Below are 250,580 nucleotides of genomic sequence, written 5' to 3'. Positions count from 1 at the left end.
AAAAAGCTAAAGCTGAAGCCGATGGGTCAAAATCCAACATTACTCAGTCTTCATTTCCATAGTACTATTGCCAGAAACCTGCCAGGAAAGAGCCTTTACCTGAGGCTACCATGTGAATTTTACAAGCAGGAACATCCCAAGAAACAGTGTTCTCTAAAGGGAACAGTTTGTTCTGTTTCAGTTGGTAACAAGAACTATAGTTTTGTTGAGGCCTGTGTTGAGATACTGTATCCGTGACGGGGAAAATAAAAATTACAATAATACAAGCTCTTTATATCTTTGTTATGCTAGTCCTCCATCATAATTATCAATACATGCGTACTACCAATGAATTTGTACTATTCATTCAAGCCTGAGTTTGGATTTAAATTCCCTTCATCTGCTGAGCATCACAAAAATGTGGGTGTTTGGAGGGCATTGCTGGGTGGTAAATGGGGATGTAGTCATAGAAGCTGGCTCATCCTACTCTCCTCTGCAGTTTCAGCTGCAACATGCACGGTGAAGCCTTCTAGAGTTTAAATACTTTTGTTCAAACACTGACCTTTCTTTGGGATAACCAAAAATCCTGACAATCACTCCAGGAAGAAAAATTCACCCCTGGCAAGGATGCATTGTATTTCTTCACTCCTCCTCCAGCTTTTTCCTTCTGGGAAATGTTTGGTCTCCAGTGACAGAGATCCGACCCAGTCCCTGGGGAGTTTTTTTCCTGCAGTGGTTCCTGTTTTCCCTTCCTCAGGTCTGAGATGCTCGAGCAGCTCCAGGCAATGGCTGATGCTCTCCTCTGGGGAGTCTTCCACTGCCTGCTCTGCTCTTCGAAATGTTTCCTGTCGTGGATTCCGGTACTCCCTGGACCAGGCTGCTGGAGCACAGTCACTACATTGGGGATGTTTCTCCACTCATGTGCAGGGGGATGGACTCTTTCCTGGGTGGACTCAGAACTGGGACCAAAGCAGCACAAAAGGCTGGTTCTCTCCCTGTAATTATTAAATGGAATATCCCTGACAATACTAAGCAGAGTTTTAACCAAATTTGGATAATAATGATATTTCTATCTCTGGCTAGGGACATTTTCTAACAGTCTCTACCATGGGTTTATTGACCAGTAGGTGCCTTTCAACTCATGGGCAGCCGAGCACTTTTTAATTGTGCTGTCATTTATATTTAGTACAACTCACCCACTGCTGGAGTGCAGGAGGAGATATATGAATAATTTCCTATCCATTTTTAATTTACTACATCAAGTTTGATCATGCCAAGTCTTAGCCAAAGTAACCTTTGCTGAGCTAATTGACAGTAATGCCAATGAAAAGAGTGGCGATTTTAGAAATGCACACTGGTATATTTCTGCTGTGGGACTGTATCATTTTTGACATTGTAATTAAAAAACAATTATTTCTGCACTGATGCAATTTGTCATGCTGTACATCCCCAGATCAAAATCCGTCCTCTCCCAATAAATTATCTCTGTGCCACTTTCTTTAAGGTAATATTGTGACACTGTGAGCGCACACAATTCAAACCAAAAGGACATAGAATATTCAGTGATTTTGCTCCTCTTCTTTGAAATATCAATCATCTCTTTTTGGCTTCAACATTCAGTTATATTCCACAGCTCATGGCTTGTGCCTTCCATCTATTTTATTCATGGGCACCTCCGTTTTCATGGAGGACATAGTAGAAACTAGCCAGAAGCAGAAAAATATATTAGAATTATGGTCAGATGGAACATTTGTGGCACTTGAGCAGGACTGGGGAGTTAAAGAGGACTATAGAGCATCAGCAGGTGTACAGCTATGTTTCCATGAGGTTTTGTGCTTCAATTTAGTATTTAGGTTTGGAGAGAACTCAGAAGTTTGTAAAGAGATCTTTAACTTGCTAGGACTGTTGGTTTTCTCTTGGTGAATTGAGACTGTGATATGTTGTTGCTGGTGAGAGGTTTTTGTCTTTCAGGAAAGCTGATAAGTAAAGCATGATGCATATAATTTGTGTTTGAAAGAGAGGTTCCCTGAAACTTCCCTGCCGTTGAGCATTTTGACCACAATATCCACTGAGCTTCGACTGGTTAGAGTGTAACTGAGCTGGTTTTCAATAGCAGAGAATCTACCTCTCAACTTTGCTCCAACAAACCTGTGACTACTTTCTGTAATCATTTTATTATGACTCATAAGGGATAAACACAATAAAAGCAGGGATTGAATTTTGTTCTAGCTATGTCAGTCTAATCCAAAAGCCTGCTGCAGGGGATCTAAGATGTCTATTTGCACTACAAGAATAGCAAAGAATAGGAGAGGGTGAAGTAAAAACTCACAGACTCTACCAAATAAATAATCTTCAAATGTTTGCAAAGATCTCTTTAATTCACCAAAAAAAGAGAGTAAGGTGTGTCTGTATTAAGATCTACTTTAATGAGAAGCTACCCTTCCCCACAAAAGTAAAGATCTTTAGCACAGGATACAAGAAGTTGTTGCTAGAACCTGAACATAGGCAAAGTATAAATTAATTTCCAGTAATGGTACTGAGTAATTACTGACATAACCTATGATGGGAAGAGTGGATGCTTCATCGCCTCATGTTATCAGAAAGCATGAGGCCTCTCTGCAAAGGATACATTAGCTTAAAGCACAATTTGAGGACGGAGTAGAGGCACGATACAGGATTAAACTAAAAAGCTGTAGAATTTGTAAGATCATTTTCAATATTATGATAACCCTGGTGATCTTAAAATGTTAAAATATCAGCTTATTGTTCCTCCCATCCAGGCAAGAAATCTCAACTCTGGAGATGGGATTGTTTTCCCACTGTTGCATAGCAAGTCCCCGGTAACCCTAGAAATTAACCCCTATCCATAATAAAGTGCATTCAATACAGCTACAGTGCAAAGAAAAACGTAGTTAATTGATGAAAAAAATATTCAAGCATCCCAGGACTTGCTTAAACTTAGCAAGCCATAGATTGCTGTTTTACTGCTTTGTGAAATAGTCCCACAGATCACAGATCAGATGTGTCTGATACTTCTCATAGAAACTATGAGCCTCTGATAAAAATCTCTGAAACAAAATCTGTAGAAATAAGAAATGGGCTATCACCCATATTACTGTTTTGTTTATTTCTATTATTTACCTATGACTAGACCACTTCTTAGTCTTGTTTCATGTTTGTCTGCTATAAATCAAGCATACCAATGTTGTTGAAAGTCTGACTTCGGGAGAAGCAGAACTGGCTCCTTCTGGTCACCTAACATTGTATGTAGTATATGTAACACAAAAATATGTTCCTGCACAGGGCCTTGTCATCAAGAAGTTTTATTATCAATCCCAATGCAGCTCCAACTGACTGGTTATCAAACTATACATCCCCTCTGTGTCTGACCCACAGGGAATGTAATTTGCTAATGTTCACAGACAGATCTTTTGCTCAAGCTCTTAAGGTTCAGACCTCAGCTGCAGAAGTCCCAGGTCTAATTGCAGTGCAGGGCTATTGATTTGATTAATAGTTCAAGAAGAGTAGGAATGGAAAAATATTCTTTGTGGAGTTTGTCCTAGTCCTGTGCAAGCCATTAGTGTAACCCTCTTGTATTGACTGATTCCTGGATTTTCAATTTCAGCAAGAGAAAAAAAAAAAAAAGAATATTTCCTTTAAGCTATTTATGGTGTAGACATAATTCATAAATAACACCTGATGCATTTTTATTCCTTTAAGCAATAGGAAAGAAACTGTGAGGTTTTTGCCATGGGGGCATCAGGCAATTCCTTCTGTGCCTAAATTAGCAAAAATAAATCTAAGGGAGTATGGTGTGTGCACAAAAATAAAACCCTAAAGCAAGCAAATGTGATCTCAGTCTTGAAAATAAAAGTAGTCAACAGAAAACAACATATGAAATAGACAGCAGATTAATATCAGCGTGGTGGTTTTTTCTCTAGCACAATACCAGATTTTCTAACCGACTGCATTTGGCATGCTTGAAAGACTTCATTATCACACAGCCAGTTCCTGCAACATCAGCAGATTTTAGAACTGTGGCTTTACATACCCAGAAAATGGATTGTGAAATTGCAATTCTTACATATTTTGCAAACCCTTTAATCTCTGTGTGTGAGAGGACGTTGTGATGTTCTTTTCTGTTTAGGAATATTTCTCACAGGGAAACATTTTATGTTTGGGATTTGTTTTATGCAACTTTAGCCACCTGGAAGCTAATTTTATAAATTTGAGCTAATAATCTAGACAATTTCATGGCCACTGGAGAGAGACAAAAAGCTTCTGTTGGAGCACACCTCATCCCTAGTATCTTACCCCACCAGTGCAGAGCAGGATAATTGCTTTCAGGATGTGCCTGAACTGTCCCTTTGACTAAAGAGGAAGTCTGTACAATGAAGTGAGTAATCTTGAATAATATTAATCCTATCTAATGCAGTTAGTATGGATTTTAGCCCCCTCTACTCTACGTCAGTGCACACCCAAATCTCAGTAGTGAAATGAATCAGGGTTAAGCTAGCAGTATTGCTGTGAAATGTGCTGGTGTGGAGCAGATGATCCTGTATGTGCTTCCTAGGCTCTTCTGATCTGGGCAAACAGTGCCACACAAGAAAGGAGGAACGGTGAGCAAGCCGCTCCCCTCTCCCACTCCACAATGCACTGATGAAAATAAACATACACTTTGAAACAAAAAAGTCCCACTGATTCCCATTTCTTTCGGCTAGATATAAGCTCTTTATTTTATTGCCAAGCAAGATAAAAATATTACCCCAGACCATTTGACTGTCCTGGTTTATTGAGTGGTCAGTGAAGCATTTGTTTTGGCAGAACAGAGGGATGGGGCTGCAAGATAAGGAGTAAACTGGAAAGGCTTCATAGGACTGCTTAAGCCTGCACACCTCTCTGTGGCTTAGTCAAGTACTGAATCCAGCGGTTTAGCTTTGAGGACAGACAGGTGTACACCCCAAGGTTATAGGTAGACAATATGGTTGTTAGGATCCAATGACATAGCTAGACCTTTTCTGTATCTTTTTCATCCACTGCTGAGGCTTGTGGTGTATTTACTATGTGTTTGCTTCTGTTATTCAGCCATACTATTTGTTTTTTGTCTTTTCACCAGCCTTCATGTTTTATATGCAAAATGTTTTCTTTGGATTAGCCAGTGCATTACTCTTTTCAAAATGTTTAATAGGAGGGATCAGGCTCTTAGCACATTTAATTGTTGTTTTAAGCCTATAAATGGTACTGCTATTAAGTGAGAGTTTCTGAGGTGCAACCTGTTCACCAGGTGTCCTACCTGAAGGCTTGCTGATCTCCTTTTTCTACTATTTCTACTGAGCTCATTTGTGTAAGGCTCGTTGTTTTGGCTATCAGGGAGTCTTCCCATATACATGCATGAAGGTAGTCCAGATTAAGCAACGGGAAACTTCTGCCTCTGACTGATATACTCTATAGTGCTGTAGCAATGCTGGGTTCCATCCAAAACCACTCCCTTACTGCCAGTGTCCAGGGGAACCCAGATCCACCGCACTATATGCTGTCAATACACAGATAAACAAAATCAAACCCCCTTCTTCAAAGACGTTCCCCTGTAGATTATGTTATGCCACCGCATTAAGAATTTTGGACTCCAAACAAAAACAGCACAAAAAAAGGTTAGGAAAAAAAAAAGGTCCTGAGGATAAGATTTATTGCCCTTCGCATGTTTTAACCTTTATTTCCAGGTTTCAGTTTTTTCTCTAGACTCATTAGGTTTGTTATTTTAAACTAAAGCCTATAGACAGAGTCATTAATTTCACCCACATCCATACACATAAACAGTGGGAAGAGCTGACGCTCCTGACGGGTGACCACAGGGAGATTCAGGAGGCTGAAGCCATGGGGTGGGTGGGGCAGCTCCCTGGGGTCAGGCAAGAGGAAGCACAAGGCATGTGGGGCTGTTTGCATATGGCCTGACCCTAGGAGAGGCTGACAGGTTTCAAATCAAGCACAAGGCCAAGCAAGGAGAACAGGTGTTTCTGTATTTCATTTGTTTCCTAATCTCAAAAGTAAGTTTAATAATTGCAGGCTCTTGTCAGGGTAAGTGCATCAAAGACTTGGGAGCTGCAATGCTGTGTTAATGCAGTCATAGAAGTAGCTTTCCCAGGGCTGTGTCTTTCTGGGAGTATGTAACACTGATATCACCTTATCACGCAATAACCTGGATTCCTTGTGGGTTTCCAGGCAGTCCTCCTCTTGGGTTTCTGGGCAGCGCTCTTTCTTTGGCAGTGTTTGCTATTGGGGCACAAACTAGTTCATTTTATCTTGGACAAATTGAGACAGAGATTACCTTCATCAGTTTTAAAAGATATTTTCAAAACTCAACATTTCAAACTACATCAAGAAACATTTCTTCCACATAGTAGGAAAAACACACAGATTATTTTCCTTTTATTTAGTTTTCTGTGAATTTGGGATATTTTGTACTGGTTTGAAAGCTTTTTTGGTTTATAAATTTTCAGCAGAGCAATAGGATTTAAATTTTACCTGTCTGGTAGGACATGTCAACATGGCATTTCACGTATGTGATCATGGATAACAAAAATACTTGTTGGAAATGAGCTCACTCATGTTCTGCTATGCATGTAATCTGAGCAGTTTGACAAACTGCTCAAGCCCGTAACACACATGGGCTGGAGTATGTGTTAGTGGACCAGGCGTACAGCTATGGTGCACCTGTGCTAATAAATAAAGGAGGCCAACATCAATGCTCCTTCCTTAAGGGCAAGCAGCAGGACATGGTAGATGACACCAAGCTCTGTGGGACTTCAGAGTGGTACTGGGGAAAGGGGCTGAGGCATATCCAGAGTGTGTGGTAACCACTGTGCTTGGGCTGGCAATTCTCCCCTTGCAAGTGGAAAAGGGAAAAAGCAAACAAACCATTAGCGTCCTGCACTCTCTTCCCAGTACACCCACTACAGACCTGCAAAGCCTGCAGCCCCTCTTTGCAGTCAGAATGAAACCATGCAGTTACAAGTTCAGTTATTGCCCTGGTGTTAAGTGTGTTTATTGCCAAGTTTCCCTGTTAAGGTGTGTCTTTTTACACACCTGTAAAAGAAAGGTTTTCTGCTGGGACCTGTGTTGTCATTTACTCCAGCACAGTTGCCTGTATGAAGTGCTCATCTCAGCTTTCAGTAACACAGATTTGCTCCTTAGCATTTTACTAAACCACTGATAAGAAGTCACCTTTGTTAATTAATATGTCTGAGAACAACATATATATCCAGATGTCTGTTTTCAAGGTAAAGACACAGGATGTTTCACTTCCAACCACATGCAAAAACAATGACTTCTCTGTATAAGATGGAAAGTGAGGTAGTGAGAGTAGTCTGGGAAAGACATGCACTGTGCCCTTTCTCTGCTTTCCTGGATAGGTATATATAGACTTTCATATGCGGAATGAATTTCTCAGTTAATTTTAGGAAGTGAGTTACTTTCATGGTCAGTCTGAGGTTAAGCAGAATGTGACATGAATTAATGTTTTCCATCAGCAATTTTATTACAGGTCTCGATTTTACAGTCAACATTTTATATTACAACAGAAGAGGTACAAAAGTGAGCATGAAGACAAACTCTTGACCTATAGTCAGAAATAATCTATCTGAAAGCATTGGTATGTGTCTGTGTTGATACATCCAAGTAGCTACACAGCAGAGTGCAAATAAAAATACATTTCACTTAATGTAAACATTATGGGTGAGGCTTTGAGTCTGGTCCAGCTATGCTCAGTGCAGGCCTGTGTATTACAGAGAAAGGGCTCCTCTAGAGGTGCAAGAAATTACACCGGCTTGTGTAGTTCTGTAAGGATGCTTCACACTCTGGGTAGTCACTAAAACAAAGAGTATTATAACCTTCTGCCTATGGGATCATGGGAACCTCGGTCTGCCTACTGAATTGACAATGGCTAGTTATGCTGGTGCTGCAACACCTGAGAGTATATCTGTAGCAAAACCTGCTCAGTATTGTTAGTGCCGATGACACTGCACAAAGGCACTGCAGCCATGACCACAAGCTGGCCTCAGATCTTTGTTTTGTTATAAACCTGCACTTGACTATGCATGTGAGAGCAGTAGTATAGAAATCAAACAAAATCAATGAAACCTGCTGGTTCAGTGTACTGCAGCATGTCTGTGCCTATGAATTATACACTGTAAGGCATCACCTTTCACCTCAGAAACTGAGGTCAAGAGAGACTCCTTATTGTGGCAACTGTTTGATGTTTGTCTCTATTCCAGTGGCTGGCCAGCCTGTGGCCTGAGGGACCTTCAACGAAAGCTGGAAGGCTTACACTTGCTGCTATATTAAGGATGAAATGTAATGTGAACTGCAGTGGTGTTTACAGTAGGATTTTAATGGGGCTGTCTGAGTCAGTCTTGCTATTTTCTCTCCCCAGCTACATGCTTGACATGTCCTTACAGCTCCTGGCAACCCTCTGAGTGGTTTCTGGTCTTTTCTTGGCTCAGCTCTGTCATTTGCCCACCAGCCACTTACTTATGATGCCCATTAAAAGGAGGCTCTGTCTCTCCCATTGCTTGCTTTATCTGCTCTGAGGTGCCACAGTCTCTGGGAGCAACATGATCTATACCATGTGCCATGGGGCAATGTTCCTCTCTGGGGGATGTTGCACTGGGATGCAAAGAGAATGTAGAACGCTTTGGTCATTTTCCATCCAGCTTTCCAGCAGGGAGGAAGCTGAGTGCTGATGCCAGCAAGTCCTACCTCTGGAAATTCTTTTTCTTCTCCGTGCACACCCCAGGAAATCCCCGCTCTGAGCCCCTGGGCACAAGTGGAGTTGTACAGGAGGGGGCAAACCAGGGCAAAGCATCTGCCCTCACCCACCGAACATCCCCCAGCCTCTCTGAAATAGTGTGTTGTGTGCATGTGTGTACAGTCATCACACCTAAAGTATCATCTGCTGCTATGTGGCTGTTAGTATCACAGCAAGGTTTTCAGGTCATGGATTTTGTACACACCACGCTACTATTTATCACCCTAAGCTATTTAGCCACATCTTTTCCAGCTTTACACACAGTCAAGTTCAGTAACTTGGAGGACTCCGTCTCATGGAGCTGCCGTGGAGCTGGCGCAAAGTCTGCAGTCTGTGTGGTCAGGGTTATGCACACACTGAAGGAGCTGAACTGGCCTGTGACAAGACACAAAGGCAAACAAAAGTAACCACTTTGCAAGTACAACAGAATGGCTCCACAGTCACTACGTGCAATGTGAAAGTCAAAGTGTGTGTTATATACGAGCTTAACAAGTGGATGGCTTAGGAGATAGTTTTTTAGATCTTGCTGCGAAAAGATAACTTTGGTGTTTACAGGGGCTAAGGACAAGAGCAGGTGAGTACAAAATAAAGTAGGATGTGAACTCACACCATGTCAGCTATGCTGTGATAAGACAATAATTATGAAGAAGTAAGATCTCTTTCACAGACTGCGGAGTGCGGAGTTGCTGCCACGCTGGAAGTTCACCATCCTGCTTACTCAGTGGTAACCCCTATTGCTATAATGTAAAGCTGTTGCTAACCATGTCAGACAGGATTAGGTATTTTGCTAGAAGTATATCCAGTGAATCTATTTTTTAAGTTACTTCTGGAAGGCACTGCTGCCATGGACAAAAGCAAGAGAAAATGATCAGCATGGATTGCTACATGGCGTGAAAAAACAGATGCTCAGCTGGTATGGACCCACATGGTTCTGTTTGGAATAACTTCAGGGGAGAGAAGCTCATTTATACAGTCTATTCCAAAGAGTTTTACTGCACATGCAAATTGGTTAGTTTATTATTGCTCTCTATAAAGAATAGTAAAATTAACTGTTCATGTCACTTTACACAGTTGTCTATGTATGTGTTAGTTGAGCTCTGACAAAAAGATCTACTTGTTATTCCATCTTAAGAAGTGAGTTGTGATCCACAGCAACAATTGTGTCAACAACTCTTCACGATGTGTTTCAGGTTTCTCCTTGAATTAAGCCACAACAGATCTAAAGTACTACATATTTCTCATTCCTCCCTGGTCCCCTAGTTTATTTCACCACAGGCTGAAATGATCTGTGCCTACTTACAGGTCCTGGGAGTACTAGTTAGAGGCTGCATGTACCCAAAAAGAAAGCGAGTACACATACACAGTTCGGCACATTTACACACCACACCAGTGTTAATATTTTCACAATGTGCAGAGCACCCATTAGTCAGGTTCAGCAATACCTGAACAGCAATATATTGCTCTGCCATCAGGATTAAAGCTCTATCACCAGAAAAGGAATTTGTCTCCTTTGCAGACCAACTTTTCCTTATTTAATACTAATGGAATGAGTTCAGTGGTCTGTAGAAATGTTTGTTTCCTTTGGAAACGCTCTTACCCAAGTGTGAATCCTTCACTCTGAGAAGTTGTTCCTGGCAGATATGAGTAATATTGAACATCTGCTGCTTTTCTAATGTCACTAAAGAGCACTAATGAAGGTCTCTGAAACCACACAGAGGGATAAAGGACCTCAGACTTTTCCATCTCTTCAATAGGCAAGTCTGAAATTGGGCTGCTGTTTCCTGGACTCCTCTTTTTCTCTCCTGACAATGGTGAATTATAGCAATTACTAATGCTTATCATGTTTCAATGCCTCACTCTGACAAAGCAGCTGGATAGAAAGTAAGCTTAAGCTATAGTGAAGGAAAAGCTCCTATTTGGATCTGATTACTGTGTGTAAAAGCCTGGTCAGATGAGAATCTGTTGAAGAAGGCTGGGTTGCCAATTGAACTTGCTCAATGGCAAGTGCAGGGCAGAGAGCAAACCCCAGACCCAGCCAACAGGAGGTCTGCAGCCAGAGTGGAAGCTCCTGAGAACCACACAGCCACATCCAAAGGATGAGACGGCAGTAAGAGAGGACTCTCTTCTAGCTTGCTGTAAACCTAGATTGAGTCAAGAGGGAGATGCAGTATTAGTTTTGTGTTAAGAAGTCACCACCAATAAGAACAAGTAATTACCTGTAATTGTCTTCACAGGTGATCTGAAAGTTTCGTTCTTCTAAGATGCTTTTTAACCTCTTTATGGAATAACCTGAGCAGGATTCACTGGAGAGAAAAGTCTTTCATTACTTGTGTTCCTTGTGTGTACAAGAAGCTCAGATACATTCCACACTATGTCACTTTGCTTTATTTCAGGTAAGATTCTTCAAAAGCTCATTTGCTAATGCGCTGTAAAGTCCATTGGTGTGTGGAGTTTTGGCTACCATTGGGCCTTCGCTGGTAGAAACTATGTGATATTCAGCTGTGCATCTTGCACAAGAACTTTCTGCAAGTAGGTATCTGTGGGAAATAACTCAGTTCCAGTCACAGTTCAATGTGCTCTAGAACTGCTCCAGAGCTGCTGCTCGCCTCCATCCACAGGAGTATGAAATGAAGCTTATTCAGTCTCTGGAACGACAAAGGGATCAAGTCATCTGTGTGATGAGAAAGGGCAAGTCATGAAAACCAGCAGCTAAGTCCCAGGCAGGACGTGAGCTAGGATGAAGCAGGTAGAAAACATGGGTGGAAGCAGGATATGAGCATCTCCTATCTGTTTGACTCAGTCTGTGACTGCCTCTGCTCTGTTTTTGACAAGAGGCTGAGTGACTGATTGAGATGTACAGCCAATATTAGTTAGAGTAAGTTACCCAGGACCCACTCGGGTTTCAAGTATGTCCAACAGATGGAGACTCTGCAACCTCTCTGGGAAACCTGTTCCAGCTTTTGACATTAGTTTATCAAAAATGGTTCTGCTCAGCAATAATTGTACTATTCCTGTGAAAAAACATATTTTTCCACTGTTCACCCTGAAAACATAGCCTGTTCTGTGACTTCTGTGATGCACCCACATTAAAGGTGTGTAGATTTGTGAGGTTGGAAGGAATGTAAAGGTCATGGGACCCCTTGAAAGCAAGGGAAATGTCACTGCGTCTTAACTATAACAGTTCAGGAGTATCTATGGAAAATACTAAAGAAAACAACAGTACAACTGTTATTCTTTTCAATAAAGTAAGCAGCTAAGAGAGTGAATGTAGAGCAAGTTTTAACACATGGTTACTGTTAGACAGTCACTCATCAAAACGGTGCCATCTGTCTCTCACACACTGTAATTGTTTCATACCAACATGACTTACCTTTGAGGTCCGCCAATGTCATGCATAAGCCAAACGTGTACTGCAGAGACTTTATTTGGATTTAGGTTAAAGATCTCAATGCTTCCAAAGATGCTGTAAGAATGGGGCATGAAAAAGCAAAACATTCTTAGTTATATGAGAAAGTTGTACAGAGTGTGATACCCAAATACTAGTGCTGCTATTATTCTCCCTGAAAGAACATTATCTTGCTAGTTAATGGATTTTCATAGACTCTTTAATTGCCTTATGGTAAAATATTTTCTCCCCATTCTTATTTCACTGTCAGCAGAACTATCTGCAGGCTGAAACAAGATGAAGTTTTTCCATCTTTTCTCCTGTGTGATTTACTTGCTATTGATTTGGTTTGGAGCAAGGGAAATAAGCATGGCTGTTCTCCCAAACAGCATATTCTTCAATACCTTTCAATATTATTCAAGACTGCACAGTCTGGAAGGGTAAAATCCAGTCAACTCCATAAACAGTTAGAAATGTGTCATTCATAATGAATAAATGCACCATCAATGCACCAATAAAGTTACTTTGTGCAGTAAGAACATACTGTTTGCTCCATCTGCATACTCTCTGGTAGATTTCAATTACAGTCACTGTATAGAAGGAGTTAAGTGAATCAGCTCTACAGCAGCCAATGGTTTAGACCCCTATATGAGTTTACCAGAATCTATTCTGCACTGGCACTCACTAGCAAAGGCATGTTCACCAGCACACAGGCCCCACAGAAACTTGGACCGTAGTATGCTAAGTAAATACCTGCTGCTTTTGAAAGCTCCAGCTTCTAGTGATCCATTGAGCATCACTTGAACCACACCACATGCTGTTTCTGCAAACTGAACAAAGCAAATGGACATTATATTCTGGTACTACAAGCAGAGCCATGACAGACTTGCAGCTAGTAGAAATCACTGTAACTTCTTTGATGTCATCAGAACTGACTTATACAAGTGCAGGATCTGGCCAATATTTTTACAGAACATGTCAGTGCAAAAAAAATAAAAGCCTCTAAAAGCTATGGCAAAACTGTGATAAAGGTGCAGTAGCCGGGTATGAAGTGTCAGTCTGAGACTGCAGCGATCAATATAGGAACTCTGCTGACACTGCTGGTTTCAGATTTTACAGGGCTTTCCAGAGCTCCCCAACTTCAGCTGCCTGATGGGGCTGTAGTAAAGTGGAATAGCCCTGCTTTAGCTCCAGTGGTGAGGTAGAGCCAGAACAGAGGTACCACTGGTTTAAGGACACACAAACTATTGTGCATTCATTACCTTGTGACTCATGCTCTATGCTCTTCTGTGGCTTGGAAATTTTCTCCACAGTGGTTTTAGTCAAACACATCATTGAGATTTGTTTGATTTGATTTTTAAATTACTGGATCATGTAATCACTGTTCTGTTATTTAAAACTTCTGTCTGAATATTTAAAGACTTCCAAGTTTACAACATAAAGTACTCACTAGATATAGGTAATCCGTGGTAAGACAAAGAATTTTTCAAAAGCTTAACACAGGGGACTGTACTTATCAAATCTTCCAAGTGTTACATCTAAACAAGTGTGGCTCAAACTCAGATCTCAGGAGCTGTGAAACTGCAGGAAAGTTTTGTTATTTGTAACTTTCTAATGTAATAATCATGACTTTTAGTAGATTTACATTTGTTTTATCTAGAAAGCCTGCAGCTGAGCAAGTCTGGCTCTGTGTGGTGGTCTGTCCCTCCTGGACGCTGGAACTGAGGTGATTAATGAGAATATAGAAACTGTTTTGACCTTGGAAAAATAATGTACACTAGTTCACCCACAAAACAGTATATTTTTACAATGAATAGACTTTCTTACGTACATGAGAGCTGAAGCATACAGGAATGTTTGCTTTCCACCTGAGCAGTCAGCTACTAACAGTCATAGCAAGGGCGAGGTCTTGAGAGACATGTAAAATCAAACTGATACGGGAGAGCAGGTTCTTTCCTGGCACTTTTCCTGTGTAAAGTGCTGATTGAGCAATGCCAGACTGACTGCTTAACTTGGGGTAGCAGGGTCTCGTTTGTGTGACGGGAGTTGGCATGTGCACACGGGTGGGTACATCATAGGAGCCTTGCCAGCTACCGCTGCGAGAAGACATGCTCTTCAGGTTTGTGCAGGAAGTTGGAAGGGGATTGCCTGCTGCTTTGAATGTTCCCGTGCCAATTCAGGCACTGCTCTCAACATTAATGTGCTGAAATGAATTTTGTTTTAGCACGTTCCATCCTCTGATATAGTTAAGGTGGTGATTATTGTTATTGTAAATGTTATTTGCAAAGCTCCAGCTGTCTGCCAGGTGTTGCTCTAGACAGTGGCACAGTCCACAGATAAGAATGCCCCAACTACAGTGACATTAAATACCATACATAAAATATGGGACCTTTGAAATACAAATTTCCACAAGATTTTTAGCACCTGCAGCCAAAGCTCGTGTGAACTTCCACTATTCCATGTTCTAAGTCCAATCTGCAAATTCACATTTTTGGCAGTGTTAGCAACTTAATACATTTCAACATTCTTGGATTTGGGGAGATTTATTCTAGATCTTACCATCTTGGATGCCAATTTCCAGAACACAGAGACAGGGTTGCTTTCACATTCACTTCGTTTTGGACAAGATTCATAGTTGATTCCTGAGAAGAAATACATTTGTAAAATAGCTAAGGTTATAACAAATATTGTTGCAATGTTTGGATGGCTTTGAGAGCTGACTAAGGATGGCAGAAAGATTTGCTCCTTCAAAAGCAAGAAGCCCACATAGGACATGGGCTCTAAGAGGAAAAGGAATTTGCATGCATTCAAAGGTTTTCCTGTATGCTCACACACATTTTAGGGAGGCAGCTACAGGCCCTGCATGCAAATAATTCCCAGAAAAGTGATACAGGAAGATAAAGTGTCCTAAATGTGAGAAATAGGTTGGCCCTTGACAAATACTCTCTGATTGCATTTGCAAAATTAAACTTTGCTTAACATCTTCAGTAGTTCCAGCCCAGTTTAGAGGTTGCCAGCTTTAAACACCCACCCAGGAGTCATGCAGGCAGCCGTAACCCCAGGGTACCTGCATGCTACCCCTCCACTTTGACTGGCCTACACCCAGGACCTTTTTGATTGGCAATCTTGTTTTGCAATCTGTCCCATAGAAGTCGCAGGAAGGAAGCAAGTAAACTAAATAAAGAGGGTTAGATGTGACCATTAGTCTAAGCAGCAACTTGGTGTTTTAATAACAGCCAAAGTTGTGTTTTTTAAATTAACTCAAGAACTAAGTATTATTTTCAGTCTTTCATAACATGGGACAGAAATACAATAAAAGTTTTAAACTGAATTACAAGAAAAGAATATGTGGAAAGGATTGTATTTAGATATACAAGAGAAAAGAATAATCTGGAATTCAAATGTTCATATTTGTTTTGTAAAAAAATAGGACTTATTACCTGGGGCAGAGGGGTCTCCACACCATGAAACCCCATCAGCCATATAACCCAACAAGGTGTCCTCCAAAGTAAAGAAATTTTGGTTGGATTTTGTGTAACGATGAGCGAGGTCATTTGTCTTGCTCCAAAACAGTGACTGTGAAATAAGGTACAATGTTTAATAAGTGACACTTACACTAGAGCTGGTGAGGAATTTTTCCTGGAGAAAACAAAAAAGTTTTCATGACAATGAAGGGGTTTTAGTTTTCATTGAAATGATGCAAGTTCCCCTTAGTCGGTCAGTTCTTATTTCTCCAGCCTACATTCCCATTTCCAAAATCTATTTGGGTGGTTACTTTTTGTGGAAATTGAAGTGCTCAGACTGTAAAGCATGATTAAGGAAAGGTTTTGTCTAGTTCTCATAGGATAAACACCTAATTTGTAGTGTGTTTTGAACTGCACATGGAAGAGCAGTGTTTCAGAAGCAGTGTCCCTCTAACAGCATGACCGCATGCTCCTTACAGAGAGCTGTATGCTTACGGAACAGGAGCATCTCCATCACTTCACCAGGATCACTCCAGTACTGAGGTTTGAGTGAAGCCTTGCATAGTGATGATTTCCAGTGACAGAGACTTAACAGGTTTATTTGGGTCCAAAGGTGATAGCTGCAGCACTATTGCAGTAAGCACAAGAGAGAAATACAATCCTTGTGGACCTATAGACCCTCATAACCATTATGGACAAGATCCCATCACCCAGAGCACCGCTCAGACATGCCATCCCTCAACAACCCTACTTGAGAAGCCCACCGTGCATTGTAATGTTACCTTGTTACAGGGTATAGGGTGACTCGCTAACTCCATTAGAGGCTGGTAATCTTCTGATGTAATATTACAGGGATTCTTGTAAATGAATGCCTGTTTTAATGATTCCCATATTTTTAGGCAATCCATATGTCTGCCAAAAGATTAAACCAGAGTTAGTTAGAATTTATGAGTATTTATGGATATGAAAGGATCTCTTTCTGTTATGGTTAAATACTATGGATCAGATTTTAAAGGAGTTCTAATTATGCTCAGGCACAAAAATACATAATCTGTTACAAAAGCAGCGTATCTTCAGCAAATTAAGTATAAAATAAGGAATGAGCACTTCTAAAACAATTTTCTCTCTCTCCTGCATTTTAAATTACTGATTATTGCAGCATCTGAATGTCCTCTATGATTTTGTCCCCTAAAAACAGCAGTGCTGATATCACATAACCAGAAAATCACATTTCTTGATTATTCATGACAAATCATGAGCAGTACACGTGGCAGACTGTAGCTTCTACGTTTTAAAACTAGGGCTGAAGAATACTTCCTCCTCAGGTACAGTGAGCCAAAAATATGCCCATGTGTCTCCCTGTGGAGCATTCAACCCTACAGAAATAGTATCTACACTTTTACCTAAAACAAAAGCAGGGCTCTGGCTGTTGTGGACCTGATATTATTTTCATTTATGCACTAATTTGCAGGTATTGACTTTACTGGAGCCACAACGGATTTGCACACGTACAACCAAGATCCAGACCAAGTGCTTGGTCTCCAGTAGGTTTTTCCAGTCTCATGCTGATCCTCCACTGTGTTACAGGTTCAGGCCCTATTGCTCTCACTGGCATGAGTCAGAACTCCACTAAATTTGCATGGGGGGAACTGCTTCATGCCATGACACACCCTGCCACTTCAGCCTACATTTGTTTCTTAAGATGCTACTTCATCAGCCTAGGAAACAAAGCACCTCTCTGCTGACAGAAGCAGGACTCCTTTTGTACTACTGAGAGGAAATCTGTTGCAGTGTGGACAAGCAATTGTATCCCTGTGCTGAAGCAGTGCCATGGCTCCTTTGTTGAGGCTGCCACATACGATGTCTGGGACAGCCCAGAACATCTGCTTTCATGTACTTGAGGTAATGAATGCAAACATAAAGTAATTCATAATTATTGTCTGTAGTATGTGTTTGCCAGGCTGTGTCCCCCTGGGCACACTTCCCTTCCTCTTCATGCTCCCATAGTTTCAGGTCTTGCAGAAAGCCTGCCCCTCTCATTGCAGCAGTGACAGTATTGCAGTGATTCCGCATCCTCCTCTTCCCTATTTTTATGTAAATGTAATATGCTGACTGCATTATCCTACTGTCTGCTTGTCTGAATGGATCTCTTCTGACTGTCACTGACTCATCCACTCTTTCTTCACTGTTTGCAATCTTCTCCTAGTGCGTTCCTGCTATAAGCCATTTCAAGAATGGACTGTCTTGTGTAAAGAAACTAATGCCTTCAGAGCACTATAAAAGTAGCACTGATCAATTACTATGTGAGAGACATGCAGCTGCAGGCTTTGTTACCATTTGATAGGCAGGTAACATGTAGGATGTGGAATTTGATTAGTCTTGAAAATAGTCCTAAAGGGATTAAGAAATGTGGTAGTAATTCATTGAAGATTTCCAAACATTTTCAAGTTAATCTTCCCTGTAGGCCTGTGATCTCATTCCTACTACTGAACTTGATCACGATTTCTACTGAGTGCCCATCTGAGCATCGGAATTGCAAGCTGGAGCACAGAGAGTTGAGCTGTATTACACAGGCCCCTTCCAAACTGCAGGACCCAGAGCCACTTGTCAACTCCTGGCTGTTCCCTTGCTGTCTGGACATGAATGGTCTTTCTTCCCTTCCTAAGTCTTATGGAAAATAAATGTCACACAAAGAGAAGGCCAGACTCTCTCTGTGTCCAGAAGAAAGCGACAGCACTACATACCAGAGGGAATGCCTCTGTCCTGGGGCTTGGGTCAGTATCACACTGAGCAGGACCAGGCAATCCACACCAAGATGTCCTTGGCTTGCCTTCCCTTCTGCCTTTATTTATGCAGTAACAAATCTAACTTAGCATTATACATGATAACAGCTATTGGGAGGTCATACCAGTAAGGTGGTTTTTACAGGTTTCCATGCCCCAGTTTCTTCCAGTCCTCCCCCATGAAGTCTATGGTGAATGTGTCCTCATCCTCATCTCTCCCTCTTGGGGCAGCCAAGCACATTAAGCTACAGAGCTCTGTCTGGGCTGCAGACATCCTGCAGCCTGACCTTGCTGATTTGAAACAAACTTGGGTATTGCCACTGTACAGTTCTGTCTGAAATGCAGACAGAGCCTGGGGACAGGGACAAGGCAGCTCTCTGGCTGTATGACAAACAGCCAGACAGTTTGACAGTATGACAACAGGGCAGCTCTGACCACATGCTGAATTGCATTTCTTACTATGCCAGTCTGTCACAGGGGCAGCTCCTGCAGAGTAAGAACCATGCCTCCTGTTTACACAAGCCATATTTACCTCCAGGTAAGCAGTGACTAATAGCAATGATGCTTTTTTACCAGGCTATGGTCTTTTATCCAGGAGCCTAAAAGCACTTTCAGTTACAGTCACTGTAGAAATAAGAAGCCAAACTACAGATGTTGTAGGGAGCACAGTCATTGCTGTTGCACAGTCATGTCAGGGAGCATTCACATGTTTTACTTAGCAGAATTTAACTTGGGTGTATTAAATTTTCTCCTGGAGGAGCCTGTAGCTGGCTGCAAACCTTGTAAGCAGCCCACCGAGGCCATCTTCTCAACTGTGGTACTTCATTAGGCATTGGGAAGTTTTAAATACCTCTGCCTGCCACATAGGATTACAACCCGACCACGCTGAATCAGCCAAGGGAGAGGGCTCCTGCTGATTAAAGGGTGACTTTACTGAATAGGCAGCTGTCCCCTTTGCTTTGCACAGTCAGTGGTATCGTAAAGAGAATTTGTAGGGCTTGGCTGTAAGCACTGGTGCTTCTCACAGACATTTCATGGAGCACACTTTCTGTCAAATGATTTGGCCTCCTGTCAGGACTTTCCTTTATAAGCCGCTCCAGAAATGTGTTACACGTAACAGCATAAGAGCCTCAGGTGAGAGCTGGTTACCCGGTCATTTATCCTTTTGTATTACAAAGTTTTAAGCTTGGTCTCAGAAAACAAAATATTTTCAAGGAATCCTAAGAAAAAACTGGGTTTTTAATTTCCAAAGCAGAGAGGTCAGTGGGAGACATCATACAAAACATTTCTGCTGCTGGACTCAAGTCATGGCTGTAAGACATGCAAAGCAACAACAACTGAGCTGATTCACAGTCCTGCCGAGACAATTTGCTGAATCACAGATACAAAGCACCAGGTTTCCAGAATTTCAAGACACCAAGCTCATCACTTGATGATATGCATGGATGTCACTCGGATAGGAAAGGAGAGGCTTCATCCACAGCCCTGGCAGAGCTGAGCAAAACTATGTGTTTACTGTCATAGAAGTGCTTAGCCTCCAAAAGGGGAAGCTCTCCTGCAGCTGGTAATTGGTGTGGTGCTTTTAGTTGTACCACACAGAAGAATGATAAGGCATGAAGAAGACTGATAAGGTATAGTCTAATGATATAGAAACTAGGCAATTTCATCATTGTTTTAGAAAGCAAAATGCAGATCTTTAATGTAAAAAAAAAAACACATATGAAAGCTAATCAATATTTCATTTTCACTGTCCTCACCTATCAACGTGTATAATTTTACAACTGAGTATAGTAATTCATTGATTTGCCACTGGAAAGCTCTTTCTCTGATATGAAATGCAGGTTTTGCCTCACATCTCAAAGAGATTTCCAGCCACATACAGCAGCAATTTTGGTTGATCTATATAAAAAATAAGCAGTGAGGAGACTTCAGGACTTGTTAATCCCAGATCCAGGAAAATATGCCACTCTGTCCAACCTCACCCTTAAGGCAGACACTATCAATAAGTATCCACCTACACCTATCCCTTTTTCCAGCACAGCAGGAAAGTATTTGTTTGATGTGCAGCATTTAATTGACGCTGAACAGAGCTAAGGGCAGAAATATGCTGTAGCTCTGGGTCTCCTGAACACAATATGAGAAGTTTGCTGGCACATGGAATGCTAGGAATTCCAGCAAGAACAGTTTCAGGTTGGAACAAGTACATCTGCCTTGCCTAAAAATGCCTGAAAAACAAATTGTCTTCTTAAGGCTGCTCCCAACTCCTTATTGGGAAGTTCTCAGTCACAAAATGTGTTCATTTCATTTTCTTTCTTGGTTAGGAAAAGAATGGAAGGGTCCAAAGAGATCACCAGTCTACCAGTCAATTAAACTAAACCAGTTCGGATATGGGAGTCCATGGTCAATATGCTTACATACTGCTCTTACACACCATTCTGCTGCAGGGCTTGTGTGCTCTCCTTCCCTGTTTTTTGCGTGTTCTGAGTTGCATAAAGATTCTGCATTGTATCTGCGAATATCATATATTTATGCATAATGGATTTCTTCCTTTGAGGCTATCTTTGTTTATGCTGAAATATTTAAGGCCTTTTATTCTTCTACAGAATCTGAAAAATTCAATCCCAATTTAATAATATGCAAAATAAATATACTATATATATGTATTTATAGAAATATGATTTTATGTTTCATTTTTTGAAACTCTTTTTTTTTTAATGAATAGAGTTTGGAAAATGCTGGTAAATGTGAAATAATACCTAACAGACTCTAGAAGAAACACTGAAACCTGTTGTAAACTCAAGAACAGAACCTGCAACCGTTTCTCTAGAAAGTGAGGCGTGCAGAACTTGCCTTATGACCTTTCAGAGACAGAGATTGCATCCTGCACTCAGTATAGCACCAACTAAGGGCTGGGATACAAATAACCATTAAAACTACCATTTCCTTATTAAATCCAAATGTTATATATGCTGCAAAGTGTATCCTGTATTTGTCCTTATATTTGGGCAGAAGTTGCTTTTTTCAGTGAATTTGAGTATTTCTATACATTGACCTTTTATAGGAATATCACATTAATCTATTCAGTGGAAGCTGGGGCCAAGAATATTCACATTAGCAGCTACCCTCAGAGCCAGACTTTAATGTGCATGTTAGAAAAATAGACAGCTTATGCGTCATTATTTCTTGCATATCAGTACACTGGTCTGGCTAACCTTGAAAGAGTGTCCTTTCACTTAAAGTAATGGGATGGTATTGAGCTACATGGGAAATCACTATTAATATATCTTTTTTAAAATTTAGTTTGTAATTATTTTCTTCCTTTCACTGTACATGATAGTGCAAATTCATCCCCAGTTGAAATGGATCTAATTGGTATAGTACCAAGGATAAGTTTCATCCCTACTGATTTCAGTTACACCGTGAACAACGTCTTTCAGTTAGCACTGGACATGTTAAAATCTCTTAAGAAGGGCAGTGCTTCCTTGGGCGATGTTGCCTCCAGTTTTTCGCTCAGAATTTGCGAGAGATACTTCAAGCATGGAACCCATTTTAAATTTACAAGTGAAAAATGACTTCCAGACTTTTTTCTGGCAACTCAATAAACTCTGCCCGTATTGTTCAAATCGCTTTACCAGGCAGAGAGACTTTCCCCATGAGACATGGTCTCCCCTGCCATCAATAGGAGCTTTCCCAAGGTCCTGAGTTTTCCTTCTAAAACATGGCAATGTTTTCAGGACACACCAAGGTTTTAATTGTGACTCTGAAGTCTGAGCTGGCCACAGTGCCCTGAGCCCTTTGAGCAGCTGCCCTTTGCAGAGACCAAACCTCCCCACCAGTTGCAGTTTGTATACGAAAATCCTTCTCATTTGCTATCACCATCAGCCAAAACAGTAATGCAGATATGCAACTAAGCACTCAGAAATATGGCTCTGTAAAAAGTCAGTGAGAAGTTTGTGGTTATAACCAAGCTCCTCAAAGGCATAAGACCAATTCACAACCTGCTGGGAGTCTAAGCCATTGTCTTCACTTGTAAAAGCTCAGACGTTTCAGAAGGAGAACGCATGTCAAAGCATCTAAATGCTGTAGAAATATTCCTGCACCTAACAGACACATCTTTGCCTGTGTGCCAGTTTATCTTTCTCTTTTAGGTAACTGTGACGGCTGTAGACAGCAGTGCGATTTATACATCCATATTCAATTTGGTTTTTTTTTCACGTGAGCTTACAAGTGGCTGTCTTTATGTTGTCAAAAATCATGCAATGAACAGTAACCCTTATGCCTGTGTTGAGAAGCCCTCTGTAACCTAAAATCCTTTTGCTGCCTTTTATGCGCTAAACACTTCTGCTTTCCCTTCTGCTGTCCCTTCCCCTCTCCCAGCCTCGCCATGCCTCTGCTGCTCCGGAGTAGCTGCCGTGGGGCTGCCTCCAAGCCCAGCCCCGGCGGCTGTGGTCTGACTTCTCCGCAGTGGCCCGGAGCAGCGGCTGCGAGGAGCTAAACGCAAGGCGAACACTGCCATCACGCGGGAGAAGGGACTTCTCAGCCGCAGCTGAGGTCAGCACCAGAGGTTTGCAGTTCTTCGTGGGGCTGACCCATCTCCAGACCACTGAGTCAGAAAATGGGCACGTGCATGCAACGGATCAGCTTCCTTCATATTCTAGCACCTAAACTCTCCCATCAGGTACCTTTGTGCTAAAAATCAGGCAGATGTGCATAAACAGAGGTCAGCCAACATGCTGTCGTTGCTGAGGATTTGAGGAGACAGATTACTGTATGCTGGTTTTAGCATTGGTATAATGGAGAAGGGAAAAATTACCAAGGAAAAAGATGAAGGAAGCTTATGGAAGAGCTGTCAATCCCAGCATCTTCAATGAGTACGAGCCTCTTGCTACCCACTTAGTTTAATTATTGCAAAGTGTCTGCCACTGCAACATTTATGGTAACTGACTTTTTTCCGATATGAGAATGACATACTTGATTTTTTTGGCAGCTTGATTTTGTAAGTATTGCTTTCTGCTAATTAAATAGTTCATAAGCCAATAAAGAAAGTATTGGAGGAACTGACTGGGAATAGAGACAGAGATCCAAAACTCTGCCTCAGAGAAAGATGACTTCTGGGAAGGTTACCTGTAGGGAGAGCAATTAGATTCCTCATGGCAGATACGGGGAGTCTGGAGGCCTGAGAAAAGGAGTACAAGGTGAGATTTCTACTGGGTGCACCTCAGGGCTGCGTATGTTTGTGTCCAAGGAATGACCTGGAGCAAACTATAGCTCCTTGTCACACCGGTCCTTAACCTTTGGTGGGAATGAGAAGGTTTTAAGGACAGGTGTACTTGTGGCTTTGATTTATAGGTCCTAGAGTATTTTATGTGAGTTGGGAATCAGGGTTCCAGGACAACACTAAGCCTTACCACCCTTCCAGGAAGGGCTGAACCACGAGGTAGCAGCTATAAACCAGGGAAGATTTCATCTGTCTGTGCAGATTCTTTTTCTGGCTTGATTTCAGCTTTCCTGGTTGAAAAACCAAGCTGCTTGAGCAGACGGTGGCTTCAGCAATGCTCTGTAAGTGGGACATAGCCTCCAGAAGGGCAGAAAGTCTCACCTGGACTGAATTTTGACAGAGAGCCATAACTGCTCTACAGTTTAAGCTTCCAAGTGAGGGCCATGTCATCAACAGACAATAAAGGGAACAAATTTAAACTGGCACCTTACCTCTTGATTAGAAAGTGTATTATTAGTATTGTTTTATTTTTAATATTGAACTTAGAAAAACACTTCTATAAGAATGAACTAAATAAAGGTATGTGTAAGTAAGGAAATGCTCAATGGCTTAATGCAGCGGCAGATGCTTTTTTAGTTTTTTTCCCTTAATATGAATTTGCAGTACATTGGGGGCTTTCATAGAACTAAAAGTGCTGGAATCTGGCATAAGTGCAGTAAGTCAGGAGAAGACCCTGCTTCAAGGGTAGCAAGCGTCAGTGGGACAAGGACAAGGGAGCGGATCAGAGATTTAGTACAAGTGTGAGTGAGCTCCTTGCTAATGCCTTATTTTGGTGTTATCTCTTGGGAAGATAAACGGCATCTTTAGCATCTATTTCTACTCTTGGACACCTGAGGTAGATTTTCATTTGATCTTAGAGGGAAAATGGATCTATTCCTCCTATCCCTATGCATAGGCAAAGTTGTATTTCCCCACAGTGCTCTGAGGCATTAAACAGCTCTTGAGTTTTGGCCATAATTTATCAATGTCAGCTGAGCAGTATCACCTCTGAACACAGCTGTTTTCACTGGCATCTTTACAGATGCTACAGGAGAACTGAAGAAAGGAGGGGTGGGACGAACAGGATTCCACCTTTCAGCAACAACATCAACGTCAACAAATACTTCTAATTAATGTGTAAAAGGACAGTACAGACAGAATTATATTCTCTCTGGTATCTGGGATTAAAACCAAAGGAGACACTCACTGCAAGGTATGACAGTGGGTAATTGTGATGCAGTATGTGTAGGCTAACCCGAATGTGAAATACTATTTGAAATCCTACACAATCTTGCAGCAAGAACCAGTAAATATGTAACCACTGTTATATAAATGTAATAAGTTTGAGTATATGAGAAATACATAGTCATCTAATAACAATTTACATATGATTATAACTTAATATAGACAACAGACAGATGAGTTGACATATGGCTGCCAAAGCAAGAGATAAATTCTGATTTCAGCAGCATTTCTGTTCCTCAGAAGTGTATTGATGCTGGCAATGGAGGAAAGACAAAACATCTTTTGACATCTCCCTGTTAAATTTGCAGGACTTTCTGTCTTTGAGTTGCTGTTGTCAGTGGAGTTACAGCCTGGGAGGGTGTTTTGTGCAGAACTGAGTATAAGCTTTACACAGAATTGGATGACTTTTCACAGCCTAGGGAGTGTATCTTTAAGAAAGATTCAGACAGTTGCTAATATTTGCAATCATAGAATTATAGAATGGTTTGGGTTGGAAGGAAGCTTTAAGATCACCTGGTTCCAACCCCCTGCCATGGGCAGGATAATGATTATATTGTAATTACCAAGAAACGACAAGAACAGTCAAAGTCACTCACACACAAATCAGAGGAAACCAATTGTAAATTAAGACCTTGTTATAAATATTGAAGGACAGAAAACAGAGCTCTGCGCTCTTCATACAACAAGATTGACACAGAAAGGGTATTAAGTTAATATGTTAGCACATTAAGTATGGAAGGGACTATTAAAAGAGTACACTGAAGCATTGTAACATATGTTCTGACTTGGGCATTTAATAAGTGGTATGTTACATGATCATCTTAATATTGACTGTAGCAACAGATATCAACACCATTGGCACTACAGATGAGCTAAAATGCTTTTGCACCACTGGTGGTCCAAGTAAGTTATCCAGTGGACTTCTTGCAAGTCTGAAAGCATTTTCTAAGAAATAGAATAATAGGAAGGTACCTATGGAGATCACTTAGCCCAAGTCCTGGCTCAGAGAAGGTTGGCCAGGGCCATGTCCAGTCTGTTTTTTAATATCTCTAAGGACGGAGTCTCCACCAACTCTCCAGACACCCTGTTCCACACTTTGATCACTCTCACAGTCAAAAAAATAAATAAAAAATAATTAAAAAAATATGTTTAAAGGCATTTCCTGTATTTTAATTACATTCCAAATTTTAAGTCCATTGGCTCTTGTCCCGTAACTGGATACCACTGAGAAAGGCTTTCTTGTTCTTCTTTACTTCCCCCATCAGGTATTTATACACACTGATAAGATTCCCCCTGAGCCTTCTCTTCTCCAGGATGAATAGTCTCAGCTCCCGCAGCCTCCTCCTGTATGTCAGACACTTCAGTCGTCTTCACAGTCCTTCACTAGACATGCTCCAAGTATGTCCCTGACCCCCTTGTACCGGGGAGCCCAGAACTGAACCCAGCACTCCTGATGTATCTTGCCAGTACTGAGTGGAGGTGAAGGGTCAGCTCCCTCTTCCCACTGCCAGCATTCCTCCTGAAGCCCAAGACACCACCCACCTTTGCACAAGGGCATATTGGTGGCTAATGTTCAGCTTTGCCACCAGAAACCCATGTCCTTTTCCACAGATAGTGCAACTAAAGCCATTTGTTTGCTCTGGGACCAAAAAGAGATGGCGTAACAGTAACAATTCAATTTTTTTTTTTTAATATAGTGTGTGTTTTTGAGTAAAGCTAAATCCTTTGCACTTTGATGTATATTAAATTGAGAAGCTTTGGAAGTCTGCAGTGCACTCTAATAGGGTGCTAATTCATTACTATTAGGTTGTAACACTACTTTTCAGAAGATTCAGTGAAGGTTTCTCTTATATAAGGCATATTTTCTTAATGAAAAGACAAATCTCAGGTAAGTTTCATATGTCATGGTTATATAAAATAAAGCTAAGATTTTTGTGACACTGAATCAAATCATGGCTGTTGTTTAGTGCCGTGCTTGATATGAGAATGCTAACAACCAGTGAACAAATACAAAGAAATCAGAGTAAAAGTGCCTAGCAAAGCATGAAGGCAAAATGCAAAAGTCAGCATACAACAAAACCCAGATTTCTTTCTGGAAGAAATTATGCTGCAAGTGCAATAGTATCTCACACAAAATTATGTTCCATATGTTCATTTTAACAAAATGTATCTCCATCTCCACAGGCTGCAAAGGAATGGAAATGCAAAATGCATTCATGGTCATGCAGTCAGAAAACAAATCTCTCCTGGACACGCACCAACTTTTACTATATTCAAAGGAATTACAGGCTGTTACAATTTGATATAGAAAGAATTTGCTGCAAACTATGAAAACAACATTAGTTGATCCAATTGTATCTACGGGGGAAGTACATCTTGTGTGTCCACACAGTATTGCATGAAAAATGTACTGAAGTTCTGCGTTTTGCATCTTTATCACTAGGTGTTTGCACTGCTTACTCAGGCACAGTAGGATTGCTGGGCCTGGAGAGTCCCACACGTTACTGAAGTGGCTCCCTCTCTGCATCCTTGGTGCTCTCTCACTGCTAGAGGTTAGACTTCAGCCAGTTTTAAATAGGTCCTTGCAAGCTTGGCTTAGCTAGGGTGGATCAGAGATGGAGAAGTGGCTGCAGATCTGAGGGGCAGTCATCATTATCTGGGAATGAAAAATCACTTGAGCTGCAAATGTTAAATGAGTTTATTTCTAGATTAAAAAAAATAGAAAAAGCATTGTTTGTGTTCTGGGGACTCCTGACTATGACCTTTCAGATAACATGTTTTCTCTCTTCCTTCCCCAAAGTGCTGATCATATCTGACCTCAGCCTGCCAATTAAAGCTTGCTGAAGGGGAAAAATAAATCAGTTAACTTCTTATCAACAAGTTTCACGCTATGTCTGTTACTAGCTGTTCTTCCTCGGTGGGAATGAAGGTGCAAAACCATTTTAACAGTGTCCTTGCAGCAACGGGTAAGTTATTGGGTGGCCACAACTGGTCTGGATCAGCACTGATGTGCCAGATGACTGGTGCTGAGCTGGCCCTGCACAAGCCTGGTGCTGGTGAGCATGCAGCTCTGCGCACCTCATTGCCCTTTCCTCCTTTTATTATACCGGGGATAAATTCTTGTAAACTTGAATTTGCGTTGCATGAGACCCGGAGTATGAGAATTGTGATAGCCACAAGAGGGAGTCCGTACTACTGGAATAGGGGAGACAAGTAATTTGAGGTCAAATCCTTCCTTCAGACCGAACTGCCTTTGGCCTTTATTCAGATGAAACTGCAACACATACCAATGGCCGTGGCTGATGGGTAGGTTTGTTTTTTTTTTTTGCAAGACTAGCGAAAGTAGAACTTCCAGATTTTGTTAATGTTGAAAATAGATAATGCTACTGAGCTGTGAGAAACTATTGCTTTAACTCCATCTTCTGGCAGCAGCCAGCATTTTTTCAGGGAAGCCAAAAAGAAATACTGCTCTTTAATGGCAGTATCCCGGTGTACAACAATGCATGCAGGGAACAAAACACCCAAAGCCTGCTGCTATACCATCCACATTTTCTCCTAATAAATGGGGCTAACACTGAGAATGCGTTATATAAACATTCAGTATTCCCTGCCTCTTTCTCCGGAGTTTTGGCACATCGACAGATCTAAGCAGGAAGGCTAACTGAGGAAACTATGTGTACAAATGATGAGTCATCCAGCCAGCAGCAGAAACAAAACCAAGGACTGAATTGCACACAGGCAGTTGAACAGAATTATCATCAGGAGGGGCTGTAAACAGCACCTGAGAACTGCTCTTTAGTGATGAAGTTTGATACAGCACCCAAATGTTTTGGTGACTATGGCGAATAAGCAAATCAACAGGTTAAAATCTGATTACATGATGTGCTCACAAAACTCATTCCAGTGGCCTCACTGGGCTTGGGTTCAGCCCACCAATCATACTGGAAAAGAGAAGAACATGACCAGAGCATGGCCACTGTGTATAGTATCTGGGGCTCCAGTAAGATGAGGGAGAGCACAAGGAGGTATCCTCTAGGACTGAAGCAGCCATGATGGTGAAGGTGTACACAAGCACAGCCATGATGGTGAAGGTGTACACTAGCACATCCATGGCTTTCTCACATGAGTTATAGTATGCAGTTGCAAAAGTACAGCTGAAATGGGGGCTGTAGACTCCTGGCCTATGTTAACTCCAGCTGCGATATCTAGAAATATTTAAAAGTCCATATTTATATGTCAACACTCCCCATTTTTTCCAAAACCTGCTATCTATTCCAATTTGAAATATGGCACTCCAAAACAGTAGTAGTCACACTCACTAACTACTGCAGTGCTTAAATTGCTATTAAAAAAAGAAAGAATTGTCAAAGATGTAACTTAGTGGTTCTACTACAAAAAAGTAAAAATATGAGGAAATGGCCATGAGTTCACCAACCCCAGGGCTTTTTAAACAACTGCTCATGTTTATGTAAGATTAAAAGGGCAAGAAGAGACTGTACAAATTTATGAGGAAATCAGAAGATTTCTAACCAAGACAGCAAGGTTCCCATGGTGGAAGCAGTGGCAGCAGAAGTCCTAGCCGTGCACAGGACACAGCTTCCGTAGCTCATAAGCCTGCCTGAGTTTCTGTAGTTCCCTGTTCCTCCTCCTTATCTTTGATTAAGTGTATCAAAGATCCCACACAACGCAAGATCCAAAGCCTACATTAATGATGAAAGAGCGTGGGATGAAAGATACAGGCCTCTCTGATGTTTCCTAAAGGCACCCACTTCATTATCAGGAAGTGCCAGCAACAGAAGCAGCTGGTTACACGGCAGACTGCACAGAGCTCAGCAGGAGCAGAAATGGGGAATCTCAAGCTGGATTCCCAGAAAAGCACCTACACTTGATTTTCTGTTCAGGAACCTCCTGAACATTTGAAGTGTATGTAAACAAGCATATTTGTCTCTTACATAAAATAAAAGGCTGCTACTATACGGAAATCATTTAATTTGAAAGAAAGTGAGCTCACAGCCATGAAGCTAGTAAAGTGTTGGATTATGAACAGCACAAAATGGCATGCCTTGTAAAAACAGCCTTTTTAGAAAACTCGTGATCATGGGTTTGTGATTTTTTACACAGTGTCCTTGAAATAATGGCTTAAATGAATTATTCCCAGCAATATTTGTGGTCCGGATTCAGACTGCGTTGCAAGCAAATATGTACATGTGTTGGCTGAAAACATATTTACACAAAAGGGTTTCTTACAGCACCCCAATTTGAATGAAACGAGCATAAGTAATAAAGGCTCTTAGTCTTCAAAATAGTTTCAGATTTAGATACCGAGTGCACACTTCTCTAATAAAATAATGTGTGATTTTAGAAATGTGTATATGATTTTCCAAAAGCTTCAGGAACTTTTTTACTTTACTTGTAAAAGAATCCCCCTTCACTAAACCCACTTAGGTGTTTAATGTAAAGTCTCTGCACTCCTGGCCCGTTATTTTCCATGTGTCCATTTCCTTTCAAGTGCTGCTTTTCCATACAGCACCAGACATCCAAGGCCAAGGGAAGTCCAAACGCAAGCAAATTACATACAGCTTTGTTCCCATCAGTTTAATGTCATGAAAACAAGAGAGGGACAATTGTCTTTATTAAGACAAAAACCAGGAGGGTTCTGTCACCTGGCCAGAGTGTGGGGCAGCCCTGTGGTGCTCAAGCCATATTGGTGGAAATATCTGCTGGAGGTTTACTGCAGGCACAAAATTGGGTGGCTGGTGCCACAGAAGTGATGGATGGGTCCCTGCTGAGAGACCCTGGCTGCTTTGGATCCTGTCTGGAGAGTCTGTGTGTCCTCACTACCTGCAGGAGGCCTGGGGCACACCATATTTATAGTCTGCCTTTTCCTGTGGTGAAGGGGATCAATAAATAGCCCTCACACTCTACTGCAGATCTTGGCCCAGGCAATCCTCTTCTGCTGCAGAGGAGTGTTTCCCTGCCAGTTGTAATGGGCTGAGCAGGGACCACCCCCAGGTGAAGGTTTTGCCTGGGACTGCCGTGCTGCTGCTGTGATCAGTCTGCATTCCCTGTGCAAGCTGTCTGTGCTCATTGTGAGGTCTTGCCCACATACCAAAACCATCTGTTTTGCATAACCCCAAGATATTTTCTAATGTCTTTCTAACATCTTTGTCCATTCTATAAATCTGTGCTGAGTCTTCTTCTTTTCCTCCCTCCTGCGTAGTTTTGGTTATGTGAATGTGGGGTCACACATTACAGGATTTTTGGCAGATCAGCTTTACAGCAAATTGATTCACTTTCACATACTCAGACCTGTTAGGATACAGATTTTATTTTATTTTATTTTATTATTTTATTTATTTTATTTTATTTTATGACTCTAAGGAAGTTGCAAAATGCATTTCTGATTATGTTTTGACCTAGGGTTAGTATTACATTGGCTCTGCATGTAGTTTCCTTAAAAAGCCTCCATTCGGGCACTGACAGTTGCTGTCTGAGTTTGCCCAGTTTGCTGCAAAACAGGGGTCTTACTCCCCTGATTTCCTTCTGCTACTGCAAACCTAGTGGACACGGACAGGTGGAGGTGGGAGACAGCACTCTTCACTTTACACACCCGGTGCACAACTGAGACCACTACTCACCCCAGCTCAGAGTGCCGTGCCATGACGTAGTTGTAGCATCTTCCCAGGATGACTTCTTGCAGATTCTTAGTGGTCCCTCTGTCCTTCCACTTCAGCATTTCAGGACTGCCCTCCGGCTTCCCGTGAGTCAGGATGGAGGCCAGCACGACGGCGAGGACGAGGCCGGCCAGCAGCACCACGATCCCCACCAGCAGGACGGTGCGCTGCCGCGTCCGGGCAGAGCCGTGCTGGAACGGCATCCTGCGAGGGCTGCCTGAGGAGCAGCAGCAACTGCACCCCCTCGCAGAGGGAACACAGCTTTCTAGAGTGTCGCCGCCGTCCCCCCCGCCCCTCGCCGGGCTCAGTGCCGGCGGCTGACCGGAGGCCGGGCTGACCCCCGCCTCCACCGGCCACCCCGAGCCGCCTCCGGCAGAGCCGGGAGGGTGAGACTGAGGGTGCCGCTGCCCTCGAACAGAAGCCCGCTTGCACCGCACTGTCGCCAGCGGGCTCGGGACAATTCAGTCGTTTTTAAAGCCGAACAATGGCTTTTCGGGGCTCGACCTGAGAGCCTCCCTGCTGCTTGCCTTCTGCTCCTCATCTTGCTGTGACCTCCCCGACTTAAACTTTGCAAAGTATCAGCGGGCACTCGCGAATCTCAAGAAATTACCCATAAAACTCCCAAAGCCTTTGCTCAAATAAAGATCGCATCATATGCTCCAGCTGATGTGTGATTAAAAGATGAATTCATGCAACCCAGCCTGTTTCCTCTTAATCTGGTTTTAAATGATAGGTGTTGAAGCCAGTTTTACCGAAGGCAGTTATCAACCTTGCAGTAGTCATAAAAATATAATTCATTGACACACGAAGAGGTATTTTATTTCTCTGTCCCTTGCAGTCTTGGTTAGTTGTCACATGAATTTCTAAGACTAGTGTGTGACTTGTGGGTTTTTGAGGCTGTGTGAAATCATCTCATGAGAGATTCAGTGTTCTCTGCAAGAGGGAAGTTAGACCCTTTTCCTCCTCTCTAAATAGGGCAATTTTCTTCCTTAGTCAAAAGCCAACACAAAACAAGACTCAAATCTCAAAATCTAAACAAACGGAGCTATTCAATCTCATAGAATCATAGAATAGTTAGGGTTGGAAAGGATCTTAAGATCATCAAGTTCCAACCCCCCTGCCATGTCAGAATAAATTTAAGTTATTAATAAATTGTTAATAACTGCTTACTGATCATCTGTCTTTAACAGGCTGACCGTGAAAAAGGGCACCTGTGGCACATCTCTGTTAGGCCAGGCAGTTCTGAAAGGCTGTGCTCCAACCAAAGCCTGCACTGGTGAGCAACCATTTAAGCACATAATCTAAATTTTTCTGGTCCTGTTTTCTGAGAAATGATGCAGATGTTGGGAGGTTTTCACTCAGAAATTAAGCCTCAGTTTTGCAGTGGCATATCTGGCTGTCAGCCCTGAAGTAGTCAAACAGTCAGACTCAATGATCGTTGTAGGTCCCTTGCAACTAAAATACTCTATTCTATGTCCCCCTAACAGCATCATGTCTTCATAAGAGGGAGAACATTGTTTTCTCTTTATGACACTGCTTCTGTTCCCTCAGTGGTCCCCACAGCAGGTTCTGCAGGAAGCTCTGTAGGAGACAATTCATAAGAATTTGCTCATAAAGGAAGTTTTTCCCCATAATCATTCCAGTAATCATCTGGGCTTTGCCTTGGCAGGCTCAAATGATTGTTCTTTATTTGTTCCTTCTTTTCATCATGAATGTGAGGTATTTGCAGAAGAACTTCATGATCTTTTATTAGACAGGAGAGATTATTGAATTTGGTTTGTTTTCCCCTTAATGTTTGTTTACATGTTAAAAACCCACTGTTTTCCAGTAACCTGATGTGTGAAAAAGTTTTCTTCTGTTCAGATATGACATTGATTCATCAAGAATAAATAAATGAATGCAGACTCAGCAGCTCTGGAAGATGTCCTTGCTGCTGACTTTGTAACACCTCAAACTACATAAGGAATGTCAAAGACATGTAAATGCCAAACCTCCTTTCAGCAAGCCTTGGCAGCCTAATCAGAATGAATAAATAGGTCAAGCAGAGTTGAGGGAGCAACAGAAATGCCAGTAAAAACACATGCTCCCAGTGGTTCAGAATCTGGTAGTTTCTTTCTCAGTATGAATGTAAGCATGAACTCACGCCTTGCAAATGTTCTGGCCCAAGAGTATTTCCACAGGAGGTGTAAGTAAGATGATAATGGTGACTTAGCAAGGAAGGGATGAAACAGCATGCCCTGAACAGAACGGAGCACAGAAGAGAGTGAAACGGGGAAGGACAAAGGGAGGTGAAAACCAGTGTGTTTCACAAGGGTTTTGCACCCTCTTAGGTCTGTGGAGTGACGTGGATTTCACTTCTTTCCTAAGCAGTTTTCCCAAGTAGATGACCTTAATTAAGCTGACCAACTATTCCACAAGAATTCAGTATCCTCAGAAGGAATTTAGCATTTCCCTGAGATTGAAGTGCTCAAGGATCTGTATCCTTCTTGAACTGTTTTGCCACTGGTTATGTTTGCCTTCTGTAAGGAAAATTACAGTTTTAAAAGCACTGTGTCTCATAACCTGATAGCCAGCTTTTGGAGCCCTCTGAGCTACATGCATTTCCAAGGTAGTAAACCTAACTAATCCTGGTCTTATCAAGGTGTGTTCACTCTTCTGCCAGCCTTCACACTAACTCACTGGGTGGGGTGATTGAAAAGTGGGTGTAAAAGATTGGAAGATAGAAATACTTTAAGCACATAATTGCCGGCCTCTGCTTTGATGATACCACGGATTGCAGCAGGGGACTCTTATAAGAAAGGACATCTGTTATGCATAATTTATCAGCCTGCAGACTACTGCTAGGATTATTGTAAGAGACAAGCAGCCAGCTCGCACTGCTGCCTGCAACTTCTATAGATGGTATCTTTGAGGCAGCAAAGGATATCAGACCACCCCCAGCCATTCCCAAGGCCTGATCACTTGAAAGTTTGATTTATCTTTTTCATTACCTGTCAAATGTGGATGGGTCTGGCACCCAAAGTGTGGTCGATGACACAAAGAATCGTTCATATCAGAACGTGCTGGATGTAGTAATCTGGTAAATCTGGTCTGGTAAAATGTGGTATGCAGCAGGTAGGACTGAACCTGTCCAAAACAATAGTGACCTGCAAACACAGGGAAGAAAATATACATTGTGAATCTTTTCAGTGCTTCTAGGAATTTGGTGGCCTTCTATGATAGGGTTACAGCTTTGGTGGATAAGGGAAGAGCAACTGACATTTGCACAAGTCTTCCCGGACTACAAAGCAGTTGACACTATTGCACACAACATCCTTGTCTCTGAGCTAGAGAGGCACGGATCTGATGGATGGACCACTCAGTGGATAAGGAATTGGCTGGATGGTCACACTCGCAGAATTTCAGTCAATGGCTTGAAGAGACCAGTGATGAGGGGTGTCCCTCAGGGGTCAGTATCTGGACTGACCCTGTTCAACACCTTTGTTGGTGACATAGAGTGTGGGATTGAGTGTGTCCTCAGCCGATGACACCAAGCTGTGCGGTGTGGTCAACACACTGGAGGGAAGGGATGTCATCCAGAGGGACCTGGACACGCTTGAGAAGTGCACCAGCACAAGCCTCTTGAAGGTCAACAAGGCCAAGTACAAGATCCTGTTGACCAGTTATATTAGCAGTGCATTTGCCCATACGATAGATAAGAAGGCTGCTCCAAACACTACAGTTTAGGAGTCATGAAGACTCATTTAAGGTCATGCCTAGATTTCAATGATACCACAGTACTTACAGTGCCACTAATCACTCCCAGTCCTGTGGACACTTGTAGTTACTGGCTGTCACTTCTCAGCAGAATTTAAGAATGAGAAAACTTGAACTGAAAAGAGCAGAAACTCTTGTAATAATTAAAGGAATTCTGTCTTTCCTGCCTTTTGCTGGAAGAGCAGTGACCCTTGTCTTCTTACTGCTTCCCAGTTTCACAGGGTAAATGTTGTCATAAAATTTAGAGGTTTGAGATGAACACTGAAAATATAATGATAAATGAGCTGGGGTAAGGAAACCAGCTAGTACAAAGTGACAGCTGTGAAGAACTATGTATCATAAAGCTGCACACACCAGTTCCTGTGAAAATGCATTCATAACTCAGTGTCTGAGCATCCCGTGCAGCTCTCTTTGCTTTCAACTCCTCTGTCTGCAGCAATAGGAGCCTTCCTGGAGGGCTGTGCGCATGAACAATTGCAGGGTATAGGATAGTTATTTAACCTGCTAGTTGTACTGTGTTTTCCTGGTGGCAGTCCTTACTGCACCTGCCCGAGGGCAATAGGTAAAGAGACTGACAGATAACAGTGCCTCAGCTCTGAGCCTGCACCGGTGGCCATCTAAAGGACAAGATAAATGTCCCATTTGTGTGTCTTGCAAAGCCATGTCTACTGCCAGGAACACACACTGTTTGCCAGGTGAGCTGTCTGGAGAATGTCTGAGCACCAGCATTCCCTTCCCAACCGCAAACCTGTTCCTCTCAGCTGGTTGCTGTTACCCAGTTTTCTTCTTCAGCATGGTGGTATTGCCTTGCTCACTTTGTTGTTGCTTGAGAAAGATTTTTCTTCTCCTGTAGCATCTTTAAGATTACTTCTAATGACAAAATGCTTCATTATAAGTTAAAGTCTGAGTATCAGATATTAGGGAGGGTTAATCTCCTCAACATGGAGGAGAGCATGGTTTCCGTTCACAGAGACAGCAAGAACATCAGTGGGTAGGTGGCATGCCATGTCTCACCACTGTTATCACTGCATCTAGGTGCTGATCTGATGGCATGTTTTGGGGTTAACCCCACTTACAGCATGTAGGTTTGAAACTGCAATCATCTGGGCTGCTTCAAGCACAGGTCCTCCTCTGAGTGCTGCAGGCCATGGCAAGCCCACCCAACCACAGGGCAACAGGCTTAAACTGCCAGACCCGGCGCACAGGAATTTATCCTCCCACATAGCACCAGAGAGTCATTATTTGCAGTTTGCCCATTACAGGCTGATGGGGATTTCCATCTCTCTCATCTCTATCTCTTGTAAGCAGCCTGTTTTTCCATGTGGAAATTATTCATTTTGTTTCATGTGCTGCTGAGGGCTTTTGGTGGGAAACAAGAGTGCTGGATCAGTCCATGCTGACAAGCACGATGCCTGTTTCCTCTCAATAACGCAGTCTGCTCTCTCAACCAGAAAGTACTATCTTTTTCCTATGCATTCTCACATAAGAGGGGAGTGTGGGAGGACCAAATATCACCACTGTGCCTTGTAGCTTTGTTGGTGACCTTTTTATTACCCCGCACACACTCCTGGCTAGATGTTGTGTGGCTACTTCTTGTCTCAAGATTTGTGCAGGAATTCAAGGGTATAAGGAAAGAAAGAAAAAACAATATGGATAAAATCTAACAAATATGATAACATTTTTGGGTTTTGTGTAAATAATGTGAAGAAGCACGTGTATGAAGGGCTTAATGCTGGATTGAATCCTAAGGCTGACACACACAGTTTTTAACTGTGGAGGGAGAAAGAGCCAGCACAGCAGTGCATGACAAAGCAACATCTAAACTGGGAAGTCCTCATTAAAGACAAAACTTCCCCATACTTGCACAGGCTCACACCATTCTCTCTCCTTCCTTATTGCCTCCTGTTTCTCAAACACAGTACTTGTGCACTGCTGAAGTATGCCTGGGTGGAGTATGCCTTAGGGCCACCAGCACAAAGCTATTCCTGGGTGAGTCACTAGATTCTCTGGTCTATCTGTTTATCACCTGTCAGATCTGTAACTGGGAATAAGCTTAGGTAGGCATGGGACAATGAGCAGTAGACCTGCTTGGGTTGCTCAGGTAGAGCCCCTCTCCACATGCCCAGCTGCTTTACAGTTTGTCCATACAAAATCGACGCCTCAGGTAGATCAGTCCAATGCTCAGGTGCTGGGCACCAGCACTCACTGGGTTGTCTTTCAGTGACCTGGTGCAGTAGAGGTGTGCTGCTTCACTGTGTTTTGTTGGGGATGAATTGATCTAGTAGTAGTGTTCTCAAAACCATGGAGTCAGTGACCCACTTCTACAGATTAATCAGCAGGATGGGGAATTTTACTATCAGAACCAAAAATTAGTCAGAAATTCCTGCTTAGGAAATGTTGAAAAATGGCTTTCTGAAGGAAAACAGATACAAAACTGTGCATGTACTCAATTCAGTGTGACAGAAACACTTGTGACTGAATGACTGTGGCCTTTCCAGAGACCTGGTAGGTGTGACCCCAGGGGACACTGAACATCAACGGAGCCCGAGAAAACAAGTTGATTCAGGGACATTCTCAAAGCAGAAGAGTGGTTTATCTGGATTGTCAGGATGTCAAAGCTGTAGCAGGAGGCCAACTTGGCCAAATCAGGGGTTACTGACTGAGCTTAGAATTTGGAAGAAAGTGTAGGGGGAGAGTGGAAGCAGGGATGGACTATCTGGAAGGACTGCAGAAGCATTGCCCAGGCTGTCAATTTGTGCAATAAAGCTTATCTGCACATCCACAGAGGACGGGCTCAGAGACAATGGCAGGATAAGGAAACCAAATGATACCCTACCTGGATCCTCCCAGGCCTATCACAGGGGCCATCTGCCCATTAAAGACTCATCTGCACAAGCCCAGAGAAGCCCAGGGGCACAAAGGCAGGCAAAAACCCAAATAAAGGACTCCTGAGGTACAACCACCTTGTCTGTGTCCCTCCAGGACTGTCCCAGCAGTGCGTTAGCACCAACATCCAGATGTGACACCCATCACCATGAACACTGGGAGCAGCTCTCTAGATCTTCTTCTGTACTAAGAGGCTTGCTGCCCTGGGGGTGGGGCATATTGGGGAAGGCAGGGGAAAAGCAGCTACTGATCACACAGAATTTATTATAGGACGTTTAGAAGGGAAAGCAAAAGTGGGACATGAGAGGGTTTTAGATAATTTGGGAGAAAAAAGAGTGGTGAAAGAGAGGGGTAAGGGAATAAAAAGGGCAACTGCACATAAATACTTGGTGGTCAGTTTGCTTGGCTCAATATGCTCTGCTCTTGAACAGGGCAGTCTGTCCTGACTTCTTCAACAGCTTCCCAGCACTTCCCTGGGTGATGGCTCTCCATTCTGCGTGCACAGGGTTGTGAGTGCAGCAACAGGTCAGACCATGGGTTGGAGGGTCCGTGTGTCCCTGGTGCGAGCAGCTGGAGTGTGAAGGTGTGAGAGTGACTGTGAGCACTAGTGGAGATCAAGCTGGATGAGCTGGTGAGCAGGTGACATGACTTGGTCTTTAAGGCCCAGCTCTGTCTTGAGAGCACCTGGGTGTCTCTAAAGTCAAGAGCACAGGGTGGGGATCAACTATGGGACCAGGGGAGTCCTGATGTGTGTGACAGACATACAAGGAAGGAATTAAGAAAGCCAACCCTGAACTAAAGTTAAAACTGGTGAGGTGTGGAAGGGCACCAAGAATGGCTTCTACAGGCACATCTGCAGCAGGAAAAGATGGAGTTGCAGGTCAATGGGATAGGTGACCTAGTCCCAAAGGTTACTGAAAAAGCAGAGATGACTCTGTCGTGGTTTAAACCCAGTCAGGTAACTTGTTCACTCACTCCCAGTGAGTGGTGCCGAGCTGACAACAATCGAGGTCCGTGTCTGTCTCCCCCCCCCCCCCTGCACCGGGGCTCTCCCCTTCCCCGCTCCCGGAGGAACAGGGAGGAGGATCGAGAGAGTGCAACTCCTACGGGTTGAGACAAGAACAGTCCAGCAACAAATCACCACCGCTACTATCAGCTAAAACAATGATAAGGGAAAATAACAAGAGAAGAGAATACGATACCACCGGCCAAGAAAGCGAGTTCCACCCGGAAGCCCCTGTCCTTCCAGGGAACTCCCAGTTACCCCCCACCCCGGCCATGACGTGCTGTGGTATGGAATACCTCCCCGGCTAGCCCAGGTCAGGCGCCCCGTCTCTGCTTCCTCACAGCTTCCCCTCCTCCCTGGCAGAGCATGAGCCTCACAGAGTCCTTGGTCAGGGTAAACATCACTTAGCAACAACCGAAAACATCGGCTTCACCAACACTGTTCTCAAACTAGAAGTCAAAACACAGCACTGCACCAGTTAACACAAAGGAAAAACATGACTGCTACTGCTGAACCCAGGACAGACTCAAAGCCTTGACTTGCTCTTCACTGGCAGATTCTGTCCTCAGTCTTTCTACAGTGCACAGGTAGGAGTTTCGGGGAGAAAATTACTACCCATAGTAAAGATTGAGTTATGGACCATTTAAGCATTCTTGTTGAATACAAGTTCCTGTGTCCGGATGAGATGCATCTGAGGGTAGTAAAGACAAGCTGTCTTACATCACTGCAAAGCTACTCCTGTCTTTGAAAGGTCCCCTACAACCTGTATGATTCTCTGAAGCTATGATTTTGTGATAAAGATTCGCAGAATGCAGACAGATCTCACATGCTTTCTAATGAATAACTAGTGGAACTAAGGAACTTTATCAGACAGGTCTCCAAAGTTACTGGGATTTATGCAATTGAAGACAGATAGAAATCTAGCTAATCTTCCCTTGAAGAAAATAGCTGAAATCAGTTATGTATAAGAGCAAATCTCCAGGTAGCCTAAGGTTGACTGTGTATGCAATATGCTGTGGAACATAATTTCTGCTGCCTACCTAGCTTAGAATTTTAAATGTCCTTGCTAAAACATGTTAGCCATCAGGTTTTAAAATAAACATGCCCAGTATGACTGACAGCTAGAATTCTATGGACAGCTAAAGATGTTATAAAAATAGAGCTGTCTTTCCAGTTATGCACTAGCATTAAGAAATAAGAAAGGGGACAGTGCTATGTATGACAGGCCCTTCCAGAAAGAAAACGTAGTAATTGCCATTTTTGAAAACTCACAGTATCATCGAACAACGTAGGTTGGAAGGGACCTCTGCAGGCTATCTGGTCCCACCACTTGCTCCAATAATGGCTAACTTCAAGGTTGCACTAGGTTGCTCAGGGTGCTGTTCTCCAGTGGAGTTTGAAAACCTTCATGGGTGGAGAATCCAGAAACTCTCTGGGCAGCCACTCTCACGGTGATGTTCTTTAATGCTGAGTCAGAATTTTCACTTGCTGTCCTTTTTGACCATTGTTGTGTGTCTTTTCACTGTACATCCCTGAAAAAGAGTATGGCTCCATCTTCTCTGCAATGCCCTCTAGATAGCAGAAGAAACTACCCTTTCTGGCTAACTTTCTGGATCTTCTTTTGGAAGATTTGATGCATACTGAAGTGTCTTAAGGAAGGGTTGTGATATTCAGGCTTTTACAAGTTTCTGATACCTTCCACCAGTTATTTCAAAAGATTTTCAGAACTGCTTCCTCTTGGATTAATATTTTTTTTAATTTTTTTTTTTTTTTTGAGAAATAGATGAGATTAAGGGAAGCTGTGGTAAAGAGTTACAGCATGGCTGTGTCAGGATTTCCACCACCACCTGCCCCCTCACCATGGTTTCCTTTAGGGATTTGGCAAAGCAGAAACAGTTGTGGACTCTTCAGTTCCTTTGAATCCTAGAATGAAATCTCTGTCTCACCCTATTCTATCCTTCCAAATATCCTTCCTTTCAAATGGGAATCACAACTAGACAAATAAAGTAAGCAAAGTGTCTTTTCCCCTTATCAAATATCATGCTTTAGTATGGAGGAGAAATCTTAGTAGTAAGTGCTAATTCTTCTGAGAAGTAAATCAGTTTTCCAAACCTGTCTGTTTGCCTGGATAGAATCATAGAATTGTTAGGGTCGGAAAGGACCTTAAGATCATCTAGTTCCAACCCCCCTGCCATGGGTAGGGACACCTCACACTAAACCATGTCACCCAAGGCTCTGTCCAACCTGGCCTTGAGCATTGCCAGGGATGGAGCATTCACAACCTCCCTGGGCAACCCATTCCAGTGCCTCACCACCCTAACAGGAAAGAATTTCCTCCTCCTTATATCTAATCTAAAGTTCCCCTGTTTAAGTTTTAATCCGTTACCCCTTGTCCTAACACTACAGTCCCTAATGAAGAGTCCCTCCCCAGCATCCTCATAGGCCCCCTTCAGATACTGGAAGGCTGCTATGAGGTCTCCACGCAGCCTTCTCTTCTCCAGGCTGAACAGCCCCAACTTTCTCAGCCTGTCTTCATACGGGAGGTGCTCCAGTCCCCTGATCATCCTCGTGGCCTCCTCTGGACTTGTTCCAACAGTTCCATGTCCTTTTTATGTTGAGGACACCAGAACTGCACAAAATACTCCAGGTGAGGTCTCACAAGAGCAGAGTAAAGTGGCAGGATCACCTCCTTCAACCTGCTGGTCGATAGGTAAGGTTTGTCTTTGTACGGGTAATTCTTGTTTGCCTCAGTAATGATTCAGGGATGTTTTGAAAAACTTTAATTAGTTTTTCTAAAAACCTTTCTGATCAGGAAACTCCTATCAAACACTGCCTAAACATTAATCTAATCTTCTACATGTTATTGCTTCACAGCAGGCCACGGACATAGCAGAAGGGATGAGAGCTTTTCAGGGCCCACAGCAGAGTTAAGGTCCCTAAATTAGTGGCCTGCTTTTTCCACTGGTGGTGTGCTCTAGTGAAATGGCACTGGAACAATTGTATTTTAATCTGCTCGTTTCTAAGACGCGATTTATGAACAGTCAGGTTATTTCAGTAGGATCAAGTATCCAATGAGATACACTGACAATAACACAGATGTACCCTGAAGCTGTGACTTTAGAAGCCATGAGATCTGTCCTTCAGCTCATATGTTTCCAACTGTACTGCAGTTTTGACTGCCTTACAGATTAATAACATTATGATAGGATGTGCATTTAAAGCTCATGTTCAGGGAAGGGGTAACTGGGATTCCTTCATCATTCTCCACACAGACATGCACAATCTAGTTCCTTTCCCCTTGTGTGTCTGATCAGCACTTGCTTCTCTGCTTGGTGCTGTGTGAGCTTGCTTGTAGCCAGCTGGAGCTGTGACAGCACTGCCTGTGCTGTTCAGTGTGAGACAGGGCAACAGACACCAGTGACTGATTTTCTTCTTTGTTTATTGCAAACAGAGATCCCAAGGGTCCAAATGTCCTCCTGCTTTGGACCAAGCTTCTTCCTCCCATTTCTGTGCTTGTTTTCCTTGCTGTCTCTCTTGAGTGTCAGGCCATCTGCTCCTTCCCTCTTGTTTGGAGAGCCTGGCACTCATACAGGTGCTTCCTAAGCCTTGCTGCTGCTGCCTGAAGAATTAATTTCCTGATGTCATCAGTGCTGCTCTTTGCATTTTGCAGTTCCCAATTTCTTTCTCAGCCAAAGTGGTGGGTTTGTAACACAACAAAGTCATGTCTGGGGTTTGTGCATTGATTTTTCTCAAGGAACAAGGCATCATATGGAGAGTTCCCCTACATACAAACACACTGCTGGTGGGGAAGGAGGTGGAGTGGGGTCACAAGGTGTGGAATAGCTCCAGAATAGGTTGAGGAAACAAGCTGCTTCATTCTTCTTTATCACCACCATTTTTTGCTTTGTTGCTTTTCTATTTAGACGTTAGACAACGATGTCCTAGACAAATTTATGAAGAACACATTCAAGGGTATAGTGATTAAACCACTGATTTGGAGCATGAGAGACCTATTTTACTGAATCATGCATTCAACATGAACCAGGCTATGAAGAAAACATTTTTACTTTTTTCGTGTTTCACTTATATGAAATAGAACAGCTGCAATAGAAGAGTTTGCAAGTAACTGAGAGCTATACCAAAGCTGTGACCTAGCAGTGAGGGATCTTACCTTGATTTCTGTACTTTCTTTTTGTGCAAAACACCTTTCAAGGTTTAGTTTCAGTGCAGAGAAAAAGCAGATGCAGTAACCTCACTGACTTCCATGGAACCGTGTGCTTGTTTTCTGGCCAGTGCTCATTACTATGCTGCTCACACATTCTGAAGGGAAATAACCAGCAGGCTTCCATCCCACTGAGGCAGCCCAGGAAACAAAGTTGAAGTATGCTCTGTAAGTCCAGGAGTGTGTAAATAGCACAATTTCTCCTAAAGGAACTGCATGGGCCAGATGTGCCTCTTGGAAAGGATCCGTGAGATGGTTCAAAGTTCAAAAACCAAGAAACTTGAAACCCAAGATATTCCCTCGTTACCAACTATGTAAAATACGCTTTTGTATACATGTGTATAAATATTTGTTCAGGATTTGATGCTGTGACTTGCAAGTTTATTGTTTGTGCTTACTGTCCTTAACTTCTTTTGGCATGACTTCTGCCATATAGATTGCTTGTCATCACTACTTTTTCATACCATTTCGGCAGCTCTTTTGTTTTTTTTTATTTAACCCCCTGCTAATGGGCAGCAGTGACAGCAAGTTCAGGATGAAAGCCCAGAGTATTCATTCTGCTCTGTGGGAATACCAGCTCTGTACCCTGATTCAGTGTAGCATATGGATACCTATCATTTTCTTAGCACTGCTTTCTTGACTTTACCTGTTGCAAATGGATAAAAAAGCCTTCCTGCAGTTTGGTGGTCCAGCAATTGCCAAATTCTTGACCTATAATTCTGTTTTCTGCCTACAATACTTCACATTCCTTCTTAATCATTTATTGAAGCAATCATCAGCACCCGATACCAGACCATCTCAGGTATAATCACTAACTGATGCTCAGGCAAACATATTTACTGGATTAAAAAATACCATTTATTTGTTAATGATGGTAACTAATGGAATAACTCAAGTTACTGCAGACACACAGTTCTGGAGGATCCCCTCTGTCTGCACTTCAGGGATTTACCACATTTACTGCTTAAGTAGCACAGATGTATTGCTAGTCAGATAGTCACAAGTAAAACACTAGTTACTTTACTTCACTGCCTGCTACTGAAAGGAAATGTGTATTTATTTTCCTTCTATAAAACTTCGAACATCATAGTTTTCTGCTCACATATTCTGCTAAAAATGTAAAGTAACTCATCAGAACTGGGATCAGGTTCACCTCTGCTGCAGCTGCAGGTAAGTGAGGAGAAGGTAGGCAAAGAAGGGCAGCCTTGGCAGGATGGATACTCTGGCATGGTGTGAGGGTACATATGTGCCGTGCTCCCAGGCTCCAGTTTCCTGTGCCCCCCTCTCTGCCAGCCTGCACTTGAACTGAACTGCTGCAGTAAGGAAATAAGGATCTCCTCCAACCTTGCCTTAATAATTTGCAGGAAACTAGGAAATCAGATGCGTGCAGAGTATAAACAAAATCTGGCAGATTATATTCTCCACCTCTTAAGTAAAATGGCAAGTAAATTTAGACTTGGCAGAAGATGGAATTTCAGGAAAAACCTGAAAATCAGAAAAACACTTGTCAAGTGTTGAGCCACCCTAACATTTGGCTAAATTAAGATACTGTGCCTCCCCATACTGAGCTATTCTAAACCAAACTCCTTGGCCCTGCTTAAAGCACCCCTCTTCCACCTTACACTCTATTGCTGAAGTAGAATATAGCAAAATTATTTCTAGCTAATCCAACAGAAAAGAGAACTCTCAAAAGTGTTATCTTTCTTTGAACAACCAGTGTTATGCAACTTCTTGAGGTTTCAGGTCAAGTTTCACTACATTCAAGATTGGTGGTCGGAAACAGTCACAGCAGCTGAGTATCACATCAGGCCAATATGACAAAAATAAACACCAGCAGTATAAAAAGGGCAGAGAGGTGAACAAGTTGTCCTCGCTTTATTCTCGTAACTTCTTACTACAGAGCACTTAATAGTTTGCATTTAAAAGTACATGATCGCAGCAGCTATAAGCAGATGAATGCGTGTGCACGCACACACAAGGAATTACTCTGTTCGGTTTTTGTCAGATACAATGACTGGAACATGTGTAGCAGAAAAAAATAAGTTAGCAGAAGAGGAGATTGTATTTATATAGGAATGAAAAGCATGACATAACTGAGTTCTTAAGTGGCCCACAAAATGGGAAAAGACAGTAAATACTCCCTTAGTAGCAGGAGCTTCCACAGGTCTGTCTGCAGAAATGCAGAACACCTTGTAATGTTCCTGTACATGCTGCTTTCATTTGCCTTTAGTTGGATATTAACAGACCTATACAGGATTATGGCATCCAACTGGATTTAAAATGAAGTGATATTTGTAACGTTTTCGGTGAAACACTTCCTCCCTTGATTTCAGGCCTGGAGACAGCTGGTTTTGCAGTATTGCTAGTACAAGTAGGAATGATTGAAACATTCTGAATACATATTTGAAGCACCCTGCTGAACATTATGGAGAAGGGCAGATGCCTTTTGGACATTATGATTTCCCCAAATTTTGCACAGCTGTTACACGAGACATTGCTAATCAGAGCAGTTACTGAGTGCTCAAGCCAGAGCACAGGCATACCTGCTCGATTCTCACCACAGAAGTGTAAAATACATGTGTAAATAGCACTATTTGTATACTTTGTAAACATAGAAATAGAGATATCTGGATTCTCTTGCTCACAACTTTTTGTTCATGTCTCTCGCTCCCTCTGGGAGTAACAACTGACCTTATTGTTTCTCACTTTGCTGACACATCTGCCCCTCTGCTTCTGAGATTCCAGTCACAATGTTCTTTCATACAGATTAAAACCATTATATTAAACTCAGAACAAACGATCCTCACTCAGCTTAAAATTTGCTGTCTCTTAGATATCAGGAAGCCTATGTATCTAAAACTTTGCCGCCTGTTTTTCCCCAGCTATAGTAGTTGGTCAGGTAAAAATCTTTACGGATCTTCCCAAGCTTTTCCATTAAGTTTGAGACACTTTATTCAAATGATACTGGAAGAAAAAACTGCTATTGAGTTGAAGCAACAGGAAAAGAGGCAAGAATGTTAGAAATAACACTGCAATAGGCTTCTAATTGTGTTGCTCTTGATACAAGGTTATGCAGTAAATGACTTCAAATTTGAATTGTATCTACCCTATTTTGTATTTTACTTTTTTTCCAAACAGAATTATTTAGCACTTCCTACAATGTGCTTGGTATCATATGTATTGGCCAGCACCAACTGTGCTGCTGGAGTGGATTGCATCTAGAGGCTGGAAAGCAAAAGTTGGCCAGCTGGGATGCTTGGCTTGTGGGTGGAAGTTGCCTCAGGCACACGGCTTGTTAGTGATATTAAGCTATTCTCTGAATCCCGCACACACTATAATGCACAGGTCAGTGGGTAGGACAACACTAAAGCAAATGGTGGCTTAGACACCTGTCTCTGAGCACTATCTCTACAGCCTATAGTCCAAATTTTGTCATGATGTGATCTTCAAAGACTGATCAAAATTGCTTGGGTTCAGTTACCTGAGATGTCTCTGATACCTCTCATTATTCTGGCAGCTGCTGTAAAGGACAGCATCAAACAAGCAATAAAAATGAGGAGGATGTTGAAGGGACTAATCAAAGGATTAATGTTCCAGCATAGGTAGGAAACAATTTTAAGCTGATTTTGAAAGCCCAGATTTTGAAAGGTCTGTAACTTCTTATTTCAGTACTTCTGCAAGTGTCTGAAGTGGAAACAAAAAAACCTTCAAGCTGGAGCCTAAACCCAGCTGTGACACAGGCAAATGCAACTATGTGTATAATATAAAGGGATTTGCATTAAAACCAAATTAAAGGTTATTACAGGAATGGAAGGCAGACAAATAAGCAACAACAACATACTGTAGGTAGTTTATCTTTCAAACATACAATGTGATATTGTTGTACCAGGGACTGAAAGGATGCAGATCTACTATGGAGCCCTAAATCAGATGTACTGAGATAACAGGAACATCCTATCCCATTTTCTGACAACACATATAAATTACACAGAACCTAACAAAATGTGCAACAGAATTCTACTTAAAGTTATTTTCTAGAAGAACAATAATTTTTTCCAAAGATTTATGTATCATCTTGGTAGCTGCATTTCTTGGTGGTTTAGAGGAATAACTAGTTGGAATTCTTAGATAATTCACAAAAGTAATTTAAGGGACCTTCAAGACGGCATCTGCTCTCTCCTCAATATATTCTGAAGCATGCTAACTGAGTTCACTGCAAGCAGGCAGATGCCTGACTTGGCAGGTTCTTGTCTGAATTTGATATGCCATAAATCACATTCACGATGATCAACCATCACATCATCATGGAAAAAATGTGGAACTTTCTAGAACTGGTTTTCCTGACTATAGGCTATGCCATGGCCAGAAAGTAACCAGCTGAAGAACAGCTGTGTGGATGATGAAGCAATCGATATTAAGTGGGAAAATACTATGTGCAAATATGCAAGCCAGAATCTTATTGTACAACAGTTTCAGATAAGTTTGGCTCAAGTTCCAGACCACTTATTGAGCGATCAAAGCTCTCTTCCATCTGAATTCATATTTCTACTTCCCTAAACACAATAATCAGACATTAAGTTTCCAAGGCCAAATGCTAGGATTGATTTCACAAACAAGCTGTGTGGAAAATGTATGACAAGCACAGTTTCACTTGTCTTTCTGCAATACATTAATAGGAAGTATTATTCTCAGTTTAATTCTGCAGAATAAAAGGAAAGAGCAATGGACTCAAGAAAAGGAAATAAAGGGTGAGGCTTTCTAGCGGCAGTAGAATAATTTTTTATACCAACAGTAGTTGGTATTTGAATAGAAGTATGTATGGTTTAAATATGCAGGTGTGGTAGTCCAAGAAATAGGGTGAAACTGCATTTAGAAATTAGTTGAAGCCAAATTTATAGCCAGCTAAGGCAAACAGAGGATATGGATGTAGTTGATTAACTTACTACACTAAAGCAAATCTGAACAAAAAGCTTACAAAAGAAACAAACATGAGCTTGTTCCAGCTGCCTCCTCTGTCTGAAGATATAGGTCCTCTTTGTGCTGCTGGTGCAGATCTAAAGAAAAAAAACAAACAGGATGTTCACAGCACAGAGCTGAGTTAGAATTCTTTTAAATATCAGGCGGTTGTAGCCAAGGATGAAGTTTGCAGTCCAAGTGCTAAGCTAGAAGTTTCTTTGTAAGAGCTTGTCACCAGATTCCCTTTGGCTGTCACAATGTTATAAACAGGATATTTGTGCAAAAAAAGCCCTGGGAACACTTCTTTCTACCCGAATACCCAATCCTCCTTGTTTCTCCACATCCATTTACTGTCTCTGGCCTTATGCCTGAGATTGTATAAAGCAGTTCTAGACAGCAGTGGTCCTAGAGGTCTATTTTTACAGCAGTTGATTCAATAGTATCCAGATCCATTTCTAAGCCCCCCCTGACATTGCAATAATGCAAGTAATAAATACCTCTACTAATAGGTTGCACCTGGCTTCCTTTCTACTCATGTTTGTAAGCCATCTATGCCATCTAGTGGGTAGTTTTTTATTTACAAGTTGTCTGCGTGACAAGAAGCCCAAATCCAAATTTTAACTCAACAGGGCCATAGATCAAGTTTGCAGAGGAGTTAAGAGCCACTATTGCTACCCAAGAAGCTCCAGGTATATTACTGCACCTTCTAGGCCATCCTTCTGCTACCCTGACACAGCCTTCTCCTCTGGTATCCCAATGTAACAGGAATTGTGGAAACAAAAAATGTCACTTGGACAACTTTGCTTTGTGGCTCGGGACATTATTCTCCAGAGGCTGAGAAGGCAGCTATTAATACTGTAACAGCAAATAGCCATTGTGAAAGGGGATGTAACAGAGCCTGCATACCTAGTCTCACTATTTACTCTAGAAGTGTATACACTGAGCACACACTACAAGGGAAACCTTTCTTGACAGGTAACATGTTCTTAATAGTGACATCCCTACTGACCAAACTGTTCCCATATCAGTTAATGGACTGTCAGAAAGCAGAGATCCATCCACAGAGAAAACAGATCTAGAAGATAATCATCAAATAATTTATATACATCTGCATAAGGGCAGCTAATTTCAATGGCAGTGTTATTTATTGCAGAGAAGTGATTTGGGGAAGAGTGCAAGTATTCATTGGCTTGAAGTATGTTAGCTATGTAAATTTCAGGGAAAGGCAATGATAGCATTCAGACTCTGACCTGATTAGGGATAGCATAGATAAGAAGTGAATCAAGCCTCTTGCACTGCCATCTATACAGGAGGGGATAGAAGGCTCAGGAAGGCAAGAAGCAAAGAAACTTCCTAAGGAGGATGATAGCTGAGCTGCTTAGTAGCTACCCCAGGAGAGTATGAGACTGGTGCTTAGAATACACTAGTGATTAGGTTAATTTAAGGACCAATGTGGATGGAAAGGAAGGGGTGGCTGCTCCCCAGTTTACATACTGCAAGCGTTATGTGGTAACACTGGAGAACTGGTATTCTCATCCCTTAGGTGAAAGGAAAAAGACATTAATGGTTTCCAAAAGCCTTCTCATCCAGGTTTCCTCACAAAACTTTGAGGGAAATGGTTTAAAACCTGGGAGAAGAGAAAAAATTCTGTTAGGAGTTCACAAGTTTATATAAGTCCTGTAAAGTGCTTTTCCTCCAATTTGTTAATATTGTCACCATGTTCACAACTGCAATTTTGCATAGGGCAGCTGTATTTTCTTTTGACATATGAACAAAAGCCTTACCATTCTCTGGCAGAACAAGGAAACCCTATTTTAATCCACCACGCAAGCAGTGGTGGATTTAGCAGCAAACAAATGCCAAACAGGACTGGAAGCCTGCTCTATGATCTACTACCTAGGAGTCCAGAGCTATCTGATACATAAAATGCAACCATTTTCAGCACACATTTATAGGTTGGTGCGGGGATATAATTTGGATGTAAGAATAAATGTTGCATGACAAGGTGAGTAAAAACTTTCAGTGACCAGCAGGAACAGGGGGTGTAAGGTATACACTTTGTAAGGGTGTATTCAAAATGGATCATATGCTACAGAAAGTGATGTACAACACCTTTTCTGTACTGCATGAAGCATTACTGCCACACAACCAAAGTCAGGCTAGTAGGAGTTGCACCTCTCTGCTGCCATAACCAGGAGTAGCAAAACAGGCTTTTCATAGCAGAAGTTATCATTGCAGTATTACATAGGTATTAACATATAAAAGATTTGCAGGTGCTTGAATTAGGGCAGAAAGGACAGTAGGAGATAGGATACGGCCAAATGTATGGATTATGCATAAAAATAATGTAACTCAAGAACAACTTTTATGCATCCATATATCCTTCTACTTTCCAAACTGTGAGGAAGTTTTCAGATTTGGATGTTCAAGTACCTTATGTGTACCTACACATGCAGCAGCATATAGATTAAGAAATTTAGTTATAATTGAAAACAGTCATCTTTACTGTAAATTTACTGAAATACATAATAAACCAATTTAATCCTCTTTTTATAATAAAGCAAAATACAGACAGAAAGGGAAACTATAAAACCTAGTTTGGGAGTGATGCTTGCTAACTGAGAAAGTTACATGTTGGATATAATATGCATTCTCTGCAGATAACCTACTGGCCCAAAGTAAAGACATTAAAATACAGAAATTGGGTTTCCACAAAAAATGAAAGATTAAAAAAAAAAAATCCTCAAAATTTGGAATTGAAAGTTCTAGTAGCTGGAGAAATGCCCTTTAGAACTGTTGCCATTTGACCTACAACTTCATTATTCACAGAAGAATATCAATGAAAGCAATTTCAAATTTGTAATAGATTTTGCATCAAAACACTGATATATACAAACTTCATCCATACCACCAGTGATACACAGCGTGATTGTGCGATCAATGAACTGATTAACACCCAATTTTGAATAGCAGGTGCTCACAGACAATTGTGTGCAATTTGTAGATAGAAACTGCTCACTCAATACACAGTAAGTAATAAATTCAAGAATACTGCATATTGTGAATGGGTGATAGATAATAGATGGTAGAGGTGGAACACGTTGAACTGCTGCCTTCTGCGTTATTTGGTTGTAATGACACTGAGGATGGACTGAACTTCTTTTACTTACGATGAAAGGGTACACTTAGAATCATCAGGATAATCCACACAAAGTAAGAACATTACAGACCTGTGAAGATATCATTTTATTTAGCATCTTCCAGGCAGAAAAATGAAGAAAACAAATGAAAAAATCCAAGACAAAATCAACAGTATTATCAAGTCTGAAGCTTCCCTTCAATTATATTTATCTTGCAACCTAGTGTAAATAACTAGAGCTGTGAATACTACTGTGAATAACTAGTAATCCTGCAGATTACTTGTGTTTTTAAATGTTGTTTGGATTTTCAATCCAAATATAGATTTTATAATGAAGTGGAATACATGAGGCCATCTTCTGTGCCTGATATTAATTATACAATTATACAAGGGTAATTAATTATACAATTATACAATAGTAGTAGTGTTCTGCTCAATTCATGGCTGAAAAATTGCCATGTCTGAAAAATGTGACATCAGCTCTCCAATAGATCAGTCTCTTACTGAAGACACAAGATTAATTGCATTTTAAAAGGTAAGAAACCATTTAGAATAGATGAGATGCTTCTGCATATACACTATAGTAACGAAGGAATTTCACTTACTTGTAATTGTCAGTGCAGATGACATCATAACCAAGGGTTTTCAATCTGTTTTCTAGTTTCCCTACAGTATGAGTTCCACAGGAATCTCTGTGAGAAAGGATTTTAGTATTATTGCATTTCCTTTCACTGAACCTGATGGAATTAGTAAAGTAAATCCCCATTATTTTAGCTCTTCTGTATTCCTTAACACCCACAGAAAACTGGTGTACAATCCAATTTATAAATCTTCATTTTCTTACAGTCATTTAATATTTTATACTCAGTTTGCAGATACTGGAAGGTTAGCTTCTGTCACTGTAGCACTTGTAGATTCTATTAATCAATATTCCCACATCTAATATTTCACTAGACAAACAGAAAAAGAGCTAGTTACTTTTGTAAAATAATAACGAGTGTTTCATTTGTAATATTCTTTGGCAGCTATTTAGGTGGTGCTAAAGTTGATGCCAGCTGTCTCTACAGAATAAGCTGGTTATAATAAATTAGAATTATTCTTGTTGTTAGGCAATTGCTCTCTTTCTTGAATACAGAACAGAAAAAACACAAGGAGAAAGGAAAAAAAACCAACCCAGAAACAATCCTAAAATGCAGCTTCTGTGTCTAGCAATGATTTTCTAAATTATGGTCTAATTACAAAAACAAAATTTAGCATAGTACAGAACCTACTGAGGTTTCTAAAAGGCTACTTAAAAGTATTAAGGCTACTTACCCATTGGTCTGTAAACACTCATGACTAAAGTAATCATAACAAAATAACCATAGAATCATAGAATCGTAGAACAGTTTGGGCTACAAGGGACCTTCAAAGGTCATGTAGTCCAGCCCCTGCAATGAGCAGGGATATCTTCAACTAGATCAGGTTGCCCAGAAGCACATCCAGCCTGGCCTTGAATGTCTCCAGGGATGGCACATCCATCACCTCTCTGGGCAACCTGTGCAAGGGTTTTACCACTCTTATTGTAAAAAATTTTTTCCTCACATCCAGCCTGAATCTCTCCTCTTTTAGTTTAAAACCATTACCCCTCAGGCTATTGCAACTGCTACGCAAATATAACTAAACAGAAAGATAAGGTGAATTTTTATATACAGGTCTAAATAGGATAAATTGATCTTTATGGACGACATAACTTACGTATCTGGTCCTTCAATATCATCCACAACCCAGATGGCAATTTGTGAGATTTTGTCTTTCTGAAGATTAGGTATTTCATAATCTGCAAAAAAACTAATTCAAGAAACAAATTTTCAGAACTATAAAGAACAAGTAAAATAAATAACCTTTTCCCCTTTGCATTAATGAAGGCTTTGATCCTGCTGTAGGATATGGGCTTTCTCAATTTTACATTTATATCTAATGATTACAATTAGACACACCACAGAGTAGAAGAACTGATTCACATTCTGAATGCCCTCAAAGGTCAAAGGCATTTAATCAGAAGATTTGTTTTCACATTCTTTATCTTAGAAGATAGCTGAAGAAAAGTTACAACTTAAGAGGTGAACCAGAATGAAGGGAACTTTTCAAAATGCAAAAAAAACCCCAAAACATTTGATAATTAGTAAAAATATAAAAAGGTCACTCTTGTGGTTACTGCTTTTAGACATGTTCTTGGTTCAGCAGTAGCAGTCATTTTTCTCCTTCTTAGTAGCTGGCACAGTGCTGTGTTTTCAACTTTAGTCTGAGAACAGCGCTGATAACACCGATGATCTTAGTTGTTACTAGGTAATGTTTACTCCGATCAAGGACTTTTCAGTCTCATGCTCTGCCAGCAAGGAGGGGCACAGGAAGCCGGGAGGAAGCAGACAGGACACCTGACCCAAACTGGCCAAAGTATTCCATACCACAGCACATCATGCCCAGTGTATAACCTGGAGGGAGTCACCTGGAAGGCCCAGATTGCTGCTCAGGTCAGGCTGGGTATTGGCCGGCGAGTAGTGAGTGGTTTTATTGTGCACCACTTGTGTTTATTGTTTTCTTTTCCTTTTCCCCTTTTAGTTTTATGTTCTCTTCCCTTGTTATTTCCCTTATCATTATTATTATTGGTGGTAGCAGTAGTAGTTTTGTGTTATACCTTAGTTACTGGACTGTTCTTATCTCAACTTGTGGAGTTCCCACTGTCATGCTTTAAGCCTGGCCGGTAACTCAGAACCACGCAGCCGCTCGCTCACACAAACACCCACACCCACCCCCCCCCCCCCTCCCCCCTTCTTCCCTCCCACTCCTGGAGAAATAGGGACGAGAACTGAAAGAATGTAACTCCCATTGGTTGAGATAAGAACAGTCCAGTAACTAAGGTAAACACAAAACACATTTTTTTCTACAAGAGAAATAAATTTAAATGTAGAAAATCACAGCAACATTAATGTGAAGTATGCATGTCTAGGATATGTAAGACCATAAAGGAGAAAGTTCTAGCCTTGTCTACCCCTAGCTTAGGAAATCTTCCACTTTATTGCTTTGTGTAGGTATTTAAGTAATAATTAAAAGAAGATAATAAAGTGGCAACTAAATCACAGAATCACAGAACGGTTTGGGTTGGAAAGAACCTTAAAGCTCATACAGTTCCAACCCCCCTGCCACAGGCAGGGACACCTTCCATTAGAGGAGGTTGCTCCAAGCCCTGTCCTGCTTGACCTTGAACGCTTCCAGGGATGGGGCAGCCACAACTTCTTGGGGCAATTCCAGTGTCTCACCACTTTCACAGTAAAGAACTTCTTCCTGGTAACTAAAGATGCCAAATCTAAAGGATTATTTTAGTATCTGTAAACTGATTTTTTTTTTTTTTTGTGAGAGGCAGGCATTTCAAAGCCACAGATTTCAAACCATTCCAGCAAAACATACTGTAATGATTTCCAACCTTATAATTGCTCTCATTTTTTATTATTCATCAGAAAGCTTATAATGTCTGTGTCTGCACTGAATGTACAGTCCAAATCTGAGCCTAGATGTGTGCCCATTATGGATCTTCTTAAATGTCTAGCTCTGGGATGCAGTGTCTCTTAGCCACTTTCAATGCTCTAATACCCCCCAGACTAGAAGGGACTGTTAGCTGTTACCTCCTGGATGAGACCAGCAGTGGCAATGTGATCACAGCATTACCCTCCTGGTGCCTGCAGGCAAACTACTGGTGCTCTGGCAGGGAAGCAAAAGGCATAGTGGTTGTCAGTATCTGTTGACAGCCAGCCAACACCTGCTCATGGAGTTAGAAAGTTTAACCTTCTGGAGAAGCAAAAGCATTCAACACTGTCCCACACGACATCCTTGTCTCTAAATTGGAGAGACATCAATTTGATAGGTGGACCACTCAGTGGATGAAGAACTGGCTGGATGGCTGCATGCAAAGACTTGTGGTCAATGGATCAAGGTCTAGCTGAAGACCAGTATCAAGTGCTGTCCCTCAGGGATTGGTGTTGGGACTGGTCCTGTTCAACATCTTTGTTGGTGACATGGACAGTGGGATTGAGTGCACCCTCAGCAAGTTTGCCGATGACACCAAGCTGTGTGGTTCGGTTGATACGCTGGAGGGAAGGAATGCCATCCAGAGGGACCTTGACACGCTTGTGAGGTGGGCTGATGCCAGCCTTATGAAGTTTAACCATGCCAAGTGCAAGGTCCTACACCTGGGCCGGAGCAATCCCAGGCACGGCTACAGGTTGGGCAGAGAAGAGATTCAGAGCAGCCCTGCAGAGAAGGACTTGGGGGTGCTGGTTGATGAGAAAATGAACATGAGCCAGCTTCAGTCTGAGCTCACAGCTCAGAAAGCCAACCGTATCCTGGGCTGCATCATAAGGAGCGTGACCAGCAGGTCGAAGGAGGTGATCCTGTCCCTCTACTCTGCTCTCATGAGACCTCACCTGGAGTATTGTGTGCAGTTCTGGTATCCTCAACATAAAAAGGACATGGAACTGTTGGAACAAGTCCAGAGGAGGGCCACGAGGATGATCAGGGGACTGGAGCACGTCCCGTATGAAGACAGGCTGAGAAAGTTGGGGCTGTTCAGCCTGGAGAAGAGAAGACTGCATGGAGACCTCATAGCAGCCTTCCAGTATCTGAAGGGGGCCTATAGGGATGTTGGGCGGGACTCTTCTTCAGGGACTGTAGTGATAGGACAAAGGTAATGGGTTCAAACTTAAACAGGGGAACTTTAGATTGGATATAAGGAGGAAGTTCTTTACTGTAAGGGTGGTGAGGCACAGGAATGGGTGGCCCAAGGAGGTTGTGAATGCTCCATCCCTGGTGGTGTTCAAGGCCGGGTTGGGCAGAGCCTTGGGTGACATGGTTTAGTGTCAGGTGTCCCCGCCCACGGCAGGGGGGTTGGAACTGAATGATCTTAAGGTCCTTTCCAACCCTAACTGTTCTATGATTCTATGAAGTGGAACATGAGGAGGCAGATAGCAGCAGTTGCCTGCTCTGGACAAGCATGGCTAACTAGAGACCAGTAGCAACAACAGCAGATTTGCCTATCTGTTCAGGGTGTCCAAACCTGTCTTAAACACATTGCGAAAATTTAACCAAAGACTAAGATTTCAATTATTTTTAACACACTTGCTCATTCACATGTATGTTATTGCCAGGAAAAATGCAGCTTCCTCCAAAGTACAAATGAATCTTTAACTAGAGTCAGAAACTGTGGAGGAACAATGTACCCCTGACTTCAGAATACCTATTTTTGAACTGGCTAATATAATTAAAGAAGTCTGCCAACTACATGAGCAAAGTTATTTTGTAGTGAAGTGAGAAAGAAATCCGAACTGAATTGGTAAGAGGTGATGATTTAAGTGCACAAAATGTAATCCAGGATAAACTTTGGGAGTGGCTTTGAAATGCTTGAAAATGTATCAGCGAGATGTTTAGGAAGTCAGGCGGATCCTTCAGATTACCTTCTGATACTAATTATTCAACTCCAAGCCTCTTTCAAACAAGATCTCTTAAAGAAGTTCAGTCATAAATACACCAGAAGATACACAGCAAGAAAACAGACGGAGGAACAAACTGTTTTGTTTTTTTTTTCTGGGCAGTCTGTGTTCCAGTGGTGGAGATTTCACTGGTTACAATACCTCCAAACACGCAACCCAGGGAACTGGTGGAATTAATTTATGTGTATTGTGAAATAAGGAATCTGTAAATTAACAGAAAAAAAGTGAATAGGTTTCTGAAATAAGGCATCTATGCTGGATTCTTGGCTCTGCTCTGCTGCCAGCTATTGTCATGTGCAGAAGACTTGATCCCAGCTGACAACCTGCCTAACCCAAGAGGATCATATGTCTTCTTAATTAGTTGAAAGCTGTGTACAGAGACGGACCTTTGAGGGATGGAGGTAAGTAGGTAGTAGGTGTTTTGGAACAGATGGTTCTTGCTTCTCTCCTATATGGAGATAAAATTAACTTTTCAATGATTACTTCTAGTCCACAGTGAACACACAGGAGGAGGATCTGTTCTATGGGTCTTTAAAACATGGGTTTTTTTGTCTGCCTTGCACAGGACTCAAGGTAAGGAAAGATGTAGTTACCTGAGGTAAGGAAAGATGTATTTTTCATCAAAGCTGGAAAGTCATTATAGCCACATATTCAGTAAAAGTTCTCAAGGGTGTACTTTTACAGTAAATTTTATACATAAGCTAGATGAACTAAGTGCTACATTTGTAAATCAGAAAAAAACATCTGTCCTTAATATATGAGGGAATAAGGAGAATAGGAAGCTAATCCTTGCTATCATTTTTCTCAATAAGTCTTTTTTGCTTTCTTAAGCCAAATCTTTCTTCTACCTCTTCTTTTGATCTTGAAGAAATAGCAGGTAAAAGTATTTTCCCTATAGAAAATACCAAGTTTGTTCCTAGGCCTGACAGAGGCTACACTCCGTGTAATGATGGCCTCTCCTTGGAGATGTCTCTGAATAGAAATTTTGTAATGATCATCTTTTTGAAAACATGCACATTTTGCCACAGTATGTGGGCTTACTTAAAGGATGCTTTCGAAGAACATTTATCCTGCTTGCCACAGCAGTTTATAAAATGCAGGATTCCAAAGGATTGTTTCCATCCATTTCATATTAATTCCTACATTTGGGGACAATTAACAGTTGTCCCCACAACACAGCAGACTTTGATGCAACAGGTTCTTTTAGCCACCTTCCCATGCAGGAGAAAACCCAAACAACTGATTGACCCTTTTTTTTGCAGGCATCAGGCCATTTACACATAAATAAGTCAGTTTTCTTACCCTGGCTCTGGATAAGCTCCTCCAACTGCAGAACCATTCAACAAGACATGTATCACCCCAGAACTGTGCTGTGCATACTGCAACAGATAACATGTTTTTTTTTTAGAACTTACAGATTTGTTACATGACTTGGTATTGTATAGCAAGCATCAACGACCAAAGAAAGAGTTTTATCAAGAAGACATATCAGAATTGTGAAAATAATACTAAACTAGAACCCTAGCAGATCACTGCAGTACAGAGAATAAGAACTAAATAGCCAGAGCGTTAAATTAATACATCTAAAACTATTTTCTCACACCTATAAATAGTCTCTTCAGCATAGGAAGAAAGCTTTTTGGCACTCTGTGTTGGGTTTGATCTGTGAATTATGCTTAATACATACTAATGAAGCTAACAGCATTTTAACACATTATCTAGCTAAGGTGAAAGTTAGGTTGCTCTTGCTAGAACACCACACCCAGTGTAAACCAGTGTATTTGTATCAGAGGAACTAATCTAACACAGTTACAAACTTAAACCTGGTCTGATCCCATGATGTTTCCCCTGAATCACCCAGGACACACTCAGTAATGTATGAAGTCAGCACTAATGAATTATTTACAGTGATTGAGGCCATCCTCCAGAAAGATTCCACTGCGTTGTTTTCACATTCCTCTGTGGTAGGGCAGGATTCATAGTCCAGTTCTGTAGGAAGGCATGTGATTTATGCTATTAGAGAGATGATTAGGACTGTAAAAAAGTGATATTAGAAAGCAATTAAATATATTTGTGCATTACTTACTGAACATACAAGATGGTCTGACACAACACTGAAAGCTGACAGTTGTATTTTTTTCTATCATTTTCCATCCTGTGCACTTCATGTAAACAGTGAAAATTCTGTGGATTCAGTAATTTAGCTAAAACAGCTATAACACTGTATCTGGGATGCACAGAGCTCTGCATTCAGAGGATTAAGAAGGAGGTTTATCTCCTGTGCCGCACTGTTTAGATTTCACTGTGTGCTCCCCTGACCACAATGTTACATGTTCACACAAAACAGAAGAGAATGAGATAGTGAATCTCACTCTGATTTTTCATGGAGTAAGCTCACTCTGATTTTACATGAAGTGAGCTCACTCTGATTTTACATGGAGTAAGAGCAAAATTAGGTCCTCCAGAACACAGCAGTTGTTCTCCATTGTGGTTTTAAACACAGATGTTTAATATAGTACACATTATCTTACCAATGCTGTTTGCCTGCCCACACCAGTTTAGAAAATCTCCAAAGAAGCCAAACAGAGTATCAGCCAGAGACATGTAGCGCCGGCCCCTGCTAGCAAAGCTGTTGACTAGCAGATGATTATTTTCCCAGAAGAGAGACTACATAAAAAAAAAAGGGGGGGGGGGGGGGGAAGAAGAAGAAATGAACAAATGAAACATCACTTGGGCATGGACACACTGAGATTATGGGGCGCTGAAAACAGTTTTAAACACGTTTTGGTATTCGTTCAAAATCAAGCTAATAACCTGAAATGTTACCTGTATCTTTAGTGGAACGAAGTTGTTTGGGTTTTTTTGGTTTTTTTAACAGTGATGTAAATTCTGATCACTAGAGGCTTGAGGAGTATTTATACCATGATAGGAATGGATATAGACTTATATTAAGTATAGTTAGGCCTAGCTTTGCCTTCCTCAGCAGACAGTTTTAGGAAAAGCGAGAAAAAGGGGAAGACATTTATAAGGCAGATATATTTTACCAAGATTTTCTCACACTACTATGTTGGCTTATGGTGTGAACAAAATCATTCATCTAGCTGTTATTTCTGTGCTTGCAGAACTCTTTCATGAATTAAGCTATGTTGACACGAGTATTTGTTGTTTTCACTTGTATCATTTAGAGATAAGGAATAACTGAGCTAAATGTAAAACTGCTTTAAAGTACCACCTTTTAGAGAAGGCCAAAGCACACATTCTGATGGTGTGAAGAGCTGTGGTTTTTGCACTTTCACAGTTCTCTGCAACTGCCAGCACATCAAACCCTTACTGTTTTCTAGCACATAATGGAGTCCTGTCCGTTTCTGCTTATGTTTGTTTAACATGTCAATGTTTAACATGTCATTGCCCTGACACTTGGCTGTGAGGAGTGGAAGCAAAAGGCAACGGCAGGCACAGCAGGTGCAGGCAGAGCACCTAACTTGAGGAAAAGTAGAAGTGGAGGTTCAGGAACTATGACAAAGCACCCAGTACAGCAGGAAAAATGGGGGATCTTCGTACAAAACCGGAGAAGTTGCTGAAAAGTTACTGCACAAAATAAATGCAGCCAAACACATTGAAAAATGCCATCAAGCCAGAGTCTCATTTGTAAACTACAGACAGGCCAAAAATAATGAATCATGAGTCAGCCACATAATGACTCTTGGTCAATTTTGAACTGTGTCATGGAAAATTTTCTCGGTGTCACAGGACTGTTAACATAACATTAATAATCATTACCTTGTTAGGTGGAATTGTGTGCAATGACAGGTTGATAAATAATTCGTAGTCCTTAGGTAGAATGTTGCAAGGATCCTTGCTAATAAATGCATTTTTAAATGCTTCCCATATCTCTGAACAGTTTTTCTCCCTGTAATCATTGATACAAATAGCAGAGTTTTCTCAAACCAGAGCAAGGAAGTTATTTGTTCCCAAATTTTTCAAATACCCAAATTAAAACCACTAGAAGTTTAAGATAGAAAACTGAAGTCAGAGTGGTAGCAAACTTGTAATCCAGGAAGAGCATACACATTTTGTCTTATTCTGACTCCTAAGAGAAGCAGATTATGAAGAAATAGCAATGAAAATATTAGGATTGACAGTGTTGAATTAGATACACATAGTAATTCAACAAAAATCTGAGAAGGTACACTCTGCACAATGACCTTATTATCCAGCATTGTAGAAATACTGAAGAAAACAGCTTTCTTTGAAATTTTCCAGATTGAAAATGCCATTTCAATTAAAGCATAGCTAAACGTGCAAACCTACTGAAACATAAAATTACTCTTAAAATGTCAGATTCAAGTGCAAGAGTTGTTACTGGAAGATTTTGATAGTAGAATAATGGTTTTGACGGAAAGATATTTTCTGTGTATATAAACCTTAGGATTATGCAACCTTACCTTGCTGGAAGGAGTACAGTGACTGTGTGGGACATGTACTGTCACTGTGCAGCAGCTACAAGAATATTGCTAGGATTCAGCATTGTGAAGGGAGGCCTGAAATAAGATGCTAGACTGTGCACTTCGACATTTCCCTTCTGCCAGCTCTGCCCTGGGGACAATAATCTGCGGAAGGACAGGCCAGGCCATCTAGGAAGTCTATCTCTTGGATCTGCTGGATCTCATCTGTCACAGCTCTGAGCCTGCCTGGAGTAATTAAAAAGAGAATTGCTACTTTCATCACTTTCCCATAGTACCTTCCCCACATATGCTGTGACAACGTCTATGCTTGGAATACTCTGCAGAACAGAATAATGTATATTAAGAGCATACAGCATCCTAATGTGAACAGCTGTAATTGCAAAGCTCTAGTTTGAACAACAGTAGACCTGGTAAGTAAACCAAACATTACCATTACGTGTTTTGCTCATTTAATGTCATCCATAGAGAGCAGGGTTTCTGCTGGTGCTACACCTCGTGATACCCTGCTGCTTTGTGCTGCTTTGTGATGCTGAATGTCACAGATACTTTAAAGGACCCCTTGTGATGAGCTAAGCAGCTCCCAAGCAGGAAACAGATCACAGACTCTCTTGCAGTTATCCCTAGTCATGCTTCCAACAGCTATATAAAAAATTCCAAAATATCACAAGCAAATATGGGATCTTGATCTGATCTTCAGTGATGCAATACAACCCTTGTTCAGTAGTTCCAATGTTCAAATCGCTTTACTTGATAAAAGGATTTGCAATCTATTTTTAATTTCAAGGTGTTAAACTTTAGCTTCTGATAATTGTGTATGTCTCATTCTGCCAAAGAGCTGTCTACTGTAAGCACTTCTTATTCATGCCAGCACTTGTCAATTATGATCAACTGAACTGTTAACACCTTTCCTGACAGTTGAATCCATCAGTAATTTTCCGGTTAATTCACATATTGCATTCTTTTTTCTTCATGTCTTCTCATCCAGGTTTGAACAGCTTGTACACCAAAAGGATTATTCTGCTCCATTACTCAAAATTTCTTAGCTGGCAAAAAAACTTTTTGAAATTGCAGGGTGGGGAAGGACTGTAGTTCAGACAATACTTTCCAATCTTAATAGACATTAATAAGTCATATTAGATTAATTTCATACTAGTCAGTCAAAAAAAATGTTTCCAGAACTTCCATTATATACTGCAAATAAATATGGGGAAATGCACTGCAGGAACATTTGTGTTACGTAGCATGCTCCTATAAGAAATCAGATTTTCATTCAAATCCCTCACTTCTACATGACATTCTACATTTTGTAAAATGCCTCTCTTTATGTTTTAACTATGCTGCAGTGTAAAGGCATGCCATGCTAGCTTCTCTTCTGTTAGCAAAGTAGTTTTAAAAAATTATTCTATTTGCCCATAAATTCAGAAGCAAAACCGACCCAGGTGGCTATTCCTCTATAAAAGCTAGCCTGGGGGCAATTAAGAAACAAACAATCGATAAAAAGGGTTACAAATAATTAGAGTATCTGTTTTGCACTTGTGCAATAAGAAATTTCCATTCTGTTTAGATTACACTATTTGCTTATAGACCCAAGGGAAAGAGAAAGGAACACACCACATGAAATTAATTGTGCAGCTCTTCTTTTTATAATGGTATTTGGGCCTTATTTCAGGAAAGCAGTCCTAATGTCCAGCCTGGCTTCAGGCTATTCTGAGAAAGAATACTTTGATAAATGTGTTCAGACTTCTCAATTTTAAAGTTATACTGTGAAACTGTCACAGGAATTAATTAGACCACAAAACAGTCATAAACATAAGACATATAGAAATACTTTTTAAGAACACTCTATTTACATTTCTAAAAGCCAAAATCAGATAATGATAAAGTTAACGTTTCCAGAATAACAATTCCTATGTTGCTTTTTAATGTACTTGTATTATTAGTCATGTCTTACTTCACATATACATGAAGTGACATCTGTTAACTCCAACAAGAACTCTACCTAAAGCCTGCTGCAGACCAGACTTCATATACTTACACAACTATTAATTGACTTAGGTTTTCATAGTTGATATCATATATTATATTGTAGGTATGTGGAACACTATAGTTAAATTTTACTGGCACCTTCCACTGTAATGTGTTTATAAAATTGCCAGAGTGGAATTCTTCAACTGAAATTTTAGTACCATTTTATTTGCATTAGGATGATTTCTTCTTTCACGGGGAACCGAACCAAAATACTTCTGATAAGAGCGTTATTAGGAAGAAATGTCAGTTTGCCTTTGTAAAAAGCCATTAACCTGTTTTCAGTCCTGTATCTTCCTCTTTTGCTGCAGGAACTGAAAATGGGAGGTTGGCAGAAGGAAGTGATATTTGCTGATATTATGCAACATAGTCTAATCCTGTTTAAGATCATGCTTGAGTGCTGCAGACCCACCCAGGCCACCTCTGCAAATACCTCTACAAACTAGTAGGAAAAAATTAAGCTACACAAAAAAGAACTGAACTCCAGGAGACTGTCCTTATTAATATCTTCCTTCTTACCAAAGCCCAAACAATGTTGAGACAGAAAAAAGTGGTCAATTTAGCAAAGTGTGTCACTTATCTCCAGTTAGAATCATAGAACAGTTAAGGTTGGAAAGGACCTTAAGATCATCTAATTCCACCCCCCCTGCCATGGGCAGGGACACCTCCCACTAAACAGTTCTGTGTAATTAACACAGACAGTGAAAGCTCAGGGGTAATCATACTTCAACAGTTGGTTACTACTTGATTTTTGAGGTGGATGAGCTAAATAATCTCTTTCAGTACCACAGGATAGCTATAAAACGTGGTGCTTTCCTCCTTACACGACCCGACTGACATACAAGGCATGCAAAGTAAAGCTGGTCTTCCCAGGAGCACTGTCAGCTTTGGTACTTAAGAAATACAGTCCCCACCATTTCTGTGTGTTCTCCTTACAGAACACTGTGGCACTAGGGGGAAATGTGAAATAAAAAATTGAAGGACTAAAAATCTTGCTTTAATTACACTACTTTTATTAATATGACATCTGTCAAAGTTCATTTTTTGTTTCCAGACAGCTACACTCATGCTGGCTTCAATAGGATCACTTTCATGGCTAGAAGTGAAGCATGAGGCTTCTGATTAACAACCAGAAGATAAAAAATAATACAGAAACAAGCAAAACTTACCCCACAGCAGGATTCACAATCCTAATATAGTCATAGCATCTTCCAATGACAATACTTTCCAGATTTTGTGTTGTACCTTCACCTTTCCATTTCCCTCCCTGCACTTTTGAGAAGCTGTTCATAAACAGAACAGAGACAAGTAAGAGAGACAAAAAAAGGTTCTTCATCATGAATTCCTGAAAAACAAGTCCTTTTTTTTTAAAAAAAAAATGGGGTTAAAAAAGAGGGTTAAATGATACAATTTACAAGGAAACCTGCAGGCTTAACGTTTAACATTTTCCATACTAGCTATAGTTCTTTACACAGAAGACGAACTTAGACGGAAATCTGAACCTTGCTGGGACTGTAATATAACTATTTCCTGGAACGATTACAGCACAGGGATACATCACTTCCTCAAATCTAACTGTTCCCCACTCAAAAAACCCGAGACTTTTAAGGTCATGATATTGCCACCTGCTGATAACTGAGAAGAATTACAGTTTATTTCAGTAAATGACGAAAAAACTCTTACCACTTCAGTACTCACGATAAGTTTGCTCAATATTCATTGCCATGCTACACCTTCCTCAAATGTCACAAGTGCATGAAAGCAACATATTTTAAAACAGTTTATTTTCATTTCAGAGGGGCTATACTTTTTACTTTTACTGCATATATTTCTCTAATGGTTGAAAAAATGCTGAAACATGCATCAAGAACAACAAAGAAGAAATATGCAGATAAAGCAATGATTGCATAAATACTCAAATTCTCAAGTGATCTTCTGTCACACAGCAGGGGTAACATTTGTCAGCTCATTTTCCACCTTTCCCCTGGATACTGATAGCAACACTTTGGTGTGATAATATGAGTTTTAAAGTCTTCATGAACCAAACCACCTTGCAGGCAGGTTCTCAACCATCATGAGAACCAAAAGGGTTGCCATACTTCCTGTGCGCTGAAGAAATCTCTTCAACTTCTAGGGTTACTGTTATCCTCCCTCCACCTTCTTTTTCCTAAGTGCCTTGCTAAATCATCAAATGGCATCAGTTAATCTAATCTTCTGTGTAAATATTCTGTGCAAATACAGTCATATTACTTTTCTCCCCTTGAGGAAAAAAAAAAAAAGTATTTTTACAACCTTAATTTGCCCATAGACTCAAATTTCTGAGGAACATGCTGGTTCCTTTGCTCTTTCTATTAAACGGCCTCCACGCCTCTGTGAATATCTACATCTTTATTATTTATGTACTTAATTTATATAGTGTCATACTTACATTGAAACATTGGTACTCAGCTGACGGATTCTGCCAAAGGCAAAACCTTGCTCATTACTGAGTAAATTGCTGATGACAGATTTCTCCCATAAACGTGTTATAAAGATATCACGTGGGTCGGAACAATCCCAGGCACAGCTACAGGCTGGGCAGAGAAGAGATTCAGAGCAGCCCTGCAGAGAAGGACTTGGGGGTGCTGGTTGATGAGAAAATGAACATGAGCCAGCTTCAGTGTGTGCTTGCAGCACAGAAAGCCAACCGTATCCTGGGCTGCATCAAAAGGAGCGTGACCAGCAGGTCGAAGGAGGTGATCCTGTCCCTCTACTCTGCTCTCATGAGACCTCACTTGGAGTATTGTGTGCAGTTCTGGTGTCCTCAACGTAAAAAGGACATGGAACTGTTGGAACAAGTCCAGAGGAGGGCCACGAGGATGATCAGGGGACTGGAGCACCTCCTGTATGAAGACAGGCTGAGAAAGTTGGGGCTGTTCAGCCTGGAGAAGAGAAGGCTGCATGGAGACCTCCTAGCAGCCTTCCAGTATCTGAAGGGGGCCTGTAAGGATGTTGAGCGGGACTCTTCATCAGGGACTGTAGTGATAGGACAAAGGTAATGGGTTCAAACTTAAACAGGGGAAGTTTAGATTGGCTATAAGGAAGAAATTCTTTACTGTAAGGGTGGTGAGGCACAGGAATGGGTGGCCCAAGGAGGTTGTGAATGCTCCATCCCTGGTGGTGTTCAAGGCCAGGTTGGGCAGAGCCTTGGGTGACATGGTGTCAGGTGTCCCTGCCCACGGCAGGAGGGTTGGAACTGGATGATCTTAAGGTCCTTTTTAACCCTAACTATTCCATGATTCTATGAAGTGGAACATGAAGAGGCAGATAGCAGCAGTTGCCCGCTCTGGACAAGCTTGGCTAACTAGAGACCAGTAGCAACAACAGCAGATTTGCCTATCTGTTCAGGGTGTCCAAAACCTGTCTTAAACACATAGCGAAAATTTAACCAAAGACTAAGATTTCAATTATTTTTAACACACTTGCTCATTCATAGAATCATAGAATCGTTAGGGTTGGAAAGGACCTTAAGATCATCTAGTTCCAACCCCCCTGCTATGGGCAGGGACGCCTCACACTAAACCGTATCACCCAAGGCCTCGTCCAACCTGACCTTGAACACCGCCAGGGATGGAGCATTCACAACCTCCCTGGGCAACCCATTCCAGTGCCTCACCACCCTAACAGGAAAGAGTCTTCAGGAAAGACAGATTTACCCAGAAAAGCATGTGCAGCGTTGTGCTTGATATGGTGGAGACATGGTAAACACTGTACTTCGGTTACTTCTCTGATGCTTTTTCTCCCCATTTCTCTTCCTAACCTCTCTGAAACATGGCCATGCTGATAGGGCACCAGCACGTTAATTAAATGGTTTCAAGTTACTGCTTTGGATTCAGGATTAGAGAGGACAACAATCGATGGAAGTCTATGTTTTTATTATCACTTTTTCTGCAACCAAATTTTGTTCAGTTACTTCTGGCCTAACAGAAACCAGAGGCATCACTGATGGGACCTTCTATTTAGAACAGGGTAGAAATTGTTACAGAGTTTTGCATTGAGACTAAAACTTCTGCTTAAATTATATGGTATAAATTGAAAAGACATAAAGATGGATATCAAGTTTTGTATTAGCCTTTCTCTAAGGACACACCCATTCAGGACTCTTCAACTTCGGGAAGATGTGGGTGCTGCTCAGTGGTGTTCTCCAAAAAAGAGATGACCTGACATAACATCCCAGAGGTAATGGAAATGAGTCAAACAACTGCTGGGATTCCCATCTCATCCTATTGAGCTCCCTTCCCTCTGTGGCCACTTCTAGAAACAGAACACCAGTCCAGAAGAGCCTCTGATTTGACTCAGCCCAGCCACTTTTAATATATGTTCTTAGTTTTGATTTAAATTCTTCATATGATGGCTAAACTAACATGCCTTGGGAAATTGTGCACTGGTTTGATAGCCTTGAGTGTCAAACCTTATATCTGGCTTGAACTTGTCTACCTTTAGCTTCCAGTCATTGGATCACATGATGTCTTTGTGGTATTAATAATCTACCCTCAGAAATCTTCTGTCCTTGTAAAGTCTTGTAGAAAAGGACCAAACCTCCCTTTAAACTTGTCCATGAAAATGTCAGTATTTTAATCCCATTATCAGCCAATTTGCCTTATTGTACTGTACTTCACTGCCACAGACTGGCTGTCCCATCTTGCCTTCCAAGCTCTGGCAGTTCACACTGGATGCATATCGCTGTCCCTCACTCTCTGCCTCTCTCTCCTAGAAGAAGTTATTGCCCATGAAGGAGAGTCAGCAAAATTAGCAGCATATCTGCTCTGGAAATATTTTAGTTCACCAACTGAAAATTAACTCAAACGATCATGAAATTTGGCATATTATCTTCTGCACCCCTGGAAGCTGAGGAACGGACACGTTCTCTCTTGTTATTTCTACCAGATGGGAGTGGTAACTTCCAGCAGAGCAAGGTGCAACAGGAGGGAACATTAATCCCTTATTACTACTCAGGCATGAACTGCTGGCAGAATAACCCTAATTCTGCATGACTTCATGCTTTTGGCCTGGAAATAAGACTTTGGAACTGCTCATACTGACAAGCTCCTCTGTAAGCTAAGAACCTCAACAAACATTATTTCTGGAGGGCTTGTGTCTTTTGTGCGTAATTCAACTTACAGCAGTAACCCAAGGCCCCAGCTGCTCCCTAGTATGCTATGAATCAATCTTTGTGCAAGAAATGCACAAGCCCAAAGCCAGAGCTGTGCTTATTAGCCAAGCAGTAGATACAACCACCTGGCCAGCTATGCAAGACCTCTGCTTTACCTTTTTCTTCTCTCATGTTGTCAGGGTCCGACTGGGGGAAACCCCAGCACCGGACCCTGTTTCAGTTCATGATCCCAAGAGTGAAATGAAGATGCCAATGAGGTCAAGTATCATAATTGATTAGTTGGTTTATTACAAAAAGGCAGTTATTATTAAAAAAAAGGAAATTGTAATAAAGGGGATAGCGATAGGACAGACAGGAAAAAAGGTAGAAAATGAAGCAAGGATTTGGGGTGCACAGAGAGATAGTCAGCACCATGGATCCAGCAGTGTTTCAAGAATCCACTGTCGTCGTCACTGGTGGTGAGAGTTCTTCAGGGTTCATAGTCGGACCACAGGGTCCCCCAAGAGTCCGTGGGAAGTGGGGATCCTCGTGGAGGTGCTCTTCTGGAGTCCCCTTGAAGGTACCCTGTGAAGTGTCTCTTGGAGTTGCCCTCATGGCAATGTCTCATGGAGGGTGTCCCTTGGGGTCCATAATAGTCATCGGCGGAGTGCTCTCACAGAAGTGTCCTTCTGGAGTCATCCTCATGGCAATGGCTCCCTGGCAATGTGCTTCCCCCTGATTACCTTTTCCCTCTTTTATAATGAGTTGGGGGCACTACCTCTGTTCTTCATGTCATGTATTACTCGTTCCTGGTGGACCAGTTTCCCTGGTCTTGCAGCCAGCTCTTCAACTGCACCTGTCTCCACACACAGAGGTGTCTGTAGCAATTCTTGGGATAATGGGTAGCAATTCCTCACACCAATGGTACAGTTAATGGAAGGGTCTTATCTCAGCTCTTTCCCACTCATCCCTCAGGCAATGGATGGTGGAGTCCCAGTTCAGCTCCTCACACCCCAGGCAATGGATACTGGAGTCTTATCTCAACTCCTCACACCCATCTCTGAGACAAAAAATAGGTGGATTTCCACCTTAGCTTCTCAGACCAATTTTTGAGACAATGGACAGTGGAATCTGACGTCAGATCAGTCTCTCACACATGTGTAACTTTTTTTCCACAAAGTTGTACAAATTTAACCTTCCAAGATTCATACATATTTGCAAATATGATTTAAGTAGGCCAGCATGTTCAAAATCCTTTGAGGTGGAAAGGAAGAATGGAAAAGGAAACACCCAATACCGTAATTGCTTAAGCCTCATTTCCTTAGATAAAGAGCTAAAAAGATTATTGTGCACAGTGTGATCTAGATAACCCTCATTGCATGGTCTCTCTTTCTCAATTCACTATCTACTACTTTTACCAGCAACAATTTCACATTTTATACCCAGACATTAGTTCATTGAGGAATACTGGAATAACAACATATGTGTGCCCTTGCTTGAAATACTTCGATCTGTTTACAGTTAATTGCTTACATCTATAAATTGGTTTTTAGTGTATTTAATATCTGCAATGTAGATTTTGTACAGTAATAGTTTTTGGTCAGAAAGTCTGCTGCATTTATTATATGTTTGATGGTATGTTTGGGGGACAGTTATTACACATTGCCATGCTGGTCAGCAGTTTTACTACACATTGCCTTGTTGGCTGACAGCTATACTTTTTTTCCAAACTGGGTGTAATCTCAATTCTGCTAAGTGTTCCTGCTGGTTTAGAATTGTTGCATGGGCAGATGAGTATCAAAGGTTGGTGTTCCTGCTTGTCTTAAGATGTTAAACACATTAAACTCTACTTATTTGGCACCAATGCAGCAAGAAGTTGGTTGCAGATTGCCTGCTGCAGATCAGTTCGGGCCATGTATGTCTGCAAAATGATTTGGGTTGGAAGGGACCTTAAAGATCATCCAGTTCCATGGGCAGAGACACCTCCCACTAGACCAGGTTGCTCAAAGCCCCACCCAACCTGGCCTGGAAGGCTGTCAGGGATGGAGCATTAAGCTGCATCAGGTTGGATGTTAGGAAAATTTTCTTCACTGAGAGGGTGACCAGGTATTGGAACAGGCTGCTCAAAGAAGTGGTGGAATCAGTCCGTGGAAGTGTTCAAAAAAGGTGACAATGAGGCCCTTAGTGGTTTAGTGGTGGCCTTGGCAGTGCTGCAGTAATGGTTGGACTTAATTATCTTAAAAGATCTTTTCCAACCTAGGTGATTCAACGATCCACAACATTTCTGTGCAACCTATTCCAGTACCTCACCACCCTCACAGTGAAGAACTTCTTCCCTATTTTATCTTAAAGCCATTAGCCCTTGTCCTGTCACTACCGGTCCTTAAAGGAAGCCCCTCCCCAGTTTTCTTTGAGGCCCCCTTTCGGTATTTCCCTACAAACACTACTTCCTATGCTCCTCTTTACCCCTCAGCACTCTCATCTCCAAGCGAAACGAGTTGTCCTGGCTTCCTGTGACGCCCAATACAATTTTTAACTCCTTCCCAAGGCAGAAAACCTTCCGTGCCTCTGAGGTGCCGGGTCACCCCGTGGGACTCAAGGCCCGGTACCAAGAGGCAGCTGCCCGGGAGCAACTCCCGCGGCTCTGGTCAGCCGCCCCCCTCTCCCGCATTGGCACTGCTGAGCGCTGCTCCCCGCCCGCAGACGCGGATTAGTCGTCCCGCCCTGAACCACAGCAACCCCAAACCCTACCCCGCCGCTGAGGGACCGCCTCCAGCCCGCCACAGCCTGCACTCCGCGGGAAGGGGCGGGGTCAGCCTCGCATGCGCAGTGTGGCGGGCCGCTCTCGGCGGCGCATGCGCGGTGCGGATGTTAGCGCCGCCGTTAGCACCGCGGCTCTATGGGGAGAACATGGCTCCCTTCCCTGAGGAGGTGGATGTTTTCTCGGCTCCGCACTGGCGGATGAAGCAGCTCGTGGGGCTCTACTGCGACAAGGTAGCGGTGGGGGCGGCCTCTGCCCCGCGCCCTGGAGGCAGGAGGGAGGGTTTCGGTAGTGCGCAGCTGTCACCGCCCCGGCCCCGCCGGCAACTTCTCCTCAGCGCTGCGGCGGGGCTCCAGGTGCCCCGGCCCTTCCCGCCACGGGCAGCGGGGCTGCTGGTGCCGCCTTCTCCGACGCGCCGCGCTCGGCCCCTTCACACCCGCGCTCCCGTCGCTTCTCGTACCCCAGCGGCTGCGCGCCGACCCCGGCGGGGTGTCCCGTTCTGCTCGGCCGGGACCACGCCTTCTCGGCGGACCGAGAGGCAGGGGGGCCGGAATCAGCCCGCGGACTTGCAGCCCCGGGGCCGGCCGCGGCGCAGCGGCAGCCGCTGTGCTGAGGGGGGAGGCGTGGGGGCAGGAGGCGGCGTGCACGCCCGTTCTCGTTAGTTAACCAGTGCCAGGCACCGGTGCTGTGCGTAGTACTCGCTAGCGGTCTACAAGCCGCTGTGCTCGCGTTTATAATCGCAGCGATTAATTGGCGAGAAGCTTAAAGATACCTTAGGTAGGGTTTTTCATTTTAACTATGTATAACGTAGACAAAAGTTATTTTTTATTCTTGCATCAGGGTATTTAGTAGTGAAGAGTGATGTGTCACCTGAAAGGCAAACTTTGCTGCAGCAGATTTGAGTGAAATGGAAGGGTTTCAGGAAAACACTTCAGAGCCAGTACTTGTACTGAAAGTAGTAGTGCCTCCCATCTCTGGGCATAAATGGCTGTTTGAACAACCAGATTGGCTAGCAGACATGTAAAAGGAGGGTGAAGTTACATGAGAGATAGTATGATAGCTTACTGCTGCCAGCCGGATGGGGAGTTCACGCTTCCTTCCCCTGTTTTCCCCATGCCACCTTGTACTGCTCTGGGGCCCATCAGCTCCCTTCGTGTAAGCCTGTTCAATTTACTGATAGGGTAGAGAAAATGCGAGTTGTTTTTTGCTAGGTTAGCTAACTAAACAGGCTGGGCAGAGGGGCTGGGAGGGGAGAAGGTGAGAACTTGTGTAATTTCACTGTGCCTTCTATCTGAGTGCATTTACAGTTTATTTTTAATCTCTGGTGGCATGAAAACTTGTGATAGCTTAACAGAGTGGATTTTACATGAAGGGAAACTAACACCTGGGACTCTGCCTCCTGACCCCCAGCAGCAGTGTTAGCATGTTGCTGACAGCAGCTAAACAGGTTTTGTTTGAACCTCCAGATACAGTAGTTATTTAGGTTTTGTTCCTAGGGAGGCATTTCTGTCACTTTTGAGCCTCCTATGAAGTTCTGGCCAAATTTACCGTGACTTGATAAAAGTAAAACTGCTTGGGCAGGAATGATTCGTAAATGTTGGCAAATTTGATTAAAGCTATGTGGTTTGCAGTATTATATTTCATTTTCTAAAAGATTTCATACAGGGGTTTGCTTGCTTCTTTTTTCTTTTGAAGAAGTGCAAGCAGGAATGAATGAATGAATGCTTCAGAAAGTGCCAGTCTTGCACCCTGTAATCCTGTTTCAGAACTTGGAGACTGTGCCTGGCCTGTGACCTTTGTATTAGAGTAATGCTAGCTTTGCATCAGAAAAACCTCTGAACTGTTTGCCTTTCCTTTTTGTGTGATTGAGGTGTAATTAGATAAGACTGTAGTTCTGCTTACACGGCAATTATAATCTCTAAAGCCATTCTCTTTATAAATTTGGTTCGTCCTTGAGGGGTCTTTAATTTTGTGAGTTACATGTTAGCTGCGGTTTCTTACAATCCCTGTACACTGCAATAGCTGTCTGTTAGTGGCTGAATTTAGTAAATTTCACCAAATATTAGTTAAGGTGACAGAGGTGCATTCATGCTTTGCTTTCCAGGGGAACAGCTATAATGTTATTGGTGGGTTAAGTATGTAGGTAGTTAAATAATCCTTTAGGACAGTGAGAGACACCGTTTATTTTGTTCTTCCAGGACTTGCTGTGAGATAGAACAGTGAATCAGAGGTTTAAGATGTTTGGTGCATTAGGCAAGTTACCTACATTTTTAACTGTTGCTAGCAGAGATTGCACTGTATGGTTGCTGCATTTGTAAGTGGCATTTTTGCCTGTGTTGTACATGGTTCCCTGGACTTGGATAATAACTAAAATTCTGTTTAGTAAGAAAACCCACAATGTTACCAGATCTGTTGCCTACTCTAAGTATATTAAGTCCTCAGAGACTGTACCCCGCTGTAGGTAGTGGGGTGCTACAGCAGGCAGTCTTTATAGTTGAAATGCTTTTCCTAATGCCTGATGTCATCTTTGCTACAAATAGAGCAGATTCAGTTTTCCTGTCTCCAGTGAACTGCTCTTCATTTTCAGACAGATCTTGTGCCGATTGACAGATTGTAGCTGTATTCTCAGTTTTAGTTACCTGTCTTCTGGCTTGAGCAAGCTGATTCATTCTGCTTCATCACATAGGTCAGGCTTGTTGTATCTCAGTGTACTTGTTGCTTTTGTGAGGACAAAGCTGCTGTTCTGTAACAATTTAAGCTATCTGACCACCGCTGTTACGACTGCGTGGCTTTCTTGCTCCCATCAGCGCTTGAAGTGACTCACAAAGGCTCACAAAAGCTGGCAAAACCCATTTCCACCCCCTCACCCTCTACCTCCTCTTCCCCCAAGCATGGTGGTTTTTCTGCTGATGTAGTGCTGCCAGAAAGAGCTGGTCAGTTTTGCACTGAAGCCAGTGTGAGACAGAGGGTGGGACTGTGTCAGCCAGAAAATAGATTGGCTTAAGCTACTGTGAAACCTCAGTCTAATTATGTCTGTTTTCCTGAAATCTGTTGTGCAAAATGGGAAACTGCTGGTGTTGAGTAGAGCAGATGCGTTTTGGATGTGTTATTTGTGTTATTCTGCAATCTTTTTTTTTAACAGCAGAATGCTCTCTTTGTGCTTCTCTATAATCCCTTGTGTCTCTGAGGACTGATTCTCAGGTTTCCTTTCATATTTGTCATCTGTCGTCTATCCTGTGTGGAGAAGTGCACGCTTCTACAAGTCAGCATGTCGAAGTCCAGTAGAGACTGTTTCTGTTGTCACATTATGGTCTTGTGTAGCACTTGTATATTACCAGCTTCCCTGCTTTCCAGCTGTGGCTGAAATTATCATATCTGTCATGAGGCATCACAGATTTCAACTGATCATGTGTTGAAAATGCCATTGTGGTTTGGTTGGAAACAGTGGTAGCTGTGGATTGAGAGCACCATTTGCGAGTGCTTGAGCCACCTTGTGATTTCCTGTGGACTGTATTAGTTTGCTCTAAGGCAAAACAGTATCAAAAACCTTCAAGAAAGCATGATCTCTAACATAAATCATCTTCCTCTTAAGTAGTTCAGTTATCAAAAGGAAATCAGATTCTTTCTTCTAAACAAATCTGTACTGGCTGATGGTTACTTCATTAGCTACAAGATCAGGGCTAAAGGAGCAGACGCTGGTCTAGACATGCACTGTGATTAAGTTTTGGCTGGGCCTTCCCCAGAGACAAGGCAGTTGGTATTGCTCTATGGGATTTCAAACTTCCTGCTGTTTTATGGAGTTACTGAAGCTGAAGAATGTATTTTCAAATCTGGGATTGCCCAGCAAATTCAGTCTGCTTTAGGAAAATGAATAAGAGAAATAATTATGCTTTGAATGCTGTAGTGCAAGTTATCGGTGATTGTTCTCATGGTGTTTTGTCTGCTTCTCAAAAGTAGGGAGAGACTTCATACTGTGACTGGGTGGATCTATCAACTGGCTGTTGCTGGAAGGGTTAATTGTTGATGATATCATCTGTGCTTATCTGGCCCCTTGATGAGCAGCTACTTCATAGGGTGCACTGAACCGAGAGGTGATTCAGTAAACCCAGCTCACTAAGAGGTCAAACAAGCTCCAGAACCAGGTTGACAGTATTGTAGGAGGGAAAAGGGCTAACTGTTGCCCAAATAAACAGCAGCTTGAATGGCTCAGCTTTATTGTGAAACCTTTGGGTGTTTGATCAAAAACAGCTAAGGTCCTCCCCCTGTTTGCCTGACTTCAGTCTTCTGTGATCTTGCCTTTCTGCAGAAGATCTCTGCAGTTATTTTTCATGGTTCAGTAATCACTTTGGCTAGTTATTCCAGGAAATTCAGATCAATTCTGTCATGTTCTGCTGACTAGAATGCATTGAACTTGTATAAATATTTAACGAGTATTTTTCTTTTCTAGTCTGTATTTCTGACTCCTTGTTAAAAATTGCCAGAAATATTTTTCTAATTAATTTCCTCATGAAGACTTGAGCAAAGACATTTAATTTTGCTGTTGTCATCTCTGCCTTTCCTGTTAAATAGTTGACTTAAAGTATCACTTTTCTTCTTTTACATATGTATATATCATGGTTTTCTCTGTTTTTCTGTGTCTTCCTTTGAAATCTAAAAGCTGTTGTGTTCTAATTGCCTGCAATGAAAAGTTAATTTTTATAGGGTTCTTTTCAAAACTTCTGTATAGCTAAGAAGTGTCTCTCAAAGGTTTCTTTTGATAACTTGCATTTCTCTTTAACCTTTATGTCTGTTTCACTATTGTCATTCCGTTGTTTCTTTTCCTTGCAAGCTTTGGCCTCTGCTGAAGAGAATGAATTGTTTTCATGTGTTAAATTTGTGATGTTAGAGTAAGGATATTGCAGATGAACTATTTTAGGATTGAAAAAATACTCCTGTATTAAGTTGAACTGAGCAGAGAATTCTATGGTGACGTTATGATTATACTTTTTTTGTGGCAGCAAGAGTGACTGAAATCTGAAAAATTAGACAAGTTATCAACATTCTGAATTCATATTTCCAAGTCAAGTATTTTTCAGTTGGTGTCCTTGAGAACAGAATCTGTTCCATGAAGACAAGTCTCTGTTTCTAATCAACAAATGTTAGTAAAGCTTTCTTTTTACTTCTGTGAAATTCCTTCTCAGTATTTTGGTACGCTGCCATTCATATTCCACTGCGTCTTCAAATACGTGTGTGTTGACTTAGAAATGCATAGTGTTTGGTTATTACCAATTAGCATTCTGTAGCATTGAGCACTTGCCTTCACCTACGTTTAGAATGAGTAAACACTACTTTACTATTAGTAAGTTTGCAAATGATGGGCTTCACTATCACTGCAGGCAGAAGATGGAAGGGAATTCCTTCCTCCTGATTAGCATCCAGAGATAGGTGAGCGATTTGCTGTCTGTTCCTCTGACTATTTCAGCAGACACTCTACCAGTAAACTTTCCATCTTAGCTTCTGAATGCTGAATAGTTCAGTAACTTGTTGCTGTACCTATTGGGAAATGACAGCTGTGAATTGATTTTTTTTTTTCATGCAGAAGAATATGTTGAAGGTGAATCTGGAAGTGACAATGTGCTTCAAATATCTACTTTTTAAAGCAAATGCATTTGAAGTAAAATGCCAAAGGAGATGTGAAGTGTGGGACAGCAGTGGTAAAACATGTTTGGCGTTTAAGTGAAGCTCCCGTGAAGCTCTTCAGACCTGCTTAGCAGTTTGAATCCTTATTTTGAGGACACATCTAGTTCTTGTTGCCATCTCAAACTGTCTAACCATTTATTTATTTGTTTTTTTTTTTCTAATAAAACACCTATTTTTTTCTTACCTCTCAGATGCTTTGCCCTTTTGTTTCTCTTTTTTACCTTCATAAGAGAAATCTGAGGGTATTCTCATCTGCCTGATACAGTTGCAAGTTTTTTTTCCAGGTAATTCCTTAGCACGTTTTTTTTTTGCCTTCAAATTGCAGGAAAGAAAGGTTTTCTGTTCACTCTTCACATGTTGCTCTCTATTTTGCCCTCTCTTCCAGCCTGCTCTGGAAAGCAGTGATAGTGTGCCTTTGCCTTTTCTCTGCTTTGAGCAACAACGTGTTCTTTCCTACTCTGTGGCACAAAAGAAAACGGAAGAGAGAAACTGATGCCATCTAAAAAAGCCAGAAACCGTAGCTGGTGCGTATCAGTTTGTACAGGTTTTATGCAGCATATCCTAGCATATGCTTTAGCTGATTAAACAGTGTGAGCTGTAATTCTTGAGATACTTAGCTTTTTGTTTTTGCAGTTAGTGCCCAAGATGGATTGAGCTGGAGTGATTTTTTTCAAGTGCCCACCTTTTATCGTGTTAGAAAATTGCAGTGACTGGTGCAGAGGGGCAAAGAATTTTGCTGTGTTTGTAGTTTGTGAGGTACTGCACTGGGAAAATGGAGAGGAGCCTTGAGGCTATTTTGCTCTTGGTACTTTAGATATGTCCTGATGGAAAGCCAAAATGCCAGGTCTTAGCAGAAATCTCTGTGAGGATACAAGACAGGAAAGAAGTCTTCTGTGGCATCTAGAATGCATATGAGAAATGCTGTGATACAGATAGCTAATTAACAGCATAATTGCAGGTGTTCATTATGCTTTCATTTGAGGCCCTTTTATTTCATATCCGCACAAGATTTTTCTGTAATGTTTTTTTTTTGGGAGGGTTCATCTCTGTAGACCTTGTGGGAGCCTGTGTCCCTTCATCCCTAGTAGACTTCCACTTGTAGAAAGGAACCTCATGGTGGAGGATGCTTAGCTGATTTTACCAGTGCTTCCCAAGCCGTGCTTTCTGCTGCAGTCCCCAGGGAGGTCAAACACTGTAACAGTTGCATCACTGAAAATCTTGGTGCAGTCAGTCCTGTGTTTTTATCTCTTTGTCAAAAGCCTTTCATGATTCAAAACCTGATCTATAGGTGCTCATTAGAGAAATTGGCTGTGTATATAGTGCAAGAGAGTGATATGAAAGAGCCTAATAAAAATACAAGAGTTTGTTTCCACCTCCACTGTGTTCTTATGCTTGGCAGTTATCAGCTTGACCTTTAGCCTTTCAAAATATAGAGTACAGGATTTTACCTGCCCTGTTGCTCTTTGAAAAACAAAATAGTTTTGTTTGCCTTAAACTTTGAGTTAATAGTGTTTAGTTGCAACCAGCTGACAAGATTACATAGAGGACAGGATTATATAGAGAAGAGGATAGACAGATGGGCATTTGAAAGTTTTGGGTTTCTTGTTGAGTTCTGCCAGATCTTGTCCTGCCTGCCTTATTAATTACTATTACTGTCGATTGACCCACAACCCAGAAAAGCACCCAGGGTAGAAAACCTGTATTACTCCTCTGATTTAAGGCTTCATACATCTGAACAGCTGGAGCGTGAAGTAACTTAGCTGATTCTCTTAGTATTCACCTTATGTACCTCTCCATAATGAGTAAGCAAAGGAACAAGTGACACTGAAAAGTGGTTTCTGTGTTTTTTTTTTTGTTTTGTTTTTTTTTTTTTTTTGCCAGGCTACGTCAGCACTGTGATTATTCTTGGGGACCATATAAATTGAAATTCTTGTGCATTACTAAATGGGGCACTGCATGTAACTGGGTGTCGCTGAGGGCTGTCAGACTGGTGCGCTGACCAAGTGAGAAATGAACCCACTTGAAAAGGCACAACTTCTTCTAGGATCAGTGCACTAAACACGTTCGTTGTGTAGCTGCATGGTTTTGAGAGGGTATTCCAGGGAAGCGGTAGGGGTGTACAGCTGGAAGCAGGGGCAGGACAGCTGTTTCTGTCTGTTTCCTCCTCCACCCCCTAATTTACAGCAGATTAATGTGAAACCGCATGCTCTTGGTGTTGACACAAGCACACCTTATGGTCTTTGTCCCTCAGTTTTCTTGCTCATAAAATTGTGATAATAACTCTGCAGAGTTCCAAGTTCCTGTCCTTTGAATTATAGTGCTATTGCGTATGTGAAGTGATATTACCTAAAAATGTAAGAGGGAGAAGTTGTAGCTGACTAGTAATCCATGCTGCCTTTTTTTCTTAGTTCTTCCTGGTGCTGTTGTAGTCTAAAAATGTTAGGTTTGAGGTTTTTTAATGAAAGTGGTCTGCCAGCTCTATAATGAAAAAGATTTTACTATTTTACTAATGAGTTTAACATCTGCTGATTTAACTAGTGGTGGAAGTCTAGTCTGCACTGATCATTAGGAATACTGTATTGCACCTCCAGTGGCAGTTGGCTTCTTGTATAGGTCTTAATGAGCACAGTTGTTACCCATAAAAAGCAGAATCTCTAGGAATGACCTGTATGTGTGATACATGAAAAAGAAAAGTTGCCTTCATGTTTTTTTAAGATTAGTGGTTGCTCAGAAGTTACAGGTGCTTATAGGGAAAACTTCAATTGAAATGAAGCAGTTTGGGGATTTGTATCCTCTTTAAAATTCTTCAAGTATTCCATTTTAAATTTGTGAAATCTTTGGGCACAGTGGAAAAATAAGTCTTCCTTTTCCTGTTCTCTTTCCTTACATTTTTGTTGTTTTCCAGCTTGCAGTTGGGAATACAGAGATAATTTGTAGCTGGGAAAGTTAGTACACAGCATAGAGTTTGCTTACTGCTGGGCTAGTCTGATAAGAGCAGAAAACTTTTTCCTTATTTCTGTTTGCTACTTTCTCCTTGCCAGCTAATACTATGCTTGGATATTTTTAAGGAAGAAGCAAACCTTTTCCACTCATTAAATGTATTTTTGGCATAAATACTAGGAAATAACTGTTTCAATTTACTCACTATAAGCTAACACTTTAGGAAAATTGTTTTCTTCTAAGAAGACATTTTTCGGTATTGGCAAATACGTAAAATACTTCTAGAAACCAAGTAAATACTGTGTTTTGCTCAGTGATTTAATTACCAGTCTTGAGCTTTATTATTTATTCACAACATTGTGGATAGAAATATCTGTCTTCATCTGACAGAAAGTTTCACTTTTAATGAAAGTACTAAAGCCACAAAGGAGATGAGAGTTAAATGTAGATTTATCTTCACTTGAGTGTCATGAACATGAAGCAGTGTATGAATAGCAATTTTTGTGAATCTTGCCAGTCTTGTCATTTTGCTCTCGGAGCACAAAACTGAAATAATAGCTTACAGTAAGGCAGGATGTTTGTTTGCCATATCTCTGTACATTCATCTTGACCATGTTAATGGCTCTGTTGTAGTCCAGCAGAGCTGGACACTCACCTCGAGCTGCTTTATGACTGCCAGAGCTACACAGGTTTTTCAAGCATAGCTATTCTTTAATTGCATAATTTTAGATTTAAAAAAGATGTACATCAAGTGATTTCTTCATTGAGTTACTTTTTTTTTTCCTGCAAAGGAAGAATGGAATTACCTGATCTTGAATCAATGGTAGAAAACTTCTAAGATTTACTTTCTAATAATCTTAATCCTAGTTTACATTGCTTTCAGTTCTGATGGAAAAAAAACCCAACACAATATTTCTGATTTTTATTTCAGTCTTGAGTTGTAAGTATTGTGTGCTGCAGCCCCTCTACATTGACCAGTTAAGTATGAAGAACTTTAGAACAGCACCCTTCAGTTAGCCTATCTGCTTGTCATGGTGTTAATTGGAATAGATTTGGTATGTTTTGTGACCCTGTGCTTTACTTCACTGCTGGCACCACAGTGGCCCTGGGATTATTGATGTGCCTCCCCCAGTTTACTTGAAATAAAGTTGATGTGTGTGGTTTTTGGTTGGTTGTTTGGTTTTGTTTTTTTTTTATTAATAATAAATAATACTGAATTTAACAGCTCCTGGATACTTCTGGAGTATGCTGGCATCAGCCAAAGATCTCTGAAGTGTTTCTGATAGAATTTGACTGTTGTTTGGCCTGTTGCTCAAGTAGTTTGGATTATGTACAATCTTAAATTTCATGAGGCTTGTGGAGACACCAGGCCTCTTCTGTTTGTGGGACCACTCATCAACTGGAGTTTGCATTCCAAACACAAAACCGATTGCGCTGTAACTTACAATTTTTTAAATATGATACCTTCAAAAGTCCAGAAATGTCCCGGGTATCTTTAACACCCCTTAGATAATTGGTTTAATGCAGTGTGTTTTAAGCCTACTAGGGGAGCACACATCCGCTGTGCTTTATATTTTTTTCCGGTCAGCCAATATTCTTGATACAGTCCATTTCCTCTGCCTTGCTGCTCTCCTAGGATTCTCTGCCTGAGTTTGGGGGATGGTGGTTTTCTTTTTGCACTGCTAAACCCCTACACTAGTTTTTGTTGTGAAGAGCTGGTGAAAGTGGACCTCAGAGTGGAGCAGCTGCTGTCTGTTAATAGTCTTGGTCCCCTGTCATAAGACTTCATCAGTCCTGGTAATGAAATTACAGATATGACCAAGTGGCTTTGTTGCTAGGCTACCTGTCCTCTGAAAAAACACTTTTTCTCAGCTTTGGCTGACATTTTTAATGCACCAATTTCTGATTCAAGTACAGTCATTAAATTTCAGTATCCTCTCCATAGTTCCTAATGTCTTGCATATTTGCTGGAAACCCCAGTAGGAGAGGTGTATATGCAAGCGTTGCATATCATAGTGGCTTCTAGAACAATACATTTATAACAGGAATTCTTAAATTGCATGCACAAATGAATTCTTTATTTATTCTAGATTTGTGGATGGTAATAGGTTTAACAAGTTTCTGAGTCTTGAGAAGACTTCAGGTCAGGAGGATGAGAAGCTGTTATTTTGTATCAGAACCAGTCTATTTATTTACGTATTTGTTTTTAAACCTAACAGCAAAACACAATAGTTTTGTATAATCTTCCTCTTGCAGACTTCAGCAGCTTTGTTTATGTTTTTATGTCAATCAGAATGTCAATTTGGGAGCGGATGGGATTCCTGGGGAAAAGGGTCTTTGGGGAATGACTTCAGGTATTGTAGATTCTTATGGGTAGAATGAGCAATTTTGAGATGATCCTTGATCAAGAGAAATGCTACATTAGAAACCAGACTTCACCCTTACTGTGGTCTGAACTGCAAGCAGCTGGAGGTGAGGAGCTATATTGAAAAGGTTTTTTTACAGTTATCTTCTGGGCCTGTTCAGACTTCTGCTTTTCAGTGTGGGAAGTCTAGCCTTTAGTTTCATCTAGAACTGCTCTGTGTATTGCAGTCTTGGAGCTTAGCATAGGATAGAAATGGTCTTCAGAGCCAAGTTCTTTTCCCATTTGTGATCAGTGCATTAAGAATGCATGCCTCCAATCCTAACACAGTGCATCGCAAATGCAGGAATTTTTCCTGGCCTGACAGTAGTTGGTCTAAAGGAGGAAAAACCAAAGAACACAGCGCTTAGCGTTGTCCAGTTTTCTACCTCCACTGAGGCTAAGTAAATTTGTTTTCCCATTATAACAGTCATTTTGCTCCTATGTACAACATGTAATGTATAGTATGCATAGCTGACATGGGGTTGCATAAGGGCTTGGCAGATGTCCAGAGTGTTTTGGCTGCATTGCTAGTGGCTTCCAGGAAGTGGCAATGCAGTGCAAGGACAAATAAGTACATTTGTTGGGTTGTTTTTAAATTATAGAAGTTTTAGATATCTCGATTTATGGTTGGTTTTGATGTATGCAAGTAATATGCATGAATATGTGTGTCTCAGATTCCCCTTTCTAGTAAATTCCTTTGATTCCAGAGTCTTTGTAAACTAAACCACTTCTGAATATTTTAGTGGCTTGTCTTTTGAATTTAATTAATCTATTTGTATTTTTAGAATGTTTGCTCTTGTATCCTGCCATAAGCTATGGTTCTTGAAGCTGCATGTGGAATAAAATATAGGAATGGAAAAAGTACTGGCTTTCTACATTTACCAGAGGAAAATGCAGTTTTAAAATGCACTGTTGCTAGTGGTGACTGTATGTATGTCAAAATGGCACTATTGTGGTACCTAGAACTTTGTGCTGTCTTAATTTGTAGGTTCTCGGTCCATTGGAAACCTGTTCCAACAGTTAGTATAGTTTGTATTCACTTGGTAGGACTTGGCATTCCTTGTGGATAATAGATCCTAAAAGGCAGGTACAGGGGCCTATCGTAACAGCTTCCTAGTACAGACTGCAGTGTAGCTCTGGGAAGGTGGCTAAACTAAACCTTTCAGTTACCCAGCAGGCTGGGGAGATTAAATTGATTTCTGTCAGGAAATCTTTCTCCATTTGTTTATTTCAAGGTGGGTTTATGTTGCTTAAATATGACCTTGATTTTAATGGCTTCTTAAAGCTAATGCCCTGACTGCATTGTTCTCTCAAGGTTGATCTTCCTTTAAGAATCTGTCATATCACTTTCCTGTTTTCTTAAGCTCTGTTTATTCTTGTGGAATGAGACAGTTGCCTTCAGAATTTGTGTGATTAAATGTTGCACGATGCAATGAAAAACATGTATTATTGTATATATTGTGCTTTGTTAAACTTCTGTAGTTACATTAGTTCTTTGTAATATTTCTATAATTATAGCTTCATCTTTTTCTTCAGAGCCTGTGATTGGAAATGCAGTTACATAGTTGGCACTGGAAATGAGAATAGTGAAATTAAATCCCTTGGTTTACTTAAACCTCATTCATAAAGCACAAAGTTGTAGAAGACTGTTCTGTTAACTTATTTTGGAGAGTTAACAGAATTGGAGCGTGACTGGCTTACTGTTTTACTGACCTGCAAGAGGAAATATACCTATGAAATGACCATGCACGACTTTTAGAAAGTTTTAAAATAAGTTTGAGGGGTTTATATAGAATTTGTCAGTCCCTGATAATAAAAAAATCAATGGCAGTCATAAAGGTTAAAATAATTACAAATTCTGTGAATAATTTCAAAGGTCATATTTGTAGAGATATTTTGTAAATGTTAAACTGTAGCATTCAAATGGCAGTATTAAGTGAGCCCGCTTCTGGATGAAGTTGTATGAAATTATATTTTAATGCACCAACTACGTAAATTACAGGAAGGTCATTATTCTAATAGAAGACTAGTGTGCGTTTTCCTATTTATGCCCTTGACTGTCTGATTTTTACCTGTTTTAACTTGAAGATTGAAATTTAAAAGCATTTATTGCTTGTAATTTTTGATGTCTTTGAAATGAGTTGATCAAATTGCAAATTTTTTTTTTTGGTCACTTTTCTGTATAAAACTGAAGGTTTTCAGCTTTTATAAGTAATGGGAGCAGTGAATAATGGGAGCTAATACCTGTTATAAGGATTTAGCCTGACCTTGATGTGATTTGCATTGATGTATTTATGAGCTTTTCTCTCTTCTAGCTTTCCAAGACCAACTTCTCCAACAACAATGATTTTCGGGCTCTTCTGCAATCTCTTTATGCCACATTCAAGGAATTTAAAATGCATGAGCAGATTGAAAATGAGTGTATCATTGGTTTACTTCAGCAACGTAGCCGGACAGTGTACAATGTACACTCGGACAACAAACTCTCAGAGATGCTTAGCCTCTTTGAGAAAGGGTTAAAGAATGTAAAGGTAAGTAGACTATAAGAAGGATTTGTGTCCTAAGGAGAACATGCTGTGATTATTTCTTACTTCTCAGCTTTCCTGAATACCCTCTGAAAGTGAAGAGGAAGAAGCAGCATTTGTGGTTTCTTCATACAGTACTGAAGTCTTTCCAGTCAGAAGCACAAATTCTTTTGCCATTCATGTCAGTGCTAAATTTCTAGTAAAAATTCTTCCCAGAGGTGTATTGTGTGACAGCAGTCTGCTGCTGCATAGTTGGAGGTGATTTGGAGAGACAACATGGAAGTCTCAAATACAAAGGCTGCTAATTGGTCAAAACAGTTTCTGACTGTAGAAATAATGTTTTTAATTAATTTGCTAGGAAACCCTGAGAATCTGTTTTTGTGGCATGCAGCATTGTAATGTCACAAACGGAGATGATTACCACAGTTAAAAACATGAAAAGGGCAAAAGCAGCACATTGTTTTATTCTGTTAGTGAGTCATGTACTCCTTCCAGTAATCTGTTGCTCAGTAATGTTGTTATTGTTCCAGTCCTCAAGATACTCTAAATGTTATTTCTCCAGATGGCTTTTTAACAACTTGAAGTTGTTAAATTCTTCTCCAATAGAATCCTACTTGAATTCTGCTGTATCTTTCCTTTGGGGAACCCAACTCAACTTCTCCTTCCCACACTCTAAGAACTATGGTCTCAAGTAATAATTTAACATCCCATATTATATGTCTAGTACATGTAGTCCATGTTTTCAGTAATAAAAATATTAACTGTGCAGTCAACTGATTCCTTTTGACCTGAGCATCCTGCAGATAGGTTTGTGGGTTTTTTTTCTTTTCTCCCTGTGCATTATCAAGCCTTAAAATGTGTCTTGTTTTCATTAATGAATTGGAAAATGAAGGGAAGTAAACGAGAGGGGAAATCTAACACTTGGCTTTGTGTTACACCTTCTCTGATAGGGTGCTAGTATTATTCTGTTACTTAAGTGTGGAAAACCAGATTACTCTTAACTCTGTTTAGATATGCTAACTAACTTTTTTTGAGAGTGTGGTTCATTTAACCTGATGGCTTAAGCTTTTTTGTTTTCTGTAACAGTCAGGGTTTCTTGATGTTGTAGAAGTTTGACAAGAAAAACTTACAACATTTACTGTAAGACCTGTGAGGAACTTCAGTGTGTTGCAATTACTGGGCAGACTTAAGAACCAGCTTCTTACTGCTGGTACAGAGCACAGGCTTAACAAATTAATATAGAGGTTGGTCTAACTTCAACATTTAAAAGTCAGTTATATCTTTATTTAAGAGTTCTTTCAGTTTCCAAAGTAAATGTCTACAGAGCCTGTCTGTGAATTCTGATTGTAATTTGGAAGCTAGAAGTATAGAATAAGTAGTGTAAATGTATGCAGCTAAAACTGAAGTGGAATTGCTGCATCATCAAGTAATTCTTCTGCAAAACATACAAATACTTAGATTAGTCTGTTATTACTTTGAACTTCAGGTGAGACTGTAGATCGGCAGACTTCAGTCTTTGCTCCAAAGTAAAACTGCGATTAGACAAGTTAATTCATATCTGCTAACAAAATAAATTGGAGCCAGGGAGGAAGGGAATACTTTGTTCTGTGCAGTATCAGCCTGGTACAGACTGTCAGCTTGTCGGGAAACTTCGTTAGTGTACGCATTCTAACTGTAAAATAAAGCAAACATGTTGCATGCATGGGGGAGACATAATGGGCCTCCCTTTGAAATGCTGGTTGATTTAACAGTTCAATCTTTGAATGAAAGGTCAAGATCAGGTAACAGTTAAATCTTTGCTTTCTTCTCAGAATGAGTATGAACAGCTGAACTATGCGAAACAGCTGAAGGAGAGGTTGGAAGCCTTTACCAGGGATTTCCTTCCTCATATGAAAGAGGAAGAAGAGGTAGGTAAAAATTTTCCTCAAATATTATGTTTATCTCCTTTAGGGTCAGCAATGACTGAATAGAGACAAAAGGGCTTAGAGGTTCACTGTTGTTTTTATTTATGCCAGTTTGCATTCAGAACTGTGATGTCACTGTTCTGTTCTCTGACTGCAAAGTGACATGTTCTCAGACAGTGAATAAATTGAAAATTTATGATAAAATTCTAGTCCTTTAAAAAATTGATAATTAAAGTCCACTGGGGTTGGGATTTGTTGGAGCAGGTAATTATTTAAGGGGATGTCTAGTAAAACATAAAGGAAGGAGAAGTCATGTAAACCAGTGCTTCATGACTCAAACTGACACTCCCAGACAGCCTCTGACCTATATTTGAAATATAGACTAGTACTGCCAGTCTGATGATTTATGGGTATCCAAAAACTGGGAAGCATCTTCTGGTGAGAGTAAATCTTCCGAAGTCTGTCCAAGAGAAATATTTTCTCATGTTTTAATTCCTTGCCACTTTGCCTTCCATGTGAGTACTTTAAGTTATATTGTTAAAGTAACTTTAATCACTTCCCTTTTGTGCTGGGGAGAACAGTTAAGCAACTTGCCTGAGACTAACCAGTGATCCACTGGCAAGCAGAGGGCTGGAACTCAAAACTTCCACGATCTTGTCTTTGAGTTCGCTTAGTGTATGACATGTTTTACTTGGAGAGTATCTGAAAGAGGAAATTCTATGTTGGTAGGTCTGTGTAGCATTATTGACTTTCTCCATAAGCATCAGACTTCTTTTCCTTTGCTTTAGGTTTTTCAGCCAATGTTGATGGAATACTTTACTTACGAAGAATTGAAAGATATTAAGAAGAAAGTAATTGCACAGCACTGCTCACAGAAAGAGGCTGCAGAATTCAGAGGTCTTAATAAGTGGAATCAAGCAGAAGAGCTTCAGAAGGTCTTTAAGTATTCTGTGGATGAGAAGGCAGATCAAGGTGAAGCATCTGATTAAAGTAGTTTTCAGACTGCAGTTTTTATCTCAAAAGCCACACCAGTATCTTACCTAAAGTTACATACAGGCAGATAAAATAGTTTTTATAAAATGGGAGTTTCTTCAAACCAGTTTTGAAACTTCAGAAACTTTACTGTTTGATACAAGCTTCTTTGCAGGTCATAATGTAGATAATACTTCACTGTTTACCTGTTTCCACGTTCTTCCTCCCCTTCCATGGTAATATTTGATGTAACAGGCAAAAAATGATAATTCTAATTTCATGCTTCTATTGAAATGATATTTTTTTTATTTGCAGACTCTGCATTTAAGTCTTGGTTTTCAGGACTGCTTTGTAAGCTTTTGTTTTGATGGCTTAATAACATGGAATAGTTAATCAACTGACAGTATTTCAAATGAAAAGCAACTCGCCTTACCTAACTCCACTGCCTAACTTCTCTGGGCCTCTCAGGAATCAGAAGGGAAAAAAACTGTATGTGGAGAGTAATGCAAGGGAATAAATCTGCAGCATGTTAGTAGGTCAGATGAAACCTGCACTCTTAGAGTAGGTATTTAATTCGCGTTCATCTGTAACTACCTTTCTTGATGAAACTTAGAATAAATGGATAACTACTGAAGTGCACTGTCAGGCTTGTTTTATGACAGTTGAAGCAGCCAAAGTTGTCTGTATTTACAGTTTTTACTTAACTAACAGAGAACAGATGATGCCCCAAAGAATGGGAATTAATGTACTGAAAGTGTAATACAGGGGTGTGAAACTGATAACAGAGCAAGCCCTCATAAACTGACTGTGGTGTCATAAGATGTGGTGCTCTCATTAGAAAAACTACTCTGTAATGAGATTTATTTATTTATTTATTTATTTTAAATGAAAATTTACTTCTCTGAACTACTGAACTGGTCATTTTCTGCCCTCCAGGTGAAGCCTTCAGAAAAGATCATGATCCATGGTGTGAAATACTATTGAGTCTGAGCAGATGAAGTGACAGAAGTAGCCTTATGGCATAACTTGCTGTTAAGTCGAGCTGGAATAGCAGTTTGGGACAGTAGTAATTCTGCAATGGTTGTGTTCTAGTCTTTAGGGAGAGGGAAGTATGTGTCCTGCATTCATTTTTTTTTAAATAGAAGAAAAATAACACTGTTTGCAGTCCAGTGCAGTTTTACCTGCATTCTACTGTGAAATTCTCTGTAGTTTACTTGCAACAACTTGCCAGGTGCAAATAACTATATTGATTAATCAGGTGAAACTCTTAATTATATTTTTTGAAGTAGCAGTAGGCTGTCACAGGTAAAGTTTACCTTGTGCTCACTTCTGAAGCTTCTGTGCAAAAAACACCCTGATGCTTGTCTCACTGTGAAGCCTATGTACTTTGTGTCGTAAGCTGAAAAGCAGATCCCTACTAATTTGTAAAACCTGCTCTAAGGACTCCTGAAAACTATTTTAGGGATATTTTTTTTTTCTTCAAGTCAGTTGTCCTTAAAACATTAAAAATCTTCAAACAGCAAAACCCACATTAACCAAAGCTCTGAATTTGTAATTTCATGTAGTTTCCAGCTCTCGCTGTGCTATTGCAAAAGGGAGAGCTATTGGAGATAGTTCCTGCTGCTGTCCATTGAAGTGGTCCCATTTTAGTCTCTAACCTAATATTTAGCATCACTTTCCAACCTGAATGGCTCATCACCATTCAGAAGTTAAAATTAATTGTCTATGCCAGTAGTTAGTTAGAAATAAAATGTGAGGCAGCTGCAAAGAGTGAAGTGCGGACTTCCTGCTGTGTCCTGATCAAGAGCTTGAGTGCTTTCAGTGAGAGTGGTCCCAGCTGGTAGATTCTGCATGTTCGCACTGCTTCCTGGGAATGTGGCAAAGCAGGTATAGATTTCATCAGTGACAGAAAGCAGTTATATTTTTAAGCATTTCATTTTTAGCAGATACTGCTTTCATCTCACTGTGATTGGGTAGCAGCAGTTCACGTTTTTCCAGGGGCGTTTTTGGACCTCTGGAAGGTCAGGGTTGGAAGAAACTTTCCAGTTGAGAAAATGGCACACAGAAAACTGAGTTGATCTTTTTGCTTGTTTAAGGTGTGACTACAGTGAAAGCTTTTTAAAGCCAAAGCCATACCTATTTTTTCGCAACTCTTTTGCCAGGCAGTAGTTTGACATTTTTTTCAGACACTTTTTTTTCATTTGCCCTTGTCAAAATGTGAGTTCCACTACTATTATTTAAAACTGTGAGGCTGTGCTTCAATTAACACATGCTTTCTGTATTTCAGAAACCGAAGTAACAGGGCATACCACAAATATTACTAATCTTCCTCCTGAAGTAATGCTGACCATTTTCAGTTACCTTAACCCCCAAGAATTATGTCAGTGTAGTCAAGTAAGCACTGAATGGTCACAGCTGGCTAAAACTGGATCTCTCTGGAAGCATCTTTACCCTGTTCGCTGGGCCAGAGGTAAGTTAAATTTAATTTAACTCGGAATTTCTGAGTCTGTGAAAGAATGTTTTAATATAGGCCATCATGTATAGTGAACATGACAACTGAGCATGCTCGAAGGATGTGCACCCTTCTGTCAAGGATGATAGTGCCCAGAAACTTGGTTAAATGTTAAATACACAAAAACATACTTCCATCTTGTAGAATTAAGAAACTAATTAAACTAATTAATCAATTAAAAAGCGATCCTGGTTGTAACTCCTGAGTAACTTTTGTATACTAACCGTTGATTAGTTTTGCTGAGGTTTGTTTGCTTGTATGAAGGCTAACAAGTATATTCACTAATTCAACATCTTAATTATGATTTAAGAATCTGAGGGGTTTAAGTTATAAATGGTGCTGTTACACCTGTATCAGTAAAATTTTTATTTCATTAATTTAGTAGGTAGAAATAAGATACATAGCTGCAGATTAGAAGTTTAAAACAAATGGAGCTAACACTTCCCTACCATCAATTTTTAATTTGCATGTTCAAACTTCAAAGAAAACTGCATGAACATTAATTTTAGTATTGTTTCTTCAGATATATTGCTTCAATAACTATTGCTGCGGTAAGGGCTAAGTGGTAGCTTTTGTTCCTCAAACTCTCCTGTGAAGTAAAATATCCTGTTGAGAAGTGTAATCTTTGCAGAAATACCTGTTCAAATACAAACCAATCTGTATTCCAGGAGGCCAGTTACAAGTCATCAGTGTATATTTGTAGCTTTAAATATTTCTACTATCCCATATTGATGCATTAAACAATGGAATATGGCATTGCTGTTTTCTGCACTGATGAGAACTTTGTCTTAACTTTTTTTCTCCCCCCTTCTTTTCTGGGGTACTTGGGGGCGAGCAGGTGATTGGTATAGTGGTCCTGCAGCAGATCTTGAGATGGAGCCTGATGAGGAATGGGTGAAAAATAGAAAAGATGAATGTCGTGCTTTCCAGGAATGGGATGAAGATGCTGACATAGATGAATCTGGTAGGTAAATTCTGATTTTTTTTTTTTTTTTTTTTTTTTTTTTCCCCACACAGTTTCACACAGTATGCTAGAGATTGGAAGGGACCTCGAAAGATCATCTAGTCCAATCCCCCTGCTGGAGCAGGAACACCTAGATAATGTTACACAGGAATGTGTCCAGGCGGGTTTTGAATGTCTCCAGGGAAGGAGACTCCACAGCCTCCCTGGGCAGCCTGTTCCAGTGTTCCGTCACCCTCACTGAGAAGTTTCTTCTCAAGTTTAAGTGGAACCTCTTGTGTTCCAGTTTGTACCCATTACCCCTTGTCCTATCATTGTTTGCCACTGAGTAGAGCCTGGCTCCATCCTTGTGACACTCCCCCTTTCTATATTTATATACGCTAATAAGGTCACCCCTCAGTCTCCTCTTCTCTAGAGACCCAGCTCCCTCAGTCTTTCCTCATAAGGGAGATGCTCCACTCCCTTAATCATCTTTGTTGCCCTGCGCTGGACTCTCTCCAGCAGCTCCCTGTCCTTCTTGAGCTGAGGGGCCCAGAACTGGACACAATATTCCAGATGCGGTCTCACCAGGACAGAGTAGAGGGAAGGAGGACCTCTCTCGACCTACTAACCACCCCCCTTCTAATTCACCCCAGGATGCCATTGGCCTTCTTGGCCACAAGGCCACAGTGTTGGCTCATGGTCATCCTGTCGTCCACTAGGACCCCCAGGTCCCTCTCCCCTGCACTGCTCTCTAACAGGTCGTTCCCCAACCTATACTGGAACCTGGGGTTGTTCCTGCCCAGGTGCAGGACTCTACACTTTCCCTTGTTATATTTCATCAAGTTATTCCCTGCCCAACTCTCCAGCCTGTCCAGGTCTCGCTGGATGGCAGCACAGCCTTCTGGCGTGTCAGCCACTCCTCCCAGCTTAGTGTCATCAGCAAACTTGCTGATAGTACACTCAATTCCCTCATCTAAATCGTTGATGAATATATTAAATAATACTGGTCCCAGTACTGACCCTTGAGGCACTCCACTAGTTACAGGCCTCCAACTAGACTCCGCCCCATAGACTACAACTCTCTGGCTTCTCTCCTTCAGCCAGTTCACAGTCCACCTCACTACCTGATCATCCAGACCACACTTCCTCAATTTAGCTGTGAGGATGCTGTGGGAGACTGTGTCAAATGCTTTGCTGAAGTCAAGGTAGACCACATCCACCGCTCTGCCATCATCCATCCACTGTGTTATTTCCTCATAAAAGGCTAAGAGATTGGTCAAGCATGATTTCCCCTTGGTGAAGCCATGTTGACTGCCCCTCATAACCCTCTTGTCCTTGATATGCCTTAAGATGGCACCAAGGATAAGGTGTTCCATCACTTTCCCAGGGATGGAGGTGAGGCTGACCGGTCTATAGTTACCCAGGTCCTCCTTCTTGCCCTTTTTGAAGACTGGAGTGACATTTGCTTTCCTCCAGTCCTCAGGCACCTCTCCTGTTTCCCAAGACTTGGTAAAGATGATGGAGAGTGGTCTAGCAATGACTTCCGCCAGTTCCCTCAGCACCCGCGGGTGCATCCCATCTGGACCCGTGGATTTATGGATGTCCAGATTGCTCAACTGGTCTCTAACCCATTCCTCATCGACTAAGGCAAACCGCTCCGTTGACCTGACTTCATCTAAGGTCTCAGGGGTACAGGGCTCTTCAGGACTGCCTGCAGCAGAGTAAACAGAGACAAAGAAGGCATTCAGTAACTCTGCCATCTCTGTATCTTCTGTCACCAGGGCACCCATCCCGTTCATCAGTGGGCCTACATTGCCTCTGGTGTTAGTTTTATCTGCCATGTATTTGAAAAAGCTCTTTTTGCTGTCCTTGACCCTTCTCGCCAGGTTTAATTCTAAGGAGGCCTTAGTCATCCTAGCTGCCTTCCTACGTCCTCTGGCAGCAGTCTTACATTCCTCCCAAGTGGCCAGCCCCTCCTTCCATGACCTGTAAACTCTCCTCTTCCACTTGAGCATACCCAGCAATTCCCTATTTAGCCACGCAGGTCTCCTGGCCCTCTTCCTTGACTTCCTATGTGTCGGGATGCTCTGATCTTGAGGTCGGAAAAAGCAATCCTTGAATGCCAACCAAGGCATGTTTTTTCCTGAAGATTATATAGTTGTAAGAAATAAACGTGTAAAATAGAGTCTTTTCTGTAAAATCTGTTTAAAATACAGATTCTGTCATAGTTGATACCAGTACATTAATGACAAATGCAAACTTCTGTCTAGATTAAATGCTTACTAAGCAAAGTAGACTTGCGTTGTAAGAATTAACTTGTGAAGTTTTGTCTAGCAACTACTAAGGGTTCCTGAAAGGAGTACCCTTTTTTTCCTCATCTTCACCTGGTTCCTGGTTGGGTAAAGAAACAAAGGGAGTGGGGGGTAAGGGCAGGGGCAAGCAAGCAGTGGGTTTTAGTGAGCTGAATGAATTCATCTAAGAGAGAGCAAACATGAGTGCAGGTAGAGGAGTTATAGGGATGTGTCTGGACTTAGAAAGGAGATAACAGCTAGGCTTCCTCTTTTCAGAAAGTTTGGATGAATCATCTTGCAGCCTAATGCATTCTAGGCTTAATTTAAAACTTGGTGTAAGCTGTTACATCGCAGGATGTATCTCACAGAATGCCCTGTGAGATAGTATTTCAGTGTATAAAGCAAGTCAGTGGAAACAGCTGCCCCAGACAGCCCTGAGCAGTGTGTAATCTGTAGTAAATATTTCTCCAAGTCCTTTAATCGTAATTTTCTGTGAAGACTCATAGTGTTTTACTTGCTGTTGGAGCTAGACTCTTCAGGACTGTCAGAAAGATAAGCAGGTCTTTTTTTAAAGATGAGGCCTAAGCAGTACATCGGATTCAGCAAAAGTTTGTTGTAAGGTACTTAGTTAAACTTATGCTTTGTTATGCTTTCTTTTAGTTTTCTGCTAACTTGTTTGATATGACAGTGTGAATTCCAAGTGACGCAAAGGATATTTAAGCCTCTATTTGGTTTTATTTTGCAGAAGAAGCAGCTGAAGGTTCACTTGCCATTAACATAGCACAGATGGAAAAACGTTTACTTCATGGCTTAATTCATAATGTCCTCCCGCATGTGGGCTCCTCAGTGAAGACATTTGTATTGGCCTACAGCTCCGCAGTGTCTAGCAAAATGGTATGTCCTTTGAAACTAGCATTTAATCATTGTGGCTGTGCAGCCTCTAATTATTAACTGATGTGCTTCAGTTTAAAACACAACACTTGGGTAGTGAAAATCCGTTGCAGTTCAAGAGAACGTTAATTTGTATGTTGCCTTTTGACACTGTGTGAGCCTTACTGGCTTGCGTTTTTACGGATTTATTTTTCTTTCCCCTTACAGGTTAGACAGATCTTGGAGCTTTGCCCCAACTTGGAATATTTGGATCTCACTCAAACTGATATTTCAGACTCTGCATTTGAAAGGTTAGATAGTTATTGTTTCCTTAAAAACATAATATAAAAGATCAGCTTTCTTAGGGGGCGAGGGAACATTCAAACTTAGTTCTTTGACAATAAAAGGAGAAATAAGAGAAATCACATTCAGGGTGCACACATAAGAACTAAACTACAGCAGCAAATCGCTAAACTAGCAAGTGAAGTATGTAACATTGTAACAGCCATTCAGAATGCTCTGTCTTCACTATTGGATATGTATTATCTATCAGTGTGTAGCTATCCATAGCAATAACTGTGTTTTTAGTACTAACAACTTGAAATTGTCCATAGATTTTTGTGGAGTCATGCAGTTACATTAGTTCCTTTGGTCTGATATTGGTAGGATTTGGAATACTGCTGTTGAAGATGCTGAGCAAATGTCAGGCAAAACTCTAAAGCTTAGATATAGTAACTGTGAATTCCTGAGTTTTACTGAAGCCTGCAGAAATGTCATTGGTGTCAGTGGGATGGTGCATGGATGCAGAGCCTGCACTAATGGGTCTTACTGTGATACTGAAACTCAGTAGCTATTTCAGTGTTCAACACCTGCGTCATACAGGGCTCTCAAATGTATGCGTTAACAACACAGATAATTTTATCAGAATGGATGCTGGCAGCAACACTGCAGTTTATGCAAGAAGTTTTAGTTGAAATAAAAGCTTTATGGAATTTCTGTGGCTCAGAAGTCAGTCTGTGAGCTTGTGTATATACAAGCATATATATAACACTTGGAGTATCAAATCTATCTTGTCTAAGGTTTTTTCTTTAAATATTCTGTGAAGCATAGAGGTATTTTACTTGTGGAAATATTCTTCTGTGTATTTAGCCTTAACACCTGTTTCTGAACAGAAACTAAAAACCAACTAAGCACATCACTTTTTTTCCCCCAATTTCAGTTGGTCTTCAGTTGGTTATTGTCAAAATTTACGCCACCTTGATCTGTCTGGATGTGAAAAAATCACAGATGTGGCTATAGAGAGGATTTCCAGAGCCCTGGGTATCATATCAACTCACCACACCAGAGGTATTCTGAAAAGCTGCAGAAACAGGAATGCTAAGACTTTGTGGAAGAACAGGGAGATTACTCTGCAGTCCACCAAGAAGTATAATTGTTTGCGTGAAATCAGCAATGAAAATATCATTGAGGGAGGAGACAGTGAGCAGCATTGGACTAAACCTGACAGCTTGGAAAGCTTCAATTCTGCCTATGTGTGGATGCTTGATGCAGATGATTTAGCTGACATAGAAGATGCTGCAGAATGGAGACACAGAAATGTTGAAGGATTTTGTATTATGGAACCAACATCCCATTTTACTTGTTCTGCATCATGCTACAATAGAGACATTTATGGATTAAGGACTAGAGGGTGGCAGCAGCACTGTGCTTCTACTGACTTAATTTACTGCGGTCACTCATTTTGTTCTGCTGGGACAGCACTAAGAACTATTCAAACGCTCCCAGAGTCATCTGCACTGTGTAAAAAGCCAACAAGGACTAAGCAGTCAGAGAAAAAAGACTTTGCATACTCTGGGAGTGACACAGCAGATGAAGAGACTGCACGAGTTCTTCAGTTTCTCAGTCTGTCTGGATGTTACCAGATCACAGACCGTGCTCTCAGGTAAGGAGGCATTGTACTTTTATTTGATGAGTCATTCTGGAGTGAATCTGCATAGTTTCAGCAGGAAAATTTTTACTGAAGAACATCTTTTAAGATTTAAGCACTCTTTGCATCTTCAAATATTTATAGTACCCAACTTGAAAATTTCTCCTTTGTGGAATAAAAAGAAATAAAAATATTTCAGATGTATACTCTGAAGTCAATTATTTTTGTGAATTTGTTGTTCTAGGCTGTCTTAATGCTTTTAGATCTGAACTTTAGTGATTTCATGTTAAGAAATTGTATTGATTCACTAATTGTTTTGGTTATGCTTGTCAATACATTTGAAAATGTATAAAACTGGAGTAACATCTTGGTCGGCCTATGGAAAATGGCATAATTTATGGACAGGATGGATCAATGGGCTGAGGCCAGTTGCATGAGGTTCAGCAAGGCCAAGTACCTGATCCAGAACTTAGGCCACAACAACCCCATGGAATGCTCCAGGCCTGGGGGAGAGTGGTTGGAAAGCTGCTTGTGGAAAAAGACTTGGGGTGCTGATTGGTGGAGCCAAACATGATCCAGCTTGTGCCCGGGCAGCCAAGAAGGCCAATGATATCATGGTCCGTGTCAGCAATAGCGCAGCCAGCAGGGCCAGGGCAGTGATCTTTCCCCTGTACTGAGCACTGGTGAGGCTGCACCTGGAATCCTGTGTTCAGTTCTGGGCCCCTCACTAAAAGAGAGACATTGAGGTGCTGGAGCGGGTCCAGAGAAGAGCAACAAAGCTGGTGAAGGGTCTGGAATACAAGTGTGATGGGTACTGGCTGAGAGAAGTGGGGTGGTTAGTCTGGAGAAAAGGCTCAGGGGGACCTTATAGATGTCTACAGCTACCTGAAAGGAGGTTGTAGCAAGGTGGATGCGTACATGTAGCACTTAATGACATGTCTTAGTGGTGGACTTGCACTAGCAGTGCTGGGTTAATGGTTGGACTTGATCTTAAAGGTCTTTTCCAACTTTAATGATTCTATGATAATTTTCTGTGTGCAGCATATTAAATATGACTTCACGTAGCAAAGGAGGAAAAAAGTTGACTTGAACATTGAGGTGGCTTCAAGAGCTAAAAAACTTTCCTCTGTGTGATACTTCCTATTGATATTTTGTATTGCGTCAGGAAAATGTAGCATTGCTTTATAGTGAAAATGGGATGAGGCTGAAGTACTTGCATCCACCTTCTCAGATGTACTGCAGCACTTAGGACTAAGTAAAGCTTCTTGCAATGGGAAGACTTCTGTATGCTTGCCTGTACTGTATGCCTGCCTGTACTGTATGCTGTAGTCAAGGAAGAAACAGTGTGAGTTAATTCATTTCTATGGGAGGCTTCATCCCCATTTGAAGTTCAGAAGTATCAGCTGTTTTAATGTCTCCCTTGGTGGTGGTTCTTTCACTCACCAGTTAGTCTTGATCAGAGGAGGCTTCGTGTAACTGCTTCCTGTTTGAGCTTGTTGCTGTTCTAGTGTTAGTACTGCTGAGTTTCATTAGGTGCTGATTAGGTCATGCTGTGTATAGTTTGCATGTTACTGCTCTGTTTCATGACTTGGTAATCCAGGACTGAAGGGAGATTTGTTCACTGAGTCAGGGGAAGAGTTTAGTTGTGGTACTGGTTTCCCTTTGGTGGTTTTTAGAAAGAAGACTGCATTTAAGACCTGAGAGTGTGCTGCAACAAGTGCTTCTTGCACTTACCAGAGTAATTTTGCATCCTTGAGGAAAGAGAATGTCTTGGATCTGTAGCTTGGGATTCAAGCCTGGTGCCTTTTTCAGGTGTGAGAGCTTGTTTGTGATTGAACTTGCCCTGTGAGTTCCTAGACACATTGAATGACTGCTTAGGTATGATACCTCCATGAAGCTGTTGCATCAGCAGCCAAACTGCAATCAGGGGAAAAATAAAGAGTTCTGCATGAATAATAAGGTGGTCTGTTGACAGACTCTCTGCTGTCAGTTGTAGAGAACTACAAATTTGGATTCCAAAATAATTTTAACCAAAAAAATGTAGTCAAACTTTTGGAAGTGTAGTGCACCAAATGAGTGTCATGTTTTCAGGGTGAATTGAAGAATATTCAGCAGTTCGGAAGGGTTGCCAGAATTGGTGGTGACTTAGAGAAGAATGTTTGGTAGTTCCTTGAAGTACTTGGTTGCCTCTGGAGTCATTCATGAACAAAGTGATCCACCATTGAAGTCCCTCAGAAGGAATTGTTAGTTTTTCTAGAAATCAGTTCATTTTCCAGGTCTGTTATGCAGCTTCAGGGGTGATTCCCTTTATAAGGTATGAAACTGTGAGGTTTAAAACGACATTGTTTATTAGAGGTCTGGTTTGGGTTTATTTTTTCTTAGGAGACACTGTTAAGTCCATGACTTGGTGATTGGTGGAGTACTTGTCATTCTCGGCTGTGTGGGCTCTTAACACCTCTCTTGTGTCTGTTAACAGGGCGTTGATGCTGGGAGGAGGACTGCCCCATTTGGAACACCTTAACCTCTCCGGTTGTCTCTCTGTAACTGGTGCAGGCCTGCAGGATTTAGTTTCTGCATGCCCTTCTCTAAAAGATGAACACTTTTACTACTGTGACAACATTAACGGTAATGTCTTTTTATGAAGGTGTGATGCTTTTCTGGGGACCAGTGTTTGCTTGGTTTGAGGACACGTAAAACCAAAAAGAACGACCAAAACACCACTTTTCTTGCTTGGCTGTGTAGCACTGAGTTTCACACCTTAATTATGAAAGGACAACTGTTAAGTCAGATCTTCCTCATTTATTCTTTTGAGTCGTTATTTCTTTGATACTAGAAAAATCTTTTTAGTGTACATACTTTAGTTCAGCGTAAGTAATGGGGGCTAGAAAGTAAGTCTCCATATAGCTAGCACACACTTGTCCCCTCTGTGTCTTCCCTGTAAACTGTGTAATTGCATGTTTTCTTTATGGTCATAAATTCAGACAGAGGCTTCAGTAGACTGGCATCAAAGTGGTGATTTTTAGGCAAGGAATTACTTGTATTTTGCTGTGCAAACCTCCCATATTCTAGTAGTTTTGGTGTAGGATACTTTGATCCTATCATCCCATGTCCTTATGGAAAATGTAATTTAGTTTTCTGACTTTGCTTGACTCAGTGACTTAGAGATGGATTTAAGCTGGACAAGGAGCTGGAAAAATGCATAAAATGTTTATGGTGCAAGCAAGTGTTTTCACCGCTTTGCCACACTGGAATTCAGTCTGTTGTGTTAGGTCCAGTAAGCATTCATAGTATGAGAGATGGGAACCATGGTGTGACTTGTATTCCTTGTGTGAATTTAAAACAGGTAAGTGCAACAGAAGGGAAGGGAAAAGGAGGATAACAACTGAGTTCGCAGGATTGTAAAAGCTAATTGTGCATAAAACAAGATTACATTCCCTGGTAGTTCATGATGTTCAGCTTAATAATTTGCATCTCTATTGAGCTGCAGCCACAACAGGATGCCAGAGGCTTGGTACTACAGTTAAATCTGTACTGACATTTGGGTGTTCAATCCATGGAAATTGATTTAAGATGATGCACTTGGATTGGATGCTTTTATTAGAGGTGAAAGGATTAAATAACCTGCTTCCATAATTTTTTTGCACTTCTTTATGCACTTTTTTGACACTGCTGTTTGCTTTCCTTTTGAGACGCTTGCTTTTTGTTACTTTCCTTCCATCTAGACTACAGCTTTTAAAAATCTTCTGGCATTTCAACCTGAAAATGCTAAGGTTCCTTTTTTAAGATTCTTTACTGACTCCTTTCTGTACTGTGCTGTGTTTAAAGGTGTCTTCAAAGACCAGTTAAAAGCCTTTTCCTTTTATATCCAGTTCCTTGCTGGTTTTCTTCTGTTTTCACTTCTGTCGGTAATACCAGACTTGATGTTCTGGTTTGTCTGCAGATGTTTTTGTTTCTTTCTTCATCCCTAAAATACACTATGTCATATTAGTATTTAGTTTACAAAGGCAAAATCCCTTATGTGAGACCACCACTTTACAGCTTGGCTGTTCCCTAATATCCTCAAGAAATTATTTATATTTGCACAGCATATTGTTTGGAATTACCCTTTAAAGTTGACCTGATCCTCTTCTGGTTTATTTCCTTCCTTTTATTTACTGCCTTGTCGTGGTTTAAACCCAGTCAGGTAACTCGTTCACTCACTCCCCCCCCTTCTTTCCCTCCCCCTACTCCCGGAGGGACGGAGAGGAGAATCGAAAAGAATGCAACTCCCACGGGTTGAGATTAAGATCAGCTTAGTAACTAAGGTATAACACAAATCACTACTGCTACCACCAAGCTGTAAGCCTTACAAGCTCTGCTTGGTTCTGTAAAGCATCATGCATGCCTTTGGATGAACAGTTACTGCTGTAGAGAGAAATCAAGAGGAGAGGAGGCTGTAATGCTCCGACTTCTCACATCTGTTGAGAAATAGTAGCGTCTCAGAAGTTTGTGGCTCTTTTCTATAAGAAGGAAGTCAATAAAAACTTAAAGTGGTATCCTAAGCAAAATCCTAAAGTGGGAAATGACCTTTTGTAACTGAATCCCCCACAGTTTTATCTGGGTACTGTTCTTTGTATTTTCACTCAAATTCCTTTTGATGGAGCTGTTAAGTGCAAAACTAATGCCTTATTCTGCTCTGTGGGCAGCAGGATTTCTGCAACAGCTTGAGCTATTTCTGTATCACTTGGTATTTCTAAAGTAACTATAGGGAAAGCAATAGCTGTGTCATTTAAATCAGGCCCTATCTATTTTGTTACTTTGCACATACATGGATTGTATTATTAGCTGCTCTGTAAGCTTGTAGAAAATAATTTCATAATTTTCTTCACCTAGCAGTTTATCAGGGATTATTTTGGGGGAAGGAGATGAGTTCTGGGATCATTTTAGAAAACCCATCAGTCCTGCAGAGTAAAAAATGGAGCCAACAGCATGGAATTTAGCCATCTCTGAATAAGAAAGATATCACTTTGTTATCTGCTGATAAATCAGGGCTTTACTTTCACCTACAGCCTATTTGCAGATGTTTTTGTCTATAAACACTGAGCGTGGGGGCCCTTCAGCTTCATTGGATTTTCTTTGTGGAGGGCTTGCTGGGCTTGCTTGCTAGGCATGTTTGCAGTTTTCAGCATTTCGAGTGCTGGTCTAACCGTAGTTGCTCTGAAAAGGTAGGGCAGCTGTGGTTAGATTGACTCAGTTGGGTCCGAGTCACAGCCTGCTGCTGCACAGCAATAATAAGATGCAGGTTTTAAGAGCAGAGGCCATGAATTTGCTCACACTTCCAAATCTCTTTTGTTTGCTGTGCGTATGACTTTGGTTCTTGGTGTGCATACTAATGTTTAGGATCTCTACTTCTGTTCTCCTCAACACTGGAGACTTGAAGTTAGATAATCCTCAGCCGCAGCTGAAAACAAATCTGTCAGTATATACCCTTCCTAATGGGGAAGTTTGTTTCATGTCTCGAGCACATTTGGTCAGTAAAGAAAAATTAAATGTTTGACTTGTCTCTTACCACATAAAGTTTGTATTTCCCCGTGGGCTGTTTTATCCAGCTGTGTTCAGTCTCCTTGCTGGGTACTCAGTTTTGAAGGAGTGCTCTCAGCTTCAGGATTGGAAAAGTGGGGCTCCCTAATTTCTGCAGCAGTTGCCCTTTGAAGCTTTTACATGTGATTCAATTTCTAGAGTTGTTTTAATGATGGGGTCCTCAGGTGCTTAATTAAAGAAATAGGGCGTTAATGAAATAAAGTCATCGTAATTCTGATGATTCAGTCTTCTGGCATTTTGAAATTCACTGCTCACAGTTTTAGCTGTCTTCCAGCAACGGAAGCCAAGACTTTGCAGTTTCTCTCAAGATTTAAGGACTCCTGTGTACAGTTTCATATGGGAGTGCATTGTTGTTAGATTTACAGAAACCAGCTCCTGAGTCCTACAGATAACCAAGGTGCTCTCACAAAGGTGTGTAAGAGTAACTTTACCACAGGCTGATAAAGAGCAACACTCACTAAACTCAGATTTGACTTTAGGATTACATTTATTTATTTTTCAAAGATAAAGCTTAATTTGATGGCTCTTTTTTAGTAATTCTCTTGTAATGTATTACTGTTGCTACATTACTATCCCATACAGTATGCAGTATTGGTGATGGAGCCTCTCATGGTGGTGGCTGTGGAATAGTCTTTCCGTCCTTCCTTTGTGCTCCTCACAGCTCATTCCTGCTTTCCTGTGGCCAGCGTTAGCCTTTCTGTAGCTACTTTGTAAATTCAGTCAAGAACTTCCTCCCCCAAAGCCCTCTTCTCTCTTCCTAGACAGGTCAGGGATCCGTCTTGCTATAGACCACATGACAGTTTCTGCCACCACAGGTGGGAGCTAGAACAAGTGGCTGAAGGGTTGTTATGGTAGCAGGCAGTTGTCCTGGCTGGAGGGGTTCTGTCACCATGGTCATGGTCTGGGCTCTCATGTATTCTTGGTGAAATGCCTAACTTCTTTCTAGAAAACTTCAGCTAATATTTGTTTCAGTAGTACATGTGACAAAGTGGAGTAATGCAATAGCTATGCTCCTCTTGTATAGCAAGGCATGTTCATGTGTACTTTATTTGAAAACACAGCTGTTCATCATGAGTAAACAGGCCTTTATTCTAGGTCACCTGAAGCATCTGAGTAATCGGATGTGCACATAAAGAGCATTACAGTAATCCAGTTTAGAGGTGACTAAACCAGTAACGTAGACTGTAGCAGGTTAGATGAGAATGTATTAACTTTCCTTTCCCAGGTGAACCAGCCCAAAGCACACTGCACTGCTAGCACTTGTTGTCACAGTCAGCAGAAAGAGAAGAGACCCTTCTGAAAGTCAGCCCCATTCTAAGCAGATCTGATATGACAGTCTTGTTCACTGGGCAATATAAGAGGAACTCTATACAGTTACCATAATGCTTAACTTAGTGCATCAGTGAAGCAAGATGAAATGGAGACGTTGTATATAGGGTCCAGAGGAAATGCAAAAGAATGTGTTTTTGGCAAGATTAAAGAGGTCATTTGAGGTCAAACAGATTGTTTGAAAACAAAGTCCAGTCTAAATGAGGTCAGTAGTAAAGACTGGGGAAATCAGAGATTAGGAAGCCAAAGAGATGTAGCTAGAGTCAGTTGTAGCAGTTAGAGCTAGGGAAACAAAAAAACGTTCTATCAGAAGCAAAGGTATTTGAATTTTGCTATCTATGTCGAATGCAAAAAGAATAAGGAGGGCTAGGCCATTTATAGAGGAGATAAATGGCTTCATGGAGAAAATAATTGACATGTCAAAACATAAATGAGTCATAATCAAATAGCCTTACTTTTCAGTAATTATGTTTGGCATTAATGACAGTTACTACCTTGTAGTAAGAGCGTAAAATACCCTCCAAATTATGGGAATTGCCTGTATATGCTAAGAAAAAATTGCACTGCGGTGTGGTTAACGTCCTTTGCAGTTCAGTGCCTAATAAATTAGGAAATAAATCTGTAAAATTTTCAGGTGGTGCAGTTTACTTTGACATTTCTAAGTTTTTGAGATTTTAAGTTGCTTCGGGACTGTTTAAAAAACTGCAAGGTAATTAAATGATAGGAGGAAAGGGCAGGGCTTGATGGTCACTGTTCAGGATGGATAGGAATCTAGAAGGTGACCTCTCTCCCTGTCTTCCCCTGTGTTGTGTCCTGTCCCCCTAGTCCCACCCTGCAGTTCTGTGCTGTGATCGGTCACACCCAGCTTTTCCATTGCTGTTGTGGAGTAAGAGATACACATGGTAAATTCCATGTTTTTGAGTGGTACTGGGCTGCTGAAGATTACCAGAAGGACCTCTTACGAGCTTCAGTACAGCTGTATGTATATTATATGTATGTGGTTGGTAATAATCAAACTGTGACTGCGTGAAGCTGAATTCAGAGCTGGCAGTTGCAGTGTGCAGACAGTGGTTTCAGAGAGCTGTCGGTGCTAATTCTGAGATCTTTCTTGTTTGCAGCAGCAGTCAAAAAAGTCACCACTGTTATGAGTCATCAGGGTGTTGAGAACAAGATAGTGTTGCTGCATGGTCCTGGAAGCCTTGAGGCACTCACATGTGGAGTACTGCATGTGGTCTTCCCGTCTTGAGGAGTGTATGTAACAGTTACAGAAGGTACAGGTCTACTGAAAAGAGGGAACTGAGCAGTTCTTGCAAGGAGATGCTCAAAGGGCTGGAATGCTTCAATCTGAGAATGGGAAGGCTGAAAGGGGGATGGCTGCTTACAGAACTGGAAAGCAGTAGGTGAGGCAAATGTGCAACAGCAGCTACAAATTCTGCAGTATCAGAGCCCAGTGACAGTAGATGAAGTGGGCAGGTGATTGATTTAAAACAGATGTAATAATGTAGTGGACTTACAGAGCTCGGTCCTCTCAGAGCTGTGGAATCAGTTAGGAAGAGGTTAAACAAGCTCATGCAGGAATAAGCCATAAATAAATACTGCAGGGAATGGACTTTAATGTCCCTACTACAACAGTCAGGTATGCTGGGAAGACATAAAAGGTGCGCATAAGTGTACATTGTCTTCATAGATAACACTTGCTGTTTCCAGTGATGAAGGTAGTGTTAGATAGACACTGGTCAGACCTAGAAGTGCAGGTTTTATGTTCCAGTTATGAGCATGAGGAAGATAATTCTTAAAGTGAGCAAGAAAAGGATGGAAAACAGCACTGAAATATATGGAATATTCCCTTCCTTGTGATGTTGTGGTTCTGTACATAACTGTGAACTGTAGAACTGTGCTTCTGTAACAAGCATTTTACTAGAAATGTGACAGTTGCTTCAGAATTGCTGATGTGCTGCTTAGCTGTGGCAATGATGAGGAAGGTCAGCTACAACTTGGGAAATGCTGCTGCACAGGACATGCTCTGCTAAACCAGCTATTCAGAAGCACCAAGTCTCCTTTTTAAAGGACTTACGAAGAGGCTTTCAGACTCTAGCTTGTGAGCGGCTTGGAGGATCAAAGTCTAGTTCAGGTGAATAAAGATTTGAAGAGGAAAATGAGTTTACTGACAAATAGAAGTTTACTACTGACAAAATAGTTTACTGTTTTGCGTACTGTAACCATTGTCCCTCCTTATAGCTTCAGGTTTGTTTTATTCAGTCTCATGCATGTTAATTACCTTGTAGAATATTGCTCATCGGTGTGTCGCATGAAGCAGAAAGCTGATTTGCAGACACCAGGTTCTTGGAAATTAATTGAATTATGACTTTGAATCACTGTTCAAGAGGAAAAAACAAGCCATACATAGCATGGTGCCCTAGTTCATTACATGATTTTGCTAGTCTTTTCTAAATGCATTAAAGCCACCTTAAATATTCTTTGATTTGTCTCAAATACAAAGGAGGGGAATTTGGGTTGTTCTGGTTAGGTCTTTCCTAGTTTTAGTTAACTCTGCAACCCACTTCCAGTTTATGTTGGGTGCCAGAGTTCAGACAACCTGATTGTAAATGTTTGTGTTTCTAAAGCAGGCTGCAGGAAATAAAATTCTGTACTAATAAATGTAATAGTTTCTTATGATCACTTTAACATTTCAAGTTAAAGGGCTAACAGTAAGCAAAGGTAAGTGGAGGTGGGTAGAATCACTGTGTTGGTTTGTACTGTCTGTGCTCACAACTCTTTCTTTCTCAGCAGCTAGGTTTTAGCCCTGCAGCTTCTGGTAACTGCAGTGATGCAAAACGTTGATTCTTCTCTTTAGTTTTTAAATGTCCAGTCAGACTGTGTGAGGTCTGGCCAACCAGGAAGTGTTCATGGCAAAAGAACCTTTGACTAAAAACCTGTTTTCATTATGGTAGAAATTGCTTCGGAGATTATGGTTGCTTCGGTAGTGCCATGAGGTTGTTGAATTTGATAAACGGGCATTAAATATGCATTGTGAAAATACACCTCAGTTCTGAAAGCAGGCTGTGCGAGCTTGCTGAAACTTGCTCGTGTAGTGCTCTTCATCATACATCTGTGTCACTCTCAATGTGTTACCTTCATGGGACTAAGCTACTAGAGCACAAATTGAGGTTCTTACACTGTGCTAGTGCTGGCAGTGTTTCAGACTTCACAGTGCTGAATGTAAGTTTAGTGCAAGAATGAAAATAAGGAGACACTTCCTGAATCACCAGGTTCTGAGGATTCCGGATCTGAGCAAATATCCTTTTCTCCTTCTCACATGTGCTCTGTTTTTGTGCAGGTCCTCATGCTGAAACCGCCAGTGGATGCCAGAATTTGCAGTGTGGTTTTCGGGCCTGCTGCCGCTCTGGCGAATGACCGCTGACTCCTGACCTTTCAGTCTACTTCATTTAGCTGAGCAGGCTTCCTTTCATGCACTTTACTTACAGTTCGCATCTTGTGTTAACAATCCTTGGAGTGAGATTTGTTCTACTAGCCTGACCCTGCCCACAACTTCAGAATCTTAATTATGAGTGTACTGTACAGTGTTGTAACAATCTCACAATCTCATTTGGTTTGAAGGGTGTTGGGTTTTGTTCTACTTAATTTGGGGAAGACGGGAAAACATTCAGATTTCTCTTTTTTTTATGCCACTTTCTCCCAAGTTTGGCACAAATAGACTTTACTGGATTATTTTGTGTTAAGTGAATGGGCTTCTTTTTCTGTTTTGAATCCGTAAGTACAATATAAAGCTCTGCAGAGAATTTGAAATGTATTGTTTGCGTTTGGGTAACAACTCTACATCTTTAGGAGCCTTGTTTCTTCCCCTTTCCTCTCATCCTGAAGTTGTTCTTTATATTGCAAAATTAGGGAAATTCTCACCTTCCTTTTGCATTTGGTTTTGTATTTGGGCTTGAAAGGCATACTCAAATAAAACATTCCCACCCTGTCGTAGCACTTGAGTTATACATGCTTTTGAGGTGTGATGTGCAGGCGTCCCATGCCAGCAGGCTGCAGAGATGGGGTGGGTGGTGTGTGGGGTTGTGTTTTGGTTTGTTTTTTTTTTTTTTGTGTTCCTCTAACTGTGCTAAGATGTATTTTTGACACAGCTTCCAAGGAAGCCTATTTTCATTAACATGAAATCTGGGGAAGACAAAGTTACATTTTTTCCCCATTGCTTTGGTTTGTAAAAAGGATCCTTGCTGAACAGCAGAGACTAGCAGGGAGGCAGAAGGTCCACTGCTGGGCCAAGTGAAACCTGAGCTGGGAAAAGATGAGTAATGTTTGAGTAGCGTGTGAGTGTGTGTGTGGTGGTATGGGGAAGAGCCCATGGCAAGAAGGAGTGTAGTAGCGCATGCTAGGGTGCAAACTTCAGTGGCCACCAGGTCATGAGTGGTTTATCCTCAGGCAGAGGAGGGGTGGGTGGTGTCCCAATTCTGGCTGGATTAATTTTCTTCCTAGTAGCTGGTGCAGGGCTGTGTTTTGGCTTCAGTCAGACAACACCAGTTGTTGGCTGTTGCTAAGTAGCACCCAGTCAAGGACTCTTCAGTCTCCTCCTCTGCTAGTGAGGAGGGGCTCAAGGAGCAGGAGGAAGCAGAGACAGAACACTTGACCTGAACTAGCCAAAGGGGTATTCCATACCACAGCACATCATGCTCTGTGTAGAAACTGGGGGGAGTTGGCTGAGGGAGGTCAGTTGCTGCTTGGGGTTGGGCTGGGTGTCTGTCAGTGGGTGGTGAGCAATTGTATTATACATCACTTGTTCTTTTGTTTGGTTAGGTTGGGTTTTTTTTTTTTGGGGGGGGGGGGGTGGTGTTATTTTCCTTTTCATTATTATTATTGCTAGTACTATTAGTAGTGCACTTCAATGACTAAACTGTTATCTCAACCCATGGGTTTTACCACCCTCCTGGGTGGGGCAAGTGAGGGAGCGACTGGGCTGCCTCAGTGGCCACCTTTGGGTCTCCCCTGCCCATCCTGACTCAGTTTTTGAAGGCTGTCATTATTACTTGGAAGAGCGTGATTAGCAAGGGAAGTCCAGAAGTATGGGTATCAGTATTGGCAGTATTAACACCAAGTTAAGTATTAACTACTTGCATATCCTGGCAGTGTTCAAAGCCAGCTTGGACAGGGCCTTTGAGCAACCTGGTCTAGTGGAAGTTGTACCTGCCCAAGGCAGAGGGGTTGGAACTAGGCGATTCCTAAGGACTAAGGTCCTTTCCAACCTAAACCATTACATGATTCTATGATATTAATATGTAAATGTGGTTTTTAGTAAACTATTCTTTTGATAATCTTTCATTAGGGTAACTTGCAGCTAAGGATTTCATACTCCAAAGTAATTTAATCAAATTCTTGTAGAAAATGAATGAGCTTCCACTTAGATTTTGTCATAAATATTTATTAAAGATGAAGCATTTAACTTGTAAAGAAAATGTCATCTTACACCTCTAAATGGTGCTGGCATTATACAGCCACTAAGTATGGAGCAGCAGATGAAATTGCCTCTTAAATACTGAAGTGTGGTCTTCACTGATGGCTCTTTGATGCGTTAAATGTACTTGTGGGTAAATACTTCTGATCTTCATTCAGGAGCTGGAGTACTGGAAAATTGTAACTATTTGCCATTGTCTTTGAAGAGGAAGAAAGGTTATAGATAAAATAAACTGACTAGCAAAAACCATCATCTTCAAGGCATGATTCTAGGAACCACCTGATACCTAGAAATGAGGTGGCCTGAACTGCTGTGTTACTCTGCAGTGTCACCCACCACATGGGGGCATCTGTAATACTCTTTGAGAGAGTGGTGTCCCACTGGGAGCAATAAACATGGCATAAAAGTTGCCTATTAGTGGTACTGGAGTTGCAAGCTATCAGTCTCTTCCTTGGTGGCAGTAAGTAGCCTCATCAGTGGCTGTAGGATGATAACACTGGTGTTAGTTGCAGCTACTAAAACCCTCATTTGATGTTTAAAATACTTGAGATAGCTCAAGTCAGCAGTGTGAGAAATCTCTCACATTTGTCCCCTACATAAGCAAGTTTCTGGAGGTTATTCTGACTGGTCTGTACTACTTATTTCGAACAAGTGAAGCCACATAAATCCATACAGAGAGAACGTTTTGGGGATAAGCATGAACATACACAGCTAGAGCAAATTCAACGTTGGAAATGTCAATGATGTGAACACCGGTGCTGTGTACAGCTTCTATTAAAGGTCTGACTTCAGAAAATGGCCTGTGAATAGGAAAACCAGAGACCTAGGAGAGAGAACGGAGGAAAAACCACATCAGGTAATGAGGAAAGGTAAAGGCACCTGAATAAATACATAGGTTTAAAAGCCCGTTCTACTCTGCATGCAAATTTATGCTGGCCTGAGGAGATGCAATAAAAAAGGCTTATTTTCTATTTTAATACCACCTCCCTATTTCCTGTACTCTAGGCAAGCTGTTGCCATTTCTCCTCTTTGGGTTAATTTTGAAGTGAAGGTGTTTAGAAATGCAGTATAATAAAGTTATGTTAATGAACATGTACAGTGTAGCTACAGCTTTTCTGCCTTCTAACTGGTGTTAATTCATTGTGTTCTGTCTGCCTGCTCTGCTGGGGAGTTGATGTGGCAGGCATCTCCTGCCCATCATATATTTCAGGTCCAACAGGAATTGAAACCGCAGCTCACTTTGATGACAATGGCCACGCTATGTCTGGTGTTGTCACCACATGTGTGAACATGAAGAGAAGGAGGACTGAAGCATTACAACAGCCTGGAGGAAGAAGGAACAGGCACACTGGTGGCTACAATGAATGTTGAAGTACAATTTTTTCCCATAAAGAGTGGAGCTAGGACTAGAAAAACAAGAAAAGCATGGTGTTGTGTGGGCTCCTGCAGATGTAAGTAGACTGCTTACTCGGCACCAGTGCCAGGTTCTTACCAACCAGACTTGAGAGCTAATGCACCAGTCAACCTGTGCTGCACTAGAGCAATAATACAAGAACAGTGCAGGTAGTTTACCTGTACATTCTGATCTTTACATTCAACAGGAAAATTTTATCTTCAACATCTGTAACTGAAATAGGTAATCACTCCTTCATTCTGTAAATACTACATCTGTTTATCTTGAGTATAAAAGCCCTTGTGACTCTTGGTAGCAGAAGAAATATATGTCCTAGCACACTTTTACACCATAGTCTAGCACTACAAAATAATAGGGATTTAGACTCCTCCTCCTATGCACAAGCCAGACAAGTTCACAGCAGTACCCTGTAATCCCCTAGCCGTTTCTGCAGCTCGGCCTGATGATCGTCTTCTACATCTTTGCCTTGGTTTTGTTCCAGCAGCGGCAAAAAGCTCCGTAGGGTAGAGGTACAGTATCTGTTCCAGCGTGTGACGTGCCTTGGTCTCCATTCCATAATCTTCTCTTTTAATATTTTTTCAATCCTGCAGTAAACCAGACTGATCGTTACTGTTCTAGTCCTGAGTGGACACCTCAACTGGTCCTCTCTGACACATGTAGTATGTTTACGGGGATCACAAATTACCTCAGTTAAATTTACCGCTACCTAAAAGCACAGAAAAGCAATGCCAACATAGCTGTGTTGTGCCTGCGTGATCACTGACAGAAGGGGATTGCAGGAGCCTGCAGCCCTTTCTAGTTTACAGTCTCTCTTCTCATCCCTCTATAGCATCTTGCTTATTAGGAAGCTGTGCAGCCATGACTTATCAGCTCTTTTTCTGTTAATGAGGGAGCATGAAAAGCAGCCCTGTGAACTCCTGCTGTCTTGCTTAGGACAGTCTCAGCTCCCAGCATTCACAGAAGGTTTTGGGATCTGGGTGTGAACAGGCGCTGGTTTTCAGGACCAACAGCATTTGTTCTGGAGGTACAATTACCTGCCCTGGAGTTCCACTGCAGCAGCCTTGTCTGAACACTGGTAAACTAACTTTTCAGGCTAGAGAGAAATAAGACAGTGAAACATGAAAATGTGCAATCTCTTCTGGGTATACAACAATGTAACATCAGGAGTTACTGCCCTGCTGGTACTCCCATGAGTTCACAGTTATGCTAAAATCTCTTAGTAGAGACATGATAAAAACATTAACTAGATGCTTGTGTGTAACAGTGTTTGGGAATTTTTGTTTGTTCTCCCATCCCAAAGGAAACTTCAACTCCCTTTGATAAACGGTGGAGGAATCCCAGGTCGTTTACTAGGGATGTCCTAGCCATAAGACAAGCATGGACATTATAATACCAAGCTACTACTTTAGATATTTCTGTGTTAAAGATTTGTTCCTTTTTACTTCACTGTTGTCCCATGTTCTTACATGGGTAGTTAGAGGACAACAGCCATGCATCCATTCTCTATAAAACCAAACACTTCACACGATTCTGCTTTGCTTATTTTTTAAGCAGTGTCTAGGAAAATCTGTTTAAAACCCAACGCTACCTAAATACACTTAACCACAGAAGTCCAAAGAATTTAGTCTGTGGCCTTTCAACCCTTCAAACCAAGCTGTTATTAGATCCAGTGATACCTGAACGCTGCTGAGGCCAGGGTAGGGAAAGCTTCTGGAAAAGAAAGACTTCCAACGTTTTGGTTTGCTGACATCAAAACTTATCCTTGCTGGAGAATCATGTTCTTGCACATTAAACCAGATCTACAAGAAAGCAAGTTTTTTTTAACTTTTGGTATATAACCACACCTATGGAACACATTCCACCTACATGCCAATAACTTGACCTCCCAGAGCAAGTGCCCGTATGAGTTCATATGGAACAAGGCACTCTGGTGTAGTCACAGCTGATGTGCAGCTTTGGGATCCTGCATCAAAAGGGATGGTGCTGCTCTACTATGTCTCACGGTTCTGAATGTGGACTGAGTGTAGTGTATGAACAGAATTACTGGCTGCAGCTGGCAGCTCATGAGAATCACAGCATCACTTAGACTGGAAAGGATCTGCAGGTACACACAGTGTCTATGTATGCTCTGTCACTGAGGGGAACCCATGTCTTGGAACCCATGTCTTGCATCCCACGTTTTTATAGATGATCAGTTTGGTCTGTGAGCCTAAACTGCAGGTTTAGTACTACTTTACTTAAACAAAAACCCCAAACCAACTGAACCCTCCCCAGAACACTGTCAGTGAAAGAGAACTGACACTTTAAAATAAACGTGCTTTAGAATATTAAATGCTCAGCCAAAGTCATGATTTGTGTGTAGAATAAAACCCCTGATGATTACAAAACAAAACTGACAATGATACTTCAGATGACTTCTCCAGGTATGTTTTCAATACAGGATAGAAAAGCTGTTTGCTATGATTTGGTGCACAATGGAAGCTGAGTCACTGCTTCCTTGTAATGTTCCCCAAAAATGGAGGAGCAAACCTTTACACTGAACGTGAAAACCTAGGGTCTTTTTTCAAACTGACCTTCTGTCTCCTCAGTGTCAGACTCTTGCATATCTGTCTACCTCACCATCGTGTCCTGGTTTGTGTCCCCAGGAATGCTATTGGCAGGAACCTGCCCAGGGTTTCTGTCTCTCCTGGCACAGGCCCAGCTTAGCCCCATTTCCCATCCTCTGGCTCACCTGCCCTGAGCTGCACAGCTCATTCTTACCCTGTTGTCTTGCCCTCAGTGCTCTCTCAGAGGGTTTCCAGACACACAGCGAGTAGTGTCACAGTGAACATGTACTAGTATTCCTTGTATTCTATAGCAAATAAACAGGAGGACTTGACACCAGGCAGAAAATCAGTACAGTTTCTGTGCCTTGTAGTGCCAGCTCTGTGTTTTGCACACTGAACCCAACAGGGCTGTGCCAGCCACTGCATATGCAACTCATGTGATTCCTTCCAGTATGCTTCATTTGTAAAATTATATGAACAGATGTCATGATCCACCTAACTGCTGATTAAAAACAACTTTCCTATTTAAAGTAGCTGAAAGACCTGCTTAATATGTGGTAAAATCACTGATAAAGTGACAGGCTAAATACAGTTACTTTGATGAACCAATGATGCACAAGATCAAGGCAGATACCAAGTCATCAACTCTTAGGTGTACAGAAACGTGACAAGACGCTTACATTATCACAGCTGATCAGACAGTACACGTTCTGTAAAGGGCAGAAAGTATCATACTGCCCATAAAAACATCCAGTACTGGGGTTCCAAATCACATACTGACTTCGTTCCAGAGTTAATACATATGCAGTTGGTCCCTAGAAAGAAAGAAAAAGGGTGAGAAAGATGTTTGAAAACTGGCTACAAAGACAGCATGTTTTGTATTGTTCGGGATATTAACTTTTTATTATTAACAGCACTTTTGGGGGGCAAGCTGGTTGGAAGAATGTACAGGTTCTTTACAATGCAACCAACTAACACTTACATAATGTGGTCTCAGTCTCTTCCATGGCACAGAAATTGTTAGACATACACAGCCCTGAGCTGTTCTTAAAATACAGATTCTGAAAGTTGTCTTGTTTCAGCTACAAACCAATGTGAAATTCCACATCCAGGAATGTTTAATGCCACTTGAGTACCAGTATGTCCTGCTTGACTACTGCCACAACCCTCACCCACAGGCTGCCTCCTAGGGGAAGGTGCCCCACGAGGGCAGCACATTGTGTGTCTCATCCATCACCCTTCCCTTGTACAGGCACATAAGGAATTTCCCAGCTTCCTTTTGTATTCTCTATCAGGAATACCAAAACTGCTTTTCTGTTTCCTTGTTATTTCGTACATTTTCCAGGTACCTCGAAATACCTGGAATAAACCCCTCCTTACAGCATGCATCAGCTGACAGCTTTATTAAGAACTACCATCTCCACCAGATTCTGAGTGGAAGGAATGCACCCGAGTACCTGTTCCCACTGCTGCAGTATCTCAGCATGAAGAGACTTTTGGACAGGAATTTTTACCAAAATTCTATTCAGCAAGACTTTCACATGTGCTTGGTGATTTGAGATACAAATGGTGGAAATCTGCATTACAGACCATGTTACCATCTCTCTGAAAAGAGCAATATTGGTTACTTGGAAATTGAGTGCTTCCCTGTGAATAAATGCATCTCCTAAGGGGCAAAAGAATCTCTATGTGTTAGATGTTGGTCAGGCTAAGCCAGGCTGCTGCCATAGTGAGCTCAGGGGAGTGACAGGGTACACAGCAGCCCAAGGTGAAGCAGACTGCCTAACCAGCCTATATTGGAGGAGGTGGATGCAGAAGGACTTGTGGAGCCTGAACAAATCCATCATCTTGCTGCAGCTTTGCTGTCAGCCGTCAAGAGGCTCAAAGAATGTTTACATACCAGTAAGAATCCCTGGCAAGCCCCTAACCCTCTCCTGCCACCTCTCAACCTTCACCCAATCCCACCCAAACTCTCATAGTCTGTGTATTCACAACTGAAGCGCTGTGAATGGGCTATCTCCATTACATCTGTGCTGGACACACCATTTATACAAGCAAAAGTCCAATCAGGGTTTACAGATGCTTGGTAGTGTACTATGAGGACAACAGCTACTATCAGATTAAGTGTGGAAACAGTCCAGGAAAAAAAAAAACAACAGATTATATTTATACTAAGATAAACTTCTAGCTTTCCTTTTTTTCTTAATTCTCTCTGGAAAGATTCAGTTCCATCAGCACCAATGTTCAGATCACTCCTGAATAAATGTGCCAGCAAGAAACAATTCTACCCATTGGTAGGAACCAAAGACTGCACAGAATACAAGTTAATATTGAGATCAAGTGAAAAAATCCTCTTACCTCAGGAATAGCATTTCCTATGATAAGCCAGGCTTTTTTCCCCATTCCAAGGAAGTAATTACACAGGAGCACGGCATGTTCTTCCTCATCTCCCGCCAGAAGGTACAGAAATTGCTAATTAAGGTACAAGGAAAAAAAAAAGTCTTTCTATGCAGTTATCAACTGTGTTTTCAACACTTTATAGTGTTTTTTAACACTTCTGAAGCAGAAGACTCATCTCAGATCTGACCTGTACGATTTACTGGGCACTGCTTCAACGTGCAGGATGAAGCATGAATGCTGTGAAAATCCATGATGCAGAATGGAGATTGTGCCACAAGAAACAGGGTCTTTGAGTTATTCTGAATTTTGCAGAAGAGTTTGAGATGGTAAAACCATCGCTTATGATTAACAATGTCTGCTATTCTGTAGATGACAGGATTTATCTTTATGCGACAGAGCAGGTTTAAATACCCTGTTTCTGCTGGCATTACATGCAGTGTTTTTTTCTGTAGTTCCTTGACATTACAATGATCGATTTTAAGCCTAGTTTTAAAGTCTTGATCAATCAGTATCCCTTCACTTGCATGTGATGAGCTATTTTGGTTTATAACAGAAAAACACCCAGGAAAAGCTTATAGCCCTAACCCTGTGTAGGGTCAACCAATTGCAACCTATCTAAGATAAAAATTTTGGTTCATATCAGGATGAGCAACTTTTTTTAAGCTTTGGTCCTTATTCTTCGAAATAAAGTCCTTACAATAATAGAATCACAGAATAATTTCAGTCTGAAGGGACCTCACGAGCTCATCTAGTACAATCTCCCCCTGAAACAGGGGCTGCTAGGATGTTACCTCACATTCAAGAGGATAAAGAACTGTTTAATGCATTTCTTACGTCCGATGTACTCCATAAATCACAAATTCCAGCAAATGACACACTATCCGGCAAAAAAGGAATCAAAGAAACATATCGAGCCACCAATTCCTGCAAGGAAACAGAACAAAGCAAGTCACTCCTTCAGTTCACCCCACTACAGCAGTATTATACCAGGTGTGTAGCACAGTGCTATTGCCACAGATATCAATGACAAAACACTAACCTCACTGCAGCAGCAACTAGCTCATTTCAGAACTCATACCTCCCATTGATATATGGCATAATTCTTTGTCTTTTAAAGCACAATACTCATTACTATATCTATTTTTTTCAGAGAATACAAATATCCTTTTCCAGCATCATTATGGATAGACTCCCTGTGTATCACACATAGTCATTACTAATTTATTTCCTATCTGTGGTCCTTCCTTTTCCAGAAGTGTAGCTGTACAACTGATGTATAGAACTGATATGTACCTACGTGCATGTGTGCCCACATGTGAATGCACACACTTGGAAATCCATATCCCAGAAACTTCACTGTCTTTCCCAAGTACTTACTGCTGCTGATTGAGAACTATCTTGGATGGCATCAAGAAGCTCCTCTGGTGGATTCAGAGGTTTGATATATTTGGTAATAAAAACCGTTTTCCCACTGAGGTCAATCACAGTTGTTAGGCACTGACGGCTTGGGAACACTGATGTACATTCAGCTTCATACTTCTCTGATGCCTGGAGCAATTTCTCATCTTCGTGGGTATCAAACTTAAAAAAACAGTAGAATTCATACAAAAATAGTTTTATTTATAGTTTGGGCTTAAGCCTTTACTATATTTGGCCTTATTTCACCATTTACAGGAACACAAATGCAGTGAGAAATTCTTTCCTAACAGCATTCTTAACTTTCCCTGCAGTACATACTTTGGATCTCAGTCATATAAGAAAGGTCAAAGTAATGCAAAATCAGGCAATTTGCATTTACTTATGAATGCACAGAATGACTTGTACCTATAAGCAGGCTCTACTAAAACACTGAAAAGTTATGGCCAGGTAAACCTGCAGGAATGAGTATGTAACACCATGTATTAATTCAAAGTTAAACAATTATGGTTAGGCACTATCCCACATGCTGTTCACACAGCATTCCATTAAAACCACAACTGAGGTTATGCATAAAATCCCATCATTTTTATATAAATAATACTGTGACAACCCAAAATATTTGCAGAGAAGGTCCACATAATTTTTAGATGAACCCTTATAATTCAGGTATGTCTAGGATTTCAATGCTTTTAGATGAGATTTTCCAGAAGCAAATCTAGCACATATTAACTATGTAACAATGACAATTATTTACTCATACATCACCTAAGATGTCATCTTTTAAAGGTACAGGATCAGTCAAAATAGTTTGTTTCACCCACTTAGAATCCCTTGTATATTAACAGACAAAACTTACAGCCTCTGGCACTTTGTAAATTCCAACGTAGTCATTCACTGCAAATATCACTGACAAATAACTCCTATGTCAGCGTCAAGGAGCGCGAAGCGCAAGCAGATTGCTGAATAGCACAAAACTAAGCTAAATCTTACACAGGGAACAATAGGAATCTTGCAGCTGATTTAATGAATATTGTACCTTCTTAAGCATTTCATTCATCTAGACAGAGATTCAGGAAGGACAGCAGGAGAGGGAGGAAAAACAGGTAAAGAAATGAAAAAAGGTATTTTAAAATCAAACTAAACCTGAGCTTAGCATCTTAAAGCAGCACACAAGTATTTCAAATGATTTAACTTCAGCAGGAATGGCTAGCAATAGAACAAAGGATGGCAAAACATTTAGTTAGTTTGTCATTTTATGTTAAACACTCAATAGTAACTATATGTGGGAATATCTGTTTGGCGAGTTGCAGCACAGAATTACAATTTCTTCTGTCATGGTTAGAATATACACACTTGTTCCTTTAGTAAAGTTTCTGTAGAAATGGACAGATTTCATTAGACACATGCCACCTAAAACAGAACAGTCTCTTAATGAATTCTGTCTTGCTTTACCTAGTTTCCTCTAACATCAAATTACATCTTACTGTTTTCTACTTATATTGCTTTGAAAAATATGGATTATTTGAAAATCCTGTACAATGTTTGCTAAAGAACTGATCTGGTTTGGCATAGGTCAACAAATCATCTGTAAAGTAAACCTTGTAAAGTTTTTACAAGATTCAGAAAAATCTCTAATGCAAAGAGTGAACAAAAATCTGGCAAAACTCACACGGATTTCTTAATCACAACTGTTTTTTCCACTGTTCCTCGAATTTTAGAGGACAGGTCTTCTGTATCAACTGTTTTCTATCTAGAATCGTAGAATAGTTAGGGTTGGAAAGGACCTTAAGATCACCTAGTTCCAACCCCCCTGCCATGGGCAGGGACACCTCACACTAAACCATGTCACCCAAGGCTCTGTCCAACTTGGCCTTGAACACCACCAGGGATGGAGCATTCACAGCTTCCCTGGGCAACCCATTCCAGTGCCTCACCACCCTCACAGTAAAGAATTTCTTCCTTATAGCCAATCTAAACTTCCCCTGTTTAAGTTTTAACCCATTACCCCTTGTCCTATCACTACAATCCCTGATGAAGAGTCCCTCCCCAGAATCCCTATAGGCCCCCTTCAGATACTGGAAGGCTGCTATGAGGTCTCCACGCAGCCTTCTCTTCTCCAGGCTGAACAGCCCCAACTTTCTCAGCCTGTCTTCATACGGGAGGTGCTCCAGTCCCCTGATCATCCTTGTGGCCCTCCTCTGGACTTGTCTTCAGCAACAGTGTCCTCATTCCTGGTTTCACTTTTAGTGCACTTCAGTGACTGTGCATAATTTCTGGTCATTTTGCTTTCATGGGATGATGGAAGAGCCCAGGCTGGAAAGGAACCTCAGAATACCATCTGGTCCAATCTTTTGTGGAAAAGGGAGCCTAGATGAGATTATCTAGCACCCTGTCCAATCACATCTGGAAATCCTCCAGCAAAGGGGACTCTATGACATCCCTAGGGAGATTGTTCGAGTGAACAACTGTTCTCATTGTAAAAAACTCCTTTCTTATACGGAGATACAATCTTTCCTGCTGCAACTTGTACCCATTGCCCCTTGTCTTCTCAGTATGGCTCCTTGTGAGGAGAAGCTTTCACATTTATTTCCTGCCATTTAGAACAGGACTCATCTCCTTTGTTGTGATTTACTGTGCTACAATTCTTCGCTGAATCTTCAGAATGGAACATACTTCAGTCTCTTTCCAGTTCTTTATGTCTGAGTTTTGGCAGGGGGCAGTTAAGTCCTACTGTCATATTTGAAACGAAAAAGAACTTATGTCAGAAAGATCCCTGACTTGAACAAAATACACCGCTTTTCCCTCTGAAGTATTCAAATCCATTCTAAATATAGCTACCAAACTGCATTTCACTGAGCATTAATACAATACATAACCTTTTGGTAACTGAGCATCAAATTGCATCTATGCAAGAAGGTCTGAACATCTGCTCAGTATTTGAAGAGTTCAAGATGCATAACATACAGTCCAAAGTATTTTACAATAATCTGATCCCTTAGTTGAATTTCAATGAGTTCTCTTTTGAAACAGTGCTGGAGACAGGTCTTTCTGCAGATGGAGATCTGTGGCTGTACAAATTCAGTGCATTTTGTTCCGAGCAAGTAATTGCTGTGTGTAAAGATTCAGACTTCAGAACTCTTGAATAAGGTCTCATCTATTAAAAGTGCTTCAAGGCTGTTAAGACTGCATTTCTGGTTCTAAGCCATAGTAATAATCTCATCGTTCAAACCAATTAACACTAAAAGCCACCCATAAATGCACTTTACTGATTTTCTTTATTTTCAATAGGACTAAGTTGTAACAATTCCCACAGTATTTGCAGGAGAGCAAGAAAACCTAGGACTGGATAGTTTCCAAGACTGTAATTTAAAAGGAAAAAAGGTTTTTAAAATGCATCATACAAATTTATATATTTATTCTGAAAAAAAAAAAATTACATCATGATAGACCTTTCTCTCCAGATCTCTTTGTCTCTAACAAATGACAAGTGCAGCACTGGAAAAGAATGAACTGCTACTGTTTGCGTGTGAAGAACATACATCCTTGCTGAATGGATCTCAAAATCATTGCATAATGTTACATAAAACAGCAAGTGGTGCATTCATTGTAACAACAACAAATTGTTGCTGTTAGTGTAAGGCACTTCTGGTTTAAATAAAATAACTGAAAACAGTAACAGCTGCTGTTTAGAAATAATTGTCTTTAAGATCTGGCATCATGGAGCCATAAATAATAAGTGCTTTATCTGAATAGCATAAACACATAAACAGGAAAATACTGTGTTTGCAGCTCCTACCTCCTTTTTTGTCCACTGGTCACAGATACTCACATGAACACTTTATTGTCTACAGAAGTAAATGGGAAAATTATATGCTCATAGATAATGAACACAAATATGCTTTCTATTAACACTAGAACTAGACACCTGGTGAAAGTGAGAAGTAACTTATGCATTAAGTGTCCATCTAACATACTGGTGCACCCAATTAAATTGAACTGAGTGAAAAAAATTTGCAGCAGAACACTCAGAATTTGTATTAAGATCTTTCTATACTTGTATTCGTGTCCTTCAGTACACTAAGCATACCTATTTATATCCATCTCAGGAACTGCACCCCTAGAAACAAAAAGCAAGAACATGATGAACTGCTGATTAGTTACCTTCTCTCTGACTGACTCTCCAGGAATGAGCTGTGGTTCAATGGTAATAAACAGTGTTATATATGAGCCCTCACTCAGATTTTGCACAAAATCATAACCTCTCTCGATTCCCAGGGTCTTGTCTCTGCTGTAGCCAAGGAGGACTGGAGGAATATCCACCTTAAATGTACCATCAATCTACAACATATACAGATAAATACTTCTCATTAGAAGAAAAAATCAAAACTTCCTTCTCAAATACATTTTCTGCTTGTATTCAAATAATTTTATTCCTTTGATTTCTTTATTACCCTGAATTACAAAACAATGAAATGAGAGAATATGACATATATACTGATTAACTGTGGGGAAGACATGAGACATCTCATTGTTAAATGTATTGGTTACAACTGGATGTCAGCCTGTCTTGCATATTATGGACACTAATATTTAACGAAATGGAAATCATACACACTAGTTCTTAAAGAGTGCCAGCATGTCACTGTTTTTCTTTCAAACAGCAATCTCTGTATGGCACTATTTACCTGGAAAATTGTCAAAATGGCAAAATACAGTTTGTAGGACTCCACTTCTGAAGGCAGCATCAGGCCTTTACCTGTTTGCATGATGCGCCAATATCTAACGTATACACTTTCCATGCAGAAGCTGCTGGTGGTCTTGGGTGCAACTGAACTGAGCCCATTCAGTCAGCCTCCCCACAGAAGAATGCTCTGATAGACTCAACAGCCCTTTGTACTTTCCTCTGCCACCACTTCAGAAAAGGCTGTGTGAGATGATGGATGGCATGCCCCACACCTGCCTGGGCAAGTCTCAACAGTGGATGTAAGTAGCATTAAGAGAAAAGCAAGAAGATTAACCTCCTGTTCTGGGCAGAATTCAGATAACTGCCATCAGGAAGGATATCTCCAGTGGATGAGGAAGATGAACAGATGACTCACTGGGCTGGTTCATCAAACATTTAAGAGCAAAATTAAGTTTGATGAGAAGAAAACTCTAAATAATTCACTCAGAATTTCTGCTGCAGTGCAGTAGAACAGGATGAAGGAATGCTCCATTCACTACTAAAATCTAATTGCTAGATGCACCTTGATATAACTGCTGGACTAATCAGGTTTATTTCAAAGTCAGTAAGAAATCCTGTTCAATGAAAAGAATGTCTAATGCTGGGGATATCTGTGCAGGCATGCACGCTATACTTAGGGAATCACAAACTGTAAGACCTCCTCAAAAACAGTTAGGAGTGCACTAAGAGGAATTCTGGAGGTACTCTGGTTCTACAACAGAAAGACTGATACATCAACGAGAAGTATGAAGGACAGAGGTTGACATCAGCACTGGTAATTCTCAAAGACAGATTACAGGCTATGTCCTTCACTACATATTGGTAATCAGTCTGTTAAACTGTCTAAGTCTGTCCATTAAGTCTCTCAGGACTGTGAGCAGACACACTTCACGGGTGAATTTCATGCATTAGAACATTTCCCTAAACCCAGCATGGAACATTTCCTTAAAAAGAGGTTCTTGTTCCTTTTTGTTTGTTGACCTATAACAACAGTGGTGACATGATGTGTCACTGTCTGCACAGGACGGCCAAAGACTCATGAAAAGAGGGCTAGACCCTCTTACTTACATCTTCTTTGAAGTCAATGAAAGATTCATTCTATAGGGCACCACAACCCTCAAATACCTAAATTCATCAATTAAACTCTTAAGCACTTAAGGTTCTGAGAAGTGTCCTATATAGCCAGAGAAAAGCAAATTAGTATGTCATTAGGTATGCAATTGATGTCAAAATCTTCATGAAGTAAGAAACAGAGACTTCTGTGGTATGATGACTTGATCTACAGATGAAAGCAACTGCCCTACATAAAAAAGTCCTACAGCAAGGTTACAATATGATATCACTATTGATGTGAAAAACTGAGTTTCCTTAACCTAGTCCAGGATGGGTGGAAGGACAGAAGAACTACCCTATAAAGAACTGCAAGTTTTACTATTATTCCCATGACTACCTGTTGGTATCTCTTGAAGAAAGCTTTTCTTGAAAAGTTCTAAGAATAGGGGAAAGAAGGGACAGGAAGAGGCAAAGATGAAAATCTGGTGATTCATGAAAAACGCAAAAAAGAAGGTAGGTCAAGATTTCCATCACCCATCTAAGTGATATTCCTATTTGCAGTTCACGTATCAAGGCTGTGCATACCAAAGATCTCAAAAGCCACTGACAAAACCACCTGAAGTATTTGCACTTTTAATCTCGTTACTGGAGGAAACCAGGCCACATTGTCAGTGTAGCAGTATGTTTGCTTATGGCTTCTCCCTTCAGAATGTTGAACTTACTGACAAATACTCACCAGATTTGACAAAAAACAGTTGTTTCAAAGGCATTTTCAAACAATTCCATAAAAATAAGCTAACAAGTACAGAGAACGTGATTCAATCTGGCATTTCATTACCAGCCTTGTTCCATTCTCCAGTTTTGTCTTTTAAGATATTTACTCCAAGTTACTTACCCTTGCTTGAAAATATATGGTAGTAAATGGAATTTTAACACATCCCAGCCAGCGTCTCTCAACATGAGCGTGGATTCCACTGCCCCTTTCACGATTGTCCTGTTAAAAAGGTGACCAACATAACACTTTGTAAGGCACCTTAATTTCCTTTAATTTAATCCAGGCATTAATAAAAAAATACGTATTGTTTTAACAATTTACTACAGATACAAACTCATTACTAGTACAGCAATGATTACTCTGCATGCCTTTCAAGCACGCCAGATACAGAACAATTACAAGGACATCATGGCCCATGATAAAATGTGCTTGCACTTCAGGGTTCAAGTCCTGTATAACTCAAAAATGTGAGAAGTCATCCAAAAGAGCCTTCTCAGACAAGGTAAATTAAGCTACGGTCTTCTAAGGAAGTATTTTGCTAGCATTTAAGAAAGCTTTTTGAAGGTAAAATTGTATGAAAATCTAACTAAATGCTGTAGAACAGAAGCATTGTTTTCATGTGTATTGATTATCAGGGATTTCTGAAACCAGTATAATCAGCCTATACATTGTTAAAAATAAATGAATAAAAATCTGTAAAGGCTCTAGTGACATCTGAGTTTCAAGACTGCCATTCTTCCCTCTGCTCCACCAAATACCATTTCAGTTCTGGGGACAAAATTGCGTTCTCAGTGAAATGTGCGCATTTTTTCATTTGGGGGCTGCATTTCCAAGAGTGTTGAGTACTGCTATTCCGCTGAACTGACTAGGAGGGCTTGCACTGGTTTCAACAGGGGAAGGAGTTATGTCAACACTGAGAGCTTAATTTATCTCATTCCAAAAAATTAAATCAGGATGAGAGCGTAAGAAGTTAATAAAAATACATGAATTGGGATCATTCATCTGGAATTTAGTAAAAAAATTCTGATTAAGTGTTAGAACAGAATTCAGACTACAGTTCGCATGTTGCCTCTCAATTTTAGTTACTCCAATTTCATGAAATATCGGTAAAACCCATTACATACATATGTTCAACTCTAGCAGCAGATTATGCAGTACACGCTTAATTTGTACAAAGGTTAACATTATACAGATTGCTCCCTCTAATAATCTTGCATTATCGAGTAGAAATAAAATCATAAGGAATGACAAAATAGATAAAAGAGGCACAAGAGGATGAAATCTATTCCACCGAAAAGACTTTTTCTGTCAACTTCAAAAGCTCGTAATATTCGCTAGTGTACACTGTCCTGCAATTATGAACTCACCTCTATAGCATCGTGAAGTACTTCATCAAAAACGTTAATGAAGACTTCATCCTTCACTGACTGCAAACTATGGGTGCTGTAGTCACCATTAGGAGCTCTGAAAAGGTTAAATATACCAAAAAAGTGATTTGAACAGAACTGGAAAATTTTAATACATTTGCATGCTCAAATTAAATTGCCATTACTCAGAAATAGTTTTGCTTCATTTTGCTGTACCTAAATGGAAGCTCAAGTTCTTCATTCCAGCTGGGGTTTGGACCCTCTGCTGTTGTTGTCCGGCACACTGTTCGCTGAAAAGAAACTTCTACAAAAGGACGGACTAAAACCTATGAATAGACATCAAAACAAAGGAAACAGACCTCTATAAAAATTCATGAGAACATCTAAAATTACACATTTTCATGTATTTAGAAAAATAAACATATACTTTGTGGAGATAAGGCTGGTGAAGGCCAGATAAAACTTCAACACACTTTAAATACTGCACTTCCCAGACTTCTAAGCATTTCTGAAACTTTTTAAAAAAAATTTATATGTTAGCATTTCCAAAAGATTATGTATATTCAGAAAACTTGACATATTCATATGTACCAGCAAAACCACATTTTCTCTGGAGAATGGGAAAACTACTGGCTATCTAATCACTGAATGTAACTGAAACAGAACACACAATCCAGACACCAGTGGAAAAAAAGAGCACTTGTGTCCTCTTATCCGTAATCCAAGCAGCCTACTGCTGCAGTCCTGGCTGTCTCTGAAACTGGCTCCTATCACAGATAAGCAACTTCTACTAGACACAACAAAAGTCTAGTGTGATTAAAAATGGCTTAATGGGCCATTTAATTAATATTCAAGTGCATATGGCATAACCTTTTCCGTATTTCAAAAAACGGTGATTTTGAAGGGACATCAAAAGAAAAACAGGGGAAAAAAAAAAAACAAAACAAAAGGCTTCCATCTTCATTCAGAAGAATGCTGGTTTGGAGTAAGAGTGCAGCAGGCCCAAAATTCAGGCTGTGAAAATAGCCATGAACACACACATAGAAGAGTAAGAACAGACCAGGCATATATGGTATTTTCTCCTATTACTTTTCCAAGCTTCAACTGTTTTCAGATGAAGGACTTTCCTAAGCCTGCAATAATTTTTCTTGTCCAATGCAATCAAACCTCTTTAGTCCACAATACACATAAGCAACTTCTCTGGGCACCTACTAAGTGCTGCCTGAAGAATCACAACCTTCTGTTTGTTTTAAACCTAACTCCTACCAGCTTCATCTGATGATCCCTCACCCCTCTACTGAAAGAGACAGTAAACAGTCAATCCCTATCCATGGCCTCGACATTAGTCATGATTTTGTGCCTTTCTAGCATATTCCTCCCTCCTCCACTTGCAGTTACCACTGTGCTGGCTGAAAAGCCCTACCATTTTTCACTGTACATTAGCCATTCTGTACTTCTGACATCCTTATCACCTTCTCTGAGCCTTTAGCAGCTTTTTGCAAGGAGCAAGCAAACCAACCTCAGTAGTAAGCCATCTTTCTGATGGTGAATGTTACTGTCTGTAGAAGAGAGGAACGCTCCCAACTTCACATAAGAAAATGCTCGTTTGGTAATGTACCTGGCTGAATGCCCCATCAGGGCTATCAGCTGGGCTCTGAGCTGACGCAGAGGCTGCAAACATCTCATTGAAGGACCTTGAAGATTTGGCTGGTTGTTGAAATTTGCTATAAGAGGAAACAATAACGACAACAAGACAGAGAACACATTCCATACCATGAATCCCTCACATTCTGTATTAGCCATTCTGATTTCTGGAAATACTTCTGATACTTTAATGTCATGACTTTAAGCTTGGAAAGATATTTATTCCATCAAATAACACAAAATGAATGCCAGAAAGGGGTAGTGAGTGTAAAGCTCCTGTATGCCTCATTGCAAGAGTGCTTTGTGCCTGGAGTATTTATTTTCTGAAGAGTTTATCAGCCCAGATTTTGATTTTTCCCCCCCTCTCCGTATGATCTTTTTGAGCTACAGGTTTTTCAGTTCAAGGAGATGAATCCCCACAGAATTCATAAACAGTGTACACTTCATGGTATTCAGTCAAGGCCTCTTTTACAAAATTAAACCCATGCGAGTATTACACAACCAGCAACCCATGAGTGAAATAAAATAAATGTTAATAGGTTTATTTTTATAGTGTTTCCACAGAACTTTTTTTGTAGTGATGCCACACTAGAGATTCTAAAAGAAAAACTATTCATGCAGAAAGCAGCTCAAAATAAGGTATCATATAATGCAAGACTGGGAGGGGCTTTAGTTATTATTATAAGACTGATAATGAATTGAAATTTTCATTTTTCCTTCTTATCAACATGTTTTCAATATGAATTGCTTTTCCCGGTATGAACTTACTTACATAAGCCAAAAGAACATTTATTATAGTAAAGAGATAAAACAGCAGAAGATGCTAAATTCTGTATGCACGGTAATTGGTTAGCTTGAAAATACTTCTGAGTTAAATGCAGGGTGTATTCATTTTGGGAGAGAGAGGGAGAGAGAGAGAGAGGGAGAGAGAACACTGCACTAATATATCATTTCTGGAGCTGAACCAGATGACTGTTCAGAACTCCAGCATCTCTGTGTGAAACAACATCACGCAGTGCAGGCATTGCCTCAATTTGCCTGAAGGTACTGGTCACCTTTAAAATTAGTCAGAACCAAATTAGGCTCAGTCCATTAACTTAAACAAACAGTTCATGAAGGAGAAAGAGCAACATGCTCCACTGAGGAGGCAAATATAATATCCCTCAATAAAGAACTAGATTTTTTAATACTTATTTTTAGTAGTAAGATATTATGAATTTAAATTACCCTAGTAAAATTAGGAGAGTTGCTTAAGGTATAATTCATCTGATATTACCAGAGTTGTAATGTTGTCAAAGCTGTAAGTTACCTTTCAGACAGTTTTTTCCTGAAGCAAATTAAGAGAGTTTTTGGTAAAACATTTCTGGAGGTTAGTAGTTACTGATAAATGATCACATTATTCTACAAACTCACTGAACAGCAGTTCTTTATCATTATTAATAAAAAGATAAATGTGTTATCTGTTTTTATCATGAGGATCAAAACAACACAGATGGCTGAATTTCAACATTAGTTGCTTCAGCTTCCTCAAAGCAGCAGAAACCAGAAAACGAATCTGTACTGGAAACAGGCATTTAAACATACCTCATCACTGGTTTTCTCACTGGAATATCATAAGCTCTAACGATGTTCACTAACAGTTTGATGTCTCCATCTGATAAATTCTGCGCTGTGACCTTCTTCCTTTCTTTTCTTCTTGGCCTTAATGGTCGTTTTGGCTCTGCCAGTTTAAAGAGGCTGAGTCCCAAAATACTAATAATCATGAAACAGATAGCAGATAGTTAGTAATTCTTGCATAGAATGCAACATTTTAGTGTTTCCATGATACACATGCACATTAGATATATGCTCCTGTTAGTACCACACAAAACTAGGAAATATCAAAATGTTTTAATTGTTTAGTACTACACAATCCAATTTTGTCTTCTAGTTCTGAAATTCTAACTTAAATGTGCAAAAAAATTTTTTTTGGGGGGAGAGGTATGTGTGTTTTTTTTGTTTTGTTTCAGTTCTTCCCCAAAACCAGGTAAGCTACAAGTACAATTACACAACTTCAAGATAGATCTAAACTACAGTGCTATAAACAAGGCATCTAGCAGACAACAACCACTGTATGGAATAAGCAAAAAAAACCTAATTACACAGCTATGTACAACAAACAGTAAGCTATAGAAAGGAATCATAATGAATATGGCACAACATACCCTGGACCCTCAGAACTTACAACCCAAGGTAAAGCAGAACCAAAGAAAAAATAAAAACAGAAGAATAAAAAGCAGATGTATGTTTTTACACATCACTGATATTAACCGCAGGCATTCCGAAATCTACTTTGAAAACGGATAGCCAGCGTCATTATTTCCTTATATAATTAAAACTCCCAGAGTAATTACTGTTAAAATAACACAAAACCAAGAGTTACTAAAATATCTCACCAAGTAGACGGTTTTAAAACTCATGGTGTATTTTAAATTCACTAACCATATAAATCAGCAAATATGAATTGATATTCATGATAAGAAACTATCAGTGAAGCAACTGATTTTAAACAACTCCAAAAGCTGGTTATAGACTCATTTGGTTTCTTCTATTCTGCGATGTGAAAACACGAGCTAAAAAATAGGATGAACTCTTGTAAGAGAGCAAGTCTCTGTATCTCCAGCAGATGGGACTGTTTAGATTTATACTGCTCAGTGAAAAACCTTTGGCTGCACTTTAAGAGTGTCATGTTTACAGTGAACACAAGCAAATTCTACACGGAAATCAAAATAAATTCCACAACTTGTTTGCTTACACAGCTTTTAAGTGAGCAACTTTAAGAGTAATCTATGCTGGGATGACTAATAAATGTCAGGCTCAATAAGCACGGCAATTGGAACAACCACTCAAAGAAACTGCTTAAAGTAATTACAAAAAAAAATATTAAAAGAAAAAAGAAGACATTTCCAAACCCAGTAACATTTCTGAAAGTAAACAGCGTTCGACAACATACAGATACATGAGAAGTAAAATAAAGAAAATTACTATTAAAAAAAATATCTATTGCACATTGTTTGCAGGGCATGTGCACTACCTCTAAGTGTGCACCACCTATAGAACCAGTGGTAGTGTTACTAGCTCCAACACTTGTCTGGTATTTGGACATCATTCAGTCTGGCACCACCTAGGACTATGCTTAGCTCATCAGATCACAGCCTGATGCTACTAAATCTTACCCCATGCTGCCACAACTTCTTCCAAAACCAGACTTTTTATTAAAAAAAGTTTTGCACACTCTGTGTATCAATACTGGCAGAGGTGCACTTAGTAACTGGAAGTTTATATATTACACTAAACACAAAATTGCATCGGTTGTTAGGCACATCAATGCTTTGAAAAAAAAAAGATCAGTTAGTTTTACGTTATTATTATATTTTGATTTAGAACAAATAAAGACAGCTCTCTTACCCCAGGCTGGGAATCTCCTCTTCATTAACAAGGTCAGAGAGAATGAAATGGTGTTTTGCTATGAGGAAACGGTTTATTACTGATTCTCGAACCTGGGAATACAGAGGGAGAAGAGACCAAAATACATTTCTGATCCAAACCTACTGCAAATACTTGCATTCTATTAAATAGAAACAAATCTCCAAATGGACATTATTTTTTCCCACTTTTAAAAAACTCCCAACAACTATATTGAAGCAGATTGACATAGTGCCTTTGTCTTTTTTTCCTACTACAAATGCTAGTAATGCCTTTATATACTGCGCCATTGCAGAACAGCAATACCAAAGACCTTTCTGAAATACATCTCCCCCTTTGTTATTTATAAAAGATTTTAAGTTACTACTATTTTATCTTTTGTTTTGAAGTGACAGGCATATAAAGATCACATTTCAGGGTGAACTGGATTTCAGTTCTGATGGGAGAAGTCTAATTTTCAAGCACACCTGACAATTTAGATAACTGCAAAATACCCAAATATTATTCTAAAAAAAGGATATTGTATTTGATCTAAAAGAGTGACAAATCAAGGTACCATAATGCTTATTACCCTGTACTACTATACCATTATTTACTGCACTGCACTGATGTTTGAGTGCACACTCAAGTATCAGACAAAACATATGGGGCTGACACAGACATGACAGCTGTGTTAAAATAATGTTTTTTATATTATCATACTGAATCTGGGCTCTGGCACTTGCCTGGAAGTTTTAAACACTATTCATTGTCTAGGATTCTTTTACAAACCATTCTTTCTAACAGACAAATTGTTTTGTCCTACATCATATCAATGTTATCATCATAGTGTATGTTTCACTGGCTGCCTATAATTTAGTACATGTCGTATTATTTCCACTACTGGTAAGAAACTAGTAGCCATGTTTCGCACCTCCTATTTTGCCAAAATAATCTGAAATGGCAAACTTCTCTTGGTTACATGACCAATGTTTTCATGTACTATAATACCACAGTGAAGGTGATGTGATGGAAGATATACCCTCTGCCTCAGGCTGCAGGACAAGACACAATGTGTATCACATTTTTTGCAGAGGTTAGGGCCACTTTCATGGAGATAATAAAGTTTTTAGCATCACGGCTTATAAGAAGGAAAATAGGGAGGAAAGGGAAAACGGTGAATGCCTGGGACACAACAATACAAATCTCTGGGACACTGGAGCAAAAGAGAATTTACAGAACTGCTGGAAAAATCCAGAATGGCTGGTCATCTTGTATATGGCGTCTTTTTCAGTAACATTAAATGAGTCATTTATAAATCTCCACTTGCTCAACTAGACCAGTTTCAGGCCCAACTAGAGACTTTAAATATGTCTGTAAGTCATGTTTAGAGATGAGTAAGTTTTTAATATTCATGGAAATGAAGCTTCCAAGTATAGAAGCAACGTATGGTCTAGAGAAATATGGTGGATCCTTATTTTTTGTGGCTTACCTTCTGTAGATAGTTGGCAACAACTGCTCTGTGGGCATCTAAGTAATTTTTGCTGTCAATCACATCCCTCTCTTGCAGTCTCTTCTCATAGTCCTAAAGATATTTACTAGAGTTTGTGATTTGAAAATTATTCAGTGCTTTATTACATACATGAAAAATGGCAAATATTTCATTAATATTAATGTATGGATCACTATAAACCAAAACAGATGTCAGAGGTTTATAAAGCTATTTTTAATGCTAATGTATACAGCAACAGCACTGCTAAACTACCATGAATATAGACAAGAATTCCATTAAGTTACAAGATTCATGTTGTTTAAATTACTATGAATAACTTGAAGATTTCCCTCACTTCTTTTAAAGCTGAACTTTGACCTGCTGCTGTATACTGAAATTCCATTCGAACTGGAAATGGCTTCTCTTACTGCAGCTGCAATAGCTGCAAATATAAAGGAGAATCCTTTTACAACAGAAGTGATGCAGTATTCATGGAAGATGACCTGAAATCTGAACTGTGTTTTAATACATGTAACTAGTGACACAACTGTACTGACAGATGCAACTTTTATTCACAAGTTTTGGAAGGTGTCTCATAAATTAAGAAAAGGCTAGAGCTGACACTCAGCTTCCAAGAAAGAGAATCTACAAGTCCAGGGGGTCTCTCCAGACCTGCAGCCTTAATGGAAGCCTGTAGGTTGGCTTTAGAATCGCACCTACTCATCACTTAAAAGCTACTCGGTAAAATTAATCTGGGGCTGCCTGTTCAACAAGCATGTGGAGAAACTGGATGGGGTCCACTAATAGTAAGAAGTCAGAGGCCTGTAGAACATGACCTACAAGAACAGGTCAGAACCTTAGAATAATGTAGGTTGGAAGAGAACTCTGGTTGTTATCTGATCCAAACCTTCACTCACAGCTGGAACAACTGCAATCAGGATGCTCAAAGGCCTTTGCCAGTTGAATTTTCAGTACCTCTATAGATGGCAATTCTACAGACGTGCTGGACATGTTCTAGAATCTGAATGCATTCTTTGTGAAAAGTGTTTTAATTATATTCAACTGGAATTTCTCTTGGAGTGACTTGTGCCTGTCATCATCTTGCCACTAAGATGAGCCTCGCTTTTTTCGCTGCACTGTCTTGCTAGGTACCTGAAGGAAGCTGTAAGAGTCCCCACTTAACCTTGCCTGCTTAGGCCAGAGCAAATCTTAGTCCTTTCAACTTCTTCCTGCATGTCAGGTGTGCCATGCCGGTAGATATACTAGCAGCTCTGTGCTGGACTTGCTCCAGTATTTCAGTATCTTTCTTGCACTGGACAAGGTGTTCAACTCAGCCTGGTCAGGAACAGATTAATGACCAGTCCTGTATCTGCCTACAACTATTTGAGTTGGTAGAGTGTGCCAAACTCATCTCTCTAGCTCCAGACAATATAACAAGAGAAAACAACCATTAAATACATCTTGGATGGTTCAGGTTGGACAGGATCTATTCCTTTTTTTTTTTTTTTTTATAATCACTGGAAAACACTGGGACAGGTTATCCAGAAAAGCTATGGAATCTCCCATTTAGAGGTTTTGAAAACTTGGCTAGACAAATACACAGCTGACCTCATCTAGTGCTGGCAACAGTCCCACCGCTTCAGTGTAAAGTGCGGCTAGATGACCTCCAGATAATATTTTCCAAACAATACTGCCACAATTCTATGAATTTTCAGACTTCTTTGCCAAATAGCAAGTAAAACAACTAGGAACTATTCCACTTTAAACTTAGTTTTAAAGATCATGTCACATAAAATTAACTTGGAATGGGTGATCATAGGTTTATCCAAGTTACCCTTAAAGGAAAAAAGAAAAGAAATAAACCAATTCTTAAACAATAATTTTCGATTTTGAGTGAGAAAATGAAATTAACAAAGTCTCTAAAAATCAACGTGATCGGAAACATGTATCAAAGATGTGGCACATCTTTAAGTAAAAGGTACAAAACTAATCTAAAATTTAAAAAGGAAAAATACTTATTGCAAAGAGCCAGACATGACTGAATTAATAAATACCTTTAAAAAAGAGATAATCCAAAAGTAAAGGAAGAAAGAATTGTTTCAAATACATTTATGTAAGAAGAAGTAGGGATGAAGCAGCAGTTGCCAGAATCAGAGATAAGGGCTGGATATGGCCCTGAACAATCTATTTGAAGATGCCCTGCTCATTGCAGGGGGGTTAGAACTAGATGATCTTTGACAGTCCCTTCCAACCTATTTTACGATTCTGATCCTGCTAAGGAAATGAACACACTAAAATGCTCCTTAGCTACATTAATTGCTAAAGGACAAAAGCATGCGTGACTTAACACTAATAATGGAGTTGAGATTAAAAATAACTGAAGTATGACCCAAATAAAAACTGCACACATTGCATTTCAGTAGGGTTCTTAACAGATAGGCAAGGACAGGGTAAGCTAACTGAAACAATGTACTAAACCACTGCAGAATAACTGCAACATAAGCTGTAGCAAAACATAAATTGTTTTGAGTTTTGTTAGTCATTACTTCCAGCAGCCTCCACAGAAAGGGCTCAAAAGTTAGTAAGCCTAAGCCTGAATTATCTTTTTATTATCTTTCTGTATTTGAAATCACTTACAAATGAATGAAAAGAAAGGTCTCTTACCTTTAACAAAAACTATCTTAGAATTTGGCTACAGAAGTTGCTGTGGTTTATCTTTCTGCTTGCACAGTATAGCTGTGGAAATATTGCCTTGGAAGGAAGCTGTCTTAGAGTAAAGTAAAACTAGAAAAGACTGAAGGATTAAAATTCTCACTTTTTACATATCAGCATAGCTGTACATCCTTTAAAGGACCAACTTACTTCATTGCAAGTCAAATATTAGCATTAAAACTAGAAAAGAAATATTTCAGGTAACATTCTACCTGGAAGATTTTCTCACTGATTTCTCGTTCGTGTAAGGGGACTTGCTTATAGTTTCGGAACTCCGCCACCTCCTCACTTCTGAGCTGCAAAAGTCGGAATCTCTTTGACCTATTAAATTCCTCATCAGAAACAAAGTTAAATTCTTGCTGCAACTGTTCCAACCTGAAGAACTCCGGAACCCGGGCCTCTCCACCGGTAGCAGTCTAAATGAGTAAAAAAAAAAATATATTTTTACTAAAAAAAAACACAAAACCCTTTCATGCAAAGTGACTAAAGTCTATAAAATAACTTCTGTAAGTCTTACTTGCATATGGCAAGGGTGGTCATTTTAAGCAAAAGAATCTGAGACAGATCAAAAAGAGACTGAAACACCGAGCGTTTTAAAGTGGGGTTTTGTTGAGCAAAGTATATATATTTAAGAATACAATAAAATTCTATTTCTTTGTAACATAATAAAGAGTAGGAAAACTGTAACACAGCAGAGTAACCTAGGCAGCTGTACTGTAAAGATGATTCATTTACACAATTTCAGCTACGTAAACAGCTCCTCAATTTGATGTTCAGAAAAGCTGCAACTTCTACAACACACTAGATCTCTTTGTGCAGTTGTCACTATGAGCAACTTACTATTTAATACCATACAAGTGCACTGGGAATACTCCTGCCCCTTAAGGAAACAAACTCAAAACCTGTATTTTTTTTTTTAATTTATAAATTAATCAGTTTGCATATTCCCTTATACCTATTTTTCACCATTAAAATATTACTGAATGGATTAATAAATCATACTCATTAATAATTAAACCACTACTAAATGGATTAATAGATCATATTTTAGTAAACATTTTGCTTCTTAACACTCACACAAGTATGTCCATAACAGATTGAAATGCTACTACCTCCCTGGCATTCATGCAGATTGCCTGGGAAGGTACTGGTGAGTAGCTGTTTCACAGCTTCATTATCCCTACAGCTCTGCAAAAGCCACTTACCATGATCAACTGCATCAGAGCTGCATTGCTTGGGTCATTTGGATCAAGTTTTGCTTCCGCTGCCCACTTAGCTAGTTTCTTCATGTCAGTTAAGCCTGATGTGCCAATGGATGCAATAGCATCGATATTTTTTAAAGCACTAAAAAGACAGAATTGACTCCACTTATACCATGCATATGATTGAGCAATAATAACAATTGGAAAAAAAAAAAAAAGAAAAAAGAAAAAAGAAGTATTTAATCCAATCTTAGGAAAAAAAAAACAACACAAAAACCAAAACAAAAAGTTCCCACAACCTGAGTAGTAAATTCCACTACACACTTCTTAATTGCAGCTTTGTGAATGAAGGAATGATGAATTGCAAAGGAAAACAATGGGGAAATGAAATGCAAAGGAAAACAATGGGGAAATGCAAAGGAAAACAATGGAGAAATACAAAGGAACTGGTGGAAAAGAACTTTTATATAAGGTAATAAGGTCCTTATTGATACATCTGTGATACACCTACAGTATTCCATGTTGCTTCCTTGTAAAGCATGAAATGTAGCATGAAATATTTGGCAATCCATACTGAAACATAATTTTCAGATACAGTCCTCGCTTGCCCCCATGTCTTTGATCTGTACCCTGGATGGCTTACTCAGAGCTGCATTGTAGTCTTGGCCCTTCCCTGGTGTTTCTGGATAGATCCTGGGGCCCGATTCCTCCTCTTGCCATGTCGGGACTTCTGCCAGTAGCCTGCTCTGCCTGTCATGTTCAGCCCCTGTAAGACTGCATGCTGGCTGGCAAGGACACTAACTGCTGGGACACCCTTCTTCAGCCTTCACCTTTGTGGCGTAGCCTTGCTTTTGGCCCTCCCTGACACTAAGAGTCCCAGTTCCACTCCTTATCCTTTGGACACTTCTGCTCACTTTATTAGACTCACAGTAGGCAAAGAACTATGGTAGCTAGTACGAAGGCCATTTGTACATTGACTTGCCAGCCAGGCTTCTGGCGTCTTCTCACAAAAGCCATCCCTGAAGCCCCTCCACTACCAAAATCTTGCCACATAAACCCAATACACCAGGGCATGCATGTTATTAATCAAACACCACAGAGGGTGAATGTTGCCCTTTCTTTTTTTAGGGGTGATAATTTGAGTCTTTGATCTCTGCTTAGCTGAATATTTTCAAGAAAGCTTTAAGAGCTTATGGATCCTTCTCACCTTGGTTAGAATCAGCCAAATATCCAGCAGTTACTGGAGCAGGAGGTAAAGTGGTAACATGGAGGTTTTATCTTTAGGCATCAGTCCTGACAAATGCCACTGAATCACAGTTGTGCTGAAAAGCTAATGGGCAGCAAAAACTAACTTTAGGCATGAAAAGCTGTCTCACAGCAAACAATGGAAAGTCACAGATGACTGAATCAACCTTTAGAGATGAATAAAGAATCTTTTACAGCTAACTTCTGAAATTCCCCATTTTTCCATTTACTACAGTGATTAGTCTCCAGAGTTTAAAGTTAGCCTTTGGGAATACATCTTTATGTTTTAATCTTACTGAAGTCAGCAGGTTATTCACACACTGATGAGAAAATTACTTTCACATTTGCAGCTTGGGTCAAAAGTAGCAACATACTGATTTGGATGCCAATGTCTAACCTCTAAATAAATAAAAACCTGTCAGAATCTAATCAGCTGGAAAAGGTACTTGCTCAGTGTTAATAAGCTCAGGAAAACTCTTAAGGCTTTACAGTGAAGCTACCTGAAGACATTACAAATGCAGACTTTAAGTATCATTTGCTTGACTTTATTGCAATTATATAAAAGCAACAAGATGGACAAATCATCTACAATACTCAATTTGCAGCCACAGGCCAAATTAGATTGTTTTGAATGGAATAATATACTCATTTCTGCATGTCAATACGCTTCTGGTAGAGAAAAATCAGGAAAAAGTATTATCTTGGAATGATTCGACAGACGAGAATTTTTCACTGATTAGTTCACTAACAGTGTCAAGACCCTACACTAACTTCTACGGCTTTTATAGCGTACCCTTTATTATTAATTATAGAGAAGGCAGTTAAAGCATGTGTCCCAATAGCCTCCCCAAATACACTTCAGATTAAGAAAAAGCTGGAGCTTCTGTTCTGAGCAAAATTACAGGAAATTTCCTTGCCAGTACAGACATTTTCTATTAGAAAATCATAAAAGTGTATTAATCAGCTTGAGTTTAACTTTAATATTGTTGATAATTAACATACTGAAAGATTAAATTTCTAATTAAAACCTGTTTACCAAAACTGTGTACCCTAAGACATCTGCAGGGAGTTACAGCGCAAAGTAAAATATCTATACTTAAGGAAAAAAGATTATGATAATCCTTGTTTATGAAAGCTTTGGTTTTTTTTAAATAGTAATATAATCAGTTTCCCCTGAATCACTGAAAATTCCTATCATATTACCTTGAAATGCCTGTGTTTTGCTGAGACACTGGAGGAACTAGGGGGATTCCTTTTTCTCCAACCGCCCAAGAGACACTATTAGATACTTTCCCAGAGGTCATTAAAGTCATCCTGTTGCTACCATCAGCTTCAAATGAAAAGGATACACCTATCAAGGGACAAAAAAAACCCAAAGTAGTACATTTATGCATTCAAACACAATGTCTGAACATTTTTAAAAAAATGCATCCTTAAAATAAGTAGTCAATGAGAACAATCAGAGTAATCTCCCCAAGGAAGTGGTGGACTCCCCAGCGTTGGACGCTTTTAAGATTTGGCTGGACAGGGCACTGAGCCAGCTAGGTCATGGCCAAGAAAGGTTGGATCAGATCATCCTTGAGGTCCCATCCAACCAGTTATTCAACACTTCTGTGAAATAAGCTTTGTCTTTATATAAATGGAGAAATGTCAAATAACTTGATTCTGCTCTACATAAAGAGTGAAGGAGTCTGTTCCACGGAGTCTTCCACAGAAAGGCTTTCCATTTGGGTTGGAAGGAAAGGCTAATCCCTGAAAACTACGTCAAAAGCTTTTTTTTCTGCTTCACAGACACGGCCTAATATTTCTGGTAGTTTCCCAGTTCAGCATACTGCTATTAACGGAACAGAAATTCAGAGTCAAGAGAATAAGGCATGACTAAAAATTCAGTCCTAAAGCTTTGTGACTGCATGTACAGTCATCACGGCCAGTGACACAAACATATCTGTTTGAATGATTTTTTTACCACATTTCTTTCCTCCACATTGTTTATTTATTATTCTGCTCTATCTGCATTTCATACATGGCAAACTTATGCAAGTCAGTCATCTCATAATGCTGTTCAAGCCCATATAAACTTGAAAGTTCCATATGCTACTATGTATTATTCCTGATTCCAGTTTTCCTCTCTCTCCCTTGTTTTATCTTTCCAATGTCCCAGGGATAAAATGTGTTGCAGGATTTCAACAAGGCAAACACAAAGACAGAAATTTACTCTGCATATACATTTTTATAGCCAGTCCTTCAGTGGTATAAAACATTAACATCACTGGAGCTATACCGATTAACATCACGTGCTTGCTCTGCAGTGTCAGAGGCCTGACTATTTAAGTACTTAAAAAAACCCCACTCTTAGCAGAATTTACTCTGAAACTTACACCAGCCTGTTATTGCTACATGGTTTCAGTGAAATAAGAAACACTGAACTGAGAAAGACTAAGAGACCCTACCACTCCCAACTCCTTCATGGTCCAACATCACACGCTGACTGCTGCTGAACTCAATTTCTTCTATAGGAGCACTGCCTGTCAGAATTGTAGTCTCAGGAACAGGTATGAACACTTCAGCCAACAAGGTGGTACTGCTCATACCCGTTGTTTCATATATCTAGAAAAAAACACGGGGACAGACATAATAAAACCAGAGGTACTCATGAGAAGTTGAAAACATACTGCAGAATATCTGAACAAATGATTTTACTATTACTTAAGCATGAAATAATTAAGAAAACTGTATTAATTTACCTTCTGAATTCCCCAATTAGCAGATATTTCAGCTACCAGCAGCTAACTTGATCTGAATTCTTCTTAGAAGTATATTCTGCTCACCTTTATAAAGCATCATAAAACAATATAACAAACTCCAGGCTTATAAAGAACACCACTGTACAATAAGTAACTGCTTGTGACAGTCATTGGCACCAGGTAAAGATGCCAAAGGGATTCTGCCTCACTAATTCTCCCTTATCATGAAAGGCAGATTATAAGGTACACAGCGCCTGTTCTGGCAGTATTGCAGGATGCTTTCCTCTTCTCTGGCCAGTTGCAGGCTCAGAGTGACATTAATGATTTCTCCATTCAGATGTTTGACCAGCAGGTCAAAGGAGGTGATCCTGCCCCTCTACTCTGCTCTCGTGAGACCTCACCTGGAGTATTGTGTGCAGTTCTGGTGTCCTCAACATAAAAAGGACATGGAACTGTTGGAACAAGTCCACAGGAGGGCCACGAGGATGATCAGCGGTTGGGGCTGTTCAGCCTGGAGAAGAGAAGGCTGCGTGGAGACCTCATAGCAGCCTTCCAGTATCTGAAGGGGGCCTATAGGGGTGCTGGGGAGGGACTCTTCATTAGGGACTGTAGTGACAGGACGAGGGGTAACAGGTTAAAACTCAAACAGGGGAAGTTTAGATTGGGTATAAAGAGGAAATTCTTTCCTGTTAGGGTGGTGAGGCACTGGAATGGGTTGCCCAGGGAGGTTGTGAATGCTCCATCCCTGGCAGCATTCAAGGCCAGGTTGGACGAAGCCTTGGGCGAGATGGTTTAGTGCAAGGTGTCCCTGCCCATGGCAGGGCAGTTGGAACTTGATGATCTTTAAGGTCCTTTCCAACCCTAACTATTCTATGATTCTATGATTCTTTTCCCTTTCAATCTGTGCATTACATAAATTGAGCAGCCAAGGGGTATACACCCTCCTCTGAACTACCAGCAATAAGTTACTTAACAGGAGAAGTAGAATCCTGACCATATTCCTCTGAAAAATATACTGTATTGGCCCTGAAAATTCATGTGACTCATTCATTAATTCTTGCTTGGAATAGAGGTGGTAGTGGTTTGACTTAAATGCACTGCTGACCAAGTCAAGTGCAGTTATGGACATTACTAGCAATGATTTTTTTTTTTTTTAATTATACACCTCCAGCAAACGTTATGATGATTTTGCTGTGTGGACAATAATGTCTTAAGAAGGCCATTTTGGCAAGTTCACCTGCAACTTGTATCAGTTCTTCTAAAACTAAGAGGCTGCTTCTGTAACACATTTAACCATATGTCCCAATTACTTCCTTTTCCCCATGCTGCCCATAGTCACTTCATATATAACATGCGTGCATACACACACACATACATATAAATGTACGTATAAAGAACAAGCATCAAAAATGTAGCAAAAAAGTTAAAAGTTTGTGATTGGAGAAACAAGGAAGGGATACAAGACTGATGATTTACAAAGGGTTTTTCAGTCTTTACAACACTACCATAGAGCAAAAGACAAGCATTATAAGAGTAATTACATTTCATATTATCTTTTTAAAAGTTTCTATGATAAACCATTATCTACCTGCAGTTGCAAACTCTCTGGCCAATTGAATATTTGTAAATTGAAAATCTGTCCAAAGTGAACTCTGAAATCTGAACTTATTGGTCGGGTAACGGTCCTTGATACTTCTTTGGAGTTGAAAAGGACTTTTATAAAAGCTGAGCGTTTCTTCACATCTTCTCGTCGCAAAACTTCAGCTCTGTAAATATGTCAAACAAGCTGTCATATAATTTTTAATAACTTTTTTATTCCTTGGTTATGTTTAATGAGAATCTGATTCTGCAAGAGTAAACAGAAGTTGCCTAAATTAAAATGGTATTCTAAAAATGTCACTAGTCAGGAATGACTTTAAAACTATTATTTAACAGTTGCTTTATCTTCTCATGAATACAATATGATTTAAAAATTAACAGGTCACATTTCAGATCCACTAAAGCCACCTCCATATAAAAGGAGTTATGTAGGGAAACAAGATTTCCTTTTACTCCTTTCCTCCAAAACACAACGAATGATATCAAATTAAGATTTAAGTTTTTAGCTGCTGGGAATGAAAGAGTCAAGCAATATTCCTTGATGAGGTTATCTGCTGAATAAATACAAAACAAAGGAGTTTTTGCAAAGAGTAAAATCTACTAAATCTATGTTAAATTGTGTGTGTAAATGCAGAAATCAACACAAACAAGTAAATCTATTTATTTTATCCACACTGAAATCTCTGGTTTACTACATTATTTCCTTACTTTCCCTTTGTTGACTGTAGCAGAGAACTGGTGTAAAGGACTAGCTAGTGAGTGTGGTACTCCCAAAAGTGACCTAGACTCTACTCTGAAAAGATCTTCCTTATATACACACACCACTGTTCCATGCAGATGTTCAAGGAACATCAGAAGGTTCAATGGGAACGGGCAGACATACATTCTCCAAGCCACTATATACAAGGTTATATGTGACTTGAAAACAAACTAAGTTGTATCAACTTCAGAGAGCAGTTTTATCACTAGGCTAAAGAAAGCGGTGAGCACATGCTTCTGAAGTTGTACAATCCATCAGTTAATAAATAACACCAGAAAAGTCACAAAGAAAATAATCTGCAGGTCACCATCAATCTTACCGAGGACACAGCTCGGTTGGAGTTACGTTTCCCGACAGCACCAGCTCAGGGATTAGAGCAGGCTCTCCAGGTTTCCTTCTGCAGTTGTCAGCTTTTTCTCTAACCTGCTGTTCAATGTCCAGACTATTGGCCATTTTAGGTGGGATGGGTTTTACACGTTCCTCACCAAGATCACAATCTTCATCTGATTCTTCCTCTTCATTAATGCCTTTTTTCTTCTTTTTCTTTTTGGATTTCTGCATATAAAAATAACAATGTTCTTCCTGAACTTGTTTCAATCGCTACAGTTTTTTTCCCTTGTTCTCTTGATTCACAAGTGATAAATGTGTGAGAAATGACTGTGTAATTTTAAAATCACAACACACAAAAATGACATTTCTCTTACACTACAGTACTACTTCAGATTCAGAATCCAGCACTGCATTCCATTCATATGTTTCAACATATAATGTGCTTCAAACAAAACATTTATTTAACCTTCTCAACCAACTTACAAAATAAACATGTTTCTTGAACGTTCTGGCTAGCAGCCGACTTCTTATTTAGCCTCCGTTACCATATGTATTCTGTCAGGACTGAAGAAGGGTTATTCAACCAGCAGACAGAACTCTTCAAGACACATTGTCTGCATACACACTGCTGAAGTGAATGCACATGTGCCACAAACTCCAGTGCACAAGCTTTGTAGCTTAGCATTAAACAATTCAGTTTTGGGATATTCCAAAACTGAAATTTACATGAGATAACATCAACTGCTTGTTCACTAGAAACATCACATAGTCACTTTGCTTCACCATGCACACAAAATTCATCCATGTTTTTGTTTACAAAGGCATGAATTTAATGGGAATGCAGCAAAACTATTAAATTTAAAGAACTGCTGAAGTGCTGAAAATCAGTAGCAGGAGACAGTGCTCAAAAAAACTTGGTTTTAATTTTAATTAATTCACAATTAATTTACTAACAAATTCTAAGTAGACAGAATGTGTCCAAATACATCAGAAAATTTATGCATAACTACCCTGAAATTGACTCTTCTGTATTAGAAGAACAAATTTTCATAAGGACAATTTTTTTCACACATTTAGCAAGTTTTAATGTTTCTTGTAAAACTGAATGATTTAAACAGACCTGTGTTTTCTTCCACAATTTCCACTCTTTTAGCTCAGTTTTATACTCCTCCATTTTCTTTTCATATTCTTCCATGTATTCTTCTAGCAATTCATTTATCTCAGCTTGAATTTCTGCTTCATATGCTTCTTCATCTAATCTCTGATCAACCTGTTCCCTTCAAAACAAGTTATCAACATGTTGCATAAATTAACATAAGGGCTACAATTAAGTCTGTAATATGTATCATAAGTCTACTTCTCCATGAATTAATTTTGTTAGATCAAAAGTGTGTTCTATTTAAAAATACCAGCATAGACAGTCTAAAAGCTGACAGCAGTCACTATCCAGAATGGATATCATACCATTAGCCTGTAGAAATTCCTTTCTGTTACAGTAATTACTTGTTATTTTAGCCTTCCTTCCTCCACAAACTCAACAAGAATAGTGGCAGGCTCAACCAGTGCTAGACACTAATCAAATTCTTACTTCTGCACCCTTCATACCAGAATTTTAAGGTCCCAAATCAACTAATCTTACTAAGACTCTGCTGCGGGCAAATGAAGTATAAAAAAGCATTATCAAAACATACTTCCTCAAGCAAAGTTTCATGGGTGTGTTAGTAAACTTCTGAAAGTCACGGAGGGATTTAATTTGTTTCCAAACTTTTATAATGGACTTAAGCAACATTCTGTCTTTTTCTTGTTCAGCATCACGAAGTCTTCTGGTTTGTCTAGAAACATACATACATATGCACAAAATCAATCAGAATTTTATAACTCAGTGGAACAACAGAGTGAAAACGTGCAACAGCAAAAGCCAAGTGATGCGGGTTTCAATTTGACTGATGGCTGCAGTGGTTTAAATCCAAAGAGCGTAAAACCCAAGCTTGAAGATGGCAGGATTTGATTTCCTTCTGTACTCCAGTCTCTTGCATTTTGGACAATCTGACTTCAATTACAGCTCATTCTCCAGAGATCCCAAAGTTTTCTGAAATGCTTACTACAGCTGTACATCATTAAAAACATTTTAACGTCAATTCATGTAAACAACAGCCCAAGAAACCTACACTGCTGCTATGAAGTAATGCTTATTACATTGTACATTACAAAATATGTTTTAAACTTAACATGCCTCTAGCTCCAGTAAAACGGGCTTGCAGAGATGAAGTAATGCAGCAAACTATAAAGTAATTTAAGTCCTCTGACAGCCCTACAAGATTCTTAACAAAATTAACAAGGCTTTTTTTTTTACTCAGAATTGGTATTTCACATTTTCAGCCTCTCATCTGTTTGTAAAAGAGCTATTCATTAACACTTTTAATGACCATAACACAGTTCCCATGCAAATGTCCATGCAGCACAAGCACAGACTGTTTCCAGTACCAGTTTCCAGTACCATCTTGGTAGCTAAACATGCCTAATAAAAAGAACGTGATTTAAAAAAAACCCAAAACAATAGAAGATGTAACACATTACTGTTTGTAATATTCAGAGAATGTGGAAGACAGAGAGGGTGAGTTAGAGCTGAAAAAAGAAATACATCTTACATTATTTAAAAGCATAAACAAATTTAGTAAACACAATAAATAAAGAAGAAATACAGACTTTCCAGAAAGGGATACTCCTCCAATTCATCAGCTAGCAGTCTGAGTGTTACTTATCCACGCGGCTTAACAACCTTTTCTTCATCTACCAGATGAAGCTAGAAGATGAAGCTTAAAGACACGAGGATCATACAGATCAGTAATAACACTTATTTAATGTACACAATTTGGAAGCAGGACCTTTCAGTAGAGTATCACCCCTGCTAAAACACATCAGCCAGAAGAGCCTTGAAACCTGCAATCCACAGCATACGCTGGCTTCCTCTTCCACAAACAAGGTCAGGAGGACTGAAATTGCTAATCTGCAAATATCTTCTGTATTCAGATGACATTTCTTCCTCAAACCAATGGAAAACTACAACTCTGATCGTCAGACAGCAAACAGTACATATCACTTATGTTGTTGGAGGGTGGAGGAAGCAATTAGATGATTTTCCATGCTACACTCTTCACATCTGTAATTTCTCATGAGTGTACTACATTGACCATCAGGGAAATGCAGTGTTAAAAGAAAGACAAGGCAGGTCAGATGTTTTTACCAACATATGCAGTCCAAATTAGTATTAAGCATCATGACAGTAAAAATTCCTGAAATCATCTGAGCTTCGTATGTGTAACAGCTTCCAACAACAGAGCTGGAGCCAGAAAGAATTACAGATATGAAAAGCCCTAGAATAATCCCAGCCAAACTCATCTCACATTACTTACACAACTCTGATCTCACTGATTTCAACTGAGGCTCTCCCAATTCATTATAATGTGACACTAAACTAAATCATTCACGGTCTAGAAAAACACTTAAGAAACTCAGAAGGAATATTTTATCTAATTAAGATCAACCATCAAGCAAGTCCCAGAGTTGGTGCCAAAATCCAAGAATCTCATTTCCACGGTGAACCTTCTCATTACTATTCTCATATTTTTCCTGGTGAGAGACCCTGTCTCCAAAGTACCATGTGGTAACTGCACACCTCCTGCTCCTACTCCTCTAGCAGATGTGTTAAGAAAATACTAATAAAAACTACTCCCTTTTCAATGGACGGAAGACTTTGTCCTTCAGTATAAAATCGTATGTTATAAATTCTCTATGTCCTGTACAAATACTAATGCATTACAAGACAGCGCGCTTGAAGGATGAAAATCTGAAGAACCAATTCCCAAACTAAGAGCAGTGACTGGATGAGTAAGTGTAAGCAAATGTAAATTTCAAGGCTGAAAGCAGAACTGTTATTAAAGATTTCTTAAAATACTGCATTATCGTGTAACCCATGACATAATCTAAGCTTCTGTTTCTTTAATATATTACTGCCTACTTTCAGATTGTGAAAAGCCGATAGATTTTTATTAATTATCTACAAGTTCAAAGGATGTTCAGCACAGATCTCCAAAATAATTTAATTTTGAGCATACTGCTTACACTTACAGTTCACCACTGTCCATCTGTCAAAAATAATACTAACTTTGACTGCCAAGCCAAGAACTGTATATTTTTGCTACACATTTACTGTCCAAGAAAAATAACTAATTTTGTAAAACAAAATTCTACCATTTTATGTATATCAACCCATTGGCAAAAATATGGCCAAAATACCTAAGAATGGGAAGTGAATCAAGAACACTTATGTAATGAGTGTGACAAAGGAAAAAGACTCAGGTTTTTGTCTGTTCAGAAAATTATGCCACCTGCATTGTTGTGAGAGCTTCGTGCATCCCACTGGTATCTATTGAAAGCTCAGCTGAATTTTAATTGTGCAAAACACACCAGTAAATAGTTGCTACATAATTAATAAAAGGCAATCAGATTAGACTTTCTGAATCAATATTTCAGCCTAAACTGTATTTTCTTTACAATTTTTCTTACTTAACCAATCAGTAAGAACTCTTAAGCCCTGAAAATGTTCTAGAGCAATTTACAGCAGAATTTAAAGGTCTGCCATGAATCATATTTTATACTACCATGGAAAACAAAAAAAGGAATGCAGTTTTAAAAAACAGTGATTTAATGATCCATACCTACCTGATCTCAATTTTGTATTCAGGTATGCTCTGCTGTGCCACAGGTCTAGGAACACCAGCATCACCACTATCTATGCCAGATAGCACCGCATTCCTCAAAACATGCAGCTTAAACACACAAATAACAGATAGTTTGACATTTATAAGGCATACAGTGCAATGCATCTTGACATGAAAGAGCTAGTTATTACATAACCAAAACCTCTGACTTGTCTTGATTCCATATTCACAGGGTTTTGCCATGTCTGTGAGGTGCTGATTCTTCAAGATGAAATTCTAATTAGGAACCTTGAATGTATGAGGGAGATACTGACTTCATCACTGTGACAGATCTAAACAATGAGAAAAGACCATCGGGGGATTATTCTGAAAGCTCAGGAATTTAAGGGGTAAAAAAATCCCCATAAAAATCCACCTTTTACGAGGACTAGGAAGAGCCGCTAGAGGTAACCCTAGCAAAATCAATAAACAACAAAAATGAGCGGATTGGGGTTTGATGATTGTATTAAAGAAGCTGGGTACCTTGCAACAAAGCACTTAAATACAAAATACTGCATGCAACAACTGGGAGAAGGTCCAAGGATGAGACAGAACTGGAAACAATGGTACAGTTCAAATGGACTTTTGAAGCCATACTGTCGAGACAAGAGGCCACCCCTTCAACTAAGGTTTGAAAATAGGCATCAGATGATTACATGGAGGATAGACACCTAGTTTAGGAGAATGCAAAAATATACATGGCTGTGAAGACTAGAGAATGAGAATGTAGAGGACTGGCTGGAAGAAGAGAAAATAAGGAACAGCAGTGGGAAATAAAGGAGCAAAGATTTTTGAAACAAATCTATCAAACTGGAGAGATAACTGGAGAGCAGGAAACATACAGCTGAAAACATGTAAGGGCAACTACAAAATGAAACTCACTGGTATAAAAAAGAAATTGAAAGAAATTTTGAAAGAAAGAGTAACTGAGCACATGGAAAGCTGCTAGTGCCATCTGGGGCACAGAGAGCATGTTTTATAAATGGAGACAGGAAGTGAAGTTTCTTTACCCTGCCAAAATGAGGATTGAAAGGTAATGTATTTTAAGATACAAAGAAAGAGCAAGAATCAGAAGTGGATAAGGAGAGGTCCACTGGGGCATGGTGGGAAAGGAGGGGAAGAGGGAAGAAGGGCTTAAGAACTACCTGGCTGCAACAATCTGGTCATTAAGGATGGACACCTAGTTAGACTAGAGAGGTGACAAGACTCTTAGAGGAGACAAGTTTTAAAACCACCTGTCAGTAACAGAACGGAAGCTAAAATACCTTATTGTTAAAATCCTTTTACGAAAAATACATTATGTAGTTGCCCACAATACTGACAATGTACTGTGGAAACACTCAGAAAGTCCCTTTGACACATAGATTCTTGTGATGCAGGCACAGAGAAGCCAAATATCCTCTTTCACTGTTTCATGTTAAACTAAAGACAACCCTTCAGAAGTAATGACAGACTAAAGTACACCAAAGAATTATTCTGAGACACTGCATGAAATATTTGTCCATCATCAGAACTATATCTAATGCTTTATACCAAACTTCAGAAGTATCTGTACAGCAGCTACTGACCCTCATTACACTAATATAACTTGCATGCAATGATTGTTTTTTTTCCTTATAATACTCCTTTAAGGTAGAAAATCATCACCACCTTGAATTTACAGAAAACTGAATTTATATGTACTTAATGATCAAAGTAATTTTTTAACATACCAGCCCTACTACACAGAACTATATTGTATCACAGTATTTACCTCACATTTCTAAAGAATTATCTTATGTGAAATCTTAACTGTCATTCACTGGAAAACATTTTGGATACTCTAAGGAATACTCATGTTACTGTATTCTAACCATTATACTCCCTTTACCTCAGAACCTGCATAGAGCTCATTTTAATTAGAAGATCAAAAAGAAATTCATAACCTTAAAAAAATGCAGTTCTGCACTAAACACACAGCAACCTAGGCAAAATACTTCTGTTTTTATCTTCTGACAGAACCCTAGTTATTACATATGATTTTATCACTCTACTCCAAAGAAAAAAATCCAGCTTTTAGCTTAAACTGTCACATCATTATCTTAATCAGTTATGACAATGGAACAGAAATACCTTGTCTGTGAGAAGTTTGGTAAGATTCTTCTGTTTTCTTGCTAAATACTGGTCATATAACTGAGCCAATTTAGCTGCCAACACATGCTCACGGCTGAAACAGGGATGGTGGGTGAATATCAGTCCAGAAATATCAATATCCAATTGAAACGGGCCCTGAAAATCTCCAGGTCCAACAAGATACTGATTGGCAGCTGTCATTTTTACTGCCTGAATGAAAAAAAGAAGAAATGGATTTACAAACCCCGACAAACCAATTTTACAAAGAGATTCTATGACAGAAAATGACCCATTTAGCACTTCCTGCATCTAACTACTGACTCTTAAACTGTAAACACTTCTGTGGTAACCTCTTTGCTTTATTGACAACTGTGTGGCATAAAGCCACCATGGGTGTTTTACACAGCAGAACAGTGATAACCCATATGAGGCTGAAATAAGAAGTCACCCACCTGTATTACAGGTTTTGCTCAACAACTAAGACAATAACACTGAACTGGAAAAAGAAAGGCCTGCTAATTCTCTTTTTACCTGCTTGCTTAGTATCATTTTATTTCCTCCTAGAACTGAGCTCTAAGATAAACAGCCCAGTCAGTGAACTCAAGTTAGTGAAATCAGAAAAGCATTAGCAGTGCTTCCTGTCTGACTGCTGCTGCTCTTAGAATTCTTCAGAAGAGATTCATCACAGATATTCTGGTATCACAAATGATGAAGTTGTTAGTTCTGCAGTGTTCATTGCAGCCCCTTCATAAGATGTCCACAAAACACACTTAAGTCCACCAGATCCTTCCACATTCAGGTCCTCATCAAAATGTTTAGTATGACATACTCTGTCATAAAAGTGACAGCTCTGAAATTCTTAAACTATATTTCTGCCCATAAAGGAGCCCCCAGGCTTAATCTTACTTACTTCTAAGCTTAATAATTTACTTTCAACGGTGATTTACGTGTCACTATTGAGGTAAACATGGTGTTCTTGTGTCCTGGTTGACACATAAGCTCTCTTGACCTATCTTTACTAAGAGCTATGCAGCAAACTCTTCCTGCATGCAGAAACAACCTGAGTAGATCTGTGGTATGGATGCATCCTGAAACTTGTGTATTTGTAACCAGCATCACTTAAAGGGCAACATTAAATCTCTATCAAGAAGAGCAGACAGAAACACTTGTGTGTCCCAAAACAGTAATCTAATTTAAAAAGTCAGTTTTTCCAATGGATAATAGAGTGCTAACAAGTAGAATAATTAAAGCTTGCTTAAAGCTTGGTGAATGGTTTTAACTGAAGCTTATTTTGACTTGTACTGACTGCATACTGTATCTGCTGTTTGCCAGGATAGGCATGCTGTGATCGAGAGAAAAACAAAAACAAAAAAAACAAAGCAAATCAAAACAAGAGCTGAACCAATGAAACATAACTCAAAATTGGTTGCTTTCTACATGAGCAAACTGCACATGAAGACTTATTCTGGAGGAGTTTCATCACTAAAACAACCACCACGTACATGCACTTTAATTATTTCTCTCTTACGCCGCAGAGAGCACCTCTGTCCTGATCTGTCTACCAGCTCCTAACAACAGGTGCTTTATAGACAGACTACTGTAGGAACTACCCTACTTTGGCATGAGAAAATCCAAGGGTGCCTCACAGAGACCTTAGTGACTCACAGACTTGAAGGAGTTTGTCATGGACTGTCACTTTACTGTTTTAACCGGTACTACTGGCTGAACAATTCATCCTTTAGCATGCATTATTTTAACAGAAAAATACAGGGGGAATATACTTGCAGAAGTAGATAACATTTAAAAGACTAGTTGTGGAACCCCCAAAAGCAGTCAGTATTCATGGCTCTTGGCACAAAACCCTAAAGCTCCTCAGGGCTGCTTGTGCAGAAGAACTGCGATATTGGGTGTCCACGTACACAAAATATACTTACCTTTACATACACTGTTTCAAGTTCTGGTGCAATGCCTTCTTCCAATGAGAATATTGGAGGCCTCGTAGAAGACTGTTTAATTGGATTAGGCAATGCTAAGATTTTACCATCATCACCAAACCACCCTTTCCCCTACAAATAAAAATGTAATTTAATATTGTTTCTTACTTTATATAGGCATAACTTGCAAATTTGTACTTCTTATGGTCACTTTTTATTCTACAACTGTTTTTCATGAACTGTTTGTGACTGAATTAACCAAAACCCTTCTAAGACACCAAAATGAAATCTTCAAATGTATTATAGGTAAGTTTTGAAATCTGAAGATCAAGAGCTTGCTCAAACTTTAAATGTACTGATTTTTCTCCTTCAACATTCAGTACTACAGATTTGAAAGGAAAAAACAGAAAGAAAATTCCATATTGCTTCCTTTTGTTAGTAAATAGCACAAGAGTGCCCATCTCTTGTGTAAGTCTTTATACTTACCACTAACACTCACAGCATTTTATAAAAAAACTAAATTACAATTGCCCCTATTGTAGTGTGGCACGGACAAGTGAAGTGATTTGCAACCCAGCAGGCTATGAGCAGGGCCAGGAAGACATCAGTTTTCTAAGATGCAGTCTGGTGCTCTGACTATTAGGATACACTAAAAATAGACTCCTACAAAAAATCAAAAATGTATGAAAATAAAAATTCCTGATGTTTTGATACTGCTAAACATTATAAAGATGAAAGCCCCATATTACTATGACCTACTTAGCTGTAACAAAATAAAGCACTGATAGTTTTAAAAAAGACAACTAAGAAGCTATCCATGACTTACTTGCTCCTGTCTGAGTATTCTGTTTTCTACAATATTTTGATTCGACTGTGATACAAAGGGCCTTTCACCTATGTAAAGACCTTCATCCTCAAGGTACCTAGGCTGCATGTCTCTAGGCATCTTCTCAGAAGCAGGCACTAATGAGAAATTAGAAAGAAAAGCATGTAAAATATAACTGGAGTTCTAGTTTATTCATTCTCTAAGAATCTGTGCCATTCTGAAAATGAATGGCAATGCATATTAAGCACGCTGTCTGGAATATTTTCCTAACTAGGAAAATAGAAGTAAGTATATAACCAGAACAGGTCCTTTTCTTAACCAGGATAGATTCTCAAATCTATCATAAACTTGTCACAAGTCTTCTAAGCAGATAATGAAAAAGTTCCTCACCAAAAAAAATACTTCAAATGACATAGTGGAGTTTTAATGGTTGCTTGTGTAACCCTGTAAAAAACTTTTAGCAGCAACAACTGACTAGACAAACATTACTAAGCCTTTCTCATATAAAGTGAAACTTTAACCAAGATCAATCTCAACCACTATTAAGTTCGTTTAAGCTACTATCACACAAACTACAGAACATGCATGAAAGTCATGTTAGCCCAAGAGCAGGTGGAATTCTTTAAAGCTTGGCTGCAGGATTATTTCACTGGTGTGTATGGGCTCAGTATTTTTCAAGAAGCAATCTCAAAACAGGGAGGGATTACACTGAGGGTTACAATAACAGCTATCCCCTACAGAACACAGTGGACCACACTGGAAAGGTCAGAATTTACAAGACACAAAAAACCAAGTTACACAGTAAATATTTTTACATCACACTGCAAGCTGTGATGAGTCCGTTCTGGTACAAACCACAGAGACCCATTTCTATTTCTTCCAGTTCAAATGTTAAATAGCAAATGATATTCTAAAGTAATTTTTAGGACTTTACAGTTCTATGGGAATAAGGAGAAAAGGTCAGAGACATGATCAATGTTAACTATTTCCAATTCACAAAATCAGACTTTGAGAAAAGGGCCCCATGAATCACAAAAATCCATCTGTTACCTACGTGACTCTTGACAAACTTGCCACATGGCGAAAAACTGCAGATACGACCAAGGGAACAGTTATAATGTACAGAGCCACCCCTTGTGCCTAAATGAGTGTACCAATTAACCTGCTGCATGTTAAATAACGTAACAGCTAAACCCCCCTGAAAGAGGGGCCATCCATTACTACAGATGGCACTAAGGTAATTACTCCAGATCAACTGATATGCCCCGAGTTCACTCACTAGCGTACCAGCTGGTGACCTGCTGAGGTGTGCATGTCCCTAGTTAATCCATTTTGTCACACCTTTTCAGACTTAACTGGATGATCAGTGTCAGAGAACTGCAATTAAATCTCTGCTGCCAGAGACAGACTGATACAAGATTCTTCAGCAGATCAAAAAGTGCCACGATATGTAAAATCCAGGAACAAAATGGATAAGCACAATCTTCATACCTGCTAGCATGCTGGGAATGAAGAGAAACTCTTTTTCCTTTTTCAGCTGCTCAGAATAGTTTTCACAGTCAGGAGGTTCCATTACTAGAAAATCTTCAGCTGTCTGCCCTATAATGAATAAATCATCTTTAACCAGGCGCGCATCTTCATCCTACAGTTTAAGTGGAAACATCTCTGTTAGCTTCTCTATTTCTTAAAATGGAGATCTTTAGAAAGTATACCTTTAGAAGTTCTAAGGAAACAAAAGTTGCCATTTGGTATTAGATTATTAAAATTAATTCAAGAAGTCTAAATAAAAATATGAACATTTATTCTGTAGCTCACACCATTTCATCTTCCTCTTGTTCACCCTCTTGGGTTTCTACACATTCTTCTTCTGCCTCCTCTTCTTCATTTAATGCATTCCTTCTCCTGGCTTCAGCTTTCATATTCTGTGGTTCAGCATCAAAATTGAAGGTAAAGAAATTATATGCTTCTTCAGCAGAAGGAAGATCATTCTGGTACTAAGAAAAAAGACAAAGGTACTTTAATATGACATTTATAAGAGATTTAGGGCAAATAAAGATATCTTTCAATTAATGACAGCAATAACAACATGTATAAATGCTTATCAGAGAATAATAATTGTTTTATCTCAGAGAGAACTCACCCAAACGCTGAAGCTGACCAAAATTTTTAAATGATACATGAAACTTACTCTAGTGCTACAGCCCAATTTCATTAAATATTTCTTGCAATGTTTTATTACAGAAAGGTACTTGGTTTCATTTTAACCAGTCTTTTGTTTGACACATAAATGATTTGCAAATCAAAAATGCCAAAGTTTAAATTTTGCTAATGTTATTTTGCTAATGTTATTTTGTCTCTGAAGGAGCCAGGCCCCTTTAGTGTTAGGATGAATCCTCTAATATTAGAATTAATAATAGCATTTTGTGGCTAATAAATATCAATATACTAATCTGTAAATTGCTCTGCCAATTGGTGGCATTCAATAAGAAGGATTTAAACAGAAGAAACATTTTTGTTTCCAATCTCCAGTAATTATGTCCAAATGGATTCACTTAATTTTTTCTTTTTAAATCAAATGACCCAAAGCCATTCCTTCATTTTATGAAGGTTCCCTTTACATATTTCAATTGTTGGAATATACTGTTCATGATTTTTTTTAATTAAATAAATCCCTCTCCACTGCTTAAGACTGAATTCTGCCTGATGCTTCAAACAGCATCATGAAGCCATATAAAGTTTAAATTAAATCAAATCAGTATCAGTTATTGAAATGAAGGAATTGGTACTCACTGTTGACTTCTCCTTAATTTTTTTTACAGTATCACGAAACTTTGATGGTAAGTGGGATTCATCCTCTTGCATCTCTCTAAATTTATCATTATCAGACTGCATAAAGAATATATAGGCAAGTTATAGCATTCATTTACTGATCCATAAAAAAAACAACCAGCTGAATGCAGAGATTAGATACTGCATTTTCACAGAAAAACAAAGAAAAAAAGGAACACAACCCCTGTGGTAACAATTATTCTGATTTAGTATTTATTTTAAAAGGATACATCTAATTATTACTTGACTCCTTCCTCCTTTGGGTCAAGAAATAGACTGTAGTGTATGAAGAAATGGCTCACTGAAATAAATGTCAGCTTACTTTTTTTTCGCTGCTGCCAAGATCATTATTTCTGCACTCCCAAACACAAGCAACCTCATGCTAATCTCCGCAAGGGGGAGAAATGCAACATTTTCCCATCTACAGAAGAGAGGCTGACAGACTGTACAAGCAACGGCAAGGGTGCTACTGACACACACTGCCGACCGGGGAAGGGAATCAAAGAGCTAAGGCCAGCTTCTCATATAGCCCCTGCTGTAACCAGGAAAAAAACATTTGGTATTCAAAAACATTGGCATCCATTGCTTGGGTGCTTCAATACAGACTTCATTATTTGTTTTGGTCTCTCTCAGTTATTGCTAGCCTACTCTACTAAAACTCCATGGGAGGGGGGTTGGAACTAGATGATCTTGAGATCCTTTCCAACCCTAACTATTCTATGACACTCCTCTACCTTTTCAAGAAAGTAAGTGCAGGAAACAAAAGCAACACAGGGGAGGTTTCAGATATACTTTCTACAAAATTAGTAAACAACTTTTAATAAGCATATCACTTCCACATTTTCCTAATACAAACATAATAAAATACTACTTAGCTGAAAGCTGTAACAATTACTTTTTATAAGAAAACACTGCCAAAAACCTCCCCACAACCTACATGAATAGGTAATTCTCCCTTAGACAAGCAATTTAGCCAGGCTAATTCATATTGTTTGGAAATCCAGATAAAAACGTTACTGCTACATGCTGTTATTTCTTGAGCATACACATTCTTTGGAATGCATTTTCTATAGGCAAGTAATCCCTTTGTGAATTCTGAAGAATATCTGGGTTGTAATAAAGAACATGCTTACACTAAAAAAAAAAAAAAAATATAAAAGAGTAACAAGGAAATACAATACAGTACAATGACATAAAGTTAATATCCAGCCTCTAGCAATTTCACTGTGTAAATTTATATAAACTATAATACAGTGGTCTTTTCTGTTACAGTAACTTTTAAATACTTTAAGGCATCTTAAGCAACAGAAGTCAGAAACCTGTAATTGACAAAGGTTTCACACAATGTCTATACGATAATGAAAGCAAATTATTACTTTTAAAGGCAATAATAATGTTAAAATTAAACATTAAAAGACAATAATCAGAAAGGTTCCTTCCCGGTTACCTAGTTCAAACAATTATATAATTTTGAACCCATTAAAATAGATGAAATCTCTCTTTGAGACTATGTGTTGTCTTTATTTCATGTTCAAATTTACCTTCTTATTATCAGAATAGCAAGACACAATGCACCTTCTTACCCCTTTATCCAATCTGACTTTCGGTTTTTTTTCTTTGATGCTTTTTAAACGCCTTGGTCTTGGACTGGGATCTTCTTGCAATAAAGTAATTTCTGCTTTTGACTAAGCGAACAAAAACCCTGTTTAGTTACAACATAAATATAGCAAGACCAAACCTACAGTAATTACCAGAAACTCAAAGACATATAAGTTTGTGTTAGGGACAGACTCTATTAATCAGTTTATAATATGTATAATCAGCTTAAGTGATTTTACATACCTAGATGTTAATACCCCCTATTAAGCTGTACAGTAAACTTACAAGGAAACCCGTTACTTTCAAAATAGTGTAAGAAACATGAAAGCAACCTGTTAATGACCATATCATTTGAATTACAAATCAACGATAATATAAACTTTAGGGAAAAAATACATAGCATGAAGCAAGCAAGATTAAGCGTGCAGTACTTATAAGACTAAAACCAACCAAACAGCACTTCTGGAGGATTCTCACCTTTGCTGCTTTTAGTTTCTCTCTCATTCGTTCCCTAACAGAAGACTCTGCAGGGCCTGCCCTCGATGTAGAAGGAACTGGTGGCAATTCTGAAACAGAGAAACATAGTAACATGTTAAATCAGGCATTTTCTGAAAGAAATTTCTAACTATGTAGAATAAAACCATATATACCATACAGAGTCCCATGTTCCAACAGAAAGAGCTTACATGAGAAAATGTGAAGGAATGCAACATTTTTTTTGGAATTCAGACCTTAAAGACTATCCCTTTAATGCCTTTAACTGCAATGGTAATGATTACCTTTCATTATACACTATGAACCACCTTAAGTAAAGCATATACACACTTCTTTTTTTTTTTCCTATTAAAAATGTATGAAGAATTACCTGGCATTGTATAAGCTGTTTGTCAGAGCTGTCCAGATCTAATTTTGAAGGTGATTTGCCATAAACCCTCATATAAGTGTGACACAGGTAAAGATCCAGTTACCAGTAAAGAATTTACAGACTTGCTGCTTTTTTTTCCAGCTTAAAGCTACCTGCTTTGTTGTAGCGATAAATTACCAATTTCTCCAGCAGTGTTTTTATGCTATAGCTCTATTACAATCAAGGGAATAAGATCCATTTTACTCTGTATCATGTATGACTGACAGCATCATCATGTAACTTCCCATTTCACACACAAGCTACTCTCCGCTCTACATGTGCTTACTGCTCTGAATCAACAGATTGCCTCCTCCAAGATCAACAGCAGTCTAACCCCACACTCAGGCGTCAAACAAGACTCATAGATGGATGAACTAACTCAACTCACACATAAACCAAAACTTGTAGGAGATGTAAACAGCAACAGGTGACATGCAAGGAATACTACCACACTCTCCAACTATGCTGGGATGGGCTGAGGAAAGCCAGAGCCCAACTGCACTCAAATCTGTCACAGGATGTGATGGCCAACAAGATGGGGTATTACAGGTGTTTTAGATCCAAAAACAAGACTAAGGAAAATGGTTACAGGCTGCTAGAGTAGGGGACAAGGTGAGAAAGGGACAGAGGAAAGATCCAAATAATCAGTGCTTTCTTCATCTTTTTTTACTGCCATCAGGAACACCAAGCCCCAGGGACCAGTGGCAAAGCATGAGGCAGCAAAGTTACCCTCAATAAAGAAGGCTCAAGTAAGGCCATATTTAAACCAACTGGGCATAAGCAAATCTATGGGTCTTAATGGGATGTTCCCAAGACTGCTGAGGCAGCTTGTCAATGTCACCTCAAGACCACTCTCAATTATCTTTGGTAATTATCAAGGGAGGTTGCTGAGAGCTGAAACTGAGCAAACATCACCCCTGTCTTCAAGGAAGGGAATCTGGGGAACTACAGGCTGGTCAGCATCACCTCAATGAGCCCAAGAAGGTGATGGAGCAAATAATACTGGAAAGCACTGCCACATATGTCAAGTAAAAGACAAAACTGGGAGTCATCAGCATTGATTTATGAAGGGAAAAACTTCTACCTGACCAATGAGACAACTTTCTTTGATAATTGGGTAAGTGGATGAAGGGAAAGCAGTGCATGTTGTTTAGCACTGTTTTCTGTAGCACCCTTACAGAGAAACTGATGGGAGTGTGGGTTACAGAAGTAGGTGGGATGAAAACCAGCTGAACTCTTGGGCTCAAAGGGTTGTGATCAGTAGTGTTAAGTTTGGTGGCCATCACTGCAGTTGTACCCCTGCAGTTGATTTCAAACAAACAAAAAACCCATGCTCCAACCCCAAGAACTCATCAAAACTCTATGTGCTTTAAGGATCAAATATTCTCTGCTGATCCCATGAAACATACAATTCCCAGTTTTAAATTGCTGGCATATATTTAGATTTTTTTTTTTTTATAGTAAATACCATGTTTGGACACAGACTTGGGTAATCATGAGATTATGGAAAAGGAGGATTACTGCTTGTTGCACCCTTTGAATTGCTGCTCCCAAAAAGCCCAGGCTTTTATTCCATAACTAAAACTGAATGCAAACACATCATTGACAAATAAACTTATCAGGACCTCCTTTTCCTTTGAAGGACCGATGGCATTCTTCCCCCTTATCTTCTACATATCGAATCCTCTTAGACTATGATTTCTTCAGGTAGACTCAGTAAGTATTAGTCTTTTCTATAAAGAGAATTATCCAGTTGTTTACAACTTACTCTTGGAGTCAGAAACACGAAGTATATACCTACAACCCATCCTCTCATATGAACTCAAATGAAAAACATGTTAAATGTACAATATAAATAAGACTGTATGTGTAAGCAACTGGCAACACTCCCAGGAGTTTTATGTATTAAACACAATTATGGCAATACATGGTATTTTGAGAAGGTATCCATCTCCTTCTCTTGGATTGTGCTACCACTGTAGAAGACTCCAGGTTATCTCTTTGTAAAAGTCTACAGAATATTTACAGCTGAAAACAGTTTCATATACCTAGTAGCTTAAAAAGTCATCACTTAAGTGTTTTTCTTTTTGAAAGACCTAATTCATTTCTCCATTAACAAAACTGATTCTAGCTACACAACTGCCTTCCCATCTGCAAAGACCTCTTCAGTCTCATCTGGACCCTGGAGTTCACCTGGAAATTCTCAGGATCTTACTGAAATTTTAACTTTGACTGAGACATGCAATATTAACATTTTAAAGAGAAATGCTTTACATGCCTTCTTAAACATGGAATCCTCAGATCTTATTTTTTCCTTCTCAACTCTTATAACTAGCTTTTATTTCCAGAAGGAGCTTCAGCATTCCACACAAAAAAACACTGGTCCTTTTACAAGCAGAAAACCGTAGCTCTCTTTGCATCCACACTATGTGGTGCATGACATCTTTAAAAAAAAAATATACAAAACCAAATAAATATATATGTATTTGTTATATATAATAATAAATTACACATAACACTGCAGGGAAATAAGTTTTTCCAGTTATCTCCACTTACAGAATCGTATTACTTGTCAGTTTTTTAAGCCAAACACTGATTTGTTCTTTGTCCTTACAAAAGAACATTATTTGTCAAGGTCTAAGTAAAAAGTGATTTCAGGTTTATGTAAGGCATTAAATTCATGAAAAGGAGATAAAGCAGCAAAGGGTAAGTGCTTAGGAGTGGTAATGTCATACAATATATATCACATTATGGCTGATTCAATATTACTCTGGCTTTACTGGAAGCAGAAAATACTGTATGCTGACCATACAACTTAAACATTTAAAGGCTACCTACAATACCAAACTCAGAGTGCAATCTAATTTCTAGCATGACTTTAGTCCACTCTCATTTGAAAAATACATTAAGATAAACCCTACTAATACCAATTCTACTCAGAATCATCAAAAGATTTGGGAGAACACTAATCTTTTCAAATTACACAATTCACTACCTATATTTGTAAAAAGAAGCATTCACTGTATTTGGAAACTTTCAAAAGAAAAAAAGGAAGGCCCAAAGTGGCTAGCACTAGCATGAGACACACAAATAGGAAAGAAAGCATCCCATAGCCAACTCCCTACCTAGAGGAACACTACAGACAGAAATAAGCAAGTACACTAAGAGATGAAACATAAAAAAGTCTATTTGTATTTTGTCTTTTCTAACAAGAAATGCAGTATGTGTAAAAACAGGTCAAGAATTAATGACAAAACAGAGAACAAGATCTAGATTGAATATTCATCAGAATGATTTTGGTTTGGATAGATGAATGAAGATTTCAAATCAAGGTGCAGTCTGTCTCAAAACTTAAGATGCAATTAAAAAAAATCAGATGGATAAATTATACTACAATTAAAGTAAAGCAATGATAGTCTATTCAGACTACCACAAGCAGTACTTTTCATGTGATCATATGAACAGCAGAATTACAGGGATTTCAGAAGCAGCAACAAGAACAAGTAACAAACCAAAATGCTTAAGAAAATAAAACATCACATAAGGGAAATAAAGGCTCTTTTTCTTCTCAAGAGTACCGCTGTGCTGTTCTGGTTATTCTTGGAAAATGAGCTTCTATAAAAGAAAATAACCATCGCTAGAGGGTGTCTCTTGATTTCCCCATGCAAAACACTGTGCAAACTGTTTGGATTCCATCTGTCAACAGCACATCACTTTCTAGCACAAGCTGGCACAATAAGACTCAAAACCATTCAAAAGAAAAGTACACAGTCCTTAAAAGCGCTGGAAAAATCCCTAAATTGTAGATGTCTGTAACAAATACCGTATTTTGCAAATGACTAAAATGATTTTAAGGACAGTGAATACATTTTTATTTTGGTAAACTTTGATACTGACAAAAAACTGTGTTTATATTTCAATGGATTTTCATTTTATTGACTTATAAATACTCTGCTAGCAATTAGCTCATTTATGCAGGAATATTGCAGGGATTCTGCCAAAGAAATATAAGATTAGTTTTCAAGTACCAACAACATTCATTCTTTCCAAGCCTGCAATTAGACATTCACTTCCAACAGCTTCCCACTACATCACCACTCTCTTGTGCTCTCCTACTTTGTGAGCAAATAGAGTACTTCACATGTAACAGTTAAAATAGCCATCAATAAATCCATGCACCATCATAAGCATGATTAACACTCCAGGCACAAGAGATGAGGTTGAGGAATGGCTGAAGGAACTGGAGTTGTTTAGTCTGGAGAAGCCACAGGGAGAACCTTATCACTCTCTAGATATACCTGGGGGAGGTTGTAGTGAGGTGGAGGTTGGTCACTTCTACCATGTAAAAAGTGACAGGACAAGAGAAAATAGCCTCAAGTTGTGCCAGGGGAAGTTTAGATTGGATATTCAGAAGAATTTCTTCAGAGAGGGTAATCAGTCATTGGAAAAGGCTTTCCAGGGAAGCGGTGGAATCACCATCCCTGGAAGTGTTCAAAAACCATGTAGATGAGGCCCTCAGGGATATGGTTTAGTGGTGGTCTTGGCAGCCCTGAGGTAATGGTTAGACTTGATGATCTTAAAGGTCTTTTCCAATCCAGCTGATTCTATGACATTCAAATATGTAAATACTACATATCTACCCCAAAACCTCTGAAAAAGGTATATTTTATTGACGAACATGTAGTAATCATCCCGCATTTAAATACCACAGGAACACGTTTCGAGTGCAGCGTTCTAACTGCACACCTGATGCTTGGAGCCGACTTGGCACAAGACACACAGACACCTCCATCTCTGCTCTACGCTGCGAGCAACAATTAAGGAGGCTCCAGGGGCAAGAATAACCACACGCCCCCCTCACGTGGGCCTCATAGCAGTTCTCCCGCCCATGACCGCAAGCGATCTCGAAGCGGGAGCCCCCAGCCCAGGTAACACCGACTGCACCACGTCAACCTTCCGCTTGTCCGGGGCCTTGCCCGAGACGGGCACCCACCGAGCATCGCCGAGCATGGCGACCCTACGCCCCGCCCCCGGCCCGGCCCCGGCCCCGCCCCCCCCGTTTGAGTCACTCACCGCGCGGCGCCGCAGGGGCAGCCGCCATGCCGCCGCGGTTCTTTTCCTCCTCCCGCGACCCGGGGGGACCGACAGCCTCCGGCAGCTGCAGCGGGGCAGAAAGGCCGAGGGACGGCGCATCAGTGAGGGCAGCTGGGACAGGACAAGAAACACGCCCGCAACCTCCGGCCGCTGGTGGTACCCCAACCCTCCGGGCCACGCGGGAGCCAGTGACTGCGCATGTGCGTTGAGGAGCCCGGAGCCGGGCACGCATGCGCGGAAGGCGCGGCTGCCAGCCGGCAGCGCCGAGAAGGGGGGACCCCGAGGCCCGGGATGGGAGACAGTGGGGTCACCGTGTGCTTTCTGCTGTGTCTGCGGGCTGTCAGCGTCTTCCGCAGCCTGTCCGCCTGGGCAGCGTCCTCATCCTGCAGCTCCTGTCACACAGAGAGCTGTGCTGTGGGCACAGGCGGGCCTTCGCCCCAGACCCACGGAGATATCTCCCGTCTATAAAAATACCCAATTTAAGCAGTTTTACACACACACACGTATACACGTTCCACTGATGTCATTAGCAAGCTACAGTTCTGATATTGTGTAGAGCACACTGCTACCACCAAGATTAAAGCCTACTGAAGGCACTAAAGTGTCTTGCCTTATCTTGACAGTTTACTTCAAACCACAAAGCTGTTGGTTTGGTTTGGGGTTTTGGCGTGTTTTGGTTGCTTGATTGGTTTTTGTGTTTGTTTTGTGGGGTTTTTATTTGTGTGTGTGTTTATTGGGGGGGGGGAGGTGTTCATTTTCTGTTTCTGACATCTTACTGACATAGCACCAGGCACAGTCTGAGCATGATCACATCAAAAGCATTTCTACAGATGACAAAACAGGGTAACTTTCTGATTTTGCAACATACTCGAGACTAAATATATTTAACCAATAATTTGCAGATGCAAGTGTTGGATCAATATAAAATAGAATAAAAAAATAGACATTAAAGGTGCCTATTTCTTAGCATATGGTATGTATGGTTGCAATGTATTTGCACAGAAATGAGTAATTATGCAAACCAGCATTAACTAGAATGGTACTGGCTGACTGAGGCTTAACAAGAGCTTACAAGACACTATTTACTTGCTTCACTTTTCAGTTACATATACAAAACATTCCTACTAGTGAAAACAATCATACACTATTTTTGTCTCAATTAACTGGACACTCACCTCCATGATGATCATCTGGGATTCTTCGCTGCAGCTCATCTGGACAGTGGCTGACACTTGGCTGTCACAAGCAGTGCAAGAGTTCCTTGTGAACAATACGCTTTGATATATACATAGTGACGTTGAGATACATTCCATGTAACCTTTGCACCCTGGACACTCATATGACATACCATTAAACATACAGCCTTAGTACCTAAAAAACTTCCTTTTTTTTCAGAATGGAATGATTTAAAAATATGTGTCCATTAATTTAATTATTCCATATAACAGTGAATAATGTGGGCCTGTACATCCTATTTGAACACCCTTGTTACATTGCTTTTTAATAAACAGTCCACCTGTGGTCCATAAAGCCAGCTGCAAGGTTCAGATCACAAAGACAGGTTCAATGCCCTTTTTCCACACACTTTCTGCGCTTGGTTTGGTTGGCTTTTCAACTTTACCAAACCTGGAACCTACGGATCACTTCAGCTTTGTTTACATTGCAAAGTTGCTGTATTTGATTATAATCATTTAGGAAAATCTAAAATTTATATCTGTAAAACTCAATTTATTGGTATTGTTACTGAAGGTTCCTGTTCTGCTTTACCTTTAATTGACAGGAAAGCGACCTCAGCTGTACTTGTTCCCAACACAAAGGTTGCACCAACCAGTGCAAAAAACAGGCAACGATGTACTGAGCTAACAGAGGAAGTAACTCGCAATGGAATGGTTTATTCTGGGTTTCAAAATCCCCATGAAACAACTTGCAGGGTTAAAAAGTGGGGCTTTTTTCCATAACAGGCTAAATCTCCTCTAGGAGGAGGCTGAGGCCTTCACAAGTCATCTGTCCTTTCCCCATTCGGTTCTTTGTACTGGCATGCACAGGCTCCTGCATGCTTGCCTCAAGTGCTTCCAGCCAAGGTTAGAATATGAAAAGTGATCTTTACATCCCTTTTTGTCTCTTAGGAGATGCCTAATAAAAAAGCAGAAGCAGCAGAGGAGCAACATGGTCATCCCCTGCCTGAGGCTCAACCAATACCAGGTACTAGCCCCAAGGATTTTCAGGTTTCTAAATGTCTCAACTAGCACAAGGAGCTGAATTTGCCCTAAAAAGTGGTTTTACTTAGGCAAATGTGACTATCTGTTCATCAAATACTCTCTTCATAGCAGAAAAATACAGCACTGCAAGAAGTGGCAGCACTTCTATTACTTGGCACATAAACCTCTTTTTCATATCAAGCTTTATATATTAAATTTAAACAGTCTTTCCTAAAGGAACATGTAAATGGAGAATACTTGGCAACATAGGGGAAGGGCCTTATGGCCCCTTTCTGTAACAATTTTCTAGCATTTCTTGAATTTAAGTACTATAGCAGGCACTTTAAAGTGTAATAAACAACTGGATGCAAAAACTATAAAGCTCTCCATTAGCTGAGAGGCAGTTTCCAAAGCACTTAAAACTAAGAGCGGAAACACAGTGAAGATTCTCTCACTGCTCTTTAAACAAATAACTACATCAAAAGTACCTAGTAAATAATTTTGAGGCCCTTGGATTCTTAAACCTGTCTCATCCGTGAAAACACACAGAACGTAGTGATACTGAAACAGATATAAAGGAAAATATTTCCTACCTGGGTTTTCTTGTACAGCAGTTTTCCGTATAAAACACAAACCAAGCACAACACTCCCCCTAGCAACAAAGCCTCAGCTTTGCTTTTTAAAGAGAAAGAGGCACTTTCTCCTCCTCAAGCCATTAAAACAGTTCCGGAAGACTTCTGTTTTGTAAACAACTTCTTTTACAGTAAAAGGGAAAGTAATGAATAATGTATGGGGAGCATGAAGTGACTGCAGCTCCTCCTGGAGACAGCAACACATTTCAGTTACTGCAGGGATGTGAAAAAACAAATATCCGTAACATACTTTTGCAGGATCCAGGATGGTAATTTCAGACTGAAAGACAATACAGATAATCACTCCTCCTAACTTTAAATACCTAATTTTGTTAAATTATCTGACTTAATTTCTGTGTACTATTTTTGTTAGTAGAGGAGAGGCACAGATTCTTCTTAGGACCTGTACAATTCAGAGCAGTGATTCCTGACTATCAGTTGTGGAAGAGCCTATTTCACTTTGCTGACTAAAGGGAGATGCTAAACCTCTAATTCAGACTGTATGCCAGCATTCCAGAAGGTAATTTTATTTCTTTTTAGATTAATTCTGCGGTGAAAAAAACCCTGATATAAGGCATGTAGGGACAAATCCTTGAAGTGGAAAGTTAGTAGCCAGTTGTTTTCCAAGTGCTGTCTCTGTTTGCGATGCTTTGAAGTATTTGGAGTACTAACTGAAGCTGTATCAAGGGAAGAATAATGCATTATTCTTTACAGTTGGCCTTTACAAATCATCATAAGTCATAAGCCTCACTAAACTTCTTAGAATGACATTTTGGGTAAAAATAATGGAAAACATAGAAGAGTTTAAAAAGGTATAATCTCTCAGCAGCTGTAATTTGCAAACATGGACTTTTTACCATACCAGGTAAATGTTCTGAGTCTGGGAAAGCTGGGCTGGTGTAGCTCCTGTGCTTGAAGCTGGAGTAGCTGTGCTGTCTGTTGCTTTGCCTTCAGATCCAGGGACATTTGTTTGCTTTTGAACGTGCTGGATAGTGTTGAACTGGGCTCTGTAAGCATAGGCCAAGCCCCAGCATGTTGCCATGATTTGTCCGTCTCTGTTATGGCCAGAATGACCACACACCTCATTTAAGTGTTTTACTAATTCTTCTGGATTTTGCACTTGTTCAGTGGTGAAGTTCCAAAGCACTGAAGGGGGCCACTGGCCTAGGTAATTGCCCATACTATCCCACACACCCTGCCACTCATGGGTATCCAGCCTCAGGGAAAATCTCTTGGTCCTCCTATATTGTCGTCTAACCCTAGACAAGGCGCAAACCCAACTCTGCCTAACTCTCGAGACCAGATGAAATGGTCGTGGGTAAAACACACTCTGTATGCGTGCCAACATGGTCATCCCCATCCTAATCAGCAGGCAGGTCTCAAGGGTACCTAAAGGCCATTCAAAACCTTCAGAACTCTCAAATGATGCTGTAAACGATCTGGTGGGGGAGCTGGGAAGGTAACGGAATGTCTCCCTCATGGGTTGACCACCCAAGGAGGGGAAAAAAAATGTGTAATTGCTAACCACTTCCATTATATACTTCCCAAAGTACAGAGGTGGTGACCACACTGGGAATGCAAGCCAAATCAGTTTCATGATCAATGATTCTATGGTATTACAAGTTATTACCATAAAGTACAATGAAACAAGAACCTTAGCCCAAGGCCCCCAGCTGATAAACACTACACAGCAAATACCAGCTGTAAGTAAGGTAAGACCTGCTGAAACTGTGAGATCAAGAGCAACAACTTTGAGAGCCAATAAATCAGCATTGTAACGAGTGACTATTAATCCGAAACAATGAATGCTTATCACAAATATGATTAGACACAGTCTGGTCAGATCTGTTGTTACCTCAACCCTTCGTACCCCATGGTGAGTGAGCCAAAAAGAACTGTCATGGTTTAAGCCCAGCCAGTAACTCAGAACCACACAGCCGCTTGCTCAATCCCTCCCTTTCCTTGCCAGAGGGATGGGGAAGAGAATCAAGAGAATGTAACTCCCATGGGCTGAGATAAGAGCAGTCCAGTAACTAAGGTATAACACAAACCACTACTGCTACCACCAATAATAATTATGATAAGGGAAATAGCAAAGGAAGAGACTACAACCACTCACCACCCACGGACTGATACCCAGCCCGGCCTGAGCAGTGATCTAGTCCTTCCGGGTAACTGCCCCCACTTTGTATACTGGGCATGACATGCTGTGGTATGGAATACCTCTTTGGCTAGTTTGGGTCAGGTGTCCTGTCTCTGCTTCCTCTCGGCTTCTCCTCCTCCCTGGCAGAGCATGAGACTTGGAAAGTCCTCGGTCAGAGTAAACATGACTGAACAGCAACTAAGAACATTGGTGTTATCAGCACTGTTCCCAGGCTGAAAGTCAAAAACACAGCACTGCACAAGCTACTAAGAAGGAGAAAAATGACTGCTACTGCTGAACTCAGGACAATCCTGAAACCAAAGTAAGAAGTAAGATAAATCATAACTTTAGAAAGTTATCAATATACCTTAATACTTACATAGCAAAAAAAAACAAGATATGAAGGCTTCATTAGAGTTGTAGAGCCTGCTCAAAGGGAAATAACAATCCTTAAGTTCTGATTAGAGAAGGACTGGAAGGATGGGTTATCTGCTTGTTAAATGCTCACAAACAGCCTATGTGGATACTAGGGGTGGCAGAAATGTCAGAGCTATCAGGTAGTTTGTGGAAATGTGGATTGTCTGTATATAAAATTCCTATTTTTATAGGTACAAAGCAATTTATAGTTTTTCTGTTGATTCTGGAGAGGAGCCTTTTCTTCTGCACAAAGTAATTTCTTACGTTAACGTGTATTGGTATCTTTAGTATGACAAGAATAAACAATATTGCTGATGGTAAATGGAATTGTTATTAGAACTATTTATAATTGTCTTCACATAAACAGCACCTGTAACAACTGAAGGCCTGTTACTGCAAGGTTTTAGTAGCTGGAATCACAATAAAACAGATGACTAAATTGTTTCCCATTTCTGACTACTACTGTAAGAAGGAGATCATGGAAAGAAGTAAACAGTCATAGCAGATAAAAAGATTAGGAGTATGCATTTTTAATTGCTAAAAGAGGAACTATCACAGCTAGAAGACACCTGACATGACAGCATCTTTCAAGAATGGGAAAGAAATGTCATCAGAACACAGGTTTCTTAGGGCAGCATACACATGCACAATCTCTGCGAGCTGCTAAGTCTCACCGTTATGTGTGACTGTGGAAATGATCCAGTGGGTGCATCTTTATACAAAGTTTTGGCAAGGACTCAGGTTCAACATCTTGTTTTGCTAATAAGTCTGCCCCATCAATCTGTTCCACTCTCAGGAACAGTTATACAAACAATTTAAATGATGGGACAAATACGAACAGCATTATGTAAGGAACATTACTATAATGCCCTAAAGGAGCAGTGGGGGACCTTTGCTTAACAGAATGGAAAGCTGCTTAAAAACACGTGTCAGTACAATGACTCTACTCACAAGAGACACACGGAATTCAAACCACATATGTTTCCTGGAGCAGAGAACAGCTCATTTCTTTTGGTCAGCATTATAAAAACAAAGGCAAGCCCAATGTCACTGATTACGTTGGACAGCAGACTTAGTGATCCAAATAAGAGGATGTGAGCTGCTCCACTTTGTCAGCGGTGCCAATGTGACACTTAGGCATAAACTGTTGTTTTGTCAGTGATGGTCAAGGATGGCTTTTTAGCACAGGCAGGGTAGATGGCAGCTTGTAGTGACCAGGCTGCAGGTTCCCCCAGAAGCAAGCAGGCTAGGGGATCACAGACCCCATATTCAGCATTTAAACAGTTTTGAAATGAATAGTGCACAATGAATGATGGTGTTTATTCTCAGGCTTTGAGGATAATGCAAAGTTTGGATTCCCATATACACCTTTTTATGCCTGCCTGGAATCAAAGCCAAAACTTGTGAAAGCAAATTAAACCAAAAGCAAAACTGCAAATCTTACAAGCCTTGTACAACATTTACAGAATAAGGGTATGTGTTGCTATGTTCTTAGAATAGGAATTTCAAGTACCATCTGCAACTCTACAGTGATCCCAGTCTCAGGGAGGTTACAAACAAGGAAGAACAAACTCTTCTCATCTTGATTATTTTAAACTGAGTGCACTTTACTCCAGCATGACAGAAATCACAAGTAAAGTTTCCTGAAATTTGTCACACGTGGTTTAGAAATCCATGTTCCTGCACCAGGACATCTGATAGTGTGGGTGAACACAGGTGGTGCATGAAAGAGACATCAGCATCAGTGGTTAGCCAAGTTTCAGATGGTTAAAGAGGCTGTTCTTCAACTCAAAGGTTTTAAATCCTGTCCACTGTCTTCCAAGCATAGGGATAACACTCGGTTGAAAGTAGAGAAAGAAAAGGTACTGCTGGTATGTTTCCTTCATACAATTCATTCATTTCTGGCAATCCCATCTGCTTCTTGCTAAAAATTCACTTTCGAGCCTGCTGAGAATCATAGTTCATTTATTTTTTTCAATAATTCAGTATTTTTTGTCCTTTTGTTAACATGACATAAGCAAGGCTATTCTTCCACAGAGATGATTTTACAAATACTGGGTTGTTTTGTGTCATGCTTAGGATTTTGACAGGTGCTTTAAAGTTGGATAGAAAAAAAATCGTATGTTTTTGGTATAAGTAGAAGTACTCCAGGATACATTTAGGTTTTCTACACCTAAAATTAAGTATCCTTAAAAGCTCTAATATTTTATATATATCAAAGTGTGCTGAATTTGGAGGTGTGAGAGGATTATCTAGCCAACCTTAATACGCTGTAAAATTTTCTCCGCAAAGTTACTGCAGTTAAAGCTGTCTCAGGGGGACTTGAGCAGTTCTTTATGAAAGGTCTGACATGAGGTCACTTCCGTCATTATAAGGGTACTTCAGTGTGTTCTCATCAATCCACATCTTCTCTTTAATTGTGAGACACATAAATTGCCCAGTTAAATGACACTGACTTTTCTGCTTAGTGGATTGTCCTTTAAGATCAGACATCTTACTTAACTTTTGACATCTCAAAGTTAAATGCTAACCTAAGTTAGCCATAGGTACAGGTCATGTGAAGAGACAAGTACGTCCTGATTCCTCCTTTCTGAAAGTAGGTGTCTATAATACAGTGTCATCCAGTCAGAGATTTACCTCTCCTATTTCTTTGCACTGATGACAGGAGAGCTAACTAATTTAGCCTAGGCAATGATCTTTAACCTTTTAGAGATTAAAGTCAGATAACATAAATTTTATATTAATAGTTGCTGAAGGAGCAATCTGCATAGAGGAAAAATCTCTTCACAACTCTTCGAGCAGGATTGAACCAAAAGATTTATATTTAGATTGGAGGGGAATAAGCCAAATAATCGAAGGCACCTTTTTCTTTGATTGTATTTATTATTGAAAGATATGCACATAATATGTCTAATTCAGTTTTCTTTTGCTTTAGGTAGTAACTTTCATGAACTGATACGATAATATGCAGCTAGGACAAAACCAAGTATCAGAGACTGACAATTTTGTGAGAGTACTCGGAAATTTCTTCCTGCCAACCCAAGGGAGGATCGTGCTTCTGAAATTAAGAAATACTGACATAACCTCAGTTGGGAGTGGTGACTTAAGGAGTTACAGGGAAGTGAACATAACCACTAAATGCTCTCTGAGCTGAAGTCTAACTGGTTCATACTGAAAGGAATGAATTGCTTCTGGAAAGCAGTGTGTTGCTCATTGAGAAAGATTGTGGTATATTGCTTTCTCAACTCTATTTTTCTCCTGTTTACTCTCATATATTATTTCCTGGATGGGATTCATCAGCTACTGAAATGCATATATAAAGTAAGCCACATTTCCACATAAGCTGAAACACATTTCACATAAAACTGAAGTTCCTGCTGACCAAATTGCATAGTATAGCATCAATATAGTTATCCTGAGTATGAATTACCTGCCAATGGATAAATTAAACCAATCAGTGAAAAGTAAATGATTCAGTAAATGTCATAGTGAATGAATATGAACTCAACCTAGTGGAAGGTAAAAAATGCAAAGTAGTATAGGAACTGCACCAACTGATGAAACATACTTAGTAGGGTACAAAATAAGCTGCTTGTCAGTTTGGTGTAGTTTTGCCTATGCACAAGTACATAAATTATCTTAGGTTGATTTAAAAATAATTGCAGAATGTAGATAATCTTGCCAGTACTGATATCCACTACTATTTCCTCTACATTGCCTCAGCATTGTAAAAAAATTCTTAGGACTTGTTGCTCCTGGTAAAAATGTTTAATGGCCTGAACCATATGGACATGTATACCAGTTGTGAAAAAAGTAAAGGTAAACACATACCAAAGTAACACATATCAATTTGAAGATGGAGTTTAGTGTTCAAATAGTTGCCTAGGTTAAAAATGTTCAGCAATGGAACACGTGACTGACTTTTTCCTTGCTGTCGCTCTACCAAGTGTAAAAGAAGTCTGAAAGGTTAAAAGATTGTGGGCAGCTGTGTTGTTTCAAATAACTGTTTTTACTTATGTATATTTAAATACCTATAACCCAAGAGTTGGTTCTGCAGCTTTCTCCTGGGAGTTTCTCATGATGATACTTTCTTTCTGCTGATGGTAGGCAAAGTCTAAAGGTCTGCCTTGGTCTGGATGCCTCATTTTATATGGCACTATGGCATATGTAGAATGACATATATACTGTGTAGAAATCTTTGATTCATTTCAAATTTAATCTCAAAGAGATTCTGTTCTTTGTTATCCTACAACATCTTGAAACCAAACCAGACCTCTCCATCTACTAGTGTAAATAGAGGAAAGACTTCATCCCAAGATATTTTCTATACAAATTCAAATTCAGATAGAGGAATACCCTAATGAAAGTTCCTGTCATCAAAGTCGATCTGTTTTCAAGTAAAATAATAGCAATTGCAGTGATGTACTTTAGGATAAAAGTCCTGAGATCCTGAATGAGGGCTGGGACACATACTACTTGCACACATATGCTGTCCATACATGTAGTAAAAAGATTCTTCTTGCCAAAGCCTACAGACATAATTCAATGGAATTACTTATTTTTAACAGTTCATGCCAAAATACTAAACTGTTCAAATGACTACAGAATCCAAATGGGAAAACTGAGAGAAGCTAAAATGACTATTGTATGATTGCACAAACATAAATCTAAAATTATTAAGTAAAGGGAAGCAATAACTCTTGGTTTACTTATTCCCATGATGTCATTTTCAATATAGGTGTGGTTAAAATATCTCTTTTACAGTTTGTTCATTTTTATAAGATTATTACATGGAAGCAGTTTGCTTTTACTTAGGATTGCAACCAGGAACATTTCACTAAAAGGCCTATTTTTTTTCTATCCAATTGTGAAAAATTAGTTTTGTCTGAAATTTTTCCAGATTTATTGTAACTGCCACATATGTTTCTCTTGAGTCTGAAGAAAATCAGTCGTACTCTTTCCTTAAGTTTGGCTTTATAGGACATTTTCTAATTCAAATAAAAATTGACTTGTTACTCCTGACATACACTTCCTATTGGTTCAGATGGCATAAACATATTTCCATATTTTTTTAAATAAAAATGTCATTACATACTTCTATCAGTTGCTTTTGCTGCATAACACATATTATAGGTCTAATCCTGCATCTGTTGAATTATGTTTTCTGCAAGTTATGGTCCTGATATGATGGCTGTTCTGTCCTGTGGAATTTCAGTGCACACAGCACTGAACAATGCTGATAGCCTTTGTGCCTTGTATAGGCACTGATGGCTGTGAAACATTGGCATCAGTCATGGTTACAAATGATGATTAGGCTGCATTTTGCTCTCATATTGTGCTTAATTTGCAGATGTATAAATGATTGTACAGCTCAGTGAAAAACTGAATCTGTGTTTTCTTCCATATTTTTCACAGGGAGCAGCCCTTGTACAACACTAATAAATTAGATGTCTAGTTAGAAAAATAATCCACTTTTGTCTTATACCACTCATCTCTCACTGTCAAATAAAAGAAGGGTTGTACGGGCATTGCCAGTTTGATTTGTGGACAGGACTTTGCACCTCTTCGCTGCATAAAGCAGCAATCATGTACTCAAAGATGTGTGGAGAAATAAGGGCACAGATACAGGGTGCATAAATTAATGTTCCGTACATAATTGTAGTGCTCGTCTCAGCAGTATTTTTGTGTGATTTTATTTGAATGTAATTTTTTCAATTAAGTCAAGTATTCAGAAAGAACCCAGAAAGTTCCCTCCACCTTGGTCATGAATAAAGTGGGATCAAGAGTTGTGCAATGCAGACTACTAGGGTTTGAAACTGAGTAGCTGTTAGAAATGGCAGGTTTATGTAAATCTGGGATGAATAAAATAATATTATAAATTTTTGGCAAGCAAGAGCACCTGATTAAAGATTGTCAGTGTTGGCTTAGAGGTGTTGAATGCTAGAGAACTCATAATGTTACTAGGTGTTTTTACAATGATTGACTGCTGCCACTGTTAAAATGGGTTCTTCATTCCCAGAGGGAATTGATAACAGTTTCTCACCTGTGGATCTTGCTGCGTTACTAGATAATAGAAGGAAGTGCCAGCTACTACCAGAAATTTTATCTCCAAACAGGTAGTTGCAGACTGCAATCAAATCACCTCTGGTCCTCACTGAGAAGAAAAATAAGTTGACCTTGTTACATCTCTTGTGTAATCCACATGGGTAGAATTACAGCCTTTTTTTTTTATTCAATTTTGGGATCAGTTTTGAAACACTGGCAGAAGTAGCATCTTTATAAGTAACTACTCTTTACCTCTACTTGTAATTCCATTTGTCATACATCAAAAAGGCTGTACCAACAGCATATTTAGCTGATTATCCATGAGATCCTGTGTACCTTTTCCAAGTTCTCTGATTTCCTGAATGCAGTTTTTCATCTTGTGTGTGACCTACATTTATTTTGTGGCATTTGGCCATATTAGAATGCAATTAAGTCTGCTTTAATGATGTGACTCAGTTTGTTCCATATAATTTATTCTTATTACTGGTTACTGTTCTATTAGATTTTTGGCATCCGTAATTTCCTTTAGCACAAAGTTTATATTTTCTTCCACGTTTCTCATGAAGATACTGAATAGCATTGGAAGAATAGCAGACCCACTTGGAATTACACTGGAAATACCCATACTGGATACTAGTTTTCTATCTCCAGGTTTTCAGATCTCCCAGGTTTTTATTATTTTATATGTTTAATACCTTTGTTCTGGTCTTTTATCAGCTAGTTCTGTATGTATTTATTAGTTCTGTATGTATGTATTTATTAGTTCTATATGTATTTATTAGGATGTTAGATAGTTATGTATAACACTTGGTGGTGTAAATATAAGATGGGACTGTCCTTGTAATCAGTTCAGCTGCATCCTGAAGCAGGCATTCCTATTATATTCCTCTTCTTTTTAAAAATCAATGTTTTCTCTCTTTTTAATGTATTTCCTGTCTTAAAACAACCAAAGATGATATTGCCGTCAGTTGTTCAATTTTACTTTAATGACATGTACAAAATATCCATTCTACATTGCAACTTAATATATTTTGTATAAAATCCAATGTACAGTATCTTAAATTTGTTTAAATAGTATTATAAACATAACTTTCAGGAGGAGTCAGTCCTGGAGTGATGCAGTCTTTTATTAATTACAGTTCCTTTTGGTATCCCTGCTGTTCAGTAAAAAATGCAGCTTATATTCTGGAAAGGTCCTCATGAGCTCAGATTTGGTTCCTAACAGAACAAAAGTAAACTCCCAGTTATTTTTTTTTTTCAACTTTGTGTCCCACACACAGCTCTATAAATCTTGTGCTGGGGTGTCCAGTTTGAATGTCATTTGACATCATCTGTTTCAGAGCTCATCTTCATCTGATAAAGCATCAAGGTAGTCTGTATCAACATATAAGAGAAATCCTGAAAACAAACTGTCTGCCCATGTTGGATCGGAAAAGAGACCATTTTGGTCAGCGTAGAAGATCTCAAGCCATACCTCATCTTCTGGCTGAAGGTAGATCACTGTGGATCCAGAAGCTACATCATGGTTACCTGTGTTAGCATCAAACGTCTTTATTCGGTACTTCCCATTGTGAACCAGCCCAATTGCAAGATGCTTGTTTGCCAAGGTGATATCATAGGAAAAATAATAAATCCCTGGGATGGCGCAAATAAACTTCCCTGTGGAAGGGTTGTAATGCTCCCCCTCATTGAAGAGGACTTTATTGAATATGATCGGTAATCTTTCCTCTGGGTAGCTCGTGGTGATGCCAACAGAAAAGGCAGATTTCAGCACTATCTTTCCGCATTTACAGACCCCTGGTGCACCTGGCTGTCCTCGGTCTCCTTTGTCTCCCTTAGGTCCTGGTGGTCCAGCTGGACCTACTTCACCTTTGGCACCACTCAATCCTCCAGGTCCTTTTTTACCAGCCTGACCTTGGTCTCCTTTCTCTCCAGCTGGTCCTGTTGGCCCAGTCTTTCCTCTTAAACCTTCAAAAACATTTTAAGTTAGTTAATTGTTAACACATATCCTCTCAGTAAATGATTGTGTGGGCTACTAGTAAGTTTGCAAAAGGAATGGCAGGTTGGAACAGAGGACTGGGTGCCACAGCCCAGGGGTCCTTTTTTTCTATGTTTCTGCTTTCCTTCATACTCCTTGGTTACACATTGAAGAATGTGTACCTGATTAGTCCATTACTGACTGAACTATGAGCCCTATAACATGGTACTTGTGCACTAAACGTCTACTATTATTTAAGCATTTTTAATATGTATCTAAGTACCTACTGATCTTTTATTCCTGGCTAATGGCACAAATGAGACTTGGTTATTTGACACCACACGCGCTTTATGTCTCTCAAACTTTTTCTTAGCATCTCTGTGCAGGAAAGCTATTCACTTACATTTATTTGCACAGATTTCAGTATGTGCATATTAGACTTATCTAAAATAAATCTGCACATTTTCTTTCACTACATATACATGTGTCACACTTAAACCCACACAGGAGCATACTCACATTCATCATACACGTACATACATATAACAGCAATGATGAAAGTTCTTGCTTTATTGTACTACTGTGTTAGGCTGCACAAATGTTCAATACCTGCGCTCCCCTTTTCACCTTTTTCTCCCTTCCTGCCATCTCTACCATCTCTTCCTGGAAGACCGATGCGTCCATGTGGCCCTGGGGATCCGCCAGCTCCAGGGGGACCTGCAGGCCCTGGCAAACCAGGAATGCTACAGATGTATCTGGTGTAATAATTTTCTCCTTTGAACTGGCTTTGAAGAGGTTGTTCGCTTGTGTAGATTACAAAACTTGTAATGTAAAGCAACACAATCATCCTTGGATCTGGAAAAAAGGCATACAAAGAAGACTGTGCATGTAATGGCACTCTAGTCACATGCAAATGGCTCTGAATATACCAGTAAGTGTGACACTGTGGTGCATTATACACAGCTGCGCATGCGGAGATCAACCTGGGATTTCTGCGTTACCAGAATCCATATAAGACACCAGGAGAAAAATCCGTCAGGACCTTTTTCTGGTCATCATGTGTGTTACTGTATGTGACTGACATAGTATAATTGACACAATACTAGCTTTTTTAGACCAAAGTTTGACACATTTAATTCTTTTTAGAATCTGGACTTTTCAATGAAATGTCCTCTGCTTACATAGCATTTTGTGTGTGTGTGTGTGTGTCTTTGGGAAGTATATAATCTTTACAGAGAAAAACCTCCTTGATAGGAGGGAGATATATCTATGTTAGAAACATGTGCCCATAGGAGCAGTCTCTTCTAGTGAGGACAAAGCTTACACCTTAATTTTATTTAATTTCATTTAATTTCATTTAATCTCATTTTGAAATTTGCCTTTATGATTGCAAATGGGTCTCCAACCTGAATAACCACAGAAGAAACTTGCTGAGCCTGCAGAAAGGATACGAGTAAGAGCTACAGTTTCAATTCCTGGTTGGAAATGCTGGTGACCACAACACAAATAACCACTTCACCCTAACCAGTCAGGTTGGGTTAGGCAGCTGCCTAGCAGAGAATAGATGGAATATGAATGCGGCTGCTAACAGGTTGTGTTTTTTAAGCCTGGTTTGGACTGTCGTATGACATGAACTGTGTTGCAATATCTTGCAAGAAAATTGTTTAAAGGTTTATATATATAGCATTTGGGTGTTTTCATAAACATGGAATGTAAATTTGATTTCTCTGTTCCACTATATACTGGGAGACTAAAGAAAATAACTGTACAAAGAGTAACATGCTGAGGAGCTGCAGTACCTGATGTACAAAGATGTCTTAAATTAGTATTGCATTAGCAGAGATGCAGTCATGGGTCAGGTGAGATTTTGCAAGTCAAGTTGTTTTTTCTAGTTCCCTCCCTGGCTCCTCAGAAGACTTGTGTGGAGTTTTTTGTTGGAGTTGTCCATTCCTTCAGAGTTAATTTACAGCATTCAAGGAGATCAGAGTCCCCTGGTTTCTGCGGAGAGAAAAAGAAGATATGGAGTGGAGGATTCAGAAGAACATCTGTGAAACACCATCTACTTTTTTTTTTTTACAGTGAAACTCACGATTCATTCTCAAACTCAGACTTAAAGAAGTTGCAAAGTGAATTAACCTAGAAATCGCTGTTCTCATTCCCTTCTCTGTGATACTGATTTAAACCCCCAAACCACTACATTTATTTGCATATATTTGATATTTCAGCTGGTATATGTCATAGTCAAATCTGTTCAGCATGGTAAAAGATCAGCATATACACATACACAGTCTTTATAAAGAATCATTTCTGTTTTAAAGAATAGGAAATTAGAAGCTGTGTTGGTAGCAGTGGCAATGCATTAAATAGGATGAAAATATTGCACTTGTAAAGAAATAAGCAATGCTCCAGAATTCTCTTCAGTGATGTATGCTCCACTTTTCATATTAAGCATCTTGTATCAAATTAGCAGAAACCAAACTAATAATTTTGCTGTCTTTTAATAAAGCCTTACACTACAGTCAGGCACAACAGCCTCTAAGAGTGGATTAACATATGAATGCTTAACATTACAGCAGAGTAGCAAATGATAATTCCAAGGCAGTATTTAGCTACAAGCACAAACTTCACAGTGATGTTTGCTCTGATGTACTAGTGACTATACCCAAATAAAGGATTTTTTATGTCTTAAATCAGGGACAACAAAGCTCTCTGCAGAGGAGAGCAACTTTAAGCACTTAGCCAGGAGGAAGCAGCTTGGAGGGAGTTCATGTCTAAGACTTCATATGCATTTTACACAAAACTGATGGATAAAAAGCAGACATGACCTGAGGATCAAGGACTGGAACAAAAACGGCCCTTTGCCAGATGAAAGTCAGAACTGGTAGGCAAGATGTTCCCACACTGTTTTGCATGTAAGCCAAGCAAAAACAATCTCAACAACTGCTGTTTATTCCTGTGCCCAGGACCTTTTACAAATCAGAGTAAGAGCCTTCACACAGCTGCTCCTGTCACTGGCTGGCCAGTAAGTTATTGATGTGTGAAGTGGTCTCCAGCTCCCAGACCTCCCCTGCTGTTCTTCTCATGTGCCTACAGGAAATCAGTCACTCTGGGAGATGTGCTTCTGCTAAGGTCATGGGAAAAAAGACATTTGGGGAAAGTGAAAGGAAGGGGGTTGTTGAAATAAGGATGTGCCATAGATGGCTGGGGCATTGTGGTTGAACCAATTTGGGAAATAGAAGGCATAGTGGAGAATATGTGGAGCTTTCACCTATGGGTTGAGGATCTTAAGAGGTGATGGGGCTATGAAGCAGAATGATGGGACTGCAAGGAGAACAGAAAAGGACTGAGAGAAAATAGTGATAATGTTCAGTGATAATGTTTACAGTCCTGAATTTGGGCTTTAGGGAATACAGGAACCTGCTTCCAACAGTGGCAGCCAACAAATGACATTTGAGAAACCATGTATTAGACCAAAGATTCAGGACTTTGCTTGCCCTTTGACTTCAGGGTCTTGCATTTCTTCCTGTGTAGTGGTCCAGTCTTAAAAGGAGGAGTGGAAAGTACAGGAATTACCTGTTATTACAGGAATCTTTTGGAAAATGTAGATCTCCTCAGGCCAAGGAAGGATGCAGTGTTGAGCCCATCTACCTGTTTCCTGGTGAGTGCTCTAAAAAATGAATTTTAATGTTAAATGTGAACGATAACATATGTCCATGCTTTTGAAATTTCAGGCTGAATTAAGAGGCCAAAATCAGAGATTTCAGTTCACCTATGCTTACAAAGTTAGAGATCACTTTCTCACATCCATCTATGTTGAGATGAAATACTTGGTCACAGAGAGTTAACTGGTAGGCAGAAAGTGAGTCGTAAATTACACTTTGGTCATGTTGTTTCAGGATACAGACTCTGTATAGTGTGTATATTTTTTTTAAAGATACAGACTTTTGTCCATAAACTGGGGTAGGAAACAATGTCATTTATATATGCCAAATAGTTTCATTCATGGAAAACCAGCGTTTGAAGAGCTCATTCTTTTCCCCAAATACTGAAATCCAAAACAAGCACATGGTTTTCTTGTTCACAATAATAATGATCATCTTCAACAAAAGTAATAATGAGAATGATATGAACACAGTGTTATTCCAGCTTTAGAAAATAGCATTTCAATAGCTTCCACTGCGTAGAGCAAGAGTTCACACCAAAGCATTCACTGGAAGATGATGGATGTGCTGAGAGTTCTCATGTGGGGTGATTTCTGGAACAGCTTGTCCAAGTGAGGGTGGCAGGCTCATTTGCTCCATCATTAACCAAATTGCATGAGCAGCATAATCACTGCCCTTGTGCATAAGCCCATCTGATTCATTCAACGCTGGAAAAATATTTAAACCCCTATTCTGGACTTAATACATATTGCACTCTATTAAGAAATATTGAAAGAAGCATGACCAACAGGTCAAGGGAGATGATTTTGCCCTTTTACTTTGCTCTAGTGAGACCCCACCTGGAAGCTCTGGAGTCCTTAGTACAGGGAAGACATGGATCTGTTGTAGCAGGTCCAGAAGAGGGCCACAAAAGTAATTGGGGGATAGAAAACCTCTTCTGTGAAGAAAGGCTGGGAGAGTTGTTCAGCCTGGAGAAGAGAAGGCTCTGAAGAGACTGTTTTGAGGCCTTTCAATACTTAAAGTGAGCTTATAAGAAAGACAGGAGCACACCTTTCAGCAGGGCCTGTTGTGAAAGGACAAGAAGTAATTCTTTCAAACTAAAAGAGGGGAGATTCAGACTAGATATATGGAATCAATTTTTTAATACGAGGGTGGTGAAACAGTGGAACAGGTTGCCCAGAGCAATGGTAGATGCCCCATCCTTGGAAACACCCAAGATTAGAGCTCTGAGCACCCTGATCGGGTTGTAGGTGTCCCTGCTCATTGCATGGGAGTTTGGATGACCTTTAAAGTTCCCTTCCAACCCAAACTGTTCTATGATTCTATGACCTTGAGAAGATACTCTGTGTGTTACATTCTCATTGAAGCTAGATGCTGAGCCTAGAGGCCTACAGGCCTTAGAGGGTCTTTAATATTAAGTCTTTAGGAAATCTCACTTAATTACTAATAGATATTAGCATTATTTTTTTTTTTTAAGTTAAGGAATTTGAGTGATTGCAGCAAATTCCCAGTTTTGAGACTTCCTGGTACATGATACTGGTACTTCCTCCCTTGTTCAGCTATGCAGGTCTTAATTCTAAAATTTACTAATTGGCATTGTTTTGAAACAATCATAGATTTCCCATAAACATATGTTATAAATAAAATCTGGGTCAAAAGCCAATAATTATTAGTCACAAGTTATCCTGGCTGTGTTCTTACTTTTGTCTTTCCTTGCTAGCTTTGAATTAATTTCCAATACATATATACAACCATTTGAGGAAAAGAAGATGTGTTTAACTTCCTTGTGTAAAAAAACATAGAGAGAAGCAGTGATGCTCCTAGGCCTTTTCTGTCTGCAGCACTAGCAATGGCTTAGTGGTATGGAACAACATAGTCTATACATCCTCCGGCTCTCCAATAGCAAAGGCCCGCACTACCTCACATCTACTACCTTGGATCCCCATTATGGGGTATACAGACCTTCCCCAGCTCTCCCATCTACAAGAAACAAGGTGGAGAAGGAGATAAAGTCAGGATGAGAAGCAGAGAGAAACAGCCTCAACAATTAGGTTGAAATCTCACTAGCTATGCCCGTCTTTTCCCTCTCAAAACATGATCCACAAAAACCAGTTGTGTCTGCATGCCTGAAAGGTCTAAACCTGCCAGTCAGTTTGTCACCACCACTGACCTTTCTACAAAGCCTCAGAAACAGTGTCTTGCAGTTTAGCATGTCACGCTCTGCAGTTTCTTTGGACTCTACGGTTTTAATGCTATTTAAAATACAAGTCTTATATGTTTTTTTTCCACAGGTATTTTACATAGATCATTCACCTTCAGTTGGGCACTGCATCCCCCAGCTTGTTTTGTGTTATGGGGACTACAGTGGATTTGCGAAGCTCCACTTGTAAGACCATGCCTTACTGTCGTGGTTTAAAACCCAGACAGCTTGTTCACTCACTTCCAGTGAGTGGTGCTGCCCTGGAAGCAATCGAGGCCCCCCCACCCCTGGGGGCTCTCCCCTTCCCCGCTCCTGGAGGCATGGGGAGGAGAATCGAAAGAGTGCAACTCCCACGGGTTGAGACAAGACCAGTCCAGCAACCAATGTACAACACAAATCACCACTGCCACCACCAACGACAACAATGATAAGAGAAAATAACAAGGGAAGAGAACACGATACCACCCACCGAAAAATAAGTCCAACCCAGAAGACCCGTGTCCTTCCGGGTAACTCCCAGTTACATCCTGGGCATGACGTGCTGTGGTATGGAATACCTGTTTGGCTAGCTTGGGTCAGGTGTCCTGTCTCTGCTTCCTCCTGTCTTCCCCTCCTCCCTGGCAGAGCATGAGCCTCACAAAGTCCTTGGTTAGGGTAAACATTACTGAGCAACAACTGAAAACATTGGTGTTATCAGCACTGTTCCCAGGCTGAAAGTCAAAACACATCAGCATCAGCTACCAAGAAGGAGAAAAATTGACTGCTACTGCTGAACCCAGGACACTTACTCAAAGGAATCAAGACCACAGCTGGCCACCACTACGCTCCTTGGATTATCTACACAATCCAGCAGTCTTCACATGGCTTTACATTGTCTTCTCTTGTATAAAAAGGGGAGAGTGACCTGACAGTTTTTGAGCAGTCTGAACTCATGATTTCCAGTCCCAGAATGCCTGATGGTGCCCAAAGGGATCAATCAACCAGTGGGAAGGAACATCAGCTAAATATTTCTGAGAAGACAGTCCTTAAAGACCTTATTAGCACTGCTGACATTTAACAGCCTCACTCAAGTAAGCTGGTACTGTTTGAGCAGTCTTAACAGTAGTTCAAACAGTCTCCTTCATAACTACATTGAATGCAGTCAGATTCTTCAACCACATCTCAAGCCTTCATGAAAAATAGAGTGCACATAACCAAGACCAGAAGTTCAGTGTCTGACATGAAACACAGCCTCTCTGGTTCCAGCTATTTGCATTATTTGGAAGGTTGTTTTTAAGAAAGATGCCCTAAAAGCTGGGCAAGGCATACATCAATGAGATAGTCTGATTCAGCTGGGGGGAATTTTAACATGAGGGCTGGCAGACAAAGCAGTTTCACTGCCAGCTGTACCAGAACACACACATAAATGAAACCTGACAGAATTTGTCTTGACAGACAGCCGAGAAGCTGGGCCAGTTGCTTACAGCTGGAAATTGATGTGGATAAAATATGTTTGCGTGCAAGCATAGTGAAAAATGGCCGGGGTTTAACACTGGAAGACTCAGGATGTAAGTGTGCCTACACCTCAGGTAGGGGCTCCCTTAAAAGGTTTTCTCTATTTTCTTAAATTAAATTAATTTAAAAGAAAAAGAGCCAGGAGCCATAAATCACAACCTGTCTTCATGGGTAACTTGCAATTTGTAGGGTTATGAATCTGAACTGGAGTCGAGCATGTGGAAGTACGTAGGCTTCTAAAAGTGTGGATAGATGCCTAAAGCAGTATGCCCATCTCCCACGAAGTTCAGGCAGGTGTCTTCTTCTTGATTCTTACCCAGCTCTTACCAGAAGAATTTCCATCTCCTATCTTAGATCATTCTGCTTTACCAACCTTGCAGTGACAGAAAAGAAATAGAGAACAGACTGGGAAAACCATTTTAGGTGGTATAGAAAGAGGAAAAAAGAGAGGCAGCAAAAAGAAAATGTCAGACTGCAATGCACATGAGGAAAAATGAGCAAGTCATAGATTTCACCATGGTTCACAGGGGACGGACTTCCACTGCTTTGTGCCTTGTGCTCACTTGTGTTCACATTTAGGGACTTGTTTGTGAGCAAAAGTCCATAAAGAGCTCCCATCATGAGAGCACAGGGATGAATGATGGGGACCAGACAGAAAAGCTTGCTCAAGACACATGCAGCAAGCACAACACTGAGAAATTCACTGGATTTTTGGCTGAGTATGTTCTAGTCCTTGTGCATGGCTTAATTCTCATCCCCTCAAAGTAAATATCATTTATTAGATCACAGACACCTCTGAAGATGGATTTTCTTTCACGCAGTTGGTCCCTTGGTGACAGCATTTGTACCTAGGAACAGTGCTCAGTATCTAAAAAGATAATCTTGCAGAGAAGTAAGCTTCCATACCCTGAAAGGGACCCTCTTACACCACCACATTGGTTTCTTCTGGAAGTTCATCAAATTATATCATCCAGGCATTGTGCCTTTCTGGGAACCCTGTAGAAAAGCAGGCATCTGTCCAGGCACTACATTCTCCTTGAAACTGGGCAAAGACCAAAGGAGCAGTTCAGATGCCTGGGCAGGACTAAGGTGGTTGATTTCCCCTGAACTGAGCTGGAGAAGGCTTGCATAAACCTTTCTGCCAGAGGAGCAGTGATGACTGTGACCTGAGGCAGGGAGCAGCCTGTTCAGCTGAGTAGCAACCTCTTGTCCCTGTTGTGCTGCACATGAAAAGGACATCTGTCTGGGGCTTTACATGATTAGATTTTTTCAAGCTGCAGTCATAGTGAAGTTAGCAATGTTTTTAAGTGTACGAAAGGTCTGTCTGCACTGCTGTTGCAACACAGCAAGCCATTAGCTTTTCCAAAAAGGGAACTGGGAATGTTGCCTACATGGGTAAATCCCCAGCTAGAAATGGCCTGCTAAACAGTGTGGTACCTTTGGTCCAGGTGATGTTGTAAACAGTCCCTAATATACTGGGGAGTGCAGAAGTAGAATAAAGTATGAATTTTCTAACTTCAAAGTTCAGGTAAGTATGCATGTCTGACAAGACTGTGGAGGACTAAGTAGTTTTTATTTATGTGACAGTTAGAAGATAGGAGGCCTTGTAAAAGCCAAATTTAATTATCTTAAACCACTCTGAATTTTATTGTGGAGAACTTATATGTTGCAGCATAAAAGCAGGAATTTCTGAAGTGCTCCATGCGAGCCAAGTAGTGTTCCCAGGAGTGGCAGAACTGTACAACAGAGGTCAGATAATACCAGTCCTGAAAAAAGCTCACTACAGCTCCCAGCTTCCTGCTTGAGATACACAAATAATCAGACAGCAAAGTGAGACCCAGGCTATGCACCCATACCATGGCTCAATGACCAAGCAACCATGCAATACTACTAGCTTTCTTGCAGGGCTGTGTCCACAGGGCACTGCACTGTCCACTTCCCAGAGTTATCTGCAAGGTCTTCATCTTCTGACCCTTGGTTCACTTTTGGCATACTCAGGAACACCAAAGGGAGAGTCTCAACATGACACCAAGGAGTCAAACTTAAGGGGGAGGTTGTGGCTGTGAAGCCAAATCTGACATAGGTGTGAGTCTTAGGAGGCCATGTATCATCATCACAAACACTAAATGCATTTAAAAGTTCAAGTCTTGCTGTAAATCAGTGGGGCTTGAACTTCTTAATGTCTAAGGCGCTTTGAAAATGGCTCAAGAGCTTTGAAGCCTCACTTGCTTTTCAAATGCCACCCACATTAATGCATGTCCCCAGCCTCTGGGACTGCCAGGCTTTCATGTCAACCCTGGTGGTCTCTTTCACACTGGTGCTCTAACTTTTCAGTACAGGAGATAAAAACCTGGCCTCAAAATCAGCATGCTTTCCTGTATTGAGAAAAATCTTGTTCTCGTGCAGTGGGTCTACCTCAAAGCTATTACTTCAACAGTATTACTTCTATGTTTATACTGGAATAGAGAAAGGAGAATTTGGCCGGGTTTAGTCACATGTGTGATTGTTATGGTTAATGTCAGATTCAGGAGATCATCGCCAGGAAGATGTAAAAATAGAATGAAATTTATGTAATGTCTGCTTTTGGGTAATGGCATGCTTTTTAAGTACGCTTCTTCCTGATTAAATCAAGCCTCTAAATAACAACTGGATTGTCAGTGAGGTTGACCTCTTTATGAGACTGAAGGATATGCACATTAGAAAGACAGCTCTAAACAGTTTGAGGCTGCAAAATCAAATTCTACTGAAGTTCTATATGGTATTTGTTCATTGAAACAAAGACTTGTGTTTCCAAAGAAGAGTAGAAAGGACAATGTATTCTGCCTCCCATCAGACTTCACAGGAACACCAGCTCCACCCAAGCCCACCCTCTGACAACCCTACTGGTACCCAGCAAGCACTCACACAGAACCTGTGTTTCTAGTTGATGGGCCTGATGTTCTACAGCTTCACACCTTGTGGAGGTGTCTGTATTGGGAAAGAGAAGGCTGCTCCCTGGGGCTGGGAGTGATCGGTTGGAGTGGAGCTCCCCCTAGGGTGGCAGGGCAGAGCCAGCCCGTCACCCCACTAGGAAGCAGGGCAGCCTGGAGGCAGTCAGGGACATCACCAGCACCCGAGGCCAGACCAGGACGGTGCGTGGGGGCCAGCTGGGCTGAAAGGGGTCCTGAACCATGGACAAGTTGGTGGGACACCCCAGGAGATGCTGCAGGAACAATCAGGGATGTCAGTGTCCTCATGGCTCTGATAGTTTGTACTTATTCCAAGAGGAAAAAAAGCATTGCGATCCCAATCTGGCAGCATGAGTCCACTCTAAGCATATGGAAATAACAATTTTCAGCACAAGACATTCAAAGGTCTGTTTAGTTCCATATGGATCCTTACCTCTCTCCCTACTGCAGTGTTCACTGAGCCACATAACCAGCTTGTGTTGTTTGGGGTTTGCTCTTGCTTTCATCAGTTTCCTGATGACCATTTCTATGGTGGATTTGGATATATTTCTATATTTGGATTTGAAAGGTCTCAGTCTGAGTTGTTGGGGTTATTTTAATACATAAACTTTTATGTATTGTGCAGGTGTAAGTGTCAAGTTTGCCTATTTGAGGAAATATTTGCGTTGCTCTTGCAACACATTGAAAAATCTAAAATCTATTATAAGAGCTTTTTCTCACTGAAATAACACTGACACTAATCTTTTTTCCTTCTGTATTTCTGAATTGGACATTTCAGGCAGGCAGCTTTAAATCTCCAAGAAAAAAGCTCACAAAGAAAAAGGTATTGTCTCATTTACTTGTTTTCTAATTTTTAAATCCTTGAGAGTGAAACATGCTGTTGTATAGAGCTCTGGAGAATCTTTCAATCTGTTTTGCCTACTATATATCCTAATTGCAATATATCCTAACAAGCCTTTAAAAAGAGTCTAGCAAGCATAAGACGGAGAGGAGAGGAAAACAGAGGAGAGCGTTGTCTTTTGTTTGACATAAATTTGTCTAACACAAATTTATCTGACACAAATTCTCTTAGAAGAATGACAGTTTTTTCCTGTAATATAGCTTTAATTTAAAATGAAATCATTTGTCAGCCCGATTCGGTACATACTGAAACGAGATGCACGCTCTTATTAGCGGTGTTTGATCAGTTTCACACAGAGGAAGAAAGAAAACAGAGCAGAGTTTTCTTTCAGGAGATCTGATTTCTCGATTAGAAATGTCTATTTCATGGCAATTATTTAATCTTGCATGCTTCTATTTTTTTCACCAGTAAAACAACAACAGCGATAGTATCAGGGATTATATTGTTCTGCTGATGCAGAAGACTTATTTCCAAAGCACTTTTCAAACTCTGCTTAAGTAATTGTGAATTGCCATTTCATATTTCAAATCAGTTCTGCCATGAGAGATTAAAATAGATGAAGTCAGTATAATTCCTGCAGTTTTTCAGTATAGTGCAGGTGAGGTCTAGTGTCTGATAACTGATCATTTCTGTCTTTGTAGCAAAACATCAGCCATACTCCTGCTTATCGTTAAGAACAAAATTTGGGCCTCATGTAGCTGGGCATAGCTCTATTGAAACCACGTGCCTTGTATTTATATGTGGCCTTCAAGGTGTTTTCTCACTTAGGTTCTTGACTGTTTTTTTAAACCTATCCTATCTGGGAAGTGCCTTTTTCCTTGGGTTCCTCCAGGGAATAGCACTAAGAAGCTGCAGCTGTCAGTCAACTTGCCACTCTTCAGTAGGAAAGTCTGGCCTTTGGCTGGTAAGGAACAGGCTTTAACTTGACTTTGTTCTGCATGTGTCTGATGCTTCAGGGTGATCTCAGCAGGGTCTCCATGGGACATAAGTGGGCATTCCTGGATGGTTTGAAGATCACAGGGTGCTTAGCAATCAACTTGATTTCATTTTCATTTGAATTTGCCCTGATCTCAGCCTGCCAGCAAGTCCACCTAAGCTTGAATCATGGGGTGTTCGAGTCACCCTCGATGGACCCCAGGCTGTGTGGTGCACTGTGCCTCTGAAGGTGCCAGATGCATTGCCCAGACACAACACAAGAGGGGTTCTTTTGGACACATGGGTAGCACAGTGTCACATTCACAGATGACACAGCCTTGGGGGTGCACCTGTGTTGCAGACACAGCCCAATATAGTGGTATTATGTCCGAGTACACACATCTCTTAAAACCAAAATGGGTTATAAATAACCCTCTTTGCAATTCCATAATTAGTGAACATGGCTTTGCCTCATTGTACTATCTGGAGTTTTGCTCAGGCTTCTCATTCAAGTATCTACTGATAAAATTTACAATGATAACAATAAACTCAGTGTTATTTTACAGTTGCAGCTCCATGGCAGCTGCCTGCCATGAGCCTTTTTGCATTTTTAATGGTAACCTTGATTTGAATTCGTTGCTTAAGGAATTCTGGCTCTTCTAAGACAGTGTGCCAGAATCACCTCTAATCATCTGCTTCTCAGAAATTTCCTTACAGATTTGTGAATACAAATAAAATATATAAAAAAAGAGGAGTCACACAAGGCTTAGAGCATATTAACTTCAAGTTTCCATCAAGGTAAAGGGTTTTGCAATTTCCACTTTAATGGAAACCTACAGAGATTCGGAATGTATTGACTTGCAAATAAAGATGAAAATACATAAAACATGGAGAAGCTTTCTCTTGCCTTGGTTAAAATGACCTTTCCTTTCAGTACTAAAAGTATGTAAGTTTTATGGGATGGAATCAAGATATGAAAAATTCTTATAATTCAAAGTGTCTTGGATCAGTTGCTTACCCCTCAGCCAGGGCGTAATTTTATCACAGGCAATTGTGTGTGTGCGTGTGTGTGTGTGCATAAACATATACATCTGTACCTTTACCAGCCAAAGGAGTCTTGTTCTCACTGAGCTTTTCTTCAAGGCCCTGGAGCATGGTGGATGCATTTTATGTCACACATATTATTAAACAAGTTTTTTCTATTTGACTTTGACCAATGGAGTTAATTTTCTTTAATACAGATCTATTCTCTGATGGCCTGAATTAACGATGCACTTAGATTTGTTTCTAGCTGATAAACAGTAAGCTGGCATGGAATAAGCTGTTTTGTTGGTTTTATGTTTGCGATAGGTATCTTCACTGGGCACTGCAGAAAGTTCTATTTTGATATGTGTGATTTTGTTTATTGCTTAAAACACACATTGTGTCTTGAACAGGATAATTGCAATTGAAAACTCTCCCATGCTCAAATATAATTTCTTTCCTGCTTAGAATTCTCCTTTTGTTTCTGTGAGATGCTGTGATTTCTTATGAGGTTTCTGTTTTTCCTCTGTCTTTGGGAAAGTTTAAATGAACGTATGTATGTCTATATATATGTACACACATTGTAAAGTAAAAAAAAATAAGTTCTATAAATTTATCAGCTCATGGGAGAGAATATCAAAACACTTCATTTGGAGACAATTCTATTGGCACAGCTACTCTATTTTAGTTTTTATCTATTCTGTTTATTTTGTTAACGCTTGAAACTATGTCTCTGGGGAAAGTTCATAAGTCACTGCTGCTCCTTCTCCATATAATTAATTGGTGACCTGGTTTGTTCCCTTGGGGCAATTATGAAGTCATCCATAACAGTCATTTCATTATGTCTCTGTTTTGGGCTTAATGTTCCATATGAATGGCTCTGGTAAATACTATCAAAAGTCCTTCTAGCCCTGTACTCTCTCTCTTGCAGTGTGCTGTAGCAGGCTCTTGTGCTCCTTCTGAGGATATGGGAAGCATCATGACCGGAAGTTTATCTTCCTGCTTCCGAAGCTCTGCAGCTGAGGGTGTCCAAACTGGAGACATTTTTAAGTCTTTGCTTTCTGTCAGCCTTGCTGGACTCTTCATCCATAAACTTGGAAAAGAATTCTGGCTTTTCACAGCCTTCCTCACTGGTAAATTTGTTGGACTAGTTATGCACAGAATGCATTTGTCTCCCTTAAGCCTTTTGTCTCCCTTTAAAATATTTGTAACTGATAATTTCATTTTATTCCATCTATTTCTTTCATTATGAAAGGCAGTGATTGATCTGCTCCTTCGTATGCTATCTTTCTCAGAAAAACAGTTACTTTGGACTCCTTGCAACTGCCATAAATATTTCTTTGTTGAATATTCTTTATTTGCAAGTAAATATTCTAGTGGTTATATGGTCCGCTGTATTGAAAGAGCCATCTGCTCTTTTCCTTACTGTATTAACATTAAATTCTGAATGACACACAAAAACAGCTTTCATCTTACACCCTCAGATCAGCACAAACCCATCATCTCTAACGAAAATCCAGAAGTACAGCTGCAAAAAATGCAGCTGCCTGAGGTTGTGCTATGTGGCCTCGGCCAAAGGCGTACGACATGGGACAGGATCCCCCCAAGGCAGGGATTGTTGTTCTTCTAGACTTCAAATTAAAAAAGTAGTAAAAAGTAAATATAATGTTTTCCAGGAGACATCAGTGACTCCTACAGGAAGAAAAACCCCTCTGAATTCATCAAAGCTGCACAAACTCTCTTGTGTTTACTACAGACAGCTGGAAGAACAGTCTCACAGAATCTCTACAAAATACTGCTTTCCTTGCCACACTTCTAACAAAACATTCACAGTTTCTTAATACAGATGTCTCACTATTATTCAAAATTAAGTCTGTTTATTTATCTGTTTTAGGCACAGAATGTCAGATCCTACAGACTCTTGCTTTGCTCTCCGTGAGTAGCCAGCTGAACACAGCAGTATCACTGATGACTGCATGTCCTCACAGACACAATGGAGTCAGGGTGGCTTTCCTCTTTTTCCTCCTTTTTCTCTACCTTCTTCTCCTCCTCCTCCAGTGACTGCCAGCACTCTCCTTTATGGGCTCCTGAAAATGCTGAGCTCTCCTCCAGCATCAGGAGCCTAAAGATTAAAATCTGTCCTGCTCCCAGCAGGTAGGTGGGAACAAGACCCTTATTCCCTTTTATTGGGATGTGGCTTCCACCGGGTTTTATCTTTAAGTGTTAGACACTGAGGCTGGAGGTGAGGGGGAAGGAGAGAGGCAGCAGCATGAGAAGCCCAGGGGCAGACAGGGCCATCTCTGTATGTCCCTTTAGATTGCCACCATGTCCACCCAGGACAGAGAGAAAGGGGCACCTGTCTGAGAGTAGCGTGGCGCCAGGGATGTGATAGTGCAAAGGCTTGTCCCCCCACATGATTCTACAGCTGGCCAAGTTGAAAGATGACTGGAAAACTCCTTAAATGGAAAACTCTGATGTGGAACTTGGTTTTCCTGACAGAAATCTGGCCAAAGTAGACTGTGGCAGCAAACGCTCAAGCTGTGGTGAACCTAGGTATCATAGTCACTTCTTCTTGCTTGAGCTCTGTCTTCAAACCACAACAGACATGCAGCATGCCAGCAGGTACAGAAGGGGGACCTATTGGAAAGGCACAGGGTATAAGGTACAACCCCAAGCCCCCACGCACTGCCACTGCCTTCCCATCATTTGTGGACGTTGGAAGACTAGACCTCTCTTTTTAACCCTAGAACCAGAGATGCTGTGCAGGTGGTACTGCTTGTGCAGAAGTAATCACGGTGAAAACAGCCTCCACTTCAGAGGCCCTTCACTGTAGAGAAAGGGCAATAATGACTCACTGATTGCTAGCAAATGTAGTGGGTCTGGAAAAAACAAGGATCCCGTTAAGTGAAGAGGTTGTTCTGGTTTGGATTTTCATCTGTAAGCTCTGGGCTTTCTTTTCTCTATACTTTTTTAAACCTTTCCTGTTGGTGGGAGGCTCAGTGAGGCCTGGGGAGAGCCAGGCTGTCTGCAAGTCCTTCTCTGCCTAAAATAACACAGACCTGGGGCAGACGGGCAGCTGAGACCTGCTGCATGTTGTGAGTGCATGGAAACGATGCTGCTGCCGTTCCCCAATGACAAATAGTTGGTAACTGTTGGTTTTGTACAGCTTTGTTTTGATATCTCTCAGGGAAGAATAAATGTAGCCAGAGAGCAAAGGAAGAGGTTGTGCAAGTCTCGTTGCGATAAGCAAAAAGGGAGTTTGTGCTCTTGCCTGGAGGAACATCTGCTTTCCAACAGCAAGCAGGGGACAGGCTCATCCAGGGAGCAGCAGGACGTGGCTGAGCATCCTCAGCCTTCTCACCTGCAACAGCAGCTAAAAGCCAGAGTCAGGAGAGGCCAAATGGAGGCTTTGTTCAGAATCCCTCTTGCCCATGAACTTGAACCACTTCCCAGAAATAGCAGTCAGCTCAGGAACCCTGAGGTCTCCCTGTCTGCCTGCTTACATTCCTGTTTACTGTCCCGGTCTAGTCCAAAAACCAGGAAAAGGCCAATGGAACATGAAGTCCAGTTGGATTGTTTGATGAGTTACCAATATTATTCTTTCCATAAAAACGACAAGAATTTTGTGAAGGGCATCCGTTCCCTTCTGCTCATTGCTTGCCCTTTGCTGTAGCCTGTCTGTATAGGATAAAGCAGCTTCAGTCTATGAGAGGTTTTCAATGCTTATGGTCTTCCCTCATTCTTCTGATTTACCACAGGCTAAAGCCTGTAAACCTTTGACTCCTATTTACAAATAGACAGCCTGAATAACATTAGCAAACATAAACAGTGCTCTTCCTGAAAATCCTATTTTAAACACGTATTTGTAAAGATCAATTTTATCTCTGCCATCTGTAACTAGTTAAAATTCCACTTGTTTTTCTTAAAAAGGATTTTAACAATGGGTGGTAAGCATGAGGTATATTAAAAGCAATCTAAATTGAAGGTTTTTATTAAGAGTTTAGAAAAAATCTATTAGAGACCTGAGTTATCTACAGCCACCAAATGGTGCTGAAAAAAATGATGGTTATCGTAGGTGATATTTTTCCTTTTAAGATGTATGATATGTTTTTCTAACATTTATGCAGAAACTTGCGTTAGTTTATCTTCAAATAATTTAGTTAAATAAATGCCAGATCCTCAGTGGACACTTTCATTTATCTCTAATCAACTGATCTATTTTTATTTGGCCTACGCTGGAGTAAGGAGTTACATAAACTAAGGATACGATCACGCTCTTGCTGCAGAAACGTGTGTACCGATTTAGCATGTAATGCGTTCTGCTGGGGCTCCCTTTCTTTGTAGATTAGCCATTTCCATAGGCTGTTTAACCGCTCTGACACTGCACCAAATCATATGGGGAGCATTCGCATGCTTTGTACCATTGTGTAAGAGAACATAAGAGCCAGATGGGTAAGGGAAGGGATCTTGTGCAGTAAATGGCTGATCAGGGCATAGTGCAGTGTAAAACATTCCTACTCTCGTACCCACTGAAATCAGCTGTTCCAGCTGAAACACTGGGCTTTGCAGAGCTGAAAAGAATGGAGCGGGCACACATTCCTCCTGATGCCTTTCTGCAGCTGTGTCCACCTTGGGCAGGAGCTCTTGGTGAGTGGTAACTTCTTAAAGCTCCTCGTCAGGATTCATCAGACATACTCATCAAAATTGAAGGTGCTATCGTGGCTGATGCATCCTGCATTCCTTCTGGCCACTTTGCAAGTGGGGCAGCTGAAAACAATTTCTACCCATTGCTGTTGTTTGCTAGGTGAATGGGAGCCAAAGCACTAAAAGTGTCCAGATGGGTGCTTGCATTGGTCTAATTAAATCAGTTCTGAAACATATCTTTAGGCTGTGGACAGATGTTCATTTTGCAGGGAGCTGTGCCGGATGAAGATTACAAGCCATACCGCTGGAGGTTATTGCCCTCACAGCCCTTCAGGCACAGTGGTCCCATATCCTCTTCAGCTTCAAGAGGGCGCAGACGAGCATCCCAGGTGGTGATGCCTGGAAATGTCACTGCCTGCCTGCCCGTGCTGGCCACCTTGGCACAGCACCAGCTCTGCTGAGTGCTCCAAAGCACACCAGCTGGCCTCTTTCAGTCAGAATGAACCAGGTTGGCCTGTACAGTGGGAATAAGAGAGCTCTGTTTGCCCTGGCTCGTTGTGTCTGGCAAGGGGTGGGGAGCCCTAACTGACCGGGAGACAGTGGGAACAAGCTTGTGTTGGCACATCTGGATCTAGAGGAGACCATCTGTTTACAGCCCTTCTGCACTGGGGTGACAGCAGAGATCTGTCCTGCTGCTGAAGCCTGTGGGTGAGCTGTTTAGAAGAGTGGCAGGTCACCCAACTGCTTTGGGCTGCTCATGTACCAAGGTCTTGGCACTGACTTGAGCTAGGGCCACAGGGGCTTATGAGGGATTGTTAAAGGCAGTCCAAGCCAAACAATGGAGCTTTTCTCTTGAAGCTGTTGTATTTTTACAAATGTGTTAATGTGCATGTGTTAATGCATATACAGACAGTGTTGACCAAATCTGGTGAGCTTCTAGCTTTACTTGGCCAAAACTATCTCAGGAGATGGTATTAAACTTTCTATGTAACGCTTTCTATGTAAAGTCAACTGTGACAAGTTAGTATGCTTTTTGTGTCTGAAACCATATCTGCATTAGGAACCATCAATCATATGCGTTCTCATGACAGTTCTCAGTTAAAATATATTTACTTAAAAGCACCTTAAATGCCTTACAAAAATGTCTATGAGTTCATGATCTTAGTTATTGAGCTGACCTATTTTAAGGGATGCTAAATTTATGTTTTCTTCCCCATTGTTCAACAGTCGCTTATTATTCAAGAAGGCAGGTAGGGCTGCTACACTGGAAAGTAGGAAAAATGACACTATTCCTGTGGTGCTACCTGGCTTTCCTTAGCTCTCCAAGCCAGTTTTTAATTAAGCATATGTAACGCAGTCTTTCCTTACTGCCTTTGACAGAGCAGTATTTCTTTTGATTGCAGTTTTAAAGATCATGGTTGCATGCATAAATCAGTCCCTATCTGTGTTTTTGAGAAGTTAATCAGAAAGGTGTCCAAAAATAACCCAGGTCCAAGCCCCATCCCTAAGGTCCTGCCCATGGATTACTTGTCCTCCCCTTAGGGACCAGGTGGTCAGCCTGGTTGTGTCCATCTCTTCAGGAAACAAATGACTCATCCTCTGTATATAAGCTGCTATTATTTATCGGTGCCCGCAGTTTCCTTCACACTCTCCAAGAAACCGTGTTCTCTATTCCACAGTAACATGACATTTATGTAAGTTGAGAGTGCTCCTGAGAATATCCATCTGCTTTACTTTAGAACACTTAAAATACTGAGAATATCATTTTACTTTAAGTTTTCAGTTCACTTCTTGCTGCAGCTTTCCAGAGTTTTAGCAGCACAGCTCGCAACCACCCAAGTCAAAGACTGGCTACAGAAACAGCAAAAGGAAAAGAGGCAGAAGCAGCCCTAATCAGGGCAGGGATCATCAGATTGTCAGCTGGATTTGCTGTGGTACCTTTGCTGGGTGGCACACCGGTTTTGAGCTTGATATTTGATTTTCTATGGCCACTAGATGGCATAAAAAATGCTGTTGTAGGGATCAGGTTGTTCCTGAAAAATTACTAAGTATTGGGGTCATGCTGCAACATCTTTAAAGAAATTCTTACATCACTTTTAATCAAAGGCATATTTTAATGTTTCTTTTAGTTGCAAAAGTTTATTGGTAGGAGTCATCCTATTGAATGGAAATTAACCTTAGCAGCAAAATTCAACTTCAAATAGCAAGCACTGCTGCGGTCAGTGCCATTCTCAGGTGGAGGATAACATAGCAGAAGATGAGGGAAGGGATATTGCTCTGCTAATTGCATTACAGGACCAGTTACTAAGAAAAATGGTCAGTTCTCATCTTGGTCCTAATAATAATTCTCTTTGTAGCTTTGGGCACATCACTGGATCTGCTTCATTTCTCTATTTCTGTATGAAGGGCAATAATTTCCTGCCTTGAAGTGGTGCGGAGGATTTAGTTAATACTCAAAAGCACAAATGGAGAGAAGAAAAACACTAATGACTCCCAAAAGCTACTTCTAAGGAAGAGCTCTCCTGGTCTGTCTATCCTGCACCATCCAGCTCTTGCTGTGCCACTGTGATGTTTATAATAAAATGATGGAGTATGGATAAATTTAAATCATACTGAAAAGAATGTTGCTGAATGCTACTGAAAGAAAGTAAAACCATTGAGAGAAATGGAATAACATTTTTCTGTTTCATTTGCAGTATAATTTATTATTGAAATTTCGTGGTGAAAGACAACAGCCTGCCTGCTGCTCTCAAAAACCCCTCCGCTGTAAAGAAGCAGCCTGTTTGTTGGATGGTGGCTTGCGCGGCCTGGCCCTAACCACAGTCCAGCTTCCCTCCACCTGAGGGCGACTCTCAGTTCACATCTGAAGCATTGGTGCAGTCTCTGGTTCAGTTTCTTACTCGTAATTAAAACTGCTGGTTACTTGGAGAGCTTTGCAGCTGCTGAGAAAGGTAACGTCTCTTGTGCATCCTCAGGACAAAGGTCTTTGCTAATTTTGCCACTGAAATGCACAACCCTATACTGATACTGCCAGACCATAAACTAAGACATTTCTGAATGCTGATAGGAGCTAAGGGAAAAGGGCAGGGTATCGATTGTAAATTATTAGCGACTGGGAAAATCTCACCACACCAATTGGTATGATTGCTGTAGTCACAAGATCACATATTTCTTTTTACTTTTATTGAGTGTAGTGGATATGAATACCCTAAGGAGAGACAGAGGATTTTACAGGGTATAGTGGGAACTACTTTTCATCATGTAGAAAGAAAGGGTTTAAAGGTTCAGACAAGGACAGTACTGAAAAAGGAGACTTTGGCATCATGTCCCTGAGAAAACAATACTGCAGCAATGAACAATGATAGCCAAGCATGCTTTATACACTGATTTCACTGCCAATGAAAAGAGACTGACTGTATGTCTTCCCATAATCACAGTGGGTATTTATGGCAAAAATGTAATTTTTTGGTTTATCTGAAACTGAGTTTTATCAGCTGTCCCTTAGCAAACTGAGGAATCAGACTGTGAATGAGAGAGACATGCAAACTGTCAGACCAAAACACACCCAACAAAACAAATGATTACTGATTGGCATTGAAGAAAACTGGGAAAAACAATTTTTGTAACAAAAAGAAGACACTGAAGTGCTGTAACTGCAGTGCCAAACTGATTCCCAACCACACACAAGCGTATCGGCTTTGTTTTTCCAGTGATAAATATAGCTTTTCCGCTTGTTCCCACTGCATATTTAGTAATGATGCTGGAGACTTTTCAGTTTCCATTTAAGATTTTAAACAGCAAATTAAGTGATCTTGGCAGCCTGTGGGAGAGCTAATGTGGTAGATAGAAGATACGTAGAAAATAGTTTATACAGATGTTGATTTCAGGTTCAACTACTGTCTCTGAAGCCATGCTGTGGCCAGGCGACAGTAAGCACTGTACAGCCTCAGGAGCATCCAGGAGTCCTTCACATGGACCAGACAGGGTATTTTATTGTCTTGTTCCCTTGTTCTGCTATGGCTGTGGTCCCCCTGTGTCTAGGCCTCACTGGTTGCAATGCATTGCCCTCCATAGAGGAGACGCCCCTATAGCGATGTGCCTGCTGTGTAGGAGCAGGGTGAACGGACCCAGCATGTGCTGTAAAGCCTGCAAACCCAAGCAAGGCCAGCTCTGCTGCATTCATAGGCCAGGTGGGTGGTGAGAAGACCAATAGGTCTTCTGTAGGAGCATGCTGTGATAGAGGAGATGGGATGGTAGGAAGACAAGGAGTGAGAAAAGGCTGGTGCTGCTCCCAGGGCTATTGCATGATCCCTCCAGGAGCAGATTGTGAGCCAGGCTGATGCGGGTGCACTGCTGTTTATTTATCCCTAGCGCTGAATATTCTGTTATGTAAAAAAGCCTCTTGAGTTCCAGTTTTGGACGCTAGCATTATAAATTAATCCTTTGGGACCCAGGACTTACCATCCCCCATAACCAGTGCTTGCCCACGTTCACTAAGCAAGTACAGTGCTCAGAGACTGAACAAGGTAGAGTTATTCATCATGGCAACCTGCAGAAAGTGTTTTATGATCCTGAAAACAAGCCCTTTCTGTAGGAAATATATGCACAACAACAGAACTAACTTTTAGCCCTCAGCATCATTTTATTCCAAGGTTTCTGATACTGTTTTTTTTCTCGATACCGAAATTTTGATGTGTTGTTACTCCTCTAAATGGACCAACATAAATCTGGAATCATAATAAAGTGATAGCAAATTAGAGGTTATCTTAGTTAAAAACAATGATTAAGCTGAGATTGAAAGCTGGAGAATTAAATAAAAAGGAAGGAAAACACCATAAAGAAGAACAAGCATCTGACAAATAGCTAACAGACTTAAGAGATTCCCTTATTCTTACTGCTCAGGGAATTCACTTATTTTTCCCCATGTAGAACATGCACAATACCTTATTTAGTAATATTTCAAGAAGCTTTTTTAGCATCTGGCATGGAGTGTAATTGTTGCAATGCTCTGGCAGCATGCCACACTGTGAAGCTAACACATTGTTAGCATGCCATGAAAATAAAGGGAGAAGGCTCAAGAAATTTTCAGTGCAAAGACCTCCGGCTCCGTGGAGGATTCCTGCTCTAATGTAATTTTACTTTCTACTCTGACTGAGTGCACAGGCAGTTTTCCTCCCCTCATCATTTTGGTTTTGTTGTTGAGTGAAAGGGTTGTCAACTTTTAAGTACGTTGCAAGTGTTGCAGTGCATCATTCTGTGGGAGTAGTGATGTGAATCAAGCCAGGCATGTGCACTGGTTTCACAGGATATTAATACCACCCTGAATGGTATTAACAAGGTCAATGCAGAGATCAAATAATTGTTATCAACACATAACAGACTAAAATTGTGCAGATAACCTTTTCATAAAGGAGATAAAATAAATTTTGGTTCATGATGTAATCGGTGGATTTTATGTATTCTTTTTCTTTCAAAACTCTACATGAAATATTTCCAAACGTAGTGCATTCTGGAGTTAAAAAGGCAAGACTAAGAAAATCTAAGCTGACAACAAAATGAAATGAGAACTCCCGAATACTTTATGGAGTTCATTAAAGACTTTGAATTGCTGTTCATTTTTATGGCCAAATTGCTCAGTGACTATTTTGACAATAGGAGACTGAAAAACAGAGCATGGAAGTAATGAAGAAAGAAAATATATTTTTAAATGATCTTCAGTAAATGCTAGTATTTTTGGACTCTTAATAAACATTCAAATAGGTTTTGACCCACTGCATTTACTGTCTCTGTCCAGTGGGTTGTGACGTAAAACCAGTGGACCAAATTATGTTCTCATTGGCACCTGTATAAATCCAGAGTAAATCATTGGACTACATCGTGATTATTTCCAGTTTTCCAATGAGTAACCACGTGGAAATTGGTCCAATGTTCCTTGATTCTCTCTTCCATTCCCTTGTATAGGAACCACTCATAAATTAATCAATGAAATGTCATCTGACTGCATGTTCTCCACTTGTTAATAGGAGGAAAAATAACGCCAGAGTGTTTTTCCCATGTGCCTTCTTAGTAAACCACCTCTCACTACAAGAATTGTAAACTACTTCCAGCCTCAAGGGTCCTGTGTTCTAAGAAAAATCAAGCTAGAGAGTCTGGGGAGCAGAGGAAGTGTAGCTGTGAAACCAGGAGCATCTGGGGACAATGGAAGTGACATGAGACTATCTGAACATGGTCAGCTGGGAAGTAAAGAGGGTGATAGAAAGAGATGTGAAATGATTGGAAACTCACACTGGAAGCATCCGAGTGCTGGGAACAGGGACAAACAAAGATTTCAGTGGTAGAAGCAGGATCTATTGTTCAAAGATACAAAGACCCAAGTCCTATCTTGGCCAATAGAGGGTAACTCAGAGTAGCTGGCTGCCTGGGAATGCTGTTGTCCAGCTTGCACCTTGCTGTGCTCACAGAAAGAGCTGGCTGAAGATGGCTAAACTCTCCTTCTACCCCACCAACTAAACATGCAGGAATTTGATGTACAGGCTGTTCATTTCTCTTATTTCCCAGCAAACATTCAGCTGCTGTGGGACACACTCACCATTGCCCTGCCATCTAAATGGGCATGCAGTAGTGCTAGTAAGAGTTCAGTGGGTAAGACACACAGGAAGAAAAGCATTTCTTCAGTCTTCAAGAAACAATGCTCCAGAAATGTCCAGAAGTGAATCAGGCCGTACAGAGATAGCATGACTTAGCAGCTGCAGCCAGACATGGACCTTTGTAACTTCATTACAAGGATCTACTCCACTTTGAGCAGCAGTCTGGCAAAGCAAAGGTGCTGTTAAAGCCCAGACCTGGTAGAAGGGCTTTGCATTCCTAAATGATGGAATCAAAAAGCAGAGCATAAGCCCCATAGGCAATACACTTTGCATAAGGTTTATTTTTACTCTGTGAATTCAAGAAGTGGAATGTCCTGTACCAATTCCAGAAGGGTTAACACTTTCACATCTTTCAGCTGGACCAATCAGGACACCCAGTGCTACAGGTACAGGCTGTATCCTCATTTTCCTTATACCTAAGTGACTGAAGCAGCCCTGCCTTCCCTACCTTTCTCAGCTCACCATTTCTTTGGGGGATTCTGGAATTATTGCTCCCACACATCTTACTTCTTCCCTCACTTCATTGCCCACTCCTGTTCTAAGAAACCTTCACAAATTGCAGACAACTTTAGTCTCATTTTTCCATCTGCAGCTTAGCTGGCAAATCTCTAAGGGGCACATAAGAGGTGACTGGTATAGTTGGTAAAATGTGGTGTGGTGTCTAATACCAGCTGCTGTGCTGTCTTTGTGAGCCTGGCTACCTGATTGAAAAGAAATACTGAGCTGAAGAGGAAGATCCTTCACTACCAGTTTTAGGATGTCTCTGTGTATGAAACAACACATAAAGGAAGATGCTCTGCCATTTCGTAAGGGAAAATGCTGTTCCCTTCTCTCCAAACCAGCAACACCACTGCAACAGGCAAGGGCAGGAGGGGATTGCAGCCAGGGCTGGCAGAGGGCAAGTTACTCAAATCCACTGTGGCTGGGACACGCTGCCGTCCAGCTCACAGCACTGACCGGGCTCCCCAGTCTACTGCTAGCAGGCCTATGTGAGCCCAGATGGGTGATTTCTTCTTCCAAGCCTTGGCAAATCAACACCCTTGTGTTCATAGTTTGGTTTTTCGTTTGGGGAAGAGTTGCCTTGCATTGCCTTAATGAGACAGAGACACTGCTTTAGTTCCTTGGAGCAGAGCTAAGCAGTTAACAGAAACACGAGAAGCTACTCCTACTGACAAAGGGCAGCAGTGCAGGCAGCTGCGGGCTTATGTGCTTCCTGGAAGAATTCAGAGAAAGTGGGCAATGTTAGTGGAAACAACATTTGTTTGCTAGAATCTGCTTTTAGCTGATCTTCTGAAAAATGTGCTGTTTAACTGAGGCTCTGAGGTCCTAACAGGAACCACAGTCACGTCGCCTAATGCAGCATTCAGAACTTTTGAAAGATAGATAGTAGGATAGAGCAAGGTGTCTTTTATTCTGGGTTTTCCTATGTTCCTTTCTGATGGAAAAACTAAGAGGCCAGTACTGGAAAACTCCTTAAATGATATGACTGTCCCGGCTTTCATTTTTTTCCAGTCAATGCTGCTTTGGCAAATGAGCAGATTAAGACAAGTCCTGGTGCCGCATAGACTTCCACATTGCCTCTCATCTCCTGTGGGGTTCTTTCCTCCAAAATGTTCCAGTTCTCTTTCTAAAATCATTTTTGAATCTCCAGCCTAGGCAGGGACTTTAAACAACTTCTATTTGAAGAGACAAGACAGTTAAAATACAGAAGCGTTTGTTCAGGAACTAAGACAAAGAGTGCAACAGCTTGCATAGAAGAGCTTTCCAGCAATGAAAGGCTTGAACTTGGGTATGGGCTCAGTAGCTTTACTGTAAAAAGCTTCCCTTGTCCAGAGAAGCAATAAAGCATCACAACTGCGAACTTGTCATAACCTCAGTTTAAATTTTATATTTATGTCTTTTTAAAGAAAAAAAAACCTGACATAAGTATCTTCTCCAACCTCGCGCTACCCCAGGTTCCATTTCCCTCTCACTTCTGAGTGAGAATTAACATTTCTGTTGCTCTAATGACAGCCCACTACTTAGTGGCATGACACCATCTCAGTCATCGCCACAGATCTATATTGAGCACAGCAAATTTATTCATTAGATTTATCCTATGTTTATTAACAACCCATCTCAGAAAAAGAGTCAGTGACAAAAAACATCTGGAATAAACATAATGGAAAACAAACAATATAATATATTCCATCACTCCAGGGTAATTACACTGTTTGGTGCAGATACAAGCGACAATTTATAAGCCGAGCTCTTATTAAAGGGAAAAATGAGCTGTGCGGGGAAACACAAATCAAAGTAACTAATCAACACAGGCAACACAGTCAGGGATATAATAGCCAAAGTATGGCTTCATTCCTCATTCTTTTAATTTCATTCTTTCATTCCTCCTTTTTTTCAATCTGGAAGACCTGCTGGGATGTTGCAATACGTTATACATTATATCTACTTATGCAAAGTTGCGGAGAAGCATGTGTCTGGCTGTTGTCTTATTTTTCACCAGCTACAGCCTGCGACTTTAAACACTTCTCTTGTCCTGTCATTTAAACTGGGAGAAAGGTACACTGTCCCAGGCACCAATTTTCTCTGAAGGCAACTGCTCTCTTTTAGGATATAGTAAAAGCTGGGAATTAAGGAGAAAGTTAGAAAAAACTGGAGTTAGCTAAAAGCAATGCCAATTTGATCTAAACCGAGTTCTTGTTGAGTGAACTGATTCAACAAGAGAAAAAGGAATAAGATCTCTCCCTCCCTTGCAAGCATCTGAACAACACATGGCTGCTGTCCATGATCTCTTTCAGCTTGGAAGCTGGAACTGACTCATTAGATGCATCTGTTGTCCCCAGGGAAGCAAGAGAAAACACTGGCAGCAATGAAGAAAAGGTGGTAGAAGCCATCTGAAGCAGAAATTAGCCAACCATCCTGTCTGCATTAGAGCATGAACTTCAAGAACAGCATTAGGCACCTGCATGAAAGCTGAGCTCTCAAAGACAAAGCAAAGAGATACAGTACTGTAGAAGTAACACACTGTCAGTTTAGGGAAATACACGCACAATCCGGAAAATACCACCTCAGGGAAAAACTTAAGACCTCATTACAAGCAGGGGCAACAACCTAACGTTACAGTGAAATCAATATGAACAAATAAACCCACAACCCTGACCACAGAAGTGTGGTCATAGCTTCCATAAATGTTAGCAAAATATGATTTATATAATCCTACCCTGAAAAATTCCCTGTCAGTGAGGAGGGTTTTTAACTCCTTCTGTGACAGAAAAAAAATGAAAACAGAGAGGGGCTACAATGAGCAGGACAAAGATATCAAAAGAACCATGTGTCACTTTATCTGCCGTAAGGAGGGATATCACCCTAAGACCTTCAGGTTCCTTTCTTGCCTTCAAGGAGCCAGGGTCCTTTCACACTTTGAAAATATCCATGTAGTTTGAACATCTTCTTGTCTTGGCAACAACATTCATGTCATGAAGAGGTATTTCATATTTCTCCCTGAACTGTTTCTTGACGGAACAAGGACTAGTGCTCTGTTTCAGGGTGCTTTATCCCTGAAATGTAGCTTGTCCTTAACCATAAAGTAAGCTTATTCTCAGCAAGACTGATAATGAGCAAGTTTTTTGTCATAGTTCTTGTATATGAAAAATGTTTAAAACTCTGTTTCTGTTCTGAGGAAGAAATAAGTGTGGCATCCTTTTCTCCTTGAAGAGGTGATGTCATATATATAGCCACATATATGTGGGATGTTTCTTCATTGAAGAAGCAAGGTGCAAAGTTAGAGAAACATTCCCCCAAGAATTTTGGCATTTCAGTGATTCATGAAAGCCAAAAAATGCATTGTTAGCTGTGGATCCATCTCTCCAGACCCTTATTGCATCCTCTGTAGTAGCATGCAAATCAAGATGACATAGCAATTGCTGATTAACTCCAAGTGTGATATTCACAACATAGATGCACTATTGGGATGGTCTTTGGCAACACCTTCACCCAAGCATCTCTACACACTGTCTGCTTGAAGGTATCATTCTCTTCAGCCAGGAGGATGAACATGAGGATGACTCTTTCCCTCAAGTGGTGAGTCCATGTCTGCTCCTAAAAGGCAGTGTATTTAAGCCACCTGCCAAACCCCACATATTGTCTTGATTTATGTCTTTTTGTCCTTACCTGCCAAAGCAGGAATCTCAAAAAGTTGTTTTTGTGATTCCAATCTGAGCTGTAGGAATTTAAATAATGTTCAGAAGTAGATATAGATAAAAGAAATATGGCTACCCTTTTGTAGATTATGAAAATCCAGAAGTATCTTGGGTCTATCAAATAATTATAATCATAAAATACCATAATTACCTGTTTATATGGATTCTAACTTTCTTGTTCTGTGACATTGGTGCTCAGTCTGGCTATGGAATCTGAACATTTTCCTTCCTGAGCAAGAAATGGACGTAAATACAGAGCATTTTCTTTAAGGAGCAGAATATAGCAGCCATGGTATGGTCAACCTGACATGGCCATAAAGTGTCCAAATCTTCAGCTTTGTTACTGTGAATTATTCTGCCCTTTTGGGATAACTCAGACACTTGTGGTGTTGCTCTCTTGAACCTTGAAGATTTATGTAATCCTTCAGGATTCTCTAGTCTGGATTTTTTCTTTTGAGGGAGGAGGTTCAGGGGATATGCAAGTGACACTGTGCAGGTTGGTGGGAGGTTGTTCATGTGCTGGGACAGTGACCAAGGTGTGCTGGCAGTGCCATTGGAGTTGCACCCATGTGATGCTGAATCTGGTTCCCCATTGCCACAAAATAACCACAACAGCCCCAATGCTCTCTTTTGACTTCCAGCACTGTCACATTTTCCCACATACCCCAGCAGAGGCTTTCAGTGCTGTCAAGGGTCTGAATTACTGATAACTGCTAAAGTCTATTTGTGGTGAACACTGATTTTTTTTGTCAATGTTATTAAGGACCTTGCAGGGACAAGGTAGCTGAGATACTGATAAATTACCAACAACTCCTCAAGGCAGAAACTACTTGCTAAAGCATCAGCTGATAAATAAAAAGGAAGATGAAGTTCAGAGAAATAATTATTTTAATTACCACCTCGTCTGCTTCACCATTAGATTAGAAATAGCTGGACGCAGATGTTACATGAATGTAATTGCAGATTTCAGGAAGCGTCTTAAAAGCTGCAGAGGAGACCTTGAATATATGATAGAAATAATTCCCTCTGGACTATGAACACAAGCAGATTTCTTCTCTAAAACTACATGTAAGATATCAAGTATATTACTTCACTGTTCTTCAGAAATTGGCCATCGCTCAAAGATAGGCTGCAATAGGTTGACAATATCTGTTCAGCAGGTTCATTTTCCTACAGGCAGAAAGACCATTTCATTGCAACCCTCCATTTCAGCAGCTTGCTCAGAGCAGCTTCCAGACTAGCTTTCCATCTGCAAATGGGTATGCCACTGCATTGCTCCTTGCCAGCCAAAAGCTTTTCCATTACAGGACTCACACTAATGGTAACTGGTTTTGGCCCTTCATACTGGTCAGCTCTGCATATTTTGCTACTTATGGTCCTTTGCAGTCAGTTTTGCTGATTGTCTTGTAGAACAGTTAGGTTGAGAGCTTTCTGTTGGGTTTGTTTCTACATCTGACCCTATGGGAAGACTATAGGCACACAGCAGGATGGCAAAGATTAAAAGCTATATTCTTTTTGTCTTTATGAAGAAGCTGTTTGTTTATGGGGGCCATGGATGGACTCATATTTCCAGAATTCAGGTAAAAACACCTTTAGTTTTCTGTGTCTTCTCAGAATTCTAGTACGATCTCAATCCAACAGTTACTGAGTCTTGCCTCAGTCCTCACATCTATAAGCCCAAGAAGTCGTATTCAGAGAAGTAAACCCATATGTGCTTAGGTGTTGCACATAACAGACCAGTAATGGATAGTTGGGCTCCACAGAGAGAAAGGGATTTTGGGACAGATTACAGAATTCTGGCACGCATCAGCATGTAATTCTTTCCTATCATTGCAAAGATTTATTTAGGAGAGCTTGTCTCTGAGTTATGTTGCTGTCAGGTAGCAGAGTATTGCCTGCAGTTTTCAAAGTATTTGAACACTTGCAGCCTTTAAACAATTAGAATTGTCAGAAAGAAAGACAGCCCATCAATCAGAAGTCTTCATAACTCCTCATTTGTATGTAGATTTCTAAACCTCATATTGTCAAATAATAGACTCTAAAGTAGAACCCTTCAACAATTTCCTTTTTTTTTATTTCCTTTTTTCTCTCTCTTTTTTTTTTCCTTTTTTTCTTCCTTTATGACTACAGAATTAGATACAGATATTAAAACTTTTGATGTGGAACTGAAGGAACTGCCCTCTGGTCAAATGGTTCTTACTCTGGTCAAATGGTTCTTAATCCACTTTTGCCTTGTGTAGTGACCTGTCCCAGAAGATATTTGGGTGGGGAAACCACCATGAAATAGAATCATAGAATAGTTAGGGTTGGAAAGGACTTCAAGATCACCTAGTTCCAACCCACCTGCCATGGGCAGGGACACCTCACACCCACCCAAGGCTCTGTCCAGCCTGGCCTTGAACACTGCCAGGGATGGAGCATTCACAACTTCCCTGGGCAACCCATTCCAGTGCCTCACCACCCTTACAGGAAAGAATTTCCTCCTCCTTATATCCAATCTAAACTTCCCGTTTAAGTTTTAGCCCGTTACCCCTTGTCCTATCACTACAGTCCCTAATGAAGAGTCCCTCCCCAGCATCCTTGTAGGCCCCAATAATGAATAAATGAATAAATAAATGGATAAATTAATAGCTATTCAAGGCAGTAATTAAAGAAGCCATTATCCTGCGGCAACAGACTACAAGGGTCAGCAGCCTGCATGCTTTGCTTGCATATGGGCTACTTTGTTTCTACCTGCAGAGATGAGGATTAGCCACTGCAGTTTGTGCTGAGCATGCCATCAGGCCCTTCTCCATCCCAAGCCTTTTCTTCTTCAGTGAGGCTGAGCACCAGCCATGATGCTGTGGAGTGAAAAGAGGCTGACTTGAGGTGCAAAAAGAGGAAAACCTGTATGCTGGGGCAGCCTGGCATTAGGGGTTACTGCATTCTGAAGACGTGAGAAAGGAAAGATTCCTACATGGAATGAGGAGAAAGAAAAAAGAGAGGGAAAGAGAATATCCTGCATCACCACTGAGCTCTTCTAACACCACTCCAGCACCACCAGCCCTTCAACAGCTCTGCTCCTTATCAAAGATGGAGTCAAAAACTCCAAAGCTTGGTCAAAATGAGGCATTTATCTTCTGTCAAGTCAGGCTGGTGCCTTGTGTAAGCACTGAGTCCATGCAATAACATATCTTGTGTTATTATAATTAACAAAGCTTTTGACAATCTGTGCCATGATCCATTCTTAAGATAAACTCATTCAGTTTAAACAGTTCACAGGCTGTCACAGAGAGATTTCTTTAAAAACCAAACTCTTGAAAGTCAGGTGGAGAGGGAGTAAATGTATTTTTTAGAGGAGTAAATGAATATCCAGTAGCAAAACATTTGGGTGAGATATGTTTATCTAGCTTATTTTCCTTGAAAGGAAATCAGAGTTATCTTCTTATTTGAGACTTATTCTTTCCATTTGTGTTCCCAAGTTTATTCCTGGTTTAAGATCTTATGTTCTTAGAATCTGTGCTCATCGAATTTCATAGCTGTACCTCCTGAAAAATGAAATTTTAGAATAAGGAAGATCAAAAGATTTTTTTTCTCAGTTATTTCCATAGGCACCACATTATTTCCTCTGGGAATTTCTGCAAGAGGAATATTTCAGCCTGCTCCAAGTATTCATTAGAGTGAGAATGCAATTCACAAGTGGGGCAGCTCCTTTGACTCTCTTTGTTGCTTGTTCACTTTGACTGAGCTCAGCTCACATGTAGTGCATTTCACAGTTGGTTTGTACCTTGAAAACACAAGCTGAGTAATGGGGTGAAAATATCTCACAACAAATAATCCTGAAAAACATACGGTTTATTATTTTGCAAGCTAGGAAGTGACATCAAGCATCCAGACATGGATACTTTTCATTTAATGAATCAGTTCTGCATAGTAAGAGAGTACATTCCTCCCCGTAAAATATACACAACAAAGTATTTAAAGATGTTCAAATTCAAAGCCATAACCATCTGCTTATCACAGACATCTGTTGCTTCAAAGCAAAGGACTATATGAAAGGTTCAGAAAGCTTTATTGCTCAAAGGATGAATTTGCCAAGAGACTAATGGTACACATGAATATACATAACTTCAGAAAATGCAACAAACTGCTGCTTTCTCCCTGGAGTGCAGTAACACCAGCCAGGTATGAGAGTTACCTCAGCTCCTACCCACCTCCGTACTGAAAATTAAACTTTCTGCCATTTTCCAAACACTCTTGAAAAAGCAGCATCTTCTTCCTCCCTCAGCAGAGGAGTCTGACTTTCACACCAGTCCCCCGCAGCTCTAACTTGCTCCTGCCAATGCACCTTCAAAATGTGCTGCTATCACCTTGCAAGCTTCTTTCTACAGAGCCTTTTCCCATTCTCGCTCAGGGAGGTGAAACCCCAGCTTCACTGGGAGCAGCATTCTGTGTTCTCCACAACCCTGCATGTCTATTAGTATACTTGCTATTTGGCACACAGGTGTGGCAAGGAGACCTTCCCATTGTCTTTCATGAATCATGGGCATCTCCCTTAATGGACAGTGCCTCTTTCCCATGTGGATCTTGCATTGCCATAAATATGAAAGTCAACAGGAGGGCTGGGAGGGGTCAGAGTCTGTGTTCCTCTGAGCACTTGATGCAAGAGGTGACCATGGTGATGTGTCTGCAATAAATAAGGTTGGTATTGCCCTGTGGGTATGTGCCAGATTTCCACTGTGAGGGTTGGAGGGCAAAGTTTGCGCCTTTCAGACATGTGGGTCTGGAGAGGGAAGGAGCTGCTGAACATTATTTGGAACTGGTAAAAAGTGAGAGCCACATGTAAGGTGAAAAGTCAGAGGGATTAGACGCTTTTAGAAAGGCTACAAGGAATGCAAGTGGCCAGAGACTCTCCAGACAGGAAGATACTGGGAACACTGAGTGCATGAAACTTCCGTCTCAGGTTAATACCACCTGTGGAGCTGGTCAGTGGAGCTTCCTGGCATAACAGCCAGTTGTCATACATTTATCGCCCTATCTGCAAACAGGCAGCTATCAAAAGGGTAGGGAGGACCTCACAGACAAGAAGTGAAATTTGGGATATCAACACCTGTCTGCCAATACATACGCGAACTGCATAGCGAACAGGGAAATATTTCATAACTGTAAACTGCGTCATGAAGCTCAGAGGAAGTTGATCCATCCCCTGCAATAAACTCCAAATAACCGTACAGAAACCTGATTAACTTAAATATGAGCATGAACATCAAGATACATTTCTTTTGTCATTTCATGTTCCTCTTAGTCACACAATCTGTGACCACTTAAACCTCAGTTTAAAGCTATAAAATGCCACAAGTTCAATGTGGGTGTTACACACCACTTTTTGGTTCACTGACCATGCTTTTTAAACTGCCCTTATGCTCTTTTCCTTGCACAGATTCTGCATTTTCCTGCCAGCTTCCCATAGCAATCAGAATAACAAGATACCAAAGAAATCAGAGGTCCCTGTGCCAGTCACAGAGAACAGAAATGGTCAGCAACCAGAAAAGCAAACAGAGCCTGCCCGAGCCACGCACAGATTCTGCTCCTTACACTATTCACAAGCAAAACACTTCTAGAAATGTTAGTTATTTATCGTGCTGACATACACACGTTATTGAAAACAACAGGAAGATAACAAAATTAGTAGTGTTAGGAAATTCATCTCAAGTTTTGATTATCTCAGAGCTTTTATGAGGCAAGAGAATATATGAAGTTTGCTTCAGCAAAAAAAAGCCTTACTTACATGGCTTGCAAGAGCTTCCAGCAGCTGGAGCCTCTGAATTGCAGTGCATGCAGATATTGTGCTTTGCTGAAAGCCCTCCCTTTAGCACTGGAGACAGCACATAACTCACCGGTGCTTTAGATTGGTAAATAATTTCCTTTAAAAGTACTCCACATGGGTTTTTATCAGTGGTGCACACTGCGAAGCAGGAAGCCTGCCTGGTGTTAGAAGGAAAGGAAGAAAGACAGAAAGAGTTCCCTCTCAGCTGAACAAAAAAAAAAAAGGAAAAGAGTCCTTGACCTCAACAACTAGAATAAATCTATGATATCTGCTGGCTCTTTTCTGAATGCATACTTGAGCAGTAACATAAGAGTGAGCGATCGGAGCACAGAAACTGTGGCACGCTGAGCTCCGTACCAGTAGGGTATGCAAGCAATGCGCCTAGCACAGGCACAGCAAAATGGAAACACAATGCATGTTTTCAGCCTTTATTTTGCTCACATACTTTAAAAGTAAAACAGAGATGATGGACTTCTCTATTTCAGTTCACAGCTCCCAAGTGGCAGCGCTCTCAGCTCTGTCCCCTCTGCTGAGGTTCCTTGTGTTCCAGATGAAGACTGCTGACTTTCTATTTCAAACCTCGATTTTCTGAGAATCTCTGTATCTCAGCCAGAAAATGTAACCCAGACTAAAGTTTAGCGTTTCAGACATCATAAATGCAATGAATTGCCTGCAAGCAAAATAAGTGGTTTTCAGATTTCTTCGTTTTCTTCAAAAGCTCTGTTTACTTCTTTTTTTCTCTCTATTTTTCCTTTGGTCTACTTAAACTTATGAAATGTCATAGAACCAAGCATAGCTTTTGGAACAAGTCCTTAGTAGAACAAATAGAGAGACAAATATGAAAAGCAAGATAATGATGTAGCTTAAAATAGGTTTCAGAGAAAAGAAGTTCCCTGCTCCATTGTAGAATTATATTTACAAGAATAAAGATGTTACTTTAAACACAGTCATTCGATTCCCAGACAATGAGGACAGAGGTTTTATGGAGAAGATGAAAAAACCCCAACATATTTTAAGCATAATAAAAGGAGTACCAAATAGATAAGAAAGAAAGAAAATCAAAGGCCTCATTCACTCCACTGTACTAATTTACAAAAGGGGGACAAAGGGAAACAAACTTAGAGTCTAAATCCAAACTTTAAAATAGTGTAAATTCAATATTCCTAGCTTTATGAAACAGAAAGATAAAAAACCAGACCCTCAAAACTTTTAATAAGCATTTCAAGCTTAAGGAAATAATAGCTTTTAATGAAGAATGATCAAAATAACCTATTTTTGTCTAGTGCGCTATTCCCCTTGTGTTGCAATGGACTTGAACAATCCCCTATGCAGTTTTCATGTGTGTTATCAAGGCTTTTCTTGAGCCTCAGACTTGAGTTCAGATTTTGTTGTTTCTTTTTCCTTTTTTTCAACTTTATTAAGACACTAAAACATCTGTACAGCTTCAAAGTTGTTTATTGGTAATTAAATTGTCTCTCCCAGTTGTAGCTGATGAGTAGCAGTGTTGAACGAGAGAAGTCTCGGTTTCAATTTGATTTCCATTTATATCTGCTTCCTTTGTCAAATACTGAAGCTTTAGGTGTTCAATGAATTAATTTTGATTCTTTTCAACTCTTCCCAGTCTTTTCCCCTTCCCTTTCTCCACCAGTGTTTTCAAAATACAAGGCACTATCAGACCACACACGTGTATCTTGAATTTCAAAGTATTGGCATTGATTTTCTTTTTTTTTTTTTTTGTTCATTAAAATTCATGTATGAAAGGTGTTGCTTTAAAACTTGTGTTGGTGCAAGATGATACCAAAACACGTTTTCTCTACACCGAGCTGAAGTCTCATACCTAAGGTTTATTTACGTGCGGAACTCAGGCGTGTTGGCTCCTGCTCAGCTGCACTTCCCTCTTTGCTAAGCCATCAGCAAGCACATGTTTTCTCTCTCTCTGCCAGTTCAACTTGTCTATTTTTAGAACATAACAGGGATTTTTTACTTTTAACAACTGTTTTAAGATGCTGAGGCCTTGTGACCTGGTTTGCAGGAGCAAGGCTTGGCACACAGGACTGCTCCCTCTTACCCAGTTTTCAGGAAGCAGCCCCATGAATGGGGCATATCAGGATCCCATCCAGATTTCTTTCTGTATCTACAGGAGGATAAACTTCAATAATTGCTTGTACATCATTACCTGCTTCTTTGTGAAGTGCTTTGAGACAAGCAGAATATCTGACTTCTGAGAACCAAACCTTGTTTTCAGTATGGATATGTGAAATGCACCACTAATTTGAGCACCAGCTGATTGGCCCCCAGGACTTTCTGCCCCAGGGATCTGGCTTTTGCTTGAAGAAGCAACAACACATCAGGCAGTGCAGCCCCCATGTGCGGACAGTTTCTTCCCCAGCTCATTTCAGCCACAACACAGCTGTGTAAGCCCTGTAAGCCTTGGGGCTCTGTGTTTTATGGTGGCCATGTGCAGTCGTGTCTCACAACTGGAGGCAGCTGGTGTCTGAAAATGTCATCTGCTTTACTGAATATTGAATATGCATTCACAGACATTTATGAAGGAGCTATGAAAACAGTTCCCAAGCTAAGGGTCACACTTACAATTGCAGTTGTGAATGTGAAAGTAGAAGCTTGGCCAGAACCCCAGGAGCTGTAACACAAATAGAAATGTATGAGACTTGTTGGTGAAGTCTATGTCATGATCTACCACATAAAAAATTTATAATCTTTTTTCTTCTTTTTGTTTCTAGTTCCCCTGATAGAAGTGTAGACCCTTATATGTAAATTCAAGTCTTATGTTTCTCATTTATCTTCCAAACCTCATGCAGATGATCAGCTTGCTGTGTTGCCTGCAGGCTGGAAGTGCTGCTCTGCTAGCATGACACTCTGGGTACCTCTGAGACCCTGAGAAAGCAGGTCCCTCTGTCTGATGAGGCAGTCCATTGAAACCACCTTTATCAGACTTTGTTTTGAAATTGTCTGATGTTATGCACAGCTTTAACAAATTTGGCCACCGAGGGATATACATCCCAGTAGATGTTATTTCCAAGGTCAGCTCATGAGGCTTTTACAAAGCCCACACTTAGTTTATGATTGATGCAACATACACAGAGCGAATGGGACCCACAAGGCTCAGTTTTGCTATTGCAAGTCAAGGCTGGCCTGGAAGGACTAAAACACTGATTCAGTGACAATGTCAGATGACATGGCAGGTAAATGTGAACTAGAGACTGTATTTCTCAGTGTAGTAAACTTTCACTAGCTTTAGATGGTTCATCTGGAGGTAAACTGTGCCATTGCCTGACTCCATGGAGTCACAGTGCTACCGAAAGACACTTAGACTGTTTCTGGGATCAGCCTGGGGCCACAAGTCCTTAAATACTTTTGGTGGAGTCGTTGAACTGCCATGAATCTGCCCAGTCCTTCCTGACTCATCTGATCCGTCCCCGATGAAGGCAGGCTATCTGCTGCAGCACTACTTTGGCGATGTGCACCATGGTCTCCAGTGCTCCAAGAAGATGTACTTGCAGAGATGCAGCATTAGAATAGAATTGTAGGAGTAATTTGGGTTGGAAGAGACCTTTGGAGTTCATCTCATCCAGCATCTGCTCAAAGCGGGTCCAATCAGCTGGCAGCTGCCTCTGCAGTACATGCCATGATGACTCTGTTATTCAGGGTTTTCCATTCCATAGAGCACACCTGACCTTCGTTACCTCCAAGAGCAAGGAGCTGACTTAATGATTGTGATCCAGAGGGAATTTGCATCTCTTATCCCAGGTAATTACAAATTTTGGTTATTGCACAAATGATCACCCAATCATTTGATTATACTTGTCTGGCATGGAAGCCAAAAAATAATAGCTCCTTTTACAGATGTGAACTAGGGCACAAGGATGACATTATTTGCCAGAGATTACACAGCTTGTTCTAGTAAGAAACTGAGTGGTCATCTCTCAGGGCTGGCATCCTACCTGCTGTCAGCTCTCTGTGCGTTCCTGCTATTAGCTGTTAGTTATTGCTAGTCACCCTGCTATTACAAATCACTTTTTGAGGCAAGGGGCAAAGTAGCACAGCACTTGTGAGATGCCAGCTGTGTAATGGGTTCCAGCGCTAAAGCTGAAAGTAGGGGAAAATGAAGAAGTGTTAACACTGCTGCTGTACATGTGGTAGGCAGCTGTGCTAGGGATCATCAGATGAATGATTGTCCTTAAAACACAGCCCTTCTGACAATCTGGAGTGCAATCCAGATTAATAAAAGGTGGGTTTGGAAACCTTGATCTCCACTGGTGTCAGTGAGAATTCATATTGTAATGATCAAAAACTATATGAAGGTGAGTATTGCTCTAACTTGTTTAAATTGCAGGCCTAGATAAATATACTTATAACATCTGGAATCAATTTTTGTTTTGAAATTCAATTCATACTGAGGGAGGCTTGGGAAGAATGAAAGACAAGATAGTCTTGTCATGAAAGACGAGAACGAAAACGAAACTGTTTAAACAAGTGGCTCGTATGCATGGCCTCCACACTTTGATCTCACATTTGGGTTTTGGTGACAGATACTGTTTTATACATGTTCCCAACAATACATTTATATATAAATGGCACATAGCTAGGAAATGATATATTACTTCTGAGAAAAACAGAAAATACAGCACGGGTCACAGATCTGTGCTAGACTTGTTCTGTTTCCTGGAGTGATCCACTTACGTTTCTTTGCAACCCATATGTGGATGTCCCATACAGCCAGCCCTCATCCTGTACACTGCTCAGACTTGCCTAGCCAGCCAAATTAGGACTGCAGCATTAGCTCACTTACTTAAGAGAAGATGCTAAAGGCACTTGTTCAAGTAGTCTTAGCTGGTATAGGGACTAGTGAATAGTGGGCAAGAACTTGGGAGCTGCCATTTCCTGTTGATGCTTCAAATTGCACATTAAAAATGAAGAATTCTGACTTTTTAAAGTGCAATTTATTTTAATTTTAATGTGTCATTAATATGTATAAAGGAAGTCTCCCTTTTAAACCTGTAGTGTGCAATATCTTGTCTGTATAACTTCTCAGTCTTGAAATCCGAATAACTGTATTTTGAACTGATATAAATCAGTACTGCTTCATTGATTGCAAAGGCAGTATAATTAATGTACACCAGATGAAGTTCCAGCTCAAAAATGTGCAGAAACATATATATTCCCTTTCTGGTCATGTGGGTGCCACTGGAAGATGACTCAGGCCCTGACACCTACTATGGCTTTATATCCACATCAAAGCTTATCCTTATGCCTTTTATCATGCCCCATGGGGACTGAACATTTGTTTTTGAATGCTTCAGTGAGCTATATAATTTAGGAACATCAACAACACATGCCATTAAAACCCATCAAAAGCAAATCTCACGCTCAGATAGAAATGTCCTGAACCTGTGCTTGAGGAGCTGTGTAATTTCCCATTTGAGGGTCAGAAAGGAGTTTTTAATAAACTGCCTTCCCTTGCAGAGGTCAGACAACATGAGTGAAGCCTGCATGTGCTTTATGGCAAGGACATTCCCCCTCTTCCATTTTGGAGTGTATCTCTCTTCAGCCAAAAGCAAACCTTATTTCAACTACTGCTACTTCATCAGAGGTAGAAAGGCAAAACAAACTCCCTGGGAGTCAGAAAGCATGCTGTCAGTAGCTTCTGTCACTTTCCCATAAAAAATCTGCTGCTTTTCTCCCTTCAACGTGATGGTAAAACATTATGTCTAATCTTTTGACAGTTTAAGAAAATGGTCCTTATTGCAACAGATCAAATCCGCCATGAGATAAATCGGTGGCCCTTTCTTCTCTACAACTGTGGGAAAAATCAGTCAGAAACAAAAATCAGTATCCCAAAATATCATGTTCAGATATATCTGGAAATTTGAAATAGCTTTCCTCCTTCAAGTTCACCAGTTTTTTCATCAGGTCTGGAGTGAAGTTGAGGCAGTTTCAGACCAAGCTATTGGAAACATCAAAGGAAAATGTGCCTTTCTTGCAATGAGCTGCAAACAGCTTCATTCCTTCAAGCACGAGGCTTTCTGACAACGATTGCTCACAGGTACAGAATGAGGGGAGAGACCCCTTTAACTAGGTAGAGAAGAAGCTGCTTGCAGTGTGTATCACCACTTGAAGCACAGCAGTTTGCAAGAAGTAAAGGGCTGCCATCACAGGTACAAACTAATTTAATAGCATATGGTGTCTTCATTTGGGAAAAGGCTTCAAAACTGAAAAGCAGATTGCAGCTTTGCAGAAGAAACTGGTGCTGGTGCTCTCATTGCACGTAGCTTAAAACTGATTAAGTGATACAGGCTTGTCTGATTGAGTGGAAAAATGTGGGTTTTTTTGTTTAGCCCCAAAATAGAATTGCTTCAGCTCTATTCAAACTCAGTGCTGTTCCAGTTGTCTTCTGTTTTCTTCTCAAACACACTGTTTTCCCAGATTGATTTATGTATATTGCGATGGGAGGGATGAGAGTGTAGTAGCTGGAGCTGATTCCTGCTCTTAGTGCTCATGTTGACTTTTATCCTGCTTTTCTTCTGGTTTTCTTCTGTTCTATACTCCTTCTCTTTCTCTTAGCCTACCTGACATTTTGGCTCGATGGGAAGTTCCTTGCAATCCTGGCACATTGCCTAATTCTACCATTTCATAGAAATGATGGAGGAGGAGGATTTCCTGACTGCTCCAACCCCAGGAGATACTGCTCACAGCAGAACAGGCTGCTGAGGAGAGGAGCACTGGTCACTACAACAGCATCTCACAGCCTTATCACCTTTTCAGTGTCCCCAGCAGAAAGCTGTATATGAGGCTATTTTGCATTTTCTCACAACCCACTCAGCTGCTGCAATTAAACCCCAAATTCCAAACTTCCAGAAGCAGCATTCTGTGCCATGGCTGCAGTACACGCACCCATGTGCCTGGGCTTGCAGGGGCTTATTCTTGTGTGTGAGAGACCCAGGGGTGGTAGTCTGTGCCATTGGATCCTTTTCTGCAGCAGAGGCACAGGCGTATGAGGAACGAGAAGCACTCCAGTGCCTACCAGGAAAAGACAACTAATTAAATCCTGTTTTTAAAGGGATAGTTGAGGAAATGGGGGCAGCTGTCCATTTCCTACATCACAGGGCATTGCTGTTTAGCACAGCAATTTGCAGATCAAGCTCAGTATTCTTTGCGTTTTACCCCTTAGGAAATAAACCTGTAAACCCCTAGTGTGCAGGTAACAACATGCTAGAAACTCTGCCTCCCTTTCCCTGCCTTTCCGAGCACCCTGTTGCCTGTTGCAGTGACCCACAGTATCTCGGACCAGCCCCAGTGAGCCCTGGCATCCCCAGCCTGGAACCCTGGGGGAGGGGGGGTCCACAGACACAAGGAGCCCCACCCATTCCCACACCAAATAGTGGCTGTTTTGTGGATGCCCAGGCATTTCAACCATCCTGCTGCCCGCAGGGGTTGCCTTTTGCCATTGCCTTTCACAGACACCCAGGGCCCAGAGACTTCAGGTGGCAGCTCCCACATTCCCCCCTTCTGCAGAACAGAGCCGCATTGATGCCATGTCTGCAGGAGCTATTAAAATCTTAAAGCTGCTGTGTTGCTGTTAACTTCAGTGCTGCCTGTGCATGGCAGACGTGCTGTGGCTGTATGCCAAGCTGCCTGGAGAAAAGCTTTCTTAATGTACAATAACACGAGCTGTAAGCAGTAGGAACTGGAGGTCTGAAGTAGGTGTCAGCAGAAGTGGGGTATGTATAATGTGTTTGGATGGCTCGTTATATGTACATGTGCTGAAATACAGATGCTGTGTGGTTAGCTGTGGCCTCCAGCACTGACACAGCACAGGTAAAAGCAGTAATTTTCTAAGTCTTATCTGAAATATGTTTGGACTCAGGTCCCTTCCCATTGGCACCTTCAGCCATTTCATTAAGTAGAGTGAACATGGTTCCTGTGAGAGCTCTTGGTGCAGGTCCTGCCTGGGGGTTTGACCACAGCAGTCTCCATACACCATGCTGTCTTGCACTCCAGCCTTCACCCTCAGGCAGCCAGGGTGTAACAATGCCTTCAAAAGCAAGAAGGGGTGAGCTGGAGCTGCCGCTCGGGCCTGCCTTTGGCACCCACGCAACAGAGGGCTGCAATGCCTCTTACACACAAATGATGCTCTGAAGGCCTAAATAGATAAATATTAGAGTCATTGATGAAAGGAAGCAGTGCCAGCTGCTTTTGGCTAGTGGAACAGGAACTTACCCTGTTGCCTCAGGTTTGGATGTTGAGGGCTTGTGAAAATGAGAAGGAGGAAGTGCTGTTTATGGCGTCTGACACATATTTGCTTCATTTGTGAACAAATTAACCTTAATTATCCATTTTATAAATCAGCTTTAAATGGAAGGGCCCCTCCTCACCCCCCACTGCTGCATATTTGGGGGATTAAGTTGTTTGTTTTTAGTGATAAATTAGAAACATCTGCTTCCGCTGGCACGCTGGAAAGGAGGCATGTACAGCTAAGTGTCCGGCCGGCTGCTCCCATCCTGGGGGGATTCAGTACCAGGGCATGGTCCTGCCGACCTCTGCCCATGGGGTCCAAGAGGATCAGCTCTTCTCCCCTCAGCACAGAGGCTCAGCGGGCATGGGAGGTGCGTGGCTGCTGCTGGACCTGCTCAGGGTAGCTTCTGGGGACGTTGGAGCAGTGGTGATCATCTCCAGCAGCATGCACTCAGCACAGCCTTCCTTGTAAGGGTGTCTTGGCAGCTCTTCTGTGCAAGCAAAACTGTTTCTGCTATGGGATCATCAAGTCTGAACGTCAAAGAATCCAAACCTCATACCAGAGTTGCTGCAGAGGTTGCTCAAGCCTGAGCAATGGTGGCAGTAAGCAGCCCGGCCATCCCCTCTGATGAAGAAAATGGTACTAACTGAGGGAACAGAGACGTTTCACAACCCTGGCATATCCCTACAGAGGTGACACAACTTCCCAATTGCCAAGGAAGGATGGAAACGGCCAAGAGACACACCACATCAAAGCACTTCATACGGGCTTCCACCTCATGCAGGAGATATGGAAACAGCCCTCCTGGCTACAAGCCATGATCTGCAGGAGTGGAAAGCTGGCACTAAATCCTGCCAGATGCAGCAATGCAAATACACCTTTGGCATCAGTAGACCTATACCCATGACAGACCCATTCTGTGCATCACCTTACAACACCCCCACAAAGAGAACCATGAGGATTTTTTTGACCTTGGTGTGGCCTGGATCTCACGGCAGGGTTTTAATACATGCCCTACTGGGCTGCAGAAACATGTTTTACACACACCAGTCAGATAGGGTTTTTTCAGCCTTTGGCAATCAAAACCCTCAGACAGCAGCCCTGATCCTCAAGGACAGAGTATGTCTGCAGAAAGGGAGAAGCCAAGAGGCTGGGTGGTTTCTAAGGGCTCCTATCACCAAGATGCCCTCTTTTTCTGCCTGGATATTTTCTCTAGGGGAGTTTGAGGATTATGTGCATTTAACCACAATTTTCCAGTAACTGGTCAGATCTGTCAGAGAAAGAAACCCTGGGTAGATTCAGTCCATGCTCTCAGACTGTAACAGTACAGCTCCTACAAGCTGGACACCTCCTGGTAGCACAGGAGGCACTGTTAGGTGTGATGCAGTGCAAAATGCATGTATTTCTGCCTGAGAAATTCAATGCACAGCAATTCTGAATCACAGTTCTGCCCAAAGCAGGCTGCAAAGTCAGGACTGAGGCGTATTGTCCATCAGTATGCAGGGAGTCACCCTAGGTATTCCTGCAGGAGAAAAAAGCTGAAGGCAATCTCCAGTGTTCCCATTCCAATGTAAAGCAGCATAATCCAGCTGTAAAGCTTAAAATTCAGGGAAATGCAACCCCTCCTCTGTAGAAACCAGAAAATACCCACTGCACACCCATGGACATGGGTGTGCAGCACAGCCCCTCCGAGACTTGGGGACCAGCCCTGGGCAGAGAGGACCTACTTGCTCTGGAGGTGCAGGAGGGAGCTGCGGCCCGGACACCAGACCTTTATGCAAACTGCTTTGCTGGACCATAGACCATCCTCTTCCCACCCTCAAAATCACTGCCACTCCCTTGAATAATTTCTTGCTGCCCCACCTCAAAGCTGGTGCTCAGAGGTGATCTGCAGACATGTATCACCACTTCCTAGCAGGAATGTCTGCTCTGAATAATACAAACAGGAACTGAGGAGAGGCCAAACCAGCCTTGGTCTTCCTCCAGCCACTGGGAAGACAGCTCTCAGGAAGCTGGAGAGCACATTCCTGCATCATTTGAGAAGGGGTTACTGGGTGACCCATTGACCACCATCACTTTGGGGAGGAATGGCTGCCAGCAGGAAAATGGAAAACGGAGGGGTTATTCTTATAGAAGGATAACAGATTGGTAATCTACAGGAGGAAAACGGTACAGGGATTAAAGAGAAGTTGGAGACAAGTAAATACGTGTGGGACTGGGAAGGCTGCTGATGCAGGGCTGTGATCAAAGACTGTTCTTGTGTTTGGGGACCAAAAAAGTACAGACTCCGGAAGATGACTTTCAGAGCACATATGTGCAGAGCTGGAGCTCATAAAGACTCAAAGGAGCCAATTGCCCTATAAAAACCCCTAGTGAAATGGCTTCTAGAATAAGCAATGGATGCAAAGCGCAACCTAGGTGTTTCTCTGCTGTGTCCCAAAGGAGCCACTTCCACTGGTTAGTAAAAAAGGACTGCGAGGAGCAGTCTGGGATGTTCTGGGGAGGTGGGCTCGATCCCCAGGTATATTGAAGCACAGCAGACCGGCGCTGTGCAGGAACATCAGTGCGGGGCTAGCAAGGCTGGCGTAACATCAAGTTTTTATAGACTGCTGAAAAGGGAAAAGACTTTTGGTCCTGAGTTGTAGTGAGGATAGCAGACGCGTGTTCCAGCACAGGGAGCCTCTCCCTCCAAGAAAAGGGAGATTTTTCCTGGACAAATCCAGGAAAAGTTCAGCCTTCTTTTTTCCAAAGAGTGAAAAGAAGAAGGGAGCTCCCTCTCAGCAGCTCATGGATCAAATACCCCTGTGCTGCAGTGACGAGATTCCTATGCTGGCCTGGACCCAGCCACAAAGCCCATCGGACCAAAAGAAAGAGGTGGGGTGAGCAGGCTGGACACACACCTTTTCATATCTGCCCTTTGATCCCTCCTTGTTTTTATAGCATGTCACTCCCTGGTTTTATTGCACATTTTTGAAGCACACTTCAAATCCCACCTCTGTTATTAATAAGCTCTCCACTTGTGGAAAAATGTCTTGAAAGAATGCGGCAAAAACTGGGAGAAATAAAACAGAGCACATGAATTACAATACATCCTTTCCCAGCTCTAACCTCAGACTTTTGCCAGATGTTCCTGTTTGTTGCAGGGTGTCTGATTTTGGGTTTGGGGTTTCTTCAAAGGGGAAGAGGAGAGCATAAACTGAAAATAGGATGGGTGGCCTGATGGTGTCCAAACACAGTCAACTATCACCATTAAATCTTGTTTGAGATTTGGCCTCCACTTCTGTAGACTGCACCCCATTTGGGTCTGAGATACACAATACTACACAGATGAGGAAGACAAATCCAGTAGATAGATAAACTGAAGGAGAGCCAATACATTGAAGCCAGCACAACATATGGACTTTCACATCTCTCAGCCTAGGGAAGATTGCTCCCCACAGAGTTGGTCTAGGTTGGCCCAGACTAAGTGAGCCATCCCAGCCAGTGAGACTTTTCAGTCCCTCTGATTATTTTATAACTGTATATCTCTCACTGCCAAGATCTTTTTTTCTATTATACATAGCCTATTCTTCCCCTTTAAAATGGTCTGTGTTACACTCTGTGATAAGATTCGGTTTTGTACTAAACAGTTCTGTCCTTCCCAATGTATATACCTCACAGAAAAGTGTAGACTCTTTGATCATATGGGTTTATCTCCCCACACCACAAGGCTTAGTGAAACCATAAAGTGTCTTTGGAGGATTGAGTCAGGTCCTCTGCAGTTCCATCTTCATTGCTTTGAGCTTTCCCATCTGCACCTTATATCAGGTGAGGATTGATGCTAGACAATCAGGAGCAGATCACACTGCTTTTCCAAAATGAAGGATGGATCCTAATTTAGGAAGAACTGGAACAATTTATTTCAGCATCGGGAAATCACAGCAATCTTGATTTCTCTAATAACCCAACCGAGAAACTACTCAACTGATCTGCCCCTCTTACATCAGAGAGACTGTGAGTGAAAAGAATACCTTTTGCTGACAACTGCAGCCCAACGCCTGTAACTAAAATGTAAATCTGGCCTGTAATCATCTCAATTGTAGCCTTCATTTTCCAGGTATGATCACAAAAATGAGCCTGCAAAGCCTCTATATTTTTCAGTTTAAACATACATTTTATCATCTGCAATGTGTCTCTTTGGTAACATGGATGTCGTATGGTCCTGCAGTGATGGTATGCATAATGTTGTTGTAGCATCTGTTTTAAGGACTCTGGAAATCAGGCTCATCTCTGCATGGGACAGACCTGTGAATGGACATATCACAGAGGATTAAGAATATAAATTAGCTCTGTCACAGTGCATGGGACAGATGATCTTATCCTGCAGGAGCTCAAACCTAGCCCTCAGGACACTGTTCATATGGCACCTTCCATCTACCTTCTCATCTTGCCACTGTGAATGAGCTTTAGAAAAGTGCAACAGTGAAGTGTGGAGATGACAGAGGGGATGAAATTATATGAACACTATATTCTTTGTTTGCATCATTCCTTGTTAATGCTTCTGAGGCAGAAGCAGTCCCTGTGGCTGATACTCGATTTCAGAAACCATCCTGTTCCCTGTATCATTAAGCAATATAGAGTAGGACCAGCCTGTCAGATTGGTGGAGTATTGTGGAGGAAGGACAAGGAATTGGCAGCCTCTAAGAGAGGGGATTATGCTTCCCAATCCCCACACCACCTAGTGCTCTCCCAGGTGACACCGAGTGGAGGTGTCCCCAGCCCTGCCTTTCCATAACTCGGTGTGGATGACGCACCCACACAAAACTTAGCTCATGGGTAGCTTCAAAGGGAACCAGGTTTCCAGGATTTCCTCTGTGGCAGCGGGCAGGCGTATCAGCTCCTCCACTTCCAGTTTTGCTTTTCCACACTCTTTCCCTGCCCTCTCTGTTCCATGCTTCTCTTTTTAAACACATTTCTTAGGCAGAGCATGGCCCGTGGGCAAACAGTGTAGGGGGACCGACAGTCCTGCATTCCCACGAGGGAAAATCTGCTCCAGTAGCACATCTGAAGTTGTCCCAGGCCAGAAAAAGCAGGGAGCAAGCACTGTAGGAAGAAGGGATTTTATGCCTTTTTAAATGCAGCATGCTATGTAACACGACAGTTGTGTGATTTCTGAAGCAGGTTGCTGTTGGTGAATTTCCATAGCTCACGCAGCTCCAAGGGCTGTTAATGCTGTGTTCACACCCATATTTTCCTAGAACTTCATCCTGAACAGTTTCATCATGTCCTTGAAAGTGAGTGGGTTAGAGAAATGAGCCACCATTGTGAGTATCGAGTTTTGGGCAGCTAGCATGCTGTTGAGCCGTGCCTCAGCCTCGCCTGGATGATGGTTGCCAGAGACGCAGGGGGAAAAAGGGAGCCAGAAACTGCCAATCCATTTACACTCTCACCTACCCGGACCAAGGCTGTGCTGAATCACTTACACTCAGCATTTCATGTATATTGAACAACACACATTCTCACAGTCTGCACATAGATGTGACACACACTGCTGGTAGCAGTGGAAGCACAAAGTGCTAAACCACCTTGAAAAACACCCAACCAAATAGAAGAAACACCCCAACAAAATAAAACATTGAAATATTTGTGAGAGTTTAATAAGTTAATTGCAGGAGCTTAACTCTGAACAACCCTGAAGCAAAATGATTCGTTTCATATTTACAGATTATAGGGTGGGTTTTTTTTTCAAAACAAGTTTCTGCGAAACCATAGCAACAAAGGTCAAAGTGAAGATTTGGAATGATACTGGAATTATTCACAAGGGGAAAAAAATACAACAGTAATCTCTGTTTCGGATTGATGGAATGTAAGATTAAAGCTAAATGGAGAGAAATAGCTCAAAATATTTAAGCCAATTTAATCACCCTGAACCCTGTGAAAGGTGGACATTGAAAACTCAGCTTTTTTGCCAGAAATTGATTAAAACATAATAAATCTGTCTGGTAACTTTCTGATAAGAACGTTATGTGCTTAAATGTCCAAGTTCATTACTCTCCTCTTACAAGACAAGACACAAGAGCAGATTTCACTGAAGTCCCATTAAAGCAAATCAAATAGAATCAGCAAAAATCTGCATTTTTCTCTCTATTGCATTCCCTTCTTCAAATGCATTTCAGAGAAGACAGAATAGGAAAGTCAAGTCAGTTACAACTTACCTTCACACTCGAGTAGAAGACATTGGATTTTTCAGGGAAAGCAACATGCTCCGTTTGGGTAGGAGTTGCAAATTCAAGCCAGCAGGTAGTTGCTGGTGATTTAAAATCCCTTACAACAAATTTAAGCACTGTGATGACAAATAATGTACTTTGTGAAAACTTATTTGAAGCTTGATGCTCTCGTGTTGCGTTTTGTAACTGTCTGTCTCAGCTAAATAAGCTCCACTTCTTTCCTCGGCCACTTGCCAACCTGTCTAATTTAAAGCAACTGTGAGCTTGCTGTAAAACTCCTGCTGGAAGGAGCTCAATATATACCATGGAGCAAGGAGCAAGTGTGTGCTCCAGTCTGAAGCGGTATGACAGAGTCTTAACAGGATGTGGGGCATAGCCTCCCCGAGGTAATGTTATATCATCTTTGGAAAGCATGACGGGCTAAGTTGTCTCCTTCACAGTAAAGACACAGAGAAGAGGAAAAAAGCATGATGCTTCTGGCATGTAGTCCCCTCAGTGTGGGACCTGGGAGGAGCAGCATCTGCCTCAAAGTGGAGGAAGAAGCAGCAGCCTCAAATACATGAAGAGCTCGGAGTTCCTAAAGGACCCTGATTCCCAAATTGGCCAAAAGACCCACAGTGATTTTAGAGGCACTAGCTCTTGGTCAGAGGCTCTGCGGACAGGTCTGGGGGCTTTCTCCTAGGTTTCCTCTGCTAGTGCAATGTGGGGTACCCCTCTCATGGGGTGGTTGGGACACTCAAGCTGAGCACAAATCCCAAACTTCTTGATTTTGGAGTTTCAAACTTGTGATTTTAGGTAGTTTCAAAAGACATTTATGATAATGATCTTCTGAGGTACTGTCGAGATTTACATAGCAGAAGCATGGTTTTCAAAGGCATCTGCTTACTGGGGATGGCTCTATTCTGCTTTGCTCCAATTAAGATAGCGAAGCACGCAAATTGCTGTTCATACTGGAGAATTGCCTATGCCCATGTTGAATTGCTCTTCTTTTGCAAGGGAGTTATTTCAACCAGTTATGGTTGACACACGTGATACACATTTATAAATTGACAGAAAAGGTCCCTTGCAGAGTAGCTAAAAGAAAGAAAACAAAAAGCAGAATTACAGAATTATATAGTGGTTTGGGAAATTTCAGTCTCTGACCTTCCACGTGAGTACAACAAACTTTAGTTTAAAAAGGAGGAACCTGAAAAGCCTGCCTCAGACTATGCCCCAAATAACTCCACACTTTTGGGAATGCATCCAACTGACTTGCTGATGCTAAGGTGACATGAGGTTCATTGAAGGTGTTATTAAGACGCTTTGGTTTTGTCAGCTATATTTCCTTGCAGAACTAATATAAGTGAAGATGGAATCAATAGACTGAAATTTTCAAAGGTGTTTGGTGCCCCTAAAATAGGAAATGAATCTTCTGTGACAAAACAAGTCAATGTCAAAGTGTCACTTGAGAGGTGGCTATAAAAATATTGCTCATTGGAATGTTCTAATTTACATGACACTGAAATAGTAAGTATTTAAATTGAGAATTTTAGAGTCTTGTATATTCAGTAAAAATAGATAGAATATTGCTCAATGATGGGAAAACCAGATAATTTTTTTTTTTTCCCTAATGGAGTTTCATTCCAATACTAAATGGTAATAACTGGGATAGAGAACACTATTACAAATTCATATGGTGCTGTGGAACCTTCACTATATGATTTTAGAAGTTCCAGTTTTTCCTCGAAGTATAGCTATCAGAGTGTTTTCATTTTGCTCTATGGATCTGCTGGTGAACCTGGTTGTAGGTGGGCAGCAGGGAAAGTACAAACACCATCTTATCATGTCACTTAAATGCACCTGATTGATTTCTGTAGCTTAATTTTCACTCAGTGATCAGGTATCAGGCATATTCTTTAAGTACTGGCACCTCTAGAAACTTGTATCTGCATGCCTGTGGGAAACAGAACTTTTAAAGATCATCCAGAGAATGTTGCCCTTGTTCTCTCCATTGATCTCTTTCTGCTCCTGTTAAGGACGTATGAGAGGGTGCTTCCTCTTGATTCTTTCTTGGGGAAGCAAGGGAATTGCCCCATCACATGGGAAGAAACATGTTTTTTAAAGGTCTGTGGAGAAGACTGGCAGGAAGTAGGAACCTGAGGTCTGCTACTGATACATACCTAGCTCTGGACTGAGTCTTCCTCACTTCCATTTACTTACCCGCCTCCCAGAAATGTGGCTAAGGACTGTATAGCCATTGGTGAAGTAGTAAATAATATTAATTGCAGTGATTTGATAGCAGTAATAATGAAAGTATTTTTTTCTGAGCTGTTAATATTTTATGCCCTCTGAAACACCCTGAATAGTTTTCTGAGGTGCACAACAGAAAGTTAAAGCACCTTGGAAGTTAGGCTCTTATGTTAAAATGAAGGAGGAATAGGGAGGAATATGTCATTAAAGCTTTGTCAGAGGGAAAGGGATGTGATGTCCAACATAACGAGAATCTTAAAAGGTAAGAACTGAAACCATTTCATTTGCTTACTGGGCTTTCCAGATGGGAGGCAGGAGGCAAGAGTAAAATTGGAGGAGAAAGTGCAAAGTGCTATGTAAGCCTCGAAAGCTTAAGTGCTCAACAGAAAACACAGGCTCCATTTGTTTTGGAAGAAAGATTATATTTTTATAGGCTTTCTCACTGGTCCTGTGATAGGCTCAGTTTTACTCTCTCTAAAGGCACAATTCTAGGCATCTGTTTCACATTTTAACACTTCACCAGAACACTGATTTTCTTACTTTTGGTTTTGTCTGGGCACAGCTGCTGTAGGATCGAGCTGAACTGGAAACTGATATTTGGCATTCATGTCCTCACAGGTACAACACAACAAGTAGCGCAGGGGTTAGGAGAACAGGAAACGTCCATCTCAGAGAAATTTCAAAGCGGAAGAAAATGCCTCATGCCTTGCCTGTGAGTGCAAGTCTTCGTGTGGTCCTGTACATGTTGCATAACTGATTGTTGCATCTCGAAAACAAAAAGCATGACTCCAAGTAATAGATGCATTGGAGTCAATGTGCTCTAAGGAATATAGTTGTCACACTTGACAAATTGTGAGTGTTAATTCTCTCATGTGGCAAGCAGCTGAGGCTTTTTCCCGGTGACATCTTTATGTCCTGTCTCTGACCAAAGTGTTTTAAGATTCAGCAGGTTCTAATAAATATCAAGGATATTTCCAACACAAGTGTCTGAACCAGGAATCAAGCAAAATTCTTCATCTGCAGTGAACCACTGAGAAGTTGATTTGTTGGCAGGAAGGAATTATGACTGTGGCATTGATAATTAAAAAGTGGCATTATAAAGAATAGTATCCTTTGATGCTGGGATTTGGGATTTTCCTGTGTTATGACTGAATGCATTTATATCCAAATATTGCTCAGCTCAATTGCCAAGATGTGAACATAACTGCTCAGAATTCATCTTGCTGCAATACTGAGAGAATGAGCAGGTTTATATGGCACAGTGCACTCCAGGAGGTCACAAAGCTGGTAAAAGCCAGAAGCTTGATTCTTCCATCATACAAAGTGGTGTGAATGAAGACTGGCTTCATCCAGGTAGGAAGAAACATGCTATTGTCCAGAAGTCCTAAATGACAAGAAAAATCAGTTGTTACTTGGAAATGTGATGTCAAAACACATGGAAGCCTTTGCCTAGGGTGGTTTTTGGTTTCTGGGTGGTTTTTTTCCTGTCTTGGTTTGGGTTTTGGTGGGTTGTATTTTGTGTGTCTGTATTTTTTTTAATTGCTAGCTGTTAGCATTCACAGCTTGGTCAATAGAAGAGCTAATAAGGTATTACCAGGATGATAACACAGAAATAGCTAAAAAAGAGATCACTATTAAGGAAACAGAAGAGGGAGTATGGGCAGTCTGCTCTTAAGGGGTGATGGTTTCATGACTCCCAGTCAGTGCACCCATTTGGAGATGACCAGCAAGTGAACTGCTGAGGATGAGGACACATCTGTGATGACCAGCTCATGTACAGATGACTCTGCAGGTGCTGGGCTTCACACCTCAAGGAGGCATTTGGGTACCAATGGATTAACTCCGCAGGCATTTTTTTATCTATATGAGATTCAAAGTGCAATTCTAATAGGGCCTGTGAATTTTCAAATGAGTATAATTTATTCTAAGCCCAAAGTCACTAGAAAGCACAGATCACATCTCATTTACCCAATGAGGTTACCTAACTAAACCCACCTCTACTCTGCACCTATATTCAGTCATTAGACACCAATGTGTTAGGGTTTGGAGTCTTAACCAGACAGAGCACTGCAGCTCCATTGCCTCTACTATACATCTGCAATTAATATTTTAGTTGGAGTTTCACTTCACCTGCCTATGCCTCCACATGATGAGGGACCCTTTTTTTCTGCTGCATTTCCCTCTCCTTTTCCTTCAATAACACATTTTTCCACCAGGAATCTTAAACATCAGCACCCAGACTTGCAAAGATGTTTTGATGCCTCAGGCCATAACTGGGAATCCAGTGAGATTTACAGGGCTCCTGAAACAAGTGGGGGCTATTGCAAGATAACAATATATGCAAAAAGTAATGCTTTGTCTAAATCTTCTATTTTGTTTTCACTCAATCTATTTTAACAAAGCATTGTACCAAATGCAGACCAAAGTATCTCTTCTCTAAATGATGGACATTTACATTTACCAGAAAGTGTCAGGTTAATACCTCTGTTAACAAAAGTTAACAAAACAAAGTCTACGTCCACATTACCTTGAGTGGGATTTAGGACCTCCACATGGGCTGAGGTGAAGCCCTTTCAGAGGTTTGAGGGACATTTCACTAAATACCCAGATTTCTATTTCTTCCAAATCCACATAAACAGTCTGTGAAGGAAATGGAAACAAAATGCACATCTGCCAGTTCACATCCCTTTCAGAACAGGATTGTTGTCTTCATCTCATAGGTGTCTGTACAGATGCACCACCACCCCAGAGGCACCAGAGCTTCCTCTGCATGAGGTCTCAGCCTATCACTCTCCTCTATTTTGGAAAAGAAAGAGGAAATAAGCTGCCAGTTTATCTTCTACTCGTATTAGATGGAATGAAAACATGCGTGGTATTCAAGATAGTGTAATAATAACAGCTTATATTTATTTCTCCTCTGCCAAGAGCAGTCAAGCAGCAACTAAAGATAAGTCTGAAAGTAATGGAGAGTGATTTGAAATTAGCACCCATGCTGATTTGGGATGATTGGGAAACCAAATACTTCCTCTGAGCATTCTGAACAGTGCACTGAGCTTGTACTGGTGAGAAGCCAACCACTGCTGGCCCCGGGGTGGTTGTGGCTGGCACCTCTCCGTTGATGCCTCACAGCAGCCCTGCTGCTACTGCCACACTGTGGGCAGGAACCCCAGCGCTACCCACTAAAACATTAAATCCTAGGCTTTAATCCAGTTATTACAATGTAGACTTCTTGGCACTGGAGACCACGAAGAGAGACTATGGCAGCAGGAACAACAGGCAATCCTTGTGCTCCTTCAGCTTTGTGGTGTCCATTGCCCAGAATTAAAAGGTGTGTTAGAGAAGTCATGTTTTCATAAGCCCCTCATTCAAAACCCTTATGAAGAAGAAAGCTGTAGCCATACACAAAGGTTAGCAACATTCTTCTGCTTCCACACAGAAGTCTTAATTTACATTGGAGGTTGACACAAATCTATTCAGCATCACAGATGCAAACTACTTATTTTTATTCTTTTCTACTTCAACAGGTTAGGCAAGAAAGGACTTTTATCCTATTTCATATTGTGCAGGGCTATGCATGCAGCACCTCAAGTCATAAAAACCCATTATCAGCTTCCTTATTTTGTTTGCTCAAAGAGAAAGTTACCCCATTCATTATGCTTGCTTTATCTGGAAGCAGTTCGCAGTGTGATAGCTTAGTGCTTTGACCTTTTGCATATTCTGCAGTTGACTGGTTTGGCCATCCATCTTCTCCACTTGTTGAAACCCACACTTAGCAAAGAAAGGCCAACAGCCAAGCCTGCATGAAAAATGTGGCGCAAAAGGAATCAATTAAGAGCAGGGTATATTTCATTGTATTTCCCATAGACATTGAAGATTATGAAGAATTTGAAAAGTTGCCTGAGGTGCCTGACTTCACAATGCTGACAAATTATGACTCTATAACAGTATTTTGATAAATCTTTTGGGCAAAAATAATACTTTTTTTTTGTGATCCCATCATCCCTGTATAAAGAAGTTAATATTCTTGTATCTTGTAGCTTTCTAACTTCTACTGTTGTTGTCTTCAGTTTCTGACTACCTTGCCAACTCCTTTAATCTAACACAGCTAAAACCAAACTCCATATTTTCCTTGCCTAATTCCCTGTAACCTCTCACTTCTGGCTATTCTATCCTCACTTGTAGCCAGGAGTGTGAAGACACAAAATAAAACACAGAGCTGATACGGAGTTATGAGTTTAATCACAGCTTTCAGGCAAGGCTCTCCAGAGTATTCCCACTCTGCTGTGCCCATTTATGTGTTCAGATTTGTCTTCTTACTAGTTATGTCAAGTGATCGTCCCTCAGCCTGCCTCTCATGAAAGGCTCATTCCCATGAATGTTTATGGCATGCCTCATTTCCTGCACCCAAACTCTGAACAAATACAGGGGTGAGTGCTATCTTCATTTTAACATTACTGGTGTTAGGAATATGTACCAAAGCTGCCCTAGAAGCACAGGTGGAATAGAAGATCTGACCTTTCTGACGAGGTCCCTAATCACAGGGCTAAGGAGCAAATAAAGCTCCCATTTCCTCAGTGACCCTTGGATTCACAACTTCTCCTCTGCAGCGCGGCACAGCTTTAGCCGAGGAGTAGAGAATGTCCTTTGCGCAGAGAAGGCCATGGTCTGGTTGGTCAGGGCACCTTCCTGAGCAGCTCCAACTCCCTCAGGCTCAGGGTAGCTCTTAACCTGCATATTAAACTCCCCTGGACACCTGCTATTTATAAAAGGCTATCAAGCTCTTGGATGTGGAAGGCTGCAGCTATTCAAATCATATTTTACAAGGACAGAGTGCTTAAAAATAAAGGAGGTGCAGAGAACATCATAAACCTCTCAAAAGTGGGGTACATGAATGTGTTTCAAGCACTGCTGGCCTTGATCATAGGTGAAAATATTCACTGTAGAAGAATTCAAAACTCAAAAAAGTGAATTTTTAAGTGTACATACATGATAATCAGAGCTGAAATGTTGGCAGTCCTGTCCAGGCTTTTGGATGAGTCTCAGCCCAGTTATGCAGTCTCAAAACTCCTTATTAAGTTCTAGCAATTAATTATTACAGCAAAAAATAATTGGGTAAGAAGTGGCTGTATAACTCCAATAAGGGCATGAATTTGTGCAATGTATAACCAGGATGACAAAAGCATTATAAAAAATACACATTTGTTCTGTCTGATGGGAATGGTTTGTATGAATGGAAGAACTAAGAAAGTCCCTTACCTGAAGAGGGGCAGAATCTGTACGTAATTCAGAAGTCCTGTCTTCCAACCTACCCAATGTGGCCCTAGATCTGTGCATCTCCGTGGCAGAAAGGGCAGCTGCCGAGGGCAGCTTGGGGCTCACACCATCAGACAGTCAGCCAGACAGTCTTTAGAGCTATCTTCATTAACCAGCAAATATCAGCCTCGCACATGACGCACCATATGGTTCTCCATGACTGCACGTACAGCTGTCTTGGGTTTGAGGAAAGCTTTATCTGACACCCTCCTGCAAATGATTCAAGGGTTACTCCAGGATAAAATGGCAATTGCTCAAGAAAACCAAACACTACATATGGATACCCACATATATTCATTTCTGTGGTTCCTTTGCTGACTGGGTGATAGACTGCCTTTCCGGCTGCTAAATTGCTATCAGAGGTGGCATTTCTTTATAAAACACCCTTTAGTTTGATGGAAAGAGAATTATTTTAATTGTTAATTGACACCATCCACCAAACTAAGACAAAACGAATGCAGAGAGGCTGAAGCTCAACCAAACACAGGCAGCACCATTGAACAACAGTGGAGCAGGATGTAGCCTGTGTTAGCAACAGATACCCAACTGCAGGGACTCAGCTGCTTTGGAAAGACTGGAAAGATCCATGCCATTAAATTTCTGTTCATAAAAATTTATTGTTTATGGATGTCTTTCCAAGTGAGTAGGCTGTTGGCTGTACACGTTTCCTGACCTATACAAGCCCTCTGACGCTAATGGTAACAAAATATAGCCAGTAACTTTCTGAAATTAAAGGTCTGATTCAGAACAAACAAACAGCTTGACTACTTAAACTGCTGAGGTAGCATAAGAGCGCTAACCAGAATGGGCAATTTATCCTGAAAAGCCAAAACATTTATTTTCATTAGCAGAAAAGCCTTTCTTTCATGCATTCAGAAATGCATCAGAAAGGCCAGAAGGATAAGTTAGGGACTTCAGCAGCACAGCTAAAGGTTTTAATGCTCATCCTAAACCTCCAGCATGTGCTGCCATGGTGGAGACCAGATGCTACCTTTGAGCAACTCATGTTTGCTCAATTTCTGGTTTTCAAGTATACAGGCACTGGGGAACCAGCTATCTCAGGGTGCAATTCAAAAGACAGGCTAAGTTTATCTAGCAGTCACCTGCAGCTAAAATGGGGTGTCTGCCCCCAGAATCCTGTCCTACCACTTCTGGTCCTTCCACTCACAGGACACCTCTGTGGGCAGAATCAGACACTGACCCAGCACAAACTCACCCTACAAAAGTACCATCTTTCTTCTGCTAAATGAACGAGCTGAAAGAGTCACCAGAAGACCCAGGGCGCACCAAAGGTGGTGCAAAGGACCACAGCAGGGAGCAGGGATGGAGGGACTCCCTGCAGCAGGAGGGATGTGGCATGTGCAGGGCTGTGGCCACTGGCCAGGGAGGTGCTCACCCATGCCAGGCAGGAGGTTAGAATGTCTGAATGTGTTGAATATGTTGCCACCCACTGGCATAACCACCTTCTTCTGTGCAGGCTGCCAAGCCCACACCAAGTGTCAGTGGCATATGCTGGGCTGTACAAGATGCTGCAGTTCATGGCCATAAACATGGGCAAAGGCAGCGATGCTGCTTGCTGAGACCGGGAGTGCAGTAACTTGCCTGGATAGTGGGATCTGATTTAGGGTTGCAGGACATTTTTTAAAGAGCGATCAGAGTCCATGAGACTTTGTTCTAGGTTTTTATTTGAGTGCCTCAAGCAGAAGGTGCTAAAAACTTATGGTCCCTTTCCAGGGTGGTGTGGCTCTCAGCATCCCTTCTCTGTGGCAGAGACGGAGGCTGCCCAGCCTGGTTGCTGGGCATTGCACTGGGAGAAAGGACTTGGAAACTCTGCTCCTTCCTACCCCACTGCTCTCATGGCAAAGCTTGATGCCTGAGTAAAGGCACAGTGTGGATAGAGGGAAGGTGCTGAAGCAGCCCAGAACTGGCTGGTGGGATGGTGTGGATTCAGCCAGGCCACAGGGACAACAGCCTGCATGCTGGGCCAGATGGCGTTAGTGGAAGAAGTGTGGGAAGGGGAGGAGAGGAGTGCTAATGCTTTCCTTGCGGCTGCTGGGAGCAAGCGCCTCTGCAGCTCCCCTACCCAGGGATGGGCGACAGCCCCTGCCAGAGGCTGAATCCCCCCTCTCCATCCTCCCCCAGCCCTCAGGATCATACTTGGAAATGAAGGTGCAAATGTAATGTGAAGAGCAGCGAGGAATTCGGAAAATCCTGTGATGCGGCAGATGTTGGAGTGGTAACAAGCCCAGAAGGCTGCAAAGACCATCACGCCATGCCCTGTTCCCAGCTAAGGCAGGGGCTGTTTAACTAGCTCACTGCAGCAAGTAAGAGAGCATGCAGCCTTAGATGAAAAAACGTCTGTAATTTTGGATATGGAAGCCTAAAGGGAAAAATGCAGTCTTATATATCCTTATTTTTTTACAAGAGTTGTGTGTGTGTTTCTTAACCAATTGCTAATTTGGTCCATCTATAGCAAATAAACAGATCACTATTCTGGCATCTGTGTTTAATTACAGAGTTGTTGCTTTTTAATGACGAAAAATGAGGATATCCTTTCTCTGTCTTGTGTGACCTGTTTTCTATAAGGTTTCTATTTTAAAAATTTCCAAACATCTTTCTTTTCTGGTTCCAAAACGTCCCTGTTCTCCACCCCGTTTTTTTTCCTGGACAGCATTTTAACTCCACAGTAACTAACTGTGCTGTGAATGTATTTATCCTTGCAGATACAAGAGAGACCTCTAATTTCCATAGTGTTGTTTTCCAGAGTTTCTTGGAGTTTCCCAGGTGACTCCAGGCAAACAACCCAGGAGTAATAGTGCTGCAAGGCAAAATAATTACATCATTAGGAACTGCTAAGAAATCACAGGCTCAGTCTCTTTTTGCACTCATTCTCTTTGTGCCTCTTTGCTGCATTTAAGAGGGCTCATTAAGGGTTGCTCTGCCAGGGCAGAAGTACCTGAGTGGGTTCACATGTATGGGGCTCATCTCCGAGAGACAGAATTACTTTGGTTCCCAAATGGCCCCAGACGCAGAAAGCATGACCATAGCTTTAATTATCATGCTTTGATACCCTCTCTGCTGCTAAAAGCCTGTCCTTAGAGTGAGAATGGAGCACCTGAAAATCTGAATGATTTTTACAGGATATTTTTCCTATTTTTAAGCAGATATTTCTCTCCACTTTCTACATCTCTTTTAAAGAACCTTCAAAATTACTCCTCGCAAAAAGTGAGGGTGAAATGTTTTTCTCACCCATGTTAAACCTCTGCAGAGGTCCTCAGATGCTGTGAAGGGGACACATTTAAGAACACATGGTGTCACTGAACTCACAGGACTGTAGAAAGGGAGCGGCCAAAAGAGGCAGGGAGGGATCCGTGTGTGTCAGAGCTGCTTTTGTGCTGCAGAGTCCCTGGTGTGAAAGCAGAATCAGAGAGGAGCAGAAGCAGTGAACCCCGCCTGGATGGGATGTTCCTCTGCCCATGTCCATCTGATGGTGAAGCCAGTGGGGAGATCCCCACCAGCATCAGGGGGATGCAAGACAGAGGGGGAAAAGGACATCCTGCTGTGCACAGATGTGTGTTCCCCCCGGATCTGCTCAGTCATCCAGAGCCAGCACCACAGTGGGTATCATCTGACACTACTTCCCATCACACTGAAGGACAGGCTGCCCTCACGTCCCCTCCTGATGTCAGAGTTGAGCACAAGGAGAAATGGGAACATAGTGGGGATGAGGTGTCAAATGAGTTGGAAAATAACTTCCTAAGAAAGATAATTTCTTTCTTATAGCTTCTTGGTTAAAATTAGTATTTTTTCCCCTCTAACTCGACACAAAACCATGATTACAGCTTAATGAGCAGAGGAATTCTATGTGTTTTGCAAGCCACCCCAAGAAAGGGAGCACGTCTTGCCCTTTCCCCTTGTATGCTGGTACACAATTGGGATAACTCCCTATTTGAACACTTCCCTCTATCTTCCACATAAGCCAAACTACTCTTTCCCTCTCTCTGTTAGAACTTGTGTATGGTTTTCACCCACAAACAAGGAATCTGTTGTTTTCAAACATCCTAATTTGACACCTTTCAGTATTGGGTTAAAAAGTCTAGAATATGGTTTTGCAGCTCTTGTCTTGTTATGATTTGGCTGCCAGTTGGATGAACAGTTGGCTAGGCTGCTCCGAAATACTTAATTTGCTTTTCTCCATTTTCAAGCTAAAAACAAAAGTAAAAGTTGAGGAAAAGCTGCTTTGAGTTGGAAAGAAATAATTACATTTTTGAACACTGATATTAAAAGATAATGAAATGAAAAAAAATATGACTGTTGTGAAATGCAAGGGCAACTCCTTCCTCCACTTCAGAAGATCTGAATGCATCCCTCCTTCCAGGAAAACATCCTCATGTCCAGCTGTGAGAATATTCTTGGGTGGATCCTCTGAGTCTCACTGACATAAGCTCAGCTTTACACAGGGTAGGTAAATGCTTTCTGCACTGAGGACTGTTGTATCACAGGGAGGGTGAGAGCGCTCCCCAGTGTTGGGGGAGGCTCCACTTCCCAGTCACTCTTCCTGTGATTCAAAGCAGTCTCAGCATGAATTCACAGATTCTCACCTGCTGCTTCAAAATCGTTCTATTTCAAGGCTAAGTGGTTTCTTGCCCTGCCCCCTCCCCAGAGAAGAGCAAAGGAAACGATATTCCACTCAGCTCTGGTCCAGATGATGTCTTTTAGATTAGCAACTGATTTTAATCCTTTAGGAAAAAAGAAAAAAGTTTATGCAAAAGCAACATTTGCTATCATCACAGTTGAATTCCATGGGCAGAAATGATGGAATCAGTGCTCCCAAATTGCTCACTGAGGGGAATGTCTGGTGCTGAGCAATGAAGGAAAGGCCCTCCTTGCTCAAAGGTGTTGCATCAGAGAGGTTGATGTGCTCGGAGAATGAGGGCTGTGGGGATACAGGGGTGTGGGGATTTTGGGATAGGGGGAAGAGGAGATGCAAGGATATAGAGATACGGAGATGCTGGGATATGGGAAAGTATGGACATGAGGATACAGGGGTGCAGGGATGTGAGGAGGTGAGAGACGGTTTCCTGGCAGACAGGAAGGCAGGCTTCCTCACAGCTCCACAGATACATCTGCCCTGTGTGCCTGACAGTGACTCCAGTTCCCTCTGCAGCATCAGTCCCCACAACAGCCATCCAACCAAACTTCCCTTCAAGTGGATTAAAGCCAACACCATTAGGAAAGACAGCAGAAAACTGGCTGTGCTCATAGCTGCTCTTTGCTGCCCCAGAGGAGATGGGTTCAGGAACACGCCCGGGCTCCATCCTTAAGGAAACTGGTAGAGACCTGTGGGCACAGCTCTGACTGCCCAGCCCTGCCTGTCTGGGGACCTGGTGTCTGGACTGAAGCCCTCTGAGTGCCTAGGTGCTCTGTTTGCTGCCCAGATGCAAAGAACTCATTACAAGGCTTGAAATGTAAAGGCCTCTGGGATGTCCCTGCAGGGGGAACAAGGCAAACCAGGTGGAATTTTTTCCCCCCTAAAACATGTCAAACCTTCCCATCACCTGGAGGCGAGATGCAAGAAGCTCCCAGTCCCAGGAAGGCAAAGGTTTACTCTTTTTCTGCCTCCTATTGCCCTCTCGTGGCACTTTTGGAAATACCATCATAATCCTTGTTCTGGGGTTGCCATTTAGCGCCCCCCCCCTTGCTTTTATTCTTTATACTCTTACTGTTTGCCTCTAATGTGTTTGACTGCACTGCCAGCTTGCATGACTTCAGACTGGTAAGCTAAAACATAACTGCATGGTTACCCAGCTCTTCTAAAAGCTCCTTCTTCATATGTAGGTATTTTGGTACTAGTGTTTCACTCACCTAACCTACAGAAAATGTTGCAACTGTACCAAATCCAACCAGCTCAGATATGCTTCTGAGGGTTTTGCACACCCTTTAGGGCATTCTTTGGACAGCATATTGCAGTGGACAGGTTTCAGCATTCCCCTTGCCTTTTATACAAACAGACAGCATCAGTTGGTTTACATTCCAAAGAACAAGTTTTTGCCCAAGAAAGGTTGTTTCCTAAAGCCAGGACAACAATGAACTGGTTGCTCCAGTACATCAGTGAAAATGGATACAGCTGAACTGCCCTGCAACAAGCTTGGCATTATGGTTTCTTGGCATAACTTCTGTGCATTTGAAAGGACCAAGACTAGTAGGCAACTCCACCAAAAAAAAAGAGGCAAGCCTCTTTTTTGTAGGGTTGTAACTTAAAGTTTAGAGATATTTCACATCAAAAAAATGTCCCCCTCACCCATACTTCACCTGAATTTGGAAAACATTCTCTTATTTTTTTGTAAACTTGACTAAACTTGGTTAATATCCCCAAAACCACCAGACCACCCACAGCTTTCACTGGTGTAAGGGTTTGCTGTAGGAAGACCGGATGCAGAGTGTCATGGTGAGTCTGTGGACCCACCACGTGGAATGGCAATGACTGGCTGAGAAAGAAAGGGAGAGCTACAGCCTCCCAGTTTTATGGCCCTCCTCCGTGTCATGCAGTGCACGAACTCTTTTACCTCCCATTAAAAAAGGTATCTTGGCTGTCAAGTATTCATCTCACCAGCCCTTCCAGCCAGCTGGAATCTGAGGATGATGTTCCCTTTGCTCCCTCTGCACGTAGCATTTCTCCTGCTGGAAGAGGACAAAAAGCCTTCCGTAAGTCATTGTGATGAGACCTGGTCTCTATCACATAGGAAACTTCAGTGCTAACTGCACTAATGGTCCTAAAAAGCAGTAACCCAATAAACCAGCTGGCATGAGGTCCTCTCTTTCTGCATCCAGACAGCAGCTAACAGCCATGTTACTTTGACGCACCACCACCATATTCTGCTTTCATGGCTGCACAGCAGATCTGCTCTGTAAATAACACAAGATGGAAGAGCATCAAAAGGACGATTTCCAGCTGGGGTTCCGGTCTGAAGCACTCAATTCAGCTCTTCCCAAGCTCTGTGGAGCTCTTTCATAGAGTTTGAAAAACAATCGTTTCATTCCTTCTGTGAGGGTTCAGACCTAACGAACAAAAAGCAAAGCAAACCAGGATGAAACAGAAAAGCAAGTTCAAATCTGAGCCCTGCTTTCTGCCAGCACTGAAGTGAGACAAGACCAAAGCCAGCCTGTCATTTCTGAGTCTCCTGCTGTTGGCAGTATCTTCCACACTTGCAGACCTTTGGGACTCCCTCAGATTGGAGTGAGAAAAGCACATTATGGTGCCTTTCTGGTGGGAAGCGTTCAACTCCTGTGGCTGTGCAGGAGAGAGGAAGGAACAGGGAGCTCACAAATACCTGCAAGGATCAAGAGGCATCTACTGGGCTGGGAGAAGGAAGCAAGGCAAAGTTGCAGAGGAAGGAAAGGAGAGACTTTAAAAGGGATGTAAGGGATTCAGGGAAAGCAGAAGATCGGAACCCAGGCTCTGAATCCTCTGCTGCAGTAAGAAACCAGAAAGTACATCCACTGTCAGCATTAGCCACGGAAATTAATTCCTCATTATGGACATGAATATGCCAACTGAACTAGCTGAAGGATGGTGCTGAGTGCGTCCTGGGGTGCCCAGGCACCAGCCAGATACACTGCGGTGCCTTGCATATCAGTAAAAGCACAAGGACTTCATCTTTTGGGGATCTGCCTGGGGCTTTGATGGCATTTGAACCACAGGGCCTGGTTCAGAATTTGGAACTGGGAAATTTTATATGGCATCAATGTGAAGATGCCTCTTTTGAGGCATCTACCAACAAGGCAGGAGGAAAGCCAGGGTCTTCAATTGGTTTTCAAAGCCTTTGCACTCCAAGAGGTACATTCTTCTCTCATTTTGTTAACATCTCCAATTTCCTTTTTGGAGATCTGAGATGTTAATTCCCCTGGTATTTTCAATAGGAGCTGTGTGGCACACCTCCCTCCTACTGCTGAAGGCTAAGATGTAATTTGGCTTGTTTCACTCCAAGAACGGTCTTAGTGTATCACAGAGTGTTCTTTTTATTTTTGGATATACGGTTATGTGAATTCAGTACCTGTTCAAGATCCCTGCCAGCACCCGAAAGTCTCCTGAGTGGGATTAAATACACGTTTTACTTCAGCAATATCAAGCTCCCAGCACTCTATTGCAGTATCTTCTTACAAATATTTGAATCAGTAACATAATACAGAAAATTCAATAATAATCTTATTTGTGGAAGTGAAATTTCATCTTGCTATTATAGCTAATCACTGGAAAAAAACCCTTTAGTTTGACCTCAAGATACATCATTTAAAAAGATCTCTTGAAATGCAGAACAAGACTGTTATCTGCTTTGGGGGATTAAAGCAGTATGATGGAAGAAGCAATGTGGATATCAATTTACCACCCATTTGCAGTAACTGAAAAGCCATTTTTGAGCTACAAAATGGCACTGCTGTGAATCTGGTTAGGACTTTCCATGCACTATAAATAGGGTGAATTAGGTGCTGCTGAGGTTATTTCCATGTAGAAATAGCTCATGGTTAGGCACGGGGAGAGGGGATACGAAGGCTTGAGGGGGGAAGCTGGGGTTGAGCTGCAGAGGAAGGGGACAGGCAGCAGATGCAAAACAAACTCATTTTTACTGGTGTGCAGTAAAAGTCCTTGAGGATGCACTGGAGAAAGCAGTGGAGAAAGCAGTTTTCTGGTGGATTTAGCAGGTTATCCTAACACAATAGGTGAAAAATACAATAGTTGTGGAACTATTTTATGCTCTTTATCTGAAACATAGAATTTGTAAAAATACAGCTATTTTAGCACTTAGCTTAAAATAGCACTGTCATTAATTTGCACATGTAAAAGCCATTCAGTTAAAAGGTATACAAAATACACCCCAAATACATCCTCTATCCATCCCTGAATGCTTTTTTAATGATAGTGAAAACATTGTTCCAATACCTTTAATTTCTGCAGCTGACAGGCTATTTTACGTTCCAAATAAGTAAATCAAAACTAGAAGAGCATTGCACAGAGGTGAGAGCTTGGATTTTACAGCAGCAGCAGCAGCCTGAGCTGTGTGGCATGACTGCAGACACCCTGCATCTGCAGAGTTAAAAGCAGCTGAGAGCCTCAGAAAATTTAAGCATGTTGTTTTTATTGTGGATCACTCTTTTGTTTAGCCTTTGAAGCGGATGTTACTCGAGCAAAAAGGCAGGCATTTGTCAAAAAAGGTGCCAGATTTTCAGCAGCAGATGTGCAGACCTGTGCTGTGCATTTCATTTTGGTATCCAGGGTTTATAGCAACTGCTTTGGTCGGACATGCCTGGAATATGTGATCGAACTGTTTGCAGTCCCAATTTAAATGTATTTTGTGTCATTCGTTTGTCTCTCTCACTCATCCGGTCATTTGGAAAGCTCTTATTTGCACATTTACAAGTAATTTAAGGGGTTTTTTCCTTGTCTATGAGCTCCAGAAAACAGATCTGATTATTGCTGCTTGCATTTGATTTAGGCTGTGATTACAATGAGAGCACATCCAAACATTCAAAATTCATGAATTCAGCTTTTCCCAACCCCAAATGATAAAATGTTAAATACAATAAATGTGCGAGTCTTCATTTTTCTTCTAGCTTTTGAGTCTTTTGGATGAAATCAGCCCGCATTTTCAACCTTTTCTGTGTAGCCAAGAGAGTTAAAGGTTTCCTATCTCCCAGCCCAATTTGTTCTCAGTTTTTCAAGCACGAATGCACACGGTAAAGAATAGGCCAGTCAAAAAGTTGCTAAGAATCTCTGTGCACCATCTGCAATCTCCAAGTAGTGCAGCAAAATAACCCTATAAAACTGTTACTAAATCACAGCAGATTAGAAGCTGTGTAAAAATATTCACATCCCAAAGCCAAACACACTAAACTCACTGTTTGGGCAGAGAAATTTTTGGCATCTTTACTGAAAAGCAGCTTTGCTACGCAAAAAAAAGGGCGAGAGAAAAAGGAAACTAATTTCCCTGTTGGATTCTTTCCTGCTTGTTGGAAAATTATGAGGATGTGCCTTGCAGGTGTAGCTAAAGCTTTGGTAAATGAAACTAACTGTTGGGTTAAAGCAAATTCATTCTGCACAAACAGGAACTGCAGCAGTTTCTGTGTCTGTCTCACAAACCCAAAATGGGAGAACAAAAAATATTGTCTCAGAAACCCAAAATGGGAGCACACCATGTTCGCACATGAAAGCTTGGAAATGCTGCATCCCACGGAAAGATGTGAGCACAGTGTGGGGCTGGAGGATGGCACGAGGACAGAGGGGGGCATGAAATACCCCAATTTATTCTTACTCTTCAAAGGGGTCTTTTAATAAAAACATAATTTAGGGGACTGAGGATGAGCTTTAAAACAGACAGGCTGTTGAATCCTGAGACATTTCCACCCACTCTGTTTTCACTGCATAAATCAAAGCCTGCCTTTTTTCAGCAGCGGTATTGTAGCAACATCTAGGAGGAGTTCAGATCAGTGATTGAGTTGTCTTTGAGCTAGCTGCTCTGAAAAATAGAGTAAAACTCTCCGGAGTGGAAAGTTCATGTGCTGTGTGCCTGGTTCAATAGGTGGCATCCAGAGCTGCAGGTATAGCTGCAGCACCCGTTATACCAAAAGAAAACTGATTCATCTGCAGCTCGAGCAGGGAAGAGACCAGGGAACAAACAGCACACTCATCACCAAGTTAGAGTGGCTATAATAATCTGTAGATAAAAAAAAATCTATGGAAAAAGTGTGTGTGTATCAACAGCACAGAATAAAATTGAAATGTGGGCTCTCTGTAAATGCGAAGCAAGACTGTTGGCTTGTAACTGGCTGGTAGGGCAGCTGGCACTTCTCAGGGACCATTGCAGCAGCATCAAGGTTTTGAGGAGGAGGCACAGCACAGCCATGCAGTGATGACACGGGGCTGTTCCCCCCTTCCTTCTGAAACAGGAGAAGCTGCCTGGGGAAAATACAAAGGTATTTGAGAGAGAAAAGTGAATACATGGTAAGGAAGGCCAGCACTGTTGCAGGACCAGTGTTGTGAGGAGGGCATTGCGGGGAGAGCATCCAAGACTGCCTGCACTGTAAGGGATGTGGTGGCTCTCCATGGCAGAGGAGATGCATCTGGTTTATCTCTGGGGAAAGGACCCCTACCTGCGCTAGCCGGCAGAGCTGCACAGAGGCTGCGTGTCCTGGCCATTCACCCAAAGGCCTCACAGGAGACCTGCCCTCTGTGGCTGTTGGGACAGGAGCTCCTCACCCCCGCACCCCTTTATATCTGCTCTTCTCCCACTTTCCTAGGCCTTTCCTCACTATTTGCCATACACCTGCACTCTCACCTCTTCCTCCTGTCTTCCCCTGACTCCCCATACCTTTGGGCTTACTGAGCATCTCCTGAAGTGTAAATCAAGGAGTTGTCTTTCCTGCTCAGGTTGACAGCTTCATTTCTACCCCTGCTGAAAATCACAAAACAGCAGCCATCGGGGAAAAAATGGCAATGAGGATGGTATAGCAAATAAGTCGCTGTTTCTTTTTACTCAGTCATCAGAAACAGAGAAGAGGAGCTCTAATAGCACTTTCCTACAGGGTTTATGACCACAAGATATCACCAAAGATAGAAGCTTGGGAGATGAGAGTTTACTGATCCCACATCAACATGGGCAGATACTGTATTCATGGTTATCCCTATATGAATCCCTATAGGAGCAAGGATTGAGACTGCTGACCTTCTTAGATGAGCACATACATCTTGTTAGCTGACAGGAGAGCAAATATATTCTCTCTGTATGCAACAAATACCATTCTTCCCGCTATGGAATAACTGGTGTTGCCTTCTGGAGCACCTCGTCTGGGCTGCTCAGTGAAGCAAGATGCCTGAACACCCATCATGCTGCACTAGCACAATAGCTTCTTGTTCTGAGTCTATCCTTGTCTTCAGAGGAAAACTTTGTTGACAAGTCCATGTTTCTTCAAACAGATTAATTACTCTGTAACATAACCCAGGGACATCTTTCTCTCAATAGACTACAAGATGTGTATCTCTGTCTGAACCCAAGATGAAGGACTTCTGTAAAACAGAAGGAGAAATAAACTGTAGCACAGCCAACAGAAATGAGCTTCTGAAATGTTTATGGATATCTTGAGTGCTAGAGGTATTTTCTTTGCAAGAGCAAGTAACTCAGGAACTGTAAGATGAATTACATGGTGAACTCTGGCAGTTAGTATGTTTGTAGTATCTGTACTTGTGTTGTAGCTAAATTAATTGAGGCAACTGTATGATATGAGCAAGGATCTCAGGAATTATTCAGAAGTGACATTTCTTTCTAATGCTCAGATACTAGCAATGCATAATTTGTTCTTTCAAGGTCTGTGCTATCTTCTTCTCTGCCCAGTGCTTACAAAAGTGACTGTAATGGTGCAAAATAAACAAAAGGGATGGATAACACTAATCTAATCAGAACTTCAATGGCATCACTTGACTCTTAAAAGACTTTGGTGAAGAGCTGAGGGCTCGTCCTCTTCTCTTCTCTTCTCTTCTCTTCTCTTCTCTTCTCTTCTCTTCTCTTCTCTTCTCTTCTCTTCTCTTCTCTTCTCTTCTCTTCTTTCTCTTCTCTTCTCTTCTCTTCTCTTCTCTTCTCTTCTCTTCTCTTCTCTTCTCTTTTCTCTTTTCTCTTCTCTTCTCTTTTCTCTTCTCTTCTTCTCTTCTCTTCTCTTCTCTTCTCTTCTCTTCTCTTCTCTTCTCTTCTCTTCTCTTCTCTTTCTCCTCTTCTCCCTTCCTCTTCCTCTTCCTCTTCCTCTTCCTCTTCCCCTTCCCCTTCCTCTTCCTCTTCCAATTCCAATTCCTATTCTCTCTTTCCTCCTTCCTAAAAGCCATCATCTTCTCAGACCTGCCAGCAGAACTGCATGTGCTTGCTACCTCGCAACACATGTGTTACAAAAGCTCTAGTGCTAAAGGTCACCCACCTACATCCTCCTGCTGTGAGCAGATCAGTGGCTGGGAGATCTGAGGATGAGCAGCCACCCTGCAGCCAGCTTGGCCCTGGCCTGGGCACTATGGCTTTTGGAGGCACAGACGCTCCTCTGCTGCTCTGCATGGTGAAGGTCCCTCACCAGCAGCAGCACTGGGACCAACTGCACCGTTCTGGACCAACTGCCACATGCCTGGGAGGTGGCTGGATGTGGTTAGGTAGCAAACCCATGCTGGTCTGGGGCCGTCAGCTGGTGACAGCCAGGAGGGTGAACAGGAAAGGTCAGGAGTTTGTGTCATGACGCACAATTGCATTTCCTCTCTAGGGAAGTGAGGGCAGTCAAAAAAAGAGATTTCCCAAATAGCCTGCTCATTAGCAGTGCTCTCTGGAAGCCACAGATGCAGTCTCAAGATAGTGAGCTCATGAAGAGTCACTACAGGGTGAGCATCAGGTACAAGGTGAGAGTGTGTGTGTGTGTGCATGGCTGGAGCTGGGCACCGCTCTCTGTTCTCAGCTGCCATGTGCCCAAAGCCAGGTTTGTGAGAGGATGCTTGGCCCCCCACCAGCTCTTGCCTATACAAACCTCTTTGTGTGGTGGTGGTCTGACACTGCCCAGCACAGGGCAGGCTTTCTTGCTGCAAAAAGAAGATGCTGAAATACTGGGGTTCATGATGAATGATAGAATGGTTCGGGTTGGAAAGGACCTTAAGACCATCTAGTTCCACCCCCCCTGCCATAGGCATGAAAGTTTCCCATCCAGGTATGGAGATGCAACCCAACCTATAGCAGCAAACTGAAGGAAATCTGCTTTTCTCTGCACTGGAATTTTTCTGAGCTAGAGATTTTGTGGTTTTTTTGGTTTTGTTTTTATTTTTATAACCAGACAGATATCAGTAACCTACATCTCACTAAAGAAAGGCTTTATCTTCTCTTTTAAAAGGTTCTCTATATTTTTATCCAGGGGCTAAAGTAGGCAGAAGGGAAACATTGGAAACAGCAAAAGAGAGAACAGGCAGTTCTGGGAAAGTGCTACAAGAGCTCTCTTTCAGCTCTAACATTATTACCGTTTTTTTCCCTGCCCTTTTGCTTCTGCACCCGGCTGCCTGACTCCATCTCTCTTTGGTTTATTTCACCAGAAATAAAAGCTGTCACAATATTTCCTCTCCAAGTGCCACTGTGTGTTAGGTTCCAGCTCCTGACATGTGCATGAAAGACCAGCTCCATCGGATGCATGTGAAAATGGAAGCTTTAAAATGGCTCTGTGTGCCATTGCACATGCTTTGCCGTGCTGCGTCACTGAAGAGCTGTCTTTTCAAAGGTTCACTTTCAAAAGGAGAGACTGATCCTGGTGGTGACACACTTAAAACTGCTGAGTGATCTTTTCAGGAGCCAGGCAGGGAATGCTGCCTGCAACCTGCCTCCGCAGGGCAGGCCAAGGGGCTGAACTTCATCCTTCAAACACTGCGTCACATCACCAGTATCTTCACTGAATTCGGTTTTCAAACACTTTTCCTTTACTTACTTTAATCCCTTTCTTGGGGGCAAAGTCAAATCTTCCTTCCCTGGCTTTGATCTCAGCTCCTGACACTGCCTTTCCAGAGCATTAGCTGGGAAACAGGAGCAAAGACAGAGAGAGATGATAACCCTGTGATGGGGAGCTGGACCAATCTGGGTTTTCTTGCAAGTTTGTGCCCTGCAGCCCTGCACTGCTTTCTGTGTACATTACTTTCTGCATCTACAAAAGCTTTTTAGTCTTGCATGAAATGTAATGTGAAAAAGAGTGATTAATTTTGGTTAGTATGAGCCTACAGAACAGGCTATTTTACTGGGGATCACAGAATCATTAGGGTTGGAAGGGACCTCTGGAGATCAGAATGGTGATACGGTGAGCTGCAGGCACCATTTATTCATCTTGGCCCATTTACTTTTCAGTTTTAGCAGTTCCTTCAGCTTTGATTGCACTTAAAGATTTTTCTAGGCAGCAGATTATATGTTCTATACAGACTGACAGGTCTGTAGTTCTGGCCAATGCATCATTCCTGCTACAGAAGAGCCGTGACAGAGATGTCACAAATGCTGATGGCCAACATTGGGATGGACCCTGCTCTCACCATAGATGGGGGATTTTGTCCTTGGTTTCAGCAAACCCCAGCTGACATGGCATGCGGAACCAGAATACATACAGTGCCTTTTCTTAATACTGCCATTTGAGTCTGTGGTTCTATAGTGACAGAAGAAATAAAAATGCTACAATAGCATTGTACAGCATATAATAGCATATGACAGCATAGGGCAAGGCCGGACAGGGCTATTTCTCTGTCCACCAGGAGATGGCAGTGAATATGCTGAGTATGGGGTTCTTTTCCCCCGTTATTTCACTTGCACACACTCCCTGAAGGATAACGGGTCCTTTGAGGACAGCTGAGCTGTAACGCTTTCAGTTCTGCTTAATTTTCTGTTCCTGTTGCTTACGTTTACATCGTCTCCATCCCTCCTTCCTCAGCGCAAACCCCCCTGCGCCCAGCGTCTACTACTAACCTTTCCAATGCCAGTGGCTCATCCCTACAGAGGTGCAAAGCAATGTCACGGACACTGAACAGCAATAACTGGGATGGCAGAAAAAGGGGGTACACATTGTGGAGCTGGCAGGCAGTGTGTGTGCACAGCCTTGATGGGGGTGCTTTCCTGACCATGCTTGCTTCAAAGGAAAATGCTTCCTTGTGGCAAAACTGGATTGACATTTAGCTTCTAGATTGCAGCCCTGACGTTCTCAGCTGGACAGAGGATGACAGGAGATGCATCTCCTTGTCTGTATCAAGCTCATGTGCCTTTGGGCCATACAACTCACAGCACTCTGAGCCTCCTGCTGAGGACTCTGACATTTTCTGATGCCATGTCTCCCGTCAGAGGGCTTCCCAAAAGGGTACATTAACATATGAAGTCCCATAGACTTTGAGAGGACGAAAGGAGACAATAACTCAGAAAGGGATAGTTGTCCGGACCTGCCCTGCCAACAATGCTCATGGAGCAGAGACCGTGTGCTCTCCCTTCTCTCACCATTTTGGAGTAGACCCTCAGGAGTTTTGTGCCTTCTGCACTTGGAGACGACAGGCAGATGGGGCTGTTCAATGAACTGCAAATAGATTCAAATGCCACAGCTGAAAAGATGGACTGTTTTGGGGGGGAAAGAGGGGGGTAGTGCCATAAATACAGAGACTTTAAGTCCTGGTTTCATGCAGTGCTCCAAGAACTTTCTCAGGGATACCTGAAATGCCCCAGTTTTCCATTGCTCCTATAAAAACATATTTCTAAATAATTACAGAGTGTTAAAAATGGATTGCTGTACCCAGGGGAATTTGCTCTTTGTTTGCCAGGAACAAATAGGCCAAGAGAATGAGTGCTCAGCATCACGAGTGGTGTTTGAAGGAAAGAGCAAAGTCAAAAGCCTGTAGACATCACCAGAGATGCTCTTTTTTCAAAGCGAATTTTTATTACATGCTGTCAGGAAAAACTCCTGCAAGTCGCGCTCCTGGGGGCTTGGGGATAAGGAGGCATCTCCTCATCTGAGAGTAGCGCACATGCTGCTGCTGACCCAGAGGAATCTCACTATTCTTTTTTGAAGTGACCTCTTCAAAACTATTCCTTTGCTTCTTAAGATGTTGCTTCCAAACAAGCACCAGGCTTTGATTGCAACAGTCACCTTCATAGCGGTTTGCACTTCAATGGCATTCTTGTGTCTCCTCTGAGAATCCCCAAGCCTTGAGCAAATACAAACCTGGAAATGTTCAAAGCATCCTGATGCCATCAGTACCTCTGCAAATTGTTTTTCACTTTTAGAGTATTCCCCTTGAGTTCTGTGTGCCTGAACAATCTGTTTCCTACTGTAACTGTGGTGTCCAGTGGAAAGAAGGTGAGAGACGGCTTCAATACACTCAGTTTTCCTTAATAAAAGTGGAAAACTGGCCTAAGACCACCCTCCCACACACCCTTTTACACCCTTAGGAGAGGTCCAGGACAAGATGATTCCCCTATGGTTTTGTCAGGCTGAAGTTCCTTACCCACAAGCATGGGTAAGGCTTGCTTGAGCCTGGGACTGGCTGGAGGCTCTACAAGAACAAAGGCAATGAAGTAGCTCCTCAGCAAGACTTATATGAAACATTAAATTTTTAATTAATACACAAACAAACAGATCCCTTTGGGGTGAATTTTGCTGTCATCCCGCTTGCTTCCCAGCTCGATTGCAGTCATGCCACAGGCAGCAAAGAGCACTGGCTGCGAGACAGCCCTGCCACTCTTTGTTCCAGTTGGAAGTCCACACAGCTCCCTGGTGGTTTCCCTCTCCTCCCATGGGCACTCCTCACCAGGCCCTGCTGAGGAGGGTTTGCTGAGGGCTTGAGGACCCCGTGTGTGGCTGGCAGGAAAATCCCTCTCAGTGGTATCGCAGCCATCTCTGTGCCAGCCTTCGGTGTGCCGCTCACCCAAAGCCACCATCACAGTCACTTTGTAGCATCCTCTTACTTTTCCTGCTCCCCAGACCAAGGCTGTCAGGTCAAAGGTATATTCTACATGTATATGTACATGCATACATATATACATAGAAGTGTCCATACTGAGAAACAAGAGAGTTTTCATTCAGTATGTGACTTGGTAAGACCTATAGACCTATAGAGCAGTATAGGCCTATAGACCCCAAAGCTGTTCATGGCATGAGAGAAAGCCAGGTCAAACCCACCCATGTATAAGGAAGAAGTTCTTTACTGTGAGAGTGGTGAGGCACCAGAATGGGTTGCCCAAAGAAGTCATAAATGCTCCATCCCCGGCAGTGTTCAAGGCAAGGCTGGACAGAACCTTGGGTGACATGGTCTAGGGTAAGGTGTCCCTGCTCATGGCAGGAGGGTTGGAACTAAATGATCTTAAGGTCGTTTCCAATCCCAACCATTCTATGATTCTATGTACATTGCCTCCTCAGCAGTGAGCAGTGCAGGTCTCTCCCATCCTCCAGCCTTCAAGCCCATGAATGTATTTTTTTATCAGTTATTTCTGGGTGTCTCATATTCAGGTCAAGGGGTTCCTGAAATCTCTGTGCACACACTAATCTGCACCTAGTATGTGTGCGTACACATACAGGGACTGCAGGGACAAGTGTTTTCCACCGTTTCTATCAACCCTCTTCCTTCTAGTCTCTCTGGTTGTTTGCTACTTCCACTTGCTGTGCCTTGTCTTAAATTAAACTGTAAGCCTGTCCTTGCTGGAGATATCTTTTATTGTGGGTTGTTGAGAGGGGTTTTGCAGAGAAACTGGAGCAGCAGATAGAGCTCTCCAGGCACTACTGAAATAATAATGAAGTAGTTTCACCAAGGTGGGACTGGAGAGTTGTTGTCGGCTGGGTCTGAATTCTGCTTGTCCCTGAAAATTGCTTAGGTAATAAGATAGCTGCTTTAAAATTGCTGGGGGTATCCCACAGGATTCTGCTTTGACTCTGATTTCCATTTGCAGCACATGTTCTGCCATTTGGCCTGCACCATCCACCGGTGTGAGCTAATTTAAGGTTGCTAAACAGATGACACAGAACATACATATTTTATATTTGATCTCTGCACTGGTGAGCTATCTGACTGATGGTTAATCTCAACTTGTAATAGGATTTGCCTACACTCCTCCAAAAGCGAGATATTGGTCTGCTATAAAACAGTAGCTCAGGGAGAAGTGTGCCCAGGGCAAAGGGAGAGAATTAATCCCTATTTTTTTTGCTGCTTGTTTTCACAGATTGCATGTGGTGCTCCGTGCCTCTGCAGGGAATGACAGGATCACCAACCGAGGAGCTTGATTGCCAGCTCCATGGGCATTCCAACACGACAACAAGGTGAGGAGAGGCTCACCATCCAGCCAGGTCTTGGGTGCTCTGCACACATCCTGAGCACGGGCTGAGCTCACTGGCTGGCCAGCCCTGTGCTCCACTTCCTGCCTTTGCTTATGATCATCAGAGTGTTGACTTGGAGGCTGTGTACATTTTGGGGTTTTACTTTGAGCCTGTGCC

The 250,580-nt window shown here is 41.0% G+C and overlaps 4 protein-coding genes and 1 long non-coding RNA gene across 13 annotated transcripts in view; 2 read left to right on the top strand and 3 right to left on the bottom strand.

The window, feature by feature from the left end:
• Window positions 1-7,488: 7,488 nt before the first annotated feature.
• Window positions 7,489-31,853, bottom strand: CD38 (CD38 molecule). Its single transcript, XM_061469520.1, has 8 exons — window positions 31,555-31,853; window positions 16,414-16,543; window positions 15,608-15,743; window positions 14,727-14,809; window positions 12,921-12,997; window positions 12,153-12,245; window positions 10,999-11,085; window positions 7,489-9,157 (listed from the first exon to the last, which is right to left on the bottom strand). The coding sequence occupies exons 1-8, from the start codon at window positions 31,791-31,793 to the stop codon at window positions 9,076-9,078; spliced, it is 927 nt and encodes a 308-aa protein (XP_061325504.1). The 5' UTR covers window positions 31,794-31,853; the 3' UTR covers window positions 7,489-9,075.
• A 15,445-nt stretch (window positions 31,854-47,298) lies between these two features.
• BST1 (bone marrow stromal cell antigen 1) lies at window positions 47,299-64,946 on the bottom strand. 2 transcript variants are annotated; one of them, XM_061469496.1, is made up of 9 exons: window positions 64,738-64,946; window positions 60,858-60,987; window positions 59,609-59,744; window positions 58,984-59,066; window positions 58,380-58,456; window positions 53,293-53,385; window positions 52,161-52,247; window positions 51,587-51,646; window positions 47,299-48,514 (listed from the first exon to the last, which is right to left on the bottom strand). In XM_061469496.1, the coding sequence occupies exons 1-9, from the start codon at window positions 64,905-64,907 to the stop codon at window positions 48,403-48,405; spliced, it is 948 nt and encodes a 315-aa protein (XP_061325480.1). In that variant the 5' UTR covers window positions 64,908-64,946; the 3' UTR covers window positions 47,299-48,402. The 2 variants fall into 2 exon arrangements, with proteins under 2 accessions (XP_061325480.1, XP_061325490.1); XM_061469506.1 differs by lacking the exon at window positions 47,299-48,514 and adding an exon at window positions 48,527-50,043.
• Window positions 64,947-71,525: 6,579 nt separating this feature from the next.
• FBXL5 (F-box and leucine rich repeat protein 5) lies at window positions 71,526-107,318 on the top strand. The gene is made up of 11 exons (XM_061469416.1): window positions 71,526-71,693; window positions 84,799-85,014; window positions 86,820-86,915; window positions 87,701-87,884; window positions 90,172-90,354; window positions 91,235-91,360; window positions 94,376-94,524; window positions 94,729-94,811; window positions 95,720-96,442; window positions 98,904-99,052; window positions 106,674-107,318. The coding sequence occupies exons 1-11, from the start codon at window positions 71,568-71,570 to the stop codon at window positions 106,748-106,750; spliced, it is 2,112 nt and encodes a 703-aa protein (XP_061325400.1). The 5' UTR covers window positions 71,526-71,567; the 3' UTR covers window positions 106,751-107,318.
• A 1,434-nt stretch (window positions 107,319-108,752) lies between these two features.
• LOC133277532 (complement C1q tumor necrosis factor-related protein 7) lies at window positions 108,753-224,694 on the bottom strand. Of its 8 annotated transcripts, none has more exons than XR_009746241.1 (37): window positions 162,909-163,061; window positions 162,045-162,125; window positions 161,713-161,797; window positions 156,213-156,301; window positions 155,720-155,821; window positions 154,098-154,193; window positions 153,125-153,301; window positions 152,799-152,949; window positions 151,308-151,444; window positions 150,482-150,613; window positions 148,548-148,757; window positions 146,398-146,504; window positions 143,367-143,507; window positions 142,796-142,952; window positions 141,665-141,900; window positions 140,575-140,752; window positions 138,693-138,849; window positions 137,446-137,593; window positions 135,001-135,139; window positions 134,008-134,211; window positions 131,084-131,176; window positions 129,595-129,686; window positions 127,732-127,899; window positions 126,122-126,227; window positions 124,720-124,829; window positions 124,504-124,600; window positions 123,257-123,355; window positions 120,747-120,923; window positions 116,544-116,747; window positions 116,001-116,090; window positions 115,125-115,238; window positions 113,447-113,581; window positions 111,897-112,019; window positions 111,255-111,313; window positions 110,627-110,804; window positions 109,086-109,629; window positions 108,753-109,042 (listed from the first exon to the last, which is right to left on the bottom strand). XR_009746241.1 is itself a non-coding variant. In XM_061469441.1 (37 exons), exons 2-37 carry the CDS (start codon window positions 162,945-162,947, stop codon window positions 109,441-109,443), a joined length of 4,800 nt encoding a protein of 1,599 aa, XP_061325425.1. In that variant the 5' UTR covers window positions 162,948-162,969; window positions 164,525-164,571; the 3' UTR covers window positions 108,753-109,440. The 8 variants fall into 8 exon arrangements, 7 of the variants coding, with proteins under 7 accessions (XP_061325425.1, XP_061325413.1, XP_061325435.1 ...); XM_061469441.1 differs by adding an exon at window positions 164,525-164,571 and having other exon boundaries at window positions 108,753-109,629; window positions 162,909-162,969; XM_061469429.1 differs by having other exon boundaries at window positions 108,753-109,629.
• Window positions 224,695-250,362: 25,668 nt separating this feature from the next.
• LOC133275142 (uncharacterized) overlaps window positions 250,363-250,580 on the top strand; it is a 2,078-nt gene continuing 1,860 nt past the window's right edge. The window contains exon 1 of the long non-coding RNA XR_009745409.1: window positions 250,363-250,530. This is a non-coding gene — a long non-coding RNA (uncharacterized LOC133275142). The remainder of the gene's footprint in view (window positions 250,531-250,580) is intronic.

The sequence above is a fragment of the Pezoporus flaviventris genome, unplaced genomic scaffold, assembly GCF_033815535.1.
Source record: "Pezoporus flaviventris isolate CSIRO_AGI_PZ_B2104156 unplaced genomic scaffold, CSIRO_AGI_Pfla_v1 ptg000002l, whole genome shotgun sequence".
Classification (NCBI taxonomy): domain Eukaryota; kingdom Metazoa; phylum Chordata; class Aves; order Psittaciformes; family Psittacidae; genus Pezoporus; species Pezoporus flaviventris.
This window is presented reverse-complemented; position numbering and strand designations above follow the sequence as displayed.

What these genes read in the sequence shown, in the direction of transcription:
- CD38 (XM_061469520.1), bottom strand. Translation starts at nt 31,793, where the DNA reads ATGCCGTTCCAGCACGGCTCTGCCCGGACGCGGCAGCGCACCGTCCTG. An exon ending in GACATTGGCGGACCTCAAAG is followed by an intron (nt 11,086 to 12,152) that starts GTAAGTCATGTT and finishes TTTTCTCTCCAG; the next exon opens with TGAATCCTGCTCAGGTTATT. An exon ending in ACCTGTGAAGACAATTACAG is followed by an intron (nt 9,158 to 10,998) that starts GTAATTACTTGT and finishes GTCTTGTCACAG; the next exon opens with GCCAGTTCAGCTCCTTCAGT.
- BST1 (XM_061469496.1), bottom strand. Translation starts at nt 64,907, where the DNA reads ATGATGAAGAACCTTTTTTTGTCTCTCTTACTTGTCTCTGTTCTGTTT. An exon ending in GATATTGAAGGACCAGATAC is followed by an intron (nt 52,248 to 53,292) that starts GTAAGTTATGTC and finishes CCTTTCTCACAG; the next exon opens with AGATTCCTGTGGAACTCATA. An exon ending in ATCTGCACTGACAATTACAA is followed by an intron (nt 51,647 to 52,160) that starts GTAAGTGAAATT and finishes ATATCTTCACAG; the next exon opens with GTCTGTAATGTTCTTACTTT.
- FBXL5 (XM_061469416.1), top strand. Translation starts at nt 71,568, where the DNA reads ATGTTAGCGCCGCCGTTAGCACCGCGGCTCTATGGGGAGAACATGGCT. An exon ending in AAGGGTTAAAGAATGTAAAG is followed by an intron (nt 85,015 to 86,819) that starts GTAAGTAGACTA and finishes CTTTCTTCTCAG; the next exon opens with AATGAGTATGAACAGCTGAA. An exon ending in GGATGAGAAGGCAGATCAAG is followed by an intron (nt 87,885 to 90,171) that starts GTGAAGCATCTG and finishes TCTGTATTTCAG; the next exon opens with AAACCGAAGTAACAGGGCAT.
- LOC133277532 (XM_061469429.1), bottom strand. Translation starts at nt 163,046, where the DNA reads ATGGAATGTATCTCAACGTCACTATGTATATATCAAAGCGTATTGTTC. An exon ending in AAATTAAGGAGAAGTCAACA is followed by an intron (nt 153,302 to 154,097) that starts GTGAGTACCAAT and finishes CTTTTTTCTTAG; the next exon opens with TACCAGAATGATCTTCCTTC. An exon ending in GCAGTGGAACTCCAGGGCAG is followed by an intron (nt 110,805 to 111,254) that starts GTAATTGTACCT and finishes GGTTTACTGCAG; the next exon opens with GATTGAAAAAATATTAAAAG.